This window comes from Amia ocellicauda, chromosome 3, assembly GCF_036373705.1.
Source record: "Amia ocellicauda isolate fAmiCal2 chromosome 3, fAmiCal2.hap1, whole genome shotgun sequence".
Lineage (NCBI taxonomy): Eukaryota > Metazoa > Chordata > Actinopteri > Amiiformes > Amiidae > Amia > Amia ocellicauda.
The window spans coordinates 41587195-41875552 of record NC_089852.1 but is presented as its reverse complement, the minus strand read 5'-3'; the positions used below and the strand labels follow the sequence as shown (position 1 = coordinate 41875552).

Below are 288358 nucleotides of genomic sequence, written 5' to 3'. Positions count from 1 at the left end.
GTCTACAGACAATTCCTTGGACTTCATGGCTTGGTTTGTGCTCTGACATGCACTTTTAACTGTAGGACCTTATATAGACAGGTGTGTGCCTTTCCAAATCATGTCCAATCAACTGAATTTACCACAGGTGGACTCCAATCAAGTTGTAGAAACATCTCAAGGATGATCAGTGGAAACAGGATGCACCTGAGCTCAATTTTGAGTGTCATGGCAAAGGCTGTGAATATTTATGTACATGTGCTTTTTTTTATTTTATTTTTTTATAAATTTGCAAATAATTCAAACGAACTTCTTTCACGTTGTCATTATGGGGTATAGTTTGACGAAAATAATGAATTTAATCAATTTTGGAGTAAGGCTGTAACATAACAAAATGTGGAAAAAGTGAAGCGCTGTGAATACTTTCCGGATGCACTGTACATAATGTAATATGACCACTTCTGAGGTGCATATACAGTGCTAATCCACAGAGTAGCACAGACACTAACCTCCCTGCTATTACTAACCCAGCACTATCACCAATGCAGATTACTACTCCTAACCTGCCTTACCGGGTTTGACTTTAATCATGCAAACAACTAGAGATAGGACTGGTCGAGCAGTTAATAATGTGCAACTACTCAGCATGGTTGGCAAGAACACAAGGTTGATGTGCATCTGATATAACCTGTAATATATCCTCCCCTATGACATTTTGTTGCCCATTTTCTGTACCTAAAACCAGCAATGTGTGTCCAACTATAGGTTGTATAATTAATGTTAATATAAGGAATCAGGTCAGAACAATTGTCTGAATGCAGATACTTTTCCCATTACACCAATAAGATACAAAATGCGCATTATTAGCATCAACATGAAACCGAAGGCCAACCCTGAAGCTACAGTCAATCCACAACTACACCAGTCTTAGTTAACGCCATACAAACAACCCTTACCTTGAGAGAAGTCTACCTTTAACGTGCAATTCTAACCAAAAATCTGATCTTCATCTTGCAAAATCTACCTTAGTCAGACGCACCACTTATAACCAAAGGACTTTGTACTTTATTAAAAAATTAAACAAACTGAAAACTAGGGCAATCATAAAACCTTATCCCAACACAAATTTCACACATAAGCCTAACTCAGCCATACACTTACTATACTGGTAAAGATTACCACATTAGGGTAACTGTTGGCAATTCATGTCATGTTTCTGAATGACAATTGTGAAAATTTGTTTGGGTGGTCTTGAGTACATTATTTCTCAGACAAGATGAACCATTAGTGACAGGGGCTGACTTGACTTTTGTTGACTGGGAAAATCAGTATGTAGACTGGTTTGATGATCATTGTAACAATTAAAAATAGACTTGCAGGTATTTTTATATTTGGGTTGCTGTAGTTTCATATCTAGAGGTTATTAGCCTTGACAGCAGCCACAAAACTCCATGTACATGCCAAAATGTGACTCCATGTACAATCCATTAGTCATGCATTAACTCATACATTTTAGTTGAGCGTGTATAAGCACAACTCAACTACCAAAAGTTGAATGTTGAATGCATCAGCCTTGAATATATTTGCAAGCTCAGCTAGGCTGTACTGAACACACAAATCCGGTTTGTGTGCATTTGTGCCGACATCGCTTCAATAAAGATCACATGAAAACAAGGACTTTAAAGAAACATTCAAATTGTTTTGTTCTCCCCAACGTGACATCCCACAATACAAAAAAGATTCACACATGACAGTAATTCAGTCAATATTTATTGCTCCAAATTATAATCCTGATATGTTAATTAGTGATAATCCCTGCATTGCATTTATTTCAATGTTCTATATTAACATTCGGCATCAGAACTCTTTAATAAATGGAACAGATTGTAAATAATAGAAAATATCAGTAAGCCGTTACATTATTTACAGGTCATAGGCAAATTATATATATTATTTTCAGGTAGGCGTGTGTTAGGCTCAGAACTGAACAGTCTTCAGGATTAAAACAGCCTTCACTTTATTGAGAAGTGCCGCTTTCAGGATTATTTATCATTGCCATATATGACTGAGTTTCAACTGACTGCTAGGAAATGAGCTCCATACAGTTATTAAAACATAGTGAAATGGCGTTACCGAGAACAGCATTGCAGAGGCTTGAGTAAATACTGAAATTATTTAAGCTCAAATCGAAAGAGAAATCAACCTCTTATCTGGTGGCAGACACCAGTGCGAGACCCACGGCACATTAAACCATTTCTCCTCCGTATTTAAGTCATAAGGACAGATGGCATAGTTGACTTGTATCCATTAAGTTGGGTAATCGAAAAATATACCCTGAAAGCCAGCCTCTCATACCTTTACAGTATTGATCTTGAAATGGTAGTTTTCTTTCTTTAATGCATTCTGTACAATACATTTAAATGAGTATCTTTAAAGCTCACAAGGAAAGGGTTCTAAGCATTTCTTCTGCAGAGGTTTCCTCCTGTAAACCACCAGTCTTCGTAAAAAGAAAAAAGGCAGGAGATGACAAATGTCAGGAAGACAATGCAAAGCCAGATATTCCACTCCCTTTGTAATTGTGTAGCTTGACAGTCATTAACAGTTTTTGCATAAATGACACGGTCTGTCAATACAGAATGTACAACAATGCTGGTCAGCATTAAACTAGTTCCAGTGCACGGTGGCATTCTGGCTCTCATTTTAGGCCAAGAGCCACCCGATAATGATTCATTCAGCGGTCTCCTCTATGATCCATTACACATATATATATATTTAATCCATTTAGCAATTCATCAGCAGGCCCATTCAGGATAAAAACAGTAGTCTACATCTTGGATGCATATGATAAGAATGCCAATAAAAATGCTTAGCTAATAAAGAAATGATAGGGCTGAAAAGTGTTCAAAACATCTGTAATGATTTCCCCAGCTGTACAATTCCCTATTAGTTTCAACAGATGTTGAAAGCGGTTATATGTAATGGAAACCATAAAGAAAAAACTGATCAGAACACTATTTACATTACAAAAACTCCCTTGACAGAATCAAACTTATAACATTAATTACCAGCACCACATTACAGCAGGCCATTTTCAGGGTTAGTGTCATTCCCATTTGTCTGCAAACAGACAAGTCCCTTAACTTAACCATAGTGTTGATACAATTTGAAAAAAACAGGAATGAGAACAAATAATTGATGATCACTCCTATAATAACAGATGCTTAACTGTTGAATGAACAAATGTAAAGATCACCTCAAAATCCAAGTCCAAGAGGCATTTTGAGGAGTATCCATTGGAACCATGAACACGATTTTGAGAATACACTGAGGAAAAAAAAAAAACTAATTTGGAGCAAAGCAGAAGAGAAAACTATTTTTTCGCAGGTTTAAAAAAAAAAAGTGCGTAGAAGTGCCCTTAAGGTACTGTAAACTATTAGTGTTTGGCTTCCATAAGAGAAAAGTACATACACGTAATATGTTTACTGTGGATTAACTGATATTGCTAGGATACACCACTGTTTTTCAGGAACAAAAGAATGCAAATAGAATCCTGAAGTCAGCAGACAGGGCCCTATTAGTCCTGCTGGGAACGAGCTTACACAGTCCTTGCGATCGTAGAGCTTTTCATTATTGTATGTAGTCTTTTACAATTATAAGTTCAATTATATTAATCTTCTCCTATATATAATTTTTAGTTAAAAACAAAATCGACAAACAAACCATTCTTTCTTCAGAGTGGAATATGCATTAGGGTCTCAATCTTGCATGTGCATTTCATTGCTTCCTTAACACAACAGAAAAGCAGAATAGGTTTTATTACAATAATAAGCAGAGGGATCCTTTAGTAATATATAAACCAATCACGCAGAGGGGGGCATAGTTAGGTTTTTAGATAATATGTAGTGAAATAGGATAATGCATATTGCCATGCATGTGACATTGAATATATAAGATACAAAAGCAATGACAACATTTCAAGATGCCTAGCACCACAGTTTGTATGAAAGGGCTTTATGGGATCCAAATCAACAGTAACCAGAGACATCTTTCGTAAGCAGAATTTGTCACCACCCTGTTTTTCATTCTTCTTGGGTGCTAAAGGTGGTGATTAATGCTTGTCATCAAAACTGATCAGAAATTAATTCAGAAATGGTTTCCTTTGTGGGTGTGACAAAGAAAAAACACTTTAGCACAATTTAAGGGGGTAAGGGTGGGGTGGATGGGCAAGTGCTCTATACAGTATTAGTGCTTAAGAAATATTTTCTTTCATTTTTGGAATAGGATTAAAAAAAAGACCCCATTAGTAATTTGATTAACAATCAATTACTATTTCTCACATAACAGGTTCCTACAGAACTGAAGGAATCGCAGTCCTTGCTTCCAGCTGTGCAGTGCTATTGCCTTTTATCCCTTTTACCCCAACAATCTCCCATTGACATACATGACATGCACTATAAAGTAGGAGGGACACGGGGAATAGCCTGAATGGTTTGCATTGTAGTCATTGTTAAACATTATTTGCAGCAATTGACATTAATGAATCAACAACACACTTGTATGAAGCAGAGAAAGGCTAGAACAGATCATGGTGGAATTTATGCCATCATTAGATGTTTGTGTTGCTATAATGTTCAAGTATGTTACCATAGTTCCAATCTGCACTGAATCTCATTACTTCACTTGTTCCTCCCAGCCGCCAACAGCAACCTTAAGTGAAAATGGGTAGATTTCAAGAAAGTTTCAACATGGCTATAGTGTACAAACACAGGTTCTGGTTAAAAAGTTCTTGGGCTGACAAAAAGAGTAGCCAAGTAGACAGTTTTAAAGGCCACCATCTTAGAAGGAAGTTGTTGTTTGCCATAAATCAATTGCTTTGATTGTGATGCAATTTCTACTGCATCGATCCACAAATCCTCCCAGATTAACATGCACGCCCATTCTCCATGAAATTAAAAAGAAAGAAAAATGCCCTGCTGAAGGACTGTGTGCTCCCATCAGCAGGTTCCCTGGAGAATATCCAGTGGTCAAACGCGCACACACACACATACACGCACGCACACACACCCGCCCCTAGCTCTCCCAAGATCACGCGTGTGGATCCATGGTGGTGCCGTTGGCCTTGCTCTTGCTCTTGCTCTTTGGAAGCAGCTTCTTGTTAATGATGCGGCTCAGGGTGGCAGTCCGCCGCTCCTTGTCCACGGCCACTGGGTGCTCCAGGTACACAAGGTCGTTGTGTGACTGGCTCATTCCCGGCTCCTTGCGCTGGTGCCTTCGCCGGAAGAACAGCTTGGCACTTTTATGCAAGAACCCACCTGTAAAAGGAGGAGTGAGACGCAGGAATTAGGGTTTAAAAATAAACGGACGAATCAAAGTAACCTTGCTTCCAATTCCAAGTTTAGAAATACCTTACTTACCATAAACAATAAGCAGCTCAGAAAATCTCTAAAAAATACAAACATGGTCTGACCACAGCCACCACTTACAGTGAGGTTGGGCGGAAATTATCATCACGGGTTTCGGTACGACTGACATCTAGCTAGAATACAAATCTAGCTAATTCTAAGATCACAAAGCTGAAGAGGAAAAAGAGTAGGACAGAAAGCTGAATACAAGAGGTAAACAAATCACATTAATATCTATTTATGCAGATGCTGTACATTTTCACACAGTATGTAAATACACAGGTTGAAGAAAATAACTCTTCCCCCCCCCCCCTTCAAGTTAAAAATCAGGACCCTTATATAGCAAGGTTTTTCAGTTTAGTTAAATACAGAATGATCCTGCGGATTCTGTGTTTTTTGTAAGGTCCATTATGGTCACATTCACTCAAGACAACACTACACAATAGCATGTATTGTTTCCACAAGACAAAATGCTCAGCAACACTTGGCAGTTCAGTTCTGCCAGAGCTACCTCCAATGAGAAAAGGGGTGCTGTGTGTTTAGAGGAACTAATCATTAATCCATCCCCGTTATTAAAAATAAAAATAGTCTAATTATACGTCTATTCACAGAAACTGTTCACACCATTAATTAAGACAGGCTTAATGGTCTTTGGCTACCCATGCATCTACAGTAAATCTATTGAACACTTACGGTCCAGACAATTATTTCTGGTTAGCACTGCTTTCCCCTTTAGATGGCAAAAAGAAAAGCATGAAAGGAAGAAGGTGAGAAGGGAAAGAAATGACAAACATCAGAAATGAAAGACATTGAAAGCACATGGAAACCCATCAGGCACTTTCAAACCTTCCCTCCCACTGACAAAATAAAGATCACACAATCTCAGCCAACATTGGGTCCTTTGTGTTTACTCAACTTTACTGTCTCAGCTAAGCAACCCTTATACTAGTGTCCAGCACAGGGACTACTGTACATGCAAGGACAGCTCTAATGTACCCTTATCCCCTACGACAGACCTCTTACTGGAGATGCACGTGAATCTTACCTTGTGTGAAACAATTTGATTAAATTTGAAGACTGAGACTTTACTAGATTTGTTTTTACTTTAACAATATAAATTATATCAGGATTACATTGGTCCCTTTTTGTTAACCCCTGCCCTGCTGGGCCTCCTCTCACCTTTGCCCTTCTTGATGGCGCCGGGCTCGGACACGCTCAGGGACAGCTCAGACTTTTTCTCCGTGTCAGGGTCTTGCGCCGACCGGGCCTCCCACTCCCCAAGAGACGGAGTCCCACTGGGGCCCTCCTGGAGGTCCATCAGCTCCAGCTCTGCTGCGCACACAGCCGGTGCGGACACCGGGGGCGCGGCCACCTCACTCTGGAGATCCTGGGTCATGGAGGCATCCATCGCTGCTGCATACCCCGCCATGAGCGCCATCTCATCATCCTGAGACAGAGGGGTCTGTGGGAGAATGAGCAAGTGCAAGATTCAGGTTTTATGCCTATAACAGCTCTGCTGTATAAGGAGAGGCCAGGTTTTGGTTATTTTAGGAAATCTGCATTAAGAGACCCCTTTTAAATTGTGAGGGACAACCCGAGTAGTTCAAAGGTCAAAACTTAAGTAAACATAGACCATCATATTCACTTGGTAACAAGTTCACAGGATCAATACCTTTGCCACCCCTGAAATAATAATAGTGCTCTTCTTGACAGGGGATTTCAGCTTCTGTTTGGCCGACTCGTGCAGCTGGCGGATGGCAGCCTCTGCCACTGGATCAGTACCGTTCAGCATCAGCAGCTCTGCAACGGTCACACACAGTCTCATTTCCACAGCCGATGGGCTTCACGTCCACAGTACAATTCAACTCTTGATTAAATATTTACCTAAGTGGTGTGTGCCCAGAACTACAGTACAAAACAGATCACCAGTTCTCACTTGAATTCCTTTTATACATTCAGAAACATCTGAAGCCTTGATGTCTGCCCTACTCTGTATATGTTAATGAAGTCTGAAGACAGCAGAACAAGGGCTAAAGCTGTATATGGGGAGCCTGGCGTGTTTTTATCTGCCGTCAAACACCTCTCTGTGACTTGCAGAAGGAAGACTGAACTTGCTCATTACAGCTACTCAGGATTGTATCAAATAAAAACACAGCATGTGGGTCAAAAGACACTGACATACCTGTATCAGAGGAGGACAGGGCTTTGCTGACCATTGTTCCCGACACAGGCTGTTCAGAAACTCTTCTCTCACCCAGCTTTGCTTTGGAGGGACCCTTCATCGGAGAGTCTGAAAGGCACACAATGCATTTAAATCAACACTGTCTGCAATCCAGGAATCTACTTTTGGATGATCGTAAAATTGCTTTTCCAACTGCGTTCCTAAAGGAATTGCGGAAATTCACAAAGTAATGTGCCGTACCTGTACTGAGTGCAGATGGAGGGGACCTCCCTGGCTTGCTCTTCACAGCAGTAACTGTGGTGACCACTGTCCCACAGGGCATGACAGTCCTGTCCATTTCCACTTTCTTAGCGGGGACCACAGTGGGAGGCTGCCAGGAGCGGACTTCACTGGGATCCAAGTAGGTGAACTGACAAATCAGAGAAGCAACATCAAACCCAGAACTGTTACACAAGTTACCACACAGACGCAACACACTTTAAAAAGGACTTGTTGGGAACCTCAAACCAGAGCACCGATTTCACTTTCTATAGACAACTTAAGCTAACCAAGAAAGGGTTAATGGCATAGGTTTAAAATTAAAACTCTGCAATAATAAAGAGAATTGTGCAAGAACACAAATCCACTGAATCTGAATAGAACTGGAAAAAATTGAATAAGATCACAAAACAAAAGGTCTCCAGCAGAAGGCTGTACCTCAGCAGAAAGGGACCCAGTAACTTGGTCTTCAGTCTTGAGAGCAAACACCTGCTGTCCATTTGGGTGCTTCTTAAAAAGATCAAAAGGCACTGAAACACGACCCAATAAGGAGCCTGTAACACAAAGAAGAAGAAGAAATGTGAACACTGGACCTGACACCATTGTGCAAACTTAGAATTTTATATAAAATGTCAAACGAATAAAAGCATTGGTCTTAAAAACACTCGACAACAAAGCAATGACAGAGCCATGTAAACCATGGAGCGCTGCCCATTCCCAACGCCGCTAACATTAAACACTGAAAGATCAGAAAAACGCAGCTGCACTTACTCTCCTGCGGCTTTCCCTCGTCCAAGAGTTGGATCTTTAATTCTTTCGATTTTCCACTGAGCTCGCTGTGAGAACAAAATAGCAGTTAGCTTTGTGGCAGGGGATTCACAAAAATGCTATCCAGGAATGATTAAACATGGGGTCAACACATTAAATTGTTATAACAAATAACAATGAACTCCTCTCTGGCATGTTGGATGTGTAAACAAATGCACCAAGACATCTAATATGGACAGTTATAAATAACCACTTTCAGAGTCCTGCTGCAGTAGGTTGTGTTTTACTTACAAGACAAAAGGCTGGTCCCACGAGGGATTGGAAGTATTTTTTAAGACCAAGCTGGAGAGTTTCTGGGGGGGATCATCTAGTTGTAGTACACAGTAGGGGTTAATGCTGCCTGAAATAAGAAATATATATAAACACACACACAAAACTGTGCAAAGAAAACATTTAAGTACATCCAAGAACAATGTCATTTTATTACACTAGGGAGATGGACGGACTGTCAAAATCAATAATTTATTTTTTTATAATTTGGCAAATAATGGTCAAATCTTTCTAACATGAACTACATAATCTTTCAGTATTCACACAACAAATAGTGCTGTGAAATCCTGTACATGTGGCACAACAGAAACCTCTTCCATATACAGTGGGGGAAAAAAGTATTTGATCCCCTGCTGATTTTGTACGTTTGCCCACTGACAAAGAAATGATCAGTCTATGATTTTAATGGTAGGTGTATTTTAACAGTGAGAGTCAGAATAACAACAAAAAAATCCAGAAAAATGCATTTCAAAAAAGTTATAAATTGATATGCATGTTAATGAGGGAAATAAGTATTTGACCCCTTTGACTTAGTACTTGGTGGCAAAACCCTTGTTGGCAATCACAGAGGTCAGACGTTTCTTGTAGTTGGCCACCAGGTTTGCACACATCTCAGGAGGGATTTTGTCCCACTCCTCTTTGCAGATCCTCTCCAAGTCATTAAGGTTTCAAGGCTGACGTTTGGTAACTCGAACCTTCAGCTCCCTCCACAGATTTTCTATGGGATTAAGGTCTGGAAACTGGCTAGGCCACTCCAGGACCTTAATGTGCTTCTTCTTGAGCCACTACTTTGTTGTCTTGGCTGTGTGTTTTGGGTCATTGTCATGCTGGAATACCATCCACGACCCATTTTCAATGCCATGGATGAGGGAAGGAGGTTCTCACCCAAGATTTGACAGTACATGGCCCCGTCCATCGTCCCTTTGATGCAGTGCAGTTGTCCTGTCCCCTTAGCAGAAAAACATCCCCAAAGCATAATGTTTCCACCCGCATGTTTGATGGTGGGGATGGTGTTCTTGGGGTCATTCCTCCTCCTCCAAACACGGTGAGTTGAGTTGATGCCAAAGAGCTCGATTTTGGTCTCATCTGACCACAACACTTCCACCCAGTTCTCCTCTGAATCATTCAGATGTTCATTGGCAAACTTCAGACGGGCCTGTACATGTGCTTTCTTGAACAGGGGGGCCTTGCGGGTGCTGCAGGATTTCAGTCCTTCATGGCGTAGTGTGTTACCAATTGTTTTCTTGGTGACTATTATCCCAGCTGCCTTGAGATCATTAACAAGATCCTCCCGTGTAGTTCTGGGCTGATTCCTCACCGTTCTCATGATCATTGAGGTGAGATCTTGCATGGAAACCCAGACCGAGGGAGACCGACAGTTATTTTGTGTTTCTTCCATTTGCGAATAATCGCACCAACTGTTGTCACCTTCTCACCAAGCTGCTTGGCGTAGGTCTACAATCTTGTCCCTGACATCCTTGGACAGCTCTTTGGTCTTGGCCATGGTGGAGAGTTTGGAATCTGATTGATTGATTGCTTCTGTGGACAGGTGTCTTTTATACAGGTAACGAGCTGAGATTAGGAGCACTCCCTTTAAGAGAGTGCTCCTAATCTCAGCTCGTTACCTGTATAAAAGACACCTGGGAGCCAGAAATCTTGCTGATTGATAGGGGATCAAATACTTAGTTCCCTCATTAACATGCAAATCAATGTATAACTTTTTTGAAATGCGTTTTTCTGGATTTATTTTTTGTTATTCTGTCTCTCACTGTTAAAATACACCTACCATTAAAATTATAGACTGATCATTTATTTGTCAGTGGGCAAACGCACAAAATCAGCAGGGGATCAAATACTTTTTTCCCTCACTGTATATCTGTGTGTAGTTACAGATCACTGCTCTTTAAAGGAAATCATGAGAGGGTACTTGGAGATATTATGAGCTATTTGCATCAGGCTTAATGTGTTCTTTAATCTCATGCATGGCAGAAATTAGTGAGATATTAAACTGCTGGTGACCATACCATTAATTGAATACAATTTATTCCAGGAGCATATGGACAAACCGGAAATCTGTACCAATACTAATGGCACTCTCGTTTTCTTTTTTTAAAGTGCTCAAACAGCAGAGTAGACTGGAGAACTTCTGAGACAGGAAAAAAAAAAAAATGGACCAAGAAGGATACGATTTATAACAAATCAATCTAAGGAACAGCAGGTTGTTAATAATTTGGAATCCCACAAATACAAACACACACACAATGCAGGAGAACTCGGGAAAGCTATGGCCCATGCAGAGATGATCAGCTGATTGAGTACAGACCTGCAGCACTGCTCCCTGGCTCACATGTGGCTTTAATGTTCTTCACCAGCAGCCTCCAGTCATGCGCGCGGGGGGGCTTGGGGGGAGAGGTCACTTGAGTCGCAGGCCCCTTGTTCCTCATTTCCTGGAAACGGAGAGAACCAGTTCTGCGTCACACCACAGTGGACCCTGCCTCCCTGAGCTCAGACAAACTTTAAAAGCAGACCTCCTCACTAGAATAACATTCGATGACTATTCAGATTTGATTACCATTAGATATCATGCAATATTGAACCGTTTGGAGACACCAACTGCTAATCCTCTCTGCTGTACTGTATCCCAGCACTAGCCTACAGGAGCTGGAGATGACCACACACACTCACACTTCCTACTGTCATCCTAGGATTCAAGGCCTGGAGCTTCAGTACCCAAAAGACTACAGGTACAGAACTGAAGTTATTTCCTCAAGGATCAGGCCAGTGACAGCAACCCATGAGGCGACTCAACAGCCCAAGCCCAGGCCGACTACTAATTGCCACTGGGAGTTCCTGATGCTCCTCAGTGAATGACATAGCCAGTAACTGAACCTGCAGTTTCCAGGCTAAAGGACATCATAACCAGTTTGAACACTGTATGCAATAACATTACATTTGCATTGGAATAGCTTTATAAAATATTGTTGGCTTCTTGTACCTATACAACTTAAACTAAGTCTTTTAGGAAAAAAAGGAATCTAAAATACATCAATAAATAACCACTTTAGTTGCAAGTGTTGAGGCTTTATATGACAGCTTATCTAATTTTTTCAGTCTTTACTTAAGTGTTATTCCTCATTTCTAAATGGAGCTAAATTTATGCTGCTATTCTTAGCAAGAGAAAGATCTAGAAGAATGTCAGCTTATGACATTTGCAAAGAAACATCAGAATAAGATAGGGCACTTCCTATAAATAAATCCTTCCTAGCTAGCTTCAGACCGTCTTTGTGAGGGAAAGATAAGGAGGTTTAGAGTAGTCTTGATGCTAACTTTTGCAAAATACACAGGAAGTTGTACTTGTCCTCACCAGAGAACGGAAGTTATTTGTATGGAGAACAGGACAGAGCTCAGGGGGGATGGAGGTCAGACTGCATGCATGTCATCGGCAAAGGCTATTGTGGAAGTCATTTGATTGACCAAATCTTTGAATTGCTCAGCCTCAGCGCTGCAGTTTAGCAGAGAACAAGTGATTGGGAGGCTTAGAATTAGCTGTCCGGGCACAGCAGCTGCCTTGCCCCTTGCGTACGGGGGTGGGAACCCCCACAGGGGCGGAGGGGAGGAGCCTCACTCACCTTCAGGTCTGTGCCCTGAGCTGGCCTGCCGCTCAGGAGCACCGAGGGCCGGGCTGCACACAGGATCTCCTGCACGCGGCTCCGGACAGCGGCGACACTTGGAAGCCCCGGTGCCTGCTGTGTAAGTGCCAATAAAACAGACGTGGGTTAGCATCACAGCAGCTCCACATGCCTTCCTGGTCTGCATCGGAGCAAGATTCTCAATTCCCTCCCTTACACCTGCAGCTGTTCCTTTGCCTTGCTGTGGACAACCTAATCCTAGACACCCCACATCCTGCATGGCACTGAGTGGCTGGAATGGACCCAGTTACTTAGAGCACCAGTTCTCAGTCCTGGTCCTGGAGGAGCCCCCTACCCTAGTGTTTTTTTTTTTTTTTTTACCCCAACCGAGAATTGATTAATGTATTAAGTGTGTAGTTTAAAAAAAGTTGGAGATTACAATTTCATACTTAACATGAACTCTACAATGGTTTAAAATAATTAAGGATCTCAGATGAAGTACCCTACTAGCAATTAAGTAATTGAGAGCTCCATCGGAACACCAAAGAGAAGGGTGGGGGTCCCCAGGACCAGGATTGAGAACCACTGACTCAGAGAGTTAATTCTAAGGCTGATTTAAAAAAAAACACATCTGTAATATAATATTACCAAAATAAGAGTTAAATTAGAGCAATTAATTTAAAAACTCATTATATATAGTCCAGTGAATTGAGAATCCATGTGGCCCGCACACATATGGATTTCTGATCAAGTGGCCCACTATTGAAAAACCCCTGATCTACAGTACCCTGATTTAAGACTTACGGACAGACCTCCTGTCTGGAGCTGGGAGTGACCCGCAGGTGCCAGGCCTCCAGGTGTAACAGAGTCCAGCTGATGTGTACCTTCCCCACCGCTTCCTTCATCTGGAGCTCCAGCTGCAGAGGCAAGAACAAGAACACGCACACCGTCACAAACAGCGCATCCTGTGGCCAGGCCACTGCTTCACACTGCAGAGAAGAGAGTCACAACAGGTGGAGGGCACTTCAGAAATGCAGCCCAACCCTTCAGTACCATAGCTCTGCGGAGTAGCAAGCAGGGATTCATGAATGGAGGGTCGTGGGTTCATTTCCAAGTGGGGGACACTGCTGTTGTACTCTTAAGCAAAGCACTTTACCCAGAATGCTCCTGTAAAAACCAAGCTGTATAAATGGGTAATTGTATGCCCCAGATACAGGAGTTTAATATAACTTATTAGTATTAGTTATTATTGATTGAGCTCCATTTTTGTGTCAATTGAAATGTTTAAAGAAATTGGATATTGTAGAGAAATTTTAAATACTGATGTACTTTACGTGTGCGAGGATTAAATATTGAAACTGCTTCCATTTCAAAACTTGTTTTGCTGCAATCTTCACTGGGTCAAACATAAGAGGGCAATATTTTGTAATATGTTGTTATTCCCCTGTATCTGTTAGGCCTACATGTAGTATATACATTATGTATGTAGTACAGATAAAGGATGCAGAAAGGGATATTAAAACAAAAGCCTTTAAAGAACAATTGTTGTCTCTTACCATGTTTTTAATAGTACCATATTCAAACCAGAGAGGAAAGAGAAAAGTTGCTCTATATAATCAACAGATATTATATAATAGATAAATATACAGCGTTTACTACGAGTCATAACGGAATTTATTTACCAGTGACTCTGCAATACATGTGGAAGGAGTAGACTAAAGCTGATCCATCACTGGAGTCAAAGGAGAATGCTTGCCTATTGCACAATGAAGCATTATTAACAAAAACACAGCTACAAATGCACATGTCCACATGCACACACTCATACAGGCATGCATGCACACATGTACACGCACATAAGTGCATGCATACACTTAGAAAACAAAAACAAATCACAGGGACTTTTCTAGTTTCATTTAGAACATTTTTTGTCACTGTCCAAGACAAATCCATACGTTTGGACACCCCATATTAGAGTCTAAAGCACAGCACGTCAACAAACCCACAGAATCTTTAACTCTTTACCCTGTAGTACCTTAAAACTCAATGGTAAAGCAATTAACACATCGGATTTGACAAAAACAATCATAGCAACACAATTTCTATCCCAATAAAGTCTTAATTCAATTAACTAAGCATCTAGAAAGACGTAAACTCAACCCTAGATGAAAGATGCGAGCTTGTGAGGCCATGAGCAGACAGGCTGACCTACACACATTCGTGTAAGAATGTGAACAGAATAACAATTTGCTTCACAGTGTTTATGTAATCCTTCAGTAGGTTTCACCATAGATGCTGTTCTGTTGTGTCCTGAACCTTTACACACAGAAGCTAAGCAGCAAATGGAGGCAGTTCACCGATTTGGTAAAATAACAGAAACGCAAATAAAGTATCCATTGAGTGACACAAACAAATTACTTCACCCGTTTTGAACACTTCTGTGGTTTAGACCCATGTCTCCCAACTAGCGAGCCATAGCAATCTTATTTTAGATATTCAATTAATGTAAATTAAATAAAGTGAATTTGTTCTAAAGCATTAACATCAGTGAATACAGATATAGCAATTCATAAGTCTAATACCTCAATATTCTGAATCTTTAGGCTGAACAATGAAATGATACTGCATTATAGTGCAGAAAGAGACTTTTCACTATAACTCAGTGGGTAACATCAGTTTAAGGCCACAGAGCAGCCTGAACACAACCCACGCCAACACCATATTTCAAGGGCAATCCATACAAATATACACAAAATCCAGAAGCAAACCTGACTTTAACCAAATCCTAAGTATACTGGGGACCCAAAACCTAAACTTGACCCTAATGCAAATCTAGCTAAATTACTCAAAACAATGCCCTCTAAACAAACTCAAGTAACTATTAGACTCTTCCTACCTTCATTTGTATAGGTAATTAAAATTGAGCTTGGTAAATATTTCAAATTCAGAATTTTCCCACTTATTTTTTAAATTGTTCGCAATTTTTTTTCTTAAACAATTAAACAACTTGTCAAATTACAAGCTCCACTGAAAGCAAGGCGTTTTAGAGTGTATAATGGGGCAGGACAACATTTTATGATAAGTTGCAGAGGCTGGGAAACACTGGTTTCGCCAGTCCCATTCTGACTGCATCTCAGATTACAGTGCATTAACCAGACCTTTTTAGACTGTGAAGTCAATGCAGACAGCCTGCAGCTGAGTGAAGCGCACTAATTCTCAGCATTATCCTTAAAATGATTCAATTGATATTTATGAAAACATTACAAAAATGTTTGCAAATATTTAAAGCAATATATACATTTCATATTGTTCAAGAGGTCTGAGTACATTCAAAGGTTTTGGTCTGACCTCCTCTTTGGAAACCTTATGTGATCTAGGCTAGAGAGTGAAAGGGAAAGAAAATGACAAGTAACAATGCAGGTGCTGTGATAACAAATAGGATACGTTTACATAACATGCTTCAGCTGATTACATCATTTGCCATGTCCTCTTTTTAGCTGGAAATCTGATGCTCATGCAAACCTGTATGAGATGGTTCTAGTTGCTCTGCAAGCACTGGGCTGACGTTAAAAGACATTTCACATTATTAAGAGCAACAGACAAACACAATCAAACTTACATGATATTCAGTTTCATTTGATAGAAAATAGTCAAAAACAGATCAGATCTACAGTTTTTTTTTTTTTTTAATTTATTTATCATGTATATCTTAAGAGCATGTCGCAATTCTGGCACTATTTGACTTTGTGAAGGGCACAGCTGGATTATGGGGGGGTAAGAGGTTTGTTATCACATTAGCCAGGGAAGAGCGACTGCACACATCCTGACAGCGCCGGTTTCTCTGCAGACTGGGACACCTTCCCGGAGCTGGAGAGCATTTCTGGAGATCTCTGCTCAGCTGACAGTGACTTAAATAATGCCTCTGGGCCATCCCCCTCCCTCTGGGACCTCAGCATTTAATCCGATTCCCATGGCAGATAGAAACTGATCATGAAATACGTCACGCTCAATAAATCAACTCTCCGGACGGACATTAAAATAAAGCAGAGGAGTTCTGACATTTAAGAGGGGTGGAGGGAGAGTATGCCAGATAAGTCATCCTGCATATTAAGATATTGGCTGCAAAAGTTTACCGCACCTTGGTATCTTTGCACATTTATGGTTTTCCAAAAACACTGAATAATGTTATTATTTCACCACTTGATACTTGAAGGGCAGTTGATATCCTATTTGAATTTATGCACCGAAATTGCAAGTTGGTTTCTTCTCCAAGTCCTTATGATCAGAGACCTTGTAAGTGGATTGATCCGGTGCTCATTGCTCTTGTACACATTTAGATCTTTGAGCTACCCGATTAAAATGCACACTGGCTGCAGTAAATTTCTCTAACTCGGCCCTATTCTGCAGTTCCACTAAACTGAAGGGGGCATGTGAAACAGTTCACCTTTAAACCTCTATTGGCATCAGCAGAGGGGTAACAACAGGTCAGAGAAGAGTCCAGCAAAAGGAGGTTCAATCATAATCGCTGTGTTGTAGATTTAAGGCTCACAGTAATCAGTTCAAATGTTCTCAGAAGCCCAGAGAATGCCAGCGCTTGTTGGCAATTCGCTATGGTCCTGAACCCCAGACAGTGATTACAGTGTTTTCCCACCATATCCTGCGTTGGACTGTGGTGGTAACAGGGAGGTGGTAATATCATCGGACAGGAAGTGGGGCACATGACAAAAATCACTGCAAAGTCCTTGAAAGCAATAGGAGTGACCTTTCGAAGTGTTAGCCTGAAGAAATATTTTCGATATCCTTCAATATTATAAAAAACAACACCTTGTCTGTATACATCAGGTGCTGCTCAATTGATCGGGTACATTTACCAGCATTATCACAAATCATCAAACCACGATTACCAAAATGATTCAATCACTCGCTTGCAAAATCATACGAACACTTCATTAACACATATGGCGCAATATCCCAAATGCACTCTACAGATCTCTTCTTGCAATTGCATTACTAATACTCATCGGCTTGGAGTGCTTCGTCCCCAATATGCAAGACTTCTCTGCAGCTGCCAACAATCAACACTCATTTAAACAAATAATCCATCCACTCAATCAACACCCATTATTTCCATTTGAGAATGATGCATAAGAGGCCTGTTCAAAAGGTAAAGCTGTTAGGAGATGCAAGTTGAAAACACTGAAGATACAATGATGGCTGCTCATCATGTTACAATTATGAACGCTGCTATTTTTAGGCAACAATCTGTCATTCAATTTTCAGAACTGTAAGAAATGTCATACACTGTCGAATCTTTGAGGTCATGGGACAGATAGGACTGACAAGAAATATTTGTAAAATGCATCGTTATAGTAAAAGTACAGGCCTAGTCTATAAGGACTGGAATATTGTAATCTATCCGACAGCCCTGCACGGCAAATTTGACCTTGTATATCAGTGTGCACACCACACCACAACAATTGCTCAATTAATTAAGAGTCTTGAGTAAGATTACCTGCATCTGGAGAGGAGAGATTGTTACAGTGAAACTCTGCCGGTCTGTGGGTGCTGCTGTCCTCTGGGTGACACGGAGGGAAAACTGCAGACTGTCTCCAGACACCTGGCAGCACACATTCTATGGAAAAACATGGTGTCACACTCCAGTTTGTACAAACATTTCCGAAAGGAAGGAAAAGACAGACACATGGCTATGGGGAGGACTAATCTACACTCACAAGCACAGCTCCAACACACAATTTAGTAATTCTCAGTGAAGCTTATTTATATTTTTACAGCAGATAGCTTTATGCCACTCACTCAAGATATAGGTTAGTATTCACTGAGTACATCGGAACCTGGAGAGAAGTATTAAATTAATCCAGTTAATCGTGTAATTAGAGCAGCTAAGCAGATGAGCACTGGGCTGGGACAAAATCCCAAAGACATTGCAGTGCTCCAGGAACTGAGTGTAACAGCCCTGGCAGAGAGCAGGAGAAATGTAATGTTATTTCCATTTCATTAAATAGGTAGGTGGCCCAGGTACGAAAGCTGAACTCAGTGTGACTTTCCTCATTCACATTTTCTTTATGAGGTCTAACACTGTGAACCTTTAGTTTATTCCACCTTCACTATCTAAATATTCCCCAGAGCCCAGATTGTGAAGTCATAATAAACCAAAGGTTCATTATGTACAATATTGAAGGATGTTTTTATCAGGAGCTGACACAATAGGAAACACATTGACATTATCCGTTTCAAACTTCTGTGCCGCTTCCTCCGTAAAACCGCACACAAATGCGGCCTATTTACAACCGAGAACAAATAATGTATGCATAAAAACACCACATGAAAGAAATGCATACAAGTAAGCCTTGAATTAACATAGAACAGGCCATCTGTTGTGTAAAAGCAGCCCGTATCAACAATTCTGATGCATCCTTTAAAACTACATGCCAACTTAATAATATAATTCCCTTACACTTCCCACTGCAAGAAAGAGAAACAAATGCTTGCTATTCATGAGCATTTGGGGAATAGCCCTATCTCTTTACAGCAGCTCAAAGTAGAGTGGAGAAGGTGGGATTACAGAGCTAGTTCTTGTGGTAATAAGTTACCAAGCTGATATGTAAAAGTCAATATGTAATTTCCTTGTTTTGCATACCACACAAGCACTTGTGCCAAATAAATATTTAACCAGCTTCAAAAACACTTTGTTAGTTCATAGGAACAATTCTCAAAATATGTTGCAATAATGGTTCTGATAGTTTATGTATTTCCAACTTGAAATGTATGAAATTATCAAAAAATACAAATCAGATCTAATCATATTCTTCCTGTATTAATGGTCTATATTTCCAGTCATTTCAGAGTGTAACTTTACTGCCAAGAGCAGAAGTTTCCAAGCACCACTGTCTAGGAGCACTAATTGACTCTGCATGACTCAGATGCTGGCTAATGCACTGCTGAAGTAAAGTGAAAATGCTGCTGAGAGAGAACAAGACAGCTTTAAGCTGCTCTGAAATTGTACATAAATCTACTGTAATGTGCATAAAATCAGTGGCTGAAGTTGTAATTATCTAATGTATTTAAAAAAAATTACAAGAATCATGTGAAGGCCTGTACCACCCACACTGAAATTTGTCCTCTGTGGCTAAATCTTTTTTTACATTTTTAATTACTATGTTATATTGTTCTTTTATTGTATTAAGTGCTCTATTGCAACCTTGCAAAGTAGCCTCTTCTGAGAGCATGTTCCCTTTTCCTATAAGAATTGATAAAATTGTATAAATGGACAGATACCCTATTTTTTGTACCTTTCCCTGACATTCAGTTAATCACAAGTACTGAACATTTCTGAAAATAAGAACCTCTCATGCAACTTGTGTGTGTGCTTACCAAGTCATAAAAAAGCCACTCGCTTTTCAAAGCAGACACACCCAAAGTGGTTTGAAACAGTAGGGTTTGAAGACTACAATTTACACAATCCAGTAGATCTGAATCACACTAGCAGCGAGCAGCAGCTCAGTGGGAACAGCTCACTCCAGTCAGTAAGAAGTGAAATATGGTTAAATTAAAATTAAAATAGGTTAATCCACCCTGATTAAATTATAACTAAAAAAAAAAAAATGTAAATTAAAAGTCAAATATTCATTCATGCCTGAAACAAAAGGTGTGAACCTTATTATTTCTGGACTAGTCTGCATTTGCATCAGCCTGCGGACCAACTGGAGAACCATCGTGGACCACACTTTGAGAACCACTGCTCTAATTAAAGCAGTTTACCTGAACAAATGACTGTTGAAATTATTAATTTCCACAGTGAACTAAGATTAACTGAACGAAATACTTTCTGAGGTTAAAAAGTTGCATTGCAAACAATGCTGTTCATACCCACTACACACTCTGTAAAATCGAACAGATCTGAAAAGACGGACCACCCACTAAACAACAGCCTATTATTATTATTTTTTTAAATTCCCATAGCAAACCAAAACAGCAGCCTGCAGTGAACAGGATTGTATCTTACCTTATGTTCAGCTGATTTTGTATAACTGGAAACCTGGCTGACAGCCAGCTTGGACGGCTGGAGTCCATCTTCTTGAAATGTAAAGTGCAAAGGACCCTGAGTCACAAAAATAAAGAAACTTTAAGAGCACATCATCAATAAATAAATAAACTTCTGTCCCATGACTGATACTTAAAATACATTAATGAAGCACAAAGCTCTTTATAGTTCTGTATCATTATCTTATCCCATTTTAGGATTGGCAATCCAATTTCTTAGGGAGATGGGAATGTATCAAAGATCATCTGAAAAACTACTCCCCCACTTTCAAAGAAAGCATTTATGTATACATCAGCTAACTGTATGTTAAGGTTTTTACTCTACTCTATAATTCCTTACTTTACTTTGTGTTGGTTTTATCTCCTACAATCGGTCTGGTTGTGTTGCTGCCTGCACTGCAATCAACCATTTCTTGCAAATACAGTTAGAACAGTCTGACGCACAGCTACTGTGAATACTGCACACCAAACCTAACCGTTATAGTGTATGCCTTCCTTTTCCAACTCTGACAGGTGTAATATCAATGTTGCTTTACTGTTAATCAATTCAAGTCTTCTATTGTAAAGGATGATGTTTTTAAAACGTGAGAACAATGGGTTATGTCATCAAGATGAACATGCGTCGATGTCTGTGTGAAAACAGCGGTGACAGCGGCGCGCATCCCGCCGCTCAAACTGCGCAGGTCAAAGTGCAGGAGTCTCTCCCGCGCAGCGCGTCGCACCTCACCTGCCAGGCATCCGAGTACCCGACCCGAGGCGATTCCTCCCCCCGTGGGTTTCTCATAAAAACAAACTAAAACAACAGTATTGCGGATGGCAGGCTGCAGTATGGGCACACGGCACATTTTCCACAAGCACCGACTGTTTACCTGTCGGCTTGTATTACACGCAACTTTCTTTTTTGTGCGATAGGGTGACCTTGAGCAATATTGCTGGCAAAATAGCAGTTTTCTTTGTCTTTCTAGTCTCGGAAAAGAAGTCAGACAAACTGTAAGGCTGGGGGAAATAGATGACATGTTTTAGACCACATTAAAGCGACAGGAGGTTAAAAAACATCGGCGCCTGCATGCACGGGATGCGCTTGTATCGTGCAAACCCAGCTGTGCCCCATACAGGGAGCAGGCACTGAACTGACTAAGTGACAACGCTGCATGTACTATACACTTCCACTGCTGAGGCACTCACCCCGGTCCGTCTCGCCTGGTCGTTCAGGGCTCTGCACCAGGCACTCTGCCACTCACACCTCCAGCTCCTCAGCGCCAGCGCCCAGCTCAGCAGCGCGTCCGCCTCGGCCGAGAAGGCGCCCGGTTCCGCCCGATCAGCCGCCCGGCCGCCCGGTCCCAGCGCCCACTGAACCAGATACACCAGCACCGTCACCACGGAGGCGACGAACAGCGTGACCAAGCCCAGCCACTGCAGCTCCCCCGGGGCGAAGTCTGCCAGGACACTTTCCAGGACAGACATCTTTAAACATAATATGGAAGCTTCCTTTTTAAAACGTTAAAACACCGGGGTCCCTTCAGGCACGGAAAGACGGGAGAGGAAGCGGCATCCCGACTCTTCACTTCGGTCTTCTTCACGAATAAAACTCGCCAACAACTCGACTTCTAAACCCGTTTAATGGCCGGAGACGTGAACTCTGCTCGGGTGCGGAGACTGACGTGTAAGTTGCAATGTGTTACCGAGCAGCGGAGGAGGAGGAGGAGGAGGAGGAGGACTGTGTGCCAGTGAGCCGCGTAAACAGTGCGGATCCCACAGCCTCATCCGCGGCACTCAGGCCTGCTGACCCAGCAAACCTGCCAGCGCCGCTACCGTGCCGTAACTACCACAGGCTACCCGGCAAAGTTGCTGCCGTCGCCCGGGTCGCTGTGCATGGTTCAGCGCTATACTCCCTTCACACCGACAACAAGTTCAGCCGGAGTTACAGGGCGGCGAGACCGGCCTCAGCGAGCCCCGGTGCAGCCCATGAACGGAGACTCTTGTGACCCGCTGGTGCTGCGCTGCGCCTCGACAGCTGCCTTTGAATGCGCTGAGTGCGGCAGGGCGGCCAGCACAGCCTGTCCCTCCCGGCATGCAGCGCGCCGCCCTTAAAGAGCCACGACATCGGAGTCAAAGACAGTGAATGATACCAATAACTCACATTTCAACTAAACATAACAATAAAACTAGTTTATTCTCACTATAACATACGGCCATGTGCTGTTTGTGACTTAATAATATGTACTGCTTATGTGCATTCTTATACCAATAATGTATTCATTATATGTGTGTGTACTTTAAATAATAAACATCTTACGTGTTTTTAATGTATAATCCGAATTATGTACGATTCAATGTATATTTAAATGATACACACTATATATCCAGTAACGATTTTTTTATTCAAGTGACTGTGAAGTACAACGACTACCAAAAACGCCAACATTTACAAACGCAATCCTAAATTAGACCCTTCTGCTTTCCGTTCCTGCCTGGTGTTTACAGTTCTCCGCTCCGCCCTCCAGTAGATTCTTTACTGCGTGAAGCAGCGAAACTATAACAGCAACACTTCGACATTTTATTCCTGCAAGATGTGCGTTTTCGCTTAGGACTGTATACATTGACAGTCGTTTACCCGATATCACCCGCAACACCGAAACTGTAATATACAGAAGGCCGTAGCTGGAAGACCACTGTGGCCTGAGGTTTGTTTACAAAACATATGTCCGTGTTGTCATATTAATGTCACTTTGACCTGCTGACCCTTCTGCCGGGGGTCCGGTAACCACATCGAAGCGAATTAGTATTTGTCCTCGAAAGCTCGGTTCCTGCAGCTATAAGGGTAGCAAGCAAATCGCCATGAACTGCCGCTCGGAAGTGCTGGAGGTCTCGGTCGAAGGTAGACAGGTCGACGAGGCCATGTTGTCTCTGTTGCACACCATCCTCCTGCACCGCAGCACCGGGAAATTTCACTACAAGAAAGAGGGCACCTACTCCATCGGCACCGTGGGCACCCAGGACATCGACTGCGACTTCATCGATTTCTCCTTCGTCAGGGTGTCCTCTGAGGAGCTGGACAGGGCCATCAGGAAAGCGGTGGGGGAATTCAAGGTAGGGCGAAGATGAAATGTGTGTGTGTGTGTAGGGGACTGAGAAGTATTTGGGTTTGGAATAACTAACAGAAAATATCCTGGTCCGCCTTTAAATATTATCATTGATGTAATTGGAAGCTCTCTTAGGATCTCACTGACAACTTAAACCTGAAGTAACTGTCTTTCATAAAAACATCACGCAATAACGGTTTACAATATCATTTACTGTCATTTACAATATTTTAACCGTCTCATAAGGGTCTCATTAATTGATGTGTGTGTGTTCTTCATACTTAAACATATTAATTTGTGCCATAGGAAGCTCTGCGCAACTCTGGCAGTGATGGGATGGGCCAGATCTCCCTGGAGTTTTACCAGAAGAAGAAGTCCCGCTGGCCCTTCTCGGACGAGTGCATCCCCTGGGAGGTCTGGAGCATCAAAGTCAACGTGGTCAACCTGGCCAACGAACAGGAGCGACAGATCTGCCGGGAGAAGGTTGGGGAGAAGCTGGGTGAGAAGGTCATCAACATCGTGGAGGTGATAAACCGGCACGAGTACCTGCCCAAGATGCCCACGCAGTCCGAGGTGGACAATGTCTTCGACACCAGCCTTAAAGATGTCCAGCCCTACCTGTACAAGATCACATACCAGATAACCGACTCGCTGGGCACCTCTGTGAGCACCACCATGAGGCGGCTCATTAAAGACACGCTGGCGCTGTGAGAGGGGCAGGCAAAGCAGTGAAGGTGTAGACAGAAGCTCAGAGAAATTATTAAATCACCCACTTCCTCTTTCTCTGTATCAGCCAAGGAGAGGTGTTGAGGACCGCCTCCCTGCCAGAATGCTGTTTCTGTCTGGTAAAGGGGTACGGTACTGTGTACTGCATCTGTCTTTATGTCACTAGCCCCCCCATTTCACTGGAGCACTTTAACTGACCCACAAGCTCCCAGAAAACAACTGACTTTTTTTTAAACAAACTTCTGCAAGTGATTCTTTTTTGGGGTATGGTATACTTAGTTAAGTGATATAGCACTCATAGTCCGTACCAAGATAATAAAATCCTTGGTTTCCTAATTGGTGGGAAAACAGCAGTTTCTTAGGCAACCTGATCACCGATGTAAGATATGGAAATTGTGAAGTAAGATATAGTGAAACTCGGCTACTTTGAATCCAGGTTATGCATAGATACACAGACACACTTACAGAGATGTTAAGAGTAACGCAACACATTATATATATATATATATATATATATATATATATATATACACGTGTGTGTGTGTATGTGTTACTCTTAACTGTAATGTACTGTATTTGTTAATAAAGTTAAACTCTATAAAGAACTCAATTTCAGCATCATTTGGAACACTTGTAAAATCATCCCTTCTAACTGATTCAGCCTGCTGCCGCACAGTCATGTCACTGAAGAGCCCTGTGTGAGAGGGTACTGCCCAGTACTGTGTGCTGTAACCAGGGGTTGAGTTTCCCTGTGTTGTGATCTAAATGCCTTTTCCTTGTCACTCTGTTTGTTTTTGTGGAGCGCTTGTGCAGTGCTGTGGAATCTGTGCAAATGCTCCAGCTTTAACCCCGAGGTCTAATGGAAAGCCCATGATTTCCAGTCTCTCCGAATCCCCCAGAGCTGCATCAGCACAGTCAACATTCCCAAAGTCATTTCCTGATTCGCAGCCAAGAAATTAGTCATTTCTGTGCAATGTGCTAAAATAGTTACAAAAACATCTCGTGACCCATGGCAACAACCATCTGTCAAATGGGGCCGAGCTTTATTTAGTTCTCTTTCTAGTCTTTCTGATATTAAAGCTAGTTATTGTTCCATCATCAACTATTGGAACTCCAATCCAGTATGGAAATGCACTAACCATTGTCCCCAGATGGCAGTGTTGCGCTGTATCTTAGGCCTTCCTTTTCTGCTCAGGAGATTCGTGTCAGTCACCAGCGTTGCCCATTAACCCTCTGTTGGATTACATCATACACACATCACAAAGCAATACTGAATACAGTAACAATGAGTATAGTCTGTGAAAAGAGGCAACGTGTGGTTGGTGGGTTTGGATATGACCCTTCATATAAACTCCAGCACTCAAACAGGCTCATGTTTAGAGACTAGAGTATTTTCTGATATCTAAGGATCTTGACAACATTTTACTTTAACATTTCACCATGTTTAGACAGAGGTTGGCAATTCAAGCAAGTTTTATAACCTGTCCAAGCAGGTAAACACTAAAGTGCAAGTAAAAAAATAATTTGTCATTAATGTATTTCAAGTGGTAAGTTACAGATAATGAATGCTATTTTTTTTTTTAAGTAAAAGAAAACCCCATAATATGTTAGGCAATATTGGAACAGATATATCAACATTTCTCAGGCAAATAAAATGATTTATCCATGTGCAGTCATATACAAAATCTTGACTTTATTCATTATTGCTGGTTTGTATTCCACTTTGGAAATAACATTAGAAGTAGAACATCAGTGAGCTAAAAGCTAAGGGAATTGCTGTATATGCAATATTCTACATTTTCCTGTATTTTGAAATACTGCTCTGGACGGTACACATTATGCCCTTAGTTACAGATCAGCATAACTTTAGAATCAGAACATGTTGCTTAATTTATTCCCATTCATAAAGCTCGAGCTGATTTTATTTCCTTGTTTTTTCTTGAACTTAATTTTTAAGATTGAGTAAATTGGGTTAGCCTATGTTAAAGATATATATTGTAGATAGGTCATAATAAATACATTATTGTTATGCATCATTTTATTTTGCCTTTTAAAGTTCAAATTATATTATTTGGAAATCAAATTCTAAAAGGAAACCAGGATTTAAATGTGCTGTTCTAGTTCCAAACATGAAACGGTTGCATTAATAAGTTTGTTTCCCAAAAGTATAAATATTGACCTACAGCTTCAGACTAATATGGTACGGAGTTGATGTTTCATTGCATATCACAGTTCATGGTGTTTGTTTTTTCAAATTAATTATTCTATTGATTTCACTCCCATGAATGCAAAGTTCAGTGCAGCCAAGTATGTCAAAACAGAGCTTCAGAATTAAATGTTTATTTTATTTTTTCAGTAGCTAAGAAACCAGGGAAACGAACAGTAGAAAAAGCACTAACACAAGAATGCAGTTTCTGAAGCCACATTACCGCAATCCATATTGTTACAAGGATCAACAGAGTTATTGCAGTGATACCACAGAAAATACCAAATAGCATTTTATGTTTTTTAGAGAAACAGGAAAAACATTACAAAATGCAACAAAGGTCTTCAAAATGCTAACACATTTGTTGTACATTTATCTATGGAACGCATTCTGTGTCTTACAATCTTTCAAAATATTCATGTTTGACTGAGAATATAACCGAAGAAATCCTTTATAAAAATGTTAAGTCCTTAGTATTGTTTTATTAAATTAAACATATAGAAGGTTAAACTCTTAAATCTTTTTTTCTCTCCAAAATTATTTTCAATATTGTGGTCCCTGCAAAATGTACAATTTGACTTGCACAGGCAATATACTGTTTCAGCAAACAAAAAAATAAAGTTTAAATTATAAAAGTACTTTCCTTCTTTCATCAACTGTGTATTCCAAAGCAAGCAACCCTAGCAAAGAAAAAAATATTCCAGGTTGCTCCCGGGATGCTGACCTTTAAATGAGATGGATAGATAAAACAAGAATGCAAGATCCCTGCCACCCAGAGAGTTGGGATTTATTTTTTCCCAAAAAGGAGAAAACTAAAAATCTGTATTGGTATAATAAAGCCTGTCATTTTGTCAAAGCTCTGAAATAAATCAACGAAAGAAGGAAAATATGACATGCATATCACTTGCCAATATTCAGGACTCAAGCCTAATGAAGATCCCATGTACTCTTCCAGCTATGGTAAGACTCATTCAATTGCTTGCGAGGGTCTTGACAGGCTTAAAGAGTACTGATACAGTACCCCTTTTCTAAGGCTTAAATTTAAACACAATACGCCGACTACTATTATACAACTGTGGGAGACAAAAACAAGTCTCCTTTGTGCAATATTTAAGTATAAATTCAGATAAAGGAAAGCAAAATGTTACCTTACACATTAGGAAGGCTGTAACAAGGCTGAAGAACTCAGATTAAATATTCAAACATCTCAAATAGTACAAAGAAATCCCACCCCCAACTCCGTGTTGCACACACTTTTCCTCATACTATCTTCTACAATCTGAAAAAGTATTTTCCTTACCTAGATGTTTAAGTATCTTATCTGCCATCTGCCTTTATCATATATGCAGTACTAAATTAAACATTAGTTTGATTGCTTTCAAGATGCCTGTGGTCAGACATTGTGTTTTTTCAGTTTGTGGTGCTGTGGCATCCCCCCTCTGGGGAGACTTTGACCCCCCACAAGATAAAGATCAAAACTGAAAGGAAAATATGGCCCATTTGAATTTTCGGTTCCCTGGAACATCATGGGTCATTACTGCAAGGATAATGGCAATAATAATAAACCAAATTATAATTTATATATACACAAATCCACCAATATAGAACAACCAAATTATTATTACATCTAGATTCAAGCAACTGGAAACACCTTAGGCAGACCTTCATCCAGCAGTGGATCAGAATAGGCTGGTGATGACACTGATGTCCACTGGGTTATTTTTATCATTGTGGAAGGGGTTAAGGAGTTTACCAGAAAAGTATGCAACACCTCCCATACCAAGTTAATAACCCCCCCCCCCAAAAAAAAGCAAAAGGCATAAGAATGTTGAAAATGGAGAGGAAAAATCACCGCTTTATGACAGTATAATGCTAAAGAACCCTGATATTTGCTCAAGAAACAGTTTTCCAATCCACAATATATATATATTACTTTAATCTTCTGCCAATGTTTATATTAACTAGCTTTAACTACACCACTAATTGATCAGCAAAGATTAGATTTGGGGATTGTTTTTTTTCTTTTCATAGAATGTTACAATTTAAAAATGGTCTATAGTTGATGGCGTAATTTTGTTTAGGTCAAGAGCTGCACAAGAAAAGCTGCATCGTCTCGAACATTTGCAAACCAAATCCTTTGAAGCCATAAAGTTGGTCTCCTGCAACAGACAGTAGTAGATCTGCTTTTTGGTTTCTAAAACGCTTGGTTTCTTTAGGGAAGACATCAATAACCTAACACAGGCTAATAAATTGACTTACTGTTGTGGATCGTAATGGTGCAGTTGTGCCACTAGAAGAGCCTGCCTTTAAGCCTATGTCAGAAAATTATGAATCAATGCATAGAACTTTAAGACTGTGCTCCTTTTCATCAAAGAACTAAGAGTCACTTTCTTACACAAGTCACTTTCTTGTGTTTTACAAGAGCACTTAATGTATATATTATAGTTGAAATATGTATGCACTTTTTTCTAACAAAATGCTATTAATTCAAAAGAAAGTGTTAAATATATTTAAAGAGTGTAAACAAAAGAATAAGGGGAAAAAAAGTGAAAAATCAGGCGCTTAAATTCCAAGATCACCAGGCAAAGCAAAACACTAAGGAGCTTGTAAATAGGGGGAGAAAAGCAACAACTTTTGAGATACATTCATTTGCTTTTTCTAATACAAATTTGTACACACCTGTATCAAAATAATTAAATCATGCCAACAATCCTGCCTTTTCAGCAAAACAGGGATAATATAAAAGAAACAACAATGAAAAGGGTTACTCTAAACATGTGTGTCAATTATCTGCTGATTTAAATATACTTTGCAAAGAAAACCAGCAAAGAAAATCATTCAGCTGAAAGTGCACAAGAATGTAGATAATCTTTCTCCACATATGAAAATGTCGTTTATAGATTATACCTGGGAAAATACTAGTTTCCTTAAAATAATCCCCTTTGGCTTTGACTTTAGTGTAATTTGATTACCAGCAAAACATGATTACAAAAGGTCAGCATCACCTCCTTCCCTGAAACCTGTCTGTGTGTGTGTGTGTGTGTGTGGGGGGGGGGGTTGTCTGTTTCTTAAATCCTGTTCTAGGTTTCTTACATACTTGGTAGATTTGCTGTCAATACAAATAACTCACCTACAAGATTATGTTTCCTTTATCCCGACAGACTAGAATATAATTGTGGAGAAGATGAGAAAGTGTTGCTAGATCATATTGTGTGATTGCAAAATTGATAAAGACTACGTGGCACCAGGTGCAAAACTTACTGTAAACGTTTCCAAGATGAGGTTTTAAATTGGCTCTATTCTTATTGCTATACATGAAAATCTTAACTCTGATCTTGACTACAAAGTTACATTTTGTTATGCACTTATTAATCCTATTTTTGCTAGGCAGCTGACAATTTGAAGCGTTTTGGAACAATTCTTGCAAAACCATTGCCATTAATAAATTATGACTTTACTTTGATTTAGAAAAACAATTACAACTGATCCTCTTCCGCTTTTAAAAACTGTATGCCGTATCGGGCAGCAAAGCACACCAGGACACATCAACTTTCAAATCAGCCAAGATGTGAGGTGGTCACTTTCCCCCTGGCTATGCGTTTGTGTGGCTCTGCTCGTGGCTCCACAAGCTGAAGGCGGTCTTGAAGGTACGGTGGCAGAGTTTGCACATGTACTGCCTTTTGAAAGTGAGGGCAGAGAGTGTGGGAGCATGGTAGAAGAGTGTGTCCGATTCCTGAGGAGTGAGAGGTGCTTCGGCAGGTTCTGTCTTGGGAAGGAGAGGGCTGGGAGATTTCTCCTGCTCTGGTTTCTTCAGCTGGGTGAGAGCTGATGCAGCTGCGATAGTTGTTGCTGCTGCTGCTGCTGCTGCTGCTGCTGCTGCTGCTGCTGGTGGCGGAGGCTGTACTGGCGAGGCTGCCCGTGGAGGCGGAGGTGGTGGCCTGGCAGCAGCGATGGCTGGAGGCGGTGAAGGAGAGGCCGAAGAGGGACGCAGGTCACCGTCCTTGGCTCCGGGCTCCTCTGCGGTGGCCATGTGGGACTGGAAGTGGCTCCAGAGGCGGAAATTGGTGCGGAAGGCTTTGTTGCAGATGTGGCAGATAAAGGGCTTGATGTGGCACAGCAGCTCCTGGTGGCGCTCCAGCTGCTTGTGCACGGTGAAGAGTTTGCCACACTTCTCGCACGACCACACGCTGGGTTCCTCAGGGCTCGCCTCCGCTGGGGGCTCCGACACGTTGTCCACAGCGGTTTCCTCCGGCGGCTCCTCTTTCACCTTCACCTCATCCAGGGGCTGGGGCACGCTCAGGTCCTCCGGCATGTAGGAGGAGTCTTCTGAATCGAACTGCATTTGCTCAGAGGAATCGCTGAAAACCAGCTCTTCTTTAGAGCTGCCAGGGCCCTTGGGCTCAGACCCCAGTGGCAGGGGATCTGAGAGGTCTGGCACCTCGCCATTGTGCTCCTGCAGAGAGAGCGACAGCTGCTCCTTCGTGGTCATTGTATTCTGGTTGTGCACCTCCACCTGATGGCGCCATATACTGAAAGAGGACTTGAAGGTACGCATGCACTCCAGGCAGGTCAGCTTCTTGTACTCGCACTGAATTTCGTGCTCCTTCTTGAGCGAGGGAGTCGTGAACCTCAGGTTGCAGTAGGGGCACACAGTGGCGTGCCGGCACTCCCTCTCATGCTCACCCTGCTCCAACAGCGACGGAAGCTTCTCATTGCAGAGGCGGCAAGGGTACGCCTCTTTGCTTTTGTTTTCTTTCAGGCTAGCGGGCTGGTCCTGCTTTTTTGAAAATCGACCTTCTCCTTCGGCCACAGCGCTGGCTTTCTCCCCCGGGTGCATCTTCAGATGCTGTCTGTACTGTGACTGGAACCAGAAGACTTTCCCACAGTAAGCACAAGTGTACGTCTTAGATCTCGTTCTTAAGCTCCTCTTGCCAAACTGCTGCGATTGCAAACCTCCAAGTCCTTGTTTATTTCGTCTCAGCTTCACCATCAAGGCTTTCTTTATTTCTCTCTCTCGCACAATGTCTATCAGCTTCCTCTGAAACTTTTCATCCAGCACTGAGTACGAGCTAGAGGCAGGAGCCGGGTTTTTGACCACTCCATGTTGCGTTTGACAATGTGTCCAGACTTTAAAGTTGGTGTGGAAACGCTTGTGACAAATGTCACAGGAGTAGGGTTTTTCTGGGTTGTGATACATGTTCACATGCCGGTACAGGCCAGTGTTCGATCGGAATATCTTTAAACAGCTCCAGCATTTAAACATCCTGTTCTGTCTCAATTCAGCTGTATCTATATCGTCGTCCGAGTCAGAATTGTGGGGCGTTACGCTTCGCCTATTGTCTTCAGTTTCAAAATCACGCTCTTCTATATACCTGGACTTTTTAATAGGAGTTCTTCTGTGGTCTAACCTGGACTTCCTTTTAAAAGAATGCTTATAACTTGCTCTGGGTGCTTCGTCAATGCTGAGATGGAAGTCTCTGAAGTTTACTGGAAGGTTATCTCCGACCGTAACCCGGATTATCTCTGAAGGATCAGCAAGGGGGCTACTAGGTTCAGTTTTCACATGGACCTCTGGTTTGCGACTCTCTACTTCACTGTACCTGTTGAAGATTTCAGGACGGAGGCTCAGAGGCTGGATGCCTTTTGATTTGTCTTTAAAATGCTTGTGTTCAACAGGCTCTGCGTCAGTGCATTTTTCAGACCCTGGTTTTACAACTGATTCTTCCCGGCTTTGCACAGATTTTAGTTCAAATGCAGGGGAACACACAGGGACAGGACTGTCCATGGACAAAGATCTACGCAGGAGACTTTTAATCAGCGGGCCACTCCTATCGATGGTCTGCCTCTCTTCTCCTGCCCTGGCTTGAAATGTGTGGAGTCCCTGCTTGGAATTATATAGAGGGCTCTGACCTTCACTCTGAGCAGCGCTGTTTGGCAGCTCTCTTTTCTGTATGCAAGAATCATTAAACGAAACCGAGGTCGTCAATTGTGGTCTCGTAGGCGATGTCTGTAATGTCTTTCCCTTCAAGAGGGCGCTTGCTGGACTAGATTTGCTCTCAAGATTTACAGGCGTTTCAGTGGACTTCCTCAGGGTGGAGGGTGCGTTTCTCTGGGCCTCGTTTGACAAGCCATACACTAGTGAACTGCTGCTGTCTTTTGCCCAGCTCTGACTGGATTCTCTAGAAGATTGAGCCGACAAAACCTCTTTAGAAAACTGCTTTGAAGCCGCTAGTGATGCCGGATTGGGCCCTTTGCTTGGGACAGCACTGGTACCAGGTTTGTCACTGCGACTCTGGCACACAATGACACTCCTTTGCTGACAGCCATTGTCGTCATCCTCTGAAAAGGATGTCCTCTTTCTGGAGCCCGTGTAGGAAACGTGTGGCTTTTTTGACAGAATGTTGGTGAGGTATGGGATTCCTAAACTGTACCCCAGCTCCTGCACTGCAGCCAGGCCTTCTTTCTCCACAAAGAGAGAAGAGGAGTAAATATAATTCAGTACGTTCTCAAATGCATCAGGCTCACAGAAATCCAGCTGCACAGCTCCCTGGCCCACACCATCTTTTCTGCTAAAGAGAGACTGGAAATACTCGCTGCTTGCAGCCAAGACACACTTGTGAGCGCGGAACTTCTGGTCCCCCACGATCAAGATGACATCACAGAGGTGCCCTTTCAAGCGCTGCTCGTTGAGGGCGCTGAGCAGGGAGATGGCATGTGCAGGGTTAATGTAATGCAGCAGACCCTCCATCCTGTCTGGTTAGGAAAAGAAATAAACAGAATAAGGGTCTATACATTTCAGATGTGTAAGCATACAGTCATTCTCCTCCTACTAAATTTTTTTCAAATGATAAATCTGATTAAATAGCAATCATAATCAACTATATTTTATATTAGTAGAAAAAATACTTAAAATAAGACTAGTCTAATTTAATCTCAAACCTCAGCATAATGCAACTTTTCAGTATTTCTGTTGTTGTTCTGCATTGCTGTCTTATTTCACTTTGTTGTATATTGCACAATCTGTTCTGTTTCTGGATTACATTTTACAGTATATATATGTATTCCTATCACATTTTGTAAAATACTTAACTTCATAACTTATTAAAGCTTAATTTTAACCCATTCACATGAACTTGGAAGATGTAAGTCAAATGTATTATTAATAATAGTAAAATATTTGTATTAACTCCTTATACTTGTACTACTTATGTGTCATATGTATAGCATCTGAATTATAATGTAAAAAACAATACATTACTAATTAATGTCAACATTAGAACATTTTATTGTGTGTGTGTGTGTATATATATACGCTTGATGGGTATACTCACTGAAAACACCACATTAAATTAAAAAACACACATCCTGATTATTAAGCATAATTCTGTATGAAACCAGTTTGGAGAAATCAGGATTCCTAGTCAGCGTTTTAACATAAGGCCGAATATTTAAACTACAATTGAATAACAAAGATGAGATATAGAAAACACGCCTTCTGTTTGAGTGTAATTTCTTTTTAGACTTGTAACCTTAAATGCACACATCCATAACATATACAAACATACGCGTGTATATTTTCGATGTGTACATTTAAATTACATTCTGGCAGGAAAGACGGTGCAGGTTTAACCAGTCTGCATAGTACATTTCCGAGACAGTGCCAAACAAACAAACGGTCATTTGATGATTAACATTATGTACACTACGAGAAACAAATAGCACTTCAAACTGTCTTTATTCTCATTATAACCTTCAACCAACATATCGGCCGCATCGAGAGGGAGATGCACGAGTTTAACTAGGAAGTCTGTTGTTATTCACTTGCAAGCAGCCCAACTACTTCTGATTTAAAAAGCTGGACGGACAACATTTCAAATAAAATTACATGCAATATAAACATTAACCGTGCCTCTATATTCTTGGTAATTATATCTGCAAGTGGCACGTAACTTAAACGAGTTGAAGCTATACATGTACAAAAACCCTGAAACAAACAACCCAACAAAATAGCAATGCAATCACTGGGCTCTTTCGGGCACTACACATGCGCCTTCGTGTATTCTGGAGCCTGACATGACATCTGAAGCAGAGAATGGGCAAACCGCATGCGCGCAACAGACAGCCGGACTACGCGCAGGCGCACTTGCAGCAGAGACACTGCAGAGTCGCTACAGAGAGGGAGAAAGAGAAAGAAATCACCTCAGAGTTACGTCAGGAAAGGACGCTTTTCTCAAACCGAAACTGATAGGATAACGGCGTCAGCGGTTCAGATCCCGAGTTATTTCCAACTTTAACTCACCTTTTCTAAGTATTCAACTTTCGGCGTCGCCCACAAACACCACTTTATTTCAGAATTCCGTTGAGCGTGTGGCTGTCGTGATTCCATCCATCTTGAATTTGACGTCATCCCACACTAGGGATGAGGTCATCGTAAAGAACGCTCGTCACGTGCGCCGCGCTGCGATTGGCTGCTGGCGGTAGTGGGCGGGCCTCCAGCGCGGTGATTGACAGGGTTGTTACCCGCAGCGCTCACCCATCCGGTCCGCCTGCGCTTAAAGGGACAGTGCGCTGCTTCTGGCTGGGCGATGTAAACAAATCATTCATCATGTGGAGAATAACACCGAGGACAAAGAAACCAGAACGTTATTATGGTTAAAGATACAACATATTAGCACTGATTTACTTACGCTCACATATCTCTTTAGTAATAAACTTCACTTTATAGAAAGGAGTGTGCATTTTAACGCAGGAGATTTTCTCTCACTTATCCTAGTGGGAAACGTAGTCTTGGTCTCGTACACACATGGCATTCATGATGGCGGTATTATGTTACGTCCTCTTTAACTTTTCAAATTGGTTAGCGTTACTACATTTCATCTGACCATTTCAAACCAACTGCTTTATGTGAGAAACGCACACTGTTTATACGTACAAACAAACACCATTACGCGGTATGTATGTATGGTTTGCTTGATTTAAAGACAATAATGCACCCAGTTTTCAAGATGCCTCAGCTCTAGTGTTGATCTGCCTTGGGGAAAGGATTCAACACGGTATCTCTTCCACACAGCCTTTCTGTGTTGGTTCCTTTTTCTCCAGCAGTCTTGTCTTAAAGGTCCCCGTGAAATTAATTAAACCATATAATTAAACACGGTGTCGGTTGAGCCCTGTGGAGACTGACTGCCATCACCACGGCCGCGCAGCCGCAGTAGGCCCTGTGTACAGAGCGCGCCGCCGTGTGCGCGCCGCCCGCCAGGCCCCGCCAGCGCACTCCCGCGCCGCCCGCAGTGAACGCGCCCGGTGCGCAATAATGTGCCCATGTATCTCAGCTGACACACAGCTTTTTGTTACGCTATATCTTTTGTCAGCTTGATGGTGATTACCTTAATTGGGTAATTGTAAGGGCTTATCTTCACGCCACGCTGGCTGAGATTTGATGTTTAAGAAATGAAGGTAATTGCCAAGCATAATATGGTGATCTGGTAGTGTATAGTGTTGCAATGACAATATTAAACATTAAACATCTCAATTGGCAATTGCTCAAGGAGGGCTTCTGAAGTATGCTGATGGACCAGATACACCTGTGGTTTGCCATTAGACAATAACAAGAAAGACTCAACTGACTACTAGAGATACATTATAATTCCTAAAGGGTGTGTTTTGATTGTATAAGGAAATATTATATGTAATTTAAAGTGTCAGCCATGGTTCCTCATCTTCCCCCCTGTATTGTTTTTCATCATCCTGTTTCTGCCAAATTATCGCCAGACTGCCTAACACTTTAGCATACAAAACATTGTCTTTCTTTATACAAAAGTCTATCATGCCAGAATAATGCAGCATACTAAATTAAATCCCTTGAGTTTTTTATTAATTTATTTCTCTAATACTACTTCAACTGTTTTATGAGACGTAAACAAAACTAGATAAAAAGACCCATGAAAAAATTAGTAAATACACTCTTGCGATTTTTTGAAGTCTTTCCAAGAGCAATTATTCCAAATTTAGCAAAGCATTGCTTATCAAATGAAAAGACTGTTTGATTTGTCCACCAGCGTTTGCGAGAATGTGCTTTTTGTCAGCAAGGTTATAGGTGACGGGGCATTTCAGTCTGTCCAGGTCATGATGAGGCATTACTGGGGTATTTGTGGTATTTGTGCCCAGCAGAAAAAATGCCTCGACAACATTATAGTAACTGCTGGAGGCTTTAAGAGAAAAGCACAGAACCAACACTCCCATGGTTACCGTGAAAAAAATGGTCAAGGTAATGCATCTGGGAAAATCACATCCCTTGCAGCACAAGATTTTGTCTGTCCTGTTTTCCATGTTCATTTCATCGTAAAACATCAAAAACATTTTTTTTTTAAATCCATTCCAAGGAGAATGAGTATAAAGGCATTTATTTCACCATAATGATTAATGATACATATTTGAATACTAACAATACAATCCTTTCAGACTGTTTGTAACATAAATCTGAAATCTTCTGTAACGATAACAATCATTTGCAAACAGCTGAACGTATACAGCTGTACTCCAGGGATGTCACAGCTCAGAGGACTGCTCCCATGATAACTCATGCTGTCTAGGAGTTGAGTGTTGCTATAGCAAAGCCCTGTACTGTCTTAGGTTGTTTATGTGTTCCAAGAGCAATGATTTTACAATATTTAATTCACTGCCCAATTAGAGCTTATTCTATGGACTTTAGGTGACACGCACTTTTTGAAGATAAAGTCACAAAGGTCAGCATAACATAAATAATGCCAAAGTCCTAAAGGGAAAGTACATAGTATAGTATAAATGCAACAACCTGCTTTACTTGATTGTTTGTTGTCATCTGGAAAATATTCTCATAAATCTGCTAGGAAAATGTAATATTTCACAAAATTAACAGATGACACCTAAAAATCGATCATTCTTACTGCACACACAGATAATTAGAAGTGACTTGCTATAACAGATGGCTCAGAACTAGTTGGTGTACCTGGTGAGCCCCACAGGTGTGTCTGAGATCAACAGAATATTCTGTGAATACAAGGGAGGATGACCCGGGGGAATCCAAGAGGGAAAGAGCTATAGGTGGGTGAACCTAGAACAAGACAACGACTGAACAAAAAAACAAATAGTCTTCATCTGACGGAAATACAACCAGTGGGTTATACTGTCCGTTTAGAGTCCGTTGATATATCGCAATGACCAGGGTACCATCTTTCTGGATAATCTTCCTTTTCCTTGCAGACACTCTGGGACACAACACCTTATTTGACGGTAGGCAAGTCTGCAGACAACATAGGGGATTGCATTTGACATTTTGCCATGCTGCCTGGCTTTCTGCATGTAAAATAATGTTGATAGCAAGAGAATTGTATAAACTTAACTGATTTATTAATTGCCATTATTTGATTAAAAAAATATATTTATAAAAGAGGTTGCGTTTTATATGTAGTGTACTGGAGTAATATTATATTCATCCTTATTTTAGCTTAATTATACTGACTCATTAGACTCATTTTTAGAATAATCAGATGTCCTTTGTGGCATATATACATTCAAGGAAGTATATTACTTATATATATATATATATATATATATATATATATATATATATATTTGTATGCATGTTGTACACCTTGCAAAAGACAGTCCTGGCTGACACAGCTGGTGATGTATCAATGCAATCTGGAATGACTTTTCAACCATTTTCTTCCTCTTGTTTTAGGATATGATCTGTCTTTATCAGGCTACCACTTATGCACCCAAAAAGTGACCCAGACCACCAGCAATGTGGTGGCTTACAAAGCCTCCTACACTGAGAGGGTGTCATGTGGAGGCTGGCTTCCCTGGAAGACTTGTCAGAGGACAGTGTACAAGACAGCGTACCGAACTATGCATGTCAAGGTCACGAAAGACTCAACCAGCTGCTGTGAGGGATACGAGCAAGTTGGCAGCTATTGCGCTTTACGTAAGCAACCATAGCTGTAACTCTGTACTTGTAGTATAAAGACAGACTCAAGGTGGCACTCTTGAATAATGCAACACAGTCCTGGAATCCAGAAAAAAAATTAAGGTTACAAAAGGAAACTGCAATGCAAAAGAACAAATGAGGTGAATTTTCTCGGGTGTCTATATGGCAGCAGTTAATGTTTGATGTTGATGTTTTACAAACCCTTTTCTTAAACCCTTGTAGCTCTAAACAGAAGTATGGAGTTCACCTCCAAGCCTGGTTCCTGCCCTGAAAATGGGACAGCAATGTCAAGTTCACGGTGTGAGTGGGACATGGACTGTCCAGGCTGGGAAAAGTGCTGCAGGGTGGGTGGAGGCTCCTACTGTATAACCCCACACAGTACAGGTGAGGGGGTGGTGGGGCATGTAGTCACTAAAATATTTTACATGATGGGTCATACTTTATAGTAATTGGCAACAATTCTTAATGTATTGATGCATGAACACTACAGGAATAACACATGAATACCTTATGCACGTCATCTGAGTTTTGCTGTTAATCACATTAATAATAAAGCTAGGGTCCAGGTTAGTGTTTCAGACTATAGGCTGGATTAAATCAAAACTTTTACCCATCAGAATTCAGTGGAAGTGCATGAGGCATTCATATGTTATTCCTGTGGGATTCATACATTAATCCATTAAGAATTGGTACCCATTGTGTTACAACATGATGATTAAGCATTATTGTGTTATCAATTAATCAATTGATTTATTTTTATTTTTATAAAATAACATTTTTAATCTATGTAATTCTGTAAATAGATTACTTGTCATAATCGTACAAGAATTCCAGAACAGTGTCATGAATATCTATACTGTACATTAGACACAATCTAACTGAAAACAGATGGGATGTTGCTGTAGCTAATATTCAGTATTTTCATATTTGGGTTTGATAGATTTGAACATAAATTAAACATCTTAGTACTATAAGAACTATAAAAGCATTCAAATTGTTGTTTGTATTTAAAGTGACATCACAGCCCACAAAAATAACAAAAGAGTTCTATGTTTTAGCTGGAGAAAGAGGCTGGAGTTTCAATGTGACAATCACAGTTAAAACAGATTATCAGCAACTTCATGCTCTGGAGAAAGGACTTCTGAACCACACAAGGCTGATATACTCTATGGTAAGTATGTTAGCTGCTGCACTCTTTGTTATTGTAAGGTAGCAGCTACACTAATCTTTACTACTTTGTTTCTTTGGTGTCTTTTTATCACTATCTCTAAGTGAGGTCAGAACACAATAAAAAACACTGTTTATTCCAAATAGCCCAGGTGGGTCTAGGTCAATGGTCCAATCCTGATTCTCGGCACCCAGTGTCCTGCTGTTTTTGATCCAGCTGCACCCTCAATTAATTAACTGAAACCTTAAGTTAATTAATAATTTGCTTTATAAGAACATATGAACAATAGAAAGTTTACAAAGGAGAGGAGGCCATTCGACCCATTGTGCTCGTTTAGTGTCCATTAATAACTAAGTGATCCAAGGATCATTTTTAAATGTTCCCAAATTGTCGGCTTCAACCACATGGCTGGGGAGTTTGTTCCAGATTGTGACAACTCCTGTTTTCCATTTTGAATGCCTTGAAGCCCATTTTCCATTTGTGTCCCCGGGTGCGTGTGTCCCTGCTGATCTGGAAAAGCTCCTCTGGTTTGTTGTGGTCGATGACTTTCATGATGTTGAAGACTTGAATCAAGTCCCCACCTAGTCTCCTCTGTTCCAGGGTGAAGAGGTTCAGTTCCTCAGTCCCTCAGTAGGACATTCCCTTCAGACCAAGTCTGGTTGCTCTCCTCTGAACTGCCTCTAGAGCAGCGATATCTTTCTTGAAGTGTGGAGCCCAGAACTGCACACAGTATCCAGATGAGCTCTAACTAGTGCATTGTACATTACTGCCCTTGACTGTAAACATTTAAATTACTAAATGGTAGAGAATTTGGATACCTAATATACTTTTATATTCAACCTGACATCTCTAATGGTTTAAAATTCTTTATAAGCTCTGATTAGGCCAATTATTGGTTCAATTAACGAATTGATAGATCAAAAACTAGCAGGACATTGGGTCCCCAGGACCAGGGTTGAGAACCATTGGTCTAGGCTGGAAGGATTGTTATGTGTATCTTCATTGTAAACAAATATAAGTAAAAGTAAAAATACTGATAATTATAGAAAATCTTTATGTGTTTATATATTTCTGTCCATCTTTCCACCTGTGACTATACAGTGAAAGTGAAATGTAGGGTTGTTATTCACACATATGAGGAGCAGTGTGCTGCCCTCTCCATCTCACAACCGCAGAGTTGGTGGAGCTCAGATGATTTGGGACTGTGTGTGTTTTGTGTTGTGCAGGTGACCGGGGTGCTGAAGTCTCTGGACACGTCTGTGTATCACATTCACTCATATGACGCAGGCCCTTTCAAGACAGCCTCCCAGCTCCTGCTCAGAGTGGGCCAGCCCACCTCGCTACACACAGTCACCACAGAGCTGCAGCCCATCCTTCGGTCAATCGAGGAGGTCTCCAACGTAGAAGTGCAAGGTAAAGGACAATGACTAAAACTGGTTCAAGCTCACGGGAGTAATCAAGTACAGCATTGTGGTGATTCTTTGATCCTTCAGACAACAGCCAAGATGAGCAAAATGGACCAGATTACTTATTCATACCTGCTGCCTTTATTTTTGTTACCAGTAGAGGTTGCATATTTCCATGAAGCAGGCCTGAACCACCAGTCATCTCTGTACTTGATGTGTTTATGTATCAGTGCTCATCGTTTATAATGGGTCTGTTACAGTGTCAACACTCCCCTTGGTTTTCAATAGTGTACAAATCCCCCCAAACAGGCACTCAGCTCTTTGGTGCTGTGGGCTTGTCTCTAACGTCCCTCCTGTGTGGTTCAGATATTGCTGTGCGTAGAGACTGTGTTTAGAGCCAGGTGACACAATTAATATCTTACGCATATAAAACACTGCGCAGCAAAGAAATGATCAGTCTATAATTTTAATGGTAGGTGTATTTTAACAGTGAGAGACAGAATAACAACAAAAAAATCAAGAAAAACGCATTTCAAAAAAGTTATACATTGATTTGCATGTTAATGAGGGAAATAAGTATTTGATCCCCTATCAATCAGCAAGATTTCTGGCTCCCAGGTGTCTTTTATACAGGTAACAATCTGAGATTAGGAGCACTCTCTTAAAGGGACTCTCCTAATCTCAGCTCGTTACCTGTATAAAAGACACCTGTCCACAGAAGCAATCAATCAATCAGATTCCAAACTCTCCACCATGGCCAAGACCAAAGAGCTGTCCAAGGTTGTCAGGGACAAGATTGTAGACCTACACAAGACTGGAATGGGCTACAAGACCATCACCAAGCAGCTTGGTGAGAAGGTGACAACAGTTGGTGCGATTATTCGCAAATGGAAGATACACAAAATAACTGTCAGTCCCCCTCGGTCTGGGGCTCCATGCAAGATCTCACCTCAATGATCATGAGAACGGTGAGGAATCAGCCCAGAACTACACGGGAGGATCTTGTTAATGATCTCAAGGCAGCTGGGACCATAGTCACCAAGAAAACAATTGGTAACACACTACGCCGTGAAGGACTGAAATCCTGCAGCGCCAGCAAGGTCCCCCTGCTCAAGAAAGCACATGTACAGGCCCGTCTGAAGTTTGCCAACATCTGAATGATTCAGAGGAGAACTGGGTGAAAGTGTTGTGGTCAGATGAGACCAAAATCAAGCTCTTTGGCATCATCTCAACTCGCCGTGTTTGGAGGAGGAGGAATGACCCCAAGAACACCATCCCCACCGTCAAACATGGAGGTGGAAACATTATGCTTTGGGGGTGTTTTTCTGCTAAGGGGACAGGACAACTGCACTGCATCAAAGGGACGATGGACAGGGCCATGTACCGTCAAATCTTGGGTGAGAACCTCCTTCCCTCAGCCAGGGCATTGAAAATGGGTCGTGACAACATGACAATGACCCAAAACACACAGCCAAGGCAACAAAGGAGTGGCTCAAGAAGAAGCACATTAAGGTCCTGGAGTGGCCTAGCCAGTCTCCAGACCTTAATCCCATAGAAAATCTGTGGAGGGAGCTGAAGGTTCGAGTTGCCAAACGTCAGCCTCGAAACCTCAATGACTTGGAGAGGATCTGCAAAGAGGAGTGGGACAAAATCCCTCCTGAGATGTGTGCAAACCTGGTGGCCAACTACAAGAAACGTCTGACCTCTTTGATTGCCAGCAAGGGTTTTGCCACCAAGTACTAAGTCGAAAGGGTCAAATACTTATTTCACTCATTAACATGCAAATCAACGTATAACTTTTTTTTAATGCATTTTTCTGGATTTTTTTGTTGTTATTCTGTCTCTCACTGTTAAAATACACCTACCATTAAAATTATAGACTGATCATTTCTTTGTCAGTGGGCAAATGTACAAAATCAGCAGGGGATCAAATACTTTTTTCCCCCACTGTACCTGTGTATCTATGTATAATCTCTCCCTTTATGTGAAGTCTATAATTTACTAGAAATGAACATCTACATTATTTCCCAAAAATTGAATAATCTAGAACCAGATCTATTGTTTATTTAACAAAAAAACAGGAATAGCTTGTTGGTACCAGTGAATGGGAACAGTTGAAATGTTTATACTTTTGTTGTATTGTATATACTTCCTCAAACCGTTTTCCAGTGAGAGTAGAAAGCAGTCCTGTGACACACAATTTTCAGTTGTTACCTTGATTAATCTCCTCCTTCAAAAGGTTAAAAAGGTTATGGCTGAATTAGATTTTTTACCCGACATAAATTCCTAAACTTAATATAGGAGATCCTACCTTTCCCCTCTTTAGATGTACTATATGTAAATCACAGAAACATACATACCAACTTTTACCCATGAAGTGGAAAGTAAATTTGACTGTTCTGGGTTTACCCTGAATAATGATCTTGTATTTTACTAGATACAAATGAATGTGCCCATGCAGAACTCAATAGCTGCTCAACAGATGCCCTCTGCCTCAACACTGATGGTTCCTACAGCTGTGTATGTCGTCCAGGATTTACTGATCCAAGTCCCAACTCAACAGGGACAGTTTGCATAGGTAAAGCTGGGTCTTAAATACATTCCTTATTGTTCTTTTGGTTTGTCTGTGGTAACAGAGAGCTCGGCATCATTTCTCCTTACTGAATGTTTGAGATTAATACAGACTTCCATTTAAATCTGTACCATAAATTACTGTTCCAATGGACTCAATTCTGTTTATAATGTCATTTGTATACAGAGGCTCTTGCCAATGGGACACAACTGCCCCTTACATACAGCACAGTGATGCCATGGACACCAAACAGTACAACTGGTGACTCGCATAAGGACACACTGACACACAACAGTACCCTGATTGACAGATATTACCATGAAAGCACAGATGCAACAGCCATAACTGACAAAGGATGGCAGTGGCTTACAGATGTGCAGGACAATTTGACCCTGTCCCTGCCAGCCAAAACAACACATGCAAGCCTAAAGACAACCGCCTGGGACAATCCTACCACCATTGCAAGGACACATCACCAGTTCATCACAGAAAAAGATCTTCTAGACAGAACAGTGCAGAATGTCCTCCTCAATGTTTCTACCACTTCTGAAGACACAAAACCCAGTGCCAAACCCATAGACACAAAGAGCAGTCTTTGGAGCTCCCCGGAACCTCTTACGAGCGTCACGCAAGTGGGCCATACAAATGGCACCATGCCTCACAATACCAGTTCCACAGTCTCTCCCTACACATTGTCAACGGAGCTACCCTGGAACCCAGCACCTCCCCAGGTCCACTATTCCAGTGTCCAGTACCCCAGCACGGCACCTCCTGCCACGGCTTCCAGAATGGGGTCTGGAACCACTTGCTGTGAGTAAGACTGAGTTGCGATAAATGATGGTACCATTTCAGACTCCTTTGGGGAATCGGTATCAGGCATATCACTGTAACGCTGATCAGTTCTGAGGTGGCACTTTGAGACCAGACTAATAAAAATTTTCACCTGCCCTCAAGTCCTAAATTACAAGCCTGTACTCCATCGTGATGTAATTTGTTGTCAGAGGCCACTTTCTCGACCTTACAAATCAAAAACAATAGGGTAGAAGTATTTAATGTGTGATTTGTGTGTAGGGCAAAGTTGTGATCTGGTACAAGACTTAACCTTGGTACATTTTATATGGGCTTACCTACTGGGACTGCTTTAGTTTATTGGAAGCAATGCTTGTGTTTATTCCCTGCTTTCTGCTCAGCTTTCCCAGGAAGATTTACAATCCACATTGAAGTCTGGATTAGTGGGTAAATAAACCTGAAGGAGGATAAGAAATGAAGTCATCTAATTCATGTATAAAGACGACTCAGATTGTCATAAATTAACATTCAGTACCTGCATTGCACCCCAATTCTGTTTCTGATTTTAGAGCAAGTGTGATTATGTAGTTGCCAAGTATGATTTATATGGTGTCCCGAACTGAGTGTTATTCTTAATCTGCCTCCACAGCCCCTGCTCCCATTATTAACCTGGTAGTGCTTAATGTCACAAGCTCTGGTTTCTCTGTGCGCTGGTCTGTGGACTCCTCGGCTGGTCAGGAGTTTGAGCTGCAGCTGCTGAGGGACCTTATTATAGTCATCAGTGAAAAGATTCAGCTCACTACCTGGGCAGCGACAGGACTGGAGCCAGGAGTGATGTACACTGTCAGGGTGGTCTCCATGTCCTGTGGAAACGAGAGTGATGCCGTCTTTCAGGATGTGAAGACAGGTAGGTGCTGGGGGGTGAAGGAAGGACCCCTGCACTTTCAGCAACATTAGCTTTGAGTCTTTTTGGACAGCATACCACCCCACATGTGAGTGGTTTAAACCTACATGGTACCCAGCTTACCCAATAATGTTTTTGGAACATTGAGATGAAGTGAACACAGTACAAAGTAAGGGGGCATTGTCAAAATGCTTTAAAAAAGTTATAGATTGGCATATATACCTCCTACATAAACATGAAAAAATATTCCAAATGACAAAATCTAAATGCACTGAATAAACAGTTAAAGTAAATTGAAAAAACAACAACATATTCTGTATACTATATATATATATGAATGCAAAATAATACAGTTTACTTAATATGTATGGTTCCCGAGGGAGACATATGATATGTGTCAACAACATAATTGTGTAACAGTCAGAGAATAGTGACTTCACGTGGTCAGGGTACTATGTCTGTGCAACATTTTCTCACATTGTACACAACCACACACAATGTGCCAGAATGACATGTGCTAGCTGCGGAATTACATGTTTAAGTTGCTTTTATATAAAAATGTAATGCTTGTCAATTGTATAATGTGCATGAAAGAAGATTGCAATGGGACTTTAAAATGGGAGCTTTCTCTGACAGCACAGTAGGCATCACCTCTTAAACTCTGACCAAGATGTGGAAACAACCTATGAAACAATGTGTAATATAATCACTTTTGATGTCTCTCGTTGTCCACAGCTGCACAGGCACTCGAAGCGGAAACCCGAATAACAAATGTGCAGTTCACAGAGGCCTTGAGAAACACCAGCAGTGCAGAGTATTTGAATCTGACTCAAGAAATCCAGAAAGAGGTCAGTGTGATTAAACAATTTTTGCATAAAAAAGTATTATGGGGTGTAGGTTTCATTTTAGAATTGGGTGGGATGCTGTCAATATTGGGGGGGGCGGGCACAATCAATATTGTAGGGGGGTGTCCACTATGCCTATGGAGCCGTACATATATTATTGGGGGGGAGAATTTAATTTTCTCTCAACATTGGGGGGACGTGTCCCCTAAACCTACGCCTATGACAGTATTTACTCTTCTCTGAACAGGATGCATTCTACCCAAATTGCAAATTGGTTGCAAATTCTATTAATCTATAAACTGGTTCAGCTCAAAGGTCTATTGGTAGTTTCATTTGAAGATTAGTCATTAAGGATCCCAACATGCCCACTTCTTTGCATTCTACCGACAAGAGATCTATTTATAGTTGTAACACTCCAGTGTTTGGTAATCATTAAATTTCAAAATAGTTCCCCAAGGGATTATGGGACATACCCTTTCACACGGAAGCATATGAAAAGCCTTATAGCAAAGCAGCTGACAGGCCCCTGCATGTAGTTACCCACTTGGCCGCCCCCTGCTACAGCCCACATACACGGCACACAGGCAGAACGCCTCTTCTGCTTTTTCACAGAGAAGCTGTTAGTGTGTGTGTCAGATTGTTTACATCCCTCCTCACTCAGCCTCTTATAGCAACTCACTTTCTATATAATAATAATAATAATAATAATAATAATAATAATAATAATACAATACTGTGGTATTACATTATCTATTCTCTATATAGAGACTGATTATTATTATTATTATTATTATTATTATTATTATTATTATTATTATTATTATTATTATTATATCTTATCTATTGTTCGTGATCCCGTGGTCTTCCAGGGTTTCCACGAACAGCGGCGCAATTCACTTTAGGCCCGGGACTCCAGTTCCTTTGTACAAGTACATGAAATGAGCAGCTGCACAGTTGCTCCAGATTAGTTTTGGTGTTCAGTCCATCTTCTGCTCTCACTCCTGTAATATAGCTGCTACTTCAGTGCTTTGCCCTTGTAGTGTGCGCTTACCTGTGTCTGTAGACCCTGCATCTCTTCATGGTGTGGTGTGGTGGACACCCACCCCCTTGACTCTACTCGACATCGCTCTTCAGACTCAACGTTGAGAGCTCAATTTGGTCGAGAATCATCTAACTGATCTCTAAACTTGAGGTTCTTCATCGAGAGTTACATCACTTTTCTCAGGTCTCAAGAGCTCAAGTTTTTCTCTCGAGAGCTCTAGATTTAGGGCATTTCTGCCGGGAAACATCCTCACTGCTCCTGCTCATCTTCTGAAACACAGAGATTTCATCGCTGTGGGGATTGCCTTGCCAAGCTGCCAGTGCAAGACCCTCACAAGTTCTGTGCGGCGTGCTTAGGGCCCCTCTATGACCCTGGAGACTGTGGCTTTTGGTGCTGGTCCTGGTCCTGGGTGGGGAGCCTTGGCCGATTTCACAATGAATGTTGTGGCACCTGAACCCAGCTGTGATGCAGCTTTGGGTTTGGCCCCTGAGAGGGATTGTCTTTCAGTGTCGGGGCTTTCAGTCCATTAACATGGAACACCACAATAACTAAAACTAAGGAATAAGATAACCTGCATTTACTAAACACACATGGAAGGAAAGCATTCACCTGTTTTTCTTACACAGATCCGTAAGTCTCTTGCTGCAGACATTGGAGCCCTGATAGACTCTGGGAACGTAAGAATCGTCATCTGGAACCTGACCAGTGGCAGTGTGAGAGTGAAGTTCATCTTGCTGTTTTCAACAGACATGAGAGAAGACATCCTGAACATCTCGAGAGCTGTGCTAAACGCACTGAAGGACAGCTCCAAATATGTTGTTGATAGCAACAGCACAAGTATAGTTGGTATGTAACTTAATTATTGAGTCGCAACAAATACTGAAGAAAATCCTTGGCTTACAATTTCCTCTCAACGTGACTGTATAATACATGCTTTAAAATGCAGATATATAGAAAAATAGAAATGCAAATATATAGAAAAATATTAAGAATTAAGTTCTTGCTGGTTTTCAGTCAACAAAATAAATAAACATGAGTATAACAAGAACAAAAAACTGTCAGGTTGGCAGCATTCCTGTAAAGCACCGTTGTGTGTGTTCTGAGAGGAGGAGGGCAACTTTCTGTCTTTCAGGTGAATCTGACACACTTTGTTGTTTGTTATTGGACAGATTTTGATGAATGTGCATCTGGGGACGAGGACTGCTCTGCTCACGCGCTCTGCCACAACACGTGGGGCTCCTTCAACTGCTCCTGCAAAGATGCCTTCACAGACACCAACCCACACTGGCCTGGCCACAGCTGCGAAGGTGGGCCTACCTTGTGCTGACCTACAGGAGCCTCACACCTTCATTCCTGCTCCTCAGCCTCTCACACAAATACAAAAGTTACAATTGGGATTAAATATCTGGACCTTTTTAGAAAGTGAATTTAATATACTTTAAGTGATGCTTACCATTTAATTGCTTATCTTTTCAAGTCAGTCTATCTATCTATATCTGTCTGTCTATTTGTCTAACGATATGTTTTCCAGACATTAATGAATGTGAAAATGGTACCAATACCTGCGGCCCTCACGCATCATGTCAAAACACCATCGGCGGATACGTCTGCTCTTGTAAACCTGGATTCTATGACACCAACCCTGGTCAGTCAGGCAGAAGCTGTGCAGGTACAATCCAGTAGCCAAAACAAAAACACCAAAGGGTTTTAAGACTCTAGTGCTACTTGTTGAGATACAATACGTAGCTATGGCACCTTAGTTACATTGTCCTTCAGGGACACAAATGTAAAAAGAACTGTGGAAAATACATGATTATGTCGAATGTGCTTAAAATATATACATTATAACATACATCAATTATTGTTCCTATGAAGATGTGGATGAATGCTCGTCAGATAACATCAGGTGCCATCCGAACGCCACCTGTCAGAACACTGTGGGTGGATACGGCTGCACCTGCAAACCTGGCTTCAAAGACAGTGACTCCGCAAGGCCTGGACAGTACTGTGAAGGTACTGTACAATACTTTCACAAGTGGTGTTATATATACTTCTCCTTCTTTTCCATTCATGTCTATCATAGTTTTTCTTATTTTATGATATTTTGTATGCAGAATGCTCTCTCTGTGAAATCAATAGATGTTTGTGCTTTTGTTGTCTTTTTAATTTTTTTATTCTGGTGTTGCTTAACTAGCAGAAACACATGCACGTGAGTCATTACAGCTTCTTTTTTTTTAAGAGATTAGTGTCAGGTTTCCACAGAATGCTGGGGGATTGAAAAAATGAGCCAGCTTGTGATAATGGTGGTGAATTTGTATGTTCTTCCTTGAGATTTCCTTGAATGTATCAGCAGACAAAAAATAAAAAAGACAAAAACTTGCTGCTAGGAAATGAAACAGCACAGAACAACATTCATTTTCAAATGGGAGTCAGTCCACACACGACCTAAGATATAGGTGACACCACCATACCGAACATCTCTGCTATCACTAACATTATTTTTGAATCTAGAAACAACCACACAAGGGACTGCGTGTTGGTACTTATTTACACGTATGTTCCCTTTGTGTTGGAGATATATCAGTTCAGTCACCTTCCCTTGGCTACTGAGGTGTCTGAAATAATTGCTATAGTAGGAGTTTATGAGTTCAGCAGTCTTTTTAAAGGCAGAATGTCATTCAAACATGCCTTGCCCAGATTTCAATACCGTTTTTAATGTTGAAGGATTATTTTTTGTTTCTATTTTGCTGCTATGGTTTAAAGGCAAAATGAGTGCACACACAGAATAACACAACGGAAAATATAAGAATCATATATAAGCCATGTGCTTTGGAGGAACCTTTTTCTCTGATCCTTGTGACATGCTTCTGTTGAGATGTCAGTAGTGCCTGGTTTACCGCTGCCTCCAGTCTTGCCTTTCAATAGCCAGGAAACAGCAACCAGCAACAGCAACAGCATTAAAACAACCTGGGGGGGCTTAATGAGCAATCCTGCCTGCATGAAGTTTATCAGACTTTGACATTTAACTGTCTCCTTTGTTTATGATTGAAGTGTTTTGAAGTGATTGATGGGTAAAATCCACTTGCAACACAATGCACAATGGTAAATTACACAGTAGACAGTAATATAATACAAGACAAGAAGCAGTTTTTCACTGGTGCCTTAAAAGTCCATTGTAATATCAAGTTCTATGAAAAACACTCTGAAATGCCCATTACAGGTACTCATTAGAAGTACATGATTTGTGCTGAAAGCTTTTCTTTGTTCTTCAGATATAGATGAATGTAAAACGAAAGCGAATTCCTGCCATCAAAATGCAGTATGTCATAACATCATTGGAGACTATACTTGTGTCTGTGGAGAAGGATTCAGTGATATCAACTCAAGTTACCCAGGAAGAAACTGCACAGGTATCTGTCTTAAGTGACAAAACAAATATCTTGGGGGAGTTTGTGACCATTCCCTGAGGTCATTTAGAAGAACGTATTCTTTCCAGTGAGCTGTTGCTGGGTAATTACTCATTACGGTTATTCCACAACACACCCACTGTCTTTCTTATATCTCACCCTTTAAGTGCTTGTCTTTCTTTGCATCAAGCAAACCAACACATTCCATTGCGGGTCTCCGTCAGTAGTATTCATAAGTTGATAGAAGGATCAGAGTGTTTTTTGGATATAAAGGGACTAGAAATGGCCAATGAAAAGTACTGTCAGTAAATAGTATCAGTATAAATTGTTCCAATGTTTCACTCTTGTTCTAGAATGATACCTACCTTAATTCCATTCTCAATATTCTCCTTTTCTATAGCAGGACACATCTATGTAGGTTCTGAATATGCTTGAGTCTACAATGCATCTCTTGCCTTTTTGATGCTAGCATGTGGTAATGTTCAGTGTATGACCCATAAAAGCATGCTGGGATTGCAGTCATGCTTGGGACATTGTGTAGTACTAGGAAAATAGATGCGATCAGAATGCCTTTCTGATTCATATCCATTTCTGTAATGAGAAACCTGAAACCATGACAGCTATTGAGTAACATTATGATGCACATATAGTGTGACTAGACTTAAACTTTTCAAATATTTACTATTCTCCCATCAGATAAAAAATGTATTAAAAAAAATCTAAAGTAGTAAACCCTATACTGAAATATCACAGGCTTTTAAAACATCCAATGAGCATTTGTCATTATGTGAGTATTTTTCCCTTAACATCAACTCAGTTTGCCAATGGTTGTATAACTACAGTGAAGAGGACCAAAGTAAAAACATCAGCGGTTTTACCATTATTTAGCAATTTCTGACCTTGTTTTTCACTTTAAACAGAATCACTGCAAACTAAACCTCGTTTCTGTTGTGTGCTGTCCTGGAGTTGTTTGGTTACTGTTTCATGAAATATTTCCAGGCTGGCTGTGACGCTATATGATGTGATGCTGCTGTTTTGCTTATTCACAAACTTCCTTAGTTTGAATTCAGGATGTTCTGGTACTGATTTAATTTACTTCTCAACCATATTTGGTGATGATTCAGTCATGATTACATATGTTCATATTTTACAGTAATTATTATTATTGTACGAACATGATACATGTATCAGAAAATTGTAAAGCATTGGGCAGTAGTAAAGGAGAAACTAACAGGGAAAATGTAGAAGAAGTGCAGTTTTAGAACTACAGTGAGGGAAAAAAGTATTTGATCCCCTGCTGATTTTGTTCGTTTGCCCACTGACAAAGAAATGATCAGTCTATAATTTTAATGGTAGGTGTATTTTAACTGTGAGAGACAGAATAACAAAAAAAAATCCAGAAAAACGCATTTCAAAAGTTATAAATTGATTTGCATGTTAATGAGGGAAATAAGTATTTGATCCCCTATCAATCAGCAAGATTTCTGGCTCCCAGGTGTCTTTTATACATGTAACGAGCTGAGATTAGGAGCACTCTCTTAAAGGGAGTGCTCCTAATCTCAGCTCCTTACCTGTATAAAAGACACCTGTCCACAGAAGCAATCAATCAATCAGATTCCAAACTCTCCACCATGGCCAAGACCAAAGAGCTGTCCAAGGATGTCAGGGACAAGATTGTAGACCTACACAAGGCTGGAATGGGCTACAAGACCATCGCCAAGCATCTTGGTGAGGAGGTGACAACAGTTGGTGCGATTATTCGCAAATGGAAGAAACACAAAATAACTGTCAGTCTCCCTCGGTCTGGGGCTCCATGCAAGATCTCACCTCGTGGAGTTTCAATGATCATGAGAACGGTGAGGAATCAGCCCAGAACTACATGGGAGGATCTTGTTAATGATCTCAAGGCAGCTGGGACCATAGTCACCAAGAAAACAATTGGTAACACACTACGCCGTGAAGGACTGAAATCCTGCAGCGCCCACAAGGTCCACCTGCTCAAGAAAGCACATGTACAAGCCCGTCTGAAGTTTGCAAATGAACATCTGAATGATTCAGAGGAGAACTGGGTGAAAGTGTTGTGTTCAGATGAGACCAAAATCGAGCTCTTTGGCATCCAATCAACTCACCGTGTTTGGAGGAGGAGGAATGACCCCAAGAACACCATCCCCACCGTCAAACATGGAGGTGGAAACATTATGCTTTGGGGGTGTTTTTCTGCTAAGGGGACAGGACAACTGCACCGCATCAAAGGGACGATGGACGGGGCCATGTACCATCAAATCTTGGGTGAGAACCTCCTTCCCTCAGCCAGGGCATTGAAAATGGTTCGTGGATGGGTATTCCAGCATGACGATGACCCAAAACACACAGCCAAGGCAACAAAGGAGTGGCTCAAGAAGAAGCACCTTAAGGTCCTGGAGTGGCCTAGCCAGTCTCCAGACCTTAATCCCATAGAAAATCTGTGGAGGGAGCTGAAGGTTCGAGTTGCCAAACGTCAGCCTCGAAACCTTAATGACTTGGAGAGGATCTGCAAAGAGGAGTGGGACAAAATCCCTCCTGAGATGTGTGCAAACCTGGTGGCCAACTACAAGAAACGTCTGACCTCTGTGATTGCCAACAAGGGTCAAAGGGGTCAAATACTTATTTCCCTCATTAACATGCAAATCAATTTATAACTTTTTTGAAATTTGTTGTTGTTATTCTGTCTCTCACTGTTAAAATACACCTACCATTAAAATTATAGACTGATCATTTCTTTGTCAGTGGGCAAACATACAAAATCAGCAGGGGATCAAATACTTTTTTCCCTCACTGTATATTACTATTCGTTTGTCAATATGTCTGTTGTCATGGTCCTCCTTCGCAGCGTTGGCCCCTGCGATCACAGTGATGTCCACCTCACCAGAAACCGAGACTTTGGTTAACATGGTAACGACTCATTCTCTGGAAGACAAACGTGAAACATCTTCGGCTCCGGTGATTTCCCAAGAAGATGCCATAACAGTCGATTGCAGGATTTTTGAAATCTCAGTCACTGTGGCAAAGGCTTTTCTGACCTCGAAATCCATAGCCATTAGCTCTCTCTACCTGGGAAAGATGGAGTGCAATGTGAGCAGTGTAACTGAAACTCACGTCAGACTCAGAGTCTTGTGGGATAACTGTGACACACAGCTACTGCAGGTAAGTACTAAGCAGTGTCTGTGGTTTGTCATGGCCAGTTTATACCAGACAGGGGTCCAAGTCCTTGTTTTGCAAAGTCGAATCTTAACCTTCGAGTCTCGAAGTTGATGATGGAAAAGACTTGAGTCAAGTCCCATGTTACAGGGTTTACATCAACTCAAGTCCTGAATTGAGGCTTTCAAGTCTTCAAGTCTTAGTAATAAAGTATAAATATATTATTACACTGAATTTCTGCAATATTAATAATAATAATACGTGGAGAAAAGTTATGTGCCAAAAAATAAAAACTCTCACGGTTGCATTAAGAACTCATGCTTCCTCTCTTTGTGAGATTTTAAATGACAAACGGAGTTTGAAGTTGTTGTCTGTGTGTCTGTGATTTTTATTCCACAGGTTTTTCAGTCATCAACTTGAATTAAATCTTTATAATTAAATACAATTACTTTTGGAACATGTTTATCAATATTACAAAGGCAATTAGAACTGAACTTATGGAACTGGTCCAGACATTAACTTGCTGGTTGGGATGTTGCGTGTAGCTAACTTAGCACACAGTAAATGGAGCATGAGTTATCAATTACATCACAGAATGCCATGGTGCAATGTTTTTCGCCCACACGTCTGATGCTTGCCTAACAAAATCGCGGCACGTTGCCAACAGAAAGCAGCTAGGCAGAAACTCAGTCTGTGAATGAATGACTCGTCTCAAGTCATTAGCTCAAGTCCAAGTCAAATCACAAGTAATTGTGATGAAGTCAAAGTTGAGTTTCAGGTAATCTAATATTCAGTTCCAAATTGTAACATCGAAAAACAGAGTTGCTGTCTGCAAAACCTGTGGAATAAAAATCACAGACGCACTGACAACAACTTAAAACTTTGTTTGTAATAAATAACATTTATTGATTACTGTTACATTACTAGAAAGATTGAATATGTTCCCCCCCAAACGCACACAGCAATAAGGTGTTCGTCGAGCTTCTCGGTTCTCTTGATCTGCTCGTTGAACATTTTGCATAGGCCTACTGCTGAGTAGTTACTCTAAACGCCATTTTTCGCCACGCAACCCAGACAAATACATGGATAAAAACATGCCAAAAAAGTGTATTGTATCAATCTATCTTACTAGTAATGTATAGCTCTTAATTTTTCAAAATGGTAATGCGCAAGATTTTTCATATGAAAAAAGTGTTGACCGAAACCAGTCCTGCTAGCAAAACCGGGGTGGTAGCGGGTGTGCATAGCATGTAGAGACTTGAGAGATATGGTAATCTAATTGTCATCACCAAAAGTTGATTTGTCTTAAGTCATTCAAGCAATTCAATACAGAAGCTTAATTTATTTTGTTTTGTTGGGGTTCAACAAGCACCATCGATACCTTCACACGCAGTGTAATTCGCAATCAAAACAAAACCGAAATCAAAGCACAATTCAAAATCATCCCCATCGAAATGGTCACCTCAATTTCATTTCCTTTGCCATGCTTTTTTGCTGGTATGCGGCAATATAGGGGGTGTTTTGCAATGAGTAGCACTGATGTGCACCCCAACCCTCGCCAGTGCCTGCTGTATCCCCCTGGTCGGCACTTCATCAGAAAACCTCTCCCCGTCGGCACTTCACTAGCACCCTCTTTATGTCCTGTCCACGTTACTGATGATTAGTATGTGTACATCTGTAAAAAAAAAAAGCAGACGGTGGCCAATAGTAATGCAAGTGTTTATTAGTGTTGTGTTGAATTTGAGGCAATAAACCTATGAACTAGTTTTAGTGCCTTGAATAATACTTGACTGCTTGACTTGACTTAATATAAACCCAGTAACTTGGGACTTGACTCAAGTCTTTTCCATAATTTCATAAGACTTGATTTGAGACTCCAAGGTTAAGACTTGAGACTTGACTCTGACTTGCAAAACAATGACTTAGACTCCTGTCAGGTGTCTGGCTACAGATCCAAATAAAAAGTATGGCTAAATTTAGCTTTCCTTTAAACTGCTCCACTGGAATGTAAGTCATTACAAATTCCAGAGTGTATTTTGTGTTAATCCAAATAAATTGGTGCCCTGTAGTTAATTTTCTTTAATTTGACCCATGCCCCCCCAACCCACACATTGTCTTTATAACAATAAGAAATTCACAAGTGCGGTTTTTCCTTTCAGAATCATACCCACACTTATGCTGGGACAACTTTGTTTAATGACCGTACATCCACTTCTTTGATTGCACCTAAAGTTAATCTTGAAATACCAGTCAAATGCTTCTACAGCAACAGCTTCCTCATATCCACTGGATATGCCCCCACAGGGTAAGACATGATTTTTATTGTTTCATTGTTTCCTTCGCAGTTTCCTTCGCAGTTATCAATACCTTCTAGGACAGTGGTTCCCAAGCCTGGTCCTGAAGGACCCCCTACCCTGCTGGTTTTTGTTCCAACTGAGCTCTTAATTACTTAATTGAACCCTTAATTTAACTTATAAATTTCTAATTCAGAGCCTTTTAATTATTTTAAACATTAGTGGTTTTAAGTCAAGTAGAGAATTATATAAATAACGTATTAAAGAATCAACTTTTTTATTACACAAATCTAGTCAAAGTCAAATCTAAGAAGATTATTACCCCAATTAAGATTCAATTAACTAATTGAGAGCTTGGTTGGAACAATAACCAGCAGGGTAGGGGCTCCTCCAGGACAAGGGTTCACTGTTCTAGGACTTGTTTCTTAAAAGGTGTCACTTGGCCCTGAATGAAGTATACAAACCCGTTTTCAAGAGGGAGAGAGCTGGGATTGTGAATTTATATAATTACCTTTATCAATTAACTGAGAAAACCAGCTTAGATTGAGTTATGTAAAAGGCTTGATGTAAAAGGATATTTTGGGATACAGCATATTAACTGGAGACCTTCTACTTTACTTAAACAGTTTTTTAAAGGTTTGTCATTATTTTATACGCACTTTCAAATCAAATGTGCAAGTACAAATAGCTATTACTTGAATAGAGAGGGTACAATCTTTTCCTTCAAGCACCCCATAAACATGTACATTTCTTTCAAGATTAACTGTTTCTTCAGTTAAGAGGCTACGTTTGTAACAAAACCTTAACATTCTGTGACATAAAGTAAGCATTAGACTCTTCTAATCATTCACATCTTTCTCCCATGCCTAATTCTCATAGAGTTGACATGATCCAGGATATAATTGAAGGATCTGGAAGTTTTCTGGCCACCATTCAGCTGCTGAATGGGACCGATCCATTCCCGAAAAATTACACACTGTCTCCAGATGAAGAAGTCTTTATTGAAGTGGGGATCAACTCAACCACGCCCCAAGTCAAGCTCATTGTTAACGAGTGCTGGGCTACACCTACCAGCAGCGCTTCTGACCCAACAAAATACAAGTTCATGGAAAACAGGTAGACAGACCAGATGGTTTCTTTCTTTTTTATGAATCTGTAATTTTGCAAAGGGATTAGTATTTGTTGGTCGGGTTATCTGCACCATCAGTGCAACTATAGAGGTAGTAGAAAAAATCACCTGTTATTATTAAGAACTAAAGACCCACTTTCCTCACTAAAACTTCCTCTGATTGTACACAGATTCTCGTCATGGTTCTGCTTCAGTTGTCTCTTTCCAAATCAGTGTAGTGTTATAATACAGATCTAAACCCTTTAACAAGTGAATTGCCTTATTTTAATGATAGAAATCCCATTACCTCTCTCCTTCAGCTGTCCCACGGCCAACACCTCCACCAGGGTCATCGAGAATGGAAACTCCACTAGAGCACGTCTGGCCCTGCGCATATTTTCCTTTGTCGACCACAGTGTCATCTACCTGCACTGTCAAGTTCACATCTGCATTGACAATTCAAGTACTAATTCTAACTGCAAACCTGTGAGATGTTTTATTTTTAAATATGAATACATTGTGTTTGTACATATTTTACTTTAAACAATAAGACAAAAGTCAAACTAACTGAATGAATACACAATAACTCACCAGGTAAAACTTTGTAAAGGTGTATCTCTCAGATAATGACATTAATTTCGTTATTTTACATCAGGGTTGTAATCTGCGATCAGTGAGATCTACTCAATCTATTGGAATAGGAAAGGCCTCCTGTGGTCCTATTTTTAGGAAGCAAGAGGGTAAGTAGGAAAACTCCTGCCATGGTAAAAAATGTATAAAATGTTGAGTGGGGATATATGTATTTTAATGTATTTGCCTGAATGGAGAGAGCAGTTGATGATAGTATGATGGCCATTTCATAGGGTACTCCAATGTTCTGACACACATCGTAAAGAACACAGAGTTAGTGGTCTAAGGCAGAAGGCCCGTGCTTTGTTGTAACTGGTAATGCTTCTTGTTTTCCCACAGCGCCATCCCAAGACAAAGGGAGCTCCTATTATCAGACAGGCTTCATCATACTGGGGGTCGTCCTGTGCCTGCTGCTCCTGGTGGCGGGGGCCAGCGCAGTCTTCTTTTACAAAAAGTACATCGGCCACTACGACTTCAGCTTCAAGCCCAAACAGGAGAACTTCACCTACCATGTGTTCAATACTTAACTTCGCCTGTCACTTCTGAATGAATTGTAGCATTCGTACGTCACTGCCTGATGAGACTGCTCCCAAACATATAATCAGCAGAACCCAGCTGGCTTTCTGCTTTAGCTGCCTGAGAAGAGGATCGCCTGTGTGGAGGTTGTGTTGCTGTGAAGAGCCTTGCTTTTACACGACAGGCTTCCTTCACAAGTACTCTTTTGCTTGTCTCCTTCACTTTGAGTTAAAATAGACTTTCTGTTTTTAATGTAGAAGTCTTAGAAGAGGAAAGTATCATTCAAATAAGTTGCTGAGTGATTTAGAAGACTGAATTGAAATACATTTGTATATGTACAAAATGTTTGAAGGGTTTTTTAATTGACTACAATTAATTTAGTAAAAAAAAAAAAACATTATTTATGGCCTCTTCTTGATTAAAGTTTTATTATTTGTAATAGTTCCAAATTCCTGAATATAATCTGTGTTAAGTACACTGAGATCTCTGCCTTGTTTCTAAGTTCCCTATTACACAGTGAGAATAGTGATTATAAGTTGAAAATTAAATAATGTAACCTTAGTCTACATTTTCAGCAAGAAATACATTGAACAGACATGACAAAACAAAGCATTATTTGTGTAATTTAAAGATAAAAAGGCAATATGCATATAATTTAATCAGGATATGTATATTATATATGTACATATATAATATTTTATGTATGCATAATATATAATACATGTAAGGTAAATGTTAGACATGCTGTAATTTGGGGATTTATTTTATTAAAATGACCTTTTAATTTAAAATAACAATATAAGTAATGTTTTATCTGGATTAATAATTAAAAGTTTTAACTATGTCCCAGATCAAGTCCAACCTTCAACCCACCTGTCTCTTGCCAATTACAAATGCAGTACTGGGTTTTGTAATATGGCAGGTGGGTAAATTTGAGTGAATCCACACCTTAATCCTGTCTGCTTTTTCTATTATGGTGAAAGTTTTTTAGCCCTGTAATTTATTTCTAATGTCTTCCTTGTTGACTATTAAAAATCACCAGACTACCTTCTGAAATAAAACTGTTCATCAACCTTGAGATACCTGATTGCCCCCACCTGATAGAGGCGAGAAGGGTGTGACTTGGCAAATACAATAATATCATGGTAATGGTAATCTGAGAACTGTGTACCAGAGACAAAATATGCCACACATTCGACTCAGTTTAAAGGCGACCATAGGAGCCCTAACATTTGGCACAGGTTGGAGTTAAACTAAAATCCACAAAATTTCTAATTAAAAAAAAAGAGAAAAGAGAACTTAAACTATCTATGCGCACAGTGTAAGTAATTTGTTAATGTTTAAACATTAACATTGTGTCATTATTTTATAAAAGAGAACACAACTAGATAACAAGGACGTCAATTCTACAAAGTCTGAGGATGAGCCCCTTATTAAAAATAGAACAAAAACTTTTCTTCACATGTGTGATGTAAATAAAATACCAGACTTACCTGTTTCTATCTTTCCCTTAGTTGTTGTGACCACCTCCATCACCACTCTTCCAGTTCCATCCTGTGAAAGCCTGAATCCCTTCTGTCACATTGATCTCCAGAGGTCATGCTTTGCTCAGCCAGAAAATCTGCAACCTTCAGGATAGACCCAGTATCCCACAGAAACAGAGACCAGAAGATGAAAGCAAATATCGAATGTCTTATGAATTTCTGCAGGTTCTAAATGGTTTCATGCAAACTATTGAAACTCACTTTATCTTACTGGTGAATTTCATCTTTTAAAAAACAAGGCACCACAGTTAGTATAAATCCTATCCAGTGATCTGGATCGTGCGTTTATTACTTTAACACACATGCAAATGTTACATCATTTACCAGCTACTTAATTTCAGTAAAATCAGATGTAGAAGACAGGTACTGCTAAATAATGCATTTAGGGTCCATGTTTATAGTACATATAATCAGCAGAACCCAGCTGGCTTTCTGCTTTAGCTGCCTGAGAAGAGGATCGCCTGTGTGGAGGTTGTGTTTATAGTATTGCAATTCTGCCAAGTTCTAGCAACATGTAAAACACACACACATGTTGTTTTGCAAGTTTGTAGCACCTGCATTGTCTGTAATGCTGAAAACCAAATCAATGGCTGTTTTCAGAACTGTGATTGGCAGATGGCCCATATAATAAGTAGTCTTTAAACCAATTTACAATTAAAGTAAATTTGTGGTTAGGTGACATAAGAAGACAATATGTGTACAGTAAGCTTCCCAACAACAAGTGGCATGCTTTAGAAACTAGTATCGTTTGACCTCTTTAAAACATAAGACAATTAGGCAACTGCATTAGATCATATTTCAATACAGGATTGGCCCATTTCTGGGAAAAAGTGACTCATCAATGTAAAACAAAGCCACACACTCTTTTCTTGGTTTTTGTGTAATATGTCAACAATCACAGAGTCATTGTTATTAAATCTCATATTGCCTGACGACAGGGATGACAGAGTACCTACATTCCAAATGTTTATACTTTAACGTCGTGTGTGATTGCCACGGTACTGGGCTCTTTGAATCGGTGGGGTCTGGGAAACAGATACGCAGAAAAGCCAGGGATATGGTGAAGGGAGGGTCTATTTATTATTTACAGTGATGCATGAAAGAATCCAAATATAAACGCCTAGCTCTTCTCCTCCCAGGTCCTTCTCTGTAAACACAAAACAAACAAACACAGACACACACCCCAAACAATCGAAATTGTGATCTGCAATCAAGTCCAAGTCAAAAAACACAAGGTCACAGCCAAGATCATTAGCCCTTTGGGGTCTGTTCCCTGTCCCCATTTCATCTCACACTTGAAACTCCAACCACCTCCAGCTCCCTTCAACAATCAGGAATCTCATCTTCCTGCTTTTATGTGGTAGCTGGAGCAATCCTGGGAGCACTGTAGGTCATGTGCTCCCACACACTGTTCATCCTCCCAGGGTGTCTGGGTGACGCAGTACCTTCTTAGTTATCATTTTGTAACACAGCAAAATGTAAAAAGTCCAAGGGTGGTAAATACTTCCTTTTGCCACAGTCAATTTATTTCAGTACTTCAACAGATGATTAACTTGCCCCCTTTCAAAGACTGCCTAGGAGTATTTAATCGAAATACAGAGGTAAAGTAAGGTCAGTCATTTGCGTTGTCTTCATCATTTGCACTGGCATTGGTATGGTCAATTTCAGAAACATTATTTAATTAATAACCAGCCATCTTCTATATATCTGTCCCTAGAGTCTGTTTTATTCTGATTCTGGTTTAGGGGTGGGGGGCAGGAAGCTTCGCCTGCCACCCTTTATGATTTCCTATCTAACAAAATAAATATTTTCCCCACAAAGGTAAGAATGGAAAAATGTGCAGTACAAAAAGACACTCGTTTTGTGTAGCGCTCCAACTTTCACTCTTAATAAGAATCATTTCAAACTCCACCAGTCTTTAGTTGCTGGGATTCCTTTCTTTCACGGCTGAGGTATAATAATTCAATTAAAGAGAATGACTGAAATGGAGAATATTAAAATAGTATTAAACTGGACACACACCCTTTCTTTGATTTAATCTCAGAAAAATCAGGAGGGGAAATGCCACAGATTCCTTGATTTTACTTCCACAATGCTGTATTGTTCAACAATGAATCAAGCTATATTTTACCACAAGAAAAAAAAAAAAAAAAAAAAAAAAATCTGTGATACATCCCCAATTTGACACAATATGACAGATGCATTACCTTTTTAAGATTTTATATTTAATCATTATACTCTTTAGATTAAATTGTGTTCTCAATTAAATGTAGCCCTTATCATTGGTGTATGAAAGTATGGTGTAACTGAAAAACTAATAACACCTCTGTTTTACATATATGTATCTACTGCAGAGACAGTTCCGAAAAACAAATTACATTCAAATTATTCAAATGAAGACAAGGAAGGGTTTGTGTAATTTTATTTTTTTATGTATCTGAAAAATCATCATCATCATTTTTATTCTCATCAGTATTGAGTAGTAGTAATAGTAGTAGTAGCGTATAATCCAACTGAACCTGCAACGTCACCTAGCAAGAGAAGGTGGGTCTGTCTCGGATGAAAAGGAAACCTACCTGTACATAAGTGCATAGGCACAATACCGCACCCTTATACCCAAACGAGCAAGTCTTTCAAATGGGATGTAGCGGATTATAACCTACCCTATTCAACATGCAATGTGCCTAGATAAAGCAGATAGCAGCCATGAAGAGAGGAAAAGGCTTTTGGATTTTAGTTTTAGGTAAGTCGAATTTATGTTTTGTCTATTATTAATATTATTATGTTCTGTTATTATATTTTTCCCCCCAACACGTTATTATACTCAAATAGTAACAACATTAATTTTGGGAGATTTTTCTGGAATATGTTAATAAGAACAATAACAAACAAAAAGTTATATACATTTTGAAAGAAAGCAAATGCGCGTCCAAAATAAATTACAACAAAGTGTATTTAGGTTATATAACAATGCATTTTCTCCCCAGAAAGTTTGAGAAAACAAAAAGTGATCGTATATTTATAAGTAACATAGCTAACATTATATTATTATTATTGAAAACTAACAGGACCATCGTGAATATAATCTATTCGTTTTTTTCCGAGTCAGTTGCTATTCAGAATTTGTTATGTTCGAAACAAACAGTACAAAAATAAAGAATAAATTACTTTACAATTATTTTAATTGGAACACCAGTAAATCCCCCCCCCCACCCCACCACACACACACAAATAAACATGAAAATACAAATACTATATATATATATATATATATATATATATATATATATATATATATATATATGTGTGTGTGTGTATGTATTACCAAAGATAAATAATAATAATAATAATAATAATAATAATAATAATAATAATAATAATAAACTAATAAGCAATAACACTGGAGACCTGTATCTGATTAATACATAAAAAGCCTATTTAAGGACAATAATAATAATAATAATAATAATAATAATAATAATAATAATAATAATGTGAATCCAAATACAAATAAAACACCAATTGATTTATATAACACTATTATGAGTAATGAATCTGTGTTATTATTTGTCATGTTCACAAGAAGACTGAGGCTGAACTTTTATTACAGAAAGGCACGCAATTTGGTTTCTCGTCCTCGTTTTCAGTTTTGCTTATGGATGTACAAACTCGTTTCTATCAGTGGGATACAGCCTCCCCTACTGTTGGCTTTGGACATCATATCAGCTCCACCAGAAAAGACTGAGGGGAGGACAGAAGGTATTGCTAGAGATCCACCTCGTGTTTAAACACAGGATCTTTGGTATTGCAGGCTTTTATTATTATTATTATTATTATTATTATTATTATTATTATTATTATTTTACAATTGAAATAGCGCTATGTCCGTGCATTCATGACGTACAAATGACTCATGATGGTGCGAAGAACAAGTGTGCAATTTATGTGTCGTTACTGTGAGGCATAATCGACCTCAGTGGTTCCGTTGCAACACATTCGACAGCGGAGCAAAATCATTCACGACACTGTCATGAAATAAGTTGTATTAACAAGTTGAAGAACACAATATTCACAAGAGGATATTAATTAACTAGAAACAAACTATATATTGCCAAATGTATTCTCTTGCTCCCAAAATAAGTCAAAGACTAAAATAAACCAAACATAAATTGCTTTCTTATTTTTACATGTTTTGATAGTACCTCTTCTGTATTTAAAATCATTTGGAGTTTGATTTGACCATTTTATGAATATGGTATCTTCAACGATTGAATAATAATTATGTAAGCTAATTCCGGTTCTATATTTGTCTATAAAACAAAGCATCAACACCATCAAAACGATCTAATTTCCTTCAAATACAAAAATGCATATCATTCCAAAATATGTGGGTATAGACAAATAAATGAGTCTCTTTTTCCATATTAAATTTTTCATCAATTTCTACTGTACATTTGGCTAAAACATATTTAACAGGATAGATTCTATGAATTATTTTAACTTTATTGGTGAGACAATACCCAACAGAAATCTTCCAAATTGTCTTCCAATTTATATTGTTACAATTGCATTCCTTGAACATTTTGCAGGGGGAATAGTAATACCCCTACCTTAATTCCAAATATCTTATTTAATATATCCACATCCCCCAGAAATAAGGATGATGTCTGAATAACAGTATATGGTGTGCAAACTCTCCTATATTCTTTTAGCAGCAATGAAGCTGCTCTGGGAATTGCATCAAAACTAGTGCAAATTCTTTAGCATTAAGTGAAATTTTAAATGCATTTAAGAATTCAGCATAATTACATAATTGTCCATTATCATTTAATAATTGTCTCACCAATACAGTATTATTTTCATACCATTTTTGAGAGAAAAAGTTTTATTTTTATATTTTATATCTTTGTTATTCCAAATAGTATATAGTTTTGGGGACAATTATGTTTATTATATCAATGTCCAAGTCAACAGTACAGTAGTGTGAAAAGTAGCAAGTTAATCAAAAATACATTTCAATAAGAATTCAATCACACCAACCTTCCGAAAGAAACATCTAAGGAATACATTACACATACAATCTTTATTTTTAATTTAGTTTTTCATCCAATTAGTTATAAAAATAATATTTGAAGTCTTAAAATCCAATGCATTAAGTCCTTGTTCTTGTGTGATAGAAAGTATATTTTTCTTTAAATAATATTAATAATAAAAAAATTGTTTGTTCTCTTGCAATTCACATTTTCCATAAGTCTTTCAGACTTTGTGCATATTTTACTTCTAAATATATTCACACAGTTGTTGTGTCTTTATATTTCAACAAAGTGAATGTGTTCAAAACCAATTATGCACATCATATAGGCAACATACTATTGTTGTAGGCTGCATTTGTTCTAAGGCTGAACTGATTAATTAACGCAATTTTGTGATTGAACACATGGAATGCCTAATCCTGTTGTTTAGTACATAAACATAGGCTATAACTGATTACCCAGTAGGCTAAGACTAATATAGGCCTATGGGTTTGTGAAAGAGAGTCGAAATAAAAATAAAAGGTTTGATGCAAAGGACACACTTCAAAGCAATGTGTTGTATTTAACACATAATGTGATTAGAGACAATGCATCCTTTTTGATATAATCCGTATTTGTTATTACCGGTGTCAGGGTCTGAATGAACTGTGAAAATGTGTTGTCCTCTATTGAAAAAACACATTTCTTGTAAGAGCGTAATTTAACAATTGTAATTGTAATTGTGAATTTATGTATTTAGCTTCCTGCAGTTTTTATTGTGTCCCTGGAAACAATACTGAATGCTTTAATTATACAGCCAATCATGTTTTATTTTTATTGATTCATCATGTTGATTGGACATGTTGTGAATGCACAGGCTAAAAAAAATCTGCATTATTCCCATTATAAGAAAAACTATTCAGTGATTGCATGTTGTGTGATTTTTTATTACACAGTTAATAATACAGAGCACAATATACAAGTACACTGGGTACAGCAAGGCAAAGAAAATACAAAGACTTGATTTACAAGTCAGTCTTTTATGAGTTGAACCTCTGTCCAACTCCACTTTCCAGGTGAACACCTCACCCAACAGAGTAGCCAATGATAGTTGCCTATTAGCATACAAGATGACAATGGAGCCCTCACCACCTATCCCACATACCAGGGTAACGACTCTGCTTCCCCATACCTGTTCCTTTCTCGAAGATGATTAAATCATCTCTCCCCAAAGCTTGCTGGACAGACTGTATCCTCACCAATCCTTATCTATGGCCATTGTTATTCTATTGACACAAGACATTCAGAACCCCCCCTCAAGGACATTTGGAGAGACTGGATTTCTCAAAACCTGTGGATTCTTACCAGGATAGAATTTCCCCAGTTTTAGACTGTTTTATTCCTTTATTCCTTACAATTGCAAACAATTTGAATGATGCCTAAGATGGCTTAAACTACAAGTGATTTATAAGCACTAATATGTATCAGTGCAATATTTTTACGAAAACATGTATAATTGCTGTCTGGTATAAGTATAAGACCAGGTATGAGTGGTTTTGCTTCTGGATGCTTATGCTTTCAAATTGTATGGTGTTGGGTGGTGCTGGTGGGGGGTGAAGCATATAATATCAAATATCATGCAGTATTCATATTTATTAAACATTTATAAAACAGCTTTTAAGGGACTTAATTAAAAGTTGAATACCAACTTAGGGAATACTGCCATGCATATACAGAAATAGCTATCTAATGTATAAACAACTGTCAGAGTGCATTCTCCACAAAACTCCATTCTAATTTCAGTCTTCAGGGTCTGTTATGTAATTCATTATGATATGGACACAGAATCGTTCATATGCCTTACAAGACACATTACAGAGTAAATATCCATCCATCCATCCATCCAACCATCTTCAAAACCGCTTATCCTGGTGAGGGTCGCAGGGGAGCCAGAGCCGATCCCAGCAGGCATAGGGCGCAAGGCCAGAGTAAATATGATGTCCTTAATTACTAATCACTAGTTAAGGAACAGTTAAGTATCAGACCTTCTGAATACATGTTATGTTGTGTGATGTAGTGTGAGTTAAATATCAGACAAAAATAACACTATTAAAATGTCTAAAGTTTTAGAACACCCACATTTTTCAAGTTCTTATTGAAATTATTTGAAAGTCCAGTGAATAACCTGAAAGCGGTAAACTGCCAGAGGTTCAAAACAAAGTTTAGGTTACCAAAAACTGAAAAACAATGTACATTTCAGAGTTATATACTGTGTTACTACACCCTCTTAATCATTATTTGGCAGTATTACACACAGCTCCTGTGCATAGAAGTTACACTGTATTCCTACAATGCGCAGATTGTTTGAAAGCTTATTCTCTTCTCTACCAGCGTGTTTCATTCTCAAACACATATGATTCACAGTTTCCGTGTCGCCCGCCTTAATTCAGAGCCTGGAGGGTAAATGCACAGTCTGCACCTGGGGGGGTCTCATTCAGATAGTCGCAGATCACTCAGTTTTGATAATATTTTTGCAAATAGGCTTATTTTGTTCAGAACAACCTAACAATTAATCCAGTATATATTATTTGATGTTCTGTCAAACGCAGGAAAGTTCAGATCCAATTGTGTAAAATCGTTGTGTACTGTAAACAGAGTTTCCATCTTGACATTCTGAGCTCTCTACGGGTGTGTGTAGCTTCTACCAAAATGTGAATGCTCTTGTTTTGATTGGTAGACTGTCTGGTTCCAGAATATGTCATAATTGAAAATATTTTCTGAAATTTTGTATTCCTACTCAGACCAAGTATCCCCCCAGCCCCCATTTCAGAATGTGTACTGCGTACAATAAACTGTTTAAAATTCAATACAAACTGGGAAAAATTGGAGTGTTCTAAAACTATTGACAGGTAGTGTATAAGTTAATGTTAAACTATTAAACTGGAATGAAGTACTTATGGATAAACTTTAAATATTACAATGATTTGTCTATTATTCACAGGGATAATAACAGCAAATTCCTCACAAAACACTACTGAAACCACAAGTCAATCTTCATCCTCCACAACATTGCAAACTACTGCACCATCTCCAACATCTCTAATTTCACCTACAACTGAGTTTTCCACACATCCTGCCACCACCACAACTGGAACACCTGAAACATCAGTAAGCAGCCAGCCAATGACAACGAACATGTCGTCAACCTCAGCCATGCTAGAATCCAGCACAACAGCTACAGGTTCCACTGTAACAAGCACCATGTCATCTCCTGACACAACCGATCACTCAACATCTTCATCTTCCCAAACAGAAAGTGTAATGTTATTAACATCCACCGTCACTGATTCAACTATTTCCAGAACAACAGAAACCATTAGCAATCCTAACACAACTGTAGGCTCATCAACAATCACTACTCCAGTCACAACTATGTCCTCTAACATGTGGACCGCAATGAGTGCAGAAACAGAATCTACAAAAAGTGGAACTCCAAATGCTTTAACTAGTACTCCTACTCAACCTGCAACAGATGAACCGTCATCCTCAACTTCCACCACAATCACCACAGCTGAAGGGACAACATTGCAAACTACTGAACCATCTTCAACATCTCAGAGTTCACCTACAACTGAGTTTTCCACACATCCTGCCACCACCACAACTGGAACACCTGAAACATCAGTAAGCAGCCAGCCAATGACAACAGAAATGTCATCAACCTCAGCCATGCTAGAATCCAGCACAACAGCTACAGCTTCCACTGTAACAAGCACCATGTCACCTCCTGCCACAACTGGTCACTCAACATCTTCATCTTCCCAAACAGAAAGTGTAACGTTATTAACATCCACCGTCACTGATTCCACTATTTCCAGAACAACAGAAACCATTAGCAGTCCTAACACAACTGTAGGCTCCTCAACAATCACTACTCCAGTCACAACTATGTCCTCTAACATGTGGACCGCAATGAGTGCAGAAACAGAATCTACAACAAGTGGAACTCCAAATGCTTTAACTAGTACTCCTACTCAACCTGCAACAGATGAACCGTCATCCTCAACTTCCACCACAATCACCACAGCTGAAGGGACAACATTACAAACTACTGCACCATCTTCAACATTTCAGAGTTCACTTATAACTGAGTCTTCCACACATCCTGCCACCACTACAACTGGAACACCTGAAACATCAATAAGCAGCCAGCCAATGACAACGGACATGTCGTCAACCTCAGCCATGCTAGAATCCAGCACAACAGCTACAGCTTCCACTGTAACAAGCACCATGTCACCTCCAGACACAACCGATCACTCAACATCTTCATCTTCCCAAACAGAAAGTGTAACGTTATTAACATCCACCATTACTGATTCAACTATTTCCAGAACAACAGAAACCATTAGCAGTCCTAACACAACTGTAGGCTCCTCAACAACCACTACTCCAATCAGAACTATGTCCTCTACTATGTGGACCACAATGAGCGCAGAAACAGAATCTACAACAAGTGGAACTCCAAATGCTTTAACTAGTACTCCTACTCAACCTGCAACAGATGAACCGTCATCCTCAACTTCCACCACAATCACCACAGCTGAAGGGACAACATTACAAACTACTGAACCATCTTCAACATCTCAGAGTTCACCTACAACTGAGTCTTCCACACATCCTGCCACCACTACAACTGGAACACCTGAAACATCAGTAAGCAGCCAGCCAATGACAACGGACATGTCGTCAACCTCAGCCATGCTAGAATCCAGCACAACAGCTACAGCTTCCACTGTAACAAGCACCATGTCACCTCCTGCCACAACTGGTCACTCAACATCTTCATCTTCCCAAACAGAAAGTGTAACGTTATTAACATCCACCGTCACTGATTCCACTATTTCCAGAACAACAGAAACCATTAGCAGTCCTAACACAACTGTAGGCTCCTCAACAATCACTACTCCAGTCACAACTATGTCCTCTAACATGTGGACCGCAATGAGTGCAGAAACAGAATCTACAAAAAGTGGAACTCCAAATGCTTTAACTAGTACTCCTACTCAACCTGCAACAGATGAACCGTCATCCTCAACTTCCACCACAATCACCACAGCTGAAGGGACAACATTGCAAACTACTGCACCATCTTCAACATTTCAGAGTTCACTTATAACTGAGTTTTCCACACATCCTGCCACCACTACAACTGGAACACCTGAAACATCAGTAAGCAGCCAGCCAATGACAACGAACATGTCGTCAACCTCAGCCATGCTAGAATCCAGCACAACAGCTACAGGTTCCACTGTAACAAGCACCATGTCACCTCCTGCCACAACTGGTCACTCAACATCTTCATCTTCCCAAACAGAAAGTGTAACGTTATTAACATCCACCGTCACTAATTCCACTATTTCCAGAACAACAGAAACCATTAGCAGTCCTAACACAACTGTAGGCTCCTCAACAATCACTACTCCAGTCACAACTATGTCCTCTAACATGTGGACCGCAATGAGTGCAGAAACAGAATCTACAACAAGTGGAACTCCAAATGCTTTAACTAGTACTCCTACTCAACCTGCAACAGATGAACCGTCATCCTCAACTTCCACCACAATCACCACAGCTGAAGGGACAACATTACAAACTACTGCACCATCTTCAACATTTCAGAGTTCACTTATAACTGAGTCTTCCACACATCCTGCCACCACTACAACTGGAACACCTGAAACATCAATAAGCAGCCAGCCAATGACAACGGACATGTCGTCAACCTCAGCCATGCTAGAATCCAGCACAACAGCTACAGCTTCCACTGTAACAAGCACCATGTCACCTCCAGACACAACCGATCACTCAACATCTTCATCTTCCCAAACAGAAAGTGTAACGTTATTAACATCCACCATTACTGATTCAACTATTTCCAGAACAACAGAAACCATTAGCAGTCCTAACACAACTGTAGGCTCCTCAACAACCACTACTCCAATCAGAACTATGTCCTCTAACATGTGGACCGCAATGAGTGCAGAAACAGAATCTACAAAAAGTGGAACTCCAAATGCTTTAACTAGTACTCCTACTCAACCTGCAACAGATGAACCGTCATCCTCAACTTCCACCACAATCACCACAGCTGAAGGGACAACATTGCAAACTACTGAACCATCTTCAACATCTCAGAGTTCACCTACAACTGAGTTTTCCACACATCCTGCCACCACTACAACTGGAACACCTGAAACATCAGTAAGCAGCCAGCCAATGACAACGAACATGTCGTCAACCTCAGCCATGCTAGAATCCAGCACAACAGCTACAGGTTCCACTGTAACAAGCACCATGTCACCTCCTGCCACAACTGGTCACTCAACATCTTCATCTTCCCAAACAGAAAGTGTAACGTTATTAACATCCACCGTCACTGATTCCACTATTTCCAGAACAACAGAAACCATTAGCAGTCCTAACACAACTGTAGGCTCCTCAACAATCACTACTCCAGTCACAACTATGTCCTCTAACATGTGGACCGCAATGAGTGCAGAAACAGAATCTACAAAAAGTGGAACTCCAAATGCTTTAACTAGTACTCCTACTCAACCTGCAACAGATGAACCGTCATCCTCAACTTCCACCACAATCACCACAGCTGAAGGGACAACATTGCAAACTACTGAACCATCTTCAACATCTCAGAGTTCACCTACAACTGAGTTTTCCACACATCCTGCCACCACTACAACTGGAACACCTGAAACATCAGTAAGCAGCCAGCCAATGACAACGAACATGTCGTCAACCTCAGCCATGCTAGAATCCAGCACAACAGCTACAGGTTCCACTGTAACAAGCACCATGTCACCTCCTGCCACAACTGGTCACTCAACATCTTCATCTTCCCAAACAGAAAGTGTAACGTTATTAACATCCACCGTCACTGATTCCACTATTTCCAGAACAACAGAAACCATTAGCAGTCCTAACACAACTGTAGGCTCCTCAACAATCACTACTCCAGTCACAACTATGTCCTCTAACATGTGGACCGCAATGAGTGCAGAAACAGAATCTACAACAAGTGGAACTCCAAATGCTTTAACTAGTACTCCTACTCAACCTGCAACAGATGAACCGTCATCCTCAACTTCCACCACAATCACCACAGCTGAAGGGACAACATTACAAACTACTGCACCATCTTCAACATTTCAGAGTTCACTTATAACTGAGTCTTCCACACATCCTGCCACCACTACAACTGGAACACCTGAAACATCAATAAGCAGCCAGCCAATGACAACGGACATGTCGTCAACCTCAGCCATGCTAGAATCCAGCACAACAGCTACAGCTTCCACTGTAACAAGCACCATGTCACCTCCAGACACAACCGATCACTCAACATCTTCATCTTCCCAAACAGAAAGTGTAACGTTATTAACATCCACCATTACTGATTCAACTATTTCCAGAACAACAGAAACCATTAGCAGTCCTAACACAACTGTAGGCTCCTCAACAATCACTACTCCAATCAGAACTATGTCCTCTACTATGTGGACCACAATGAGCGCAGAAACAGAATCTACAACAAGTGGAACTCCAAATAGATTAACTAGTACTCCTACTCAACCTGCAACAGATGAACCGTCATCCTCAACTTCCACCACAATCACCACAGCTGAAGGCACAACATTGAAAACTACTGAACCATCTTCAACATCTCAGAGTTCACCTACAACTGAGTCTTCCACACATCCTGCCACCACCACAACTGGAACACCTGAAACATCAGTAAGCAGCCAGCCAATGACAACGGAAATGTCATCAACCTCAGCCATGCTAGAATCCAGCACAACAGCTACAGCTTCCACTGTAACAAGCACCATGTCACCTCCTGCCACAACTGGTCACTCAACATCTTCATCTTCCCAAACAGAAAGTGTAACGTTATTAACATCCACCGTCACTGATTCCACTATTTCCAGAACAACAGAAACCATTAGCAGTCCTAACACAACTGTAGGCTCCTCAACAACCACTACTCCAGTCACAACTATGTCCTCTACTATGTGGACCACAATGAGCGCAGAAACAGAATCTACAAAAAGTGGAACTCCAAATGCTTTAACTAGTACTCCTACTCAACCTGCAACAGATGAACCGTCATCCTCAACTTCCACCACAATCACCACAGCTGAAGGGACAACATTGCAAACTACTGAACCATCTTCAACATCTCAGAGTTCACCTACAACTGAGTTTTCCACACATCCTGCCACCACCACAACTGGAACACCTGAAACATCAGTAAGCAGCCAGCCAATGACAACGAACATGTCGTCAACCTCAGCCATGCTAGAATCCAGCACAACAGCTACAGCTTCCACTGTAACAAGCACCATGTCATCTCCTGACACAACCGATCACTCAACATCTTCATCTTCCCAAACAGAAAGTGTAATGTTATTAACATCCACCGTCACTGATTCAACTATTTCCAGAACAACAGAAACCATTAGCAGTCCTAACACAACTGTAGGCTCCTCAACAACCACTACTCCAATCAGAACTATGTCCTCTACTATGTGGACCACAATGAGCGCAGAAACAGAATCTACAACAAGTGGAACTCCAAATAGATTAACTAGTACTCCTACTCAACCTGCAACAGATGAACCGTCATCCTCAACTTCCACCACAATCACCACAGCTGAAGGGACAACATTACAAACTACTGCACCATCTTCAACATTTCAGAGTTCACCTACAACTGAGTCTTCCACACATCCTGCCACCACTACAACTGGAACACCTGAAACATCAGTAAGCAGCCAGCCAATGACAACGGACATGTCGTCAACCTCAGCCATGCTAGAATCCAGCACAACAGCTACAGCTTCCACTGTAACAAGCACCATGTCACCTCCAGACACAACCGATCACTCAACATCTTTATCTTCCCAATCAGAAAGTGTAACGTTATTAACATCTACCATTACTGATTCAACTATTTCCAGAACAACAGAAACCATTAGCAGTCCTAACACAACTGTAGGCTCCTCAACAACCACTACTCCAGTCACAACTATGTCCTCTAACATGTGGACCACAATGAGCGCAGAAACAGAATCTACAACAAGTGGAACTCCAAATAGATTAACTAGTACTCCTACTCAACCTGCAACAGATGAACCGTCATCCTCAACTTCCACCACAATCACCACAGCTGAAGGGACAACATTACAAACTACTGCACCATCTTCAACATTTCAGAGTTCACCTACAACTGAGTCTTCCACACATCCTGCCACCACTACAACTGGAACACTTGAAACATCAGTAAGCAGCCAGCCAATGACAACGGAAATGTCATCAACCTCAGCCATGCTAGAATCCAGCACAACAGCTACAGCTTCCACTGTAACAAGCACCATGTCACCTCCTGCCACAACTGGTCACTCAACATCTTCATCTTCCCAAACAGAAAGTGTAACGTTATTAACATCCACCGTCACTGATTCCACTATTTCCAGAACAACAGAAACCATTAGCAGTCCTAACACAACTGTAGGCTCCTCAACAACCACTACTCCAATCAGAACTATGTCCTCTAACATGTGGACCTCAATGAGCGCAGAAACAGAATCTACAACAAGTGGAACTCCAAATGCTTTAACTAGTACTCCTACTCAACCTGCAACAGATGAACCGTCATCCTCAACTTCCACCACAATCACCACAGCTGGAGGCACTACATCACCAACCACAGCACCATCTCCAACATCTCTAATTTCACCTACAACTGAGTTTTCCACACATCCTGCCACCACCACAACTGGATCACCTGAAACATCAGTAAGCAGCCAGCCAATGACAACGGACATGTCGTCAACCTCAGCCATGCTAGAATCCAGCACAACAGCTACAGCTTCCACTGTAACAAGCACCATGTCACCTCCTGCCACAACTGGTCACTCAACATCTTCATCTTCCCAAACTGAGAAAACAACACATTTGTCTACAGAAGTTGTGTCTACATCAGCCTCAACCTCTACATTGACTACCTCTGGTTCTACCACCATTTGTCGTAAGTTAAATTTATAAATGGAAATTATAAACAATAATACAGTCCTTGCAATTCACGTCTTATATGTTCTCTTTGGTCTTATTTACAGAAAGCAGTGCTGTTACTTTCATCCAACTAGAGGAAGTAACCAGCAATTCAATCAGTGTGAGCTGGAGTGGACTTAATCTCAATGCCCAGATCCAGTACAGAGTGATGCTGATTTCCAACACTGTACAAAATGAAACTATCACTAATGGAAATAGACTTCAATTTACAGATCTGTCTCCGGGAGTATCGTATACTCTCACTGTAGAAATGACCTCATGTGAAGACAGGAAAGACATCTCAAAAGTCATTACTACTGGTATGTATTTCAAATATATAGCCTACCTACTTTTGTCTACGCTGAAAGTAAATTCTTTACAAAAGATATTTCAAACTTGCATTTTTTGTATTATTACAACAGACAAAAAACAGTGTGTAATGAGAGTGATGCCCAGTATGAGCATTGCTAGGCATTTGCCTGCACAGTACACATAGAAAATATTTCTGTAACTAGTATAATGAATTTGAAGATATCTGCATAAGGTGCCTGATCAAATAAGGAAATACTTAAATACTAAACTAGGAGAATGACTAAATTGACATCCATCCATTAACTTTCTATAACCGGTTCATCCAGTACAGGGTCACGGTGAACATATCAACGTCATTCTTAACATCTAATTTTGCTGTTGAATTAAAAGGAAGAAGTGATATGCATTGTTCTATAGACTTAAACTGATGTTTTTCTTCTGCCATTTTTTAAACCCAAAACATTTTTTCTTTTTCTTGCATGAAGCTGCACGAATCTATAACTTAGCAGTATACATTCAAGAGGTGTTTCTCCCTGCTTATGAAAACACAAGTAGTCCAGAGTTTCAGAGCATGTCTGCAAAGTTCAAGTCAGAGGTAAGAGATTTGTCTCGCAACATCTACATATATGAATACATGAAGAATTGTTTTTAAAACACACCTTCTGTTTCAGATCGAGAAAAACCTTCCAGCGCAATTCCAGGCGTACATCAAGTCCAATGCAATGAGGGTGGTGATCAATGCCATTCGCCAAGGGAGTGTGATTGTTGACTCTGAAATAGTCACAGAGCTTGACATCCCCAGCAACACTTCCAGCATTGAGAACAGTTTCCTTAATGCTCTAAACAATTCTACACTTGCAGTGGACCTAAACCGGACATATATTGGAGGTAAGACTTCCTTTGTACACGGTCCAAATCTGAGGACTTTCCATTTCACAGTGCACCAAGGACATCACACAACATGTCATAATAGGTCATAGAAGAGTATGGCAGAGAACTGATCTATAAAACACAGACAAGTAATCCTTAGTTTCTTACAGAGGAGTGTTTCACATAATTATCTGTGAAGTTAATTTGGTATGTTTGGAATGGAAAAGAAAGTGTCCTGGAGACTGAATCTGAGTTACAGTGTGCAGTTTGTGTGTTGATTATTTGAACTTGGTGTTTTGCAGAGGCTAATGCTTGCCTACAAGGAACTGATTCCTGCTCAGCAAATGCCACATGTTCTACTGAAGGGGCCTCCTATACTTGTGCTTGTCTGGAAGGATTCACAGATCTAAGCCCCGCTCTTCCTGGGAGGGATTGCTATGGTAATAGAAAAACACGACAAGGGTAAACTGTATATATAAATGTGATTTTGGTGGAAGAAGCAGCCTTGTTTATGAATATTTATTAAATATTTTTCCCATTAATCACTTTTGTATACTATTAGAATATATTTTGATTAAGGATTTCCCTTTGGGACAGAGAATGCATTTAAGGGAGTAAACCATATTCAACCTTCATCAATATTATTCCACTGTCACTTCCCCTCAAATATTATTGGCTCACTGGCCATTGTCAATCTCAGCTCTCCACCCATTGCTATCAAATAATGTTACCATATAGTACAGATGTATTTTAATTTAAAAAAAATGTAGTATAAAAATGTTCTTCATCATCTATTGCTTTCACAGTCACCCCACCGGAAGGCATTACATTACCAACCACAGCACCATCTTCAACATCTCTGGGTTCAACAATAAGGGAATCTTCCACACATCCTGCCACCACAACAACTGGACAAACACCTCAAACATCAGAAACCAGCCAGCCAATGACAGCAGGAATGCCATCACCCTCAGCCTCGATACAATCCACCACAACAGCTACAACTTCCTCTGTAACAAGCACCATGTCACCTCCAGCCACAACTGGTCACTCAACACCTTCATCTTCCCCAACGGAGAAAACTACTCTACATTTGTCTACACAGGTTGTGTCTACATCAGCCTCAACCTCTACATTGACTACCAGAGCTACAACCACAGCAAAAAGCTCAGGTCCAACCACCAACTGTAGTAAGTTCAATCGTCATTCAATTAGAACACATACAAGTAAAAATCTAACAAAGTTAAACCCTTTTGCAATTAATTTTGTAATGATCTCCATCTTCTTATTTACAGAAAGCAGTGCAGTTACTTTTATCAAACTAGAGGAAGTAACCAGCAATTTAATCAGTGTGAGCTGGAGTGGAATTAATCTCAATGCCCAGATCCAGTACAGAATCAAGCTGAAATCCAAGACTGTAGAAATTGAAACTACCACTTATAAAAAAAGACATACATTTACACAGCTGTATCCTGGAGTAAAGTATACTCTCACTGTGGAAATGACCTCATGCAAACAGAGGAAAGTGATTTCAAAAATGATTACTACTGGTATGTATCTCACATATATCTTTTTTGTCTACACATTAAGTTAATTCTTAACAAAATATATTTCATTAAGGCATTTTTTGTATTGTTACTGCAGACAAAAAAATCTGAGTTAAATTAAAGTTATGCCCAGTATCTGCATTGCTAAGAATTTCCCTGTACACTATGTGTATAAAGTATACTTTATAACTATTCTAATGCACCTAATGCAGGGGTGAGCAACCTCAATTAATCAGTGCGAGTCCAGGTATCAAATAAGTGCCTGGGCTGCAAAACCAATTTTACCACCATTATAAGCACTATATTTGTATTTAATAAAGCAATATAATGCAATAAATCACCCGATCCTCGCGATTCTACATGCATCGAAGCGCCTAGTAGAAGAATTTGTTATGCAATTGGGGCGAGTGGGGGCCGCCACTGTAGCTCCCAGAGACAAAGGCATATGCACTGAGCTTTCACGATATAGCCCCCCATTGTAATCTATGGAACAACTACCGCAGGTCCCTGCCAGTGGCATAAAAACGCTGCTTTATCCTATGCTTTCCCTGCCCCCCAGAAACTGGCATTCACTTGCTTCAGCCTTACATCTCGCAGCTTCCTGGTGCCACACAAGGCATGCTTTAACCCACCTGCTCCACCCTTCCAGAAGCCAAATTACCATTGTTTAAGCCTTACAACTTGCAGCTTCCAGGTGCTGTACAAGGCATGCTTCATCCCACCTGCTATGCGCCTCCAGAAACCGATATGCCCTTGTTTAAGCTTTACATCTTGCAGCTTCCAGGTGCCACACACACATGCTTTAGCCCATGGGCTACACGGCCACAGAAGCCGCTTTTCACTTGCTTTAGCCTTATTCTCTCAGTTAAATGTGTAACAGCGCTGCATTTGTCACCTTTCATTTGATCCCATGGAGAGGTAAATGTATAGGCTACATTTTAAACGTGATGTCTTGAAGGAGCCTTTATTTATACATTAGTGTATTTATTTCTGTATGTATATGTAGTGTATTTAAGACAAAGTAATAGAATGAGGACAGGTTCATGTGCTCTGTATGGAAGCTATGCGCCGCCTCCAGAAGCCGCAATACACCTGCTTCAGCCTTATTTCACTCAGCTCCCAGGGGCCGCACATGGCATGTTTTAACCCTCCGGCTCGGCGCCTCCAGAAACCCATATTGCTTTAGCCTTACTGGTCTCAGTTTCGTCTCTTACAACCTCCATTTCTCGCATTTGATGTGATCCTATTGAGGGGAAAAATGGATAGGCTACATTTTACAAACACATAAGGAAATAATTACCCCTATTGCAAGTTAATTGAAGAAAAAACATGATTATTATTATTATTATTATTATTATTATTATTATTATTATTATTATTATTATGTAATTTATTATCCTACTTTGCATATTTTACATATCATTGTCCCACAGTGTTTGTTTTATAACCGAGTTGTCAAGCTGAGGATGTGGAGGGGTGGGAGGACATATCACAGAGTGGCAGGGGTGCGAATTCACCATGACAGCTGGGTGTGTGGGGGGGATGTGTGGATGAATCAACGGCAGCTTTACAACAGACTCTGGAAGAGGCACAATCGCAATGAGGGCATATATATATATATATATATATATATATATACATATATATACACTCACCTAAAGGATTATTAGGAACACCTGTTCAATTTCTCATTAATGCAATTATCTAACCAACCAATCACATGGCAGTTGCTTCAATGCATTTAGGGGTGTGGTCCTGGTCAAGACAATCTCCTGAACTCCAAACTGAATGTCTGAATGGGAAAGAAAGGTGATTTAAGCAATTTTGAGCGTGGCATGGTTGTTGGTGCCAGACGGGCCGGTCTGAGTATTTCACAATCTGCTCAGTTACTGGGATTTTCACGCACAACCATTTCTAGGGTTTACAAAGAATGGTGTGAAAAGGGAAAAACATCCAGTATGCGGCAGTCCTGTGGGCGAAAATGCCTTGTTGATGCTAGAGGTTAGAGGAGAATGGTCTGACTGATTCAAGCTGATAGAAGAGCAACTTTGACTGAAATAACCACTCGTTACAACCGAGGTATGCAGCAAAGCATTTGTGAAGCCACAACACGTACAACCTTGAGGCGGATGGGCTACAACAGCAGAAGACCCCACCGGGTACCACTCATCTCCACTACAAATAGGAAAAAGAGGCTACAATTTGCACAAGCTCACCAAAATTGGACAGTTGAAGACTGGAAAAATGTTGCCTGGTCTGATGAGTCTCGATTTCTGTTGAGACATTCAGATGGTAGAGTCAGAATTTGGCGTAAACAGAATGAGAACATGGATCCATCATGCCTTGTTACCACTGTGCAGGCTGGTGGTGGTGGTGTAATGGTGTGGGGGATGTTTTCTTGGCACACTTTAGGCCCCTTAGTGCCAATTGGGCATCGTTTAAATGCCACGGCCTACCTGAGCATTGTTTCTGACCATGTCCATCCCTTTATGACCACCATGTACCCATCCTCTGATGGCTACTTCCAGCAGGATAATGCACCATGTCACAAAGGTCGAATCATTTCAATTTGGTTTCTTGAACATGACAATGAGTTCACTGTACTAAACTGGCCCCCACAGTCACCAGATCTCAACCCAATAGAGCATCTTTGGGATGTGGTGGAATGGGAGCTTCGTGCCCTGGATGTGCATCCCACAAATCTCCATCAACTGCAAGATGCTATCCTATCAATATGGGCCAACATTTCTAAAGAATGCTTTCAGCACCTTGTTGAATCAATGCCACGTAGAATTAAGGCGAAAGGGGGTCAAACACAGTGTTAGTATGGTGTTCCTAATAATCCTTTAGGTGAGTGTATATATATATATATATATATATATATATATATATATATATATATACACACACACAGTACTGTACTGTACTGTACTAATAATAATAATAATAATCATCATCATCATCATCATCATCATCAAGTTTTTTCTTCAATTAACTTGCAATAGGGGTAATTATTTCCTTATGTGTTTGTAAAATGTAGCCTATCCATTTTCCCCCTCAATAGGATCACATCAAATGCGAGAAATGGAGGCTGTAAGAGACGAAACTGAGACCAGTAAGGCTAAAGCAATATGGGTTTCTGGAGGCGCCGAGCCGGAGGGTTAAAACATGCCATGTGCGGCCCCTGGGAGCTGAGTGAAATAAGGCTGAAGCAGGTGTATTGCGGCTTCTGGAGGCGGCGCATAGCTTCCATACAGAGCACATGAACCTGTCCTCATTCTATTACTTTGTCTTAAATACACTACATATACATACAGAAATAAATACACTAATGTATAAATAAAGGCTCCTTCAAGACATCACGTTTAAAATGTAGCCTATACATTTACCTCTCCATGGGATCAAATGAAAGGTGACAAATGCAGTGCTGTTACACATTTAACTGAGAGAATAAGGCTAAAGCAAGTGAAAAGCGGCTTCTGTGGCCGTGTAGCCCATGGGCTAAAGCATGTGTGTGTGGCACCTGGAAGCTGCAAGATGTAAAGCTTAAACAAGGGCATATCGGTTTCTGGAGGCGCATAGCAGGTGGGATGAAGCATGCCTTGTACAGCACCTGGAAGCTGCAAGTTGTAAGGCTTAAAGAATGGTAATTTGGCTTCTGGAAGGGTGGAGCAGGTGGGTTAAAGCATGCCTTGTGTGGCACCAGGAAGCTGCGAGATGTAAGGCTGAAGCAAGTGAATGCCAGTTTCTGGGGGGCAGGGAAAGCATAGGATAAAGCAGCGTTTTTATGCCACTGGCAGGGACCTGCGGTAGTTGTTCCATAGATTACAATGGGGGGCTATATCGTGAAAGCTCAGTGCATATGCCTTTGTCTCTGGGAGCTACAGGGGCGGCCCCCACTCGCCCCGATTGCATAACAAATTCTTCTACTAGGCGCTTCGATGCATGTAGAATCGCGAGGATCGGGTGAATTAATACACATCAACACTGTAATCAGGGAGTAACATGTTGATACAAAATAAGTAAATATATACAACTTTATTGTTAATTTGTATTTGTTTTTGGGGGGTGGGGGGAGTGATTGTGGGCCTCAAGTGGATGCATTTTGGGCCATAGGTTGCACAACCCTGATCTAATGATATCTTCATAAGGCACCTGATCAGTAAAATAAATACATTTTCACTGCCATTTCATGAACTGAAAACAATTGTTCTTTTTCTTCTATAAAGCTGCACGAATCTATAATGCAGAGGCATACATTCAAGAGCCGTTTCTGCCCGCTTATGAGAATACATGTAGTCCAGAGTTTAAGGAAATGTCTGCAAAGTTCAAGAAGGAGGTAAGAGATTTCTCTTGCAACATCTGCGTATTTAAATCCATGAAGATTTGTTATAAAAACCACCTTCTGTTTCAGGTAAAGAAAAACCTTCCAGAACAATTCCAGGCGTACATTAGGTCCAAAAAAATGAGGCTGGTGATCAGTGCTATTCGCAAAGGTGTGATTGTTGTCTTTGACATAGTCACAGACCTTGACATCCCCAGCAACACTTCCAGCATTCAGAAAAGTTTCCTTAAAGCTCTACATAAATCTACACTTGAAGTGGATCTAAACCAGACACATATTGGAGGTAAGACGTCCTCTGTACACGATCCAAATCTGAAGACTTTCCATTTCACAGTGCTGTTAATTCTCTGCAGCCCTTTTTTCATTGTGAGGAGCATCACCAAGCACGTCGTCACACAACATGTCATAATAGGTCATAGAAGAGTACGGCAGAAAACTGATCTATAAAACACAGACACGTTATCTTAAGTTTCATACAGATGTGGAGTTAGCATACTTATTGGTGAAGTTGGTATGTTTGGAATGGAAAAAAAAGTGTCCTGAAAACAGTCCTGGAGACTGAATCTGTGTTACGGTGTGCAGTTTGTGTATTGATTATTTGAACTTGGTGTTTTGCAGAGGCTAATGCTTGCCTACAAGGAACTGATTCCTGCTCAGCAAATGCCACATGTTCTACTGAAGGGGCCTCCTATACTTGTGCTTGTCTGGAAGGATTCACAGATCTAAGCCCCGCTGTTCCTGGGAGGGATTGCTATGGTAATTGAAAATTAACCAAACTATAAACATGTATATGAATGTGATGTTGGGGGAAGAACCAGATTGTTTATGAATATTTAATAAATATTTGTCTAATGTAGTACTTTTGTAAACTGCTGAAATATATTCTGATTAAGGGTTTATTTTTGGGACAAACGATTGTGGTGGAAGAGAGTATTTGGAGTAAGGAGTTCTAATCAGAATGTACTACGTTCACGGGAAGAACAGCAGACATACAACTCAAAAGATTTTAGGCTAGCATAACACTGTTCTTCAAAATTTTTGAGGTAATACAAGGCTTTAATATCCCCTCTGGCACATACCCTCAAGGGGTTTGACATTTTACAAACAGTGTCTGAATGGTCATTTCTAATAACTAGCAGTGATTTCATTGGTATTCTAAACTAAGCCTTCCCATCTCATCAACATTATAATAATTACTCATGAATAATAATCATTAACCTCTACATTGCCAATTGCATTGGAAGTTAATTTGCAGATAATACGTTGCAAGAAAGGAATGTGAGTTGCTGATCACAGAAGAAAGCAGTGATAGAAAAGTTAAGAGAAGAATGCAGGCCATTAAAGTTACTAACACAAACATCAGATTCATGGCACACAAAATACAAAGAAAGACTAGAATATATATTTTTCCCCCATACAATGCATTGAAGGGAGTAAACCATGTTCAGCCTTCATCAATTTATATTCCACTGTCACTTCTCCTAAAGTATTACTGTTAGAAAAGGCTCGCTGCTCATTCTCACTCTCAGCTCTCCACCCATTGCTATAAAATAATGTTTCCATATAGTACATACATATTGTTATTCAAGAGAATTGTAGTATAAAAATGTTCTTCATCTTCCACTGCCTCCACAGTCACCATACCTGGAGGCACAACATCACCGTCCACAGCACCATCTTCAACATCTCTGAGTTCAACAATAAGGGAATCTTCCACACATCCTGCCACCACAACAACTGGACCAACACCTCAAACATCAGAAACCAGCCAGCCAATGACAGCAGGAATGCCATCACCCTCAGCCTCGATACAATCCACCACAACAGCTACAACTTCCACTGTAACAAGCACCATGTCACCTCCAGCCACAACTGGTCACTCAACATCTTCATCTTCCCAAACACAAAGTGTAACATCACTAACACCCACCATCACTGATTCAACTATTACTAAAACAACAGAAACCATTAGCAGTCCTGGCACAACAGGAGGTTCCTCAACAACCACTGCTCCAATCACAACTATGTCTTCTACTATGTGGACCACACGAAGTACAGAAACAGAACCTACAGCAAGTGGAACTACAAATGCATTAACTAGTACTCCTACTCAACCTGCAACAGATGGACCTTCATCCTCCACTGCCTTCACAATCACCACAGCTGAAGGGACAACATCACCAACCACAGCACCATCTTCAACATCTCTGAGTTCAACAATAAGGGAATCTTCCACACATCCTGCCACCACAACAACTGGACCAACACCTCAAATATCAGAAACCAGCCAGCCAATGACAGCAGGAATGCCATCACCCTCAGCCTCGATACAATCCACCACAACAGCTACAGCTTCCACTGTAACAAGCACCATGTCACCTCCAGCCACAACTGGTCACTCAACACCTTCATCTTCCCAAACACAAAGTGTAACATCATTAACACCCACTATCACTGATTCAAATATTTCTAGAACAACAGAAACCATTAACAGTCCTACCACAACTGTAGGTTACTCAACAACCACTGCTCCAATCACAACTATGTCTTCTACAATGCCAAACATAATAAGTACAGCAACAGGGACCAGAAGTGAAAGTACACCTGGAATCACCATAACTTCTTCTCATGTTGCAACTGAAAGTTTGTCATCTTCCACTGCCTCCACAGTCACAGCACCTGAAGGCACAACATTGCAAACTTCTGCACCATCTTCAACATCTCAGAGTTCACCTACAAATGAGTCTTCCACACAACCTGCCACCACCACAACTGGAACACCTGAAACATCAGTAAGCAGCCAGCCAATGACAACGGAAATGTCATCAACCTCAGCCATGCTAGAATCCAGCACAACAGCTACAGCTTCCACTGTAACAAGCACCATGTCACCTCCTGCCACAACTGGTCACTCAACATCTTCATCTTCTCCAACTGAGACAACAACTCTACAATTGTCTACAGAGGTTGCGTCTACATCAGCCTCATCCTCTACATTGACTACCTCTGGTTCTATCACCATTTGTAGTAAGTTAAATTTATACATGGAAATTATAAACAAAAATACAGTTGTTGCAATTCATGTCTTATATGTTCTCTTTGGTCTTATTTACAGAAAGCAGTGCAGTTACTTTCATCCAACTAGAGGAAGTAACCAGCAATTCAATCAGTGTGAGCTGGAGTGGACTTAATCTCAATGCCCAGATCCAGTACAGAGTGATGCTGATTTCCAACACTGTACAAAATGAAACTATCACTTATGGAAATAGACTTCAATTTACAGATCTGTATCCTGGAGTATCGTATACTCTCACTGTAGAAATAACCTCATGTGAAGACAGGAAATACATCTCAAAAGTCATTACTACTGGTATGTATTTCAAATATATAGCCTACATACTTTTGTCTACGCTGAAAGTAAATTCTTAATAAAGATAGTTCATACAGGCATTTTTTGTATTGTTATAGCAGGCAAAAAGATCAGAGTTACATAAAAGTGATGCCCAGTATCTGCATTGATAAGAACTTGCCCGGACAGTACACATATAAAGTATTTCTGTAACTATTCTAATGAATCAAACGACATGCTCATAAGGCATTGAGCAAATAAAGAAATACTAAAATACTAAACTAGGAGAATGACTAATTGACATCCATCCATCCACTTTCTATATCCATCTCATCCAGTACAGGATTGTTCTGAACATATTAACATTATTTGTTATATCTAATTTTGCTGTTGAATTAAAAGGAAGAAGTGATATGCATTGTTCTATAGACTTAAACTGATGTTTTTCTTCTGCCATTTTTTAAACCCAAAACATTTTTTCTTTTTCTTGCATGAAGCTGCACGAATCTATAACTTAGAGGTATACATTCAAGAGCTGTTTCTCCCTGCTTATGAGAACACAAGTAGTCCAGAGTTTCAGAGCATGTCTGCAAAGTTCAAGTCAGAGGTAAGAGATTTGTCTCGCAACATCTACATATATGAATACATGAAGAATTGTTCTTAACACACACGTTCTGTTTCAGATCGAGAAAAACCTTCCAGCGCAATTCCAGGCGTACATCAAGTCCAATGCAATGAGGGTGGTGATCAATGCCATTCGCCAAGGGAGTGTGATTGTTGACTCTGAAATAGTCACAGACCTTGACATCCCCAGCAACACTTCCAGCATTGAGAACAGTTTCCTTAATGCTCTAAACAATTCTACACTTGCAGTGGACCTAAACCGGACATATATTGGAGGTAACACTTCCTTTGTACACGGTCCAAATCTGAGGACTTTCCATTTCACAGTGCTGTTAATTCTCTGCAGCCCTTTTTTCATTGTGAGGAGCATCACCAAGCACATCACACAACATGTCATAATAGGTCATAGAAGAGTACGGCAGAGAACTGATCTATAAAACACAGACACGTTATCTTTAGGTTCTTATAGAGGTGGGGTTAGCCTAATAATCTGTGAAGTTAATTTGGTATGTTTGGAATGGAAAAGAAAGTGTCCTGGAGACTGAATCTGAGTTACGGTGTGCAGTTTGTGTGTTGATTATTTGAACTTGGTGTTTTGCAGAGGCTAATGCTTGCCTACAAGGAACTGATTCCTGCTCAGCAAATGCCACATGTTCTACTGAAGGGGCCTCCTATACTTGTGCTTGTCTGGAAGGATTCACAGATCTAAGCTCCGCTGTTCCTGGGAGGGATTGCTATGGTAATTGAAAATAAGCAAAACTATAAACATGTATATGAATGTGATTTTGGGCGAAGAACCAGATTGTTTACAAATATTTTGGGAATATTTGTCTAATCCTTTTGGGACAAACAATGGATTGAAGGGAGTAAACAATGTTCAGCCTTCATCAATTTATATTCCACTGTCACTTCTCCTAAAGTATTACTGTTAGAAAAGGCTCCCTGCTCATTCTCACTCTCAGCTCTCCACCCAATGCTATAAAATAATGTTTCCATATAGTACATACATATTGTTATTCAAGAGAAGTGTAGTATAAAAATGTTCTTCATCTTCCACTGCTTCCATAGTCACCACACCTGGAGGCACAACATCACCATCCACAGCACCATCTTCAACATCTCTGAGTTCAACAATAAGGGAATCTTCCACACATCCTGCCACCACAACAACTGGACCAACACCTCAAACATCAGAAACCAGCCAGCCAATGACAGCAGGAATGCCATCACCCTCAGTCTCGATACAATCCACCACAACAGCTACAACTTCCTCTGTAACAAGCACCATGTCACCTCCAGCCACAACTGGTCACTCAACACCTTCATCTTCCCAAACACAAAGTGTAACATCATTAACACCCACCATCACTGATTCAACTATTACTAAAACAACAGAAACCATTAGCAGTCCTGGCACAACAGGAGGTTCCTCAACAACCACTACTCCAGTCACAACTATGTCTTCTACTATGTGGACCACACCAAGTGCAGAAACAGAACCTACAGCAAGTGGAACTACAAATGGATTAACTAGTACTCCTACTCAACCTGCAACAGATGGACCTTCATCCTCCACTGCCTTCACAATCACCACATCTGGAGGCACTACATCACCAACCACAGCACCATCTTCAACATCTCTGAGTTCAACAATAAGGGAATCTTCCACACAACCTGCCACCACAACAACTGGACCAACACCACAAATATCAGAAACCAGCCAGCCAATGACAGCAAGAATGCCATCACCCTCAGCCTCGATACAATCCACCACAACAGCTACAGCTTCCTCTGTAACAAGCACCATGTCACCTCCTGCCACAAATGGTCACTCAACACCTTCATCTTCCCAAACACAAAGTGTAACATCATTAACACCCACTATCACTGATTCAAATATTTCTAGAACAACAGAAACCATTAACAGTCCTACCACAACTGTAGGTTACTCAACAACCACTGATCCAATCACAACTATGTCTTCTACAATGCCAAACATAATAAGTACAGCAACAGGGACCAGAAGTGAAAGTACACCTGGAATCACCATAACTTCTTCTCATGTTGCAACTGAAAGTTTGTCATCTTCCACTGCCTCCACAGTCACAGCACCTGAAGGCACAACATTGCAAACTTCTGCACCATCTTCAACATCTCAGAGTTCACCTACAAATGAGTCTTCCACACAACCTGCCACCACCACAACTGGAACACCTGAAACATCAGTAAGCAGCCAGCCAATGACAACGGAAATGTCATCAACCTCAGCCATGCTAGAATCCAGCACAACAGCTACAGCTTCCACTGTAACAAGCACCATGTCACCTCCTGCCACAACTGGTCACTCAACATCTTCATCTTCTCCAACTGAGACAACAACTCTACAATTGTCTACAGAGGTTGCGTCTACATCAGCCTCATCCTCTACATTGACTACCTCTGGTTCTATCACCATTTGTAGTAAGTTAAATTTATAAATGGAAATAATAAACAAAAATACAGTTGTTGCAATTCATGTCTTATATGTTCTCTTTGGTCTTATTTACAGAAAGCAGTGCAGTTACTTTCATCCAACTAGAGGATGTAACCAGCAATTCAATCAGTGTGAGCTGGAGTGGACTTAATCTCAATGCCCAGATCCAGTATAGAGTGATGCTGATTTCCAACACTGTACAAAATGAAACTATCACTTATGGAAATAGACTTCAATTTACAGATCTGTATCCTGGAGTATCGTATACTCTCACTGTAGAAATAACCTCTTGTGAAGACAGGAAAGACATCTCAAAAGTCATTACTACTGGTATGTATTTCAAATATATAGCCTACCTACTTTTGTGTACGCTGAAAGTAAATTCTTAATAAAGATAGTTCATACAGGCATTTTTTGTATTGTTATAGCAGGCAAAAAGATCAGAGTTACATAAAAGTGATGCCCAGTATCTGCATTGATAAGAACTTGCCCGGACAGTACACATATAAAGTATTTCTGTAACTATTCTAATGAATCAAACGACATGCTCATAAGGCATTGAGCAAATAAAGAAATACTAAAATACTAAACTAGGAGAATGACTAATTGACATCCATCCATCCACTTTCTATATCCATCTCATCTAGTACAGGATAACATTATTTTTAACATCAAATTTTGCTGTTGAATTCAAAGAAAGGAAATGATTTACCTTGGTCTATAGACTTAAACTGATGTTTTTCTACTGGCATTTTTTAAACCCAAATTTTTTTTCTCCTTTTCTTGCATGAAGCTGCACGAATCTATAACTTAGCAGTATACATTCAAGAGGTGTTTCTCCCTGCTTATGAGAACACAAGTAGTCCAGAGTTTCAGAGCATGTCTGCAAAGTTCAAGTCAGAGGTAAGAGATTTGTCTCGCAACATCTACATATATGAATACATGAAGAATTGTTCTTAACTCACACCTTCTGTTTCAGATCGAGAAAAACCTTCCAGCGCAATTCCAGGCGTACATCAAGTCCAATGCAATGAGGGTGGTGATCAATGCCATTCGCCAAGGGAGTGTGATTGTTGACTCTGAAATAGTCACAGAGCTTGACATCCCCAGCAACACTTCCAGCATTGAGAACAGTTTCCTTAATGCTCTAAAAAATTCTACACTTGCAGTGGACCTAAACCGGACATATATTGGAGGTAAGACTTCCTTTGTACACGGTCCAAATCTGAGGACTTTCCATTTCACAGTGCTGTTAATTCTCTGCAGCCCTTTTTTCATTGTGAGGAGCATCACCAAGCACATCACACAACATGTCATAATAGGTCATAGAAGAGTACGGCAGAGAACTGATCTATAAAACACAGACAAGTAATCCTTAGTTTCTTACAGAGGTGTGTTTCACATAATTATCTGTGAAGTTAATTTGGTATGTTTGGAATGGAAAAGAAAGTGTCCTGGAGACTGAATCTGAGTTACGGTGTGCAGTTTGTGTATTGATTATTTGAACTTGGTGTTTTGCAGAGGCTAATGCTTGCCTACAAGGAACTGAATCCTGCTCAGCAAATGCCACATGTTCTACTGAAGGGGCCTCCTATACTTGTGCTTGTCTGGAAGGATTCACAGATCTAAGCCCCGCTGTTCCTGGGAGGGATTGCTTTGGTATTTGAAAATTAACCAAACTATATACATGTATATGAATGTGATTTTTGGGGGAAGAACCAGATTGTTTACAAATATTTTGGGAATATTTGTCTAATCCTTTTGGGACAAACAATGCATTGAAGGGAGTAAACCATGTTCAGCCTTCATCAATTTATATTCCACTGTCACTTCTCCTAAAGTATTACTGTTAGAAAAGGCTCGCTGCTCATTCTCACTCTCAGCTCTCCACCCAATGCTATAAAATAATGTTTCCATATAGTACATACATATTGTTAATTAAGAGAATTGTAGTATAAAAATGTTCTTCATCTTCCACTGCCTCCACAGTCACCACACCTGGAGGCACAACATCACCAACCACAGCACCATCTTCAACATCTCTGGGTTCAACAATAAGGGAATCTTCCACACATCCTGCCACCACAACAACTGGACCAACACCTCAAACATCAGAAACCAGCCAGCCAATGACAGCAGGAATGCCATCACCCTCAGTCTCGATACAATCCACCACAACAGATACAACTTCCTCTGTAACAAGCACCATGTCACCTCCAGCCACAACTGGTCACTCAACACCTTCATCTTCCCCAACGGAGAAAACTACTCTACATTTGTCTACACAGGTTGTGTCTACATCAGCCTCAACTTCTACATTGACTACCAGAGCTACAACCACAGCAAAAAGCTCAGGTCCAACCACCAACTGTAGTAAGTTCAATCGTCATTTAATTGTAACATATAAATGGTTATAATGAAGAAAAATACAATGCTTGCAATGAATCTTTCTATGTTCTGTTTCTTATTTACAGAAAGCAGTGCAGTTACTTTCATCAAACTAGAGGAAGTAACCAGCAATTCAATCAGTGTGAGCTGGAGTGGACTTAATCTCAATGCCCAGATCCAGTACAGAGTGATGCTGATTTCCAACACTGTACAAAATGATATAACCTCTTGTGAAAAAAGACATACTTTTTCACATCTGTATCCCGGAGTAAATGAAATTAACACTTATGAAAAAAGACATACATTTTCACATCTGTATCCCGGAGTGAAGTATACTCTCACTGTGGAAATGACCTCATGCAAACAGAAAAAAGTGATTTCAAAAATGATTACTACTGGTATGTATCTCAAATATATATCTCTTCTTCATAAAGGCATGTTTTGTATTATCACTGAGGACAAAGAAATAAAAGTTATGCCCATTACCCACATTGCTAATAATTTGCCTTCACAGTACACATATACATTTTACTTTGTAACTATTCAAATTAATGTAATGATATCTTCATAAGGCACCGGATCAGTTAAGGAAAATGTTGAATATTAAACTTGTAGAATGACCAAATGACATCCATCTTTCCATTTTCTATAACCACTTCATCCATGGTCACGATGAACCAATGGTCCTATTATGTTTAATATCTAATTTTGCTGGTGAATCAAAAGGTAATAAATGATCTGAATTGTTATCATGTAACATCAAGTATTAGTGGGGAAACTATTTTGGTGCTATTGGCAGATTTGATTCAATTGCCAATTATACTTCTTCCTAGCAAAGCGATCCCACCCTTTGAATACATTGTGGGGAGGAAAGTAGGAAATTGTTAACAGGGTTTAATTGACTGGCAATTTCTACATTGACAATGTCAATTTGCAAGTACCTTAAGTGGTTAGATGGTCTGCCGGTAGTGCTGGACTGTGTCTCTGAACAAGAAGGGAACACTATAAACACATTAGTCGCCATTTTCTAGAAGATTCCCATGCAGCAATCAGTAACGATCTATGAATATTCACATTAAAATATGTTCGAATGTATTTTTAACCAAAAGCAATATGTGTTAACTAAATAGTTCACATTTTATATTTAGTTTTTTTAATCGCCATTCGAATAACTTTAACATCCCTCAATGTAGCAGATACACCAAATTAAATACCAGCTACTATTTCCTGTTATATGTTATATAGAGTAAAATCTGTTAATTTTCATTGCCATTTTGTAAACCAAAAACCACTTTTCTTTTTCTTCTTTAAAGCTGCACGAGTCTATAATGCAGAGGCATACATTCAAGAGCTGTTTTTGCCCTCTTATGAGAATACATGTCGTCCAGAGTTTAAGAGCATGTCTGCAAAGTTCAGGAAGGAGGTAAGAGATTTGTCTTGCAAAATCTTAATATATGAATCAATGAAGATATGTTATTAAACACCCCCTGCACACACTTCTCTTGCAGATCGAAAAAAACCTTCCAAAGGAATTCCAGGCGTACATTAAGTCCAAAACAATGAGGCTGGTGATCAATGCTATTCGCAAAGGGAGTGTGATTGTTGTCTTTGACATAGTCACAGCCCTTGACGTCCCCAGCAACACTTCTAGCATTCAAAAAAGTTTCCTTAATGCTCTACAAAAATCTACTCTTGCAGTGGATCTAAAACGGACACATATTGTAGGTAAGTCTTGCCTTGAACACAGTCCAAATCTGAGGACATTTAATTTCAGTGCTGTTAATTCTCTGCAGCCCTTTCCTTCATTGTGAGGATCGTCACCAAGCACGTCACACAACATGTCATAATAGGTCATAGAAGAGTACGGCAGAAAACTGATCTATAAAACACAGACACGTTATCTTTAGTTTCTTACAGAGGTGGGGTTAGCATACTTATCTGTGATGTAAATTTAGTGTCTTTGAAAAGGGGAAAAAAAACAGTCCTGGAGACTGAATCTGAGTTACGGTGTGCAGTTTGTGTATTGATTATTTGAACTTGGTGTTTTGCAGAGGCTAATGCTTGCCTACAAGGAACTGATTCCTGCTCAGCAAATGCCACATGTTCTACTGAAGGGGCCTCCTATACTTGTGCTTGTCTGGAAGGATTCACAGATCTAAGCCCCGCTGTTCCTGGGAGGGATTGCTATGGTAATTGAAAATTAACCAAACTATAAACATGTATATGAATGTGATTTTGGGGGAAGAACCAGATTGTTTATGAATATTTAATAAATATTTGTCTAATGTAGTACTTTTGTAAACTGCTGAAATATATTCTGATTAAGGGTTTATTTTTGGGACAAACGATTGTGGTGGAAGAGAGTATTTGGAGTAAGGAGTTCTAATCAGAATGTACTACGTTCACGGGAAGAACAGCAGACATACAACTCAAAAGATTTTAGGCTAGCATAACACTGTTCTTCAATATTTTTGAGGTAATACAAGGCTTTAATATCCCCTCTGGGACATACCCTCAAGGGGTTTGACATTTTACAAACAGTGTCTGAATGGTCATTTCTAATAACTAGCAGTGATTTCATTGGTATTCTAAACTAAGCCTTCCCATCTCATCAACATTATAATAATTACTCATGAATAATAATCATTAACCTCTACATTGCCAATTGCATTGGAAGTTAATTTGCAGATAATACGTTGCAGGAAAGGAATGTGAGTTGCTGATAACAGAAGAAAGGAGTGATAGAAAAGTTAAGAGAAGAATGCAGGCCATTAAAGTTACTAACACAAACGTCAGATTCATGGCACACAAAATACAAAGAAAGACTAGAATATATATTTTTCCCCCATACAATGCATTGAAGGGAGTAAACCATGTTCAGCCTTCATCAATTTATATTCCACTGTCACTTCTCCTACAGTATTACTGTTAGAAAAGGCTCGCTGCTCATTCTCACTCTCAGCTCTCCACCCATTGCTATAAAATAATGTTTCCATATAGTACATACATATTGTTATTTAAGAGAATTGAAGTATTAAAATGTTCTTCATCTTCCACTGCCTCCACAGTCACCACACCTGGAGGCACAACATCACCAACCACAGCACCATCTTCAACATCTCTGAGTTCAACAATAAGGGAATCTTCCACACATCCTGCCACCACAACAACTGGACCAACACCTCAAACATCAGAAACCAGCCAGCCAATGACAGCAGGAATGCCATCACCCTCAGTCTCGATACAATCCACCACAACAGCTACAGCTTCCTCTGTAACAAGCACCATGTCACCTCCAGCCACAACTGGTCACTCAACACCTTCATCTTCCCAAACACAAAGTGTAACATCATTAACACCCACCATCACTGATTCAAATATTTCTAGAACAACAGTGACCATTGGCAGTCCTACCACAACTGTAGGTTACTCAACAACCACTGCTCCAATCACAACTATGTCTTCTACAATGCCAAACATAATAAGTACAGCAACAGGGACCAGAAGTGAAAGTACACCTGGAATCACCATAACTTCTTCTCATGTTGCAACTGAAAGTTTGTCATCTTCCACTGCCTCCACAGTCACAGCACCTGAAGGCACAACATTGCAAACTTCTGCACCATCTTCAACATCTCAGAGTTCACCTACACATGAGTCCTCCACACAACCTGCCACCACCACAACTGGACCAACACCTCAAACATCAGAAACCAGCCAGCCAATGACAGCAGGAATGCCATCACCCTCAGTCTCGATACAATCCACCACAACAGCTACAGCTTCCACTGTAACAAGCACCATGTCACCTCCAGCCACAACTGGTCACTCAACATCTTCATCTTCTCCAACTGAGACAACAACTCTACAATTGTCTACAGAGGTTGCGTCTACATCAGCCTCATCCTCTACATTGACTACCTCTGGTTCTATCACCATTTGTAGTAAGTTAAATTTATAAATGGAAATAATAAAAAAAAATACAGTTGTTGCAATTCATGTCTTATATGTTCTCTTTGGTCTTATTTACAGAAAGCAGTGCAGTTACTTTCATCCAACTAGAGGATGTAACCAGCAATTCAATCAGTGTGAGCTGGAGTGGACTTAATCTCAATGCCCAGATCCAGTATAGAGTGATGCTGATTTCCAACACTGTACAAAATGAAACTATCACTTATGGAAATAGACTTCAATTTACAGATCTGTATCCTGGAGTATCGTATACTCTCACTGTAGAAATAACCTCTTGTGAAGACAGGAAAGACATCTCAAAAGTCATTACTACTGGTATGTATTTCAAATATATAGCCTACCTACTTTTGTGTACGCTGAAAGTAAATTCTTAATAAAGATAGTTCATACAGGCATTTTTTGTATTGTTATAGCAGGCAAAAAGATCAGAGTTACATAAAAGTGATGCCCAGTATCTGCATTGATAAGAACTTGCCCGGACAGTACACATATAAAGTATTTCTGTAACTATTCTAATGAATCAAACGACATGCTCATAAGGCATTGAGCAAATAAAGAAATACTAAAATACTAAACTAGGAGAATGACTAATTGACATCCATCCATCCACTTTCTATATCCATCTCATCTAGTACAGGATTGTGCTGAACATATTAACATTATTTGTTACATCTAATTTTGCTGTTGAATTCAAAGGAAGAAGTGATATGCATTGTTCTATAGACTTAAACTGATGTTTTTCTTCTGCCATTTTTTAAACCCAAAACATTTTTCCTTTTTCTTGCATGAAGCTGCACGAATCTATAACTTAGAGGTATACATTCAAGAGCTGTTTCTCCCTGCTTATGAGAACACAAGTAGTCCAGAGTTTCAGAGCATGTCTGCAAAGTTCAAGTCAGAGGTAAGAGATTTGTCTCGCAACATCTACATATATGAATACATGAAGAATTGTTCTTAACACACACGTTCTGTTTCAGATCGAGAAAAACCTTCCAGCGCAATTCCAGGCGTACATCAAGTCCAATTCAATGAGGGTGGTGATCAATGCCATTCGCCAAGGGAGTGTGATTGTTGACTCTGAAATAGTCACAGACCTTGACATCCCCAGCAACACTTCCAGCATTGAGAACAGTTTCCTTAATGCTCTAAAAAATTCTACACTTGCAGTGGACCTAAACCGGACATATATTGGAGGTAACACTTCCTTTGTACACGGTCCAAATCTGAGGACTTTCCATTTCACAGTGCTGTTAATTCTCTGCAGCCCTTTTTTCATTGTGAGGAGCATCACCAAGCACATCACACAACATGTCATAATAGGTCATAGAAGAGTTCGGCAGAGAACTGATCTATAAAACACAGACACGTTATCTTTAGTTTCTTACAGATGTGGGGTTAGCATAATTATCTGTGAAGTTAATTTGGTATGTTTGGAATGGAAAAGAAAGTGTCCTGGAGACTGAATCTGAGTTACGGTGTGCAGTTTGTGTATTGATTATTTGAACTTGGTGTTTTGCAGAGGCTAATGCTTGCCTACAAGGAACTGATTCCTGCTCAGCAAATGCCACATGTTCTACTGAAGGGGCCTCCTATACTTGTGCTTGTCTGGAAGGATTCACAGATCTAAGCCCCGCTGTTCCTGGGAGGGATTGCTTTGGTAATTGAAAATAAGCAAAACTATAAACATGTATATGAATGTGATTTTGGGCGAAGAACCAGATTGTTTACAAATATTTCAGGAATATTTGTCTAATCCTTTTGGGACAAACAATGCATTGAAGGGAGTAAACAATGTTCAGCCTTCATCAATTTATATTCCACTGTCACTTCTCCTAAAGTATTACTGTTAGAAAAGGCTTGCTGCTCATTCTCACTCTCAGCTCTCCACCCAATGCTATAAAATAATGTTTCCATATAGTACATACATATTGTTATTTAAGAGAATTGTAGTATAAAAATGTTCTTCATCTTCCACTGCTTCCATAGTCACCACACCTGGAGGCACAACATCACCATCCACAGCACCATCTTCAACATCTCTGAGTTCAACAATAAGGGAATCTTCCACACATCCTGCCACCACAACAACTGGACCAACACCTCAAACATCAGAAACCAGCCAGCCAATGACAGCAGGAATGCCATCACCCTCAGTCTCGATACAATCCACCACAACAGCTACAACTTTCTCTGTAACAAGCACCATGTCACCTCCAGCCACAACTGGTCACTCAACACCTTCATCTTCCCAAACACAAAGTGTAACATCATTAACACCCACCATCACTGATTCAACTATTACTAAAACAACAGAAACCATTAGCAGTCCTGGCACAACAGGAGGTTCCTCAACAACCACTGCTCCAATCACAACTATGTCTTCTACTGTGTGGACCACACCAAGTGCAGAAACAGAACCTACAGCAAGTGGAACTACAAATGGATTAACTAGTACTCCTACTCAACCTGCAACAGATGGACCTTCATCCTCCACTGCCTTCACAATCACCACATCTGGAGGCACTACATCACCAACCACAGCACCATCTTCAACATCTCTGAGTTCAACAATAAGGGAATCTTCCACACAACCTGCCACCACAACAACTGGACCAACACCACAAATATCAGAAACCAGCCAGCCAATGACAGCAGGAATGCCATCACCCTCAGCCTCGATACAATCCACCACAACAGCTACAGCTTCCTCTGTAACAAGCACCATGTCACTTCCAGCCACAACTGGTCACTCAACACCTTCATCTTCCCAAACACAAAGTGTAACATCATTAACACCCACTATCACTGATTCAAATATTTCTAGAACAACAGTGACCATTGGCAGTCCTACCACAACTGTAGGTTACTCAACAACCACTGCTCCAATCACAACTATGTCTTCTACAATGCCAAACATAATAAGTACAGCAACAGGGACCAGAAGTGAAAGTACACCTGGAATCACCATAACTTCTTCTCATGTTGCAACTGAAAGTTTGTCATCTTCCACTACCTCCACAGTCACAGCACCTGAAGGCACAACATTGCAAACTTCTGCACCATCTTCAACATCTCAGAGTTCACCTACAAATGAGTCTTCCACACAACCTGCCACCACCACAACTGGAACACCTGAAACATCAGTAAGCAGCCAGCCAATGACAACGGAAATGTCATCAACCTCAGCCATGCTAGAATCCAGCACAACAGCTACAGCTTCCACTGTAACAAGCACCATGTCACCTCCTGCCACAACTGGTCACTCAACATCTTCATCTTCCCAAACTGAGACAACAACTCTACAATTGTCTACAGAGGTTGCGTCTACATCAGCCTCATCCTCTACATTGACTACCTCTGGTTCTATCACCATTTGTAGTAAGTTAAATTTATAAATGGAAATAATAAACAAAAATACAGTTGTTGCAATTCATGTCTTATATGTTCTCTTTGGTCTTATTTACAGAAAGCAGTGCTGTTACTTTCATCCAACTAGAGGATGTAACCAGCAATTCAATCAGTGTGAGCTGGAGTGGACTTAATCTCAATGCCCAGATCCAGTATAGAGTAATGCTGATTTCCAACACTGTACAAAATGAAACTATCACTTATGGAAATAGACTTCAATTTACAGATCTGTATCCTGGAGTATCGTATACTCTCACTGTAGAAATAACCTCTTGTGAAGACAGGAAAGACATCTCAAAAGTCATTACTACTGGTATGTATTTCAAATATATAGCCTACCTACTTTTGTGTACGCTGAAAGTAAATTCTTAATAAAGATAGTTCATACAGGCATTTTTTGTATTGTTATAGCAGGCAAAAAGATCAGAGTTACATAAAAGTGATGCCCAGTATCTGCATTGATAAGAACTTGCCCGGACAGTACACATATAAAGTATTTCTGTAACTATTCTAATGAATCAAACGACATGCTCATAAGGCATTGAGCAAATAAAGAAATACTAAAATACTAAACTAGGAGAATGACTAATTGACATCCATCCATCCACTTTCTATATCCATCTCATCTAGTACAGGATAACATTATTTTTAACATCAAATTTTGCTGTTGAATTCAAAGAAAGGAAATGATTTACCTTGGTCTATAGACTTAAACTGATGTTTTTCTACTGGCATTTTTTAAACCCAAATTTTTTTTCTCCTTTTCTTGCATGAAGCTGCACGAATCTATAACTTAGCAGTATACATTCAAGAGGTGTTTCTCCCTGCTTATGAGAACACAAGTAGTCCAGAGTTTCAGAGCATGTCTGCAAAGTTCAAGTCAGAGGTAAGAGATTTGTCTCGCAACATCTACATATATGAATACATGAAGAATTGTTCTTAACTCACACCTTCTGTTTCAGATCGAGAAAAACCTTCCAGCGCAATTCCAGGCGTACATCAAGTCCAATGCAATGAGGGTGGTGATCAATGCCATTCGCCAAGGGAGTGTGATTGTTGACTCTGAAATAGTCACAGAGCTTGACATCCCCAGCAACACTTCCAGCATTGAGAACAGTTTCCTTAATGCTCTAAAAAATTCTACACTTGCAGTGGACCTAAACCGGACATATATTGGAGGTAAGACTTCCTTTGTACACGGTCCAAATCTGAGGACTTTCCATTTCACAGTGCTGTTAATTCTCTGCAGCCCTTTTTTCATTGTGAGGAGCATCACCAAGCACATCACACAACATGTCATAATAGGTCATAGAAGAGTACGGCAGAGAACTGATCTATAAAACACAGACAAGTAATCCTTAGTTTCTTACAGAGGTGTGTTTCACATAATTATCTGTGAAGTTAATTTGGTATGTTTGGAATGGAAAAGAAAGTGTCCTGGAGACTGAATCTGAGTTACGGTGTGCAGTTTGTGTATTGATTATTTGAACTTGGTGTTTTGCAGAGGCTAATGCTTGCCTACAAGGAACTGAATCCTGCTCAGCAAATGCCACATGTTCTACTGAAGGGGCCTCCTATACTTGTGCTTGTCTGGAAGGATTCACAGATCTAAGCCCCGCTGTTCCTGGGAGGGATTGCTTTGGTATTTGAAAATTAACCAAACTATATACATGTATATGAATGTGATTTTGGGGGAAGAACCAGATTGTTTACAAATATTTTGGGAATATTTGTCTAATCCTTTTGGGACAAACAATGCATTGAAGGGAGTAAACCATGTTCAGCCTTCATCAATTTATATTCCACTGTCACTTCTCCTAAAGTATTACTGTTAGAAAAGGCTCGCTGCTCATTCTCACTCTCAGCTCTCCACCCAATGCTATAAAATAATGTTTCCATATAGTACATACATATTGTTAATTAAGAGAATTGTAGTATAAAAATGTTCTTCATCTTCCACTGCCTCCACAGTCACCACACCTGGAGGCACAACATCACCATCCACAGCACCATCTTCAACATCTTTGAATTCAACAATAAGGGAATCTTCCACACATCCTGCCACCACAACAACTGGACCAACACCTCAAACATCAGAAACCAGCCAGCCAATGACAGCAGGAATGCCATCACCCTCAGCCTCGATACAATCCACCACAACAGATACAACTTCCTCTGTAACAAGCACCATGTCACCTCCAGCCACAACTGGTCACTCAACACCTTCATCTTCCCCAACGGAGAAAACTACTCTACATTTGTCTACACAGGTTGTGTCTACATCAGCCTCAACCTCTACATTGACTACCAGAGCTACAACCACAGCAAAAAGCTCAGGTCCAACCACCAACTGTAGTAAGTTCAATCGTCATTTAATTGTAACATATAAATGGTTATAATGAAGAAAAATACAATGCTTGCAATGAATCTTTCTATGTTCTGTTTCTTATTTACAGAAAGCAGTGCAGTTACTTTCATCAAACTAGAGGAAGTAACCAGCAATTCAATCAGTGTGAGCTGGAGTGGACTTAATCTCAATGCCCAGATCCAGTACAGAGTGATGCTGATTTCCAACACTGTACAAAATGATATAACCTCTTGTGAAAAAAGACATACTTTTTCACATCTGTATCCCGGAGTAAATGAAATTAACACTTATGAAAAAAGACATACATTTTCACATCTGTATCCCGGAGTGAAGTATACTCTCACTGTGGAAATGACCTCATGCAAACAGAAAAAAGTGATTTCAAAAATGATTACTACTGGTATGTATCTCAAATATATATCTCTTCTTCATAAAGGCATGTTTTGTATTATCACTGAGGACAAAGAAATAAAAGTTATGCCCATTACCCACATTGCTAATAATTTGCCTTCACAGTACACATATACATTTTACTTTGTAACTATTCAAATTAATGTAATGATATCTTCATAAGGCACCGGATCAGTTAAGGAAAATGTTGAATATTAAACTTGTAGAATGACCAAATGACATCCATCTTTCCATTTTCTATAACCACTTCATCCATGGTCACGATGAACCAATGGTCCTATTATGTTTAATATCTAATTTTGCTGGTGAATCAAAAGGTAATAAATGATCTGAATTGTTATCATGTAACATCAAGTATTAGTGGGGAAACTATTTTGGTGCTATTGGCAGATTTGATTCAATTGCCAATTATACTTCTTCCTAGCAAAGCGATCCCACCCTTTGAATACATTGTGGGGAGGAAAGTAGGAAATTGTTAACAGGGTTTAATTGACTGGCAATTTCTACATTGACAATGTCAATTTGCAAGTACCTTAAGTGGTTAGATGGTCTGCCGGTAGTACTGGACTGTGTCTCTGAACAAGAAGGGAACACTATAAACACATTAGTCGCCATTTTCTAGAAGATTCCCATGCAGCAATCAGTAACGATCTATGAATATTCACATTAAAATATGTTCGAATGTATTTTTAACCAAAAGCAATATGTGTTAACTAAATAGTTCACATTTTATATTTAGTTTTTTTAATCGCCATTCGAATAACTTTAACATCCCTCAATGTAGCAGATACACCAAATTAAATACCAGCTACTATTTCCTGTTATATGTTATATAGAGTAAAATCTGTTAATTTTCATTGCCATTTTGTAAACCAAAAACCACTTTTCTTTTTCTTCTGTAAAGCTGCACGAGTCTATAATGCAGAGGCATACATTCAAGAGCTGTTTTTGCCCTCTTATGAGAATACATGTCGTCCAGAGTTTAAGAGCATGTCTGCAAAGTTCAGGAAGGAGGTAAGAGATTTGTCTTGCAAAATCTTAATATATGAATCAATTAAGATATGTTATTAAACACCCCCTGCACACACTTCTCTTGCAGATCGAAAAAAACCTTCCAAAGGAATTCCAGGCGTACATTAAGTCCAAAACAATGAGGCTGGTGATCAATGCTATTCGCAAAGGGAGTGTGATTGTTGTCTTTGACATAGTCACAGCCCTTGACGTCCCCAGCAACACTTCTAGCATTCAAAAAAGTTTCCTTAATGCTCTACAAAAATCTACTCTTGCAGTGGATCTAAAACGGACACATATTGTAGGTAAGTCTTGCCTTGAACACAGTCCAAATCTGAGGACATTTAATTTCAGTGCTGTTAATTCTCTGCAGCCCTTTCCTTCATTGTGAGGATCGTCACCAAGCACGTCACACAACATGTCATAATAGGTCATAGAAGAGTACGGCAGAAAACTGATCTATAAAACACAGACACGTTATCTTTAGTTTCTTACAGAGGTGGGGTTAGCATACTTATCTGTGATGTAAATTTAGTGTCTTTGAAAAGGGGAAAAAAAACAGTCCTGGAGACTGAATCTGAGTTACGGTGTGCAGTTTGTGTATTGATTATTTGAACTTGGTGTTTTGCAGAGGCTAATGCTTGCCTACAAGGAACTGATTCCTGCTCAGCAAATGCCACATGTTCTACTGAAGGGGCCTCCTATACTTGTGCTTGTCTGGAAGGATTCACAGATCTAAGCCCCGCTGTTCCTGGGAGGGATTGCTATGGTAATTGAAAATTAACCAAACTATAAACATGTATATGAATGTGATTTTGGGGGAAGAACCAGATTGTTTATGAATATTTAATAAATATTTGTCTAATGTAGTACTTTTGTAAACTGCTGAAATATATTCTGATTAAGGGTTTATTTTTGGGACAAACGATTGTGGTGGAAGAGAGTATTTGGAGTAAGGAGTTCTAATCAGAATGTACTACGTTCACGGGAAGAACAGCAGACATACAACTCAAAAGATTTTAGGCTAGCATAACACTGTTCTTCAATATTTTTGAGGTAATACAAGGCTTTAATATCCCCTCTGGGACATACCCTCAAGGGGTTTGACATTTTACAAACAGTGTCTGAATGGTCATTTCTAATAACTAGCAGTGATTTCATTGGTATTCTAAACTAAGCCTTCCCATCTCATCAACATTATAATAATTACTCATGAATAATAATCATTAACCTCTACATTGCCAATTGCATTGGAAGTTAATTTGCAGATAATACGTTGCAAGAAAGGAATGTGAGTTGCTGATAACAGAAGAAAGCAGTGATAGAAAAATTAAGAGAAGAATGCAGGCCATTAAAGTTACTAACACAAACGTCAGATTCATGGCACACAAAATACAAAGAAAGACTAGAATATATATTTTTCCCCCATACAATGCATTGAAGGGAGTAAACCATGTTCAGCCTTCATCAATTTATATTCCACTGTCACTTCTCCTAAAGTATTACTGTTAGAAAAGGCTCGCTGCTCATTCTCACTCTCAGCTCTCCACCCAATGCTATAAAATAATGTTTCCATATAGTACATACATATTGTTATTTAAGAGAATTGTAGTATAAAAATTTTCTTCATCTTCCACTGCCTCCACAGTCACCACACCTGGAGGCACAACATCACCAACCACAGCACCATCTTCAACATCTCTGAATTCAACAATAAGGGAATCTTCCACACATCCTGCCACCACAACAACTGGACCAACACCTCAAACATCAGAAACCAGCCAGCCAATGACAGCAGGAATGCCATCACCCTCAGTCTCGATACAATCCACCACAACAGATACAGCTTCCACTGTAACAAGCACCATGTCACCTCCAGCCACAACTGGTCACTCAACACCTTCATCTTCCCAAACGCAAAGTGTAACATCATTAACACCCACCATCACTGATTCAAATATTTCTAGAACAACAGTGACCATTGGCAGTTCTACCACAACTGTAGGTTACTCAACAACCACTGCTCCAATCACAACTATGTCTTCCACAATGCCAAACATAATAAGTACAGCAACAGTGACCAGGAGTGGAAGTACCCCTGGATTGACCATAACTTCTTCTCATGTTGCAACAGAAAGTTTGTCATCTTCCACTGCCTCCACAGTCACAGCACCTGAAAGCACAACATCAAAAACCACAGCACCATCTTCAACATCTCTGAGTTCAATAACAGTGGAATCTTCCACACATCCTGCCACCACAACAACTGGACCAACACCTCAAACATCAGAAACCAGCCAGCCAATGACAGCAGGAATGCCATCACCCTCAGCCTCGATACAATCCACCACAACAGATACAACTTCCTCTGTAACAAGCACCATGTCACCTCCAGCCACAACTGGTCACTCAACACCTTCATCTTCCCCAACGGAGAAAACTACTCTACATTTGTCTACACAGGTTGTGTCTACATCAGCCTCAACCTCTACATTGACTACCAGAGCTACAACCACAGCAAAAAGCTCAGGTCCAACCACCAACTGTAGTAAGTTCAATCGTCATTCAATTAGAACACATACAAGTAAAAATCTAACAAAGATAAACTCTTTTGCAATTCATTTTGTAATGATCTCCGTCTTCTTATTTTCAGAAAACAGTGCAGTTACTTTCATCCAACTAGAGGAAGTAACCAGCAATTTAATCAGTGTGAGCTGGAGTGGAATTAATCTCAATGCCCAGATCCAGTACAGAGTGATGCTGATTTCCAACACTGTACAAAATGAAACTATCACTTATGGAAATAGACTTCAGTTTACAGATCTGTATCCTGGAGTATCGTATACTCTCACTGTAGAAATGGCCTCATGTGAAAAGAAAAAAGTGATTTCGAAAGTCATTACTACTGGTATGTGTCTCATATCTATTTCTTTCTACACTCAAATTAAATTCTTAACAAAATATGTTTTATACAGGCATGTTTTTTATTGTTGAAGCACACACACACACAACAGTGACATAGCTAAGAATTTGCCTATACAGCACACATAGAAAGTATGTCTTTAACTATTCAAAGTATTCTAAAGTTATCTTGATAAGACACCCAATCAATTAAGGAAATATTAAAATACTGCACATGGACAATGACCAATTGACATCCATCCATCCACTTTCTATAATTAATTAGCAGTATTTATAACATCAAATTTTGCTGTTGAATTCAAAGAAAGGAAATGATTTACCTTGGTCTATAGACTTAAACTGATGTTTTTCTTCTGGCATTTTTTAAACCCAAAACATTTTTTCTCCTTTTCTTGCATGAAGCTGCACGAATCTATAACTTAGAGGTATACATTCAAGAGGTGTTTCTCCCTGCTTATGAGAACACAAGTAGTCCAGAGTTTCAGAGCATGTCTGCAAAGTTCAAGTCAGAGGTAAGAGATTTGTCTCGCAACATCTACATATATGAATACATGAAGAATTGTTCTTCACACACACGTTCTGTTTCAGATCGAGAAAAACCTTCCAGCGCAATTCCAGGCGTACATCAAGTCCAATGCAATGAGGGTGGTGATCAATGCCATTCGCCAAGGGAGTGTGATTGTTGACTCTGAAATAGTCACAGAGCTTGACATCCCCAGCAACACTTCCAGCATTGAGAACAGTTTCCTTAATGCTCTAAAAAATTCTACACTTGCAGTGGACCTAAACCGGACATATATTGGAGGTAAGACTTCCTTTGTACACGGTCCAAATCTGAGGACTTTCCATTTCACAGTGCTGTTAATTCTCTGCAGCCCTTTTTTCATTGTGAGGAGCATCACCAAGCACATCACACAACATGTCATAATAGGTCATAGAAGAGTACGGCAGAGAACTAATCCATAAAACACAGACACGTTATCTTTAGGTTCTTATAGAGGTGGGGTTAGCATAATTATCTGTGAAGTTAATTTGGTATGTTTGGAATGGAAAAGAAAGTGTCCTGGAGACTGAATCTGTGTTACGGTGTGCAGTTTGTGTATTGATTATTTGAACTTGGTGTTTTGCAGAGGCTAATGCTTGCCTACAAGGAACTGATTCCTGCTCAGCAAATGCCACATGTTCTACTGAAGGGGCCTCCTATACTTGTGCTTGTCTGGAAGGATTCACAGATCTAAGCCCCGCTGTTCCTGGGAGGGATTGCTATGGTAATTGAAAATTAACCAAACTATATACATGTATATGAATGTTAATTTGGGGGAAGAACCAGATTGTTTATGAATATTTAATAAATATTTGTCTAGTGTATTACTCTTGTATACTATTGAAATATATTCTGATGAAGGGTTTCCTTTTGGGACAAACAATGCATTGAAGGAAGTAAACCATGCTCACCCTTCATCAATTTATATTCCACTGTCACTTCTCCTAAAGTATTACTGTTAGAAAAGGCTCGCTGCTCATTCTCACTCTCAGCTCTCCACCCAATGCTATAAAATAATGTTTCCATATAGTACATACATATTGTTATTTAAGAGAAGTGTAGTATAAAAATGTTCTTCATCTTCCACTGCCTCCACAGTCACCACACCTGGAGGCACAACATCACCAACCACAGCACCATCTTCAACATCTCTGGGTTCAACAATAAGGGAATCTTCCACACATCCTGCCACCACAACAACTGGACCAACACCTCAAACATCAGAAACCAGCCAGCCAATGACAGCAGGAATGTCATCACCCTCAACCTCGATACAATCCACCACAACAGCTACAACTTCCTCTGTAACAAGCACCATGTCACCTCCAGCCACAACTGGTCACTCAACACCTTCATCTTCCCCAACAGAGAAAACTACTCTACATTTGTCTACACAGGTTGTGTCTAAATCAACCTCAACCTCTACATTGACTACCAGAGCTACAACCACAGCAAAAAGCTCAGGTCCAACCACCAACTGTAGTAAGTTCAATCGTCATTCAATTAGAACACATACAAGTAAAAATCTAACAAAGATAAACTCTTTTGCAATTCATTTTGTAATGATCTCCGTCTTCTTATTTACAGAAAGCAGTGCAGTTACTTTCATCCAACTAGAGGAAGTAACCAGCAATTTAATCAGTGTGAGCTGGAGTGGAATTAATCTCAATGCCCAGATCCAGTACAGAGTGATGCTGATTTCCAACACTGTACAAAATGAAATTATCACTTATGGAAATAGACTTCAGTTTACAGATCTGTATCCTGGAGTATCGTATACTCTCACTGTAGAAATGACCTCATGTGAAAAGAAAAAAGTGATTTCGAAAGTCATTACTACTGGTATGTGTCTCATATCTATTTCTTTCTACACTCAAATAAAATTCTTAACAAAATATGTTTTATACAGGCATGTTTTTTATTGTTGAAGCACACACACACACAACAGTGACATAGCTAAGAATTTGCCTATACAGCACACATAGAAAGTATGTCTTTAACTATTCAAAGTATTCTAAAGTTATCTTGATAAGACACCCAATCAATTAAGGAAATATTAAAATACTGCACATGGACAATGACCAACTGACATCCATCCATCCACTTTCTATAATTAATTAGCAGTATTTTTAACATCAAATTTTGCTGTTGAATTCAAAGAAAGGAAATGATTTACCTTGGTCTATAGACTTAAACTGATGTTTTTCTTCTGCCATTGTTTAAACCCAATTTTTTTTTTCCTTTTCTTGCATGAAGCTGCACGAATCTATAACTTAGAGGTATACATTCTAGAGGTGTTTCTCCCTGCTTATGAGAACACAAGTAGTCCAGAGTTTCAGAGCATGTCTGCAAAGTTCAAGTCAGAGGTAAGAGATTTGTCTCGCAACATCTACATATATGAATACATGAAGAATTGTTCTTAACTCACACCTTCTGTTTCAGATCGAGAAAAACCTTCCAGCGCAATTCCAGGCGTACATCAAGTCCAATGCAATGAGGGTGGTGATCAATGCCATTCGCCAAGGGAGTGTGATTGTTGACTCTGAAATAGTCACAGACCTTGACATCCCCAGCAACACTTCCAGCATTGAGAACAGTTTCCTTAATGCTCTAAAAAATTCTACACTTGCAGTGGACCTAAACCGGACATTTATTGGAGGTGAGACTTCCTTTGTACACGGTCCAAATCTGAGGACTTTCCATTTCACATTGCTGTTACAGTGAGGGAAAAAAGTATTTGATCCCCTGTTGATTTTGTACGTTTGCCCACTGACAAAGAAATGATCAGTCTATAATTTTAATGGTAGGTGTAGTTTAACACTGAGAGACAGAATAACAACAAAAAAATCCAGAAAAATGCATTTAAAAAAAGTTATACATTGATTTGCATGTTAATGAGGGAAATAAGTATTTGACCCTTTCGACTTAGTACTTGGTGGCAAAACCCTTGTTGGCAATCACAGAGGTCATCTCTTGTAGTTGGCCACCAGGTTTGCACACATCTCAGGAGGGATTTTGTCCCACTCCTCTTTGCAGATCCTCTCCAAGTCATTGAGGTTTCGAGGCTGACGTTTGGCAACTCGAACCTTCAGCTCCCTCCACAGATTTTTTATGGGATTAAGGTCTGGAGACTGGCTAGGCCACTCCAGGACCTTAATGTGCTTCTTCTTGAGCCACTCCTTTGTTGCCATGGCTGTGTGTTTTGGGTCATTGTCATGCTGGAATACCCATCCATGACTCATTTTCAATGCCCTGGCTGAGGGAAGGAGGTTCTCACCCAAGATTTGACGGTACATGGCCCCGTCCATCGTCCCTTTGATGCGGTGCAGTTGTCCTGTCCCCTTAGCAGAAAAACACCCCCAAAGCATAATGTTTCCACCTCCATGTTTGACGGTGGGGATGGTGTTCTTGGGGTCATTCCTCCTCCTCCAAACACGGCGAGTTGAGTTGATGCCAAAGAGCTCTATTTTGGTCTCATCTGACCACAACACTTTCACCCAGTTCTCCTCTGAATCATTCAGATGTTCATTGGCAAACTTCAGACGGGCCTGTACATGTGCTTTCTTGAGCAGGCGGACCTTGCGGGCGCTGCAGGATTTCAGTCCTTCACGGCGTAGTGTGTTACCAATTGTTTTCTTGGTGACTATGGTTCCAGCTGCCTTGAGATCATTGACGAGATCCTCCCATGTAGTTCTGGGCTGATTCCTCACCCTTCTCATGATCATTGAAACTCCAGGAGGTGAGATCTTGCATGGAGCCCCACACCGAGGGAGACTGTCAGTTATTTTGTGTTTCTTCCATTTGCGAATAATCGCACCAGCTGTTGTCACCTTCTCACCAAGCTGCTTGGTGATGGTCTTGTAGCCCATTCCAGCCTTGTGTAGGTCTACAATCTTGTCCCTGACATCCTTGGACAGCTCTTTGGTCTTGGCCATGGTGGAGAATTTGGAATCTGATTGATTGCTTATGTGGACAGGTGTCTTTTATACAGGTAACGAGCTGAGATTAGGAGCACTCCCTTTAAGAGAAAACACACCTGGGAGCCAGAAATCTTGCTGATTGATAGGGGATCAAATACTTATTTCACTCATTAACATGCAAATCAATTTATAACTTTTTTTAAAGGCGTTTTTCTGGATTTTGTTGTTGTTATTCTGTCTCTCACTGTTAAAATACACCTACCATTAAAATTTTTGACTGATCATTTCTTTGTCAGTGGGCAAACGTACAAAATCAGCAGGGGATCAAATACTTTTTCCCCCTCACTGTAATTCTCTGCAGCCCTTTTTCATTGTGAGGAGCATCACCAAGCACATCACACAACATGTCATAATAGGTCATAGAAGAGTACGGCAGAGAACTGATCTATAAAACACAGACACGTTATCTTTAATTTCTTACAGATGTGGGGTTAGCATAATTATCGGTGATGTAAATTTAGTGTCTTTGAAAGGCGAAAAAAAAACAGTCCTGGAGACTGAATCTGAGTTACGGTGTGCAGTTTGTGTATTGATTATTTGAACTTGGTGTTTTGCAGAGGCTAATGCTTGCCTACAAGGAACTGATTCCTGCTCAGCAAATGCCACATGTTCTACTGAAGGGGCCTCCTATACTTGTGCTTGTCTGGAAGGATTCACAGATCTAAGCCCCGCTGTTCCTGGGAGGGATTGCTATGGTAACATTTTGTTTGTTTTTAATACAGAAATGTATGAATGTGTTTTTGGAGGTAGAACCAGCCTTGTTTATGGAGATTCATGAAATATACTTCTCATTCACAGCTTTTGTAATGTAGTTTGATTTTTGGTTTCAGTTTTGGGACAGACAATGCATCAAAAGGAGGAAACCATATTTTACCTTATTACATTTTTATTCCACTGGATTTGACATTTCCCCTCAAATGTTCTTGTGTTAGAACATGCTTGCTGTCCATTCTGACACTCAGCTCTCTGCCCATTGGTATTCAATAATGTTAGCATATAGTAAACATGGATTTTAATATATATATTTTTTGTCATTTTTTTATATTTACTGTGATATTACCCTAATAATAAAGAAAATGTACTCAGGGGAGTATTGGAATAACAATAATGTAATCCACTTCACTACAGGGGCTGTTACATCTGCTGTGATACCCACATACCTTACCCAAACCACATAAGAAATATAAATTAAACGAGATCTACAGTATGGAGCAGTTTTGATGTACAAGTATTTAAATGTCACACCAGTATCAAGTATCTTAAGTTTTTTATTTGTTGCGTTTGCATTATTTTTGTTATTTGTTTTGGGGGGGGGGTACATTAAATTTAGTATTTATTTCTTAATACTGCCAAAATAGCAACAAAAACTCTCAGTTTGATAATGTGTGTTGTTGATATTGTTAACCACCTCCTTACTCCTGTCTTGTGCAGCAACCAAACCAACAGAAGATGTCGATTCAGGCTGGAGAACAGCGGTCATTGTGCTGGGTGTTATCTTGGGCTGTGTTTTGCTGATCATAATAATTATTGCCCTATTTATCACAGAAAGGTATAGAATTAAAAGGCATTCTACATATGAAATACAGCAACGCGCTGAAAAATTTGTTCCGCCTGGAGTAATAGGAAATTTTTACTACAAGGGTATGTAGTTAATATATCTGTATGCTCTTTTATTCAACTCTCAGGGATTTATACATAAACATGTTGCAGCATAATTTAAAGTATATTTAAACCTGCTAATTAATAAATCAATGTACTGTATTGCATATTATACTGAAAACAAAATCACATTAATTAGTTTAGTTTACCATTAAAAGATTAATATAGATATCATTTATTATTTCTACTGTTATCTTTTTGGTTGTTTTAAGTAAATCTTACAAGCAATATTATCTCTATCTAATTTTAAGGCTATTTAGTACATTTTTGTTTTCCTTTTCCTTTCAATGTTTACACAATGCATTATTGTTTTATATTTATGCTAGATTTATGAGGAAAATAGTTTTATGATAACATAAATATGCCTATTTAGTCTAATTGCACAGTTGAATAGGTGTTATGCAGTCATCCCAGTATGCCACCAGAGGTCTTCCTTCCCCATATTCTAACCCTCACATTCCTCAGCAATATGTGCACTTGCTCCTTCCACCCTCTCCTCCATTGGTCCAGCACTCCCAGCCTCTATTACCTGCTTCCCTCTTCCCAGCTACTATATACCCAATTTTTCCACAAACACTTTGTGAAGTATTGTATTCTCTGAGAGTTGCATCACCAAGCACTGTTTATTTACCACTGACTCCTACATCTTTGACCCTTGCCTTCCTTTTTACCTATCTCCTGGATTTCCTGCATTGCTACGTTAGCCTGTGTACTGACCTTCCTGCTTGTCTAATTACCACGTCTCCTGGATTTCCCTCTGGACTCTGTTTGCTGGTTTTGACCCCTTGCCTGTCTCTGACTCAGCTCCACCCTGTGCTTCCGCACTTGGGTCCGAACCTCCTGTCCACTGCCCGGCTGTGACAATAGGCTACTACAGATTATTTTCACCCTTCACCCTGAACATCTCCTATACTTAAATAAATTCTGAATTGCTCTGGTAATTATATTACACTGAACAAAAAACAAACTGTGACTTAGACACAGTATATAATTGTAACTATGCAGTAGTATATAGCCTTTGCATCTTATTCTAATGTATCCACACAATGTATGGTAAAAAGATACACAACTGCACTTTAACAAAATTAATGTAATATTTTTGTGTATATGTGCATATGGTTATTTTTCTAATAAACACAGCTGGTGTCTCTAATATGTGTGTTTTGATATAGATTAAAGAAATGGTATCTTAAAAATAATTGACATTGATATTTAAATTGTTATTTTTAAATTGACTTTTATTCTGCCTTGCTAATATGAGGGTGTATTTATGTTATTTATGTATTTGTTACTCAGTGTTCTTTTGTGTCTTTCGTTACTGGGAATTGTTTCACGTTAAACCTTTTCAAACTAAGCCTACTGTTGTTTTTGTTATTATTATTGTTCTTATTATTATGCTAACATTATTTTTTATAAAAACAATAGTGGATAAAAAATTGCCTTTTCATGGGAACAGGCAGAAAACTCTCAATTACTACAATTTGATGGATACTGATAATATCAATGTATTAAATCCATTAACATGAGACTTCATGTTTACTGTTTCTGATAAATATATGAGTATATATGGCAAGCCATTGTGACATTTAATCCATAATTACTGATATCAAAAATACAATTGCTGATATCAGCAATTCATGGCACGTCGTTGTGACGTCCTTAACCAGATGTTAATTTAGTATGGATTTTTGATATCAAGAATACAGTTGTTGATATCAAGAATACAATTTCTGATATCAAAAATACAATTGCTGATATCAAGAATTAACTGCCAATTTTTGATATCAACAGATGTATTTTTGATATCAGTAATTATAGATTCAATGTCACAATGGCTCACCATGTAACATTTATTTTTACAAAGCCTATACATAGCCTACATGCATACATACATTACACACATACCATATTTGTAAAATACAATTTATTGTTAGGACTAGGATAATTGTTTAATCTATCATCCTGAATAGTGTATCATACCTGTACCAGTATTGCCAGAATACTTTTAAAATATACTGGTTGAAATCTCTGAGCTATATTCCCCCCTCAGTTATTATATATATACACTCACCTAAAGGATTATTAGGAACACCTGTTCAATTTCTCATTAATGCAATTATCTAACCAACCAATCACATGGCAGTTGCTTCAATGCATTTAGGGGTATGGTCCTGGTCAAGACAATCTCCTGAACTCCAAACTGAATGTCTGAATGGGAAAGAAAGGTGATTTAAGCAATTTTGAGCGTGGCATGGTTGTTGGTGCCAGACGGGCCGGTCTGAGTATTTCACAATCTGCTCAATTACTGGGATTTTCAAGCACAACCATTTCTAGGGTTTACAAAGAATGGTGTGAAAAGGGAAAAACATCCAGTATGCGGCAGTCCTGTGGGCGAAAATGCCTTGTTGATGCTAGAGGTCAGAGGAGAATGGGCCGACTGATTCAAGCTGATAGAAGAGCAACTTTGACTGAAATAACCACTCGTTACAACCGAGGTATGCAGCAAAGCATTTGTGAAGCCACAACACGTACAACCTTGAGGCGGATGGGCTACAACAGCAGAAGACCCCACCGGGTACCACTCATCTCCACTACAAATAGGAAAAAGAGGCTACAATTTGCACAAGCTCACCAAAATTGGACAGTTGAAGACTGGAAAAATGTTGCCTGGTCTGATGAGTCTCGATTTCTGTTGAGACATTCAGATGGTAGAGTCAGAATTTGGCGTAAACAGATGAGAACATGGATCCATCATGCCTTGTTACCACTGTGCAGGCTGGTGGTGGTGGTGTAATGGTGTGGGGGAGGTTTTCTTGGCACACTTTAGGCCCCTTAGTGCCAATTGGGCATCGTTTAAATGCTACGGCCTACCTGAGCATTGTTTCTGACCATGTCCATCCCTTTATGACCACCATGTACCCATCCTCTGATGGCTACTTCCAGCAGGATAATGCACCATGTCACAAAGGTCGAATCATTTCAAATTGGTTTCTTGAACATGACAATGAGTTCACTGTACTAAACTGGCCCCCACAGTAACCAGATCTCAACCCAATAGAGCATCTTTGGGATGTGGTGGAACGGGAGCTTCGTGCCCTGGATGTGCATCCCACAAAACTCCATCAACTGCAAGATGCTATCCTATCAATATGGGCCAACATTTCTAAAGAATGCTTTCAGCACCTTGTTGAATCAATGCCACGTAGAATTAAGGCAGTTCTGAAGGTGAAAGGGGGTCAAACACAGTATTAGTATGGTGTTCCTAATAATCCTTTAGGTGAGTGTATATATGCACTGGTTTTTACAGCACTGTCTAGCCTTTGTTCGTTGTGATTGTTGCAGTTTATACACCCCGTTGTGATTGGTTTGCTGTGTATTCATCCCGTTGTGATTGGTTGTTTTACTGCACGTCTTTGTGTGAAGAAGTTAGAGTTCAGTTCAGTTCGGAGCGGCAATTAATAGAAATGTCTGGTTTGGAATATTACAATAGAGGTATACATGTGTAACTGTATGTAACAGCACATACAATTACAACCTTTGCTTTTTGAATAATCATTATTGTTTGTCTATATGTTATGATACACATTTTTAAAAATAGTTTATAACCTGTCTGGAAACAGCACCATAGTTTGGCTTCGCTGAGCATCTGTCTATCAGACAACCCTGACACGGATGTACTTAGAACTAACCGTTTTTAACCGTTGTATTGAATGACCAACTACAGTCAAGAGCTATTAAAAATGTGTGTATATATAACATTTCACACTACATATTCACTTACCGTACACTCGATCTATGTACACACATAGCACAGATAGTTTTGGTTAAAACATAATGAATAGCCTACTATTTATTGCTAAAATATGAACATATTTCATAATCTAATACAGCCCGATAATAATCTATACAATCAATAGAACAATAAAAACATAAAAATAAAATGTATATATTCAAATATTATGTATAACGCTATCATATTTAAATAAAATAGGCAGAATTTAGAAATAAAATAATAATAATATGACTTACCTGCACTACCTCTAAACTGCTTCTTCATCTGACACGCGCGTTACCTGGAGGTGACAACACAACACAACACAACACAGCACAGCACAGCACAACACAGCACAGCACAGCACAGCACAGCACAGCACAACACAGCACAGCACAGCACAGCACAGCACAGCACAGGTCCAAACAACCCAACAACCTGACACAACACACACAACCTTATGATTGGGTTACAATTGCAACCCAGCACTTTTTAGAGTGTACAAAAATACATAAATACATCAAATTGGATTGTTGCTGACCTTTGTGAAGAACCCCCCCGACACACACACACAAACCTATTTCAGGTACAGACCAACTGGTGCCCAATTCCTAGACCCTTTAAGTGCAATAAGGTGCTGTTCTTCATCTTACACCTAGTCACCTAGAATAATCTTTCCAATGCATAATAATAATAATAATAATAATAATAATAATAATAATAATAATAATAATAATAATAATAATAATTATTATTATTATTATTATTATTATAATTCAGTTATTCATTCCAGTCTTTGTGGTATGCCTAAACCTGAAATAAAGGTCAATGTATTAGTATTATATTAGTAACCTACTATGAAAAGACCTAAGACTAATACTAACCTCATTATTCCTGATGTTTAAAAGCACATATTCATGTTTTTGTGTATTTATATCATGTTGTATTATTGACTTGCCAAAACTGTTATAATTGAATGCATTTCACTGATTAATTTCCGTTGCATATTCTCTCTGTAGAAGAATCTGTCTCGGTTCTTTGAAATCGTTTCATAATAAACCCATCAGGGACTCCCAAGGGTAAACCAGGCACATTTCTGTTCTGCACATGAGGTCAGAATGTACTGCTTTTGCTTTAAAGGGATTCCTCATGGGGCCTCCTTGTACCATCTGTGTGGATGGGAGCTTTCTCAACCTACACCCTCTTAACCAATACCTATTCATCCTCATCACTGGGGCAGTGGCGCCACGTTTCTATAGCAACCAATCACGGAGGCCCGAATAAACAGGCTAAAGCAGCTCTCTGATTTCATTTAAGTGTTTATAGAACAAATGCAAAGGCAAGATTTTCCTTTTACCACAACTATTAGAAATGATATCCTTTCTAAATCCTTCTGGGCTTAAAAATTGTCTGCACCATTAGAACCCCTCCCCTATATGATTGTTAAACCATCTAAGCTGTCTTGGACAAAGATATCAGTTAAATAATAATAATAATAATAATAATAATAATAATAATAATAATAATAAGCAGAAACCTTGAGATAAATTGTAATCTTTACAATCTTTTATAATTAATTAATAAGCTATTTATAATTGAAAGGCGCTCATTCATTAGAGAAACTATTAATAATAGCATCTAAGGCCTTACATGTCTTATTTAGATATTGGGCACCTAATCATCTGCTAAAAAGTCATCCAGCGATGCTCCACTGCAGCTCTGGAAAGATCACTTCAGGTTTTTAAATGTCTTTTTCTGAATGACTAAAAATGAATGATTTCTTATCTTATTTCAACGTACAGCTGAGCCACTACAGAAAAGCGTGCCACACCATTTGATTCACATGTGGTACTCTCTTTACCTCACGGCGACTGTCTCTGTGTGTTCACTCGTATGACCCGACAGAGACTCCATTCATCATGCTAAAAGCCTGTATGCTAAGTCCTCTCCTGGGGCCTTCAGCCCAGCTTCTGTGCAGTATTATTAATTAATGGTCTTTCTCTCTTCTGAGCATATCTTCCATTAGGAGAGCTCCTGGCTTAGCACTTCTGGCATATAATTACCATCGTAAGAGGGTGTGATCCACTATCGCTCAGCTCATGTCTGACTTATGGCTTTCAGAAATGCATCCCTGGATACTTGTTACACTCTGTATTTGTCTCTCACTGCTGTGGTCAGGCTTATTTGTAGAAATATACAAAATAGCTATGAATTAAAAATAAAAGCAATGTGACTGTATAATTTGGGGGGGAAGCAGTCTTTATTTTAAAGGTTAGAGCAAGAAGGAGTGAACGGCTTTGGTCCTTGAAGTCTTCTGCAATGCATTCATCTCCAGATTGCCTAATTAGAGCTGCGATTTGCTCATTTGCTGCTCACCTCAGCCTTCCCTCATCAGATCTCTCAAAGAGCAGGAAGCCTCATAAGCTCCCAGGGACAATGAACATAGACGACTGAATGTTTGCACCAGAGGAACAACAGTGTGGTACACTGCAGGAACTCTGTAACTAATCTTCGTGTCCTGGGCTAGCCTCTTGTACCCATTTATGTCTGTCTTAAATTAAATATAGTATTACACATCCCCATGCACTGCCTCTGCTTTTAGAGTCACCTGTCTGTTATGTTTCCTCCCATTGTGCCAAGGCAATCACTATCTAGGGTTCAGCTTGCATTTGTGAAGCAGGGGTGTGTTCTCGAGGCAGCTGTCTGATGTCTGCCAGCTCCTGTCACATCCTGGTTCCAGACGTTGCGTACGTAGGCTTGTTGGCTTCAGATATAATGTATAAGCGTATGAACAACACAAAGAAGCCCACACAGAAACAGCGTGTCTTGCAAAAGGAGAGAATGGAGGGGGCTTCCCCAGAAACTGGCTTGTCCTGGTTTTAAATGATTGAGCAATTTGGCAGAGATCAATAGAGCAATTAACCGCTGAGTAAAGCATGACACAGAAATAGATGTTTGGAAATCCAGTGACTCACCCCTTTTAATAGTGAGGGATGGAGAAAAAAATAAACAAATTGCATTTGAACCATCAGGCTCTACTTCCCAAAGAACTAAACAGACATTATTTGTGACACTTGGTTATTACCCTTATTCAGTTCCTTATTGAACGGAGATTAATGGTTGTTGTTTTACTGATTGCTTTACCAGTAGTGTCACATAGTGGAAAGTCCAAAGAAAAGCACTTCCAGTAAAGTCTGTGTTTTACTTCATTAATATGCACTTTGTGTTTGTTGTGAAGATGTTTCTTGTAACATTGTTCTTATCATGGTGTAACCTGATTCGTGCACCTGGTTCATTCATGTGAGACAATTCACTTCCTACAGTGAACAATTCTAATGCATGTACAGATACTTTCAACAGCTTACATGCCCCTGTACGTGTTGTAAAACAGACTTTTAAGTACCACCGATTTAGTAACTGTGAGAATTGTTGTAATTATGAGACAGCTCAGGGACAAACCACTCAAAGGCTTTCTCTCCCAACATGTATCTCCTGGGTCAGGAGAGCAGCAGGGCGTTGAACAAACCGGTGCTCCCTGCCAACAGGAAGATGTAATAAGACCCCGATGAATCTTCTTGCTTGCAGCTGAAGAAGGCTTACACAAATCAAAGCGATTTTGTTCAGGAGCAAATCTATAGGCTACTGCTACATATTTTATACATACAAAAATAAAATGTACAGTAATGAAAGTTAATAACTTGACATATCTTAAAATATGACATAACCTCAGGTCTTGCATATAAAATAAAATTAAAGTTCGTAAATAAAATATTTCCCTCATGGGATTGTTATCATGGTTTTGCTTTTGCACATGCCACTTCTCGGGGGACAGGGAAAAACAATGGCATCTTAAAGAAGATTCCTAATTCTTATTTCCTGGGTCTTGCATCTTGAATATTAAGTAGCAAAGACAATAACTGAAGGGTTAGATGTGAGGGTTAGATAGTAGATGTTTCAAAGAGAATTATAAACACATCAATCTTTAAATCTGCTTTCAGTTCAGTGACATAGAAGTCCTTTTGTGGAAATTGTGTTTGTTTGATTTAATTCAAATATTTTTAAAATAAAAAAGATGTACAGGGTGGAAAATTCTTGTTCTTTTGTATTTTCATCCATTTCCAATTATTGTGCTGCGAGGAGTCCGATAACTGAGCAGTTGGAAGCCTAGGGAACAGGCTTTAAGGGAGTTTATTACATTATTCAACAACTGATTGTTCTTTTAGATTAACAATACAAATCATAGGCAGGATGCATCATTGCCTACTGTTTATTTGAAGCCTATGACTGATTGACTCCTTGCAAGTTCATAATTAAAATAATAATTTGAAGTTAATATGCTTCAATAGATTTTCATGGCTGACAGGACTACATATTTAGTGTACTGTCTGATGCATCAGTGCATTCGCAAGCTACTTGCTAAAGGGGTTGTCGGAGTTTGGAAAGTTCTGTGAAAGGAGTGCAGGCGGGACAATGAGTATTAAACTGAATTTGTGAAAACTGGAGAGTCACATTTCACATTTCACTAGATTACAGATGTAGATAAAGGCTACATTGCACCAACTTGAATACGTTTTTAAGTTTAAAAGGTTAATTTCCCTCTGTTGTCATGTTGCTCATTAAATAAATATATGTTATTGTGTGTTTTATAGTTCATGACCAGAATGACAAACACAGTCTTTTTTATGCAGTGCATTAGGAATTCTGTTCATTTATTAATGAGTACTGAGATGACAGGGGATTTGACATGTAAATTGAATGGACATAATAATAATACAAATAATAATTATTATTACTATTTCATGCTATACATAATTAAACCTCTGCTGACAGCAATGATGTGAATGAATACAGTGAAAGTTAAAGAATTTAACTGCCAGCTTTCTTGTGAGCTGACAGGTTCCAGACACAACACAAAAGAATACACAGGTCTGTCTATTAAGGAACTATCTCCAGGGAAAGCTATCATGGAAAATCAAAAAAGCACCACACACGTTGAAAAGGGAATGGAACAAATATATCAGGGGGATTTGGAAGGGCAGGCAACCAGATTCAGTTGCTGCTATGGTAATGTATACCAAAAACACCCAAAACAATTTGTCTTCATTGGGCTTTGTTCCCTCTTTTAATTTAGTTACAGTAACAGTCATTTATTTAAAATACGCAACGTGGTATGCTTGTCTAACCTAATTAAGAATATCGCAAGTAAGCACTAAAGGATAATGGAACGTTATTGATTTCCATGGTGCCCAGGACAATGAAAAAATCTTGCAAAAGCAGAGTGTTTCACATGCCATTCTGTGTTGTATTTCGCTACTTGAAAGGGATTAAACCAAGCCTGCCAAGAATCAAGATCTTGTGTGACAAAAAGTGTTTCTGTTAAATACGCCACATCCTTTTCAAGTTTCAAAGTCCTAGCATTGCACAATTCATAAAAAGCATTCCATTTCATTTAAAACCAAAACAATGATGTCAAAAACCACAACCAGGCAGACAACATACAATTAAAATAAGTAAAAAAAAAAAAAAAGAAACTATATTTATGTGATGCAGAGACCTATTTGTTCTGAAGGATTAATAGCTCACAAATTTGATCTGTATTTTTAAAGGTGTAACCCACCTTGCATTTTTAATGATGAATTTCCTCACACGATGCAAATTAAGGCCACGATAATGAATGAACAGACAGAAATATGGGAATTGCAGTGGGGAAATGGCTTTGCTTGGGCGGGCAGCCTATTCACATTAAACTCTCCTTTAGGCACTCAATATTTTATAGAGGCTTCTAAACATAGTGGGGCTCTTTGAGGACTGAATTATTTAGGATTTTTATCTTGACGACCAAAGCGCTCATAAGAAGTGACAGTTAGTGCTCCCGTCTCCTTCATCTAATTGTGGTGTCTGTGTTTTTGAGATATTTTTTTTAGAAGCCTTATTCACAATCTTCAGGTGATGTTTTATATTTAGACAACCTACTCACAGCAATTAAGCTGGTTTATTAAAAGTTTAAATCATGGTTTCTACATACAGTGTAAAAGCAGGGTCATGTACCACAGACAAAGACTGGAATGTACACCGGCAGTGGAATCGTAGCAAGGGCAGATTCAGCACAGACAGATTTACTATTCCTGGGTGATATTCAGAGCAGTCTACTTCCAGGTGTAGCCAATACCCCTGTCTACTTATTCTTTTGGGAAGAGACTTCTTTTGTGTTTATTCCTTTCTGGAAATGTATATTTCTCAAGATACATCTAAAGGGAAAAAAAGCCCTGTGTCTGACAGTGTAGTTTTAATTTCATATGTGCTGTTAATTGTTGCTTTTCTGTGACCAGAGCACCTCCCTATACAGTTTCCATAGTGGGCTCTTACATAGGAGAATCATACAATTAAAAGTTACCTAAAGAATACATCGCTATCCGAGTTACAGGATCTGAGTGTGACTATAACACCCAACAGACCTCAGCTGCTCCCATGATCCTCCTCCTCTGAGGAGTGAAAGCAGGCTGAGCTGGGGGGCTCTCTCTTGATTGTTTGAACTCTTGACATCAAAGCTTTGTAGAAAAGATTAGAAGGAAAGGTTGTCATAATTCTGAGGGGCAGGTGTGATAGACAAAAGGATTAGTTCACTGCCATCATATTGTCATTTATTGTTTTAAAATCTGTCTGTGTATGTGAGTGAGAGAGAGAGAGAGAGAGAGAGAGAGAGAGAGAGAGAGTTTTTCCATTTATAGCAGATTATAAATCCTTTAAAGGCGGTTACTAAGTCAAAATTGGCCGGAAATTTCTGTTATCTAGTTGTAATCTTAAAATCAACAATGGCCGGCCTCTTGTGCATTTCTGCAGCAATTTGATGCAGCCAATATACCGATGCTGTTGTATTTCGTAAGGGAACAAAAGCATATACACTTAGATTGGCTAATCATCTAGAATCTAAGTGTTATCATGAGTGTTTCAATGATTAAATCTTGCATTCTGGCTGGATAGTATCTTCTGATTGAACAATGCTGAATGTGATGGACAATGGATCAGGGGTGTTTTAAATGAGAATCCACAGTCTATCTGACAGGTGAACATCTGCCATTTGCCCCCCCCCGCCTCCCCCCCTTGCGCTCCCAGCCCCCAACTCATCACTACACTGCACAGAGAGGATTAACAAAGGAGGCAGACCACATTCAGCCAAGCAAATATGACATCTCTCTGAAAATTTGATATCCAGATTAAATATTAATTTCCACTCAGGATGCTTTTTAATATGTTTGTGCTTCTAGGCTCAAGCCAACATAGTAGAGTTACACCAGCACAGTGTTTCCATTGGATTCATTACTTGGAAACATAACCTAAAAACAGAGCCCATGTGGCTGTCTGCACATAAATGTCTGTTTGGGTTCCAGAGCATTTGCACACCTAGTTGTAATGTTTGTAGTGACAGCTTTATAAAAAAATATATTCACTTCTTATTTAATTTTTTGCATAATATCCTATAGGGCTTTTTATATAATTAGAATAACAAGGAAGATCATGTCTTCTAAAGTTCTCACCGACTCTCTCAAAATGAGAGGCTTGGCAACTCGAAGCTGCTTTGTGTTGCTCTCCTGTGGGGATGATCATTAAAGGATTGGGGGGGAGACGAGGGACTGAGCATCTCCCTCTACAGATGCAGTCAGTACAGCCTGTTAGGAATACATCCAGTGTAATAGTCACTGTAGGGTATGAGAAGAAGATCAACATCTCAAAGACTAGTCCTTTATATTAAACTAAAATTACCACATTTTATGCCTTCCCATTCATAACATGACACAGGTGAGCAGTGGATTTATTTATTTTGTTTTCATTTATTGTAGTGTGTGTTTTATTTTACCATTTTATGGCCAAACAACAGACAGCCTAAACCTAAAACCCAGCCAACTCAAAATCTGCGAGCTAGGCCCATACAAATCTACACCTGATTCAGTTAAGTCAGAAGGTAAGCATCCATAACTCTAACCCTAGCTTCCATCATAATGTAATTGCTAAATTTAATGTATTCCTTATTTTAGTTACATTACTCAAAATTATGCTCTTTAAAAAACCTAAATATAAACCTTATACCATTACTGCCTTCATTTGACTCCCTTGGGCAAATGTTCTCATTTCAGATTTTTTGTGTGTCTGTGTGTGTGCGTGACATCGTAAACATCCACTTTTCCAGTTAATACAGATATGACAATGAATTGACCTAACATGTAACTAATATTCAGTCTTGATTCTGAACTGTGATACTGCATTGTAGGATTTTGACACACCTGAGACACACATGGAAAAACAAGAAATTAAATAAATAAATATTATCAGGATTACACAACTATGGACAAACACAGTTACCTCACTGAAGGTAAGTTTATAATGGGATGTTCAGTAGGTGTGTCTGGGACGTGTAAAGGTTAGGAAAGTGCTATACAGTACATCCTGTCACTAAGCATAGGGTTCTGTATCTGTCACCTGAGTGGTTCGAGACTTTAATGTGGTGAAGAGTGAGGACGAAATAATGGAGGTTGTACCTATTTAATTCTGCAAGCAGATGGCATATGTGGTCCTGGGGATGGATTTGATTAATTAAGCTTCCAGTCTTTCAACACCTATTAGCAGCTCCTAACGCAAGCTGCATCATTAAGATCATAACCCATTTTTCCGCACTAGATGTACTGCTGTTTTACTCAAAGGTTTTGGGATGGTGTGCTACCCAACATCCTGCAAAGCAAACAGCATTTCTAAAGGTCAGCTGGCCGACAGCATTACAAGTATCAGTTTCAGACATTTTCTTCACTGAAGAGGACAATCTTTTTAATCCACAAATTACCGCACTAACCCTATACAATATATAATTTGTGTTTGTTTCTTGTATAGGTTTTGATTCAAATATAAGAGTAAAGAAAATCTTTCCTATTTTATATACATCCAAGAAAGTGCTGAGAAGGCAAAAAAATACAAAAAAAATCAAAATAATTTAGACAATCTGCATTTATTTGCATTTGAAGTCATCGCTGTACAGTATTATTGATATAAAGAAGCACTTTACGGAAAAGCGTTTCAATCTAAGTCACAATAAAACGCGCTGTTTAATATAATATATATATAGGCCTATATGTAATATTTTTAAATATGGGTCACGCAATAAATTATACATAGCACCTTTTTATTTGTCATATTGATTGCCAGTGCAGTCGGCTCGGGAACCTAGTTAACACTCTTAGAACATGCGTGTTTCTGTGATGTTTAATTCAGTACAATGTCAACGTGTTTTTGCTCTTCATATTCCATTGCTTACACTGCAATATTTACAGCTAGCTCTGGCCCAGCAGGCTGCCGGGGGTCTATTGCTGGACGAGGGGTCATGTGCTGTTTACGGTTTCTGGGGGACAGTCTGCTTATTTTACATCAGGTGCAAAGCGCACGACTCCGCTACCTCTTCGCGGCCGCGGTCTTTCCACTTGTGGCTCTGGTTCTCCTCCAACGGCACTCGAGGGATGATCACTGGATCCACAAACCTCAACCTGGGGGCCTCTAAGAATCAACACAGAGTTAAATACAAAGGAAACACAAAAAAGAAACAAGATGAGGCATATTCAATGGACAGCATGTTGTACAGTACTCAGAGCAGTACTGAATACCCTGTGACTTCTCAGAAACAGTCTGGACGTCAGACTGAAGCAGTAAAGCAGCAGAGCTATAGATCTGTGCATCATGCAACACACGGGAGCCATTCGCATCAGCTCGCTTCACCATTGTGCACACTGTCTATTTCTGCTCTTGTAATTTAGCATGGATGTCATACCTTCATTAATCAAAGGATTCAAGCTCAACCAAGCATCGGTACCATCTACAATTTGCCTGGCAATAAGGTTTACATACATTTAAAACAGTCTAATTAAGTTTGGTCCTGTAACCTGAATTTTTTTGACAAGAAAATGAACACTTAAAATTTGGGGACGGGGAATTAACATGAGATCAGTTACTTGAGTCCTTAAATCTGCTTTTTAAAAATGGAACCAAATGCTATTCACACATATTCTAGGCTAGATACACTTTTTTGCACGGTTTGTTGTTTAAGACTAATAGTGAGAGCATCTTATAAGTCACAGGGTGTTCAAGAGGTCCTCTACCCATAATGGATGAAGGCATTAGGAATCCAAAATGAAATGTGAGTGCTTCAGTTTTAATTCTGAAGATGTTTGTCAAAAGACACTATAAAATATTGATTTACATTTTTAGGCGTTTTGCCTAACAAAAGCCCTAAAAAAAACATTTTGGAAAAGCACAGCTCTGTTCATTTAGATAGTCCAAGAAGAATCCAAATGATAATAATCGTTTTGACAGGAGTGCTTAGTAGCCCATTGTGTCTATGAATAGTTTGCTTTTTCAGGTTTTACTTAGATGAACTACTCTCTTTTCAGACTTAATCAACATTTAAAGACATTAAAAAGTGGAGTGAAATGAGTTTAAGATTTCTTTGTGTTGCTAAGTAGTTTAAAGACATACAGAAATAGAATGCTGGCTGAATGACTAATTTAAAAGGAATATTTAATAAAGCCTAGAGAGCTATAAGGAAAGGTTTCCACTAACCTAGTTTTACCTCTAGCAGAAGCTTTTTTTCTGAGTGTATTAAAATCAAATGAAAAACAATATATTGCAAAAAACCCTTACAGAGAAGGATGCTGATAAAAGAAAATGCAAGCAAGCGAGCAATTTCACAGACTATGATGCACTCTCCTAATTTCCATATGGAAGAGAAATACATAAAAAGATTTCTGATGGCTCTGTGAAATTATATAGAAGGTGTCAATTCAATCAGTCAGAACAGATTGTGTACTGTATGGCACAAATGGAAACAATTGCCATATACAACCTAAAATAAATTTTGAAGGTGACATTTGTAAAACTTACTTTTTTCAGAAAAGGCAAAGTTGTACATCCTAAATCACACAAAAAAATGTGTTTCCTAGCTGTTTATGGGCATTAATTTGCAACATCTAAAATCTTCGGTAAGCATCTGAACCTAAACGAAACCTTTGCTGTCTGGCAAAGCTGTATGTATTGGTACTATTTTAGCTCAACCCTTAAATGCAGACACAGTTCATTATTCAATAAATTATCAATGCAGTGAAACCACAAGAAGCCAAAAGGTAATTTATATGATTAAACAAAATGTAAAAACTACATAATATTAAAAAAATATATCATTTTGTGGTTCGGGTCAAGATGTTTTCCCACAGATTTCCCACAGATATAATAGGAAAACAGATAACACAGGAAGTCACAGATTGACCGCAATATGGGATGTACATTTCTGGAATAGAATCCTACACATCCTTTAAAACCATATTGTGACATACGTCAGTGGATTCCAGAAATATATTTGATACGGTGCGTATTATATATTTCCCATGTCTCACTGTGATGAACTACAATATGCAGCGCTTTGAAAGGATGTTAGAATTTATGCCAGAATATATTGCATTTTGGTTTGGGAGCAATAACTTCGAACCCAATGGAGTTTATTAAACATATATAGACAAGTATTGTAAAAATTGTAAGTCACCCTGGATATGGGCGTCTGCTAAGAAATTAGTATAATTTAATAATAAAAATACAGACTTCTCTTCCATGTGGATTCTCTTTTGGAAATATTCTCCACTCCGCTAGCACAGGATGTCTTTGACACAAGGCAATCAGTCACCCTGTATCTCTCATTACCCTTCTTTAATAAAAGAATCAAGACACTCTTTTTATTCTGCTTTTGCATTTATTAATAATTTCAATAAATAAGAGCAAGCAGAGAACACAAGCACGTCACAATCAAATATTTGCAGTACATTACTTTTTTCTGTCTTCTTTTTAAATAATTCTCATACTAACAGCATGAATGGGAGATAGCACCAAGTGTGGTGTGCTCAGCACATTACATGGACAATCCGTGATACGCAACAAGCCCACAGCTGCAAAATATTAATTAGGCGGCTCTCACCCCCTGGAGACACAGTCGCTCGAGGCTGGTTTGACTGTGAGGACTCAGATAAACAGACAAGAAGATAAGCTGCCACTCCCAAGCAGGTGGGTTCAACTATAACAAAAGGTTTGGTGCTGAAAAATGGAGGTCATGAAATGCCATGCAAATCCCACAGAATACATTGGTTGGGTAATCTACCCAGTCATACTGGCCTCTGATGGTGGAGTGAATTCAGACTGTGTACAGAAGCGCAGTTCTGGTTCAGCCCCCCTCTGATGCTAAGAAACTGTGGTCAGCTACAGCAGACATCTATTGTTAAGAATAAGATCTGCACATATGAACAGGGAGGCACAATCTTATATAAATCTGGCTATTCATTAACAAGAGAAGGTGTGGTCATCCAAAACACACCTTCGTTTTGGTGTATGTGTAGCGTTTGTTGGTGCATTTGCAAAGCATTTGTAAAGTATCACTTTCAAATGTCATGTGCCTAACAGTAATTGCCTTCACCAAGAAAGGAGTCTGGAGCCCGTGGCCTGAGAGCAACAATATATCAGTCTGAAAAAAAACAATACACAAATACAGCATTAAATACAGTAAATACAACTTTACCACTAGGCCACAGGGCTATTTGAATACAGCAAAATAAAGAAGAATTATAAACAATATCTGCAAAATAAAAAGAAAGAAAGAAATTTAAAAACAAAAAAGATGAAATGCTTAACCCCAAGCTTTTGATCCTAGACACCAAGCCCTCTAGACCTCTCTAATACACTGTATATGTTATGCTTGTTATGCCGTTTATTTGACAAGTTGTCCGCCAGCCTCCTGTAGCATGCTGCTGCTGTCAGATCTATGAGGCTTGGCAGATGATGTCTACTGAGCCCCAGATGGGCTCCCAAGGCCTCAGGGTATAACTCTTCATATGCTGCTACCAAGAGAAGACGCACTCAGCTGGCTGAGTTCATCGCAGAGCACTCCCACCTTCCTGATGCTTTCTCATACTCCTTGCATTTCTGTTACTCGATTGTCACTCCTACTTTGACATCCTCTTCACAATCAGTGTGAATGTGTTAACTTGTCAGATCCTGCTAGAAAACAATACGTTTGGCTTTCTTTTCAATTCAACAGCATATTTCGTCATCTTCAAATTATCATTTTACTGTCTGTTTATTGTTTAGGCCTGTTGTCTGTGGGATTTTCCTTTTGTTGTTGCTTAATGCATGAATCATTACCCATCCAGATTCTGAAGAAATTAACTTATGCTACCATTCTTTGCGTGTTTTAGGCTTTAGAGATGTCGATTTTGAATGTACAATTGAAAAGCTTTGTGTGAGAGATAATATTAAAGTAATATTATAGTGTTTAGGTATCAAGTGAGCAACTTATTTACTTTAGTGGGCATATTATTATTATTATTATTATAGGACAGGAAATGCATTTAAAAGCAAGCTCTAAACTACACTGCAATACCCTCACATGCAGTAACAGGTTATCTTATTACTGTAACTCACTTGGTTTCTTAGCAACCAAATTATCAGAACCAGATACCCTCCATTAAGTCTAATCTTTGAGTGACCTTTCCTACAATTCAATAAATCCAAGTCCAGAAAACAGAGGCAACTACAAATGACTTTTCGGGCGAAGCAGCGCAGGTGCCTCTGGATTGGGGAAAGTGGTGTTGCACATTCTGATGGACGGGGAAGGAGGCAGGCAAAGAGAGGATGGGGATTGGCGGGAATAGGGCAGGTGTTTGGGCACTTGACAGAAGCTCAGTTACAGTGTTGGAAAGCAGGGTGACAATGTTCACGCAGTCTGACTAACATTTCATCACATTACAGCACGCTGGACGACACCTTAAACACTAACAAAGACATACGTGTTGGTTTGTTTCTTAAATATCAGGCTGATGCCTCAAAGGGTGCACTGAGATGTGTGTGTACCACATAAAGGCGCGTGTTGTTTGGGGGGTAAGGATAGCAATAAACCTACAGTGAGGGAAAAAAGTATTTGATCCCCTGTTGATTTTGTACGTTTGCCCACTGACAAAGAAATGATCAGTCTATAATTTTAATGGTAGGTGTATTTTAACACTGAGAGACAGAATAACAACAAAAAAATCCAGAAAAATGCATTTCAAAAAAGTTATACATTGATTTGCATGTTAATGAGGGAAATAAGTATTTGACCCCTTCGACTTAGTACTTGGTGGCAAAACCCTTGTTGGCAATCACAGAGGTCAGACGTTTCTTGTAGTTGGCCACCAGGTTTGCACACATCTCAGGAGGGATTTTGTCCCACTCCTCTTTGCAGATCCTCTCCAAGTAATTAAGGTTTCGAGGCTGATGTTTGGCAACTCGAACCTTCAGCTCCCTCCACAGATTTTCAATGGGATTAAGGTCTGGAGACTGGCTAGGCCACTCCAGGACCTTAATGTGCTTCTTCTTGAGCCACTCCTTTGTTGCCTTGGCTGTGTGTTTTGGGTGATTGTCATGCTGGAATACCCATCCACGAACCATTTTCAATGCCCTGGCTGAGGGAAAGAGGTTCTCACCCAAGATTTGACGGTACATGGCCCCGTCCATCGTCCCTTTGATGTGGTGCAGTTGTCCTGTCCCCTTAGCAGAAAAACACCCCCAAAGCATAATGTTTCCACCTCCATGTTTGACGGTGGGGATGGTGTTCTTGGGGTCATTCCTCCTCCTCCAAACACGGCGAGTTGAGTTGATGCCAAAGAGCTCGATTTTGGTCTCATCTGACCACAACACTTTCACCCAGTTCTCCTCTGAATCATTCAGATGTTCATTGGCAAACTTCAGACAGGCCTGTACATGTGCTTTCTTGAGCAGGGGGACCTTGTGGGCGCTGCAGGATTTCAGTCCTTCACGGCGTAGTGTGTTACCACTTGTTTTCTTGGTGACTATGGTCCCAGCTGCCTTGAGATCATTAACAAGATCCTCCCGTGTAATTCTGGGCTGATTCCTCACCCTTCTCATGATCATTGAAACTCCAGGAGGTGAGATCTTGCATGGAGCCCCACACCGAGGGAGACTGTCAGTTATTTTGTGTTTCTTCCATTTGCGAATAATCGCACCAGCTGTTGTCACCTTCTCACCAAGCTGCTTGGCGATGGTCTTGTAGCTCATTCCAGCCTTGTGTAGGTCTACAATCTTGTCCCTGACATCCTTGGACAGCTCTTTGGTCTTGGCCATGGTGGAGAGTTTGGAATCTGGTTGATTGATTGCTTCTGTGGACAGGTGTCTTTTATACAGGTAACGAGCTGAAATTAGGAGCACTCCCTTTAAGAGAGTTCTGCAAGGGTTTTGCAGATTTTGATTCGTAAAAGCAGATATGATCTTTCAGCTGAGATCTTACAACTGACATCTAATATGTATGTATGTATATATATATTTATTGATTTTTGACATGCACAATTTAATTTTACTGTCAAAGACCCTGATAGATCACATCCAAACAATCTCCACAGTTGCTCTAAGGCAACATGCAGATTTGCTTTGCCAGTTCATGCTGAACATGCCAGTTTCAGCACAATTGATCACTGGTTGATGAGTCAGTGAGTAGCCATGGAAACCTTAGCATGTAATCAGGCATCCATGGTCAGAGCTGGAAGCGGGTGCTATAGCAGATGTACAGTCTTTCACTGGTTAATGGAATTTGCTGTGCGTGCTGTGGTAACGCAACAAGTAATGCTCAAATCCGTCATTTAGCAGAAGTGACTCAGCTATCAAAAAGAAAGAAAGGAGCAGAGACAGAAAAAGAGAGAGGGAAAGAGAAAGAAAGAGGGAGGGACAGAGATAGAGATAGAGAAGACGAGAGAGATGTGAACCCTCTAATTAATTTTGCAGCCTTTCCCTCCCCCCCAAAAGAAAAAATAAAAGTGCAATGATTTTTACTCTTTAGCCTCAGCCAGTTTGTTGTTCATCTCTTTACTTTTCTCCTTGTCCCCTTCCTCTGGCTTGGAGTCGGGGGTGTTCTCGGAGGATTTCTTCTTGGTGCTGTGGCCCGAAGTGATCTGCTTCTCTTTGGCTTTTTTCACAGGTTTGCTATGGCTTGTTGTCTTTTTTGGTTTTGAGCGCTGCACGGTGGGCTTCTCAACCTGGGGAGGCAAAGCAAACCCTTGTTCAACCCCAATGCCCTGAAAGCAAAGCAGACAAGACCCCAAACTGCACAAACACTCAACTGCAAGGCAAGGACTGCAAGGACTGAAATATCAACATGATTTTGAATGTGAAATGCATTTAAGGAAACATATAAGCACCTTCGGCTTCATCAGCTGACATTTTTTTAAATACTCACAGCATAGCAAAATACATAGAGACTGAAAGCCTTGCTATTTTATTTTAAAGTTGCTATTCAGCATGTATGAAACAGCAGCATGTTTAAGAACACACAGTACATAAACAGGACACATGAGAGCGAGCATTTACTGCAGGGCAGTGTGGGATCCGCAGTGAGCCAGGGAAAGCTGTCTCAGGGTCACAATTCCCTTCCTGATGTGTTTCTTTGGCCATCAGTCTCATTAATTATAACCACAGAGCCCTACTGGACTGTGGAAGACCCTCAGATTCACATCATACACACCCAAACCATTTCACACCTTTAACGGTTGTATTTCCTGCTGAAACACACCCTGACTTAGAAACTGGATAAGATTCAAGTATTCATATTCATTTCACACTTTATTTGTCCATTATAGATGCCCATCATTTGAATTTGCGGGTGAAAGTTTACATTTATCTTTGACTATTGCAATGCGCTACTTGCGTCTCCTACTGTTGTGACATCCAGCTTGCTAGCATTGTCATGTCCAATATGGCTGATTTTTAAATGCTCTTTGCACTACACAGTGATTTATTCTCCCAAACCACATGGCATCTAAGTGTATCATTGCTGGGCTCAAGGCAGAGGTCAAGGACATTAGCAGGGAACTTTAACTCCGGTTCAAATGCATCAGGCCTCTAACATAAGTGGCACTGAAAACTGAAATCCCATATACTGAAAGTAATATCACCTGGCAGTAGCAATCAGAAATGATAAACTACAAAAACATGCTGAGAATAAAACCATTCTTTGTTTCAGTTCTGTCTAAACAAGCTGGCATTTATCCAACCTTCATATAGAACCTGAATAGAGAACAGATACAAAACAAGCAACCAGGGACATGTTACAAAAGTCCATATTTGCACGTTACAGAAGGGGAGATTAATAAACATCAAATGTGAATTCTCTCCATGGGAAATGCACATGGCAAATCTCTCACACACTGATCCTTCTCATAAGGCATTACTGATCATATTCACTGGATTTGCTATGGCTGAACAATACAATGTCCAGGCTGGGTCCCTGCTCTACCAAAGAAGAAGGAAAACACACCTTTCTCTACAGTAGATCTAGATTAGACCTGCTGTCGCTCTCAGCAGATTCCTATAAGAGTGAGAGAGGGGCTACATGAACACAATGTGCACACACCAAAGGACACTTTTCTTCTTGATTTTAAACATGCACTCCTTTCTGCAGACACTTATAAGATTAAACAAATGAACCTGGCAGAAAAACCTTATAGTAGTGGGGAATAGCTTTTGTACTGAGGGTACAAAATTATGAAACTGGGATGAAGAAAATGTGGCATCTATGCAAAAGAAAATAACGTATCAAACACTACGGACAACTATAGAGCTCCAAAGCAAATAGATTGCAGCTACAGTGACTAAGAATCCCTCAGTCATGCAATGCTTGGTCAGTGCAATGTTCATGAAACAGGAGGGATCTGAGAATGTGATGAGCTTGTTTTTATTCTTTACCACACAAAAATCAACCTATTGACACCCTATTGAATTTGTTGTTGAGATGCCCTGTCAATCACACTAAAGCAGTGGCGGCATCATAGCCACCATTGTTAAAAGAGCCCCTTGTATTTTTATTTTTTTAAATTTATTAAAATAGCCTTTAAAACAATCGCCATTCTCATACTGATGTGTCATGTATGTTGTTACTTCAGGCAGAGCACTGGGAATCAGATATAATTGGGCCTTATCTTTCAACAATTCTTCCCCAGACATCTATGCATTTGTACAGAAATGAGAACAGGCTTCAGATGACGTGTTAGCAATCTTGCTGGCTTTAAATCCAAGTTGAATACACTGGAACACTGCAGGCACTTACGATACAAACGGTCTGTGTATTACAGGATGTTACAGCCGAAGCAAAGTGAAGAACACTGAACCTCTTGGAAATGTTTTAAAAGTGATTTTGCTCTCTGGTCCTTTCTCTCTGTGGCAGTGCCATGCTACTGTTGCATTTGTACAATCAGTCTCTCTCTCTAGTGGCAGCTGCACAACAATAACTAAGAACAGCCATCCATTGTGTGAACATGTTCACATTTATCAGAAATTACACTGTGCATAATTAGGCTACACCTAATTGCACTAAACTCGAGAAGCAAGACTCTATTCTTGTCAACTGGGTTGCACAAATATACACAAAGTGTCATTCAAAATGTACACTCAATTTGCAAACTTAAATACTCTAGAAACATCAAGTTATAAACTATTTAAAGCCTCAAATCAAAAGATTTTTTTTGTGCTTTAAAAACTCAAGAGTTTAGGGGATTTCAAAACAGCATCAGGAATGCAAAATGTCAGAAAGCCATGACATTGGGTATGCACTTTAATTTAATATTTTGCCTTATAATGTCTCGCTTTACAGCAACATTCACCTACCACTCTCTGTCAGTGACAATCACACATAGTCATGGACAGCATGCATCTCATGCTAAATAATCTGGGCTTGCCTTGGAAAGCAACTGGATTCAAGTCTTATTTGGAATTGCTGCTACTTCATTATTCTGTCATTGCATTCTGTTAGTTCTGCTTGCCATTGAAAACATCTGTGGAATGTTTTCATCCTCAAAGTAAACCTCTGGCTTAGTGTGTACCAAAAAAAGCCACGGTCAAATGTTAGTTTTATGAAATAAGCCCAGATCCAAGAAATTTTGCTTAGTAACAATAATGGAAAGACTTGGAATACAGATGAATCCTCCATAAAACAAGCAATAAGCACTAAAAGTATCAACAATCAGTGAAACAAATGCCTTCTAAATGGGGCACAAGAAGCCATTTTATGAAGTATCGCAGAATCGGTAGCACAATAATCAACTTGTTCCCCACTCTTTACAGAGATTTGAATATTTAATATTAAAATTGGTTTGCACACTATAAAATAAATAAGAATTACCCATTTCAATTCTTAAACAAAATAAATAATCCAATGTATTATGCAGAGAAGCACACCTTTCACATTTGCGAGCCACATACACCTACATAATAATATAGTATTTTAAATCCATTCAATAGTTAGCTCAATTAATATATTGCTTCATTGCTTCAGCCATTGCTTCAATGCACTACTATTGTGTTATATTTGTATATGGGGTAACATCAGCTCTTGCTAAACTGAATAGAGAGGGGGTGCATTGAAGCAAGTTCGATTAATCATATGATAGGAAGGGAAGAGATACAGAATGAGGTGACAAGGAGAGATGACATGAATAATGTGAAGTTTACAGCCAGAGGGGTGGTTGTAATGAGTTTACAGCCTTTGTAATGCTCTTCACAGGGAATACAGGAAAAGAAAGTTGTCTGGGCCTACTGGGGGAAAAATTTAACAACCCCCCCTGGCAAAAGCAACACTGACTTTGTCCAGAAAAGGCATAGTTAGTGAGCTGAATTACCCCAGCTATCTCTAACTAACACTTTAACTGCAAATCTGGGATAGCTGTAGCAGAAGACAAGAAGGTCCTCCTGCACAATGCACTCCTGTCTGCTGGGTTTCAAGAAGCATACCGAGACATTTTGTGGCGCTCCTACCTTGCTTGATTCTTTGTAGGGTTCGCTGTATAGACTGCGTATTCTTCTGCGATCCACTACTTTGTTATCTGCGGGTGGACGTTTACCCTGCTCCCCTTTGAAGGTGGCACTGTAGCTGGTCTCCACAGAGGTCTTCTCGTCTGGGGGCTTGTACAGAGACCGGGCTCTAATAGCTTTCACTGGCTTCACATCCGTGTAGGCTTTGAACTCGTTCCTGCCAGGAGATAACCAAACCAAGACTTGTCAATGTCTGTAACGCAAATGCAGGAGGAGAAAAAAAAAATTTAAAGAGCTGAATTTGTGAAGGAATAGTTGAAGGAAACAGGATCTTGCTACACCTACAGTACCTCCATGTCCCACCACATTAAATTGAAATACTCATTTTCCATACCTATCTAGATACCCCATTATTAACTCAGACAATGGCCAGAGCCCCAACCATAGCCAACACCAAAACATGACATTATACCCTATTTGTAACCCAATAACGGAATAGAAATATAACCCTAACCAATGGGAATTTGAATCCTAAGCCTAGCCAAACCCTCCATCTCCAATAAAACCTAACCACAAGCTAAATCCTTATTTCCTAATAACTAGTGCAAAGCATAAGCTTTAATAGAGGGCAGCCATTGGGTTATGATTTGTGTTTATATATTTGATTGCAAAATGTATTTCAAAAGGGTGGCAGGACATAAGTTATCCTAGTTATCCTGGTTTTTCTCTCCAATGTACTTTATGGGTATCTGTCATTGTGTTCATTATTCTCCTAACAAAAACAATCCTCTACAAAGTTCTCTGCACAAAATCACACAACACTCACACCTCTCCAAAAATAAAGACAATGGAAATTGAGCTCTGTGAATTTCCACCTGAATATGGATAAGGCCCTGGATAAGGTCGTCTGTTAATAAATGAATAAATAAATAAATAAATAATAATATCCACAGCCAGAACTAAAGGCACAGAAAATATTGCTGCCTTTTTTCCCCATTCACTGATTTAGTGGGCGACAACGTGTATTGATTCGGTAACATTATAGGCGCATGCAGGCCGTGCAAAATCGATACAGTGATACTACAAAACCTACAGTTAAGATATTAGTCTGAAGATCAAGATCACGGTCCACTGAGGCAACAAAGATGTGGAAATTAGTCTTCCTGTACATGCAAATCCTGCCTCTGGTCTTGTCTGGCTATATTTATAAAACTATATAAAAAGAGTACAACAGACCACCAATGAGCATCTGCAGTGTTGTATAGTATAGCCTAATTTTATTACGTTTTCTGAGCAATTTATATCTGCTAAGTCCCGACTTTGCTTTATCACCAGAATGAATAATTGGATTACAAGCAAACAGCTCTGTGGTTACTGCTTCGCATCCCTTAACTCTGTTTTGAAAGCCTGACAAGGATTCCAGTGGGAGCAGAAAATACTGCATTTCTTCCATCGGGTAAGCCATTGTTCTCTAGCAGCATAGCTGTGGTTAAGAGCTAAAATTTAATCTAAGCTTCCAAATATGTGATGATACAGTGCTATATATGAATAATAGCACAAGAGAAATGTCATCATTTATCTGTGGTCTAAGTGGCAGTACTGTTTTTCTGGAGCTCAGACATTTTCTGTGATGGTTTCTCATCCTGTTTGGATTTTTGCTGCAGGTAGAAATTCTATTTGCTTCAACGAACTGTACTTAATGAAATACTGTATAGGTGTAATAATCAATACCAAAATGGGGGTGGGGGGATGCCATCTGGAAAGTTAAATAGGTAATTACCAGTATGATCTATGATGGTTGTCAATAGCCACACCAAGAGTTATAGCAGCAGACTGCTGAGAAACACGTTTAATTTCTCATGGATCAAGTGCTTTGGTAAGAGGGCTTAAGCAGGATACTATTTCTGGATACTGCACATTTTGGATAATATATTTTTTCCCTATTGGTTTTTTAAAGAAATACAGTACACCATCAATGAATCAATTAATAAACTAAATTAAATAATGTTCTAAATCTTCATTAAAACAATACTAAAACAGCAGTGCCTGTATATATATATATATATATATATATATATATATATATATATAGGCCTAGGCTATTGTTTTAGTTTTTCTGCAGGAGGGGGGTTAAAGTTAGCTTAAACATCTGAATTGTCATTCTCTTGCGCAGTAATGTTACCAGGCCCTTTTACCAATCAATTCATTCATAAGCATTCATGTCCGAATATTACAAAAGCTAATATTAAGAAAACGTGCGGAAGTATTGTTAAAAAAAAAAACCACAATTTTATATATATGGCATAATAAAGAGCCATTGTCAGCTTGAGAATATATGAAAGTCTGTTAAAATTACATGTATTTTTGAAGGTCTCAGGCTGATTCACCCTTCTTTTTAAATCAGCGCGGTGTAGCTCTGATGCCTGTTTTAAACACTGCTGGAAATACTGCACTATTGTGAGCTCAGCACCTTGTGATAAAACACTGTGTACAAGGATGAGGCTACACAGCACATCAGTGCTCTTCCCAAAGTGATTGAATTGGACACTCCTAGCAAGTTTCATTAGAAGAAGAGAGGCACTGAAGATTATGCAATGATGACATATATTACAGTTTAATTCAGTACCGTTAAGTATGTGATCAGCCTTCCCTAAACTGATTAAAGAAAGCATAGTGACTGTCACAGTAAAACCAAGACACAGCGTGCGTTACTACAGCGTTAAGGGTCGACAGGCTGAATAATGGAGGCTTAAGAAAAAGGCATAAATTCATGTGGGCAAACGAATAGCACTGCTGTGGATAAACTAACACTTTAGCTGCTTTCTATCCTCTGTAATTACTGTGTTTCATTGCTTCCACTGTACAGATAAATAGCAACACAGTAAAAGGCAACTGATTCACATTCACTGGATGGAGACTATTGTATCTGCACGTCAGAAGTGACAGTCCTCTGAAAGGCTTCATTGAGGGCCCGCACATTGTCATAATAAATAACGTCTGCTTTGCCTGCCAACACATGACATCTATGACATGTCTGCACGTACAGAGCTGTAGAGAGATCTCACATAGGTAGAAAGAGCAGTTGTTTACATAGTTCACATAGCTCCCCAATACCGTTTTTTGTTTTAAACTGCTGTATCATTGCCGCATTTTTTTTTATATCAAATGCCTCCTCCTTTTTTAAACATAAGCAATTCAGTGATGGTCATTTAATCTCAGAAAACAGCCTAACAGAGAATTACTGCAGCCAGGAATGCACTTATCCACCATACAGTGCTGCTACAGAAAACACCAGATCATCATTTATTTAATCTTTTGCTTTTTAATCAAGAGAAGTCAAAGCTCAATACAAAATGGAGGCCGGGAGTTTAACACAAGGACCGAAAGGAGAATAAAAATGTACCCAAAGACACACAAACAGTAGCATATAAATTGTAACAAAACAATGTTACAAAATCAAAAAAAAAGTAATGTAAAAGAATAGAATGTGGGCTCTGAGATCCCCTTGACCTCCCAAATAGGTACATCAAAACCCTAACATGAACATCAGCATAAGAAAGCCTGAATTAAATCAAAATGTTGCCCCACCGGCCTTAGAAAATTAGAAACCCAGGATGCTTCATGATTCTTCTCACAGGGAACTTGCCATCATGCTTTTTTGGTACTGAATCTTAATGTAAACAGCCTCCATTACAGAGCATTCAGAAAGATATCAAATGGAATGGGGAAGGTTCAGATCTCTCTGATTATGATTTTCAGATGCGTTCACATCAGTATTAAAAATTCTAATCCCGGCATGTATCCACTTCCATTCCTGGCAGAAAGCACACATCAGTTTCTATATCTGTTCAGTCATCTATCAGGATCCAATAACAATAAGCTGTAGATCAAGGACTCTGTCCTTCACGTACTGAATTTAAATGTTCCGTGAGTTCATAGATTGTCTTTGTTCATGGGAAGAGTGGCTTGGTTAAACCAATATTGATTTTAATTTCCATGAGTACAAACCGACAGATACAAGGGTATAACCTACAACTACACATGCATGGCACACACGCACATGCATGCGCATACATATAGGAAGTAGTACATGTCTAAATATTTTTTAAATCCAGTGTCGCTGGGATGAAAAAATACCCTTTTAAATCTTTCATTCCCCCAGACCAAGATAATAGGCATGACAACTGGATTCTTGACAACACCATCACTCAGTGTTGAAAACATGATTTGCTTACAGAACCTGAACGTTGAACACTGACAGTTTGAATGCAGAGGATAAATGGCTGCTTGTGTGAAAGTAGTCCAAATGAGAAGCATCACAGAACTCTCCCTTCGAGGCAGTGAGATACATTAGGTGTGAAGGGTTTTGTGGGGAAGGCATTGCACACACACTAATGAAAAGGTTCAGAGGGTCAGTTGACTGAACTGCTGATCATTGGTTTTCTTTTCACCTAACGCAATATAAACAGGCTCTCATCTAGCTGTAAAGCGCTCTTTTTGTAATGACCTTGCTGGACAGAATCTGGGGTCTTTCTGCCCATTCCCCTCGAGATCACACAAAAGGTACCATGAAACTCTTAAGATGGACCACAGCAGAAATGCAGTTGATACACTCCCAGAGCGCATTGCAAGTCTTTCTTTGCATCAGGCTATTGGATCTTAGTGGTAGAAGCCTGAATGCTAGAATTAATTAAGTGGATTAATGTCCTGCCTAGACATATCCTTCTCTCTCCGTCTTTCTATCTGAGAAGACTATTATCTTTGCTCTGCATCAACATAAACCCAATGGCCCCATGGTTGTCCTCGTGGGGGCTTTGTCTCTAGTTTTTCATCTAGAGCCGACACAGTGTTCAGTCCATCTCAGATGCACAAGCCTGGCCAGAGATACTGCTGCAGGTGAATCTAAAGTCACATTAAAGTAACTCTTTTCTATTCAATTTGGTCTCTAAGCTAGCTAGCATATAACCCATTATCAGTGCAGAATACAGGTAGGATAGTAACCCCTGAAACAATATAAGTTGAATACAATGTAGCCATTCTTCATGCTGCTATTCTCACCACGAATCTAGGAATGTTTTTCATCCTCATAAGCAAAATGGTGGATACTGACTCAATAACTATGCTTTCTGTTTGCTCATGCAAAAATAATTATTGCACCAGAAAATAAGTAATTCTGCGGTGGGAATTCTGCCAGATGGGAACGTAATAAAAGAATTATAAAAAGTCTATGCATCTAGCAACGAGATCCAGGTGAGGCTATTGTATCTGACTGATAAATGTTGGATATGAATTGCAGGGACCCTGGAACCCCTCTCACACCCTGACTGTCACAGTCAATACACACATACATGTATACATTTTTATTTTTATTTTTTATTACACTTGGAGGCAACACACAGAATGCACTTCTTTCCAGGATGTGCACTTTGAGGACAATGTAGAAAACTGCTATCTGAAATTTCCCCTGCAACACTGTAGATGTAGAACACAACACAATTCTATTCCACATAATGTGTCAGCAGAAGTAATTCCCTATAGCTGTGCTGTAATGTACAATCCTTCGAATAAATACGGCTTGTCTCCTCTGGCCCCATGGGGGGATCAGAGTATATTGCGGCTGGATTCACTCATTTCACCTCTAAACTCCACAAAAGTTTTAGATTCAGTAACATGCTTTCCTTTGTCTTTTTAATGGAGTAATTGTATGCTATACAATGTTGGCAAATGAGTGATAAATGTGACCATCGCCCTGAAGACGTAGGCATCCAACCCTTTTCATGTTACAACCTCTTCTGTGATGTCAGGATATGACATAAGGAAGAAGTAAAGGGCACTAAGGACAGAGTTTAACCAAAGACATACCAAGAGATACAGCTAACATATGCAAAGAAAGTCATTCCTTTAAACAGAACTGGGAAAACCGTGGTTTATATTTTCATTTGTAGAGCTACTCGGCAAAGCTAAAAGTCTAAGCGGCATAGCAAAATGTAGGATTTCTATGGCAATTTCTAAATGTACTTTTAAATAATCCTATCAATTTTATGTATGATCAAATTCCATCGATTAACTGAGTTACACGCCAAAAATGTCCTAAACGTTGAAAAAAATGACATTAGATTTGATTCACGTATCAGTTTCTTCTAAAACAGAAAAACACAGTTACAGCAGTCTTAACTTAAGTGTACAATTATTGCGAATTACCCTAAACACAACATCAAACCACAGTACCATCCTATGTCCTAATATTCATCCACATCTTCAGTTCATACAACTAATCAGCCTAAACTGTAAATAATAATTGATGCTTAATTCTGAACTGTGACAGTGTGTTGTAGAGGGACTTTACAGTATACCGTTGTAATACTTTCATAGATTACCTACAAAATTTTAAGCCCAAACAACCTGAACCCCAACACTAGCCAACACAATTGTTTGAAGCTAGTCCCATGCAAATCTACACCCGTTCAGTTAACTCAGTAGAAATACAATCCTAACTTTATTTAAATTACCTAATTTGATCACAAAACAATTTAATTACTGAAAATGTTACTCTACAAATAACCTAAATGTAACTGTCCAAGAAGGGGGCAAAATCCTCACTTACTGACAAACACATCAAAGAACATCTATATAGCACCTTTTATTAGCAGCCTTAAGGAACCCAGAAGACACAATAATGCTTCAGCTGAAGTAATACATATACCCCGAGCAGGAGACCACTCAGTGCTGGGGCATGGTAGCCATTTTGTCGTAGTATTATACTAACCCAACAGCTGGACCATGAAAAGATCTTAAAAGTGGCCATTGACAAAAAGACTTTGATATACCACACAATGCAGGTTAAGCTATAGCAAGTGCAGGCTTCATGAGCATTGTGTTTATGTTAAAATGACATTTACCTAATGAGTGACAAGTGAAGCAGAGTGGCAGCTATGGTGACCTTTCAATGGAGCTCAAGCTTCCATGTCAAGAAACAGAACAGAACAGAAGCCAATTAGAGTCAGATTCATTCTGGTTCAGACAATAGAGCACAAAACAACAGCACACCAAGGAAAGGCCAGCTCTACTGACCCATCCTTGAACACAACCGCAGGCCAAACAGTGTTGGATATAAGTGATATTTCAATGCATATGTCATATTCTGTTGATGCTGAAAATGATGCAACTACAGCTGGTTAAATACGATTGTGAATTCAAAGCAATATGCAAAGTTTACCATATTTCAAACTATGGTGATTAATAATAATAAAAAAAGGTCTCAGGAAATGAAATCTCATTGTCTGTCTTATTTATCACAGCTCATCCTAAAACCTTTTTTCTCTACATACAGAAAACATTTGGTGCTCAAATAAATAACTGAATAATTTCCTTTCACCTCTATTAAGCTAGCAAACAAATAATATGAAGAATTTTGACAGATAGGCGTCCTTTATGTAAAGAAACTATCACAGATGGGGTGATGGGAATGTTTTAAACCTTAAGTTTATATTAGCCTGTGTGTAAAGTGAAAAATACTATTTGTGATATTTTGTTTGAATCTGATTTTACCTTTCTTTTTAGTCTCAAGTTTAGTTTCAAGTTTTTTTTCAACTTCACTTAATCCTGTGAATGTGAAATGGAAGAGATGCACTGAGCAAGGACAACACTCATATGTCACATTTTGTGAGCTAATAGGATGTCTAGAACAAAGAAAACACACACAGAGCACAAACATGTATGGTATGTTATCGACACACTCATTATTCTTCTGAAATATGTTCCTGTCTGCAAAGGGTTCCTTTAAATTTTATATTAGCTGCTTCAAGTGTTTGTTCAAAGAACCCCAAATGCTTTTCAGCCCAGCTACCAAAGTCCACCCAAGATAGACCCCTTGGAAAATTAACTAATATTGGTTCAGACACACAAACCTCAGAATACCAATATATCAATGGCAGATCAAATTTGTAGAGGTTAACACTCTCAGTAAACATACTCAGCAATCTCTGCTGTACGTTTTGTTCTGATATTTTTGAAAACACAAGCTGTTCTATCACAGCAACTGAACAAGACCATGCACCAGGGAATGATATATGCTGCTGCAGTATTGGTTCTGCATCCTGCCATTGCTCATGGTCCTTAGTAAAGTGTAAAAATCAAATATATTTTAAGACCACTTGACAGATGGTGCAGGAGGCATTTCTGATGAGGCTCTACCGAGGAAGGAATAATCAGGGAAGGAGACCAGCAGCAATGGGCAGAGAGTTCCTTGTGCTCAGTGAGGGGGCTGCTGTTAGTGCGATTTCTGTCCCTTCCCATAATTCCAATCCCATTCTCCAGCGCCCGACCCAAACCATCTGCACATACAATTTCACCAGCGCACAGGGAGATTAACCCACAGCTGACCTGCTTTCTCTCTGATCAAACACAGAAAGTCACTGGCTTCCAGTTGTCACAAAGCAACCATCCTGTGCCATGCCATGCTGTTTAATGGTGCATCTGTGTTTTGTACACACAATCACAATACTCCTTTATCTTTTGCCTGACAATTGCCAAACTGCTGGGAACAGCTGCCACACCTGTTGCCCCACTCCTCTGTTCACGAGGAGTATCCATCTATTGCTATGAGGTGAACAAGATGTGGAATCTGTATTTTATCACTTCCTCTGTATAGTGATCTTCATAATACCAAATGCTCAATTAAATACACCCCACACAAACACAAGGTCATCACATTCTGTAATTTCAATGCAATTGTTCAATAATTAGAAATATATATAAACTAAAACACTATTTGGGCAAATATATCTACTAAAAAAACATCAACACCAACATTAGATTCTGGAGTGAGGGTATAAAACAAAATTGAAAAAATTGAAAGATTTAACATAAACATTCACACACACAAAAAAAAGTATTTCTTTGAACAGATTGCTTAGTTTTACAGACCTGCATGGTATGTGAGGGGCAAATCTCCAGTCCACAGCCCTTAATAAGGAAATAAACTAAGATATAAGGGCACTTTCACAGTTTATTGCACATTGCTGTAATGAATAGTGGATGACAGCTTCAATTAATAAGCAGAATATGACATAGCATGAAACATAAAGCAGACCTTTGTGCACATAGCATGTCTGCAACAAACTCCCAATCGTGTTAATTATGCATCTGTGTGGTTTGCACTTAAAGTAAATAAGTGACCTTCAGGATTTTCTCCTTTAGGAACCTGGACTACTGACAGGTGTGTCATCTTAACCGGTAGAGGGAAATGACAGACCGGCCTGGCAGCGCTGGGTGTAGGGCAGTACTGTCCCCCTGCAGCTGCTGATCCCTGCTTACACAGAAACAAGAACACATCCCTTCACTGAGAGGGGACATCTGAGAAATACTGCTTTTTTCTTACTATCATTTTCTAATTTCATTATTCAACCTACAAAGAAAGTCATGCAGAAACAGAAGCGCTCTTACCTGTACGAGCTGCCAGCTGACACCTCCTGCTTGATCTGCCGGTTTAGCGCATCCGCAGCCGCCCTCCCGCCGCCCTCTGAGGCGAGACCTGCGGCCTCTTTTTGAACTTTGACCACCGCTTTCTTTTCGGGCTTCTCGGCCACAGGGGCTTTCTTCACCTGCTTCTTCATCTTCTTCTCTTCAGACAGGATCTCCTTTTCTGGCACTCTGTCGGCTATTTCACTTTTCTCCAGACCACTTTCCGCCTCGGCCACGGCAGGAGCAGGCCCCGGCTTTTCCGGTGCGCGGTCGCCGGCGACGGAGGACGTCGGGCTAGGTTTGGGGATCCAAGGATGGTCCCCTCTTTTGGGAATAGGCCATGGCTTGAAATCCTTCTGGTATTGGGTCTCGTTGTTGAAGGGCGTTTCTGAAGGGTGGTACTCGCTCTTGGGCTTGCAGCTGGGCTCCGGGCGCACTTTCCAGGGCTTGTAGTCCTGGCGCATCACCGAGCCGCCCGGGCTGCCCTCGGCTCCCGCAGCGGGCCGCGCCCTGCCACCCGCCTCCGGCTCGCCGAGGCAGGGCTGGGTCTCTACGGCGCCGGCGCGCTGGGGGGCCGCGGGTCTCTGCTGCTGCTGCTGGGCGTGCAGGTGCTGCACCTCGGCCACGTCCGAGTACTTCGTGAACACCAGCGGCACCGCGATGTCGGCTTTATCCAGCTGATTCCAGAAGCGGGCGATACAGCACGCCCTGGTGATACAGGGCCATGCCATGATGACGGCGATGCAGCACCACACTAATAGCAGACGGCGCTGAAACAAATCTATATCTGATCTGCGACGCAAATTCGAGATGTCGCTGCGGGAACAGTGATCCTCCTGCCCGGGCCTTCAAAGTCCCCGAAGCGCGACTAATGTCGGTGTGTTATTGTATCAGCTTATCCCTTCGTTGTTCCGCCCGGATAACAGAGTATCAATCCATGATGGATGCAGTACATTTGAAAAAGGAACAAACCTTTCTGTCCGGTTGTCTTTTCAGTCCAGATCTGAGCGGTTCATCGGCGTCCAGCCCGCACAGTGACAACAGCAGTGGCTGGTACCGCAAGAAAACAGCCCCGCCCGGCCGGCCTCAGCATCCACACAAGATGCTCGGGATGCGAGCAGCACCTGCGCCGTCTGCGCGGCGTCTGCGCCGGGGGGGCTCCCCGTTTAACCCTTCGTTGCCCGCGGGCGATGGGTTATCATGTGCACAAAACGCATTTCATCTGCACATTCAAAGGCATCAGGGCTGCAGAAACAGAATTGTCCTTTCGTCCATACATACATGCATACATATAAACATACGTGCATGTATAAATAAAAGTAAGTTAGTATACAGCATGAATTAGGTCAATCAATCCGATGTATCCCCACCTCCCCAATATGTTTCAGTTTTACGCTTCTCTCATTAAATGTGTCATTTATTATACACATTTCGATACGAGACATACGTTGTTTTTTTTTTTTTTTTAATATATTGTAATCGATTTCCCTTAAACTCACAAAGGAGTCACATCTGTCACTCGCATTCCCTGTCAAAAGCCTGCAAACTGTGTCTGCTTTTTTTGTTGCTATTTTTTGCATTAATGGGAGAGGGTCATGTTTTTGGTTCTATGCAATAATTGTGTGTTTTTGTTTATTCAGAATTCGCGAAGACAAATTGCCGCGCATGCTCCCTCTGCAGTCAAATTAGATGTGATGTGAAAGCCCATTTGGTCTTATTTTATTTGAGTAGAAAGATGCAATCAGCTTTCAGTTGCAGCGCATGCTAATGACTGTCCATCTTTCCAGCTGTGAGCAGATGGTGGTTTGTATGCACTCGCCGAGAGCCCACTCCTCCGAATAGCATTAATGATAATAATCTACTCTCTTCACTAGTGTTTTTCACGACGATGCCTTGATGCACAGCAGAATGTATATATTTTAATCTTCTTTCAGTAGACAATGACAAAATAAGGTGTTAGTGTAATAATAATTACTATTATTAGGACTGGGCAGACTTGCATACAATACACTCACACACACACATTCCTATGTCAGGTTAATTGGGGCCCCTAAGAAATATAGGTCGCATTCTTGTAGCGCAGATGTGCGCAGTTCTGCACGGGTCTGCGCGGCTCCACCAATGGGATGGGTGGGATTCTGTAGCTCTGTGCAGAACTGCGGGAATCTGCGCTACAACAACGTGACCATACATTTTTGCCTACTGCAATATAACGTGGGTCAAAGGTCTGAGGGCAGGAAGTTTCTCTTGCACAATCAATCTGTACATCAAAGCATTGCAAAATACGTCTGCAGCAGAAGCAGCCAGGGCGACTGAACTCCGTCTTTTCGGCTGAGAGCGGTGTTGCCCCTCCACTCCAACCACAGACCACCATGAAGGTTGAATTTGCTCCAGCGAAAATCCCCTTCACCCGGAGACTGCAGACTGCTGCGGTGCTGCAGTGGGTGTTCACCTTCCTCGCCCTCGGTAGGTGTTGCTGGTTTGTATCTTTATCTGAAAAGTTGCAACAGTTGCAGTTGCAGAAGACTTTGCTTGGTTGCCTGCTTCCTTTTGGAAATGTCTGGAAACATGCACCAGGTGACCCTCTGATGGCACCAAGACCTTTTAACATCAGATGTGGCTTAGTGGCATAATAAATGGACACTTCAGAAGTACTTTTTGTTTTTTGTTAAAGCTGGGCCTTTACAATGTTTGATCTGTGTCCAGCAGCAGTTTCTGCAGAGGTTTGTTAATACACACGGTTAGGGCCCTTTTCAGCTTCACAGGAGCCCCAATCACTCCGCAATATCACAATGCAGAGAAGGTTGAGCAGGGGACAAACGCAGCAAGTGCACTGTGTCTAATAATACATTGTGAAGAATTCTGATTTTCAGACTTTCTAGGGCTCAAATGATATTTCCATTTAATCTTTTAGTTTTGTAACCCGCTTCACATTGTACTACCTATGTGTCATTCAGTGCCTTGCTGCCACATTTCTGATGCTTCGGTGGGCAGTGAGATGGAAGTAGTGGTCATAGTTTAGGTCAGGCCGGACACACTTGCAGCCCCACAGTCTGCTAGCAGGCTCTCCGGCTGCGGCCAGGGACAACCAGGCCTGCCCTCTCTATTTATGTCTATTCCTGTCATATCCCAGTATTGCATTGTCATCAGTGTCTTGATTTTAATTTAATTTAATCTTTTTTTATGGAGGTAGGTGTCTGTTTTCCCGCGGTGTCTTCCAAGTGAAATCCAATACCAGAGAGAAGAATGTCCCTCTGTCTGCACAAACTAACCCTGTTTTGACACAGACTCAGCACACGGTTCACACACCGTTTTACTGAATCAGGAGTAAGCACTGCATTGACTTTATTAAACTTACAGAGCTGATGTTGTTGTTTTTTCCAGCGCAGTGCTGCTGTGTGCTGTTCATTGCCCTGCTCTTCACCCGTTTCTGGCTGATCAGTGTTTTGTATGCCACCTGGTGGTTCATTGACCGTGACACACCATCGCATGGAGGCCGGCGGCTCAGTTTCATGCACAAATTGCCCATGTGGAGGTACCTGCGGGATTACTTTCCTGTCAAGGTAAGAAACACAAGGCACAATAGTTCCTTGCCTAGGGATTAAGACAGCAGGGGGAAAGTTGTGTTAGTGTCAGCTAAAGGTAGACCTTGTAGTAACTTGTGGTGTTATTATATATCTCCATGATGAGGGAAGCTTTACCTGTAATACAGCATCCTATTCTCCTAAGCTGTTTTGCTATTATACACTTTATTTGACGATGCTGCCCTAGGCTCATGTACTTATCCGTTGTTAGCACTTCTACTGTTTTACAGCAACTTCTCCTATCTTCCCCTCCCTTTAGCACATACCTAGGACTGAACTGTATAGGTCTTCACTTCAGCCTCATTGTACGAGGATGAATGCATATTGTATTTTGTACTGATTGTATTACTGCAAGTTTGTAATGCATTAAATTATACTTTGTATTGACTGTATTACTGCACTTTTGTAATGCCTTAAAATGTCACCCTGGATAAGGCTGTATGCTAAGAAATAAAGAACAAAACAAACACAAATAAATAGTTTTCTTAAGTTTAGGAGAGGCTTAGAGTTAGTGGTAGGTCTATGGTCAGCTTTAGGGTAGGGGAACATAAGTAAATATTGTTAGGCTATGGTATCCAAGAGAATATGCTTAGTGGTTATTAATAGTTTTAAATTTATATTTATAACTCAATTTGAGCAGTGTAGAGCTGAACTGCCTGTTGGGGTGTGGAGTGAAGTTGAGAAGATGGTGTATGATGCAGCTATAATCCAAAATCATTCATGGGAACTGTCTTAAACGTACACTAGTATAGGGTTACAACTCTCTGAGCAGATACACCACGATTAGGTACTTGTTCAATTAACTTTCATAAATACACACTGCTAGGCCTACATATCACCCTCTGGGTACCTTTCTTCTCAAGGTTTAACTATTTAGATTTTATATATATCTATATAATATATATATATATATATATATATATATATATATTACACACACCGATCAGCCATAACATTATGAATACCTGCCTAATATTGTGTAGGTCCCCCTTTTGCCGCCAAAACAGTCGAGGCATGGACTCCACTAGACCTCTGAAGGTGTGCTGTGGTATCTGGCACCAAGACGTTAGCAGCAGATCCTTTAAGTCCTGTAAGCCGCGAGGTGGGGCCTCCATTGATCGGACTTGTTTGTCCAGCACATCCCACAGATGCTCGATTGGATTGAGATCTGGGGAGTTTGGAGGCCAAGTCAACACCTTGAACTCGTGATTCATCAGACCAGGCCACCTTCTTCCATTGCTCCGTGGTCCAGTTCTGATGCTCACGTGCCCATTGTAGGCGCTTTTGGCAGTGGACAGGGGTCAGCATGGGCACCCTGACTGGTCTGCGGCTACGCAGCCCCATACGCAACAAACTGCGATGCACTGTGTGTTCTGACACCTTTCTATCAGAACCAGCATTCACTTTTTCAGCAATTTGAGCTACAGTAGCTCGTCTGTTGGATCGGACCACACGGGCCAGCCTTCACTCCCCACGTGCATCAGTGAGCTTTGGCCGCCCATGACCCTGTCGCCGGTTCACCGCTTTTCCTTCCTTGGACCACTTTTGATAGGTACTGACCACTGCAGACCGGGAACACCCCACAAGAGCTGCAGTTTTGGAGATGCTCTGACCCAGTCGTCTAGCCATCACAATTTGGCCCTTGTCAAAGTCGCTCAGATCCTTACGCTGCCCATTTTTCCTGCTTCTAACACATCAACTTTGAGGACAAAATGTTCACTTGCTGCCTAATATATCCCACCCACTGACAGGTGCCATGATAACGAGATTATCAGTGTTATTCACTTCACCTCTCAGTGGTCATAATGTTATGGCTGATCGGTGTATATATATATATATATATATATATATATATATTTTAATATTGTGGTTTCTTCCCCATTACAGTGACATTATTTTAATAACACTGACTCCAAATCACTGGCTAAACATCCTCTGAGTCTACATGCAATTTAATGTTTTGATAAAAAAACATTAGTCTACTGAGAAGCATTTTAAAACTGGATGTTTTAGATCTTTAGATTTTTTTTTTGTGTCTTTAAGAAATATTCCTCTGTGGCATTATGTTTTCACCCTCATTTTCTTCACAGTTTATGTAGCATAATGCCACAGACTTAATATAGATATATTCGACATGATGCTGGGTTCTTTCCATATCCCCCCTAATCCATTTCTGTTCTGTATCAGTTTCTCCATGTCCTGGGCTTTTGTGAGGCTCACTGAAGAGCGCTGATAGCTTTGTCCTTTGAGGGAAAGCCGTATCTTTCAATCTCCCTCATAAAGATGTATCCTTGATGGATATTGGGGACCTTTGTATCTTGGACTCTGGAGGAGAGTAGATCGCAGTGGCACAGTGCCGCTCTCTGACAGCGCACTGGCACAGACTGTGCCTCGGCCTCTTTGCCAATCCCCTAGGACACACCGGGACGCTGATAAGACTGAGCCGAGGAGTAATCACGGCAGCTCAGTGCTGTGTGTTGTGTAAGCGTTCAGCTCAAAGGCTGTATTTACAAGCCTAGGGTGGATTTCACTCTGCGCTCATTGGCTGTTGCAGTCCCTTTGTTGTATTGTTGTTTGTTATCCTCCCACCGAGAGACACATTAATAGAACTGATACATTTCTTTTTGCCATCCAGACTGCCCGTGATATTGTAGCTCCCTGGTTGCTACTTTTAAGCGAGTGTTCTGGTTAGCTACAAGGTTAATCTTTTTCAGTGACATGCTTGAGCCAAGAGCTGAATTCCTGAACTGGTGTGGAAGAGACCACTAGTGAATATAGTGCTTAATGTACACATCCCAAAATACCTCCAGTACATTCGGTTAGAAATTGAAATGTTCCCACACACTTTCATCTTGCTGTCATAATGTCGTTTGCCTTTTATTATTTCATAGATCAATGGCACTTGCTTCATAGGTCTGTCCTGTTGCTTTGTAAAATACAGTTTTCAGTAGCTTCATAGCAGCACCAAAGGATTCAAAAAATGTCTTTGGGAGGTACTTTTTGACAGTAACTAGATATCTGAATTTGTATCAGTGGTTAGGCATGCAAGCTCATTTGTTTTTAAATGGAAAACTTGGCTGTGACTGATGAACAATTACCATAGAAACTAGAGGCTATCATAAGACTGCACAGCTGCTTGATTAAAATATTAACCATTGAGTTATCGGCAGGATGTGTATATATACATATGTATACATTCAAAGGTATATATTTTGAAATGTGAAAATCATGTTTGTGAAAATGTCGGTGATTATTGAGATAATATTAAAGGCACAGCATTACACTGTAATGTTTCTCTCCCTGTTGCTAAGGTGGAGTGTGGAGTGGAAGTTGCAGAAATTCAGTTTCCCATGTAACACAATTCTACCCCCTTCTGGTTTTAAACAGTACTACTGCCCAATCTCTGAAAGGACAAGGCTATGTTTTTCAGATTACAGAATATGCAATGCGGTGGAATGAATGTGTTTTATTAAAGGATCCTTATCTTATTTTCATCATGTGGTTTTTCATCATATTTTATTCAGCATATTTTGGAGGTTACAGCGGATCATTAGGATTATAAAATAAAGGTGGCGGGGGACTAGTATATTATATAATTTATTATACTTTTAACTTTATAATTTTTTGTGTTTTTGCTTTATTTTTAGTAGAACACATGGGAAATGTTGATTTTGTATTGAAAGCTGTTTCCAGGTATACGGTTAATTGGTCTTTTAAAAGAATACAAATTACTGTAAAAAATGATGGAAAAATGTGTTGGCCATTCTTATCTTTGACTATTTTCCCGTGCACCCTTCATGAGGGTGTTGGTTGTGTTTTTCTTCCTCTGGATGCATGTTGTTCTGACCCTTTCTAACCTTTGTCTCTCACTATCTGGTCGCTGTAAATATTTTCCAAGAAAAAGCAGACGTATCCCAATCTGCAGCAAACAAGCATACTATGGTGTATGGTGAAATGGTGTCATGTCCTATGCACACACACACAGACATCTATAGTGTTTATATGGATAAGGGTGTCTGCTAAGAAATCGGGTAATAATAATATTATTATTATTTATTATTATTATTATTATTATTATTATGATACATCGATTTAAGTAGAGCCATTGAAAAACTCACAGGGATTTTCAGGAGCTATCTGTGGATTGTCTCTATCTAATCGGTTCTCTTAGGCACTGATTGAAGAACCAGGTCCGAAGGGCGAGGTGTTCAAGCCGCTGTACCGATGCAGTAGACTGTCTAGATGCAGTTATTAACGGCAATAATAAAAAAAAGTGCAAACCACCCTCGTCTCTCTAAATTATCCAGTGCTTTCAGTAGATTACCGCGTTATCTTGTGAACTTGGCGCAATGTGTCACTAACTCTCAGTTTCCATCCTGTGTTGTTTGTGGTTGTGTAGCTTTTCTGTGATTGTAGTTGTAGCACATGCTTCAGTGTGGGAGGAGGTCTCCCAAAGTCATGTTTTTTTGCTGAACTGTGGATACATACGATTACATTGGGTGTTACCAGGTCATGTTATGCATCATTAGATATTTTTGTAAAGGTCCAGGATGAAGTGAAAGTTATGACTTTTTTGTATTGCTTACAATTTGTGATTAATATAACTTATATAGTCTCTTCAAAATTATGTGAATGTCATGGGAAAGTGCCAAACTAAAGCATGTTCTGAAACATTGATTTCACTGCTAAAGATTTTTAATAAGCAGTTTGTGTGTAATTATTCAGTGGCATTTATATATGGTTTATATGTTTGCCTTACATAAATTCCCATCTAGTATTTTAATTTTCCATCTTACAACGTGGAATGTTGGTTCATTCAAAAAGATACTCTGGCACTTAATTTTGTACAATAAATAAGGCTGAGATAGATGCGGCGTATTGGACTCTTTGACAGATCTCTTAAAAATAAGTACTAAGGAATTTTCCAAATGCCTTCAATGGATTTGCTAACCTTAGAAAACATATGACCTTTTGCATCATTGAAGAATGTGTACAGCAGAGCAGGGGCTGAAGAACACAGCCATGTTGTTCAAAAGCCAAAATCAATTTGCTAGAGGTTTGTTCAGCCTGCGGCCATCTCTGAATAGGATCCCATTGTTGCAGTCCCTTTTTCAGAAAGGCTGTTTTGTGTTTAGGGTGTCTGGTTACTAATTCCTGTAACAAATGCATTTATGTAGGGATATCAGATGTGACAATTACTGTTTATATGTTGAAAGTCTAGTTATAGGAGGTTGTTTTCATATATTCTCTCTGTGTGATAGCGTGTATTAATATTTCTGTTGAAATGGTCTCTTGCAGTATTTCTAGCATATACAAAAGGATGCCTTATTCTTGGAATATTTTGATTAAAAGTACAAAAGTTTAGATTTTACAAAGTCTACTACTACTATTGGCAACCTCGAGTTCTGCTGATTGGAAATATTTGTGTTTTCTGAGAAAAACAAGCACAGGGTTTTGGCGTGGGGGTCTGCAGTGTTTGTAAACGTTAAGAGGCCTGGGTGAGGAACACCAAGCAATAATTAACCCACAGTTGGCAACTGGCACTGGACATGAAAATACCTTGGAGCTGGCTTTCAAAAATGTGTCAGTCAAAGACTTCTTCCTAGCACATACACTTGCTGCCTGATACCATGATATTAATTTGCATTGGCGATATTGGAAAGATTGAGTGAGGATTTTAAATAAGTACATCATTACTTTCTTTGCATAAATGTAATTTTCTGCATGGCGCTGCACAGAAGGAGGACAAGCTTGCCCCTAGAAACTTTCCAGTAGCTCAATATTAGTGTTTAACCACTGCTTGTGAATAATTTGTCTAAGGCTGAAAGGTATTAGTGTGATCCTACCAGTGCCAGTGCCAAGCGCCTGTAGCGTATCTCTAGTCATGTATATTAATTAAGTCAAAGAGTTTACAGATTTACATTTATCATAAACATCCCACGGAGGGAGACCGGTGTTTGTGGTGTGAAGCGCTCGGAGGAGCACCCGTGTCGGTGCGGTTCGAATCCCAAGTGGGAGGCTGCGACCGGCACACACTACACATGGAATCGTGTAGTTATCTCCAAGGTTATTTGTATTTAGGTCTTTGACACTTTCCTTTTTTTGGCCTTTTTCTTACATTCCTACATTCTAGAAAGTAAGCAACGCATTTTCTTTGTGATATTTTTTTTCCCTCTGTATTCCCATGTATTCCCCTGCTAATTTCTTCTTGTTTTTTTCTTCTTCTTATCAGCCCTTGAAGTTGTATTTTTTAGGTACATAGAGATAACTCAACAGGAGGTGGCATATTGATCTTATAGCCCACTCTTTCTGACCTCAAACACACTGGTCACAAAACAAGCTGAAGCCTTATGTTGACAGAGATCCCGCGTTTGGTACATTGTTGCACATGCGATACACATGGGAAATCTGCTCCTAATAACTTGTCCTTGATACTTCCCACTGACCTGTGAGATTGCACAAACCAAATGCTTATCTCTCCCTGTGCTCCCTGCGACTCAACAGTGGAGGAAAAACATGTTCAAACTACCATAAGAAAAGCAGAAGCGATAGAAACACTGATAAATGAGGCTGATAACTGAAAAGAACAGCATGTGTGTGGCATAGTTTAATTGGGAGTCATGGTATCTTCTCTTCAGAGTTCTTTGAGGCGCCTCAGTCATTGAGATACCAGAGTGTTTTCTTGCATTTTTGTTTCTCTATTGTTCTGTCAGTTAATGCAATCTTTTCATATACTGGTTTACAGCTAAACCAGTAAGATGAGATACAGTGAACAGTTACTATGTTTATTTATTTTCATTAGTGGAAAATAACTGTCTACACTGCTAACCCACAACGTGTAGCTCATTAGTTGAGAGCTCTTCAGTATCTCTTGCTGTAACATTATTAGACTGATTTGTGGCTGACAGACAGTAAGACCTCTTAGCTACCGTGTAAAACAGGGTATTGGCTATTTATTGATTAAATGAACAACCTGCTTTCAGCTGGTGAAGACAGCCAATCTGGATCCAGGGAAGAACTACGTGTTTGGGTTCCACCCCCATGGGATCCTGGTGGCCGGGGCCTTCGTGAACTTCTGTACCCTGACCACCGGCTTCATGCAGCTCTATCCCGGGCTGACCCCTCACCTTCTCATGCTGCCACTGTGGTTCAGAGTGCCCTTCTTCAGAGACTACATCATGTCTGGAGGTGAGGAGAACACGTTCTGTGTCTCGGAGGGTATTATGGGAAGGGGCAGTATAGTGAATTTTCAGACCGCTGTGTCCTAACAACAAAAAACACTTTAAAAATAAAGTAAAACAAAAAAAAACCCTGACCTATGTCTCCCAGGGCTGATCCCCTCAGACAAGGAGAGCGCCCGGTACCTACTCCAGCGTCAGGAGGGGGGCAATGCGGTGGTCATCGCAGTGGGAGGGGCTCCAGAGGCCCTAGACGCCCATCCAGGGGCCTTCACCGTGCTTCTGGCCAACAGGAAGGGCTTTGTCAAGCTTGCAATAGAGAACGGGTAAGAACAGCACTTCAAATGACTACTGTCATTGAGAGCCAGACACCGTATCGGTAGTGACTGCCTGTGTCCCTGTGCTCTCCTTGGGATTCCTCAGGGCCCCACTGGTGCCGGTGTTTTCCTTCGGGGAGAATGAGGTGTTCGACCAGGTGGAGAACCCACGGGGGACCTGGCTACGTTGGGTACAGGAGCGTCTGCAGAAGCTGATGGGTGTGTCGTTGCCACTCTTTCATGCTCGAGGTGTCTTCCAGTACAGTTTTGGCCTCATCCCCTACAGGAAGCCCATCTTCACAGTGGGTAAGCTGGGCCTGAGTAACTGCCACCTTTGACTTCAGCGGAGACAGGGGTGCACGGAGAACCATCAGATTGTCTAACCATCAGGACTAAAGTATGCTCGTGACTCTAGCAGGTGTGCCTGTAGGGAATTTAGAGACATCACATCCTTCTGTTTACATGCAGCAAAAAATTCTACATGCCTCCTATTCAGTATGCTGTTTATGAATCCAGATTATAATTATTCATGGTAGAAGCCATTTTAGCTGTGTCAGTGATGTGCTTAATAGAATTATTCATGCAAAACCTTTCACTGGTATCTTTTTGACCTTCATCTAAGCAAAGAGCATTTTCAGCATTCCATTTCCCTGTTCAAGGTTTTGTCCCTCCAGATGGTAAACAGCACTGGTTTTCACTGTGGCCTGTACAGTTATATTGTAAAAACTGCTGTCACATGCACAATTTTGGTAGAAGTTTAAAAGTCATGTACATGACTATCGCATCACATTTTTCTTATGGTTCTTCTCTCAACCTAGACTACAGTTAGAAATAACTCTATCCAAGGACTTGAAGTTAAAATGAAGTTGAAGTGACTGAATACAGAGTGAGCAAGCCTTGGCCATTAAGCTTGGCAAACTGTGGATAGAAGTGTATCATTACTGCTGACACATTATGACAAGCCTGTTAAATCACCATCCTGTTTATTACGTACATTAGTAAGAAGGGGGAAATCTGGTACAGGATAGAGCTGGTCTGGTCTGGTATCTGGTCCTGGAGAGCTACACGTTTCTTCTATTTCATGTTTTACCCAAACCGTAAACTACTTAGAAAGGGCAAACTAACATTCACTGCCTCGTTTCCTCATGCAGTTGGGAAGCCAATCCCCGTGGAGAAGAATGAAAGGCCCACAGAGGAGGAGGTGGATGCCCTGCACGAGCTGTACATTGAGGAGCTCTGCAAGCTCTTTGAGGAGCACAAAGGCAATTATGGGGTGCCAGAAGATAAGCACCTCACTTTCGTATGAACTGTACTATGCTGTGGCCGCTCCACTGTCCTGTTCTTCCTGTAAACCCTTGTGTCTCTTAGGAAAAGCTTAAATAAGGATTTTTTTACTGCTGTAAACTGTACAGTTACCTCCGTGGCTCAATACTCATTTTTCCCTGAATGTACTGTCACTGTTCTTCCGCATCTCTGTTCCGTAACCGTTCCAGTGCGTAAAGCCACACTTTTATGGGCAAATCATGAAATTTCACAACTGCAAGCAATCTGACGAGTGATGGTGAATTCAGAAGACAGCGGAAGCAGTCACATGCAGATCAAACTCTCGTGACCTGAGGACGTGGAACTACACACGAAAAAGGAAGTAGAAATTACCCATGCTTCATTCATATGCAGAGTTTGCTGGCCTGAATTCTGTCTCTCTCTCAAATAAAGTGTAAAATTGAGAACTCTGATGGCATAACTCCTGATCCAATGCATTACACTATACTGTACAAAAATGTACATAACTTGTATGGCAGCAATACTATTTTAGTATATTATATTAGTAATATAATTCTGTATTTTCATAAAATGTTTATGTCAAGAGAGGCATGCCCAACTCGCAGAATAATAATGACAGAAAAAATCCTCATTGATAAGAGCTATAGAATCCTAAAAATATAAAAATATATATAAAAATGTTGTAAGTGTTCCTGTGTGATGTTTCAATTAGTTTTTTTGATTAAACATCCAGTAAGACACTATACTTTTTTGAATAAATGCACAAACCTATACATCTTCCACCTCAAATGTATTTATATATGAAATGATGGTTTGCCTTGACTACAGCAGAGCTGAAGTACATGTATGTATTTTAGGTGGTTCTAGTGCATTTTTATTTTTGTGAGATAATGGCTCTCTTTTATTTGGAACATTTCCAAACAGAATGGCCTTCACAGTTTTGTAATAATCTGTGATTTATGGAAGAGGTCAGTCATTACAAAACGGCAGAATATCTTGCCAGGTTTTATCTTCCAAAAATGTAAAGAGAGTGCCCAGGTGATATTTCAACAGAATTCGGTCACTGGAATGAACTCTGGTCATGCTGTAATATTGGTAATGTCTCGGTAGCGTTTTGATGCTATGTTGGGAAATGCATTGGCGTGACCATTTCGAATGCCAACTGGACCGAGGGTCCTTATTTCACATTAATGGGTTTTTATCTGGGAGCAACGCAGCAGAAAACCACAGGGGGTTGGTTCAGCATGTGGCAGAGCCAGGAACTCAAACCTCCAGATCTCCCACACAGAGAAAGTTGCACATTTCCTAAACTGGTGACTGGCTATAGCCTTAACATTTGTAATGAGTGTAGGCTAATGATAATGGTGTGTTTAACTCCATTTCTTTCTATAGAAGAGAGAAAATATAAAATGTACTTAACAAACTGCAACAAGGGTTCTAGCATAAAGAATTTAGCGATTTTACGGCAATTGCCTTGATTGATAAGCGATTAACTTCTCCCTAGGAACGCTATATAAATGCTTATTGGCCCTGATGACCTACCCCGTTCACATATGAGTTAAGTGTGAACAGGGTCTAAGTGTAAGGACTGGATGAATTAATTCAATATAGAGTTAAAATGGACACCAATATAGACACCAAAAGTCTACCCAGAACCTGGTTGTGGGTTGGAAAGCACATCAAGAGGGCCCATAACAGTGTATATGTTTAGATTCTTCTACACAATCTAATTAAAATAAATAAAGAAGCATCTCTGTGAATTACAAATGCTCACTTGCATAGATGAATGTCACAAGAGGCAAGACCAAAACATGATTTAAGTTTCTGTTTTTTATTGAAAAGAAGCAAACCTGGAAAGCTCGTAGAATGAGGTCCACGAAATGTCCTGGAATTCAGTAAAAAGTAACTTGAACCTTTCCCTACTGAAATCTGAAATAAATCTGTACCAAGAAAGCCCAGTCTACTCTTTGAAATCTAGAGCTGTGTTACTGGAGGAACCACAGGTGAGGACTCTCCTCCACGTAGGTGTGCACTTTGAACCCATAATGGATAGTGATGTGAGGCTGAAGGAATACAATTGCATCATGTATTACAACTTGCTTCCCACTGAGTTAACAGATCACGGGGATTTTCTAATTTCTCTGCAAAGTTAGTATAATTTTCCAGTTTCACTTAAGCTGGCATTAGGTTCCCCTATTTTTAACACTGACAAATATAATAATGAAAAACACACTAGAGAGTTTCTTCCATTTACTACCCCTATACACAATGGTTTAATAACTCTTCTGAAGCCCATGTTTTAAGCATCTTAACTGTCACACTAAGAATTCTGACCATACACAGCAGCAGAGCCTGAGACATTTCTCATTCGTATGTCCTTTCAGACGTGTTCAGTGTCGGCTCTATGAATTGGTATAGTGCTTGCTAAGGAAATTCCAGCCGTCCTGAAGTGACACTAAAGCAAGCGATGGAAAAATGTTGAATAAAAAGGAGGTGGTGTGTGTAATCTTTATCAATTGATATTCCAAGTGTTTAAGAGCTCATATGAAATCCAAGCTTTCAGACACAAAGAGGAACCTTTACCAAGCATTTAACATTATCCAGACTTCAATTACAATAGACAGGTCTTTTAAATTGATTAAAATCACACACCCTCCATACATCATATACATGGCATATGTTTATTTATTTACACAGAAGCTATTGGCATAAAGGTCTAACCATTCTCATATAATCTATAGAGTTCATCTGATTTTTGTACCTTTTACCATGTTCAGATATAACACTCCAGTGAAAGTTGAATTACTTGTTACAACATGATAAAACATGATTTCTTAATTTCTGATCATGAGCCAGTTAAGACAGACTCATATCCATCTGCCAATGTCTATGCCAATGCTTCTGTATCCTGACCCAAATTATTTCAGCAAAACTGAATTTAGTCAGTTGCTCTTGCTTCATCTGTGTCTGCATGGCACCTTACCAAATGGGCATGTAAAAATGCTTAGATTTCCTTTTTTTATCCTGAATAAATTACTCTTTTTAAGCATACACATTTCTTGTAAAATTTTTTCCAAAAGTGAGCATTCAAACTTAATGAATGGAATAAATGAAAGAGGTCACTCTGCAGACTCTCCATCCTTGCTCAATCAGCCCTGTGCCAGACAAACTGAACTAGAGGGGAATATGGAGGTCAAAGCTGGATGCAGACCTGGCGAAGGCTCACGTGGGCCTTGAGCAAACTCAGGCTGGACAGTTGGCAAAGAAAGACCCACCTATGTCTGGCATGCCTTCTTGGCTTTGTAAACGAAACCCTATCCTTTCAGTGATCCAACTTCTTCTGTAAGAGATAGAGAGAAAAAATCTGGATCTAGTTCAAGTGCAGAAAGCAAAGTCAGCAAGGGCTCTGATGGCTTATGTTTTACATTATTTTAAAATGTACTGTTTCTATGTATATATATATATATATATATATATATATATATATATATATATATATATATACATGGAGGATTTAAGAAAAATAAGCACCTTTAATGATCAGAGCAGTTCAAATAATACATATATAATAATAATAATAATAATAATAATAATAATAATAATAATAATAATAATAATAATACATCATCCAATCACAAAACACAATGAACAAGAACACGTCGACCCCTTTCCAAGTACAACCTCTTTCAATTAAACAACACAATACAATGCAAATATCTGGTGATTTGATTTCATGGAGGAACTGGCACTGAAATGATGTATTTTGTATCGGGGCTGGTAGTGTGAACAAGGCAATCAAGACACCGCTCACCTGCGGGGCATGGAAGCGAGGACTGACTGTTCAATGGATAAGCTGAACCATTTGCCTGGAGGGGGTTGGCAATGGTTAAACTGGTTGGAGGCTACGCTTTTGACCTTTGATGACAGAGATTTTATTACTGGAGATATACTAGTATCTCGAAATGGTGGTGTTGTCATTTAAAGAGCTATGATTACCGCACAGGACCGAATCAATTGCGCGAACAGGCACTACCGTCTCCCGAGCCCTCCTCGATAGCGCAGCTCCGCCCCCGCCGCTTAAATGTGCGCCCGGAGGCGCCCGGGCCAGAGCAGGCCGGCGCAGCGCTGAGCGGCACACAGCGGCACACAGCGGGCTGTTATTTGGGGGGCAGCATTTCTTTTCTTTTGCTGTATGTAGTTGCATCCCACGCTTCAGTCATGAAGACCATAATCGCTGCCTATTCCGGCGTGCTGCGAGGTGAGCTTTCCCAGTCGCGTCTGCGCTGCGCTTTGCTCGCTGCTTGTGCTCGTGTGTGGTTTAAAGCTAAAGCGATCGATTCGATTATAAAGTATGACTTGTATTTAGTGTGCCATTCGTGTTGCATTATGTGATCGGGCTGATCAAGCTAATACAATGATAATATAGCCGTGCGTCAAATAGCATCTGCGCAAGACCATGGATGTGATTTATATGCCGGACTGTAGCTTTACACGGTAGTCCATGAGCAGCCCTGATGGTTTTATAAGGTGCTGTAAAGTGTTTAACGCCACCTGTGTTGTCGTTGGATAGTGCTGCCGAGGTTGTGTGCCTGCAATACGTGCGTGACGTGAAAGTCCAATTAATGTCAATTAATGTTGCGCATCCAGAGCGACAGCTGTGCGTAACTGGGCAGATTTGGTATCATGCTGTACCTCTGGTTAGGCTTTGATTTAGCTGCACTGGGAAACCACCTGTATGGATTGCATGGTAAAGTTTGCATCCTAGAATAGTATGATCGCCATTTACAAATGTATATTTCGAGACAAAATATATGCAAAAATGGGAGTCTTTAACGTTGCAAGTTATGGACATTTAGGAACCATATTGGCTTTATTCTTTTAAGATAACACGTAATCACATCCAGTTTAGTTATTTAATTGCATTAAATCATGTTTGAATGTTTTAAAATCTTTAGACCTTGTCCCTCCCCAGTTCACTGATGAGCTTTGCTTACTCAATTTATATCCATCTCTCTCTTGATCTATATTAATGGTTTATGTCCAGTTGACCTTAAAATGCTTTTGTAATCTTAGATCTTTTGATCCCATTATTGGTGAAGAGAATTAAGGTTTGTCCTGCAATTGTATGAAGAGGTTGGATTTGGGGGGTGTTTTAAATGAGTCTTCACTTGACTCTTGTTGGTTTCATAAAGCATAACATCAGGGGGGATGCTTTTATTTTTCACCTTTTGAATGACATCCATTTGTGGTTGGTTCCAGTTTGATCTTCAGAGTGTGCATCACATGGGAGCTCGTCCTGTGATGGTATTGGCGTTAAATAAGCGTGGTCTAAATGGTAGCCTCGTTGTTTTTCTTGCGTATCTGTTGATGTCATACCACTATGTTAGGGGAACTGGAGATAGACTTCAGAATCAATTTTTTCTGGTGGACTTGTGGATTGTATAAAAACTGGTTCATACTTTGACTCTGGTTACTTTTTCCTGGATAAAAAAAATAAAGTACAAATCAATAGCAGTTGGACTGCTTCTCTCCACATGGAGGGGGTTACAAGTTTATAATCGAAGCAAGAGTGGATTTTTTTATATAATGGGTTTGTATTCATTGTCCACCTACATTGGTAGCAATATTTTTAAGCTTTTGTCCTGGCAGCTCATGTTTTCCATGATGTGGAAGAATCCTGAAATGGTTTATAATCTAGTCTTTAAAATCTACAATAAATCCTGCATTTTCATGGAAGAATTAAAGAAGGGCTTACTGAGCTACAACAAAAGGAACAATATTGTAGGTTAGAGGGGGATCAGGGGATTGGGGGAAGATTCATGCTGTGCTGCCTTGTTTTAGTGGAGTGAATACTTGATGGGCATCTCCAGCCCTTTTCCCTGGGGTTATTTTCAGTCGTTTAAGACTGGATTATGTAGTGCTCTAGTGAATAGGATCTGCCCTGTGAGCCTTGACCGGAAGTCTATTCGCTCGGTGGTGCTTCAATTGTCCACCTGGGTGGTTAAATGCGGTCTAATGTTAGCTGTACCTTTCTGGGAAGTTGTTTTTTTGGCTCTATTTGATCTATCCTGAAACTAATTTGAATACCGTGTGTGTCACACTTTTTGGAGATTGTTTGGTTGGGGAAAATAGGGACGCAAATCACTCGTACATGTTTTATAAAAGATGGAGATATTTGCCCTTTGTTATGGAGACGAAGTGGGATAAATGGAGTGCAAGAAGGTAAGCAGGCTCCACAAGTTATACAATGTGTTAAAGCTGTTAACTCCCTTTGGTCTGTGAGGGGGAGTCGTATAATCCTGTTTGAAATCTTGTAGATCTGGTCTTTTATTTGTTAGTGTTCAGGTCCTTCCTTGAATAGTTGTGTTGAAGGAATTTGTTAGTTAGGGTATTTGTTTGTGATTTGATTGTCAAACCAAAAACAATGATCTGGTCATTAGTGGCATGTCTTGTTGTCCCTCATTTCTTTCATGACATTTGTTTGATGACAGACTTAATTATTTAGGTAGTCTCGTGAGGTCCTAGATCAAAGTGGACTAAGGAGATTATTCTAATTGTAACAAACAAAGATTACTGTAAGAGCTATTTTCTTTAGTCCTCAGACTCTGAATGCATTTTGTTTCAATGCAAATTCCATATTTTTCCTCTCAAAAAAGGGCTGTATCCATGGTGATGCGGACATTGGCGCATCAATATAAAATGGTGAAGTGCTGAGGAGACGGAGGTTTCTGGAAAGAAAATGATATGGATTAGAAGGGCGTCTCGGTGGCCGTCTTATTGCATTTCTGTTCACACATGCTTGGCTTCCCCCTGTTCTGAATAGAGGGATGCCTCAATGTTTGTGTGGGTTGAATGTAGAAGAAATCCAGACGAGATTCTCTCGGCTTTGGAAACCTATGGATAGTGGCACACTGTTACCATGGGGGAATTTGAAATGCTGCAGTGTCTGTCATTGGTTAAATTTCTAAACATTTTTTATATTAGATGTACCTGAAGACCTCTGAATGTTGTAATTCGTGAGTTCTCTAGGGTTGACATCACCAGCATGGCTTTCTGTGCCCTCTCACTTTGTATCATGTGATTAACAATAGGTTGCAATCTTTTCTATCGGAAGTGATCTAATTTAAAATCCAGTTGTACTGGTTTCAGTTTACCACATGCATAATAGTCATTAATTAAGTATCCAAAAGACAATGGTTGGTTAAGGTAATTGTTCATTGTTTCTTGAACTTTACACATTAAGGTGGGGGCAGGGTAACATGACTTTGGTAGATTTCAGTAGCATACTTAGTTTGGTAAGAAACTACAGATGAAAATGTTTCAGCAAACTAATTAAAGTAGCTCCCAGAAAGGAGTAAATACAAACTAATTTACATAGACAAAACTGAATTAACGACATTAAACCATTAATAATATAAAGAGTATAAATAAAATAAAAGTACATTTTCCCACTACAGGCTTTTGGCATTGCAGTTTGTCTGTATGTAGTCTGAAGCATTGAGTTATCCAAGAACATACTGATGGCACAGTGGTGTCTGGGCTGTAGGGTGCTGCAGTCTATGGAGTTGGACTGGAGGAGGGGCGACACTGGGACCGCTTCATCTTCATTGCAGGCAATTGTCAGAATGGAACATTTTAAAAGGACATTCCACTAAAGTACATCACCTTCCCTGAAGTCACTAACCTGATGTTGGATAGAATAAATACAATTTTGATAACCTAGACATGACCTTGGTCGATTTTAAAACCTGTGCTGCCATTAAGAATGTAATCTATAATAAAGCCCACCTGCCCCTCTTCCTCACAGGGACTGGCTCCAGTATCCTGTCTGCCCTGCAGGACCTACCCTCCGCCCCATGGCTGTCGCGCTCCAAAGTGGAGAGGCATCTGCAGATGATCTCGGTGATGCAGTGGGTCCTCACCTTCCTCATCATGGGTGAGAACATTTAGAACGAAGCACAGCCTCTCTAAGTCAAGGAACTGTCTCCTGTGGGGCTTGTTTGGAAGAAATTCGCTTGCCTATAATACATGTCCATGTGACACCAGTGTATCCAAAGAAAACAAGGATTTGTAGCAGTACGTGATCCTTAATTAAGTACTGTATGTGAAGGAGGATTGCACAGAGAGAAATAAGATGAAACAACATTTTTTGCTTCAGGTGTTTAAGTTAACATTTAATTTTTTTAAGACCACAGATGCTCAGACACAGTAACAATCTTGGTGAAGGCTTTCCCACCATGTGATTTGGGATCTGTCATCTTAAAGAATTGCATGTTAATCTAAATATCCACAGCTGTAAAATACAATGTTTGACTTTATTTCCCAGAGTGTGATCCTTTTCCCATGTAGTACTTGGAGATTCATAGTCTGCAGGGGTAGTGATTAAGGATGATCAATTTATTGACCGCCTACAAATTTCACATTTTTATATCCAACACTTCTCAGAACTTTCTTCATTCTTCAGAACAAAGGTGAACTGATTGATTTACAACTTGATGTGGTTTGTTTTTCTAAGTCACTTAATCTAAAGCAATCAGAATTTCTAGATGGTTCTGGAAATAATGAAATGCTTGGGTATGGATCTCTGTTGTTCATGAAATTCACAATGTTTTCCCGCAATTCTTGAGGTTTATCGCAGCTTCCTTAGAAAGCAACTGGTTAACATCTTCCTTGTTTCTATAGGTATTGCGTGCACAGTGGCCCTGATGTACTTGTTCTGGACAGACTTGTGGCTGATTGCTGCGACCTACACTGCATGGCTGATCTTTGACTGGAATACGCCAAAACAAGGCAAGCTGCTCAACACAAACATCCGTACAGAGTTGAGCATATTAATAAAGGCAAGATTACAAATCCCTAGTCAGCGGAGACCACATACTTGAGATGTACCTGAGGTCTACAGGCTGAGCTCTGTCATTTATCAAACCTATAACCTATTTTGTGGTCTTGTTACAGACTGGTTCAACAGACTTTTAAGTCCATGCATAGTACAGGTCCTTACAGTGCTGAGAACAACAAGCACAGTAAGAAAAGGGTAACTGATAATAGGTCATGAAACATCTTGCTCGTACAGTTTGAAGGTGTTTAGAGCACTGGAGTGAATTAACTGAGGTCTATGCAATTAAATGGAAGGGTTGATTTCACAATGAAGTTTACATCTGTGTTACACGGCTTCTCTTTTACCCGAGGCGTCTCTTTTCAACTCCTCTGTCTTTCTCTCTGTGTATGTATTAGGGGGGAGAAGATCGTCCTGGGTCAGGAACTGGACGGTGTGGAGATATTTCAGGGACTATTTTCCTGTCAGGGTAAGTGATTTTGAAATGTAACTTTATTATAGAGAAATTAATCTGCAGCTTTAATCTGAATTACTTGGTGGGAACAACCTTTTCAAAAAATTAAGTGTAATTGTTTAGATTTTCGTTCTTGTTACACCAGCACAATATTCAATCTACGATCAGTGAATCGGACGTCTAAAGAAATAAATTGAGGAAGTCTGGGAGGGCGGGAAAACAGTGCTATTTTTTTCCTGATTCTGATTGAGACATTTGTCACATTGCCCCTTTTTCTGATAAGGCGAACGCCATGCCAGAGTTAAGTAGCCCAGGTGCGGTTTCACATTATCGGCAACCAGGATTCATGTAGGTGATGGATGTGTATCAATCTGCAAGAGGAAAATCTGTAGGGGATTGTGTGTTGGCCATGTTCCCAGCAGTAGATATGCTATCTGAGCCTCTGTGCTGTCTTTGCCCCATGCTTGATTCCTGGTATATCAGTCTGCCAAGGATCCTGGGTGTTTTGATGTGAGAGCAGGTAGACTTTGTTCAGCAGATAGTAGAAAGGTGCCTTGCTGTACAGTGCAGTTTTGCACATCTTGCTTTGCTCCGTGGTTGATCGCTTCAGATTTGCACAGGAGCATCTTGCCGGGGAGGTGGGGTTTGGAGGGTGACTAAGGGATCTAACTACTGACCGAGCAACCTGCACCGTCTGATTACATTTGATCCTGACAGGCAAAAGTCAAGGCCAAACATGCGGCAAATATGGAAAAACCTGTTTGAAAGTGATAAATGTCCGTATTGTTCTGTAGGGCATGTACATGTTAAACCGATAAAGATTCAACGTTTGCATTTTGCTTGCATTAGGGGACTGATTTTACAGTTACAAACTTTGAGATTCTTTCCCCAGAATGAATACAAATTCTTGCACAACTTCATTTCGACTCTATAATTGACCATGTACTTTCTTAGAATGGCCAGTTTATTTGATATTAAACAGTTTTAGCTAAACATACTTGAAGATGCTGAAGATTGGACTTGTTTGTTTGGTCCCCTCTCATGATCATGAAGTCCACTTGCACCTATCTGGGCTGTTTTCAGTGGCTAGAGTATTGACTGAAGTTGACGTGGGTGTGGTGTTCTCCATGACCGCTTTTAGGATATAAAGGCCTGAAGTAAATTCTTTAATTCATTAAATATCTGTCCTGACCCAGAAACCCAACTATATTTATTTGGCTTGTCACTTGGGGCCAGTGGATTCGCTCTGCTCTGCCAGTGAAATCCAAAATGATCACACAGATTTTTCAGCAGTGCGTCTTGCCCAGTGTGTGGCTCTGGATATTGCAATCCAAGATCTCCCCTTGGCCACAGAACAAACTCAGCCAGCTGCAAGACCAAATCATGTTCTGCAACAGGATCCAGGATGTTTTATGTTGTATCTGAGCACTCTGTCACTTTTATCTATTGCTTTTACTTTTATTTGCCAAGATTAAAATATCCCAGTTGTTCACTCGCACTAGAAGTCTATGTGCTGTTAAAGCACTTTCACAAGCTTAAGTCAGCAGTATTTTTCATTAGAATATTTAATGTAATGAATACCACTGTTGGTGGGGGGGCAAAATAAATCATTCTTGGGATCTGGGTGAAAAGTCACCTGGCCCAGACGATGAGTCGCTGCTTACTGACACTTGTGGTATTGTCACCACAGCATGAACTTTTGCCTAGTTTTGGTACGTGAGCCTAATGCACTTCCTCTGGCTTCTGCATAATTAACAGGTAAAAGTTTACCCTTTGAGCATGTCTGGCTATTACAATGTACATATTTGTGTTTATTCACCTTTTAAGATTTTGTTAACTTTTGGATTCCTTCCCTGAAACTTAAGTTTCTTAAGAATTATTCAAGTGAGTGTTTTGCCTTTAGTTAGATGAATGTCTGAGGCTAAAATACATGCTGTAGAAATGAAATGATATCCACTCTCTGATTAGGAGGTGTCTTTGAAAACCCTATATTGTTTTCTTGCAGGAACATATTCTCGAAATAGTCTGTAAATGTGTTGATGTTTTATTGAGGTTTGTTTAGCTTAATGTAAAATGGGATGGATGCAACATACGTTTAAAGTGAAAGTGCTTTTAATTGAATGGGCATCACTCCAATCTATTATTGTGCTGAAGAAACCTGCCAGCTGTTCAGCTGTATTAAACTTATCGGCTTAAGATTATAAACTGAATCTTGTACTTTTTTTTTTATACTGTGATAATGAAATGATACGTGCATGTATTATAAAAATGAGATTGTAGGACAGCCTTTACTCAGAGTACAAAGACTATTAACGCATATCGGGTGTGGCATTGCGGGGGTTGCATATCGAATGCCACTTTACTGCTGGGCTTGCAGATCTGGAGTAAACTAGCTTGATGAAAATCCCAGCAGTGTAGAAATACTCCAATTCATGATTAGGAGGCAAAGTTCAGAGCTATGAATCAAAGTCCTCCATTGGCCGCTGTGCAATTGTGGGAGTCTGGTCCAGCTGGCTGAGTCTCGGGGATGGAGCAGTGTGTGGACAGCGGCCTGAAAAGCTGATGCAACCCGTGCTCGGGAGGGCTGTGCCGGACAGGTTTATGTACACGCTTGTGTGCCGAGTTTACCCTTTTGTTACAGCACTGGCTAGTCTTGTATTTAGTAAGAAATCTTTGCATCTTCACGTGGTGGGAACACTCTGGTTAGCTCAGTATGCCACCCCCCATATCTTATTTTGTATGTTTTATGAAAGCATTGTATGCCCATTATTGTCTTGACCGTTGGAAAGGGACGGAACAGTGAAGGAAGTGCACACGTGCAGAGGCACTGGAGTGGAGCTGTAGCTGCACTGAGACCTGTTCTGTCTTGGATTAGATGCTTGGTGCAGTGAGTCTTTACAGTGGCTGCAGTGTGAGGCCATTGGAGGCTGGTTTTCTGTTGTGCTTTGCATTGTTCGACTGTAGGGCTCACAGGCGCATGTCTGTGATTTGGGGCCAGAGGTTTCCTATCCTTTGTGCATAAGGTTTTTTTTTTTTTTTTTTTTTGTTCTTCCCCCTCTGCAGAGATCTACTCCCGCATATAAAACCCAATTTTCATCTGAGAAATGGAATTCTAATCGAATAATGTTATGTAAAAGGCTTAAAGACGTGCTATGTGGATTGTATACATGTGCCCATTGGTCCATTTTCAATGTTTATTTTTCAAATTTCATACTCCAGTTAAGCAGGTTTTGTTCTTTTACCTTGTATAAGCTAGCAAATGTTAATTTACACCTTAAACATTTTGCCCACAGTTGTAAAATTTGTTCATGGCATATTTGTCATTTATAGTGGAGATGTATTCAACTTGACCGTAATATTCGCCTTATTTATTACTGCTTAGATATGCTATAAGAAAGTAGGTCATCACTTTAATTGCATTGCTAATCAGTGTATATGTAAAACCCTCCCCTCTCCTTTATTTATTGCTCCTTTTTAGTGTTTTACCAAAACCCATTAAGATGGCAGACAAACATTTATAAGCATCTTAACTTTACACAATCTTGCATGTGTTTGTTCATAAACCATTAGCATGTCAATGAATACTGCAGGCTTGTTGGTTAATTTTGTCCAATGACCAGTTTCAGTTCTGCCTGCCTGCATTTTAGAGACCTCCAAGTTGTTGTGACTGCTCTGGTTCAGTGCACTTTGAATGACTGCCAATGATCATTTTTCTCTGTGTAGATTGGTAACAATTTACATCCGTGTTTCCCAATAAAGGGAACAGATTCTAGACTGGGTTCAAGAAGATACTTTTTTTGTTGTTGGTTAAAATCAAATTAAGTTAAATGGGCAATTAATGAGTGTTGAGGGGATTAGACTTTTGACAGCTCTTAGATAACAATGTTATGCAAGTTGTCCCTCCCTTCCAATGTTCAGTGCCTGAAGGAATGTCTCTTCTATGGCCCTGCAATTTAACTTTTTATTCTTGAAATCACCCCAGCAACAACTCCAGTACTAAGAATGTGATTTTACTTCTGCATTTATAACAGATGATTCAAACAATGGGACACTGTTAGGGAGTCTTTCTGCAGGATCATGCCAGAACTTGAGGATGAGACCTTGTCTGAAAAACCACAGGGTTGTCTTTAAAACAAACCTTTCAATAGAAGGGCATACATGAAAAAATAGGTCTTCCAGTGCTTGGAACTGAAGCAGCCTTTCCTTGTGGGACACAGAACATATTTAGATAAAATCTTCTAAATATGATTGATTATGATTTATATTTAGATAAACTCATCGTGTGCTCTTGTATTCTTTAAGCTGTTTAACAGATCTAGAAGTGTGGCTTGGTGGTGTAATTGTCTTGTTTTGGTTTCACAGCTGATTAAAACGCACCCCCTGCTGCCCAGCAGGAATTACATCTTTGGGTACCATCCCCATGGCATCATGTGTTTTGGAGCATTCTGCAATTTTGGGACAGAAGCCACCGGCTTCTCCAAGAAGTTCCCTGGTATTCGGCCTTACCTGGCCACTCTGGATGGAAATTTCCGGATGCCAGTGCTGAGAGAGTACTTAATGTCTGGAGGTGAGCTGCTTAACCATCCCTATATAAAAGACCCTTTAACACCCTGATGAACAAAAATGCAAATCGCAATTTAAAAACATGATGGAAACGTTGAATGCAAATGCACAGGGGCAAATTGACATGTTCTTCAGTAGACAAACAAAATGCAACTGGGTCAGTTGGTCATTTAAAAGGATTGTTTAACTAATCGATCTCTTGCTCAATCTTCCGTTATTGATACAGTTGATGTATAACTTAACTCCTATAGCACCTCTTTGGTCTGGCAATAACAAAACCGTGACTGATATAAGCTCCATGTGGATTTTCTAATGATTTTATAAAAAAAAAAACCTGCTGCATCAACAGACTGTAATCTAGCAGGGAGCACTGAGCTTTGCCCCCTTGCACAGCTGATGTAAATACTGTGGCTGGTTGCATGCTGTTGCTTAAGCTTGTCAATTTTGATTGCTCTCCCTTCTGCAAGAATCTGGTTTCTGTCCACAGTGCAGTTGCAGTAGTTTTAGGCACTTGAAGTGGGATTTGGTCTTGGCTGCACTGTAATTGTATGGGTGTTGCCCAAGACCTAAAGAGTGTGGTTCTAAGAAGAAAGGTTATTATTGGGGCAAGGGAATGGAAGTCTCGAATCCCTATATGTATTCTCCATCTCGCATCTTTGCTAGCCTGTAATAACTTCAGATTCTTCATATCCCAGGGGTCTAATTTCTAAACCTGCTCTTTTCCCTTCCCAGGTATCTGCCCAGTGAATCGTGACACTATTGACTTCATTCTGTCCAGGAATGGAACGGGCAATGCAGTAGTCATCGTTGTCGGGGGAGCCGCAGAGTCTCTGGACTGTGCTCCGGGTGTGAACGCCGTCACCCTGAAGAATCGCAAAGGATTTGTGAAGCTGGCTCTGCAGCAGGGGTAAGGATAGGTGGCAGTTCTCTATTACTACCCAGGCTTAACATCCTGCCACACCCCTGACAAAAAACCTTCATGCTTCTAAATAAGAGAACGCTTAAACAGAAATCAGTGATTCCACATGAGTGGTGCAGTCCGTAGAACAGTCTGTGATAGAAGTGCTGGACTGGTAACCCAAGACTGTGGGGAAAAAGAGTGCAGAGCCCAAAGCACCCATTGGCTCAATTTGGCATTTTGTCTGGGCCAAGTGCTTCCTAGAACTCCACATTGGCAGTCAGCAGTTGAATTAAAGGAGCAGAAATCCATTTGTGCAACTTTGTAAATCCTGAAGGTTCTTGCCTAAAGAAGCTTAAGAATTTTCCAAGCACATTTATTTAATTAGTCTCTCCCTCAGAGATCCGTAATGGTAGTCTCTTGAACATTCCCAGACATCTTATTGTGTTGGGTGCAGGAAAGCTTAACGTGTCAGATGAAGGTTGGGAGAGGAGGCACCTGTGAGAAGTCTTTTATAAAAAAAAAAAAAAAAAAAAAAGAAAAAAAAGAAAAGAAAAAAAAGTCTTAAAAATCAAAATGATTTCTTATTACAATTCCAAGAAAATTGAGCAGTGTGGTGAAAAACAAAACCATAGTCTCGAAGTGACAACCAGGCCCAGTCATCTGCAAATCACTTTTCAGTTTCCTATAGAGCACTGTTACTTAATGTTTTTTGTTAATTTGACTTGTTGATCCCTTGTGCTGAAAATAGGACTCTTTACTTGCTCATGTTCATGCTATTAACTGATCTTCTATCCACTGTTTTCAAACAAAAAAAGCAATGGAAACTGTGACTCCCCAGGCTGATGGCTGGCAATGACTGGCTTATTAGGATCTTCCTGCAGTCCACACATAACAACACAGACCAAACTGTCTGTGGAGAGGTTGATTTTAAAACTGTGGTTTGATGGATTTGTATTCTCCTTCAGTGCCGACCTGGTGCCTGTGTATTCATTTGGAGAGAATGAGGTCTACAAGCAGCTCATTTTTGAGAAGGACTCCTGGGGGAGACTAATCCAGAGAAAGATCCAGAAACTTCTGGGTTTTGCCCCCTGTTTGTTCCATGGATGTGGCCTGTTCTCTGATGACACTTGGGGCATAGTGCCATACTCCAAACCCATCAACACCGTGGGTAGGTACACTCTCCCTAAAGGCACACTGGCCGTGCCTATCCTCCTGTACCCTGATTGTTGTGGGGGGTCATCCTACCTTGTGAACTAAAAGGCGAATGGTTCTTTTTAGTTTCACTTTATGGAAATATTAGTTTTGAAGGCCATGACTTACTAGTTACCAGTTACTATACAACTCGAGGGTTCCTCTGATAACAGTCATGCTCTAGGTCAATAAATGACCATGCAGAGAACGGGGTCAATGTTTACAATCTTTACTAATGTTTAACGCCTTTGACACAGGCTTTGTTTACTTCTTTCAAACTTTGATGTAGGCAGTTAGTTTTTTATAGATCCAAAATAAGAATTGTCACCTATTTTTAACCACACAAATCAAAACCGTTTTAATTTCACCCTTTTGCTTTTATTTAATTTTTACTGACGTTAATTCCAATGTATTCTTCAGAAAATCTACCAATTCATAACAAATGCTGGCCACTGACAGGCATACATATTGTGGTGTCTGTGACGACTTTTTTATTTTTTTTCCTCAGTCGGAGAACCCATCACCGTCCCCAGGATCGAAAAGCCGACCGAGGAGCAGGTCGGTCAGTATCACGACATGTATATCAACTCCCTGCTGAAGCTCTTTGAAAAGAACAAGACCAAATTCGGCCTGCTGGAGAGTGATGTCCTGCACGTCCACTGAAGATCCTGAAATCTCGTGTGGATCGGCTCGGTTTCACCCCTGGACAAGTGCCTGGCTCTGAGATTGGCTCTGGATCGATTGTATTTATATACCCCATACTTACAGTATCATTCCAAAAATGTAGCAAACAATTGCAAGTTTTGGGTGACGACTTAATTGGTGTATGATGCTTTTTTGTTTTTTGTGGAGAACATTTGCATACTGTGTATAGCTTATGTGAATGTACAAAACGAGGTTGGCTTTGAGCTCTCGTAGACGCTGGTTTCATTAATCCAGTCTGAAAAGTATCCTACAATTCAAAAATTTGAGGAGGGGCGCAGATCTGTGTCTCGGCCATAGCTAGGAGCTCCACCGTTGGGTCAAGTGCAATAGATGGTCTGAATGTGTTAATATGTTCCACCACTAGGTGGGACTATAGCTCAGTCTTCAGGTAGGTTTTGAGACTCATTTTAAAGCAGGGGTGTCAGACTCCAGTCCAGGGGGGCTGCAGTGTCTGCTGGTTTTTGTTCCAGCAGGAGCTCCCAATTTCTTAATGTCATTATTTACTCCAGTAGGCTTATCCAAAACTTTATTTTATTTTTTATAGCCACTACCTTACAATGTGTTGATGACTCTCAACATTGAACCCACAGAACATTTCAGAGTCTGGAGATAAGTGTTAAATTAATCCAGTTAATTGATTTAATTAGATTAAGTTTGGCTGGAACAAAACCCAGCAGAAACTGTGGCCCCTCAGCACTTGAGTCTTGACACCCCGGTTTTAAGGGATCTAGATTTGTATTTATTTTTTGTTGCTAAGAGTTTGAAAGATTTAAACTCTGGTTTCTTTTTTGACCGAAGTATCCTAGAATGACTTGCACATACCCAGAGTTCCCCTAAGGTGTCATTTATTTTCATACATGGAAATCATGTTGTATACCCTGGACAAAGACCATAAGCTTTCATTTAAGATTTGTTATATTTTTTTGTATGCACTTTTAATACTCCAACCACTTAATTCAAATGGTTTAATTTGCATAGTTGTGGATTGTTCCATTGAACTAGTATAGGATTTTAAAAAAATGCACAAACAATGCAATTTAAAGGGCTTTTGCCCCACAAAGTCACACTTTAAATGGGTTAGTAAAAGGAAAAAGAGAACAAAAGCCAAAGAACTTGGGTGTTTGAATCGAGATGTACAGTCTTTTGTCCTATGCCTTCATTCTCCCTACTGGTGATTGTTGCCATATTGTTCTTTCATGCAGTATTTAGAACATTTCGGCAGAAGTAAACTTAAATGGGTGCAGATGTAGCCAAATTGTATTAACCGAAGACTTAGACCAGTGGTATGTCTGTGATTCAGTGATGCTATCTGAATGTTGAAGAGATGTATTTTGTGTGTCTGTGTATAGGGGGGGTGTCACTATAGAAAGACGTCCTCTTATTTGTGCTAATTCTTATAGTATGATCTTTATCTTGTGAAGAATTTGCAATAATTCAAGTGTTTTCATCCACGGTGTGCATATAAATAAATGGGTTGCATTGTATAAATAGCCCTGTAATTCCAAATGAATCTTGTGAATGTACATGTATACCCAGATCTGTATTGGCACATTTGTGATGTTTTCTAACTGTATTCCCGTTATAAAAAATGTTTACACCTCTTAAATGGATTGTTTAATGGGAGGTTTTAATTTCAAATTTTGCACTTTAACTGCATGCTTCACCATTGTGACCTTGGCTTGGTGGATTATTGTTTGAATTAAGTGCAATGAATACTGCAATTACATTAAATGTCTTGCATATGCTGTATACTTTTTACAATCTGCTTTTCTAAATAATACTGTTCAAATGTTTTGTATATGTTTAGAAAATAAACTTGTAAATAAAGTCTTATTTCTTTTATATTTTTACATTATTTTTTTCCTGCCTTATTCTTTTCTTCCCCAAACTGTATACAGTGTCTGTAACTACTCCACAAAACCACAACCCTCTGGGATTGGTTTCCTTTTGCACAGCAATGAAATTATAGCTGATTTCCGTGTCTCTCGATTTGAGAATACAATGCTCTGTATATTTACCAGAACACTTTAAATGAACAGGACATGGGTTGTTAACTACAAAAAAACAAACCCATCTAGAGTGAATTTGAAGGGTAAATTGCATGGATTACATGTTCCCATGTTTGGCAAAGAAACAGAGGAGAATGTACCAGTATATTGAAATGTGGCATGCAGGGATTTAGAAATCCCACTGTATAAAAGGCTTTGTATTGATTGATCTCATGTGAGGAGTCATGTGTGGGCAGTAGGGTTTGTTCCTTTAAATGCAGTGCGCAAGCCATGCAACCTGTCTTCCAACTCTCCCATTCCACTTTTGCTCTGAGCCTGTTTAGAATTCAGCTTGGTACCCATCTAATCCGATTTCTAAGTCTCGGGCTTTTGATCATTCGCTACTGACTGAAGTGTGACGCTATAGGGCCCGAGGTGTGCAGTGCAGTGTTCAGTCCCTGCTACACCTTGTGGTAGCTCCAGGTGACGGATTCCTCCAGCCATGCATCACAAGGCCGAGTGAAAAGGCTTGTGCAGCCATGAGGCCCTTAAAGGCAAACCTCATATTTCAAATCTGTGTAATGTTAATTGATCATATTTGTTGTACTCTCTAATGGATCATATCAAGAAAGCATGCATCTCTGCTTAACAAATGTTAAAAATATGCGTTTCACCATTGACCCTCTCCCATTCTTGATGTTACAAATAAGGTACTGATATTAATGAGGTGACCCGTTTCAGAGGGGCTGCTCTGATGCAAAGATCTTACATTAATGCAATCTAGTTCTTGTATGATCTTTGCATCAGAGCAGCCCCTCTGAAACGGGTCACGTTATTAATACCAGCGCCTTCTGCACCGCCTTCCTTATGACAGGAAAACAACCCGACACGAGTTCCTGCTGCACACGCACGCCCCTCCCCCTCCACTGTGATTGACGGCCCCCCCCGCTAATCACCGTGCTCCGTCCCCCTGCGAGTCCTCGCTTGACCAAATGATCGGCGTCGCAACCGACCAATCAGGACCCGCCCGGGGCTTGACGCAGGACGGGGGGTGTAGGGTAATGGCTTCCTGAGCGAGTCTCACTTTGTTTATGTCGTGCCACAGACAGCTGGGCTTGAAAAGAGAAATTAAACTGTCTACACGCACCGATACCCCCGCCGCGGACCCAGCCAGCGGGTACCAGGCCGGTGACCAGCCGCCGTGGCTTGCCGGAGTAATGCGCCGTTTTCCTGAATGAAGCGAATGCCCCTGGATCCGTCAGGAGGATGAGCTCGGTTGCCGGTCGGGATATCGTTGTCTCTGCCGCCGCTGTCAGCAACGCCGGAGCCGCATCGTCCCGGGCCCTGCACGTCGAGCTCACGTCCCAGCAGGTAAGGAGAAGCGGGGCGATTTCCCGCAGCGTTGTAACCCGCCGAGGTGGACGATGACACGGAGCTGCAGGCTACCAGCACGTCCTGGTCTGAAAGGGCCTGGGCGACTCCGGGTTCTTGGCTGCATTGAATCACCTGCAGGCGGGAAAAGAAGGCATGCTAGTTAACCTTCCTTTCCTGTCATATGAATGCCCACTCGATTGATCTGTGCACAGGTCTGCAAACGAGGGCTGAATAACGTGACCCACATATTAACGTCAAGCACCAGATCTTGCAGCAGCTTAGTCCCATGCCTGTGACCGCTCTCTGCCCTGTTGACAGGTCTGCACTGACAGCACAGGCACAGACGTGAAGACTGGAGCAACACCAAGACTGGGCTCACACCCAGCATCCTTAACCCTAATCAGAGTTGCATCAGCATGCTTTTCTTTGCTAGACATTGTCAGTGTATCATTTCAGTCTGTGTGCTGTTTATCCAGCCTTATTATCGTCTATTCAATTGATAGCCCATAACGTGCTAGTCACATATTAACAGACGCTTCGTTTTGATTATACAGCAGTATGCACACTAATTTGTGCTGACTTTGCAAAGTCAATTGTGCCATATTTGTCTTCTATAAAGCTCCCACTTCTAGGATCACACTCCTGCTTGCTTCCCTGCTGTCATCGGTGCAGGGCAATGCTGTGCATCAGATGGATGCAGCACTGAGCAAGTCAAATGGTTTGTGCAAAGTCAAAGCAACCCTGCACTTTTAGACCACCATAGACAGCGAAGACCTAATGCTGTATGTGGAGTGAGTCCTCTCTACCCCACTCGGGCCCTTTAGGTCTGGTGGGAATGTGCTGCTTTTCTAAGAACAAGACAAATCGTAGACAGTCCCTGCAGCAGCATTCACTGTTGCTGTTATTATTTTTAGTTTTGTTTTTGGTTCGTAGCAGCTCCTCTCAAATACAGTTCAACATAGGCATGTCTAGCCATGTGATAGGTTGCCAGCTGTTTATCTTTTTGAAATGAAACTCGCCCACACAAAGACACAGTTCAAAGCACTATGCCCAGTTTTGGCTCCTCTCTCTCTTAACGTTTCTGTTTTAAGTTCTCCCTGTGGTATAACGTCCGTTTTGTTAGCTTTTTCCTTCCCCTTCTGCATTACCTCATTAGGCTGGTGAACATTGGCAGTTCCTTATGTAATTGGCTCCATGAAGCTAAAACTTATTTAATCAGCGGCCGTGACAGAGCCGGCGCTGTTACGTGGGCTCTGCTGTCAGGAGACTCCACAAAGGCAGCCTGTAACAGCTTCACAAAAAAAAGAAAGAGGAGAAAAAACAGTGGTCACTCACACAATAAGTCAACGTGAGCTGTTTGGCACGCTCCAAATCAATGCCCGACTATACGTTTTACTCAGAATGGCTGAACCAGCAAGTGTCTAGAACTGAGATGCATATAAACTCTGCTCTGTTGACCTGGAAGCACAAGGCCTGACAGCAGCCTTTATTTTGTTACCCATTTTAGTATTGTCCGAAATTTGTTGATACATATTTTCTGTTTGACCAATTTATATGCAGTCCTGTTTGTTTTCCTTTCTGTTGTACTTTTGGAGCATTTGGTATCCTCCGAAGTGATTATTTTTTCTCCAAATAGTCTTGCATATTAAGTGAAATTTACTCAGCTTGTTCTTTATACCTAGCAGTATATGTTTAAAAGCCAGAGCCCCGAGCTGAAGGATGTAAACTATTCGTCGTTGATTTGGTGATCCGCTGGAATTCTGGCAAGTTTGGAGTCTGAGGTTTTACTGCTGCAATATACATAATTTTTCTCTTATTCCTGACGCTTATCACAGACGTCTGAAGAAACCCCAGAACAAATGTGATTTGTGCAAAGGTTTAATCTCATAGGGAATCCCATGACTTATGTTAATGCCTGCAGTAACTGCTATGGTACACCATGTAAGACTTTGGCTGAAGAATCTTGAAGTTCAGCCTGAAGGTATGCTGTAGAAATGATTTCATTTTTTTCTTCTTTTACTTTTTTGTCTTGTGTAGTTTACAGTAAGTGGGGATTCACTTCTTTCTCCAAAAACAGAACTAAAAAACAAAGAAGGATTTGTTTCCTTCTGGATTTTTTTAAAATAATCTCTGAATTAAAACCTATTTAAAAAAAAAAAATGAATTGAGGATCAGTGTTCTGCTGAACTAGATTTATCAAGGTCAGGTTTTCTTTTTAAACTAACATTGATACAACTCATTTGTAAAGACTAAACACCAGTGCTGCTAAATTGAAAAAATAACTGAATGTTACTTGTTTCTTTTTGGCATTCTGTACAAAGATCTGTCTTTACTTCCAGGGTCATGTGACACCTTAAAAATGTGGGCCTATCTAACCGTATGCTATCTTGGATGGCAAAGGAGAATTTAATGTTTGCGATCTTAAAATAATCACAGATATATTAAAAATACATCGTTACAGTTTGCTTCTTATCCTTACAAATGAAGATTGTTAGGAGTAAACAGAGTTCAAGATCACTTCACTGACAATGTGCTTTTGGGTGGTTCTGTGCACTGTAGCGTGAATCCTGTATCTCAACATGTTCCTTTAGCTAGTATATTTTCACAAATCTGTGCTTTCAAAACATAAGTCAGTCTAAGTTTTGAAATGCATAAATAAATAAATAGATGCATACATACATAAATAAGTAAATACCAGCTCTTTTAAAGGCTTTTTGTAGGTTAGTGCCTTTTAAAGGGGTTGTATTTGTTCTGTATTAATTATTTCTGTGTTTGCGGTTCATTTATTATTATTATTATTATTATTATTATCATCATCAAATTATCTGAAGTACAGTTTCCTTGACCAACGTAGGCTTAAAGGGAACAAGGTGGATTTTAGTGGCTGAGCCTTCTTTGGAGTATGAATCATCTGTCTGCATTTACAGTTTTGTATTTCTGGTGTCTGGTTCTGTATCACACTTAATGCACTAACAACATCTGCACCACATCTGCCTGTCCCTTCCAGCGCCGCCTCCGTCACCTACGCAGCATCGCCGCCCGCAACATCGTGAACAAGAACGGCTCTCCGCTGCTGGACACCTACTTCACTCTGCACCTGTGTGACGACAACTGGATAACCAGAGGTGGCCGCTTGGCTCTGCATACCCACAATGCAACAGGACCACGTTCAGTGCTCCCCTTGATGCACAGTTAATGCTAACACTTTTGACACCGTTTTATTTTGCTGCACAGCTCTTGGATTGCATGTTTCTGGGCATTGATGTAATTTTATACTGACTCAAGACTATATAGTCATTTTTAAGATAATCATCTGTAATCCTAGATTCGAATCATATCCTCCACACTGCCAAACCAGTGATGCATTTCAACCCAAACCAGAGCTCACAGCGGATGTTCTGATGCATGTGTTTCTGTTTTTATTCCCTCCCCCAGACTTTTACAAGAGCGAAGTCATAAGGGACTCATTGGTAAGTGTCAGTTTTAATAATAAAGTATATAATGTAGACTTAAAGCTGTTTATTACACATAGCCTAAAATATCTATATGATTGCATATACCTTTGACAGTTAAAAAGTGGGTTTCTTTAGGCCCATATTAGTGTCGGTAACTTAGTAGTGAAGCCGAGCTGTAGTGACGTGTCTGGGAGCTGGAAGATAACTGTATTTACCAAAGAAAACACGTGAGTGAGCTATTCTATACAATTTAAATAGGTTTAGCTGATTGAGTAAAGTCTAACTAATGGGCAAAGACCAACGAGTCCTGTGACAGCTGCAGTCGAATGCTCTGTGGTTTATTGTTTTAGCTCTGGTTCCATTATATTGCACCCTACTTGAAAACGGGAAGCTCTTGGGACACATTGGTCAAGATTTCACTTACTCGTACCGCACAAGCGCACTGCAACGCTCGCACTTTGCATTTATGCTGTAAGACACCAAGCACTTCCAGTTTTATGTTACCAGTCATAACAGTTTGGGAGAAACTGAAACTCTCCATCTCAGTAGGCAGCTATAATAGGAGAAGTTCAACATAAGATCTACGCTATCTATAATCTGCTATAATTTTAAGATAGCAGCTGCGAGTATGTTAGTGCAGTAGGAGTGAAGTTATGGTCTTTATCATTATAGTAATACCAGCTTATTAGTGTGCCCTGCCACCATATTCATGCCGTAATGTCAGCCGACACAAAACTAGCATCTCTAAAGTTGAATTTCCCAAAGCCCAATACATGTCAGTTAGAGTATTTTGTATTGTGTGTAGTAGGATTGGTGTGGTTTCCTGTACTTGTCCAGCTATACAATATACTACAGTCACAATAGACTCTTTAGTACAGCATTAATTAATATGAAGTGTAGAATTGGGGTGGGGGTGGCATTCCTGCCCAATGCAGGATAAAAACTTTACATAATGAACAAGTGAGTACAGAGAGCAAGTCTTTTTTCCCAGGAACATGGCATCGCAGATAAATCTCAGCTTTTTTAAGGACAAAGGCAGTATGCTTCAGTTTCAGTTTTTCAATGTAAATGTTTCTACAGGTAATTAACCATGGAGGTGCACTCATAAAACTGTACTTTGGTGTGAAGTTTCTTTTGAGGCCTGAGATACTTTGGTACAAACACTGCCCTTTTAACTTGGTAATACCCTCACGGTTAAATACTCATTAAGCCCAGATGAAATCCGTCTGTGAAATCTTCTTAATCGCACAATCTCTTTATTCCTCGCTGCAACAGCAACATGAGATTTACACACAGATATTCTTAGGGAAAGATTACGGTCTGATTTTTTTTTTTTGGAGGAGAGCAGGCCCCAAGTTTCTTTCGTTTTTCTTTTCCAAGAAAACTTGCAGGGGGCATTTCCTGGTAACAAATAAAAACGTCTTGACCTTTATTGGGCCTTTAGATCATGTTGGACTTCCTGTGTCATGGCCGCTCAGAGTTTAGGGAATGTGAGCCAAATATATAATACAAAATAGAAAAGCCCCCCCCCAGCCATCTTGTTTTTGCAATAGATAATTGCATGCATGCCTGTGCCAGAGTAAAAACAGTTCACTTGAGGTATTTTTCAGCATTATACATATTAAATCAGTACTGTAATTGATTTAATGATCGTGTATATTTCATCCAATATACCAGAAATTGAAGGCTGCTTGTTAATGGATTGTTTTACAGTTGTTTTCTCTCTGGAACGTTTAAAATACTCTGTACAATGCTGCTGCTTGAATACCATCAGATGCCTACGTTTGCAAATCCGTGTAATCGTTAGATTGATCCTAATCTCATCATAAATTAATACTTTACAAATCACATTTAAGACCCATGAGTAAACGTGTCCTTTGGTATGTGTGTCATGGGTGCGCATGTGGTGAGTTAACCTAAATGAGATACATCTGTCATGGCAAGCGGTCATATGATCAGAGTCCCTAAATACACTCTTGCGGTGGCTGATGTATTGTGTTTCTGTGATCATAACCTTTTTCAAGTTCGGTTTGGTTTGGTTGCTATAATAGGTTCTTCAGCAGGTATAGTCACGCACTGAGCAGGAAAGCAAAAGTGCCTTGCAGACGCACTCTCTCCTGTTCAAAACGGCTCTGTCAGGCCCTCCTGGGAGAGAATTCCCTGTAGTAATGCTGCAGTCCAGGTGTCTTTATTTAAAATATGAGAAGTAGAGGCCTACATATCCAATGAGAGAGACTGGAGAAATAATTAGTTTTCCTTTTGTAACTGAAACGATTTGACATTGTCTCAGTCTTTCAGTCAGTGTGAATGTAATGTGAATGTTTGAGCTGCAGCACCATGCATGTTTTTCCCAGAGGAACCTGAATCTTTCCTCGGGCAACATTGATGGGAAGTCTCAGCCCTCTCTGAGCGGTCTTGGCACGGCCATCCGTCACGGTTTCCTCTGCACCTACGATTATGTCCATTTCCTCCGTGTTTTTCAAACCTGTTCTCCTTCCAAAGACATGTATGCTCCATCCCCCCCATTTCCTGTTTTCCTCTTAGGTCTGTCTTTCTATCTGTCCCACTGCTGAGTGACCCTAGGTCCGAGCCCTGGGTATTTTATCAGCTGCATATCCGTTTGCAGGAAGACATGCATGGATTCCTTTTATTAACTTTTATTATTATTATTATTATTATTATTATTTAAACCATGCGTTTTTCATTTCTTGTGTCCATGTGTAGGGTACATAACCACATACTGCATCAGTAAGGAATCAATACCTAAGACAAACCGTATTATTATAGTGAAGATACCTAGTGTTTTGTAGACCATTTACAACACTGTAGACTGCTTTACAACACTGTAAATGAGCCGCTGTCATACACTTAAACATGCTATTCTTGTACAATAATGACTGGGACAATATGAGTTTACACAAATATAGTTTAAAAAGCTGATTTGAATTACTTTGCAGTAGTTCTTCCCTGAGTTGCTGTGATGAGAACAGCGCGGGTGGCGTGGGTTAGTTTTACAAACCAAATCTGTCACCAAAATTAAATAAAAGCAGATGGCATACTAGGCAGATTGGATCTTATATTGGAAAGCTCTTGTTTTTTTCTTATGAGCCATTTATAGTATTGTTTAAAAGTAAAATGTTTATTTGTCATTAGATTGCAGGTACTGGTTGAAAATCTGATTGCTCTGAACAAAAAGAAAAGGAGAAACACTTTGCTTCTTGTCTCCTGGATTTTGAGCTTAGAAAGAAGACACAGTATCATTATTATTTATAATAATAATAATAATAATAATAATAATATCTTAAAAGAATACTATGGTCTCTCATGTGAGCTGGTCATGTGAGTGGATATAGGGAGCGCCTGACGGGCCCAGTAGTGTTCAGATCATGGCTCTTGTTTAGCGACAGCCGACCCTGACAAACCTGACTCGAGACCCTCGGCCGAGCCTTTGTGACTGATCTCGATTTCTTGTTGGTTTTTATTCCCCCAGAACCCAACATGGAGGAGTCTGGACTTCGGCATGCTGCCCGACCTGCTCGACATGTCTGTCTCATGTTTCGTGGTGCGGATCTGGGGCGGTCGGAGGGAGCAGTACCAGCTCCTCATCGAGTGGAAGGTCAACCTGGACGGCCTGCGCTACACCGGACAGCAGGTGAGCGCACCCCCTCTGTATCGGAAAAAGGATCAAATGTTTAATTCTCTCAACCTATTCTGAAACCTTTCCCCAATTCACTCTCAGTTACACACACTGACAAGACCCCCTCTCTTTTTGCTTCCTAATAGATTCGTTCCCGTAATTCCAATGAGATCATATTTGGATTGAATGATGGCTACTATGCAGCCCACTACGATCAGAGGGTAAGAGCAGATACGGAAACTGTCGCTTGCAGGAGGTGTTTGTGTGCTCTGTGGTCAAAGTAAGACCTGTCTCGTCGTTTTCCCAACTGCCTCAACGCGTATCGTTTCCACATGGAAAGTGTAGGGAAGATAACTAACTGCTGAGTGATTCAATCAGTGATTCAATCAGTGATTTAATCATCCTCGTTTAATCGTTTACCACTTAATACTATTACGAATGCCAAGTTGAGCCATTACAGCCTTCTTTCTGTGGGTTGCCTGGTCTGTAATACTCTCGGTAATAAACCCCAGTCGCAAACGTTTGCTGTGTTCCAGTCCTAAATAATCCATCTCTCTGTCTAACCACTTTAACACAGAATAAGAGGGTCGGTTCATCCAGGTTGTTCTCATTATAGAAATTAATAATAATAATCCCCAAAAATTTAGAGAAACCATAAAAATAGAATAATTAAGGCTCAACCCAAATCGAGTTGTTTGAATACAAGTGTAAAGTGTATGTATGGATTTATTGACAGATCGATTTTGTTTTAGGATCACTCCGAAAGGAAGAAAAACAGTTTGCTTCAAGTGGACCAGAGTGCTGTCCGGAACTCCTATAGTGTCTTTTCTCTGTTGAGGTGAGAGCACATTGTTGTAAAGAAGGATTTTGGTATTTTAGCAAATAGGAGCACAGGCCACTTTGTCACTTAACCAGCCATGTTATACGTAGATTAAGTAATATCAACTATGTTATATAAATATGTTAACTATTAAATAGTTTGTAAACTGTTTTATGAGTGATAGTTTAAAAATGCTTTTCGACTTTCAAGAGGTTAGAGGTGTATTTATATAATAATTTTATTACAGTATTTTGCACTGCCCTCTGGTGAATATTATTAGAATCACAAGGATGATCTATTAAACTTTCATTACAGACTCCTTCTGAAGGCATCACAGTTTAGGGCAGGGTAAATAAAAAAACCCGGTATAAATCATTTGCAGAGCGACAGAAGTTCATGTGAAAGTTACTTTGAGATTAGAAGTGGTTTAAAATGTAATCTAGGTAAACCATAAGAACGGGTCATAATCCCAGTGGACTGTTTGGCATTATAAAGCTTGTAAAGATTTGTTGACACTTGCGATTGACGCCACATGGTGGAGCCATTACACCACTTACGTGGGCTGTGAGGACTGTTTGCAAAGACGCTGAATTTATAGCATTTCAGTGCGTTTTTATTAATACTAAAATAGCATATATATGTTATATATATGTTTTTTTTCGTATATAACAGTGAATCAAAATCCATTTTTTTTATTGAATAATGTTTGCTCTCCTAAAAAAGAGGAGTCTTTGCAGGCCGTTCTCACTTCTTCAGTAGAAACGTCAAGCTGTGTTGCATGGCGACGACGTGCCGTGTGCTTGACATGTGGCTTGTTTAGGCCCTGGCTATGAGGTGTTTAAAAAGATTGGCCCAGGAGGTTTTCTGCAGTGTATCACTCGGGCTTTCGAGACATTCGAGTGCCCTGGGCAATATCAGCATGTAGATTACACTGAGCCAGGGTCCTGATGCCTGTCCCTGAGCATTACTGGCTTCAGAAGAAAACATGCTTCTTGCAGAGGGGCTCTGACTTTCTCACCTTTCTCTCCAGCGGGTTCCCCAGTGACTGTCAGTGCCCACGCTGCTCTGCTGCTGCTGTGTGGGGCCTGTTTCTCATGCAGGGATCGTTATACAGGCCTAACTCTATTGAAGTCTGTGTCCTGGGCCTCTCCTGTAGGATCTGATCCCTCTAGCCAGGGGGGGTGAATACATTCCCATCTTTGTCATTCTGTTCCAACTTTTTTTCTTTTGTTGGGGGTTTAATCTTGGCAACTCGTTTTTTATCTGCTTCATTGTACTCCTCTCAAGCTCTAGGCTAGGAGAACGTGGTTTCCTCTTGAAGAGGAGCCAGAACATCAGATTATTTTCTTAATACAGTATGTCAATGCTGGCATGAGACCTAGATTGTGACTTCGCTCTAAAAAAATCTGTTTCATCTTCTGATTAGTGCACACTATTTATTTTGTGAGTATTTACAATGTTTCTTGAATTAATCATCTTTATATGGGCTACTTTATATATTAAAAAATAGACTAGTATAGAATTGGCCAAAATATACATATATATCTTTCAATATATATGTATTTAGTGTTCTCTTTAGGATATACCTGAAATCAGTGAAACTGAAATGTGATGGTTAAGGGAGCCAAAAGGTTCTTCTAGCTTTAATAATGTGTTTGACTTATTTCTAACTTGACTACTTGCTGACTGCTTTGAAGCAATTGTAGTCTTCAGAAACTGATGAAGAAAGCCTGCCTTTAATTCAGAAGGAACTGTTTAACTAAAGGACATGGACAGAGTCCTTGGGTTCATGGCTATTTCATCCTTCACTGTAATGTAAGCTGGCCTGACACGTTGCTGATGGAGTGATTTTGCATTGCAGGCAATGAGAGGATGTGACTTTTTACAGCACAAAGAAATATGTGAACTGAGGAAGAGTTGGTCAGATATCAGCTACTGAGCTTTGAAAACCAGGCAGTGCATTTATCAAAGTGTTGGATATTGCTGAAATGAACGCCTATATTGTGTGTGTTTTTTTTAAAACTGTAAATAGATGAAGAAAACTGAACATAGTAAGTAACCCATTACAAATATAGAGAAAAATTGTTCTTTGTACAACAGGGTTTACATTTTTTGGAGGGGGCACATGGAAATCTTGTGTTCTGGGCCTCCAGTGAGGACTGTCCCAGAGTTGCATACCAATATTTCTTATCAATACATGTCACACTCCCAATCTTAGCCCTTCAGTTCACTGTCAGCTTGATGAGCAGGGGGGATTAGAGCAAATGGAATTGAAAGAACAAAAGTACATGTCTTTCACTCTGGTAATTTTGTTGCTTTTCTAGGACTTTTTGTACATAAGTGTAAATAAGTCCCTTTTCAATACACCACACAATATGGACTGTATTAACATAATGTTTTCAAGTGGTACATTTGTGTGTGGACATGCAAATCTGAATTTATTTATTCCAAATCAATTCCCAATCCCCGGGTGACTGACTAATGATTAAATGTATTGAAGTTAAGAATGCCAAGAGGCTCCTGAAACAACAGGTTTTCTCAATATGTTTCCGTGCTATGAGCACTCTAGTTGAGTCAGTAGCTTTGGATGCCATACAAGCAATGATTGACAGGATGTTGATAGATGCTGGAAACAAGAAAAAAGGCCATCTTCCACAGCTGCATATTTCACAATGCAAAGGAGGAGAAACCTAAACTCTTAACATGAGAACACATGACATGTTTTTAGTCTTGTTTATTTACAATACATCGAAATATGTTTTACTGCTTTAACTCTTTTTTTTTGGGGGGGGGGGGAGTTTATTTATTTTTTCTTTCTTCTGGACGTGACGTGATTGGTTAGAGTTGGACATTGTGGCATAAGACTCCCATTTGAGATTCCTTTCATAGCTGTGTGAGCACTGCCCTGTCTCAACTATACAGTGATCTGCAATTTTGTCTCCTGTGGATGGCAGTTATGTGCCAGATTGCTTCGATCTCTCTAGTGTTGTGTTTTAAAGCAGACAAACGCCCTCCTGGGAGTTCAGGTCAGGACGCTAAGCCCATTCCCCTGGTGACCTGCACAGGTTTCACTGTGTAGTTGTTCCACATTGTCTGCACAGAACAAAGGCATTGATAGCTGAAACCGTAAACTCGGGCAAAGGAAGGACGTATGATTCTCAAGCAGGAAGAACTTATTTTCATTATAGACCCAAAGATAGGAAAGAAAATAAATAAATAAAAATGTGAGTCTGGGGAGATCAGTGTCCCTGTTGAACACAGGGCGTCCAGTACAGTAGGAAAGGGAAGCAGATTAAGGAGAACCTGAGCACACCGTGCTTGTACGCCGCACATTTTGAAGCCAAGTGTCTTTACAGTTGCTCCTCTGTGGGGATTCACAGCGATGGAATAATCTTCACGATTTAACGTTTTTTGTTTCTCCTCACAGAATACAATCTGCTTCTTTTCTTTTTTTCAGTTTCCCCCCACAGATACCACCTAGTACATATTTCCAGGAGGTTAACAGGCCACACCCTCCCTTTTCTACTCCATAACATCTCTTGTCTTATTATTATTTTCTTTGCCGGAGCCCTGACATTTGACTGGCATTTGCGAAAACAAAATCCTGTCCTTGTGCTGCAGGGTTCAGGTCAGCCTTCCCTGTCACTGAAGAGTCAGAACCTGAATAACAGTGGAGGTGATAAAACCTTTTCCTGTAATTATCACGTTTCATCGTCCCTACCCCCTTCCCACCACCTACCCACCTACCCACCCACCACCTCCAGTGTCACTTGTCAGTTGCAAGTGAAGCTACTTAAGAGAAATCAGCCACAGGATATCGTTCTGAATGGGATTAGGAGCAAAAAGTTTTAACAGCTGTTCTAGCGGAGAGGTAAAGCCCAGCCTTGGGCCGGAAAAACATAATTTGAAACGAACAAAATAACTGTCTTCAAAGTGTGAAAACCCCAGCGAGAACATTAAACATCGATCGGTGTTAGTGTTACGCCTCCAGAGCATTTTTGGACCATATAAAAACACCCAGTAAATGCCACTGTTTCTTTCACTCACACAACGTAGATGGGGGGGGGGGGGGGTCTTGCCAGTCAGTAACTGCACCGTTTATAGGGGCTTTGAGATTCCTTGGTTCCAATAACAGGTGCTTATGTGTTTGTTCTTTAATTACCTGACATATTGTATAAGTACATTTTCCTCATGTTTCTTTTCTTGAATCTTAGTACCCGATAGAGACACGATCTCAATGTTTTATGGATGGGGAGGAACACGATTTCTTACTGGTTTGCTTTGCTTTGGTGCATATAAATTATCTTAAGGAGCGGGGATTCGAGTCGATGTTTGAACCACCTCCCTGTGACTGTCTTGCCCGTGCAGCTGTGGCACATCCGTGGAGCACGGCCACTTTCCCTCGCAGCGCTCTGTTTTGCATCTTGCAGCAATTCTGCCCGCTTCTCCCTCCACATCATAACTCTTTTATATTTTCAATCTGCTCATCAATAGGAAGATTAAAAAGCTGTCAACATTACTCTGTGTAGTTATATCTAGACCACATATTTTGAGGGTTTAAAATCTGATTATTCCCTCTTGGCAAGAACATTAATACATTATTTTCCTGTTCAAGCTCTGGAAAGGGGAGTGTGTTTGTTCCTGGTTTTTAATGCATACAGTATTATGTGTTTTTGTTTGCGTGCGTGTGTGTGTATATATACATGTGTGTTTGCGTGCATGTGTGTGGAAATGTGCATGCACGCACACTCTGGGAAGATATTAATTATATCCGATTTCAGATGTTGGTAATGCCATTTATTTTATTTTTTCCTTTTCACAATGTCATATTCAGAGTTTGGGAATGTGTGCCGTGACTCAAAGTTCCTATCTGTAACCTTTGTAGATGCAGATGCTGTCGCCCTCTAAATGACCCAGAGACTTAAGTATCTCTTCCTGTATCTTCCAGATTTACATTTTCCACAAATAAAAGTTGCTGTGTAAACGCTTCTGTTGATGGACGTAATAAGCAGGATCATTTTTTTCTGTCTGCAGAGAGGTGAAAACTACAGTCAGACCAAAATATTTTTAAAGGGATAAATCTTATCTTAATGACATTTCACGAAGTAGACAAATGTTCTTTACAGGGTGTATGGCAAGCTTCTCCGATATCTAGGCATTCCCTTGGAAGGTATTTTGCAGAGGTGTATAAGCTATTTTCTGCTTTGTTTTCTGTCTTTCATGCAAAGCTGTTTTGTCATAACATGGCAGTTTTCTTTTCTTTTATCAGTCTTTTTCTTAAAGCCATATGCAATCACCGGAAGACACGTATTATTTGTATGAATAACAGCAACTAGAGAAGAGCTATAGGGTTAGGAGATCAACTGTGAGCTTCCACATGTTCAGATTACTCCCGAAAGTATTGTCAATAGGGGTGTTACAGAGTTGGGATTGGAAATCAGTGGCAAAAGAGACCCAATCCCATAGAACACCTGTGGGATTAACTGGAAGAGAAGGTAGAGATGAATGTCACTTTACTCTCACTCTAGAAAGTGTGCAGCTGCAGTAAGGACCCCGTATTTCTCTTGTCATGTGTCTCAAAAGCACCGCCGCCGTTCCGTAAAACCGCACGGTGGATCTACACCCTATAAATACTTTGTGAACAGCTGTCTTTGGTATGTGTCTGTTGTCCCAATACTTTTGATAATGTAATGTATTGTCATCTGATAGCTTGGTGTGCCAGAATAAACCATATCATGTAGTGCAGGATAAAAAAAGAAAGATATATATGTACTATTCCATTTTATCTTGGCTTTTTTGATTATTCAGTTCATGCTATGCCTGTATTTCATTTCCTTGCTTGCTTTCTTGTACAAAGAGAATTTCATAGCTTTCAAGATTTATTAGAAGCGGCTTATGAAAGGGAACCGGGAGATGCGAACTCTTGAGCAAAAGCGCAGCGATCCCTGCAGGAATGTCTTTGGGGATGAAGTGCGTTGGCATTGGAGGACTTGGAAGAAGCTGGTTTGCTGAAATAGAATTAATAAATCTAGCCAGGTATCAACTATATTAAAGTGAGCCATTTTTTATTATTATTTTTTCCCACTTTTTGTACTTGGTTCTTTCTTCCTAGATACTGTGTCAGTGGTCATGCAGCGCAGCACTTCTCCTGTTGCTGCCTGTGTTTGCTTACTGGCCTGATTACTCCAGTGCGGACTAGCGATCAGTCATCACTGTTATTGGAATTGATTAGCAAGCAAAGACTCTTTTCTTGGCTGCATGCGGATTCTAAATATTTATTTGGAGATCATCTGTAAAGGAAATGCATTCACCCAAAAAAACGAAAGCAGACTCCGGGGAGGTATGCTGCTCTGTGCCAGTGAGGATTTTCTCAGCTCTTTAGGTTTCATTTGTCATATAGCCTTCCAGCAACTCTATGAGGGATTAGACTCTGTTTATCTCAAGATTAATGTGCACTTTATTTATTTATTTTATTCCCATTTTTTATAGCCCTTACTTGACAGAAAAAATGCCTTGTTTAGAATAATACTTTTTCTTACTTTGAATTGTATATATTATACAGGACACCTACATTTTAAAATGGCATTTTTTTATTTTAAAGAAAGCTTAGATAGACTTGAGTCCAGTTGAGGGATGCTTTTGTGAGTTTAGAAAGTATTTATTTTCTTCTGAAAAAGCAAACAAAACAAGCAAGCCCCTCATGTGTGTTTGCTTTATGTGCTATGGTATTTCATATTGGCAAATATACACAAATATTATGAATATATTTAAATATTATGTGTTTTTTTTAATGTAAAGTGCACATATACTGTATACTCATACACACACCTTTTAGTTTAAAAATAAACCTTGTATGATGAAAAGTATTTAAATTAACTACATCTCTGTTACATCAAACATCTTGACATCATGTGTCATATGTTGACAAGATGACTTTTTGTTTTTATTATTTTATTACTTTATTATTACAATATTGAAAGTTTGCACTGCGCAGAACTTTATGGGAAAGTTTCACCAGCCCCCGTGTGAATATGCTAGTCTTGGCGTAGTGCAGCAGGACAGATAAGCTGTCTGAGGCTCAGATTAGCAGATGTGCAGTAGCCTGGTTCAGGCCCTGCGCGGATAAGAGCTCAGACATGCGTGAAGGCAGTGAGATAACGGCTTTCACCTCAGGGAAGGGCTGGTATCGGATTCCACCATGGCAATCGGCTGGCCAACCAGCAGATAAATGTATCAAATCAATATTCCACCGACATCTGAAAGAAGTAAAGCATCAGCGTAGCATATCAGGCCCTCTGCTCCTCTCAAGTATGTTACAAATTATGTTTTAAAGCAGCAACATAGTGTGTGTGTGTGTGTGTGTGTGTGTGTGTGTGTGTGTGAGGGGAGGGGGGAATGGCACAGCACAGAGATTCATTTTTCCCCCCAGACGGTATTCAATGGTGTAAAAGCAACCGCTGTTAACAGTAACTGTGAGTCTAGAGCACATCAAAGCAAACACAAGAGTACTTACAAAATGTCATAATGGCCCCTTCAGGTTTGTCGAAAGGAAGTATCTTAGAAAGCTAGAACGTTATTAAAGAATCCTGGGGGGGACGGAGTGACGGCCTTTTCCAGCCCTGCTTTAGAAACATTATCTTCCCCACTTCATGACTGCCAGTATTATCCAAAAGTTTTGTTTTCATTAGACATCTGTAGCTGTAATCAAGTGGGGAGAAAAAAAACCTGAAGGAAAGAAGCAGCTCCATGGAGAAACTGCGTAAACCCATCCAAATCTGCGTTAAGTGCCAGCCTACCTAAACATGGTCGGCACTGACACGGCGGTTAACATGACAGTGAACCCAGCCAAAGGCTTAACACAAATTGTAAGATAAATACCTGGTGCGTACAGCGCAGGCAGTGTGATTGCGCCCACTGATTTTCCTCATTGAGCTAATTCAAGAAAAAGGGAAACTTAAAAAAAAAAAAATCTTTAACGGCTGTTTTCCTCTTAACCTGCTTCACATTGCCTGCAGATGGTGTGTCTTAAGTTCCCTGATGATGTGAACATGGACATTAACAGAGCTTACTGACAGAAACAGCCTATCTGAGGTGTGTGTGGGGGGTGTGTCTAAGTCCGAACGTCATTCCTCTATCTCACGCTGTTGAGCTTTTCGTCATAAACCCTCATTGTAGACTGATTTACAGAGAGAGAGGAGTGCTCTTCAAGAGACTTTTCACATTGAGTGTAATGAACAGATTAAGGCAAAGAAAGTGCTTTCCAAAACACATGTTCTTAATCTATCCCATCACATTAAATTACAAAATAGCATCAGAATCGAGCACAGGAATTAGCAGATTATATTTATTCTGATTGTATAATTTCAGTAACCTTGTAATTCTGACAGCTACTCTATTATAGCCATGTTTAATTGTGGAATGTAATCAACGTATTTGGGGACCAGTTTGAGAGCAGTAATCGAACAAGTTGTTTTACCTCCCCACAAAGCTCGCCGAGGTGGTGCCATAATGTAGGCCACCTGCACTCCTGCTCCGAATGAAGTTGGCCCTTTTGGGACAAAGGCGAGAATGTGATAATCCTTTGGTTTACCAGCTATGTAAAAAGACTGAATAAAACAAATAAAACACCGGCATGTAATGAGAAGGTGAGATGAAGCACATCCAGAAAAAGCTTTCTGAAACCCTGCTGTGAAAACTCGGCCAAAGGGAATTGGTTAACGAGAAAAGCAAGCCCTTCGGCCGGAGTCATGCAGGCTGTTAACGAAGGGCTTCCCGTGTACTAGAGCCAAAGACTGATGGAAAAAGTCCTGTTAACTATGATGGGTACCACTCTGTTAGTGTGTTCTCAGTAATCATCATGACATTCATATACAACGCTGAGATGACTACATGATTATAAATGCTTTCCCATCCTTGCATGTTTGTGTGTTGTTGTATAAGTTTGGCGTGGCTCACTGTGTCCCAAACATGATTCACTTGTCAGGCTGTGTTTGTTTTGTCACTTTGGAGATTTATTGACCAACTTCTTGCGGAGATGACCAGTACTTGGAAGTCATTCGTTAATATGATGTATCGTGCTTTTTTTTTTTTTTTTTTTTTTTTTTTTGCTCCAGTACAAAAGGAAAGCACTTCGTTTGCTCAGCTAATTTTCTAGAAAATGTTTCTGAAAAAATGTTTGTCAGCGCCACCATTTGTTTGAATGCAGCTGGGTTATCAAGTGACATCAGTAAAAAGCATGAGTAGAAATTAAAGGTTTTTCTGAGCCCGTGCAAATATTTTAATAATGAACACTTCGTATTTTGAAGCTTTTGCCAATATCATTGTTATTCATGAACTACATTAGTGAATTGTTCATGGATTTCTATGAACTGCACACTAGATTAGTTCACACATAATTAATCAGATGCACATTTCAGAACTATTGGCTTCTTTGGTATTATACAAAATTCAGTATGTTTGTTAATTAAATTTGTAAAATGGTGGTAGCAATATAATGTACCTTGCTGAATTGCCTGAGCCCTTAGATGACTGTTTTGAATGGACAAACATCATAGAAATTCAATTATTACTATAATGCCGAAACTGTGGGTTATTTTTATGTTGCCTCTCCTACCAGGAATTATCCTAAATCCATGAGTTTGTGATTTATTTTTATTTTTATTTGCTATTTGTTATATTTTATTCTCACTTATGTTTTGTGTATTTTTCATGACTGCATGAATTCATGACCTTCTAAGGGAACATGCTCCCATATATTTTACATTTGTTCACAATTTCCAATTCCAATTTTATTTATTTATTCAATTTTATTCTTTATAGTGTGGCCAGTGTATTTTTAAGTTATAAATCTGTCAGTTTGGCTATTTGAACATCCATTCTTACTTGAGATGATTTACACTTTTGGCTTCCCTGAGGGATCATGAGGGTCAGTAATGAGAAGGAGGAAGGAGTATTGAATTAATCCAAATGAAAAGATGGGGACTCCATGGCTTCTCTGTCCTTAGGTTGAACTGCGAATGTGGAGATTACTTGTTCTGATATGAATCTGTATTTTCTGGATTCATTTGGGCAAATACCAGTATTTGTTGAGAGACAATTAATTCTACACAGTATAAAGGGCAGCATTTTCTGGAGAGAGCGCTTATCTGTTCGGAGTGTCTGTTCGGAGTGTGGTCTAAACCCAGCAGTCACATTTGGTCCAAAATGTACCAGAATTTTTAAAAAATATGGCTCTAATGATGAAGCCAGTGCCATTTAAAACAAGATAGAACCAGAGGTTCCTCAAACGAAACAAAACCAACTTCATCCAAAATGTAGCACTATTACACACTCTAATACAACTGAAAGACTGTTTCATATTCATAGATGAACGTAGGTTGTGTTTAAGCTGTGAAGGGTGTAAGGGCTGCATTAGGGCAGCTTTAGAGTTTGCAGGTCAGGGTAAGGGCTAGGGTTGACACCACTCTAATCATCTAAATGGGTCAGGACTACAACAGACAAACAGATGGCATTCAGTAACCTACATTTCTATAGCTATAAATACAATTGGAGCTAGACTTCATCAATATGAAAAGTCATCTCTGGTACAACTGTGTTGTTTGAAATAGCCTAAGTGCCGTTCTATGTTTTAATTTAACAAAACATTCATGGGTGATCGTGTCATAGCAGTTTTTTGATCTAATATTGCTGTTCCTGTCTTCAGAAATGCACATTTTGTGATGCTGACCTGTAACTATAAGACTGAAGTCAATGTGCTCCGAGATTGAAGGACATAGATTCAAATGCCTTTCAATTGGTAGAACAGAAAGGAAAATAATAAATTGAAACTGCATTTAATGGAGCACAGAATCTTCACAGCCCTGCTAATTACATCAAGTGCAGAACCATAATGGGTCCCTTAATTGGTCCCTTTGTTCTGATAAGTTGGATATGGTCAACCCTGGCCCGGAGAGCCTCAGGGTCTGCTGGATTTTCATTTCATCCAACAGTGTAATTAGTTAATTGACATAATTAGTGGTCTTAATCATTCCAAATAACCCATGTGTTCCCCTGATTTTAGTGAGCAATGATTTAGATATATCTAGTACATCTGCAGGAAGGTGGCAATCCAGGAGCAGGGCGGTTTCCCTCTGTAATAAGCTGTGCTCAGCCGCAGGGTTTCCAACTGTCCGGTCTTCCTGTTCCAGGCTGCACACGACGCAACGTGCCATCAAGCAGACCCAGATGACGGTGCACAAGATTGGGAAAGAGATCGAAGAGAAGCTCAGGAGGACCGCGGACAGCACAGACAAGGTGAGTCACACGCGTGGGCCCTTTCACAGGGCCACTTTCAAAGGCATCTGTTAAAGAGCAGCTAATGTTATGGCCCCTATAATAAAGCAGCCACTCTAATTCTCTACCTGCCCTTTGCTTGACTACTCAGTGGTTCAGCTGGTTACTTTGAAAACAGAACAGCGCATATGTTGATCAAGACTGACTTGAAAGTCCAACTTAAACTTTTGTTTGGATCCATCTTGTGCATTACTACATTCTTCAGAAATGTCAATCTGGAATGGCGCTGTGATAATAGTTACACTGTAAGTTTACTACTGAAACCATCTAAGGTGTATAGAAAACGTTTTTTCTTAACCTTTAACTTTTTTCCTGTGGGTATTTCCAATATTTGCGGTTCTTTTTTGGGCATACAATTTTACATTCTTTTGAAACTGACAGTGTAGCAGCTGTAAAAACGCAGTTGTAATCCAGGGCTTTAGGAATGTGTTTATAGTAAACTTACACTTCAAAAGTTTCTTTGCATGATATAATAACTGTCTTTAAATGCAAGTTTTAACATGTTTGTACGCCTGTTTTTTTAAGGGCTTTTAACATTAGATAACCACAGCTACGTTGCTGCATTTTTTTAAAGCTGCTGTCATTAGTTATTCTGACACCTCTCAGGAGTGCTGATTTTGAACACCAGGTCCCTGTGAGACGAGGATGGGGAAGACGAAAGATGGGATTGTCCTTTTCTAGTGCTGTTATTAGCCCTGGGGGCAAGATCACTTGATCTGACACGAATCGTTTGATGTAGAAAATTGATAGGTACGAGACGACTCTGGCTGTGCTGCCTTACTGACAGACAGGATGTGTCTTGATTGAGGTGTTTGTTTATTCCCTAGAACGTTAAAGCTGGAATGGTTTTATTATGGCATTGGACAGCTCTTGTATATTTCAGTCAATCACAGCCCTCTCTCCATTACTCATTGCCTGACAGGCTGGCATTCCTCAAACGCACAAGATCTCTATTAAATCTGCGTCAATTATCAAAATGAGATGATTCTCCTGTTCACATACCACCCTACAGTTGTACCAGTAAAAATATCTCCATTTCATGATTCTTTTTTTGGACCTGAGCCCACGAATGCCTTCCTGGTAAAACTGTTCTGTCATAACTTACATGCCTTATGGAATCAATGCCTTGCTCACCCAGAATACAGTTTTGAGTAATCACATTAGCTTGCTTTGAGTCTGAAGCCCTCCACCTCACCTACACCTATACATCACGGTTTACCAGTTTTTTGTAGTTCACGGTGAATGCCTTTCCCCCCTGCCAGATCAGACAGACAGTGCCCGCTGGGAAGCTGCCACAGCCCACTGTACAGCATGGAAGAACCAGCTTGCAAAGGACATGACTTCTGCAGGCATCCGAACACACACTTGGTCAGGGCTGGCACTGTCAGAGGATGCCATCCTTTGATTCGTGCGAAAGCCAGCAGTGCTTAACACGCAATTGTAGCATTCCTCGAGTATATGGGCTTTAACACTTGGGGGATGTCGGTTCTATCTGCCCTTCCAGAGTGATTGACACCCTCTATTTTTACACAGAGAGCTTAGTCTCCATCGAGAATGCCATGATAACGGGTTATCGGTGTTCACTGCTATCCAGGCTGCGATTGTTATCAAGTGACGTGGCTTATTTTGTGTGACCATGGCAGCATGCAACAAGGAAAATACAGGCTTCCCAAATAACATGGTTTGATTTTATTTTACTTTTTCCTCTCCTGCTGGTTGGAACAGGGCATGATTGGCATATTAAGTGCCAAAATATTTGCAGTAGTAGTGTAAACCGTTCTCTCTCGGAAAGGAGAGAGGATTCTGTTCACTGATAATCAGATAAGTAAAGGACAGATAAGTTAAAATCAAATACAAAAATAAAAAATAGTCAGTCCAAAGCCCTTGAAGTCTCTGCTGCCCCTATTTTCTAAATCTCTGGCTAACATTTACTCATCGTTCGGAATATTCCCATGCTGTAGACAAAGCAAATGTGTAGTGCTGAACACCCAAAATAAACCTATGACAAAAAAGTGATGCAATATGAAAACCCAAGCATAGTGGTTGCTATACAGTTACTGTAGTTAAACTAAATGTCTCATGAATGTAAATATGCACTTAATTGCTTCAGATTCTTTGGCTCTTGACTCATGCGGCCATGAAGACATTACTAGTTTTAGACATCTCAGCCACAGCAGGAAGAGTTCCGCAATCCTCATTTTAGCCATGTGCTCCACATGTCCGATACCTTGTCAGTCTGCTGGTGATAAAACCACCTTACACCCTCTTGCTGCTGTTGCTTCACGAGGGAGCTGGGAGAGGTGGCGTGTGTAGGTGTACAGGTCAGGAACAGGAAGGACTACTTTCACTGGCCCAGGGGGTCATCTCCCCCCCTCAAATTCTTTTAATTCTCTAGAAGTGATCTGGCAGAAAGAAAGAAAAAAAGTGTCTCCCATATTCGTCAGGACGGCGGGACGCTCATAGTTTCCATCAGCTTGCCACATTACAGGGCTTATAGCCTCAGACCATGAAGATGATCATTTGTGATCTGCCAAATTTCTTCTCTCTCTTTTTGGGGGGCCAAAAAAAAAAAATGGAGCTTGTGGTGTCAACCCTTAGCCATCTGGGATAAATTGGCCTCCGCAGCTGCCTTTTCCTGCAAGGGCTGATAAATTTTGACAGGTATCTTCAGGGTCAGGGGGATGAAACGTGGTATTAGATCATGTATTAGATCATCTCCTCAGCCCAGAACATCATGTAGCCAGACATGCTCAACACAACACTGCATGAAACAAACTCAGAGGGGAGCGAGCAAGGAAGGATGATACTTCCCCTCCTCAGAATCGTGCCCCAGGTTGCCAGTAGTTGTGGGCCCATTATTTTCCCTCGACAGATTCTCCCACCATGACAAAATGGCAGTTCATTGAAGAACAAGCTTGTTCACTTAAATTGAGGTTCACTTCTGAGCTGTTTGCAGGAAGCGGCTTTTAAAATTGTGCATGTTTTCCAGGTCCATATTTACCTGGGCTCCCCCATGCCAGTCCCTCCCCATAGACCCTACTTTACTGTTAAATCCCAAAAGAAGATATTAAACTCTACAGGCAATATCAACTGAAAAACAAGATTCTCTACGAACTGTAGTCTTGGATTAAGTTGGCTTTCCTGTCACAATGTCTCCCCAGCCTAAGAACCTTGAGCGTATAGAATAGGAATAAAAAATGAATATATTTGGATTAGTGTACAAGCCATCTTTTATTTTCATAAGTATTTGCAACTCTATGCTTCCTGCAATACTTCCATAAGGAGAGTTTTTTTTGCAACATAGGTGTCAGGGCTCCCCAAATCGCATCTACATAAAATAAATGTGGCAACTCTCGGATCTGTACCAAGAGTCTCTGTAAAATGAATCTTTTTGTAATAATCCTTCAGCTGTGCACTTTTCAGCAGCTTCCTTTGATACGTGTAACGGCAAGTACATTAATAGGGATTAAATTATCAGCAGCTGGTTGATCTTGAAATGGCAACATGCATTGCCCTGACACTGTAAGTAGCAGAACCTTCTCCGCGACATGCCAGTGCACTAACGAGAAGCAGCACGGCTCTGGTCCGAGGGATTCACCGTGTGTGTGTTTTGGGGGGTGTTCTGGCAGAAGAAGGAGCGGGAGTGTATCCAGTTGCGGATCGGCGTGCTGCGCAACGAGCTGGAGAGGCAGAGGAAAGCGCTGGGCAGAGAGCTGGAGACCCGACAGAAAGAGAACACCCTGCTGCAGAAGAAAGGTAATCCCACACGTCCGGCACACTCCCACTTTCCCGTTCCTGTTTTTCCTAGCGATCCGATTCATCACAAGGGGGTACGAGTCCAGAAGGCCTCACTGGGCCTAACAAGCTGTTCCAGATTGGAGCCGGTGCTTGGTTTGGACTCGGTATGTCAGCAAACGGGTCAGCCAGCAGTGAAGCATGGTTAATTTGGCCGGTGCTACATTTTCCTGTAATATAAATAAATACCCAGTTTAGTCCATTTGATCTCCTGTTTACAAGACACATGTTGGAAAGGAGGCAGTGGAGCAGCTGGGGGCCTCCCTCCGGTGCGCTGAGCCTCTCCGCTCCGACTCGGCCGCGGTACGGTTTCCACGCTTCGCCTTGACAGTCTCCATCTGACCCGCCCCCCCGCTCGGGTGTTGTGAACGTGCAAAGCTTTGCCCCCAGTGTTTCGCACATTGCGCGGCTCAGTGGGTGACTCAACACTCGGGCATCCCGTTTCACGTCAGATGCTTTCCACATTTCCTATCCAAGCGGCAAACAAGATCATATTTAATACGTTCTGAAACGGCACTTATTAAACTGAACACGCGTTGGCAGCTTTTTATTAGGGCTGTTTTTTGTTTTTATGTGTTATATTTAAATACAAATTTGGTTTTACAGAGAGAAACTATTTAAAAATGCTATGAATGTAATATTTGGGTCAGTTTATATTGTCATAAAGTGATTAAAAGCTTTGTCCTCCTTTCTTTAAGACCATGATGTGCTTTACCTCTGGCAATAGAAAAAAGACCGCAAGAAAGTGTATCGTCCTCTATCCCTTGAATCAGCTGATATGATGGGTATTACTAGCATCCACATACAGTCATGCAAGAATAAGAATTTAGGTTTTTATGTGGTAAAATGTTTTCCAACATAAATGAACAAGTTAAATCTTTATACCTAACAGACAGGAATTAAAAATTGCATTTTGTGCTGAGAAATTATCGGCTAGCTATAATAGTTTAACGGGGTGCTTTAATGGTTTGTTCCTTAAAGTATTCATTACCAGGAAATGCACGTCTTCAGTCTGAGCTAGGCATTAATGGGATCATTCACAATTCTATACACTTAATTTGTCGTACTATTTCATATCCTGCTAAAATGATTAAAAAAAGACTACAGAATCAGAAGATTAAATATCCAGGTGGAAAGAATACTGTAAGTGCCTCCATACTGAGCACAATTCACTCTTAGTCTAATTTAGGTATTGGATTCCCAATAAAACGATTTACTTGCAGTATCGCATATCAATTATTACAGGTTAATTACATGTGTTCTCCTCTTTGGAAGCATTAACGGATTTTAAAAAGGCTGTACCTGCTTTATTTCCCCATCAGGACCTAAATGAGAATAATGAGCTTTTTATGGTGCCATTTAGTAAATGAAACAGACTTTACAAATCCAAGCCTCGTCATCTTTGAGACGGATTGCTTTTCTTTACTAGCAGGGTTTACTGCCACAAGTCCTGTGTGTCCACAGGGAAATAAAAATTTCAATGGAGGGTTCATATTTTATATTACAAGGCACACCCACTGCTCTTTCTCTTCTCACGAGGTGCATTTTTATAGACTCCTGGCTTGAGTTCCTGACCGCAGTATAAACCAAGTGGTGTGTGCGCGTGTGTGTGTGTGTGTCTGTCTGTTTGTGTGTGTGTGAAAAGTTGTTGCAGAGGTATCATCTCTTAATCTTTATTTTCAAATTATCTAAGGTTGTTAAGGTCTCCTTCTCCTTTCTGCCTTGTACCTTTGGTAAAGAAAGTAGGAAAATATACAAAGTTTGCAAGCCTAGAATTCTTGCCTGTCTTTAGTATCCTTAGCGTAGATGTCACATAACTGATTTGTTGCTGGAGGTGGGCAACTTTTGTATGTGTAATTTGATGCACACCACCCTTCACCAGCTCCTCTACAACCCTGCCAGGGCAAAAACTAGAGATCCATGCCTTGCTCTCCTACACAACCAGGGTGAACAAGAGAACTTCATTCCAGATGTTTCCTCAGCAGAGTTAAGTTCAGATGAATACCAAAGTTGGTGCTGGTCTATGAATCACCATGAGAAGCTCTCCCCAGGGTCTCACAATGCAGATTACAAGCTACACAATGGCTACAATCGTCTACTGTAAGGTCAGTGTGAATGTGAAAATGGCAAGTATACACCGTTGGAATACATTTGGTGACATTTGTAATTATGATGCGAGAGGCCCTGTTCTTTAATCCCTAATTAGCAGTTCAGTTTGAGCTGCCTGTTGCTTTTTGGATGATGGAGCCGAACACTCTTGCAGGCTTGGAAACCAGTTTTAAAAGTTATATATAAAAGCAACGTGGGGACACTTAGGAAGATAAAAATGATTAGTTTGCAGCTACATGCTCGTTTTGTCACAATTTCCTACTTAAATCGAATTTTAGCATTCACATTATAAATAAAAGCAATAAAATCTTTATGCCCTGTTATGACACAAAAAGACAATTATCACTTGCAAGGTTATGCTAAGAGGAATACAGATTTAAATGTGTTGAGAAGGATTTCAGACCCACTAGAACTAGGAAATCTCTTTCTGATGTCCGTGCGAGGCTGCCTTATTCTCGTCTGCAATGATAGGAGATGTCACTGTCACAAGGTCCTATATCTGTTTCCTCGTGTCTGTGTACTAGTCTGAAACGCATTTTAGTGATGGCTACTTATTTGTTTCTGATTTGGTCCTAGAAGTGTAGGGATTTTAACTATGTGAAAACACTAGTGTGAAGGAGATAAACTTAAAGACGTGGAAATCATTTTGTCTGAAAAATGCAATTGACAACGAATATTACAGAAATAACATCTTCATGGTCTTGGAGCATTCCTCCCATATTCGCCGGGCATTTTTTGTTTTAGTTTTGATGTTGCTTTGATGTGATCGTGCACCAGCAGCGTGCTCTGACATTAAAGGCATGGCACATGGGCACCATGCAGGCAAGAGAGATGTTGTCTATAAACATCCTTTCAAGTTCAAGGCTGCTTGCCATGCTAATCTACATCTTCACATTTCTAATCTGATGAAGATTCCTCTCTTGGTATTTTTGTCTCTGCAAATTGCTTTGACAGGTAACAAGCAACCCAATCTCAGTACATCATTCAAACCAGCTGGCTGTTTCTAGGTGGAACAGCACTCACTTTCAACGGAGGTTGTTCTCTAGTTTTATTAAAACTGGTGGAGTACCACATATTACAAAAAATATATATATATATATAATCCTAATTTTTAGCTAAACATTTTTTTCAGTTCTTATGTTACACACAGCTGACTTTCTTATTTTTTTTACCATTGATAAACAGAAAAAGGTCTGAAACTAATTAGACTTTGTAACATTATACAGTTTGTTTGTTTTTCATTAAACTGGATCTTATTTTTCAGTTTGTAAAGTAACGCAAATTTATTTTCATACATTGTTTCCGTGAAGTCTCTTTCGGTGGCCAGTTTTCAACCACAGCCTGAAGTAAAAGCTAAACGAAATGAGCAATAAGACGCATAACAAAGAGTACATTTCCATTCTTATATTTAATGTGCAGTCGATTTACATTGTTTTATATAATTTTTTTATATTAAAAAAAAAAAGGAATTTACATTAGATGGAAAAGTCCTGCATCTGTTTGTGTTTCTGCACATTTTCTGCAGCCATGGGCAGAGATTTACCTATAATGAAAACGAAATATTTTGGCCAAGCAATTGTATGACCGACAAATATATCAGATGGGAACGTTACAGTTCCCGTCTTTGCCGAAGGTTTGTGCTTCTATTGATCTACAAAAGGGTGCAGCGGTGGCCCATGACTGCCCGTGCAAAAAAAAAAATTCCCCCTGCACATACCTAATTTGCTTTTCCACTGATCTCATTAGGTGGGCAAAAAGCCCAGAATTCACATGATGTTACTACGTGATTGTGGTACGCTTGAATCTCCTCTGCAGAGCCATTTTTTTCCTGAATGAGACTGTAAATGAGTTAATGTGAACTGAACTGTGCATCTGTGGCAAAGCAGGGGTGAAATACTGTGTTTTGTAGATTTACTTTCCAGAATTAACATTGAAGTGATCAACTTTCTTTTACCAGAAGTAGAGCAGAATTTTCCTTTTTAAAATTCCAATTAAAGCATTTTAATATTGCAGAAGATTAGAAATGGTGAGATCTATTGAACTGCAAACAGCTTCAGGAGGCGGTGATGTTTGTTTCCTTAGGCCAGAACACCATAGTTGTCTTCTGATGTCAGATATATTTTATATATAAATAGATATTCTGAATTCTTTTTGTCCCTCTATATTAAATTCAGGTGGTTATTCTCCTTTCTCTGTATGACACTTTCTATATTGTTTGCATTAATTTAACTGTATAGGATTATAATTCAAACCAATTGTCATAACCTTACCCATTCTTCAGCTCCATCTTGATTAGGTACGAAACCGAGAAGTAATTACTTGCTGTCATGTATGACAAACTGCAGCAGTGTTCTGCACATGCTGAGATTATCTTATTTACAGGAAAGCAAGAAACTGGATAGCTTTCAAAGGTAGTGTAATTGTCGAACAATTCAAATAAAATATTTTGGGCAGGCATTGTTCGTCTGAAAAGGAGAGAAAGTTTAGTTTAGCCAGACTGTACATGGCCAGTGCTCAGTAGACCTGTTTATTCAGGACATTTCTCTTCCAATAGTGTTGCAGTGCTTTTAGGTTCAGTAGAACGATCCAGAAAATAACAGGCCCTTTGCAAAGTAATGCATCGTATTTAATTTGTTGTTTGTATGTTGAACAGAGCTCGTAATACACACAAAATGTTGGAATCGGAGCAAAAATAAACAAGAAGGAAGGAAGTGAAATTAAAAGGAATATGTTATTAATTTATTTTGTGTAGAGAGACGGTAAATATCCTGTGGTTATTTCGGGATTGAACAGGGTATTAACATTTAAAATATTGGAGAGAGGCCCTGTGGTTCTCTTCCCAGAACATGTTTTTTTCACAGCCGTGAGGATGGCCCATTGTGTCTCAGCAAGTGGCCGCCTCAAAAGCATTCGCAGAGTTCCTGCGTTCAGTGTGAACAGCGCTAGACTTGTCATCTTTGTCAGGCAAAAACAACAAACGCATTATTTCAGCCTGTTTCTCATTGTAAGGCCAACCTATAATTCCTATTATTATAAATACAAAACAAAACATTTTAATTACATACTGCATTTTTGTTTACAGAATTTGAATGTTATTGACAATGTGCATATATTTAAAATAGTCCTGCATTAACTTTTAACATTCTTCGCTCTCTTATATATAAAAGAGAAGTGCTACTTTCTGAAATCTGTGTACCAGGTGTGTGTGTGTGTGTGTGTGTGTGTGTGTGTGTGTGTATATATAGATAAACGTACATTCATTTCACATCACATTAATCTCCACAACAAAATGTAGTTTAAGATTATTACATGACTTGAATTGTTCTTTTAATTTCTTAATGTTTCTATAGAGGAGGCATTCTCAAACAAGCACCAGAGCTTGGAAATGGAGAAGGAGTCCTTAACGGAGCAACAGAAAGAATGCACTGCCAAGAGGTAACTATAAACCCCTAGTTAAAGCTTTCGCAACCCTTCGATTACATTTCCCAGACATCTGTGAACAACTAATCAAGATTTCTACGCTTCAGGATTTAATTCAGTCAGTTTCCATGTTTCATATAATTTGTGTATTTGTAAGTGATGAAATGGAAGTCATCTTGTTTGTTGGAGTTTAAAATGAAAGGAGGCAAAAGCACATATACATTCACAGTATATACTAACCGCATTAATTAGCAGTTCCTTGCACAAAAGATTGAATCAGTGCTTCTTTGAAATAAATTGTTGTTAGGTTCTTTACCCTATCTATGATTTATTAGATATTCGAGAGCAACGTGTCTGTTAGCCGTTTTCTTATAAGGCTGTTTTTTGTTTCGTTCATAAGATTAATTGCTAGTCTTTTTCATGTTCTGTAGAGTCAAGCAGTCTTGTGCCAGTCTTTAATTCAGGATTACTGTATGATTTTCCTTATTAAGACTAAATTAATAGTAAAACAACTATTTAACTTTTGCTGTGGAGCATTTTCCTTTTGTTTTTCTTTTTGGGGGAAAGTATATATTTTTAGGAATGTGCAATATGAGAATGTGTGTATTTAAAGATTTGATTTCCTACGTCTGAAAGATTTATTATTTTTTAAATTTAATAAATGTAATTTGGTGTTGCAAAAAGCTACGAGTGTTTCTCATTATAAACTTATCGGCAGTATTACGATGGCAGAGAATTAAATACTTATTTTGAGAGAGAGAAGAGTAATTTCAGCAATTTAAATCGACCAATTAAATGCCACGGATAAAGGCCTATAAAGCAAATGGCTGGGACTGAATTCATGCAAACCGCAGGAACTGAAGGATTTCTAAATGCATCTGAAAGTCATCGTATAATCGCATTTCATTTGCCATTGGAAAAAACATAAATAATTGCCATCCCAAGTGTTTTTTAAATATTTAAAACAATTGCCTTTTTATCTTGCAGATTCTTGCTTTCAAGAATCTGTATTTGCTTTCATGTTCATTTCTTTTCATCTTTTTTTGTTTTTGTTTATTAAATAAAAATGTTCTAGCAGCTGTCTAACGTATGAAAAAGCAAATGTTGCTGGAACATATTTTCCATCACCAAATTTGGGGAATGTTTCCCATAATGCCAAAGAGAATTGGTAAAATTATAAAGGATCAATTGACCATGATTAAAGTCCACTGTGAGGGGAGAAAGTGGTCTGCAATTTTATTGGCATTTATAATAATTAAGATGCTATTATTATCACAGGAATGCATCAACAAGACACTAAAGATAATTGTCCAAATGTATCTGTTATAAGATAAATATCTCTTCTCTTGTGATGTAGCTCACGGTGTTTTGTAGTTTTAAACCTTTCCTTCGTTTGTCTTTCCTGCAACATAGAGAGCTGTTTTTAAAGACCAATGCACAGCTTACCTTTCGATGTCGACAGCTGCTCACAGAACTCTCTTACATATATCCAATAGATGTGGTAAGCAGTATGTCTTTTCTTAAATTCAATATAGTGCCCTTTTTCTGTATTCTTATCCAAAGGAAAAAAATAAAATAAATAAAATATTTTAACATTGTATATTACATGTAAAATAAAATATTTAAAAATAAACTCCCATTGCAGGAATTTTGGAATTCCTCTTTTAACAACTCCCAGAAGATGTATAAATTATTATTTATTATTTTATGTTTAGCATCAAAAATATAATTTAAGTGTGTGTGTGTTTATGTATAAATGTACATTATTGCACAGCTTGTTTTTTTGCACATTTGACATATAGGTTGTTGACTGTTAATCTGTACCTTGTCCAATTCACAGAACAATCAAACAGATTATGTCATCTGTGGGGTGAAGCTGCCAAACTCAGAGGATTTTCAAGGTATGAAATAAAATTCCAAGTAAATGGCTTAACATATTGTTTTGGTATTGCACTCCAGTTAGACCAGGTCTGTCTGTTGCACTTTGTGTTATCAAGAGTGAAAACGAGTTTTTAAAACCTATATTTTTCAACTTCACATTACATGTTTACACTTTTTGCTATGATTTGTCCCTTTCCTTTGACCTATTCATATCACTACTGTGTGAACTGTGTGCATAGCAGATTGGTAGGATGAGATTTTGGATGCAAAACGCATCCCGCATCCAGAAATTTAAGACTCAGTTTGATAACACGGTTTCTAGTCAATAATTCACATTCATTCATGGAGACTGAAGGAAGAAAATTGTCTGCATTTTTTACTACTGCGTTAAAAAAAAAATTGTATCAAGAGTGTAAAGGTTGTATATTTTTGTTGTATTCTTTTGATGATATATTTTCCCCACTGCAAATCCAAAAATCACATAAGAACATAATGGAATCTACTGTTACAATCTAGGGTGTGTGTGTTTTTTTTTTTCTTTGGTTTCTGTTGAAAGTATTGTTTAAGATGGAGCCCTGCTTTGTTTTGTTTGCATTATACATATGCAAAACCTGTGCCAAAGTTTGTTTGAAAAGTAGCATAAACAAGTCACATTGCTTTATTTTGCATGTGTTGTATAAATCTGTGATTTTCTTCCTTAATCTATGAGCAGTGACCTGACTGAGGTTTTAGCTCAAAATAGCTTATGAATCCTTTATTTAGGGGAACGAGCAGCGCTGGTCGATCGCTCTAGTTATGCTGTCTGTTAACACTTTCCTTCTGTTCTGTGTGCTCCAAATTCTTCATGCTATTCGCTCATCCATTCTAACCACGCTTTATTCATACTGATTCAGGTTTTTTTTTTTTTCTCCCACAAAGCTGATCAACCATTTTTATTAATATTCTTCCCAATGTAAAGTGTTAGAGCAGCACTGAGGTTTGCTTACTTGGGTCGCAGTAACAATTTCTATGGCAAAGTTAATCTCACTTTAAATACAAGCTATTTAGATTTGAAACGGTTTGTTGTCTGCAGTCTGCCGATTCATCAATAAACACTTAATTTAACATCCTTGCTGTGAATGAGAACATGGTACTTTTGTTGAATAGATGCATTATCCTCTGGTGCGATACTGATAGTACCAGGAAGGCTCAGCCAAACCTGCTAACGTCAATACTGTGTGTGTCTGTGGGGAGAGCGGGGGGGCTCATGTGAAACACAAGCGGATGAGACAGCTGCACGGTTGATATATTAAATACTCTGGAAATAAGAGTCATTATGCAGAAAAGCATCCCCAATTTCCAGTGCCTCCTCTCCTGTGTAGCTCTTAACCTTCCCTTAATGAAAGCTAGTTAATGGCTTCAAAAATCCTCTGAATGATTCAGGAATTTGGAAATTGCTTCCTGCCCGTTTAAGTGGGGAGCCTGTCATTTCTTGCCAGCGTCTTATAAGGCCCGCTGGAGTGAGCGCAGGGCGGCCGGCCCCGCAGACGGCCCGGGATGGGAAGGCCAGTCCCGTTCGCTCAGAGCGGAAACCTCTCTGGGACCTCTTCCTATAAAAATAAGTTTAAAACAACAGGTTTAAAACTTACATTTTATGGCCAATAATAGACATGTCACTTGCTTGAACTCAATAGCACGCAATAACAGTAATGTTTCCCTCGAGACAACTTGAGGAAAGCGAGGAGAGGGGAGAGAGGTCAAGTACAATACAGTGAGCTCTCTCCTATGGTCACTTTATGAAATTGCCGTGATAATCATATGCTTCCCCTGCGAAAGCCTTCCTTTGCATAAGCAATTGAGGTTGAGTTTTTTCTTTTCTTTCTTCTCGTTAGCATCAGTTTGAGTTCACCAAAACTTTGCGTGTGTGTGTGTAATAGGACGAATTATAATTTTACATTTGGAAAGTTTTATTCCTCTAATTTCCTTCATGTCACACACGTTTGTCTTGTAGAAAATCAGATTTCACTTTCTGTAAGCGGGAAGCATGACTTCAAAGAGCCGGACAATAATGAGAGCCAGGTTTGTCTGGGAGGGTGAAGTCCGGTTACCTTGCCTTCATCGCAGCCCTTTGCCTGTTGTCTATTGTGGTGCTAGTCAGATGGACAGGACCGGGTGCCGTGGCACCGCTAGGCCCTGATATTAGAACTCATCATTTGTGTTGCAGCTGTGAATCATTTTCCCAAGGATGTCTGTGGCTGTTTTGGTCTCAAATCCCTTTATACACAGAGATCTAGTGAGTAACTTCAGCATGTGTTGTGCCTGGAGTGTGAGGACTTAGACTGTGCTTAACACTTTCTCAGAGCAATGCTTTCTCCCGTTTCAAAGAAAGGTTCGTACTCCAACAGGGGTTTCTGCCTTCCGTCACCCAAAGGGAAGTGCTGGCATTATATTCTCCATTTAAGATGTTTCCCTGCCACTGCGGAGAGACCGAAGGGCTGAATTCTCTTAAGAGATTCCAGATCCATACGTCTAAACTTAAACAATAGCAAGGATTTGGGTTTGACATGGGTGGGCTGTTGCTGATGGAAACAAATCTTTTAATAAGATAAGGATATAACCGTTTTGGTTTTTTGAGATCTTAACATGCAAGAAGGCTGTAAATTTGATTTAACAAACCTGGAGAATGGGATCAATAGTTTTTAGTGTACGGGACTAGTAATTTATTTGGGAATTTTATCAATTCCTTTCTAAGTGACTTGTAACGTGAAAGATGAGTAAAGTACAATAATTTGTACTGCCCGCTCTCTGCTTAGGAGCACACATCATAAAAGCTGCTCGAAATGATTAGATAGGCTGATTTTATTCCAGCATGGTGACTTTGTAAATCAAGCATTACACACAGGGGTGACAGAATACTTTTTTATTTCAAAAATATGTGAGTAAAAAAGTAGTAGTGGTAAATATGCGACAGAAACTTGGGGAAGGCAAACCGTTTTTACTTCTGGCCTTATTAGTAAGGTTCTTAAGTTTTAAATACATTGAAGGTGTCCTATAAAGGAATGCAACCTTCATTATAGTTAATATTCGTTTTATTTTACGATTTAATGTCACTTCCAATGCTTTTCAGCATTTTGTGTTTCACCAGCTGAGCATGTCACATCATTTTCATTCTGTGCTTTTTGTTGTTCCAACAATTTAAAAAAGTAATCAGGTGTTAAATTACTTATATTATTTGTAAATATAAACATACCATATATACCATTATATTTAATGATTCTTATGCTAAAAATGCTTTTATGTGATTACAAGGTGTACTTTTATATGATTGTGGCTTACCGATTTGTATGCATAGTTGTTCTTCAATAATAGTTCTTTTAACCTTTGTCTTTTGATTCTTTTTTTTATTTTATTTTCTTTAAATATTTATTTAAATACTTAACTTTTAATACTAAAAACTTTTTATTAAGAAATCTATAAAATAAAAAACTACTGCAAACACTAAGTCAGGCTTTTATTTTAAACAGACCTAGAAATATCTGTCGACTACATTTAACATTAAATATACTTTCTGGTTATTCATCTTGTATCTTTACTTTAAATAACCATATAAATTGAAACTTTTTAAGTCTGTGGACCATTTAACGTACTACTAAGGCTGTGTAATCTAAAATATTAAATCATTATTTTTATGATTAAAAAATAAAAATGCTGATTGTATATGTGCTGAAATAATGTATAATTTCTAAGAAGTCAGAGAAAATGTTAAAAACGCTTTAAATGTCACCTGTTTTCCACACCTAATCTTTTAAATAATGAAAAGTAAAAATAAAATAAAGAAAATAAGTCCAGTGTGAGCCGTCTTGCTTCTTATTTCAACCACCACTACTGGAGTTTTGTTTTGTATTGTTTTTATAAGTAACCAGTTAACTGTGTTTCTCTGAGTTGAATTATTCCAGATTAATAACAGACAAGGAGTTCTTTTCAGTGAAACAGGAGAATCGGAATAAACCCTCAACTAAAATACTTATTCTGGAGGGAATGCATTTGTTTTACATCTTTATGTAAATGTACGTGTGTGAAAACTGAAAACACTAACAGTCGATTATTGCACGACCAGCAAATGTGTTCGTAATAAATAAACAAGATTCATGCACAAAAAAATATATAAATATAATAATATAAGCGAAGCCTAGGTTGAAATGCAATACAACCAGGAGTGACATTGAGTTATTGCTTTTCTTTAACCTCGGGACTCGATTCCTCGTGGTGGATTTCGAGAGAAATTCCAGGGCTCCTGAAAAGATATCTGTGTTTATTACGTGGGAAGCGTTAACAGTAAGCTCTCCTGTTGTTGGTCTTGTTTTCCTGCCACAGCGAAGGATGACGGGAGTGTGGCGGTTGCCCTGGGTTACACCGCACACCTGGTTCTGATGATCTCCTGCTTCCTGCAGATCCCTCTCAGGTATCCCGTCATCCACAAGGGCTCCCGCTCCTCCATCAAGGACACCATCACCGACAAGCTGACGGAGAAGGAGAGAGAGTAAGACCTTGTCCAAACTGTATTTAACTCTTGTAATATACACATACAAACACACACACACACACATATATTATTTATTATTTTTGGCAGACACCCTTATCCAGGATGACATTTAACTGTATGTGTGTAAAATCTGTATTTTCAACCACTTTCATTTTCCGGTTAAATTATTTTGAAATCCAGCTTAATTACTTAATTAAGTGCTTGAACACCAGTTTTAGCTAATATCTGTAAATCTTCATGTAGATAGCTGCATTTCTGCCTGTTGAGAAGAAAATTAGGAACATGAGAATTACAATCTTCACTGCCTTTTCAAGGGCTTTTTTGTTACAAAGTTACGTATTTGGCAATGTATTATATAATGTATTGGACAAGCCAAACTCAGAATCTCCTGAATCCTTTCAGACACGAGTACGAGGCAGTGAGCTTCAGGCTTCTGTTTGCTCTGCGCTGGATCCTTGCAGCATTTAAAGTCTGCCAAGTGTGAAACGGCACGTCACAATCTCGCGTGGACTTCCCTTGCTCTCAGCACCTCTTGCATCTTGTTTTAACCACGTTGCTCACTTTAGTCTGTCCGCACCGTGAAGTGTGCGCGGTGTGGGTGTGAACCTGCTGCGCCGCACATCCCGTTCTTGCCAGTGAGATGGGGGTAGTGTGTTTCCCTGGGCTACAGACGGGTCTTCCTGCAGATCTTGCAGAGCCGGTGTGGGAGGTCTGAGGGACTAATATTTCCCTCATCACCTCGCTCCTCTTTCCTCTTGTCTGCCCTTTATCTCCCTATCTGTGAATTAATTCTTTATCCCTGATATTTCTGTCAGAGTGTGTTAAATGGATTTGGCAAATGAGGAGAGAACATAAAAAGAGAATTATAGATTGATTGTTGACTAATCTTTATTCTTTTTTTTGGCAAACACCCTGACCTACGGCAACATACAGTTGATCTAACTAAAGTCTAGTATCAAAGCTTTTTTCTTTTCAGTTTTCTTTTTTGTTTATTTTTCATCTTTGCAGCCCCCACTACACCTCTTCTCTTAGGGTGTTTATTTTTTATTTAGAATTCTACCTATATTGGAATCCGTGTCGTTTTGCTTCTCTTGGGTGTTGGGGGAGTGAAATGCCTAATTTCGAGTGGCTGTCTTAGCAGGTTTCCATTTACCAAATCGGAATGAGCTGTTCTTTACTTAATCATTTTAGCATAGTCTTTACATGTGAATGGATGCAGTGTGAAACGCAATTTGTCAGCTGATGATTTAGGAGATCCCGCCTAAATCATTTGTCTTGTGAGTCGAATTGAAGGGAGGTGAAACACTGACAGGCCTGGGGAATTGGCCCCCAGAACCTCCTGGTATGTTAATTTATATTTGGGACATGCCGACCCTCAACTGGGCACCATGAATAAAGCTGAAAACGATGACGTATGATCTCCGTTGCCATATAGACCAGCAGCCCATGAGTAGAAGAACCCCAAAATAAATGCACCGTTTAGGAATATGGCTGATGTGATTTTGCAACAATAAATTAATTTGCCTGGACAATCATGAATCATACAGACGTATACTATAAAATGTATAATAACTCAAATTTCCAATGTGCAAAGCACATTTCTTGGTAACTACAGACGCATTACAGAGAGATATACAGCTAGTCTGTTCTGATGCAGAGACGACTAATCAAACCCCTCCCTTCCCCTATGGATCAAATATGTACTTGCCGTGGGCCAGAGCGTGAGTTATTCCTGCTGCCGCGTTCATGCGTTTTTAAGTTGAGATTTATTTGAGAATCCTTTGGACACCATATGTGCGCACGGATCATTTTGCAGCAGCTTTACATCTATAAATTACTACCTGTGTTCACAACACGTATACGCACTGTGGCAGCCATCCAGACAGAGACACAGACACAGAGACAGCATGGCTGTCTTTTCAGAGAGTCATCCTCCAAGAGCTGGCAAAAAATTACACTGTCTGCTTTGCTTTTTTGTTTATTTATTTTAATTTGCAGTATAATCTTACATAGGGGTTACTCCCCGAGGTAAGTGGGGAAACCGCATATAAGAGTGGATTATTCCACAATACACCTTTTAATGATTATCAGGATTTTCTCCTCTTTTGTGAGACTCTTGCAAACAGATCTGTGGCAGGGAGGGCTGTATTCAGCGATACTTTGGATTGGAATTTCTTCCCTTAGACATCTTGTCATCCCATGTATTGTGCAGAAAGATAATACCTGTCCAATAGGTGCAGACATGTAATGCATTGTTACTATTTTAAATAGGGTTTCAAAACAGCTTCTTATTGTGGTTCAGAAGCAGGAACAGGTGAATGTCAAGGCTGCTATCTGAAGATAATCCCCAAATCTGTACTCTTATCTGTATAATAGCCATGTGACTTTTCTGTTTTTGTTTTTTATACAGATTGTGCCAGGGCTGGGGCAAGGGTTTTGTAAACAAATTAATCCTTTTGTTGAGTTTTAGTCCCCCGTACCAGGCCCCCGCTTACAACGTATGTATATTTACCTGGAGGAATGGTACGTTCAAATGGCATTTATGTACAGATGAGATTGTAACCATGGAGACATAGGAAGTATACAGTATACGTTATCTCACAGATCCAGCACTGAGATAAATCCTGAAGTGAGCAGTGAGTGATCAGTTTTAGGGTAGGCTCCTGTGTTACTATTTTTATTTTTTAAAAGCACAACTAAGCATCATTCAGAAAAGTAAAGACTGTTTGAAGTTATTAAGTGTGAGTTTCTTCTGGTATAGCACATTTAATAACAAGCTTTTATACGTGTTCATGTTTTCATACTGTCTGCACTGTGAATGTTGATGACAAAGTACAAACCGATTCTCATCTACAGTTATTTATTGTGGTAGAATATTTATAGAAGTCCTGCCGAACTTCTCTGCACATACTTCATAACATTATTATTTTTTTCCAAAAAGGGAAATGAAAATCAGAGTTTGGCTATCGTTTAATCGTAATATTTTTGATTTAATGGTACTTTCAATGCCTCAATTACTACTGTACTATTACTGCTTTTAACAGTCATTACCTAAACTGTTATTTTTATTAATCTAAAATGCTGTTATTCATCCCATGAGGGTTCTTGAAGATTTGATCGGTAAGCTTAGCTACAGGTACATCGTTCTTACCACCCACTGGAATTTTTTCAGGTGAACCATTACTTTTGTTGTATACACAAAATACATGACTTAATTTTGAAGGCCAGGTTGGTAAATACATAAGCTGCACAAAGTGGCCAGTTCAAGTCCTGGTTTTCCCTCAGAATTACTGACTGTCACTCGAGTGGTGGTGAACATCATCTAACCTAAGTTCATCACCCTTCCTCTGTCCCAGTTACACTTCAGCCAGAGGTTTACAGTGGAGTAGGACTACACAGCTGGCTTTTATTACGTTCCCTCTGTCTGTGAAAGTTTGTTTGTCAGTATATTTTTCATCATTTGAAATGTTTGCAGGAAGGATTGCTTTTCTAACTATTTAAATACATTTATTATTCTTGCTCATAAAAGCCCACGTTGGATATGGTTGACTTACCTTGCTCAAGGGAGCGTATGGTTAAGAGGCGTTTTAAGCCGAGCCAAGAGACCGTCCATGAAACTCTCAACCAGAAAGAGTTAGGGGTTGGGATTCTCTGTGACCTTCCTCTGCCTCCGAATGCAATGTGGCCCCATCAGAAACAGATTCTGCGATGATGAAGGCAAAGGAAGGAAAAGGGGAATAAAGCTTATTACTGAGTTAATAAAAAGAGGAACCTGGAGCTTAACTCAGGTCTCATCAGGTGCCTCTTCAAGACATCACTGTGGTCCTATGAAGTGAATCTGCTGCATTGTACTAACTCAGTCCTGGGTGCATTTCTCACCTTCACCACATGGTGCACCAGATGATTGTGGTTCACTGTTGACCTTATAATCCAACATGGCGGCAGTCTAGACCTCAGGCCTTAATGCTTCCATCGCAAAGTCATTTCCAGGCTATAAATCATTGAAATAACTTTCTTTTGTTTCAAATGGATGATAGTCTCCCATCTTACTTCCCTTGTCAAAATGTAAATATATGAAAAGCTATCCTAGAAATGCAGCATTATGAGCCGGGGAGCCTCTTTTGGTTGAGCTCATCGTGATGTATGAAGAGTTATGGCTGAATGGAGGGTTTGCAGCTGGAGTTTATAAGATGTTGTCTAAACTGAAATTCCAAATGAACTTTTCATGCTGTTGCGTTGGTGAGAAGCGAATGGTTCTCTCCTTTTAATAGCGTTTCCCTGTGGAGGGAGTTGATTTATTCAGAGCCATCCATTTCAATAGACCTTTTACACAAGCTGGGCCATTAAAAATAAATAAGAGGGGCAATTTAAGGAGCGTCTACACCTTCACCTAGCTCCCTCAGGTGTTAGTGAAGAGGGCTGCATGGTTTAAACGATCTTTCCCCGCACCTCCTTCTCGGTATTTATTTATTCTCCTAGTCCAAGTGTTCAATATGTCTTCTGGGATGATGTGTTAGATACACACAGCAGTAAATCTGTGAAAAGGGCCAGGAAGATGTTTCAATAACACAAATAAATAATATAAAACAATCATTAATGCATAAAAACGTCTTTGGAGGTTGGGAATGAGATTTGTGGAGTGGTACTTGAGGAATGTCTTAATTCATTAGCCCTGGTGGGTCATCGCGAACAACAGATCATCTGTCATTGTGACACCGTCGGACAAGTCACAGTCCATTTATAGCAGGTTTGTTTTGAAGACAATTACACGGCCTGTTATGATATCATTATGAGTTAATCCCCTCTCAGTTCACGAGCCTGGCTCCCAACACGGCTCTAGTGCTGTATTTGAGAGGTCGCAGACACTGACACTCAGCCTAATGCTTAACCTTTATCAGTAACAGAGACCAGTCTGCTAATGCTGCAAAAAGATGATGTCCATGCAAATATCTTGGCAAACCAGCTCTGCAAGTCAAAATACTTTGGATTATATTCTGTGGAAGCATTATTTCTCTTTGTTGTGCCAAGTTAAAAGCTGGTATTGTTTATTTTTGTTAACGTTAATAGGATGAGTGAGCAGTAGTGCCGAAATTATCATTCTTGTCTAACTTACTTGGTCGATGCAGATGTTAATTTGCTGGTCATTAAACGTCCATCTCTGGTCAGAGGAAGTGCGTTCAGAGGCAGTATTTTGCAAGTTCAACCAGTAATGGTCGTTTAGGTAGAAGATGGGTAACAAACAAATTGGACTTAATCTGACTAGCATTGACCTTAAAGTGCCTTTGTTTCAAGTCTTGGAAGCTTTTCCCACATTCTTTGAATTCAATGGTCTTTGCAACACGTTGGACCCACGTTTCAATAGCCCAGCTCCAGAAATCCCGATCACAGCAGAATCAAAGATGCAATCCAGATGTCCAGTGTGTGATTGAGAACAGGTGAAGGCAGTTAAAATCAAGTGTTGCCTTATAGAACATTTTATTAGAGGCAGGCGATTTCTTATTTGCCTCGAGATTAACAAAAATAATAAAAATATAAAATTACTAAATAGATGCATTTGATCTACAGTTTCACAATTGCAGCTTACCCTTATATATTTCCAGTGCAGAAACACACACAAAGATGCACACAGTCAAAGATCCTTTGTAGGACTAAAATGCACAAACTAGGGGGCATTTAGCGGAGCTCAGAGCATTTTCCCATTGCGTAACAATTCATGTGTTGTGGGTCCTGTGGGGGTTGGGGGTGGTGTGATCTGTGCCATGGCACTCCGCACACTACAAATGGCCTCCATCAGAGCAAGTTAAAGTTTTGTAATGGAACTTGCAGCTTCTAAGAAATGTTTTCTTTGGGAACTGATGCCTCAGATTTCTGTCTTTCCATGTCCATGAAGCGGCCAGATTTCTTCCCCAAGCCACTGTGTAATACTTCTCATCAGAAATATGGCTATTTAATATTGCATTAGACTCTCTGAGTTGCTCTTCGTTAATCTCTATCACATTCCCAGTCTTAGCACCTCTAAAGATCCTTGTGCACCAAATGTATATCAAATTCTGTTTCTGGTATAAACACCCATAACAAAAAAACAAAAAATCCATAACAAACTGAACTTTAAAAAAAAGATTTTTAGCAATATAGCAGGGTATAAAAACATGGATATTTCTGTAATACTGTTTTGCACTTCAGTATTTTCTTCTTTTCATTCATTTTGAGGAAATTGAACGTTTTAAATATCTGTAATTATTAAATATACATTCCCACTGAAGAAAAGTTCACATCGGTCTTGTACCACGATCCGCAACTGGCTCTGTTTCCAATAAAAATCCCAAAGGTTGCCACAATTGAGGATAATTTTAAAGAGCTGTAATACAAAAAAAAAAAAAGCAAATTACTAAATAAGCAACAGCATATCATTTAGCGAGGCTTTCATGTGACCTAAACAATTATGTTGCATGCTTAAGCTGAAGAAGTGACCATTAAAAAGCAATGTTTGTGAGTGGCAGATGCTGATTATTAGAGTTTGTTCAGATATTGGGAATTCCAGCTCCCTGATTTATATTCAGACTGGTACCATACGCTCTGAGGGTGATTAGGCAGGTGTGCTTTTTCTTTTAAGTAAACCAGTGATTGATGCTCCCAAGCTTTTGAAATTGCACTTCATGGGCAACAAAACACTCTGGATAATATCTTATTTCATAGACTTTTATGTGTAAACACTTTTATGGTATATGTTATAGAAAATTACATTGTTGTCAAAGATCATATATGTCCTCTTGACAGGAATCATTAGTATAGACAAAGACAAGTCCCTCATATAGACCTGTAATTTACAGTGCAGAAGGTGGCTGTTTGCAGACCCCCAGCAGTGTCCATCCCTGGCCAGAATTGCCCCTCACTCCAGAGAGTCTGTCCACCCCTTGCAGAGTATCTAGGCTGTGGTGAAAAATGCTCCTGAATCCAAGAGAGAGAGAGTGATTGTGAAGGAGAGATGAAGTGCCTTCTGTCTAACAAGGGATTTGGAATTGAGAGTATAATCTTTCTTTTATAATGCTGTTCTTTACATTAAATTTATGCTTCACATAATAAGGGGTATAAACATGTCTTCTATTATAATAGCTTATTTAAACATTTATTTAAAGCTTATTTAAAGTTCAGGATTCCCATGGTCTTTGAAGGAGAAGAGTCCAATGAAATGCAACTGACTAGTGAAAGGGTTACTATAGGATCAGTCCCTGCCCCTTGCATCAGTATGTTTGCAGTCTCCCAGATATCAGATTTTATTGCTGACAGAGACAGGCCTGGTTGTAAATCACTGACAACTTGAATTGTTCAAAGTGTAAATATGGTGTTCTTTAAAAAGCATTTGCCTTGGAAGGCACTTTAATGATGTTCAAAGAGAGCGTTTCATGCGTTTTCGTTCTTACAGATCACAGATTTATGTACGCACGTCAGCCATTGTGTGACATTACATATACAGAGAAACTATTTATTCAGTAAGCAAGGAAATGTATAGAATTACTTAGAGAAAGCAAGCAGCTTATCTTGAGTTTGGCCTCATGTTGGCAAGTTTTATTCAAACATTACATGCCATTATTTTTACCATGGAAAGAGTTATTATATAAGTATGTCTTGCTCATTCTAGGTACTAGATATCGTTGCCAGTGTTATTGAAGTAGAATTTCAATGTAGTATAGCTTGTCTCCCCTATACCTAAGTTCAAGGCAGGAAAGCAGATCAATAAGTAGGGACTGCTAGCCATGTAATTTTATACTGCGCATCAGATAAGGAGAATTTTTAATACACTCTGATTACAAGGTTCTCTCTTTCTGATAAATATTTAGTGGAAAGAGGGATCTGATCCTTCACAGCTGGAAATGCAATACAGTACAGATAATTAAATACAGAGGACTGGTACACAGAACCTATGCACTGTTTTTTTCCTTTTTTATCGTTGCCTTTGTGAAGGTTTCAGTAAGTTGTCTGAGCTCAGAGAAGTGAGAGAGTTGGAGGCCTCCAGGTCTGATTTTAATCCACTTTATCCTGGTTGTGTAACAGATCATTTCACCATCAGCCAATGTTGGCCAAGTGATAAAAATTACTGCTTTCCATTCTTGGTCAGACAGCTTTTAGAATTATTTGAATCCCCATTGGTGTGTAAGTATACCTTTAAGGTTACTGAAGGCTTCAAGAGGAATTCCTGAAGTTTCATGAGCCACAATCTCCTAAACATATTTTCAGAATAGTCTGACGGGGCTTTAGATGGTCCAGACACATTAATCACCGTAATGTGTATTTGTGTGTGGGGTGGTAAACTGGAAGGATTTTGTTTCAGTGTTCCTATGCTACTTAAAACCCTTTCAAAGTTTTGAATGCTACCAAAGTTGAGTTGAAATGTTATTGGGGAGGCAATTTGAAGACTCTCCTCCGATCCAAACCTTGTTAGGCCCATCAATAAAATAGAAGACTTTTATAAATAAGCATGTGACCTCGCCACTTCATTAAGAGAGCAGAATCTGTGCATGCTTGTATACAATCATGCATAAGAAACCCATTGTGCACTTAGAAGGTGCTGCTTGTAATTCCTCTGTGAGAGGCTCTCCCTCTCAGTCCCCACACTTCAAGGTCATGCAATCTGAGTAGTGTCAGCCTGTCTCCGCTCATACGGATTAACACAAAACAAGACCTGACCCAGTGGGGAATCTCGGTGGAGAAAGAGAGAGAGAACAGCTAGCCTGAAGGCCAGCTTAACTGCTCCTCCCATCTGTGAATGCGGCAGTTCTCCCCTGTGATTAGGCTATTGAGAGTTTGGAAAAGGAAAGAGGAAAAAAAAAAAAAAAGTAAATTCAAAATAAATTAAAAGACCCACACTTAGAATTGGATACCAGCGAAGTTCATTTACAGTAGAGATAAAAAAAACAACATTGAGATGTCTGCACGGGAACCGTGAGCTTCTCGACTCTTTGCCATGAAAATTATTAAATATTTGATTAGTCTCACATGTTCCTGCCCTTTTGCGTGGATAAAATACAGGTGATGTATGGGGAAAGTTCAGCCTTTGGCCATTCATTGACACAAGGCCCTCTTACAGTGAAATATAGCATGAGCAAACAAACCAGTTAATGAGAGGGATGAAGCTCAAGTTCATCTGAAATGTTAATTGTTTGGGGTTTTAGAATTCATATGTAGTTCCAGTTCCTTAACTGTTACTTTTTCCTCAAGGAGCAATTTTATACAGTAACTGTCATAGTTCAAACTATAGATAAGGTAAATCTTACTCTGCATCCAAGTAAAAGATGAGCATAAGTGTGGATGTGTATTTGTACAGTGGCTATAGGTAGTATTCACCAGCATTGGACCAGAAATTGTGATGCATTTAAATGGGAGTTTTGCTCACCCCTTGATTTAGACAACCTATAACTGTTGGTTCACAGTTCTAATTCTCTTGCTTCTTCAAAGTGTTGAGTAGGTTGTATAAAGTGTCAGGTTTTTAACACAACAATGGGAGGTGAATACTCCCTATAGCCACTGTATACATTTCATACTTCGTGTACTGCTTGCAGTGTGATATGGTTATGAGTGTCTTTATAATATTTCCTTTATGAACAGAGTGCACCCCTTCAATGTTATTTCTATACTTAATTAAGTTATACAGAGGTGTTAAACACATTTTTTGTAATCACACTAATCTACCTCCATATCCAAGATAACCTAAGCTAACATTGTTCCCCATTTGACCTGTATGTTGTTTCTCTTCCCAGGTTCCCCTTATACCCCAGAGGAGAGAGGTTTCAGTTTGAATATGGCGTCTACCTTCTCAACAAAAATATTGCACAGGTGAGTTATCAGCAGGACCTGCTTTCCACACATAGCTGTCCTCCTTTATTTCTTCTTAATAATGCCAACAAAAGATATATATCCATAGAATTTGTCTCAAGCCACTTAGAAAGGCATAGAAGAGCAATCTTTTTCTTTTTTCAGAATTCAAATGATAGGAAATATGAGAATTGAACCGTTTTGTCACTCTTGTAGCCGACACAGTTCTCCATCTGGGGGGAATGGGTTTTGCAGGGCCTGGCTTTACAGACGTGCACAACAACTCTGCACATGTGGGTAGACGTCCTCCTGGCTGTAGCTTGATAAACACGTGTTTCTCTTCCCAAGCCTGCTGTATGGCAGTGCCTACACAGATGAAAGTGTGGGTAATGTGTTGACCTGAGAGAATTTTGCTTCTAAATCATTTAGCACCAAATATAACCATTTGCATTCCATTCTATTTTACTTTTAACACAGCAGCAAGAATGAGAAATTATGGTCTCTCTAGTGAATTCGGAAGCAATTAGTAGGAACAGGTGGCTCAGTTCAAATGACCTTACTGGGAGGTTTGAGTTGATGTACTGCCACAGATTGCCAGCCACTCGATAACCCTACACTGTCTTCCTTCAGTTAAACACCTTTCTAATAGACACTAAAAGAACTATAATAAGAAAAAACTAAGAGTGAAAGAACTAGAAGAAGTAAAACATTGTAACAGAGCGCAATAACTATTAAAAGAAGAAGAAAAAGCTTAATAGCACAAAAGATTTGTCTTCAAAATGTATTGAACTTGATTGGAGACACATTCAGGCTTTGAACTTGAACAAAATGTTAAGAGATTGTAAAAGTGAGAGGCCATTCAAACTCTGTCGTTCATTTGGATGCTTGTGGCTTATTGATCCAAGAATCTCATCCAGCTGTTTCCTGAAGGATCCCAGAGATTCAGCTTTACCAACATGGCTTTCAGGATAATAATTTAAAAAATAAACACGCCATGGGGCTTTGGAGTTTTTCTTTCTTTCCTTTTTTTCTATGTAAATAAACCCAGTGCCTTGAGTGAGGGCTTTACAGAGCCCAGCTGTGAGTAAGTGTATCAGACTCTCCTCCCTCGACGTGTACCTCTGAAGCACTGATGTGAAATGAACCAGTGGCCTTTTATTCGCCCTGCAGTTGCCTTAATTGGTGACCGAACAATACATGTTTACCCAGGCCACTCTTTTGGAGCCATTTAAATTCAACTGACTTGTCAGGGAGTTATCAGAACCGAAGAAGGACTTAAACCTGAAAATGTAGTCCTTTTCTCTCTCTCCCTCTTTTAGTCGCTACTGCAGGTTACAGAAGTACTGCGATTCATTCGGAAAGTATAGTTTTAATGGGGGCGGCTGGACATGTTCTTAATAAAGGTAATGCTATCGGATTTAGGGCTTGCATTAGATACCTGTTTAACCGAGACAGGATATGAAAGTCATCCAAGGGTATTATGGGCCAGATGGAGCTGGTCACGGAACAGTGTGGTGATGTCAGTGTCCCCAGATCTGTAAGAAACCCAAGCTGACCGGTTTTCCATGAGAGCCTCAGGCACAGTCTTGCATTTGGCAGTGTTTTCCGAAATTAGCTTGTTTTGCAGTTTTATTGGTAATGCTCGCTTTGTTCTAAATAGGTTCAGTGTGCATTGTTATCTGGCATTTCTAATAATTACATATGCCTGTAAGTACTTAATATAATTTATAACCTTCAAAAATCATATCAGCATTTCCTTTTGCTTGCATTCACTTTCCTGTCAGCGTCTTCACATGCAATTTGGTCCGCACACGTTTCGGGGGAAACTGCAGATTTGCAATGCCCAGGAATAAGTCCTTAGTGATTTGCGGAGTAATGAAGCTGCGATGTAATGAACTCGATTAAGATTTGATTGGAGCTCATTACCCGAACCAGCAAATGGCAGAATTTATCTTGATTGGTAATTTCTAACAAGCCTTAGTTTGTGAAAATATTATATTTTAAAATGCATAGCATCGAGAAGGAAAACAACATCACAGACTTCAAATGAGAATTTAGTGGACCGCAAATGTTCCTGCTATTCAGTACAAAGAGTGACTCTCGGAGACGATGCGGACAGGAACATTGTCTATTGTTTATTTGCCTTCGTTTGCCAGTTTTTTCACCTGCATCCGTGAGAGTGGCTGGGACTTCCCAGCAGTCCTGCCGCTGCTCTCATCACATCTGCGTCCTGCGTCTTCTCTTGTATAATGACCCCATAAAATGTGGTTGAGCTCCGGTGCTTTTACCGCACAGAAAGAGTAAAATAAAAATCAAACACTTGAGCTTTGAAAATTATAGTGTGTGTATGAAGGAAAAAAAAAAAAGATCACATCATAAGGTTCTGTACCTAGTGAATATAGGTTACAGATGCTCCGTATAAGAATTCACATCTGTTACAATTTCAAAATGCAAGTGCTACATTTGTTGTGGGATGTGAACTGTGTATCACTTGCTTTTATATGCTGGCCTATTTTATCTTTATATATAAGTACACACACGCACACACACACACACACACACACACACACACACACACACACACAGGGTGTACTATAAAGTTACTTCATGCATTCCATTGCTTATAACTCCCAAACCGTAACACATGTGTTAACCTAATAAAGTGTGTATCACACTGGGTCATGCCAAAAGCATTCCCACAGTTTAGTCAGTTTTGCCAGTGGGAGGCGCCACTTACTTGAATGCTGTGGCAAACTGACACTGATCTTGGGAATGGCACTAGAAATGACATAGCCCCCAAAGTGTTAAAATGTGCAAATATATACAAATGTTTGTGTTTCACCCCAAGGTCCCTGTCTATGCACACTTAGTTCCACAAACCTATGTATTAAGGTTTGGAAATCGCTAACAACAGAATGCATGAAGTTTTACCCATCATGATTTTGGACATATCTAACTGAGTCGCACATACCCAGCAGTTTAACCACTTATCCTGAGAGCCACAGTTTGTTCCCTTTTATAAAAATTGCTTGTAGTCTATTTCTTGTTAATTCTTAAGGCTTTATTAGTAAATAATAGCTTTATTGACCCTAAATATTACAAAATTGAGCTTGGTTTCCTACTTAATATAATTTACTAAGAGGCTATGTCTAAGGGCTGGTTGTTATTATTTTGTTTTTGAACAATGTTATTTGCTCCTGAATTAGCCTGCAATATATATGGATTTGTGTGCCTTTCTGTTGAAACAAACCAGATATCTGGTTTCACAGCAGTTTCTGTCTTAAATGTAAAAGATTAAACATACATATTTTATTAAATTGCCCTGTGTGCTCTGTTTGAAAGTGATACAGGGCAGCTGGCAAAAGAACAGCACCAGGAGGGGCTCTTTGAAGTTCTGGCCTCAGTATTTTGTTTTTATTTATACCTCATGTCAAGGGTAACAGGACACTGTATAAAGTCAGGTGTTATCGCTGTTTATTGTGGTTTTTTTTGTTTTTTTTTGGTAAGCAGAAGACATAGAATTGAACAAGATGGGATATGTTTTTTTTTTCTAAATGATAAAACCCTGTATTTTAGCCAGCTTTTATACTTGGCATTAGTGAGTGTCAAAGTGAGGCCCAAATCCTTGTTTATTGTCCGTGTGAAGTCTGGATATTAGATTTGATTGACTATTTGCACTGCTTACGCCAGACTTCAGAGCTATCGAATCCATAGAAACCAATTTCCATTTGCAAGTTGTAATTTAAAAATAAATATGGATATTAAAAGGAAACCAGTTTCACCCCATAGTTTGTATACGCTATTTAAGAATATAAGAAAGTGTACAAGCGAGAGGAGGCCATTCGACCCATCGTGCTCGTTTGGTTTACATTAATAACTAATTGATCCAAGGATCCTATCTAGTCTATTTTTAAATGTGCCCAAATTTTCAGCTTCCCCACATTGCTGGAGAGTTTGTTCAGATTGTGACGCCTCTCTGTATGAAGAAGTGTCTCCTGTTTTCTGTCTTGAATGCCTTGAAGCCCAATTTCCATTTGTGTCCCTGGGTGCGTGTGTCCCTGCTGGAAAAGCTCCTCTGTTTTGATGTGGTCAATGCCTTTCATGATTTTGAAGACTTGAATCAAGTCCCCACGTAGTCTCCTCTGTTCCAGGGTGAAAAGGTTCAGGTCCTCAGTCTCTCAGTAGGACATTCCCTTCAGACCTGGAATAAGTCTGGTTGCTCTCCTCTGAACTGCCTCTAGAGCAGCGATATCTTTCTGGAAGTGTGGAGCCCAGAACTGCACACAGTATCCAGATGAGCTCTTACTAGTGCATTGTACAGTCTGAACATCACTGCCCTTGTTCTCAATTCTACACTTTTGACAATATACCCTAGCAGTCTGTTTGCCTTTTTTATTGCTTCCCCACATTGTTTGGATGGAGAAAGTGAGGAGTCCACATAGACTCATAGGTCTTTCTCATGCGTTACTTCATCTATTTCTATTCCCCCCATAGTGTAATTATAGTGGACATTTTTGTTACCTGCATGTAATACCTTGCACTTGTCCACATTGAATTTCATCTGCCAGGTGTCGGCCCACGACTGAATATTATTTGAATCCCTTTGAATAACCTGTGCTGCCAAGATTGTATCTGCTGAGCCACCTATTTTAGTACCATCTGCAAATTTGACAAGTTTGCTGACTATCCCAGAGTCCAGATCATTAATATAGATTAGAAAAAGCAAAGGCCCTAGTACTGATCCCTGTGGAACTCCACTAACAACCTCACTCCAGTTAGAAGCGACTCCTCTAATCGACACCCTCTGTTTCCTAAACATCAACCAGTTCATAATCCATCTACTTACATTACCCTGAATGCCTACAGCTTCCAATTTGAGGATCAGTCTTTGGTGTGGAACCTTATCAAAAGCTTTTTGAAAATCTAAGTATATCATATCATATGCTTTCAAATGATCTACAGCTGCAGTTGCATGTTCAAAAAAATATAATAAATTAGTAAAACGTGATTTGCCTCGTCTAAACCCATGTTGACTATCTCAAAGAATATTTGTGCTGTTCTTATTAGATTTAGCACTGTATTGTTTATTTCAGTAGTTGACACTTGCCATTACTGATTTGAAAGGCTTTGCCGCATGCTGGAAACGGTGTCATGTTGCTTAGCGATATGAAGTAATGGTAACTTTGTGAGCAAATGCTCTTCCTCCATGGCAGATATCTGCTCAGGTGTGAGTTTGCTGGTGCGACAAGACCTCCCAGGGGGGACCTGAAGCCGTAAAAGCTGTGAATTAAGCAGTGGAGCTTGTATTTACACAGACAAATTACACAAGTTAGTGAAGTTGGCTCGCAACAAACACAAATCTGTGGATCTGTGCCATGTGTGCTTTTTATCCACAAGGCAGTTGTGAAACAGGCATGTGGAGCTGATTACACAGAAATAGACAGTACAGAGTGTCTGAAAGCTGGGGATTGACCATCAGTGTTTAGTGTTAAACCTGTGTTTTGCTTTATGGGCAAGGGGCAGGAAACAAAGCATTAAAAATGTAATCATCTCTTTCCTGTGACAGATAAAAAGTATGGGTGGTGGGGAACAACAAAAAAATAAAGTGGTATTTGCAGTATTCCGCCTTTAGATCCTTTACTGCTCTTGTAGTGAGGGCCTTCGACATTGCCTAGAGCCTGCAATGAAGTTTGCATCTGTGCCAACTGAAATGGGAATAAAACTATAGCAGTTAATAGTTTATATTCCAGTCCGGATTATACAAGCATAAATTGATTTTCTCCTAGTTTTGAACCATACCGAACAGACGTGCACCTTTTTTCTGACTTCTGTTGCTGTGAAACACTGGTTGCTTGGGTGCTCAGGTGGAAAGCAGTCCTGAGGAAGGTGCAAGATTAAGGGACATCCCTGGCCATAGTAAAATAAAGCCCTGGGCCTTGCCAGTCTAAAAAAATAAAAAACAAAATGCCATTTGTATTGTGCGTAGGAGACGTGTGTGTTTATCCGTGAACTTGGAAGTCGTCATACCCAATTAATGCAAAACTCCTGTTCTCCAGTTTAGGCGTCCTTTAAGGCTAAATCAGTGTAACCTAAGAAAACTGGAGGTGTGAAACTCAATTGAGTTATTCCCAGCGAAGGCTTTTAATTAATTAGAAATGCAACTCCCGCTGCTTACGGTCCTAATAGGCCTCACCGTTGGAAAGCTACGTATCCAATCAGGCAGCGAAATGGGGGGATGCTTTTGGCTCTGGAAGGAAGTCCCATTGCTATTATCTCATGTGATTACATTTATAGAAACCATATGAAGCAGCCACAGTGCTCCAGCGTGTGAGAAAGAACAGTGTGTGATAGTCATATCTTACTTTCTTTGGAAGGTACTACCATAAAATTTGTGGCATTACATTAATTTAAGAATGTACTCATGGAAATTATCTCCAGCTATTACCTTATTTCCTTTTCTTGTATTTTATATATATATATAAATATATGAACTTCATCAGGAGAACAATGGCTCTTTGTGAATTTGAATTGGTTTCAGGTTGATTTATTACTGAAAACTAGGTTATATACGTTTATTTGGTTAGCATTTCCTCAGATTTTATTGTGTATTTAATCTGCATAATAAAAGTAAAAATGACTAATTAATGTTTCTTGTACCAAGTTTGTCGCTCAGTATTGATTTATAGCATTAACTAGCACTCTTCCACTAATGCTTTAAATAAACTATTTCTGTCCCCAATGCACCAATCTTACTTTAAGGAAATTTGTTTGACTGAAGGAAAAAGCAAAATATTATTATGAGCTAGTTGTGTGTATTAACATGGCACACTAACAATTACTTCTTATATGCTCAGAAAACACCCAACTTTAAAGTTCGTGGTTTGTAACATTTAAAAATAAAATGTGACCTAACCTGGGTTTAGGGAATGAATATCATTCATTATACAGACCTCACTGATCGCACTCTGTCCGGTGGAGCGGCTGAGTGTCCATGGAGACTGTTTACTTTATTGTGTTTCAAGTCAGACGGGTAAATATGAAGGGGAAAAAAATAACATTCCCTTGTGTGAATGTTCAGTAAAACACACAAAAGTAGAGAATATTTAGAAGGAACTATTCCAGTGCCTAACCTGCTATTCAGTGTCTGCTTGTGGTTGAGGAGTCAACCCACCATGGTCCCAAAAGTATTCCCAAAGACAGGCTCCAGCGTCTACTGTTCCCCACACAAACATACGCTTATTCCACCACCCGTAACCCTTCATCTTAACAAACAGCTCCTGTAGCTCCCAAAAACACCAAACCTTCGACGTGTTTATCCATCTGCTTTGAAAGTCGCGGAGCTGGAATTGATCAGGCCTAACCGCCCAAACTGCCATTTTCAATTCCAAGGAAAAGTTCCCACAGAAAGAAAAGGGAACACCCGTTTCCATTTGAAAAGGTTTTTATTCGATAAGTATATAATGGACCTCTGTACTTTTTCTGGGGTCTTGTTAAGCTGGAGTTGTACATGTGTGTCGACTTCTTTCTGCCCTACTGGAGAATCCGGAGAGCTCAAGGCAACGGCCCTGAGGTCATATTAGGAATCACTGGTCATTAAACCCCCACCTAACCCAACATCTTGCATCTGATGTGGGGTTCACTTCTAATACGGCAGAAACATGTTTTGCATTTCAGTGCCATTAGGGTGCCACTTAAAAAGCACTCTCTGCACATCCATCTGAAAAAGAAAATCAATTAGCTGAGCTTTATTTGTCATATTTCAAGCTCAAATTATTTTTGGCAGACTATAACTTGGTTAAATAATCCTGAGGAAAATGCTAAGTACCGTATTTAGTAATTATGTTAGAGATCTAAAATAATATGCATAGAGCCGTTCGGCTGACTTCAGACGGCATCTTGTGAAATGGGTTATGAATTACATGGCTTATTCTTTACAAGCTGGAGGCAAGATAAATTCCTCCATTGAAGTGAGTACCTGCCTTTGACCTCGGTGTTTAAATCATTATGTAAAATGGCAACAGTTTGTAGTCTGAACGAGCATTAAAGGAATTTGTGTGTCCATAAAATATTCAAATAGCATTGATCTGAAAGTAAGGTAGGAGCTTGGTACGCTAATATTAAAAAAGTTAATTATATGATAGAGAAGTACATGGATGACATTGCCTTTGCTTTGGTTAAATATATCCATTTGTAGACTGATTTGTTAAATACTTTGTCGTTTAAACACTTGGCCATCATGAGCTTTTTAAAAAAAGTCGATTTACATGTCTGGTAGGCCCCTTCTTAGCCTTTGAATAGAGACAAATGTGTTTTTACTGTAGAAAAATGATACACTGCAGTTTTCATTCTCTTTTGCGTTCTTTGCATTACTTCATGCTCTAAGCTTCAGAAGAAACGAAGGAGAGAAACAAGTAAAGTCAAGTGTGCTGGCCCTCAGCTGTATCTGGAAGTCTGAGTCTTTTTTATTAACGCAAATATTTTCCCTAATATTGGAGATGATTAATGAGCTGGATTGCACAGAAGCCTTTGGCATGCAGGCAACAGAGCCATTTCTCCATGTGTCCCAGCATCTGGATGAAGCTGCCAAGATGTTTCAGATACAGATGCATGCACAGTTCTCTACTGAATGTCTTAATTCATTGCCCAGCTACTGAAGTCATGCTCTGTGTCTTCCTACTGGATCTGCACTGATTGGCCGACCAATCTGAAACAACTTAATTGTTTGTTTTGGTTGTTATCAGGTTTTGTATCGCATTGAGCTTAATTCCCAGTCTCTGACGATGAACCATGCTATGAGATTTGCAGATTTGGATGTGCCTGTTATATAGCTTCTGCCTCTGCACATGGCATTATCAGATGTTGTGAATCAACTTCCTCCAGAAAGAAAATGAGGTGTCAGGACAGATCAGAAACACCCGGCCATTTTAGTTTGCAAGATTCTGCGTTTGTCTGCTGGGGTAAGACATGTTCGATTACTTATGTTACTTTGTAATGCATTGGGGGATTGCAGTCAGATGTGCATTGCTGAGGAGGTAGTGTGTAAATGTCAGCTGATTGCACAGTGAGGATTTGGGGTGTCTGCTGGCCATCAATACACAATGGAGAATAATTCCCAGCCTGCTGTTCTTCACCTGTGTCTTTCAAAGAATTTGTGGGGACAGATGCACCCTGGGACAAATAGTCACCAGAAATGTCATGATTAAGTTCTAGTGCCCTGCCTTCTTGCTGGGGCACTTACATTCCGCGCTTATAAATTTGCCTGTTTTATGAAATGCAGAAAGTGTGATGTGCCCTTTTGATTTTTCCACGATATATATAGAACAGAAGCAGCCCTAATATAAGTCAACAGGCACTGACCCCAGCAGACAGGACTCTCTGTGCACACAGTGTGAGCATGGCACTGCAGCTTACTGGCATCTTCCAGAGTCATTCCTTATTATGATATATTGTGCCGTTCTGGAGCCTGATTAAAGCCTTTCGGTGCAGTTGTTCAGCTTGATGGGGTGCTGGAAGGTGTGAGCTGTTCTTTGAGCTGCTGCCCGGCTGCTGTCAGGTGACAGCCGATGGCCTCACACTTCCAGACTCCTGGGCTCACATGGCGGGTAGTTTAGCAGTGGCAGACCTGGGGCCGGGGCCAGTGCCGTGATTTATAAACGTATGTGGGACTGCAATAATATGTCATTGGCCTGCGGTTTCTAATTTTATGATTTTGAGCCGAATGTGGCCGTCCGCACACCGTGATTGGCTTCTGCATTTTATTAGAATTCCTCTGGACAGCCACCCATTGCTTTATGAAACACTTAAATCGTCTAATTGAATTTCCATGGTTTAAGGTCGGTAGGGGAGGTTTACCTATCACCACCAAGGTGCAAAATAAACCAAATATGCACAAAATATACATCGGAGGCAGGGCTAATCCGGTGCACTGTGTCCCGCATGTGTTTTTGCTAGCAGGGTGTGTTCAGTGTGGTGTGAAGGGCACGGCGGGAGAGGAAGCTGGGAAAATATTCTCCTGGGGAGGAGGTTCACTGTGCGAAAACAGCAGGTTTTCTGTGCATTTGTCGACCTGTATATTTTCTCACGTCGGTGTCTGGAGGGCTATGGTTTTTACTGGCAAGCGCTACAGTCCGCATGACTTTGGAAGTGCAGTGACAGTCCTTAACATGTATATTGACGGGTAAAAAGGGAGGCGGAGGGGTTGGGGTGAATGATTTGGTCCATGTGCAAATCAAGTTGCCCAAACCCTCCCCAGTTTCCTTTACATACCTTTCCTATCCTTAACAATTGCACTTGCACCCTAATGTTACTACTCATTTGCCATTCTTTTCAGTTTGACTGTGTTTTTCATATGTTTCACAGTGGTTTTGCTATAATCACTTAACAATTTGCCTTTGGTTCCATTATTTATACCGCAACAGCTCTTAGAATTATTTTGAAGCTTTGTAGAAGATAGCCTATATCTTTAATTGTCGTCTTTCTTTGCAAACAAGTAAATGATAGTCTTTTGAGGGGGTGATCATGTCATTTATTGTGTTCTTTACTTTTAACAAAACGAGTATTTTAGATGTGTGAAAATGAGAAAAGAACTTCAACATCTGTACTTAGTTTTTTATTTAATTTTTTCGCAGGTTTTGCAGTATCATTTTAATAGGCCAACGTGTAAAGACGCCTCTTTGGAGCTGTGATGTGCTTTTTACATTAACCATCCCTTCTGTGCTTTAAGAGTCTAAATGAAATTGACATGCAACTGCCAGGTTTTCTTTGACGCAGCCAAATAACAAAACTGTGGAAAACACAGTGTAGAGGATCAGAAAAGTGTTGGCTTTAATACACAGTCATTTTGTTAATGACTTGGCTAGTGTTTACATCTGTTCAAAATTTATAGCTAACCGTCATGCTGGAAGTGTCTGTAAAGGTTAATGCTTCCCAAATACTGCATTTTCCACATCATTTTGATATTAAAAGCACATTGAGATAAAACTCCCTTCATGTTTGATAAAATAAACCTTTGTGGTGGGAAGGCTTCTAAGAAGAGTTTTGTAATGTTTTTGAGGAAGAAAATGGAAATGTGTGAGATATTATGTGTGTATACTTTTCTGGAGGTTTTAAAATAGTTCCCTTCTCTTCACACTACATACTAGAGAGTAGTTGTCTTTTGGGGGTTGTTATTAATGTTGTGTAGTGAATTCAGATCTGTTTTGCTTTGCTGCTTTGGTTACATCACAGGCAGTCTCAAAGGACTCCTTCCTCAGAACACAGTCCTCACTGGTTTAGTACCTATATAGAGACGTATAAGAGACTTCAGTCTTTTTCAAGGGAGCCTGAACTAAATCAAACTGATCAAAGAATCGAGAATCCTGATATGCAAGAGGGGCCCCAACTGCAAAGTGTGAAATAAACTTTATTAATATCGCCATTCATAAAGTGGAAATGGCGCTCGGTAAGAGCCAGTCCATGTACTTATTTTTTTTCTTGGCATAATAAAAAGAAAACAAATCTGCTGTTTTTGTTAATTTATGCAAACCTTAGTGTTCAAACTGCCGTTTTTGTTAATTTATGCAAACCTTATGTCGTTTTCAAAGTGTACATCTGAAATGGCCCCTGTTCTGCTTCTGGACTTAATTAAAAGTAATTTAAAATAAAACAATACTTACCCATCTGGTTGATATTTAAAAAATGTCAACTATTCAGATACATGTCAAGATTTTGAAGTTTCCACGCCATGTGGCTCTTGTTAATGTTTTCAGAGTTGTGACTTTTTAATCTTCATCAACTCAGAGGTATCCTTGATTTAAAACTTCACTTCTTGAGAGAACAGTAAAACAATAGAGAAAAGAATCTCAATTAAACCTTCAATTACAGAGATTTTGACAGAGAGTGTCAAACGTCAACATGGAGGCAAAGTTTAACCACGTTAGCAGGCTCAGTTACCTCCTTGTCATAGATAAGAAAAATTCTGCCGGATAACAAGAATAATTAATTGTGTTAAAATAACCTTCATTACAGCATACCATTCCTGAACACAGAGGTCTTGGGTTCCTTATTAATTGAGAGATTACTTATGAATTCTTTACACTTCTCAGTAACAGAGTCTGCAGAATAATTCTACTGTTTCAGACAGGTAATGAAGCCAATTGTAAAATAAACACCTGCTTCTGATATCTGAATTGTTTAATTATATGATTATTTTAAAGAAAAATTGTCTTGGCTAATTGGTGTACAATGTCTCCGCCACAGTCTCCAGGGAAACTCTCCTCTCTTGACCAACATGCCTGATCTAAAAGTGAAGTTCTGTTCCATTGCTGGAACATGTAACTGTCCTAAAATAGTGGTTTCCTACCACCTATATTTATATTTACACATTTATTTTTTGCTGGAAAATTACAGGTCAGTCTAAGAAGTAATAACATATTACAGGTTGAGGATTGTGCTTTTCAAATATTTGTCTTAATGTAGGTATTTAAAAAAAAAAATGTAATCGACATGAGCAAAAATCTAGAGCTCACATTTAATTTCTTTACCAATAAATACAAAGGACAGTGTTTATTTATTCTTACGATAAATATAACTACAATATACAATCAAAGTTACATACAAATTATGTAGATGTACCCAATCTGAAATTGATTTTAGTTTTATTTTTATTAGAGGGGGCAGACAAAGTGTAATGGCGATCTCTGAGATATACTTGACATTTTGTGAAAGGAATCTCAGATTTCAGGCATTGGAAGACAGCAGATTTGAACGTGTCAGTTCAGGAATGCTAGAACAGCATCTCTGGGTTCCTAAAGTCTGACATGTAAATTATTATCTCATGGAAAGTGTCGAGAGCCTGCATTCTCCTCGTTATAACTTTCTCAAGACGTGAAGCATGGCGCGGGGAAATTATTTTCAGCAACCACCAGCACTTCTAGATGCTGACTGTATCCATTTCCATTTTTGGTTAGTTTTTCATAGACCAAAGGAACAGGCTTTATGATTTTTAATGGGTTTTAATTGAACTGACATTTATTTAATTCATAACTCTGGGTGTAGATGAGATAATTGTAATTTGATTTGTTTGCAAAGAAATTGGCCAATTATTAATCTTCCTTTTATGTGTGTTCAATGGTGATCTGCAGTCTGTTATTTACAATATGTTGTCAGAAAGATCTTTTAATTCAGATCTTCAATGGTTTATGTGGATGTTTGTGGAAGATGCCTTTGTTTTATAAGCATATGTAGATTTGTAGATTTAACTTCAAACATTATTTGATTAACAGCCCACAAATCATTTAAAAGTGCTGTGAGCCAGTACTGCTTTTAATAAACCATGGTAGATTTTTTTTCTTTATACTTCTTGACCATTTTGGGAGTTGGTTTGTTTTTCTTTTTATTTCATATTTGAATCTAACTGGATAGATCTAAATATTCTCTGTCTATAATGCGCCCCCAGTCCCCCCAAGCAAAGAAGGAAGAAGAAGAAAAGAAAACCCGAAAAATTAATACGGAAATCACATTAAACGGCCTAAGCCTTGGCTATAATTGCACTCGGCACAAGAACCCTCGCGCTCATTAGGCTAGGAAGAAACAGCTCTCATTTTCAATCAGATTTCATTTTCTGGGCTTTTCATTTGCTTTTTTTTGCAATTAGTGGAATACGCTATAGATATTGGCCCTCTTGAAGTTCGCAAGAAAAAGGTGTGAGGTTACTCTTTTCTTGGACCATGACAATCCCTGTTTTGTGTTTTTCTTTTTTTTTTCTTTCTTTCTTTCTTTCTTTTTAATCCTTGACTGAAGTCCTAGCCAGTGGCTTGATCAATGGTTGGCACAGTTTGAGAGGCAACCAGTAAAATAGGAGGTAACGCACTTAATCTACAGCTTTACTACCCTGCTTGTTTTCAAAGGAAGGATTCCTCGCATGTGTTCTGTCATTGTGGGCGGCTTTGTGCCCAACTCGGGGCTCAAACGCCACTGAGGAGAAACGCGCAGATCCTCCTCGCTCTGTGAAATGATTTACAGTCTGATTCTGACCAGACTGAGCCTCTTTATCCTGTGTCACTGTGTACTAATGAGATGATTAAAACTGTGAAAGGCGTCATTTACTTTTCTCATTTTCTGTCCGAAGACAGTATAGAGGACTTGAAGATGCATTGTGTATATTTATCATGTAAGTCGTGACGCTTATGGAAAATAATTGAGAGCAAGATCACTTCAGTTTACATTTTAAGACATGGTGGATAATTCTTCTCAATTGTTAAAACGTAGCAGGAATTTGTGTTGGCTTATATCAGAAGTGGAGATCTGTTCTTGCATGTCGGATGACTGCTTGTTAGAAAATAATAAAGTAGCACAGTGTATAAATAATACTAAACCGTACAAACAGATGCTGTATATTTTAAGATTTAAGCTGGTACTTCAAGAGAATCTGTGTTAAAGAACATAAATATTGGTGTAACAAATGTACTATTTCCACCTTGTTAAAGGTGTTAAGAGATACCGTTTACCCAGTATATGTGTTGATTTTTATTCTTAATCCTTACCAGCAAGTCCTTCTTGTTTGTCTTCATGAAACTGGCATTGACATTAAGCAGAGCCCATCCTCACTATGGGAATATACAGTCTGGCCCTCTGAACATATACCCAGCTCCAACAGCACAAATCTGAACAAGTGCAGAATGTTGTGCGCTTTCCAAAATAAACTAGACATGGAATCACTACGGGCCATACAATTTTCAATGGATACCAGATTTGAAAAACAAAATGAAAAAGGAAAATAAAGGTTTTCCTCCAGTGCTGTGCCCCAAATGTGTGTCTTCCCAAGCCGGCTGTACAGCCACAGAGGATTAATTGTGCTGCATGCTGTCCTCCTTTTAACTTGTGTTTGCAAGAGAAACGCACTTTATGTTCTAATCTTGGACAGCACAGAAAGGCTGGTATTTTCCCTGCATTTGCTCTCGCTCTCAATATAGTTTTTAATGAGCTGAAGGTGCTTTTTCAGCCAAGCCATGGGGTTCACAGTTCAGTTTGGCCTGAGCAGCCATTCTTTCTCTAATAATAAAATGAAAATTGACACTAAAACTCTCCTAAACATATATATATATATATTTTTTTATTTATTTTTTTTTTTTTTTGGCGATGAATATTTTAAATGCTTTTTCCATGCTTTAGAGCACCTGTGGGTCTTTCAGAGTACAGCACCAGTGACTGTCGTGTTCGTTCAGCTTTTACATCAGCGTCATCCAGTTTATTATGGAAAACCAATGGAGCAGGAAGCCGTGATTTAATGGATCGCCTTAACGTTTATTCATTCAACACTGTCTGTTCCGTTCTTTAGTGAATGTTTTTCTTATTGTAAATGTTGCCAGAAATTATTTAACCAGGTCCTTTATATATTTATATATATAAATATGTGTATATATACACACACCGTGTTACGAATTTTTCACTCCTAAATCAGGTGTTCAGTTCACTACAGTTTGCTCCCGTAAATTCCTGTAACCTTTTACATTTTGTAGAATAAACATCAGCAGGCGTTCGTCCCGCTTTCGACTTTTTATCCTCCTGAGCTTTACAACCATTTTCTATTTAAAACGGCATCCTTTCTCAGTAGCACACAGTGGTTGGGAGGGCCCTATCATAAACGGCTCAGAAACTAAATTTGCTGAATAGGCTGATTGTCCAAGAAAAACAGTTGCCGTGATGTGCTGTCCCCCCCCCAGCCCCCCTGCCCCATCACTTTCCTCAATTCCTTTTAGTTTTTTTTTTTTTTTCTTCTTTTTATTCCTGATATAAAAACTTCTGGTGCTGTGTTATTCTTTCCAAAGCATAATATATACTTTGTTTCTGCTGCTCTAAAAACAGACCACAATCTCTGAGCTTTATGATTCTTGAGACCATGAGTAGCTTATCTGTAAGTCAGCTTATGGGAAGAAGGTCTGCTAATGCTTAAAACTTTTTTTTTTTTTTCCTCTCCCCTCTGCTCTTCTTTGGTATTGACTTCAACTCCAACAAGTAAAACTATTTGGTAATTGGATTTGTTTTTTCTTCATTATAATCGATGTAATAGTCAGTGGACATGTTGGTGATGTTAGTGATGACTTGGCACTATTTCTTAAACAGGAAAAAAAAACAATACAACATCTTTTCAGGCTAGTGGGGTCAGTATTTATCTTTCAGATTTGAAAACATTTGAGAGACAGCTCAACAGTGGTCTTTTGTTTGGCTCTGTGTAGCTCGCTGTAATCACAGCCTGTTGTCCAAGTACAGTAAAGCTTGCGTGTCAGCCCGGACTCGGCCAGCTGCTACACGTACAGTGTCAGAGACTACAAGTGGTGTTGTTTAGATTCCTTTTTTCTTGTAAAACAAATAATAAATGTTTCCCTTCTGTGAAAGGGAAAGCAAGTCTGCTGCTTTACTTGCATGGAAGCCTAACACCTCCTTAGGTTTCCTAAATGAAACAAAGGATTTCATAAAGCTGGCTTTGTAATTTTAATAAACCCTTAATTTGTAGCACAAGGTGTCATTTTCATTTTATTGAAAAACAGAAATAAAAAGAAATGAAAAACGTAATTATTTTTCTCTGTATATTTAAGCAATTAGCTTTGACAGTTGTTGTTTTCCTTATTCAGATGTTACCGAGCAGTGACTCAAAGGTGGATCATACTGAATGTGACTAGACTGATTTTCCAGAGTGTGCTGATAGTTTGCATTGAAAAGAAAATTAAGTTAAATCGTTTCAGTTGGCAAGACTTTTCCACACCCACTGAGAACTAACTGATCTGTAAGTAAAGTCTTTCCAATGAATCAAAGTAATAAAAAAATAAAAAACTTTCTAATTTATAATTATTCATGATGGCCAATTTAATCATCAAATAGACTTCAGAAGCAACTCTTGAACCTTTTTTTAACCTGGAAACTTATTTCCCTTTAAAAACATATTTCCCTGCTGAGAAATAGACACAGACCTTAGTGCCTGTTAAAGTCAGTGAGTCTGCTTCCTCTTCCTTTACTGGCTCTACTGTTCAATCTGGAGAAACCTGAGAGCTGCTCAGTAGCCCCTCATTCGTGCTTCATTCAGCGTTTTAAACCCTTTCAGGAGATGTCCAGCCACTTCGCAGTTAGTTCCCATGGAGACCAAAGTGTGTGAAGTTATCGAGTGTAATTACTGAGGAGCACCATTGATGTCTTTAATGCACACATGGATGTCCAGTATTATCCTGCACATCTGGGCTCTCCCAGCAGGCGTCACTGTAGTGTTTTGTTCTTCACAGTGTTTAGTAACATGTATATGTGCCTTTGTTTATGACTTGCGATGGGAGGTTAAAAGCTTGGCATGTATTTGAAACAGACCATGGCACACATGTAGTTTGTTGGACACAACTACAATAGTGCTGGCTTTTCATGCTCAATTAAGCTACCATTTTACTCTAAGTGCCATTGACTGATAGCATGTATTCATGTGGGATTGCTGTGGTTGCGTGAGCCTTGAAGTTGCATGTGAGGGCAGTGCCCCCTAATTGCCCATGGAAGCCTGGCATTGTAGCATATTATAGCTAGATCATCCAATTATATGGCTGTTTTTTGCACAGAGATGTAATGTTGGTGGCTTGTGCTTTGTCTACATATTGTATGTTTTAAATACCTGCCTGTAGTGTTTAGGAACATTTTGAAGTGCACCTTAGCTGTCGCATACAGTTTGTACTGTGTAAACATCAAGCTCGGTCCTCAATCTGTGCCCCATTAAGGTAAACCTGGGTATTATCTATCTACTCTTGCACCATTGAGGCAAATCGCCTGGTTATCAAAAACATCAAACTTCAAATAATAATATTAATAGAGGACATTTACTGGTTTGAAACATTTTAAATAAAAAGCACAGGGGCTGCTGTAAAGAAATCTGTTTGTGTGTGTTATACATAATTTATCTGTGAGTATGATACAGTTCTAAATTGATGAAGAGAAGCCCCACATCTTTGTCTGTTTTACAGATTTATTGAACTTTATAGCCTCAGATCTTTGATAATCTCTTCGAAGTCGGACAGGCCTCAAAGTAATTTAGATAAGGTTTCAACAAAGGCTTTTTGCTGTAGGAAACTGTAGAACAAATACAATTTTGTGTGTGTAAAAGGATTGTAAAGTGGTGAAAAAAATAAGGAATTGAACTAATTTCATCACTCTTCTCTGACCCAAGAATTGGTCTGAGATGAAAGGAGACTTGGAAAAAAAATCTATTTTATTTTTAGCAGATATTTTATTTAATATTTTTCAGATTTGTGTTGTTTTTCCCCCGAATCAAAACTTATTTAAACTTGGGTTTCCCAAGTCAGGGAGACGGCAATAGCCATTGACAGAAACAACAGATGTGTTAACACAAATAAACACACATATTCTGGAACGAGTTCGACAACAGAATGGATGAATCAGAAATAGTTTGGTTTAGAAATGTAACCAAACACTTCCAAGCATCCATTCCTTTCCTCTTGAATGGAAAAAATATTTTTCTAGAGCGAGAGGGTTTGGAGACGAAATGCAGGTGACTTTAGGTACAGCTCCTAAGTCCAATTAGAAGTGCTACCCAGGAGTCAAACTGAATTGTGGGTGACAAGCCATAGTTTTGATGATTACATTTTAGGGAATAAAATATATTTGCTTCAAAGAAGATCGGAAAACTCAGGAAATGGTTAAAGAAGAGAAAAAGATCGAGCCTTATTGTATTAACTTATTTTTGTACTGATTTTGGTTATGGATTATAGGATAAGTGGTTGTTTTAACAAAAAAGTATAGAACTGTATGTGTATTGTGTAGTAATGGCAGTGCAGGCGTGTGTAATTCACATTCTGACACGTTGATTCAGTGAAACAGGAAAGCGCTCCTCGCTTGACACATGTTTTAAATATAATATTAGAAACAATGTATTTCAGAAACCCGAGCAGCAGAATAAAAATAGCTCCTGAACGATTGCTTTGAGATTGCAGCTTGGCGACAGGGATGCTGTTGAAAGCAGTGCGTCTGTGTGGCAGGAGCTGGAGTGGATAATGAACTGCGGCCGGTGAGATTCGGTGCACGAGAGAGTTGTGTCCTGGCTGTGTCTTGTAGCGAGGGCAGACCAACAGGAAAGTAATCAACATCTGCAGCCCGAAGAGGATGGACTATTGATCTGGCACTGGAGTCTCGTTAAAACAGACCCAAGAATTTTCAGCAGAGACCTGAAGAATGTGTTTTGCGAGTGGTTGGGAATGTGAGATTGCTACACCTGCGTCGAGGCCTTGAAAGGCATAACAAAGCGTGGTGTTTTGCTACTTGCAGCGTGTTGATTGCTTTCCTTGGGGAGCCATTGCAACCGCGTGTCTCTCGTGTCCTTGGAAGACTTTCCACACGTGTGTTTTCAGAATGCACAAGACACCGCAGTTCGTTGAAATTGGATTAAATCTGTCCTTCTAAATTACTGTAATTCCTCAATATTCTGAGACTTAAAGGTCTACATCTGACCAACCTCTGAACAGAATAGTTTGTAGGCCAATATGTTACATAAGCTCAAAACAGTCATTGACATGAAGCTATGGTGTAAGGAATTTCATATTTTTCTTTCTATCCTGAATGTAATCCCATTTTTCTCAAACGATGCTAACACTCTCCATGAATTGTAACAATTGCGACTTTCTCTGTGGTCAATGCCAGCCGAATGATCTCACTTTTAACTGGTATTGCTTGATTTAAGGCTCCTATCCTCATGCAATGTGTCACATGCAGTTAAACATATAAACATCAAGAGCATCATTATGAATTATGACGCTTAAATTGAATCTATATGGACAATTATTATGGAGGAAAAAATATACTTTAATATGTTTCTTTAGCTGTAAAAACAATTGTAATACAGGTCAGGGGTAAAAAAAACTTTCCCTACATTTTTTTTTCTTAAGCTTGTTTTACTTTAACCAAGGTTTTTGTACATCTACTGGCCCCATGAAAGCCAAGGTTGTAAACATTAATTGTACACAGTTTGGCATTAGCTGAAATTCCTCTGTTATGGTGTAGTGCATCCATATAAACCCTTGCCATTGAATGAATGCTGCTGTGCCATTATAATTGCTTTCTTTAGGTTATAAAGTCTCCATGTGCCTCAGTAGCTTCCCATGAATGGAAAAATAGAGGCGAACACAAAGGTTATGCAGAGGCAGACCTAATATCTGTTACCAACAGAAATCACGTCAGGTTGACAGCTTACTGCCTACTGTAAAAGGCCTTCTGGGTGGGGCTGAATTGAGACCTCTCACTTTACAGCTCCCTTCAATGGGCTAGGTAAATTTCTCACCATGATCTAGTTAGCATTCACAAAGCGCTATCTACCAAGGGAGAGGGGGGGCAGATCAGTGTGGCTACGGCGACACACAGGTGGATTCAAATCCCTTTTCGCCCCTGCTGATAAGAACCTTTTTTTTTTTTTTTTTTTTTTAAGGCACACAGCTCTACTGTATACCCAAAACACAAAGGAGAGCACGGCTATAGCTTTGCTATTTTATTCTTCTCAAAGCGAAGCAGAGGGGAAATTGTAATTGTACATCTGACAAAGAACACCCAGAAATCCACTGCTGTGCATCTCGTACCCTTTCACCGTGCTATATTGCAATCTTACAGGGTCGTTAAAGGATCTCACAGGGGGTTCGAATTAATATTTGTTTTAGCTTTATTGTTGTTTAACCATAAAAAGAGTGATGTAAGAATGTACAACCGCTGCACCGTTTTGGGTCTTTTTTCAACACACAAAAAGACAGGCTGCCGTTGAGAAAGCTGTTATCCAGAACATGGGAACTCATGGTCAGATTTGAAGATTGTAATAGTTATCTATATTTTCACCTTTGGAAGTTGGCGAATTATTTACAGAATGTAATTGTAAGATATATTGTTTTGTTGTTCATTTCTTTCATAAAGCTGAAACCTTAAATGTGAACTTTTAAAGATGGGGAGAACCCAGGAGATGTGTGTATGTGTTTTCAGAGTATTGTATATATATATATATATATATATATATATATATATATATATATATATATATATAATAATGGAACATTCCAAGAAGTGTCACAAGTATTACCGGTCTCTGTAAAGTCAGTAATATACAATAAAATAAAACCCAGCGGCCGGGCACTGATGAGATGATGAAGATAGTTTCCAATAGTAGTGAAGTTACTAATTAAATTCATTGTTAGACTGAATCTTTCTTAAGGTCTCGCTGCCTGGCTATTCAGTCATCTTTTATTCCCTATTTAAACCCAACAACATCAGTTTTTCATATTAAGGTCTTCCCACTGTGCCTTTCAGTGCACTCATGTTAACTGTAATGTTGTTAATACTAACTACGAATGACATTGAGTTTTATGTTGAGTGCAGCTCTCTGGGGAGCATACGAGAAGTGTATTTTAGAAAATTATGCACATTCAGTGCTGTAAAAAAAGACTGCTTCATGTGGGTCGTCCTGTACCGTGTAACGTGGCCCTTAGTGTATGGGCTTGTTATGGTGACGTAATCCCTCTCTAAATGTAGTACAGTGTACAGGGGGACCGGTCTTTTTGCATAATGGGTTTGTCGCTCTGCCGGGGTGCATGGAGGTGGCGGTTCAAATGTGAGTGGAATTGGGGACTGCACCCCTCACACTGGTGTAGAAATATTGTTGAAGCATAGCCTGCCAGACATTATCTACAATACAGCATTCACGTGTCTGTTCTGCGGCAGTAATCGCTGAAGATGTTGGGGCAGCCGGTCTTATCCATTGGGAACTAACGCACACATAGCACAGCCAACAATGGAAAAATGAAGCTGCCACACTGTGCAGGGAACTGTTAGCGAGTATTAACTCTGTCAGATCACAGCGCGAGAGCGTATTTAAACAAATACCAACTGCACGCCAATCTGGCCAGATCTGGGGGTGAGATCTCAGAACTTAAGCACATGTGTTCAGATATGGAACTCTTTCTCCAAGTGTTGCCAATGGGGTGAAAAGATGTTGAATACAAGCCTCACGATGCAGTGAAGTCAGTCCAACGCTTTATCAGACTGCTTACAATTCCTTTGGCAGGATTTCAAGGCGTAGTCCAGGAAACTGTCTGTCATCACACACACCTGAAATTTTACAGCACAGAAAAAGGTTTCGAGCTAAGTATCCATGAAATCTCTGCAAGAGCAGGTGTGCTTTGTTTTAGCTGGTGCTTTTAAGCAGAAACGCTGAGCTCAATTTCAGGCTAAATATGGATAGCACTTTTGAATGATTGATTCAAACAGGACAGTTAGTTACAGAGGTCTTCCTTTTCTGCTTCAGAAATGTGATAAATCCCCAGCAGCCCCAGTTGCTGCGAGAGGCACAGAGCAGCACAAAGCACTGGCTGCCTTTCAGATAGGGTAAACTGTTCCAGCGTTTAGCAGCTATAAAACAGAGGGTTTTATTCAAACACCATATATATTCTTTACATGTTTTGGCATTTAATGTAAGGCATGTGTTAACACTTAAGCAACTAGGCATGTTATTAGTCTTGCTTAAAGAGAATCTTCAAAGGATAGCAGGAGTTCTGATGAAAGGGCGATGAAAAATCTAGAATTAATTTAATTAGGGAGGAATATTTACTGATTCACCTTAAATCCAAAGTTCCATTAAATTACTTTACTATCTGCTTAAAAATGATATCAGACACCATAATCTGTATGTTAATCCTTGTTCTACAAGTATTGATGATTTTTTTATGCACCTTATATATGTATGGATTTATGGGTAGAATCTGAGATTCCTTTCCCCATATACATGTCAGGGAATGTGCACATCAGTGTTATTGGTGGACATGACTTTCGTGAATTTGACAGGAGGTATATCACTGTAGTTATGCAGAAAGGTAAAAAATATTAGCATTTGTAACTAATTAGAGTTCATACTCCTGTCTTGCTGCGGAGCTCCATTGTTTTACCAGGGCTATTTTATTTCTAGTACTTCTGTACATTTTGTATTACTTTCTGTCAGCTAACCAACATCTTCATTAATCTGTTCATACAATATGATGTGAATATTGACTGCACGAAGTCAGTATAAAATGAAACGGAAAACTATTCTCACTTTTATTATCATGGAGGTCCATTGGGAAGCGCATCAGACGAAAAGTTAAATACATTTGCAGGGATGATTCTTTCCGGGCACCTTGCTAGAATACATTCCAGATGCAAAGCACAGGTTTATTCCTGCTCCTTAAGTCCAGCTTCCCCACTGTGCACATCACATCTACCTGCATTGTATCTGATGTTTTAAGTGTTTTCGGGGGGAGGAGATGTCAGAATGTCAAAATGAATAGTAGGAATTTAGAAGGAACGGATGGAGGGCACTGTTCAACTTCTAATGCTTTGCTGTTTTGAACTTTCTCCTGCCTGGTTTTATTACTGCTCCCCAGGAATCAAAACCGGAGGAACCAGTAATGAAATAAATACACCACAAAGCTCCATCTGAACTCTTGTTCTGTTACCTTCAAGGTTGGACTGGGGCCTCATTAGCATACAAATTGTTTGCAGTATTTCTGAACCTGTTGATGTTAGAAATTGCACTTTAAACAACCTGTTAACAGCACAATGTGGAAGCAGTGCTTCAGACAAAGAATAACTTACTCCTCACTGAGGCTGCAGGAAGTATGCAATCAGGACTTTCACATCAGTCTCTCTTCAAGAACTAAGAAGCACACATTTACAGGCTGCGATTCAGATGGAAAGTCTATAGACGTAACCTCACAGATCAGTAAGATCAACATTAATGTAGACTAATACATGCCAAATTATTGGCACCTTCTGAAGAACAGACACAGATGACCGGGCGTGCCTTGGACACGTTTTGTTTTTTTGTAGCCACATTGTTTAACATACAAGTGAATTATATTTAGTTCAGGTAAGAAAGCATCTTCCATGAGCATGTGACAAGCAGCACCTTGCAACTGCAAAGATCTTATGTCAGGAAGGCATCTGATGAGTCTTGGTTATTTTTTGTTTCAGCTGAGATACCAGCATGGACTATCCACACCGGACCTCCGGCAAACCCTCCCCAACCTGAAGAACTTCCTAGAGCACGGGCTGATGGTGCGCTGGTAAGTCCTCCTCCTGTCCCTTCGGCCGCTCTGTCTGCACGTCATTGCAAACCACACTACTGGTTCTTCAAACAATGTATTACTAATGTTGACTGAGCAGGCTTTCAATTGATGGATTTGTACTGTAGCTGATATATAGTTGCACATTTCTGTGCAGAACATTTCTGAGATGACAAAATTACAGTGTACAGAGTGCTGAAACTTGAAAACCTCAAGATTAACGCTTGATTATTCTTCTCGGGGGTCATTTCTGCAATCAAGATCGTACAAAAGGGTGTTTGTATGACAAATCAAAGGCCCTCACTTTATCCGAGTCCTGTAGTCTAGCCTAGGTATAATCCTGAAATCTTTCAAATCTCCTTGACCAATGTAATTTCAATCACGGTGTGGTTGTGCGAAAATAAATGGAAATAGTTTCACGGGCCGGCTAAGTCAAGGTCAGGAAAAGTCTGACGATTATCTCTGACGATCTGTTGCCCTTTCTGAAAGGGAAAGACAGAACATCAAGTAATTGTATCCCTAAATAAATAATACAAAAAAAACACAGCCTTAAACCCTTAAGATAAAACAGATGAGAAGCTGACCTCTTATGAAGGGTGGAAATAAGTGGTAGCCCTGCTCCCTGAGGCAGATCTGAACTCACCGCCGGGCCGCGGAAGCTTGCAATTCGATCACTGTGCCGCAATCGGTTAGCACCAGAATAATGGACCCTTCAGGCATGGCGCTGTTATTACTATTACTATTATCGTTGTTACCTATCTATTCAATGTCTGATCATTGGGTTCCATAAAGATTTATTTTTGCCACTGAATAAATAGCTTTACCTGATATTGTGTTTACTGTATAGTCCAAGGCATGGACAGTCCAAGGTCGCTCTTCAGTGGGTTGATGGGCAACTCCTCTAAGATAACAGCATGTTAAGGATGTCACAGACATGAAAACCATGGCCAGGCTCAAAACATGCCTTCATAGTGGGGGAGAGCAATAGAAGAGTGTGGGCATTTCACTAGGAGACTGAATCCCTGTAGGTCAAACCTATAACTCCAAGACTAACTAACTAAAGGTGTACATGTGAAATAAACCATTAGTCCAAAGGCTTAGATGCAGGGAAGTCCAGCATTGCAGCTGTGAAGAGTTAACAGTGGAATGAGTTCAGGAAGTCTCAGATTAGCTTCCCCTACGAGGAGATATTTACCCAGGGAGTAATTTTTCTTTCATGAAAATGAGCCATACCTCAAAATGGTGTAAATTTAGCATAGCAGGAGTTCAGGCAAATGTTTCTTCCCACAGCAAGGGATTACATTTGGGGGGGCAGAGACCTTGAAACAGATTTACATGCAAATAGAGAGAAGAAAACTAAAATGATGCACTAGTTTCTATGTAGCTTATTTATTTTTATTTATTTATCTCAATTCTGCAAACAATTTGCTGGTTAACTGGTATACTGTCATATAGATTGGATTTGTATGTATTTGTTTGTTTGTTATATTACATGATTAATAAGTTGTAGGCAAAAAAATAATCTCAGCAGTGATTCACAGCGACTGTAGAGAAAACAGTTCCATCGGAAACTGCTGCTGGAGTATTCACAATATATTCTGGGTGTTAGGTTATCTGAATTTCGGAGCATGAGGTGGTAAAAGCGATTGCTCAGAAAAGCACACAGTGAGGCAGAGGAATGACTGGACATTTTTGTCAGCATTGTTTTTGAATTCATGCAGCGAAAGGATTGTTATTTAATCATCAGCTGCTGCTGTTACTTATTCTGACTATGGGGGTACACCGGCTGGTTAACAAATAATTAAATTACAGGAAAGAATGGATCTGTCTGACAGGTGCTGCTGTAAGGGGCGGTTGTGCTCAGCAGGCAGCAGTTTATTTGGAAGAAACCAAAGTGCATCTGAGAGCAAAGGAATAACACTTCTGTTTTCCAGCTTTGCCGTCGCTGAGCTTTAAATGGAAAAGCCTGTGGAGTTTAAAATAAACTAATTTAACGTGTTCCTGTGTAGTTCACATATGAGGAAGCTCTGGCAATAGTTCACAGATCGGAGCCTCATTCCTGCACACTGTGAAGCGTGTTGATTGGATGCAGGCCTCTCACTTTGGTGCAGGAATCCCGGTTCTGTTTTATAAGGTTTGCTGAATCTCGGTCTATGATGGCCTTCGTTCGCTTCACTGCAGAATCTTGCTGTGCAGAATTTGTGCACGCCACGCACAGGACATAAATTAAGACGCTTCTGCATGCAGCCTATTCCCAGAATGTACTCCCACTAGAACTTGTTTGCTCTGATTGGTCCGAGTTGAATCACCACTGAGCTTCTGGCCAGACGGTAACTAGGTCTGTTATGTAACTTTTAATAACGTTTTTCAACCTTGATTATTCTGTTTGCGAGCACCAAGTCTGTAACCCAAAGTCTCAGATAGGGATTCACCAAGAAAAGCCCCTTATTTCAGATACAAACCGTGCCTCTGATCTGATGGAGAGTTGTGGACTGGAAGGCTTGGCTTGGGTTTGTATGACTGCACCGGCCCTGCTTTACATTCTTAGCCGCTCTGAGGATAAGAAATTAGAAATGTTTAGTCTTGGAATTCCACGACTGCTCGAGATACTCGGGACTCAAGTTGAGAGAAGAGGTGACCTCAGCTCCAGATTGTTTGGGCAGCCTTTAACCTATCAGCGCCGACGCCTGCCAAGTGAAACACATAATGGGTTGGACAGAGATTTCAGGTTGCTTTTATGTGATGACATCATTCAAACAAGAGTCTACCAAGAATTCAAGAACTAGTCGGACTCAATAAGGGAGTCTGAAAAGGGCTACTAAAACACTGTAGCTCGTGCGGCTCAATCGGGCCTCCCAGTGCCCACCTTCAATAATCGTTCCCTGAAGCCCCCTCACAGGTTATTTTTCCTTTGCCGCGGGGCCATGCCCTCTCTGTCAGAAGGTGCCGTATCGGGGCTGTGATGCCGTCAAGTTTGTCCTCCGGGTCGACCGATTTCAGAAGGGACTTGTTCATTGTTCGCACATTGGATCTATCCATTCCTCGGTGGTGTAGCGTGCAAATCTAAAGTTTTAAATGAGTTATTTTGAAACAGACTTTAAATATTGAGCTTGAGAGACTGTGTGACTGAGGCGTGTGAGAAGCTGGTTGGTGCTAATAAAAAGAGATGTTAGGAGCCATGCAGAGAAACGTGTTGAATTTGATGATAAATATTATGACAGCGTCTCCAACTTTTTGTTCGTCTCTACTGTGCCTGCTGAGATAAATGATAAAGATATGAAATGATAAAGAGGCTTAACTTGACAAGTTTTTCCTAAGATCCTGAAGGAACATGCCAGAACTCATAGACGATGATCCAAAGATGAAAAAACCCTTTCAGCAGGGTTTCTAATTTGCCATGTGGTTTGATTCTCCTCTTCAAGTTGAACTGCTGTTCACCGTTTGCCTTTCACAGATGACGAGGAGTGATTTGAAATGAAAACCATAACAATACGCATTTAATGGCCAACCGTTAAACTGTACCCCAACTGCCATTAAAGAAGTTAATAATAATAATATTTTGGTTTCCATAAAAGGGCTCGTGTCTGTGTGAAGGCTAACATGCTGTTTTATTTAGCCTCAGCCTTGAGATGGATCTGTATGCAAAAAGGGCTTAAACTGAAATACTAGAAGTTGTAACAGAGGCTGGTTATATTTTCACAACGACAAATGGTAATTGTAATGGTAATCCCACTTAAAAGAATACAAAATACCAGAAAAAACAGCAAAGGATGTGTAGATTATTAATCCCAGTCCATTTTGATTAACAGTTGACCTCTACAACTGCCTCCAATGATTGCTGAACATTTAAACTGTTTTATTTATTTTTTTAAAGCCAGTTTTATGGTTTGAAATCGCGTAACATAAAATACAGGTTTTTGACATCTTCTGGTCACCCCTATTACAGCTGCACAGTGTAATGTTGTGCTGAAGTTTGGATATCTGGAGAAGACCCAGCCAAATCAGTGCAGTAGCCACTATGAACAAAAATACAGGTTCGATTTACATTCAACATCAACTATCATCTGTATCCAATGTATTAGTAGGAACTATCAGAATATTTGGTTTCTTTGCAAAACAGACATCAAAAATCAAGGAGCTCTGTAGTGGCCTGGTGGGGCTATTACCTCTCGAGCAGTAGCAAAGCATCGTAGGGGTGATGTTTTGTCTACATGAGGAATAAGTGGAACAGCCCAAACTAAAAGATTTACCCCAATTAAGCCCTTTATCTTTTATACTTTAGACAAAACAAATATCATCAGTTATAGATAGTATGCAGGCAGTGTGAACAATGGCTGGGCAAAAGGTCTGCCAGCTTTAAGTTAGTGGTTGTTAAATATCTATAAATACATGCATGCACACCTAATAATAAAAATAATAGAGAATTATTTGTGGTACAGTTACCGTGTTGCCTGCTGGTTACTGGATCGCTGATTAAAAACACACAAAATAAAGGGAAAACGATAGTGCCCAGATGTATGAAGGCCAGAGTTCAGCGAGTATCTTTCGGAGGAATCGAGCCCCGGTGTGCAGTGCTTGCATGTTCACTCAGAGGAGCGGCGCTGCGTCCCTGCAGAGTGGCAGAGCATGCTACTACTGCAGACGCCTGTTCCAAGTTGTCTGCAGATGTGTAGAAGTCGGTGCCTGAAAGTCCGAAGGCAATTTTCTCAGTTGCCAAACCACTGTTACCAAGTATCTTAATTTTTTTTTTTTTCTTCTTCTTCTTCTTCTTCTTCACAAATTACCAGATCTAACCACATAGTTTTAGAAAATACTTATTTTCCCCTTTGGGTTCCTTGTCAGCAGTTGTCAGTTATGCCATGTAGTAACACTTGCTGCTATATCAAGGAGTGTTTATGTACATTTTATCGTAGGCCAGTCTCTGTGCCAGGTTTGTTCTGTACAGTAAGTGTACAGTTTGTGGTTCTGCTCTTTCTGAAATGGGAGTTTTACTAAGAATAAGAACAAGCCTACACTGCTTCAACTTTACAGAATAAAGTAAGTCTTTTCTGAGCATATTGCACAAACCGACTTCAATTGTGATGCAGTTTAAGATATTTTTCTTCTTCCTGCTAGTTTTAGACATTTCAGCAAATGTGTTTTTTATTGTTTTTCCCGAAAGAAATATTAGCTCGGCATTTTTTGTGGTTGGAAAACACCTGATACCTAACTCAATACAGACGTTTCACCAGGTGATTTAGTTTGCACGGATCCTTGATTTTGTTTTCAGGAGTTAATAAAAGGATGTATACCTACAGAAAAGAAAAAAAATACACATTTGAGAATGTGATTAAATACACCGATCAGCCATAACATTATGACCACTGACAGGTGAAGTGAATAACACTGATAATCTCGTTATCATGGCACCTGTCAGTGGGTGGGATATATTAGGCAGCAAGTGAACATTTTGTCCTCAATGTTGATGTGTTAGAAGCAGGAAAGATGGACAAGCGTAAGGATCTGAGCGACTTTGACAAGGGCCAAATTGTGGTGGCTAGACGACTGGGTCTCCAAAACTGCAGCTCTTGTGGGGTGTTCCCGGTCTGCAGTGGTCAGTATCTATCAAAAGTGGTCCAAGGAAGGAAAAGCGGTGAACCGGCGACAGGGTCATGGGCGGCCAAGGCTCATTGATGCACGTGGGGAGCGAAGGCTGGCCCGTGTGGTCCGATCCAACAGACGAGCTACTGTAGCTCACATTGCTGAAAAATGTAATGCTGGTTTTGATAGAAAGATGTCAGAACACACAGTGCATCGCAGTTTGTTGCGTATGGGGCTGCGTAGCTGCAGACCAGTCAGGGTGCCCATACTGACCCCTGTCCATTGCCGAAAGCGCCTACAATGGGCACGTGAGCATCAGAACTGGACCACGGAGCAATGGAAGAAGGTGGTCTGGTCTGATGAATCACGAGTTCAAGGTGTTGACTTGGCCACCAAATTCCCCAGATCTCAATCCAATCGAGCATCTGTGGGATGTGCTGGACAAACAAGTCCGATCCATGGAGGCCCCACCTCGTGACTTACAGGATCTGCTGCTAACGTCTTGGTGCCAGATACCACAGCACACCTTCAGAGGTCAGATGCCTCGATGGGTCAGGGCTGTTTTAGAGGCAAAAGGGGGACCTACACAATATTAGGCAGGTGGTCATAATGTTATGGCTGATTGGTGTATATGTTTGTATTGTTAAATAAACTACTGAATTGTAAGGTACCTAGACTATTCAGACCCTTACTTAGTGTGATGCAGTGAAGAGAGATTCCCAAGCAGTTTGCTGATCTATTTCTCTTTTTTTTCTTCAGTGATCGAAATCAAATCTCGAGCTCCATCCCAGTGCCCATGAAATCCCAGTTAAGCACCTCAGTGGTGTCGGAGATGGGCTTTCCACCCAGAACCAGCTCTCCAGACAGAGGCCTCCGCAAGCGGGCCAGCTCGGAGACCGACCGGCTGCAGTACCGAACTCCTCCGCCCAGCTACAGCACGGCCGTCGCCCAGCCCATCCCCGTGGTGCCGCCCGCACAGGCAGACACGCCGAGACCGGTGTCCTCCTCCTTGGACACTGGCATTGACTTCGCCAAGAGCATGGAGGCAGACGGGTGTCTCAAAGACGGAGACTCGGACGAGGCCAAGGACAAGCCAGGGGCCCACGGGCAGCAGCATGGCAGCGCAATGAATGGCTCGGCCTCACCCCTGGAGCGGCGCGGTGGTGGAGGGCTCAGCTTCTCCTCAGGCCCCGAGCTGTGCTGCTCGGTGGAACAGGCCGAGGAAATCATGGGCACCGAGGCCACGGGCTTCGGCAGCGTGGAGCAGATGGAGGGCTTCCCCTGCATCCCCGTGGACCACGCCGTGGCTGTGGAGTGTGACGAGCAGGTGCTGGGGGAGCTGGACGCCGCCGGCTTCGAGGAGTTCTCCCGCCGGATCTATGCACTTAATGAGAACATGTCCAGCTTCCGCCGGCTGCGCAAGAACTCGGACAAGTGAGCCTGTGGGTCTACCCAGCGACACGGGGAGGAGACGGGTGGAGAAGAAAAGAAGAATGAATGAACAGAAATTCTGGAATGATGACCAATTTGCACTTCTTCGAGCATTTCTATAGTACTTAAAATAAAGTCAAATAAATGTGGATGATCTGATCCATGGCCTTGTTTTGGGGGTACAGCGAAAAGCCCACAGGAGAGTGAATGACGGACTCTTCAGCACTAGGCTTATAGCATGTCTGGGCACCAAACAGCTTGGAACAATCTGGAAAAAGATCACAGGGGAATGACATAGAAAGTTCTGACTTCAGTTTCCCTCCCCTCTCAGAACTGTCCCTCTGCCAGGAAAGCTGCTGTCCGCTGAGCCCACTGGGAGGAGGTGGGCAGTCCATCCGCTTCATCACCCGCGGCCCACCAGCACTGAGCTGTCGAACACACTGAAGGACCAGGGCTTTGTTTCGGCTCAAGATGTTCCAGACTGACTCGGCACAAACACAACTGGCATCGTGCACCTCAGACCTTTCTGAACAACGAGTGGCATGTGATCCGTGGGATGCAAAAGAGATTTCGTTTTTTGAATGTTGATCCCCTTCCTCAATCTGCTTTGAACTGATGTTGTGAGACAGGAAATGTTCTTTTGGGGGGGACGAAGTAAAAAAAACTAAATTACCACAATAAAAACAGAGCAATGACACTCGACAGCCCTGTATTCTGTTGTACCACATCAGTATGATTTTATAAATATATCATATTTATATATGTTTGTATATATACAGCTCTGGAAAACATTTAGAGACCACTCCAAGTTCAGAAATCAATGTTAAGTGGTCTCTTAATTTTTTCCAGAGCTATATATATATATATATATATAATATATAATATATACATGTGTGTGTATGTATGTACACCTTCATTCACATCAATGCAGTATATTATGCTGTGCAAATAAATACAATACTTAACACCGATTGAAGAGATGACCAAAAAATGATATATACTGTGAACAGTTAGCTTTGAATATCTGAAGCAGAACATATTTATAGTGTTAAAATCATAATCACATTTATTCAGCCAGCTGTTGTTTTATTATTATTTCATTTTGGTTCATGTTAAATCATTCATTTCAGGGCCAGAAAAGATTATTTTTATGATTATAATGATTAATATTTTACGTTTTGTTTTTTACTCCAAGCCACTGAATCTGCTTGCTGTTCAGAAGAGTTTGGGATCTTGGATGATAACATTATGATGTATGCTTTAATGAGAAAAGAAGCGCGGTTACTTTAACTATGCAGGCTGAATTGTGCTACTGTAAAATGTGTTTTCACCCTGTCAGACCGAAATAAAGATGTTCAATTCTTCATATTTCACAAGAAAACATTATATATATATAAACGTATACATGTATATGTTTATATTTCACAAGAAAACATATATGCTTCCTGGCAACGTCTCTTCTAACCAAATGCAAAACTAAATTAACCATGAAAATTCACCCCACAGAATCTCTTTTGTGTCGTTTCTGCATCTTTGGTGTCACACCAGTCATTGTGTCACTGAGTCCACAATCCATTTCTTTGCTTTGTAATATTTCAAATGGCCCCCAGCTTCCACAGAAGACTGCAGATTTTCCACAAGAGTTGTTGTACCCCCTGATTGCCAATCTTTGTATTAATGGATATCGGCAGATGCATAGAAACGCCCTACGCCTCGAGACTGAGCTACTTTCAGTAGCATACAACTACTGGCATCCACACATTGCATTATGTACTGTGGTTGAATGACTGTTATAATGTATTGTATTTAAGAAGATTTAAAAAAAAAAAAAAAAAGTTGTGATGTTAATTAAGTCGACGATGTTGTTTGAACTTGCCAGGGTTGATTGTATACATAATTTTGTATGCAGGGTGTTTTATTATTAAAATCCACAGTTAAATCACATACAATTTTGCAACTTAATTAAAAAGAAAAAAAGTTTATGCCTGTAAGGTCTAAAGCCGCCGTCATTTACAACCGGTTTGCAGCCTCTGCTACACAGTCCACCGCTGGTAATCCACGGACACTGGCACGTATATATCAACACTTCAGTTTATTTGGGTTATTTATGTACTGATTGCGGTTATAAAAACAATAATAAGCAAGGAAAGATATTGAATGCCATGTACCTGACCTGTGTTTGTGTAACATTTAGATTCCAGTCCAGAGTTCCCAGGATGCAACGACAAGATGACACCGGTGGTTGTGCGTTGAGCTGCTCTTGAAAACATGTAATGAGTCCCATGCCAAAACATCCTGTCTTTTTAATACTTAAAGTGCAGTCTCCAGTTTATCCTTTTTGTCTCGGGCAGGCCTGTGTTGATACAGATGGAGGTCACATGTAACCGCTTTCAACCCCCTGAAACGGCTCCCTGCAGTGGGATTTTTTGTATTATTATTATTTTTGATGTTTTACATGAAATTTCGTTCCCCCACAATCAGGGGGAAATGGCCCAGATGTGTTTTCCCTTTGGCCGTCACTCTCTCTACACAAACGTTGTGCCTGAGAAGTAATGAGTCATCACTACTGGTGCCGAAAAAACAACACTGAATCATTTCAAAGGCTGCAAAGTTATTAGGAGTGGTTTAACTTTCTAAATAGCCCATCTAACATCAATCTAAGAGAAGCAGACCATCCACCGTAACATCTCCTTTTTATCTTTTTTTTGTATGTGGAGATGTAACAATGCATGACGCCGGGGTTTTGCAGTCCAGCCAGGGATACAGTCGGCCCCAGGTAGGAGTTGTCCTCACCCCACACAGTGTGAGCAGCCGGGAGAGATTTATGCGTGTTGGCTGTTTGTCCTCAAGGAGACAGCGCCTCTCCAATTTAGTTTAGTGGTAACAGATTAAGACCACCTTGACTTTGTAACACGTCTCGGCCGCATGCGAGCGGCACGAAACCCATCGCCTCGACTGGGAGAATGGTGTGTGGGCTTTCTGCCTTCCTCCCCTCGCTTTGCGATTAATTCATCATGTGGAAAATAATGAGGTCCAAAAAAATAAGGGACATTTGCATATTTTCCTACACATATTTTTCATAAGATCGCCCAGGCTTAAGAAGCTTCCTGTTTCCTACCATTCAGATTGATGGCTCCGTCAATTAAACAGCATGGTAACAATTTTATACTAAGAACAAGCCAGGAACAATTCCATCCCCTCACCACTCCCCCTCCCCGACGCATAAACATCCACGTTTGGCTCCCTGGAACAATGTCCGGATAGCTTCGAGTGCTTGTTATAATGTAGACACACCATTTCATTCCTGAGTGACTGATCTCAGCTTTTGTTTTAGGATATAAACCCTGAAACTTGATGGAGAGGAATAATCTAGTCGATGAGTTGCAGTAAATCATCGTGTCCAAACCTTGACTGGTTCTGGTTCCAAGCCAGAGATGATTGCCAGGGGATGTTGGTGCAGTGTGAAAGGAAAGTGTTAATTTAGCAAAGGTGGAAGGTGCCAGAACCTCAGAGCTGACCTCCACCCCTCTGTCATCCAGTGTGAAATCCCAGTTTTCAGGACCTAGATTGCAGCAAGGATGCAGACTGACACAGCTGAGTGAGAAATTAAATGGAAAGCAGAGTTGAAGATGCAAGTTTCCTGCACAACTTCTCCCCCCATCTTAAACCCATCAGTTCCTTTAACACAGCATGCAGGCCATCCTCAATTATACATGCCCGTTGTAAAGTCCAACTTGGGGAACTGATAGGTCAGGTTTTCTCTGGGGAAAATATCCAGGCCTGATCCGGGATTAGGAAATAAAGCCAAATAAAAACAGAATATGTCACTGGAAATCAGAGGGAGGCTTCAAAGATCGCTGTGATTTACTAATGACTCCCTTGAGCACATCAATAAACAACCCAAATGATCAGTCCTGAAAATACAGCATATCGAGCTCCCATGGGTAATTCTGCTCTGTACTATAATGCTTATACTTTTCTATTGTAAGTGTTTGAATATGTCACATGGAATTTCTCTCCCAAAACCTGCAGGAAAGATGACTTGGTGTGGCTGGAGCCCGCTGGATACAGACGGGACAACCTTGGTAAAGTTGCATTGATCAGCTTTGTAGAGGTCTGCTTTATGTGCAGCTCAGCTCAACACACACATCTAAACATATCTACCACTAAACGAGGTGCTTTGTGCCAAACAAGTCTGTGTTGGTAGAGAAAGCAATAAAAACTTCAAACTTTTACAGTGAGATCAACAGCACCTATAATCTAAAACAGTGGGACAAAACAGGATCTTATAAAGCCTAATGCTTTTCTTTAGGTGACCTATACCACATATCTTGTTGCTTCCACCAAGTCACTATTTAAAAAAAAAATGCACATGTATGCAATTTCCACTGTATCAAGACATAATCAGCAACAGAGATGTGAGAGTATCTTGTTTTATGGCCGGCTGATTAGGAGTCTCCATTTGCGTGTCTTCACTGCGGCTCACAACATCCATAAAGTGGCCGCTCTCATCACAGGAGGAGCCGATTACAGCCTGATTGACAGGAATTTATGACCAGGAGCATTTGACTGCCAGTTTACTATTAATCTGCAAGGCTTTAATATCCAAGGCTACACATAGGACTGCGCTGGGGCTCTTCTCTTGAGGAAAGTGTTTTGGTTTTCTAATTGATGTGCCTAGTCTCAGATTAATTTATAATATTATTATTATTATTATTATAAATATTATTTTTATAGCCACTCAATCTAAGGTTTCAATAGAATTACATCTGCTGTTTTAATTAAAATTAAGGGATGAGTTACCCAGGTTTAAGTAATATAAAGGCAGTGAAATATACTGCTGGAAGTATACTGGGCAAGTACTGTTGAATACTCAGTTCCCTTCAGTAATTGTGCCTCTTTTTTTTACATTTGGCTTTGTAAAGACATTCATTTGATTCCTTTGCTAAATGAGTAATCTTTACATTTATTTGAAAGCACAGATTGCTTTATCAAAGTCATCATGTGTATTTGAAAGGCTTCTGTGGACGTACACTGACGTTAAAATGTTCGCCAAAAAGCATATGTCACTTTCAGAAGGCCAGTGAATGCTGCAGAGCTGGAACTGAACTGTCTGTCTGTGAACCGTGTTACTAACAACATGCTGCAAACAACACAATGGTGAAATACAGTATACCTAGCACACAAAAAACATAAAAACTGTAATAGTTAACGCATCAAAAGGATTCAATAGAAATGCATAAACAAAAAAAACAAAAAAATGTGCCTGGTGCCGAGTTTTTGAAGTCACTGGCCAGGATGAGGCTGTCTGCGTTCTTTCATCTCCGCAGAACAGCTGTAGCTCAGCAGACCCCACAGCTCTTGTGACCGACAGGATGGGTGATCATCCATACGCAGGCCAACAATGACACCGATTGAAAGGCTCTGTGCAGCCCCAATCTCAGAGGATTAGCACAGGAAATTGCCAAAGGGAGAATCTAGGGGAAACTCCATTTGTGCTCTTTAGATAGCAGGACAGTCAGCCATGTCAGCCAGAGGGGCCTGGGCCGAGCGGACAAAGATCTGTGTGATAACAAGTGCACAGACCACAGCAGGCCTGAGAGCCAGAGATATAAACTACCATAAAACCCTGCCTCCACTACTTAACAGCCTCACAGTCCTGATTGCTCCAAGGTCAGTGCTTATTGCTTTGGCAATATTTGACCATTCTTCTTTACAAATCTGTTCAAGCTCTGTCAAGTTCCTTGTGGAGCGTCAGTGGACAGCAATCTTCAAGTCATGCCCCACATTTTCAATTGGATTTAGGTCAGGACTTTGACTGGGTCACACATTTACCTTTTTATTCCTTATCTGCAGTGTAGTTTTGGCTCGGTTGTGTGGTTCGGGTCATTGTCATGTTGAAAGGTGAACTTCTGTCCCAGTCTCCGTTTTCTTGCAGAGGGCAGCAGGTTTTCCTCATGACTTTTCTATTCTTTGCTCCATTCATTTCCCCTTCTATGCTGACAAGTGCCCCAGTCCCTGCCAATGAGAAGAAATCCCAGAACATGATGCTGCACCAGCATGCTTCACAGTGGGGATGGTGTTCTTTGGGTGATGTGCTGTGTTGGGTTTGTGCCAAACATAACACTTTGAATTTAGGCCAGAACATTCCATTTCTTTTTAGTCGGATCAGAAACCATTTTCCCACATGGCAACAGAATCTCCTGATTTTGTTTTTTTATTTTGTTTTGTTTGTTTTTATACTTCAGATTCAAGGTGGGCTTCCTATACAGGCCAGATTGTTGGAGTGCTTGTGACATTGTTGTCACATGCACACTTTGACTAGCTCTTGAAAAGTTGCCATTTGCCTTTTGGTAGCCTCTCTGATCTCCTTCTGTCTCCTTCTTGCTCAGGCATCCAGTTCGGAGGCCTGATTTAGGCAGGGTCTTGGTTGTGCTATACACCTAACACCTCTTAATGATCATCTTGACCGTGCTCCAGGAGATATTCAAGGACTTTGAGTTTTGATACCCATCCCCTGATTTGTGCCTTTCAACACCTTTGTCCCGGAGTACTTTTGAAAGCTCCTTTGAAATGCACTACACAGCAAAGGGAACCTACAGGAACCTTTTTTAGGCTGATTTCTTACACCAGAGATAATTTAGGATTGCTATTACAAGGGGCTGGACACTTATCCAACCAAGCTATTTCATTTTAAATTCATTTTTCAGTACTGTAGTGATTCTGACGCCTTGCAAAGAGGCCTAGGCCTTTCATTGATGCACTGAGGTTGTTGCAGTGTGGCATAGGAGAATGGGGTTTGAGTCCCCTGTCCCTGCTGTGGCCAGGGAACCCGCCAGTATGTTTCAGTAAATATATATTTTACACATTTCTAGAATATTGGAAGTAGTGAGGTAGGATGTGTAGATGAATGAATATATATAAATGCATTTTAATTCCAGGCAATAAGGCAATTAATGGTTATTTTTTGAAGGGTGTATAGACTCTCTAAATGCACAGTATATATCCACTGCATATCAATTTATATATAAATCCACTGTAACGTGTTCACATTTTTAGGCAAACTTCCCAACAAAATACAACAATACACCTGAGGAATAAAGTCAACTGGAGAGCCAAACTGTTGATGATATCATTACAATTGTGTACCATGTCTAATTGTAACCTCCGTCCAAACCTTTGTCTCAATGCCACCCGCACTATAACTGAAAACAAATATGTCTGAGGCCTTAATATATTGTTACCGTAATGGATATGTAGCCAGGAAAATTTGAATTGCTAAAAATAATTCAATATTACCATGTGCCATTCATACTACTTCAGGACATTTGAGTTATATTTGCCAAATGTCTTTGCAATTTCCCATGCTAATTGAGAATTCATATAATTAGGCAACTTTTTCTGAACTGAACACATGTTGTGTTGAGCACTTTGTGTCAACTAAACTGTTAGATAAATTATGATTCTCACGTGGCTTTGACTCTTTGCATTCTTAAGAATTTATTTCAGTCATAATATTCTCATTTCTCAGCTCATTATATTTAATTATATACATTATGCTAATATAATAATTAAACCAGGTATTAAGTACTTTTTTCAATGCTCCACAGGAAAATGTCAATATTGTAAAAATGGACCAGAGCAAGAGAAAATATATTCTGACACAACATTCAAGATGTTCTTCCCACAATGTATTCATGAATTAATCCAGTTTGTCAGATGAAAGGTAGCTGGTGGAGTTGTGAATTCTCAGATCAAAGAATTTGTGGAAATAATTAACTGAAAGATCAGAATCTGACACCACAGATGTGTTTTAATTCAATTTTCTCTGTAATGATATGTCCTGTCTGGAAATCTCAGGAAGACAAAGGGCAACCGACTCGTCTGGTCTCATCCCTGAATTATTTGTGTTGTAAATGTAAATATCAGGAACGAATACCATCCAGCAAAGGCAAGCTTGTGACTTTTTAAAGTACAAGGCTGTCTGAGCAGCCTTTTACGGTTTATTTTATTAACATATTAACCATTGTGTTTCCTTCCATTTCAACACTTGTGTGAGAGCATTGGAATCCATGTAAAAAGAGGCTGAGTTCAGCCAGTGTACTTCAATGTACAAATAACTGTTGAAGCCAAGGCAGAATTAAGAGCTGCACTCATATAGGTTGCACGGTTCATATTCAGAACAGTTTTCCCTGCAAGTTAACCAGTAACAAAATTAATATTCTAATCATTCAAGGTTCGCTCTTTATGGTTTCACTTACTGTTTGGTTATACAGTTTGCTTTCCGATGAGGATTGATAATTTCTCATGGGATTCCTTTTTGTTTTTTGTTTTTTCCTCAGAGCTGTTTATTTTTTTCTCCAGGCGCTGGCTTGCACTATTATCTCGTTGCTGAGCTGCGGAGTTTGACTGATCGAATACCTACTGCCTGCCAAACTGCCATTCAAGCTGTCTTTATGAACACAGTTTTTAAACCAAAACTGTCTAGTTGATTCAAAGCAAAATGCGCCAATGGAGTTGTGTTCAGATTAAATGTACCTCAGGCACAGAACTGAGACAGACAGAAGTAAATGGAGCCAGACCATTCTATGGGCAGGCCATCCTAGCTTACATGTTAACAATTGGTTGATTTGCTGTGTGTTTTCTGCACAACACTAATTTTCTAAAGCATCCAACATGTTTTTATTTACTGTCAATTGCTTGAAAAAACAACAGCTTTAGCTTCATCACACCAGCTTCCTTTCATCTTCCATCAACTTAGAATATATATTTATGTCTCTTTCTTTAGCACTTGGTCATGCTGTGAGTTCAGAGCAGTTAGTTTATTTATTTTTATGTGAATAATTGTCTTTGAACAAAACCCCTTTCATACGAGTTGGATGGAATAAATTAAATTGTTAGCATTAAAGAAATTAACACTCACTAAGTGGATGTGTCTTCAGCACTGTGAACATAAACACAGAGCTGCTAGTGATGAGTTCTTGTCAGCTTTACAATTTCAACAGCTAAAATCGGCGAAAGTATGCTGCCACAAGCTAAGCAATCAACATGTCAGTCAGGATTTGGCTTCAGCTCATCCTGTCAGTAATAAAGAACATTATTTAGACTATTGGGTCACTCTAAAAGCTTCTATTAAGATTAAGAGACTGTTAATGGCTTCTCCTCCAACTTTGTTCAATTGCATAATGTAAAACATTTTAGAAATGAGGGGTTATATAGTGTATGTTATAACACGGTAGTTACACTTGTTAACAGTAGTATTGTTTACTTTATAATGGGTTTAGAAGATGCTGTACTTCAAACTGTTAAGCATACATGTTTGACTTTATGGACAGCCTAAGAGGAAATAAATGACTCGGAAGGGATTTTAGCCTGGAGTCTCCAAACTAAGTTAAAGGGTAATGTCAAGGTTTGCTTTAAAGTTGTGATTATATCAATCTTTCATGGCTGACTTGACTCTAGCCTTGATGGAAATGCAAGGGTCCTCTATCTCTCTCGACCATCTCTGGAAAGCGTCCCGGCTTTATCGGAAAATCTTCCCGAGGTCAGATAAGCCAGACAGGTACTCAGATCAAAAGGTCTCTCTTTACATTTCCCTGCCTTGGATTAAGACTACCATCTGCTTTACAGCTCCTTAAAAAGTAGCATGTGTTACATTCCCTCTTCAGGATCCTGCAGATTCGTACATAGTCTAAATTGAAACAGGTTGCTAAAGATATGACACTTGGGCCAGGTTTAAACTACCTTGGGTAGCGAATGGAGTTATTTTCAATGGCTAAATGCACAGAGGATAGTCTCTCCACACTAGCGTCATTCATTTCAATGTTCAGAACAATAAAATGGATCATGTATTCTGTAATGTGAGTGAGTTATAGTGTAAAAACAAAATCAGAGATTAAACACGATAGCACACATTGACCAAGTCTGCAGGGGAATGCAATCAGGCTGCTCTTGAAGAACCCTGTCTAGCTTATATCTGAAGCCAGATAAACTTTATTTGTTTTATTCAAATATTATTAATATTTGCACATTAAAGAACACATTGTAGATGACCCACTTCCCCTGCAACCCATACATATTGCACCAATATCTCACCATACTGTAGATCGGGTAGAGGAATGAGGAGTTCTTTCATTATTAAACCCCAAACAGATTTTTTATTTGCCCACATTGAGAAAGCATGATATGGAGCATAGCCAGGACACTGGTGATAGCACCTGTATGGAAGATAAAGTCACCTAAAGATCTTTAATTAGAACAGGAAGTTGGGATCAAACGGCAACCTGACTTTCCTTTGAAGTCTCTCACTGAAGTATTGACCAAGCCCAGGCCTGCTTAGCCTCTTACAAGTTTGGACTTCAAGGTGGTATGTCTGATAGCAATAATTGTCAGCCATAATTCAGTTAAGAGATATCAGTAGGCCACACTGCGCCCCCGATTCTCTACAGTATAAAGTCAGATTCCGTTACACTAGTGAACAGATCGGGATATGTCTCTAGAACTTATAGACATGTTGTGAACCTGAAGAGGCCCATTTTAGAAGTGAAATTACTCTCTCTCACATGGGGGTGGGGGATATGTATCAGTAACTTTGCATTTGTAGGAGGAGGTGGGCAGGGAGGGTCAGAGACCCCATGAAAGAAGCTATTTAAGTGTTTGTGGAGCTCCAGAGGTAAGAGGTTAAACTCTGGCAGGCTGTAGGGGGGGGCGGGAGGTGTCTGTCCCTGAGCAGTGTTTCAGTGATGTATGAGAGAAATGTTTGCACCGTCGGCAAAGGGGAACATCAAAAAGCCCCCTGGCGAAGGAAAGCCAACAGTGGGGATGGAGGATGTGGCTGATCAAGGCAGGAATTTTCATTCAGAGCTGGAAGATTTATGAAGAAGCGGTCACTAGTTGCCAAGTTATTTGTGTGACAAACACAGTGCTTGCAGTTCACTTAATCCCCCCCCCCCCACTGCCCTCAGGGGGACTTTAATCAGTTGTTAGCAGTTTAATTCCAGGAGGGCCATGAGGTAATGACCGACGTGCTAAAGTGTGACACACTAAGCTCAGAATAGTCCCAGTGCATTTGGGACATATCTAAACTGAGTCACTTGCCAGGGTCTTGATTTAGCACCAGTGGTTCAGGTGTATGAGCTGGAAAGTTGGACATGTAAGCTTCTGGCTTGAGTGCACCATTTATTTCATAACATCCAGTTTAGGTTCTAGTCTCCTGTACAGCATCTGGAGTATGTTAATTGTCTTTTCAAGCATTGAGTTAGTCCACTGTGCTTCTTCCCTATATCTTGAAGCAATGGATGGTGAACATGTGCAAATACAAAATACCACTCCACCGATGTCTCTTTTCAAGATAGAGAGGATATGAAGCTTATAGTTCCCCTCATGACTTATAAAGCAAGATTAATATGGCAACAGTGAAGCCATATAGGTGCTTGTCTGCACTGCAGGGTGGCCCCTGAGAGGAGAAGTGAAACAAAGCTGTCGGACTTTGTTTGAGACCGTTGGAATGCAACGAGGGAACAAAGGATGAGATAATCACAAACCTGTTCCTTGACAATACACAGATATTGTGAATAACGGATCCATGCTTAATAAGGTACTTGATGAAAAAGAGGGAAAGGGCCTTCAGTCATACATTTCATCAGTCCGATATGAATACATGAGTCATTCAGCCACCCAAGGTAGAACATGGAACCTGTTCTATAAACACATTTGTGTGATGGATGGTCTGTTGTGTGATGGACTCTCAATCCAGGTCCTGATATTCAAGGACTCTGAGAACAGTCAGATTTGTTGTATGTTAATTCTAGTGCGTTTCGTTGCACCAAAGATAGTGGTGAGCCCTTTGCGATTTCGGCTTTCAGTGATTATATATGAAATGACCAGCAGGTGGTATACATGTATATACACAGTGTTAGCCCCTTGAAATAACAGGTACAAGTAATAGGAACTCCCCATAATGTATTACCCTTTTCATATGTTAAGTTTATTCATATTATTTATAATGACTGGAAAAATACATATTGATTTTGATTGTTTGTTTGTGTGTTTTTGCCAGCTGGGGAGATGGAAACTGACTACTATAGGAGATGGGGATTGTACTGCACTGCACACAGAGAGATGAGATCTAAGAGTATTAAAATAACAGGATCCTACTAAATAAGATAGATGACATGGAGCGCTGCCAGCGTGGAGTTTAAGACGTGAACTCCCCAGCGGCAAACTGCCTGCTTCAGACAAGTCTTCACGTCCATATGAAAGGCTTTACTTTCTTTATCTGCTTAATATTAAGTTCATAAGTGAATGGAGAATTGAGACATTTATACTGTTTTCCAAGCCTCAACTTTAACCTCATCTTTAAAGCCTTGATTAAAATCATATTTGTCCTTTTCAAAGTGGGTCCGCACACAACGCACATGTGTCTCTCCTGCGGAGTGGAACACAGCCTAAGCTGTTTGTGATGACAGTCACGGTGCTCGTGTAATAACCTGTTTTATAATAAGCGGTTTATTAGCTGTCTAGGATTTCTGACATGAAATCTCAATCATATTTTGGGAAATATGCTTTCAGTTTGAACACATCAAGGCAGTTGATATTTCGGAAGTACTGAGATTACTTTCTATCGTCGATGTATACTGTAAGTTATAGATTCCATCGTTTGTCTTAGCATATACATAGACTTTAACCCAAAACATCATCATAGACTTGATTTTGAACGGATATGACTCACGAGATGCAGTGATGGCATCAGGGCGCTTTTCAGCTTTCATCAGTAAACAGATGGTCTGATTTACGTTTTTTAGCTGCTGTGACCTGGCAAACGTATTCCTCAGTTCTTCAGCCCACATAAAGTGAAAATTATGACTCTATTGGATTAAAGCATAGATATAATTTTAAATGTAGTTTTGAAAACTTAAAAAAAAAAAAACTTTGCAATCGCCAACTCATTAACATTGTATAGAACCCAAAGATCAGAGTTTTGGAATTGCTACTATGTACAGTAATCTGTCTTAAGTAATTAAAATAAATGAACAAATGAATAAACATATTAGTTGGATTAGTAGAAGTACTGTTGCCATCTACAGCCTTGCCTTTCCTGCATTGGTGTTAAACCACAGAGCAGAAGCACCAGAAGTATCACTAACAGTTCACGACCCCTGCTTTTAATTTAATGCTTTCAAAATCTTCTGAGAGTAAGAATTCGTAGCTGGAAACTCTAATACAAATAGACTAAAGAAAACACTTGCAAATTGCAATATAAACATCAGATCTCCTTAGTGAATATGCCTGTATAAATACGGAGAGCAGCACTTAAGCATAAATATGTATAAAATTCTGTGTAATAAACAGAAAAGGCAAACAAGGGTAGATAGATAGATAGTTTTTACAAGAGCTCATTTTTACAATTGTCAGCAGTTTCTGTTAGGAATTCAGTTTTTTTTATATATATATATATATATATATATATATATATATATATATATATAAATTTATTTTATTTTTTTCCAAATATGCAAATAACTCCAGACCATTAGGGACCTTAGGCCTCCATAGAGATTTGTATTTTGTCCAAACAGTCACACAGTCATTCAGTATTTAATTAATTATTATTGTTTTTTAAATATCTCATTTAAAATATTTTTTTTACCTGCAGATAACTGTTCCCCCCCCAGAATCGTTACTACACTTACTAAAGAATGTGAGTATCATTCTGGAAATGTTGCCTTTCCCGCACTTGACCCATTACTGTGTATTTACAAAGAGCAGATTAGAACTCGGATAAGTAAGAAAAGTCTTAATGTTTTTTAGTATCCTTTGAATTATCAAAGCAGACTGCATGTCACTTGTTGACACACAGCAGTGTAATTAGCAGACGTCTGTGTATAAGTACATTAAAGAAAAAATGCTAAATTGTGTAACCAAGTACTTTAGCTGTGTGACAAATGCCTGTTTGTAAGGTTGAGCTGACGTCCTGAACTCTAAATGACCCTTGACTGGTCCAAAGCTACATCGTTGTAAACTATTCATTAGAAGACATGAAAAAAAGATGGCTTACTGGATGTCTTTAAAGATTTTTCTGATCCATTGTTTTCCCATTTAGAACTCAATACATTTTGATTGCTGATTTCTTCCTATAACTATAACCTTTAACTCAGCTGGCCTACTCATACGTGGGTTGGATTGTGTCCACTTCTCCCCCGAGTTCTGCAATCTGGACGTGGTGCAACAGCTGCCATTATGAATTGAAATCATTTATAAATGTCCTTTGCTGGCACTGTTGGCCAGAAGAATTCATGAAGGCTTCAGACTATGAGGTGACTGGATTCCACATATTTTGCATTGTCAACTGCTGTTATGATAGCTTTCGAGTCAGCCGTGATTTCAAATGCGAATCTGGACTGGTGTGCTGATGTGTTGCCAGGCAGAAAGCAACCGAGGAGAGCAGCCATGGCGACCGCACAGCGTATTCTCAGGTGCCAAAAGGAAGTTGCAGGTTGACCACTCATATCCTTTGGCTGTGGTAGTTTTTGGTGGGACCAACAAATGTGCTGCAAGTGAAGCCAAAAATGTAAACCTGAATCTAAGAGCAGGCTGAGGAGGTTTTCACATTAACTCAAAATGCCTCCAGTTCTCTGGGGATCGTGCTCTGACAAGTTCATTAATAATGAGTTGTGAGCCGGTAAAGAAACAAGTCAGCTCTCAACATAATGGGGTATATTTCTTTTTGGGATGGTAACTAGAGCAGCCATTAGCAATGAGAATAAAATGTGATCTTCATACCAAGACTAGTCACTTTGAAAAGACAGCCGTATTTCCCCAATATCCTCGGCTACAGTGGTCTTCTTTTGTAATTCGGATTCCCTGGATGTTTATGATGGCACTTTGACTCACTGTCTACCCCAGTGCTCAGGCAGACAGATGTGATTATTTGATGATACAGCAGGCTCTTTTTGGACTAAAGAAATGACCAGCATTTACAGCTAAATAAATGGGGCCTGCCTTGACTTGTGATAAACTACTATGAAACATTGAGGTCAACACAGAGGGAGACGATTTCATAAAGGCTAAAGCCCTTCTGTGACAAGTGCATCATAATAAAACTTGGATGATTTAAGGATCAGTTTGAACATTTCTAAAGATTTGCATTCAAGAAAATCTTTTCCTTAACCCCTTAGTCCAGTGGCCAAAAGGAAACCGATGCACCCTTCGCTGTTTAAAAGGGCTCTGTATCTTTCATTGAGGGCATTTTGCACCATTGCTCCGGGAGGTCTCTGTGGGATCAACCTCCGCCTAAATGAAACCATTTGAAGTTTCGTACAACCAGCCTATTCTATAAAACACTATAATTTCTTTCCTTCTTTTCTAAGATGCTGGCTGAGTTTACACAACTTTTTTTTCTCTCCTAACAGCTTTTGGCATTTCACGAAAGGGTCTAATTTTGCATTCTAATGGTGGTGGGCTGAGGTTTCAAGACAAAGTCAACTACAAAGGCCATTTTTTATTAGCAGTGGATAACTTTACACTCCTGTTTCTTGTTCAGCTTTATGTGTCTGCAAATAAAATAAAAGCTTTGAATTACAGCCCCTGAGCAGAAAGCACTCTTAAATAAATAAATTAATTGGAAAATGGCTTTTGAAGCAGGAAGCTGATCTCATAGCTGATTGTAGTCACGGGCAGATGACAGATCACATCAAAGGTGAGGCCTATTGTGTTCTAACCTGACCTGACCTTTTTTTGTTTTGTATTCCCCCCCCTCTTCCTCAGGGTTACTCTGAACCGCATTATTGAATCTAAAAGAGCAATTGAACAATCAACACAAATGTATGAAAGTGTAAATCTGTTTAATGAAAGCATTGCACAATCCTGCAACAGACAGCAATGACATAAGAGCTTGTCAACTCATTTTAAGGGCTACATTGTGCAGAAAACGGGCACACAATCACATGGTATAATCTTGTCTCTGTTTTTACATTTCAAAGCAGTCAATATTAGCTCTTTAATTCTCCAGCGCATATTATCACGTGTCTTGGACACCACAAACAAAAGCATTTCCATGATCACATTGTCTTCCGTGACTCTCACTGACATTGTTGGTTAAAATGTAAGACGACATAACCTGTTCTAGCTCAGTGTGTTCACAGAAAAAGAAAGACGCATGTTCTATACAAGAGCTTCAAGAGTATTTAACAGCCAGGTCTTTCCTCAACATAAGTACATTAGAAAGTTTACAAACGAGAGGAGGCCATTTGACCCATCGTGCTCGTTTGGTGTCCATTAATAACTGAGTGATCCAAGGATCCTATCCAGTCTATTTTTAAATGTTCCCAAATTTTTAGCTTCTACCACATCGCTGGGGAGTTTGTTCAGATTGTGACGCCTCTCTGCATGAAGACGTGTCTCCTGTTTTCCGTTTTGAATGCCTTGAAGCCCAATTCCCATTTGTGTCCCCGGGTGCGTGTGTCCCTGCTGATCTGGAAAAACAAAGGATTATATTTTGTTCTAAACTCATTTTATCTGTGTTTCTTCTGCAACTAACTCCGCAGTCCTGCTGTTGACCCGGCCGCCTCACGCCTCCCCTCCCCCACTTCTGCTCCACCACCAGTTTCACAGCCCTGAACACTCATCTCCAGAGCGCTGCTTTCAAACAGGAAGGTTCTGGCTCCACACAAAAAAAATCGAATGAGAAATTCCTGCATTGGTGACTGTCTACCATCATGTGAGGTTTCTTTATTTACTTGGAAAGGATTAACAGTTTGCTTTCCCTTCAATAAAAACAAAGCAGACTTTACACTGGAGACGCCTACAGTGGACTTAAAGTAAGAACAGTGTAATGAGATCTGAGGACTGTAAAGAAGAGTTTTGTACCTGTGAGAATTGACTCCATGCAGTAAATACAGGGTTTATAGTACTTCTGTAAACATGCAGGGCTTACCCCCGGGCTGTTGACCAAGCCGGGCTACTGGAAAGATGAGAAAGTCATGTAATGGGTGCAATTAAACACCAGCATAATCATTACATTGCTGACATTGTATTGTAGCACAGCAGCGTGTGATTGTGTAGACCTCCCAAACTGTCAGCAGATTAGAAAAATAATGACCCCCAAAAAAAGCACATTCCTTTATTTTTTTTGTTTCTCTAGCCTGCGCCGCAGTAAGAGAAAAAAGAAAAACACAAATAAATGGCACATTCTGACCTCCCGTTTGATGCAACCTCACATGTGAATTGACAGAGAGTTCAGAGCGTACAGTCAAAGCTGTCGGCATCTGTCCTCCAGAGACTGAACTCCCTTACATCTCAGCAACTTAATAAACTTAGGAATGGAGTCGGGACGAGAGACATCCGAGGGATTTTCATTGGCTGCAGTTTATGACAGGGGGTGTCAACCTCTTTTTCTGGGGTCTTCTGGTTTATATCCAGCTGAGCGTTCAGTTCCTTCGTTGACACCTACCTTTACTCAACGGGTCCTTCTGGTAATTTATTTGTCAGACAAAAAAATGTGAAAGGTCTGCTTAAGCCAATTATAACTTCAATTAAGGTGTCAATTGTGTAATTCAGAAGACAAGGAGAGTCTTTCTGCAATGGGGTTAATCCCCCTGTTTCATAAAAAAGGATTCTGTCTTTCCATCTGGATGAGTTTAAAGTCGCATCGAGCCATCCAGTCAGCAGAAGACATGGATCATGCAGGCTGCAAATCTCATTGGAAGACAAATGCCGTTCTGCAAAGAGCTATGTCACACGCACTGATTTTGTTTCATATACAAACGCCATACAAAACCTACAGCACTAAAAAATGGTGAATGTGATTCAATATATTTTCCATTGCATATCATCAATTTTGATGCTCTGCTAGAAAATTAAATTGTTGCTGGCTCTGACTGATTAAAAAATACACTGAGATGTTTTGTCAATATCAGTGCCAGATGGGTTTTTCCAATTGTCTGTTCTGTGTGACCGCCCTGAAGCAGACATTGTGAATCATGAAGGACTGATTGATGAAAGAATTGCTTAATTGATTTAAAACTATCTCCGTCACAATGTTTTCAAACACAGTGATCTTGTCGGTTGACAAACAATGATCAGAATTAAGGTTTTTCGGTGGAACGGGAGCATTCTGGAAAATGAAGACGCAGCTCTACTTACAACACTCCCCAGAAAGCGTGCTTATGACGTGTAAACATTAGGTAGCTTCACTGTGTTTCCTGAGTGGCTGATTAAAGACTTTTAGGTGCATTGTTTTCAAATGTGATGAGTGCGACACAGAAGAGATCGTTCTCACCATTTGGCCCATTTAAGAAGATGCTAAATCTCCTCTACAGCCCTCCACCGTGTAAGAGGAGAACCTGTGGAAGTCATTGTTCTTCACATTATGCTGTGCCTGTCAGGCCGTGGCCAATGGGAGCCCAAGTGAAGGCTCGGCCTACGCTTTCCTCGGGTCTCAAGCACAAAGCAATGCAGAGAACACGTCAGGCTGAGAGATTGCGAAGTTCAGCGCCCCCGCCCCATCTTGCCTGGCCTCAGGGAGTTATATACAAGCTGCAGGACTATTAGTAGTGTTACCTGACCTCTGTTTAAGAAAAAAAAATGCTGCTCACATAGTAAAAATGTTTTTTAGTCTGTAAGAGTTTCACCTTTAGCCTCCCATGTGAACCAGCCATTTGTGACGCTAATGCATCCCTGCTTTTAATATGTATGGTTATATTCCACCCCCCCTCTTTTTAACAAGAGGAGTATCAGCTAACACCTGACATTGCGTTTATAGTGCAGTAACAGGAAAAGGGAAGGGGGTCAGGCTGCATAGACCCAATGGGCTCATCTGATATGACCAGTTATAGCAGCTGAGACGCAGCAGATCCGCCGGGAGAACGTTGTGTGAAATGTTCGGGAATGATGTGAAAGGCCCCGTAGAAACACATCGGGAATTTGGGGGGGGGGGGGGTTTATTGGACATCACGGTTGTTTTATTGCGTATCACACATCCCCATATCCTCCCCTTTCTCCGGCCTGGCGTTCGGGGCCATCGAGGGAGAAGCAGCTGACGATCTGCATCTGTCTGCTGTGCGTCTCTACACAAACACTAAACTTATTGTCCAGTATTATTATTTCCCCTGAACTCATTCTTACCGATTTCACCCTGAACGATATTTCATACGAACCGGAAAATAACATACAAAGGAAGGGGCCCTTTTTTAACAGCTACGCCCAGATTTTTGCAGTCTTGCACATTTCATTAACAAAAGTGATTGATAGTTCTTGAATTAATGTGGTCGTGTTCTCTTTATTGCTGGTATCAATTAAGAAACGTTTTATCATCTGTAAAGCTGGAAATCGAAAGCACACACGCAGTCATCTACCAAACGTGACGGAGAGCCAGCTCACTTTGACACAAGCTCTGGCACCGAACCACAGACCCAGTTTTTGATTTTTGTCATCCCAATCTCGTTTAAAGACTAACACAACTGCACAGTTTAGTGAAAACAAAGTGAACTGGTGTAATAATGATCTAGAGGACCAGGCCATAATAGCTAATGCAGGGTATGATTCAGATTCGAACATCCCCCTCGTTCACCACACGGCACGAGGACTCTTCAGAAGTCGACCTCCGTTTGCTACGAAAGGTGAGCAAACTTAAAAAGTGCCGTGGGAGTCAGAAGACAATAATGCTTCAGTAGTCATACTCATTCTACTGGTATTTATGCGTCTTCTTTTTAGATTAACTGACTGCATATATAGCAGGTCTGCTTGAACTTAACTGCTGAGTCCGGAGAGTATTTCATTATTTAAATCATCTTGGTTTATGTCTGGGATGCACTGCCTACACCTCTGCTGGGAAAGCGACAGGAAATCTCCAACTGGAACGAATTAGAGGAGAGTTATTAATCACACTGGTACGTGCGGCACAGATTCGCAGATAATGGTTGTGTTCTTGAGGAATATGTTTCTCAGCAGATTCTAAGGTTTTAGAAAAACACTGCTGTTATGCTTTTTTTTTTTTTTCATTTGACCCATTTCAGTACCCTTACTTTGGGTACTGAATTGGTTCAAATGAAAAAAAAGCACAACAGCAGTGCTATATCCTCAAGAACACGAATGCACGCCGTTCTGGATTTGTATTTTCTTTTTATTTGAACCAATTCAGTACCATTACTTTGGGCATGTCTTCTTGGGCATGCCCAAAGTAATGGTACTGAATTGGTTCAAATAAAAAGAAAATACAAATGCATTTGTTTACCATAAACATAAACCGTGCTCATTATTTTTTCGGCTGCAAATGTTAAAATGTAGGACAACAAGGCAATCCAGTTTTTTTATTTTGTTTTATTTTTAATTTGGATGTAATTTGTTTATCTTTTATCTTGAATGTATAATATCATATTGATAATCAGGGTTATTATGATTCTGTTTTTATTTGTGTTGCTCTTGCAACGAATAGCAATTTGAGGAAGTTTTGTTAGTTAATGTGATATACAGAGTTGCAGAACAGGGTTGGAAATAAAAAAAACAGAATTAAAACAAACTTTTCCAGGTCACCCAAACCTGCAAATATTCCCCCCACTGTCTATTTTGCTTCTTTGCAATGGCATGTGCAATATCAAAGTCTGAAAATGTACAATCGTTAATTTTGCAGAACGATAATATTTTTCAAGATCAAGGAGATAATGTTCACTTTAATAATGCTCATGTTCTATGCCCATAAAAAAAAAAGTCACTGTATTTGCTGAAAGGAGCAGAAAAAAAGTAAAGAATCCTCTGTATTCAACTCTCAACACATCTCATACAAAATAAAAACTCAGCAGGAAAATACACCAACAAAAAAACTCCAATATATAAGAAATGCTGTTCATAATTTTAGGCCCCATATTTATCCTACTCAAGCAAAATATGAGGTCAGTTTTAAATATCTGCCTCGCATTCGAAACGCCTTCAGTTGTCACAAGACGGATCCCAGCCCATATTCGGCTTCGGCAAAAGAATAAATAAATAACATTCCAAATCATTTCTAGTTTGCCCAGAGCTATTTCTAATTCAAATATAAACATATTTATTGAGCTTAATTAGAGTTTCAATAACCATGAAAGCAGAAAGCCTGTGAACTGTGCAGTCTAAACATTTATTTCAGAAGAAAAATGCCTTGGTTTCATATGGGGCCTTTGTAGACTAAAGATTTTTTTTTTTCCCCCCTCCCTTGGCTGTAGAGTCCACTCTGAAAGGATTTAGCAAAAACGTCATCAGAATTGTAAGGTTAATAAAAGTAAGGGAGGCAACAAAAGTTTGTGTAGAAGAGACCTGAATAGCACCTGTGAAGTGTGTTATTTAGCACAGAGAAAGAACGGTCATATGAAATAGTTCCTCGCTAGCTAAGCTCTCCACTTATCTTAGTAAAACAGTAATTACACTGTGAGGTTACCAAGTGCAAATAATCTCGCTGTCCGTGGGTTTAGCAGACTCTCTAACAACACAGAGCTTCTCCTGGCTGGAAAAGATTACAAAGAGAAACAAAGACGTCCGTGCTTTTCCATGCGGAGTGAAGACAGACAGTTATTTCAGTTCCTTGTGCTGCCGAAATTGTATTCAGACATCACAGGAATATAAGTGTGACTTGCAGAAGCTTCGGAGTCAACATCACAGGGAATAAACATGTTGCGCTTGGATTGATGACAAACCTATAATTTAAAAAAATAATACTTATGTCAAATTGAGAGAAAAAATATTAAGGGAGATAACTCTTTTGTCGTGTATTTTGAACAGAACATCATAACCCAAATGAAACAAACATAATTTTAATACATTGTAGAAATGTGGGATGCATATATTCTCATATAGACCTTTTTTTACATATATGGGATATATTTTAAATATACTTTAGTCTTTAGTCTGTGATCCAATATTTTATTTTTTCAAAGTATATGGCGAGGTTAATTTCTACAATATATTTTATACCTCATATTTTAAAGATACACAAAAGGGCCCGATTTTGGCACATGAGAAATATAAGGATCACACATTTCTATCCCATATCATCAGATGACATGTCTGTGCCGTTTGGGAGAGAACAACAACAACAAAAAACAGCAGCCGCAGGAGGGTTAATAAATACATGCAATCAATACAGGGTTGCCCTATGTTGTTGCTTTTTACGAAAATCAAAATTTAATCAAATTAAAACAACCGAATTCTGCTCATTAGAACATTCGGAACATTTGAGGCACGGGTTGATAATATCAGCATGTGAAAATAAAATGGGGAAAAAAAGGCCTTGTGCGCATTTACATAACAAAAGTCATATCCCTTTCTGGCCCAGCAGTCCCTGCCAGTTTCCTGCATGCTCTCCGAGATGGCTCCTGGGCTGAGCAGGGCTGCTATTACTGGGGAATCAGACAGCGCAGGGCTCGAGACATGTACTTGGCGAGGCCAGAATATAGTATGTAAAGTGAGCAGGGTGCCCAGAATCTAATTAAAGTCCTTACAAAACTGGGCTAGGCCGGGTGGATTGGGAAACAGGGCACGGGGATACGGCGCGTACAAAGAACCCCCCGTAGTCTGGTTCCCATGGTGAAATGAGGCAAGACAGTAGGCGCGTTTTATCTGATAACCACAAAGCCTGAATGTGTGTTGCATTTGCTGCCAGTGAAATACAATGAAATACTGTAGTGGAATAAAGAATTGAATAAATAAAATAACTAAATACAAAAAAATACAAAATTAAAGAACACATGACGTGAGGAACCACAAGAGAAAACGCCTCCGAGAGACCCAGGGGCTGAATTATACTGTAATCACAGAGGTGTCAGAAGTACAAGAGACAGGAAAAGTGCTGAGCCTTCATTAAAGCCAGGAAACGCAGGGGTAAAGACATCTCCACAGCGTGGCCCCGGGGAGGCAGCCAAAGAATGGAATCCGCAGCTAGGAAAAAAGAAAAGAAAAAAGGAAGCGAGAAACTCAAAGGGAAGAATATTGTCCATAGAGGTGGTATCAGATTAAAAGCTGAATTCCTTAAGTCTATACCCGGGGGTGATAGGGCGTCTCTCTCCCACACCCAGTCAACAGTCCTGGGATCTTAACGGTGAAACTCCCACTGCGATTATCTGCAACACAGAGTCACCCAGGAATCCAATATTGCCACACAGTAATACCCAATGTGTGACCTTAATACGCATGATAATACTGGGGAATGGCACCTTACCTCAGCATGGGCTATTTACAGATCTAGAGTTTATAGTTTCAGCATTTTCTATAAGAAAATTACTTCTCTCCGGTAGACCAGTAAAATCAATAAGACGATTAAAGCAAAACCACGAGATATGCTGTAACAGAAATGCGGCTTCCACAGAGGGACAGTGTTCATGCTTTCCATGTCTTGTGCTGTTTCTCTGGTTTGCACAAGTAATCGCCTGCACTTCTCTCTCTCTATAATGAAACTATCAACTCTAATTTTACGAGTAGCAGACCCTTAAACTTAATGATGTATGAATACGCTGAAGGACGTTTTCCTGAGATCTTTCAAAACACTACCCTGCTCTATTTTTCCTGGCTTCTTGTTGTACCTTTTGAGGTTCCTCCCATGAATTCATGTTTTGTATCGGCTTCCCTTTCAACTTCTCAATAATGCAGAATTCCAGATAATTTATGAAGTGACAGCGTTGTACAATAACCACAGTATGAATGTGTCTATTTTGGACTTTAAAATTGAGATTATGTAGACTCAATAGGTGTGTTTTGCCCTATCCCTGATTTTCATTTTTCAATCGTCACTGTGGTACAACATGAAAGAGGCAACACTTGGCAACTTTAGTCAAACGAAAGTCATACCTCTCCATTCCAACACAATTTAAAATATGCCCAACCTCTGGGTAGCATTTTTTTTTTTTTTTGCCTTTGAGTTTTATAGCCCTCGTATTGAAATATGCTGCAATTATCCACAAAAGCATGTTTGTGAAATACAATGCTTCTATCTGTTTCATCAAAGAACAACACAGTATCGTGGGCTTGCATTCTTGCTTTGGTGATTCATTGTGCGTTCTGTAAATCATTAACAGATTGGGAACAAAAGCGAGCCCAAGAAGGGTGATGATGAGGCTGGATTTCCATGATATTAAGTGAGAACCACAGCCTATGACATTTGCCTGGGGGTCATGCTTGAGAAAAATTGCCTTTTCGTAATGGCTTAATGTTTTGTGTTTCAGATGTGTTAGACATGCTGTATTTAATATGAATATCTTGGACTGAAAGCAGTATATTGTCTCAGTTTGGAATTTTAGCATTGAAATATTACCATTAACCTTAAAAAAAGGGAAAAAAGCCTCTTTCCTTATAAATACGAAGCCAAAGCACATTGAAATCTGTGTGGATAGCATTATTTATTGAATTTCTACACTTTTAAAATCTAAATGTGTTTCAAATCAGGCTCTTTGGCAAAGGCATTCGGAGAAAATGCATTGCGTTATTTTAGTTGGAGAACTTCAAGTGGACTATTGTTAAAGTGTCATTTGTTTTTGGTTTATCAGTTTCATATTTTTGAATGCAATGAACTGCAGGTTAATGCAATTCAAACAAATCTGTTTCACTGCATTTCTATGGGAGACGATGGGTTATGAAACGCCTCAGAATAGCTCAGCGTGCAACTGCTGTGGATCTTTATACCGAGCAGAGAATGGGATTTCCTACTTTCTACTCGCCCTTCGCAGGAAACAATCTCCTACTGAGGTGAAGAGGTAAAAGGTGGTTGAAACAGAAGTATTACATGGCTAATATAGATTGCTTGTAAAGAGGATAAACTCACACAGATGAGTCACACTTGTGTATTTGGGCCCATGTGTGTGTCTGTTTAAGGACTATCCACAGGCTACTACAGGCATTGACCCTCAGTTTCCCCCAATAAATCTGAGAGCAGTATGGGTCTCCTAGCTTTCAAAGGCTCACAGTGAGTGCCTGTTGGCTGGGGGTCAGAAAGATGACAGAGGAGCCCAGTTGGGAGTCAGAAGCCTGGCTACTTGAGCAACATTTGTCAGTCTGTGGATTACAGGAGAGACCCCCCTTAGGGTGGGGCTCTGAAGGCAGAGGTGTAGGTGGAAGGATGGTGTCTTGAGGTCACCACCCTACCTAGATGGTAGTGCCCCTTGACCTAGCACACTCAAGGAGGCCTGGGTAACTTTTCAGCTCTTGGCAGCATGAGTCCAAGGCTGATCTGAAACTAAAGACTGGTAATGGCCAACTTCTGCTGCCCATTCTTCAATACTAAAACTAGCCAGTGGCTCCTGTCTCTGCCACGAAGTCTAACACATGTAGCTCTTTGAAGACATGAGAAATTGCATTATTCTGCCAGTGAGTAATAACTGAAGATTCCCTGGCAAAACTTTGTCACTTCTCAGTGAAGCTCAGTCCATAGCATTTTATAGAAAGTATTCCGAGTGTGAAAAACAGAATTTAAGTAACAGACGCATGGAGAATAGAGCACCACATCTTTCCCAAAAAGATTACTTGCATAATTAGGTTTCTATGGCAGTTTAAATACTTGGACCAGTTTTATAAATCAGATTTTCACCCCGGAGTTATTTAACCTAGACTTAGTCAACAAACAACGGTGATCTGGCTTCTGAGTGTCTGGAAATACCCAATAAATCTTTGCTGTTAACAAATGCTTATATATTTAACCAGTTGTGATATAATCCATGTGCACCAACAGCAGGCCGGAAATAAAACAAACTTATTTTGCTTCAACAACACAGAGCATGTGTATTTTCACCTAAGCTTCCACATCTGGCTATAGTAAGGCCATATCATTCTGGTGCCACAATCACAATTGGAAATAAACACTTGATTGCTTAATTACTTACTGACTTGAATGTTTGAATGTACGGAAGAGTGCCCATAATTAATTGAAAAGGATTATCTCTATACTACCTAAAAATGTTGTTCTTCAATTAACATAGTATGTGGTTGTGTGTGTGTCTGTATGAAGTGGTTAAATAATCTGTGATGTTTTTCTTCATTCCACAAGAGTCTCAAGGTTTGGACAGTATCAAGACAATATGACTAATCATGTGGATGAAATTAAAGATTCAGACAATAAATACGTTCAACTGGGAGAGCTGTAAGCCTCTGCTGTATCTCGTGCGTGCTTTCAGAGCCTTTGCATTGCCAAAAACTGACAATGAGTGAGACAATAAATCAGTGCCACAAACTCTTAACTCTTTCCATCAAGCTCTTTCCAGTTGAACTCGTCTCCCACTGTCAAATACAAAGTAGGTATCACAAAAACCATGAAAGAAGTCTGACCGCTTGCTCCTCGTGCTCTGTAATAAGAGAAGCCCATATTCCAGTTTCCCAATACTGTGCGATTGAGAAAAACGTTTCAATAAACGTTCACTGTTGTTGGGGTCCAATATTGGCTTCAGACTTCGTGAGTTATCTGAACTGTTGCCCTTCACGTAGTTAATTGTTGTTTTAGAAGTGGAATGATTTAAAATGCATATTTTTTTCCATAACATCAAGACTATATATTTCTTAATGACACAATATAGCTGCATGTCACCGCAGCGTAAGAATATAATGGCTTTAGGCGATGATAGTAGAAAAATTAAACCGCAGTTCCCTCTGCTTATAAAGCGTCCACTTTTATGCTTCAACACATCATTCCTTCCCTTCTCCTGCTGGCTCCAAAACTGATGGGAAACCAGTTTTGTGTTGGTGCTTCTCTTTCACCCATCGTGGTAACTCAATCGCTGTAGGTTGTGTAGAAACACACAATGTTTTCTGAGATTGCATGTTATGCTGATTACAGGCACGCCAACATCTGCAAACTGAAAGTGGGGGTTATTATGTTCTACCCTCATGGCAGTTATGATCTTAAGGGTCAGCCATTTTGTACAGAGTAACACATTTTGAGCATGCAAAAACAACCCAAAGCGTCTGATCAAAAACAGACGAGTTCAGCATCTGCCCATGTAGCGCAAAATGAAATCAAAAAGTAAGTTGGAGTCAATATAATCCCAGGCCTTTTGCAATGTTCCCTGATTTGTGTTTGGTTTTAATTGGAAACCAAGTGTTGGTATTCAACATTGTGCAGTCGTACAAATACAAAGATGTTGCTTATAGGAACAGAAAAGTTCAGCCAAAACAATTTAATGCCGAAGTATTAAAAAATGTAATGACAAAATAAATGACAAAAAACATAGACTTTCAATTTTCTGGATATTCTTTTATTCTTTTCATCAGCAAAATGGTTCAATTCAAAGCTTTGTAGACTGTCTGTTTCCCTACAGCAATATTCAATTTTGTGCAAACATGGGAAGAATTAGTTACAAAGTTAAAATATATTTTAAATGTTATATATTGTTAATACTTAAGGAATACAGACATTTAAAATACAAAACATGTTTACATGAATTCTTGGATATTTCATCTTTAGATCTTAAAAAAAAAAAAAAAAAAAAAAAAACTGACATTTGGTTTGTCCTTCTGAGAACTAGAATAGGCATTGTAATGACTGCTGCCAAATCAAGTAAGTAATTATTCTTTGCAGCTTGTAATGAGGAGGATAATTTGGTTCATTAACTAGTTTATTTTGGATAACACCATTACCTTTCACCCTTCCTGAACAATAACACCACAGGTTCCAAAAACTACAAATATCTTAGGAGCAGCTTTCACATCCAAGAAGTTCTATTTTTTAGTACTAAAAAACCCAACACATGTAAATACAAAGGATCAACTATACAGTCTAATTAGTTAATTTATCATTTGTAGTCTGTTGACAAGTTTTCTGTTATGGATTTACTTTAAATGAATGAGACTTCATAAAAAAATATATCTTCTTTCATCTATGCATGTATTTATTCATTTATTTGAAACCAAAAAGACCAGATAATTTAAAAATGTATTTGACCTGAATAAAAATGAAAAGTTGCAGTCATGAATAAGAACTAGATACATAAAAAACTAAAACTTTATTGCAATTTTTCCCCTTTTCAAAAGAGATCATAAAAAATAAGTGGTTTATCCTGAGCTTTACAACTGAAATGAACAAAGGCTTAATTAACAGATAACAATCTATAGTTAGAGGAAAACTGTAGGAGAGGCCTGGAAAGGAAATTAATTTTTGAGAAAGCATTGATGCAAAGCAGAGAGGAGGAAAAGATGGAAAACAACAGATATTTGTATACATTTATTTACAATTATATAATATATGTAGTAATAAGTAATGTATCCCATCTCCCAGTATAAGGCTCTAGTTCATTAGCTGAACAAATACTTATCCTTCGTTAGAACAGGTTTTTAACATTACCCAATAAATGTAGCTATAAATTATTGTTGTACTGCACTTTTAGTACCTGGCAGAATGTGTGTTGTAATATTAGTGTGATTCTGTAGTGCCTAAAATCTCTGGCAGGCATGAAGTACCTGTGATGAAATAGTATTGTGTTGTCCAGGATACTTCCAAGAGCAGACAGGGCCATTTTTCACGGCGCTTAGAGCCAGAGAGGAATTCAGAGGATGCTTCTGAGAGTTCACAAGCAACACCAGGTTTGTGCATTTGTCACAAGATCCACAGCTCTCCTGCGGTGTTTCCAAGACGTTTCTGGCCCTCCTTTGATCAGGCAAGAGCGATGTGACGGCTTCCCTGTCCAGAACTGACCCGCACGCCCCACCCAGAACAGCCGGCAGACAGCGGGGAATGTGTGGAGCCCACCTCCTACTGCCAGGTGCGGTGACCTTCGGTGCCTGATGGTTATGGTAGGTATCCATCACATTGTAACTTCTCTATGAGCAACTGCAGTGCCGAACAGTGGCTTAATGGCACGTTTTTGGCAATAAATAGCACTACAGGGACACTAATAAATCCTGTGATGGTAAAGTGATAGGTGCATTAGAGGTGAACATAAAATGTTTTCACTCTCTGTTCAAGAATCCCCCCTAGTTTTTCTTGAATTGCAGACAGGAACATCGACCACCAGGAGGGGTTTTGTAGCATGTGTGTACCATAGTGCAGATACACGATTTGGCGACCATAGAGTAGCTATTGTTTTCCTATAAGATAGCTTTATCCAAATCCTTTGACTACATTAAATGGCTCCTGGCAAAGTTCTTAATAGCATTAAGGTGGTTCGAAAAATGTCCAAACCCACTGCTGAAATATACATCCTTACTTTAGGACATGCTCGATTTAAAGATATGTTAATTTTGAATAAGGCCCAGGGATGGTATGGGTTGTTAAATATAACACTGTGAACAATGCACTGCATATATCTATAAATACATATATGTAGTATATCTAGAGAAACATTTCATAGTGTCATTTGTTCTTATGAAAGCAGGCATGTTTGTTAAGACCAATTTCAATTTCCTAATTTCCTGAAAAGGAAGCCATGTATAAACAACTCGTTCAAATCCTTAAAATGGCAGAAGGGGTTGAGTTAGTTTTGTTTTAAATTATGCACATGCTGAATATGAAAATTGCCACGTAAGTTTAAATTATTATATTTACCCTAGACCAGAATCAGGAACTACAATTCACAAAAGAGTTTACAGTTTTTACAGTTCTGCTGTTGTAAAAAAATCACACATAAGGACTGCATCACTTTTAAATGTGAAATATGTCAGACAGATGCTCTCACAAGAAGCAAGGTACAAAACTGTAGGCTATCTAAATTGTATACATTAACTCAATTAAAATATGCTTTGAATTAATGGGGAGTATTTGTGGATCAAAGGTAATGTGACTAACTGAATTGTATGGAAATGTGGGATGGGTCCAAATAAAAAAAAAAACAAGAACACACAAGAATAAATAGTAAACAGACAGCAGGACTAATTCATCCAAGTTCATATCATCTTTTAATTTGATAAATTGGAACAGTGATCAGGGTAGTTTTGAATTATCTCATGCTTGCTCAGGATCCTGAGTATGCTTAATTGAGGATTAATTTCTTTTTAAATCCGATGAACATTTGTTAACTCTCAATATCCCACAATTAACACAGATGGGCTTCAGATCATGGGGAGAGAAAAAAGAAACCAAAATACATACATCACTTTATTTCAGCTGAAGAAAACTTCTGAGACGTTTTGATCAGCAGATCGTAATTATGATTAGTTAGCACTGAATTTAAAACAGGAGTGGATCAGGAGGAGGGGAAGGTGGGCAGGACTCACGTGTTTTGCATATTGTGATCCTGATCCTTTTAGAGGAGTCATAATTGGTCTGTTTTTGCTGGGGGTGGAAATCCAAGTCATGAAGTGGAACAATCAATCTAAATATTTGTGTGGGCTTTGCTTTACTGAGTCTAGCTGTCACTGTAGATGGATGAATGATGTGGGGAAAATCGTTTGGGTATAATTTAATATTACAAAGCATAAACACACAAGCTTTGAAATATTGTTCTAATTGATTTATACGTATCAAAATATAGAAGTCTCCTATGACAGCATATGCAGTGATTTTGTATACACGAATCAAACACACACAATGTGCATTTAAGGTAGGGCATGGGAAACAAAGGTCTTTGCCAAGGGTCACTGGTCCACCATTGCTGAATGTACTGTGATCATTAACATGAGAACAAAAGCTCAGTACAGTACAACCAAGTGAAATCCCTTTCAATATGGAAGAAATACAAACATCAGAAGCATGGATCCTGAAAGAAAATAACATGAAACAACAACTCCAAAAGCTCCAAGAACTGTAAGCTTCTGCAACCAAGTTGTCACTTCATTTTAAACTTTTAAACTGACACGCACAGAAGTTGAAATCTGCAGACTCCAGCTGCTGTCAAAACACTCGAGCAAACGCTGTGATCATGAAACTCATTTAATAATGTATTAAAATAATGGCAAATGGGATTAGTGTGAAATTCACAGCTCCACACGTTGCATTGTTTTAAAATGTCATTGCCCATTTTCAAACAGGAATCCCACTAGTGGAGATGTCATTATGATAAGCCTGGACCTTTCCTTATGAATTAAAAAAAAAAAAAAAAAAAAAAAAAAGTGTGAGAACAGATTTCAGTGCAATAGAATCAAGGGATGCAATAATGATAATACATAAAAGGAGGAAATTATTTTGAGAACGCGGCCACCTCTGAAGTGATGGCTGTGAGCTTCATTAAAAAGATGGAAAACATTAGCCTGACCTTACATCCCGGGCTCCTGCAGTTCAGCCTGTGGAGATTCTGCTCTGAATTATGTAGCTACTATAAATTCTCTTCTGACAGGCTTGGAATGAAGACAGCACGAGATCTTAGAAAACAAGCGAACAAACAAATAAACAATCAAACACACGCACACATAAAGGAAATGACAACTACTTCATATTCTTGGCAGAGATGACTGGTAAATGAAAGCATTTTACTGAAGTGCCATTCAGCGAGAGGATTTTGTGCGTACTGAAATGGGAAACCCCCCTGCTGATTAAACAATGACAAAAGACACAACATCCATGACACGCAAACACACACATGCAGGCGGTATTATAGGGGAGCCCTTTAATACGGAGGTCAATGTTAATCTAAACCATGCCGAGTGCTCTTCATGGAGCAGGACGCTGGACAGAGCACGAGGGAACGTTGTGTCTGGGGGCCCAGTGAAGCGTTCGGCCTCAGCTATGCCGGCGCAGTGTGGAGCACGGGGATTACAGCGGCTGTCAGACAGAGAAAGGGCAGAGGCGAACAGGAAATGATCTGTGTGGATAAAGACAGCAGACAGTTCAGCGTGTAAAGCTGCAATACCAACCCAGCGCAGAAAAAGTGCAAGGTCAGTAGTGCATTCAGAACCACAAAGAAGAGGAAGAGACTGGAGTCACAGAGAAAAGAGGGAGTGAGAACAGAGCCCATCACATGCTACTGAAAACCCCCTCAGTAGAAAAAGACTTATTTTTCTTCAAACATGCCCCCTTGAGACTCGAGAGTCCCACGTTTGAAATCTCTGTAGCTCTGAAGTGAACTTCCATCAGTTTCAGATACAATCTGCTCATATTCCTGAAGTACTGAAGAAGAATATGTTTTTATTGCAATGTTCAAAAAGATAGTAGCCCCAGAAGGGCGATCACGAGGCACTGTGCTTCAGGAGAGAGATTGCTCAGGCATGTGTTGCACACAGTTTGGCTACAAGTCCAGCATGAAACCAGCTTCACATTCCAAGCCATTGCACTTAATTATTACAATCATACTTGATTCCTCCTCAAGGACGGAAAGTCTCTGTTCAAAATGTGAAGGGCCTCTTTCTAGCAATGGCACATTACACTGATAATCTGAATGCACGACAATCCGTTAAGTTAAAGAACTGTGGGTGTTTTTTAGAATACAAAACAAAACATCAATAATACAATAAAAAAAACATTTTTAACTTGGCTTTCATCCTGTAAAAACAAATTAACAACAAATGGGGATAAAAAGCAGCAAGGCCACTTTTGGACAGTCATTTAAGAAACAACAACAGCAAATTTAAAAGAACTGAATTAGCATCAAATGAAGAGTATCATTTTTTCTTTGGTTCACATGGACAATTACACACTGTGCTTTTGTCAAGTATTCTACGAAACGTCTGGGCCAGATCTTTGCAGATGGCACTTGGTCAAACTCGCAGATGTCCCAGCCACGCACCTCTTAATACCTTTGCCGTAGACTGCGGTCTCCACATCGTCTCGTTTTCTGTGCTGTTGTCTGTGTGCCATTATGAAAAAAGCAGTACACAGGTGTTCCCCACTAGAACAAAAACACTAAAAGGCATTCAACAACTGTCTTAGCTTTTGGCTTGCACAATGGAAACATTCCTGGACATTGAATGTACTGGATTACAATGAGCAAGTTACCAGGAAGCAAATTTTCCTTTCATTCCTCTCCAGAAAGAAGGTCCTAATTCTTTGGCGGCTGAGCACTGTAAAGAGCATCCAGTGTGGATAGAGTTATGAGTCCTGGTGGTTTACAAGCATCCCGCCTCCTGCACTCCTCGGAAGAAAACAAGCGGCCACGATTTTCATCTGCCCCTTCTCAGTAACAAGTGCGCGTGTAAATCTTCGGCACACCACTCACTGGTCAGAGACCAGCTTTCCCCCCAAACTCAGAGCAATACTAAACACAGGCTGCTCTGAAGATGGCTCCCTAGGGCATCAATGTTAAAGATCCTGGTCGTAAATTTAATTATGCCTTTCCATAATTTCTTCCTTCCCTGCTCAATTCTGCACACAAATCTGGGAGCTTTCGCTAGTCCCCATCAACCCTGCAGTTAATCAGACTTTGCAGGGGATTCGTGAAGCATCTGTTAGTTTTCTTTTTTATTTTTTTCCCTTCCTTTTGCTGTCATTCCCTTGAGACAAAACAGTGTTCCTCCTCACCCTATGAAGATTTCCGGGAATGGCTTGTATATTTATTTGAGCTCACATGCTATGGTAGTTTTCAAAGAGGTCCTGCCCGAAACACAAAGGGCAGAACGAGAGGCTTGGAGAAAGAGTCTGAGAAGCGTTCCCACAGCACCGTAGAAGTAGGGCTCTGTCGAGTGGCGTCGAAATGAGGTAGCACGATTGTTTTTGATTTTATAACAAATCGGGCATTCCTTTCCAGGGAAGGTGAAGCAATGGAAGGAGCTGACACAACCACTGCAAAAATCTTGCTTTGCCTAATCCGTGAGGAACAACCTTCTTCTTTTTTATTTTGAAAGTTCTTTGAAAACAATCAGCCGTCACTGTAAGGGCCCACCCAGCTTTCCGGTATCTTCTGAACAGGCACGGCACATAAGCCGTCCCATGCCCGCCATCTTGAACAACTGCAAAAACAGCTCGAGATAAAGCAGACAGAACAAAAGGCTCCATGATGTTTCTTTGGACAAGCAGAGACTGTACCCCACACAGGAGACACCTGATGGATTAGATAAACAGGCATAGGGCACTGGGAGAGAGAGTTCCTCTGCCGTGCCAACAAGATAAACTATGGTCTTTCTATGCCCTTCTGTAATTAAATTGTGGGCTTGAGATTAGAAACAGGCCCTACAAGAACTGGACCAGAGAAATTGTGATGCTAAATCAAAAGGGATGACTTACTATATACAAAGTCCCACCCAGAATCCCACTTCTACTGAAGAATGCTAAATATGTATAAAGAGTTCCTACTAATGTAAATTATTGAAAGATTAATACAGTAATCTCTCACAAATTTAATAAAACTAATTTTTAAAGCCTTTTTTTAACCATGTGAATAGAGCCTAAGCACACAATAATATACTGTACACTAATATGTTTTTTTTCCCCTCTTTAATTTGTTATTTCAAAACGAGATTGATTTTTCATTTCTAGGCATTTGTGAATAAGCTTTAGCATCACAACCCATACTGCACATTCATAGATTTGTATATATTCTCAGACAGACTTGGAAAGCTGAAGGTTGTACAATTAAAGACTTCACCATTGGCAATGATTTTAATTATTAACCATTTTTTGTTTATTTGCAATGTACATATTTCACTTGGTACATGTGTTACCCATTATAATTCTGTACAGAAGAAGAAAAAAATGAAATATAAACAATCTCTGATTGCTACAGTAAACATTTCAGTTTCTCTTAAAAAGAAGAAACAATGGAGAGGATAAATCCACAAGGTCTGGAATTCAAAGAGCACCTCTTTATGTTCAACCGAATACGCTGTGAGACGGGAGCTGGTAAAGGGGCACCTGATCTTTGCTTTGTGTCCGTCTGGGCAGCTTGGCACACGAGCGGGAGCACAGGGGCTCAGCTGCTTTGTTGATTAAATGTTTCCCATTTTTCCTCCTAATTGGCTTTCATGTAAATTCAGGACTGGCTACAAAATGGTCAAGCACCTGTTCTTGATTTTTCTCATTGCTAGCTTAAACACCAGTGACAAAGAAAGTCAGGATTGGCGAGGAGGCCATGAAGAGCAAGCGCTGAGGAGAATCTGCACTTTACAGGTCCAGTGCAGGATAGATAAACATATATAAGAAGAACATAAGAACATAAGAAAGTTTACAAATGAGAGTGCTCATTTGGTGTCCATTAAGTGATCCAAGGATCCTATCCAGTCTATTTTTAAATGTTCTCAAATTGTCGCTTCAGCCACATTGCTGGGGAGTTTGTTCAGATTGTGTCACCTCTCTGTGTGAAGAAGTGTCTCCTGTTTTCCGTCTTGAATGCCTTGAAGCCCAATTTCCATTTGTGTCCCCGGGTCCGTGTGTCTGCTGATCTGGAAAAGCTCCTCTGGTTTCATGTGGTCCATGCCTTTCATGACAATTTTTAAATCCAGTTATTAAATGACCAAAAACATAATGGAACTGGTTACTTCAGACACAAAACATCGATATGAATGCCAAGGATAAATGACGGATTAAACGAGTTGGCACTAATTACATCCAGGAGCAAAAAAGAAGAAGAAGAAGAAAAATCCTTGAGAACTTGGCCTGGGCCAGAGGAAGTGTTTGATACTCCTCCAGAGTGCTCACAAAGACCGGCTTTAACTGTCATGACTAACACACCAGGGAAACCAAAGGGCCTTCTTAAACAAGGCCGCCCACCCACAAAAGCAAAGAGATCCGTAGTTTCCTCTGACAGGCGCTTGTGAAGAAATCATCGGCTCCTTGTTCTCAAAATGGCATTGGGAAACTCTTTGTCCTTTTTGATACATACAAAAAAGGAAAAAAAAAATACTTGCAATTCATGTTAGCCGTCTCTACCAATAAGTGGAGAGGATGGGA

General features: G+C 39.9%; 9 protein-coding genes across 9 annotated transcripts; 6 read left to right on the top strand and 3 right to left on the bottom strand.

Moving 5' to 3' along the window:
* Positions 1 to 1732: 1732 nt before the first annotated feature.
* On the bottom strand, positions 1733 to 22812 carry c2cd2 (C2 calcium dependent domain containing 2). Its single transcript, XM_066699540.1, has 14 exons — positions 21795 to 22812; positions 20572 to 20667; positions 18061 to 18180; positions 13361 to 13465; positions 12549 to 12665; positions 11243 to 11366; positions 8881 to 8989; positions 8593 to 8657; positions 8260 to 8375; positions 7804 to 7972; positions 7564 to 7671; positions 7054 to 7181; positions 6561 to 6843; positions 1733 to 5291 (listed from the first exon to the last, which is right to left on the bottom strand). The coding sequence occupies exons 1-14, from the start codon at positions 22071 to 22073 to the stop codon at positions 5065 to 5067; spliced, it is 2046 nt and encodes a 681-aa protein (XP_066555637.1). The 5' UTR covers positions 22074 to 22812; the 3' UTR covers positions 1733 to 5064.
* A 234-nt stretch (positions 22813 to 23046) lies between these two features.
* Positions 23047 to 24653, top strand: atg101 (autophagy related 101). The gene is made up of 2 exons (XM_066699541.1): positions 23047 to 23699; positions 23999 to 24653. The coding sequence occupies exons 1-2, from the start codon at positions 23448 to 23450 to the stop codon at positions 24401 to 24403; spliced, it is 657 nt and encodes a 218-aa protein (XP_066555638.1). The 5' UTR covers positions 23047 to 23447; the 3' UTR covers positions 24404 to 24653.
* A 2089-nt stretch (positions 24654 to 26742) lies between these two features.
* On the bottom strand, positions 26743 to 35040 carry zbtb21 (zinc finger and BTB domain containing 21). The gene is made up of 2 exons (XM_066699539.1): positions 34924 to 35040; positions 26743 to 33377 (listed from the first exon to the last, which is right to left on the bottom strand). Exon 2 carries the CDS (start codon positions 33370 to 33372, stop codon positions 30217 to 30219), a length of 3156 nt encoding a protein of 1051 aa, XP_066555636.1. The 5' UTR covers positions 33373 to 33377; positions 34924 to 35040; the 3' UTR covers positions 26743 to 30216.
* Positions 34717 to 59414, top strand: umodl1 (uromodulin-like 1). The gene is made up of 17 exons (XM_066700091.1): positions 34717 to 34834; positions 37863 to 37892; positions 38344 to 38586; positions 38812 to 38967; positions 39648 to 39760; positions 40984 to 41170; positions 43601 to 43741; positions 45174 to 45431; positions 46164 to 46276; positions 47942 to 48161; positions 48485 to 48622; positions 53592 to 53905; positions 56059 to 56204; positions 57073 to 57309; positions 57622 to 57787; positions 57957 to 58041; positions 58271 to 59414. Exons 1-17 carry the CDS (start codon positions 34717 to 34719, stop codon positions 58456 to 58458), a joined length of 2853 nt encoding a protein of 950 aa, XP_066556188.1. The 3' UTR covers positions 58459 to 59414.
* Positions 59415 to 62617: 3203 nt separating this feature from the next.
* LOC136746780 (mucin-17) lies at positions 62618 to 112671 on the top strand. Its single transcript, XM_066699538.1, has 52 exons — positions 62618 to 62734; positions 68005 to 75111; positions 75200 to 75454; positions 75932 to 76041; positions 76118 to 76334; positions 76619 to 76756; positions 77123 to 77506; positions 77612 to 77866; positions 82093 to 82202; positions 82278 to 82491; positions 82827 to 82964; positions 83844 to 85235; positions 85324 to 85578; positions 86055 to 86164; positions 86241 to 86457; positions 86783 to 86920; positions 87250 to 88641; positions 88730 to 88984; positions 89448 to 89557; positions 89634 to 89850; positions 90176 to 90313; positions 90644 to 91027; positions 91129 to 91440; positions 92356 to 92465; positions 92551 to 92767; positions 93094 to 93231; positions 94111 to 94986; positions 95075 to 95329; positions 95806 to 95915; positions 95992 to 96208; positions 96534 to 96671; positions 97001 to 98392; positions 98481 to 98735; positions 99199 to 99308; positions 99385 to 99601; positions 99927 to 100064; positions 100394 to 100777; positions 100879 to 101190; positions 102106 to 102215; positions 102301 to 102517; positions 102844 to 102981; positions 103861 to 104760; positions 104866 to 105120; positions 105537 to 105646; positions 105723 to 105939; positions 106265 to 106402; positions 106777 to 107160; positions 107266 to 107520; positions 107935 to 108044; positions 108121 to 108337; positions 110216 to 110353; positions 111090 to 112671. The coding sequence occupies exons 1-52, from the start codon at positions 62698 to 62700 to the stop codon at positions 111305 to 111307; spliced, it is 22161 nt and encodes a 7386-aa protein (XP_066555635.1). The 5' UTR covers positions 62618 to 62697; the 3' UTR covers positions 111308 to 112671.
* Positions 112672 to 124116: 11445 nt separating this feature from the next.
* map6a (microtubule-associated protein 6a) lies at positions 124117 to 145625 on the bottom strand. Its single transcript, XM_066699536.1, has 4 exons — positions 144397 to 145625; positions 134956 to 135169; positions 130984 to 131186; positions 124117 to 124626 (listed from the first exon to the last, which is right to left on the bottom strand). The coding sequence occupies exons 1-4, from the start codon at positions 145143 to 145145 to the stop codon at positions 124491 to 124493; spliced, it is 1302 nt and encodes a 433-aa protein (XP_066555633.1). The 5' UTR covers positions 145146 to 145625; the 3' UTR covers positions 124117 to 124490.
* Positions 145626 to 146669: 1044 nt separating this feature from the next.
* Positions 146670 to 157229, top strand: mogat2 (monoacylglycerol O-acyltransferase 2). The gene is made up of 6 exons (XM_066699537.1): positions 146670 to 146880; positions 147799 to 147977; positions 154982 to 155186; positions 155328 to 155502; positions 155600 to 155799; positions 156645 to 157229. Exons 1-6 carry the CDS (start codon positions 146787 to 146789, stop codon positions 156797 to 156799), a joined length of 1008 nt encoding a protein of 335 aa, XP_066555634.1. The 5' UTR covers positions 146670 to 146786; the 3' UTR covers positions 156800 to 157229.
* A 3635-nt stretch (positions 157230 to 160864) lies between these two features.
* dgat2 (diacylglycerol O-acyltransferase 2) lies at positions 160865 to 175277 on the top strand. The gene is made up of 8 exons (XM_066699534.1): positions 160865 to 161035; positions 164585 to 164713; positions 165460 to 165567; positions 166012 to 166082; positions 170430 to 170634; positions 171363 to 171537; positions 172497 to 172699; positions 173231 to 175277. Exons 1-8 carry the CDS (start codon positions 160996 to 160998, stop codon positions 173383 to 173385), a joined length of 1086 nt encoding a protein of 361 aa, XP_066555631.1. The 5' UTR covers positions 160865 to 160995; the 3' UTR covers positions 173386 to 175277.
* Positions 175278 to 176410: 1133 nt separating this feature from the next.
* uvrag (UV radiation resistance associated gene) lies at positions 176411 to 254033 on the top strand. The gene is made up of 15 exons (XM_066699533.1): positions 176411 to 176786; positions 179797 to 179914; positions 180225 to 180259; positions 183735 to 183896; positions 184028 to 184102; positions 184634 to 184719; positions 195888 to 195993; positions 199662 to 199788; positions 205287 to 205371; positions 206770 to 206857; positions 207197 to 207257; positions 211591 to 211756; positions 221515 to 221590; positions 245567 to 245658; positions 251998 to 254033. Exons 1-15 carry the CDS (start codon positions 176682 to 176684, stop codon positions 252674 to 252676), a joined length of 2061 nt encoding a protein of 686 aa, XP_066555630.1. The 5' UTR covers positions 176411 to 176681; the 3' UTR covers positions 252677 to 254033.
* Positions 254034 to 288358: the final 34325 nt, after the last annotated feature.

What these genes read in the sequence shown, in the direction of transcription:
- LOC136746780 (XM_066699538.1), top strand. Translation starts at nt 62,698, where the DNA reads ATGAAGAGAGGAAAAGGCTTTTGGATTTTAGTTTTAG. An exon ending in TCCTGGGAGGGATTGCTATG is followed by an intron (nt 86,921 to 87,249) that starts GTAATTGAAAAT and finishes CTGCTTCCATAG; the next exon opens with TCACCACACCTGGAGGCACA. An exon ending in CTCAAAAGTCATTACTACTG is followed by an intron (nt 98,736 to 99,198) that starts GTATGTATTTCA and finishes TCTTGCATGAAG; the next exon opens with CTGCACGAATCTATAACTTA.
- dgat2 (XM_066699534.1), top strand. Translation starts at nt 160,996, where the DNA reads ATGAAGACCATAATCGCTGCCTATTCCGGCGTGCTGCGAG. An exon ending in CCTCACCTTCCTCATCATGG is followed by an intron (nt 164,714 to 165,459) that starts GTGAGAACATTT and finishes TTGTTTCTATAG; the next exon opens with GTATTGCGTGCACAGTGGCC. An exon ending in GGGACTATTTTCCTGTCAGG is followed by an intron (nt 166,083 to 170,429) that starts GTAAGTGATTTT and finishes TTGGTTTCACAG; the next exon opens with CTGATTAAAACGCACCCCCT.
- c2cd2 (XM_066699540.1), bottom strand. Translation starts at nt 22,073, where the DNA reads ATGTCTGTCCTGGAAAGTGTCCTGGCAGACTTCGCCCCGGGGGAGCTG. An exon ending in CTCCCAGCTCCAGACAGGAG is followed by an intron (nt 12,666 to 13,360) that starts GTCTGTCCGTAA and finishes GCACTTACACAG; the next exon opens with CAGGCACCGGGGCTTCCAAG. An exon ending in TTATTTCAGGGGTGGCAAAG is followed by an intron (nt 6,844 to 7,053) that starts GTATTGATCCTG and finishes ATTCTCCCACAG; the next exon opens with ACCCCTCTGTCTCAGGATGA.
- mogat2 (XM_066699537.1), top strand. Translation starts at nt 146,787, where the DNA reads ATGAAGGTTGAATTTGCTCCAGCGAAAATCCCCTTCACCCGGAGACTG. An exon ending in GTTCACCTTCCTCGCCCTCG is followed by an intron (nt 146,881 to 147,798) that starts GTAGGTGTTGCT and finishes TGTTTTTTCCAG; the next exon opens with CGCAGTGCTGCTGTGTGCTG. An exon ending in AGACTACATCATGTCTGGAG is followed by an intron (nt 155,187 to 155,327) that starts GTGAGGAGAACA and finishes TATGTCTCCCAG; the next exon opens with GGCTGATCCCCTCAGACAAG.
- umodl1 (XM_066700091.1), top strand. Translation starts at nt 34,717, where the DNA reads ATGGGCAAACCGCATGCGCGCAACAGACAGCCGGACTACGCGCAGGCG. An exon ending in TGGCAGCTATTGCGCTTTAC is followed by an intron (nt 38,587 to 38,811) that starts GTAAGCAACCAT and finishes AAACCCTTGTAG; the next exon opens with CTCTAAACAGAAGTATGGAG. An exon ending in TACAAGTTCATGGAAAACAG is followed by an intron (nt 57,310 to 57,621) that starts GTAGACAGACCA and finishes TCTCTCCTTCAG; the next exon opens with CTGTCCCACGGCCAACACCT.
- zbtb21 (XM_066699539.1), bottom strand. Translation starts at nt 33,372, where the DNA reads ATGGAGGGTCTGCTGCATTACATTAACCCTGCACATGCCATCTCCCTG.
- atg101 (XM_066699541.1), top strand. Translation starts at nt 23,448, where the DNA reads ATGAACTGCCGCTCGGAAGTGCTGGAGGTCTCGGTCGAAGGTAGACAG. An exon ending in AAGCGGTGGGGGAATTCAAG is followed by an intron (nt 23,700 to 23,998) that starts GTAGGGCGAAGA and finishes TTTGTGCCATAG; the next exon opens with GAAGCTCTGCGCAACTCTGG.
- map6a (XM_066699536.1), bottom strand. Translation starts at nt 145,145, where the DNA reads ATGGCATGGCCCTGTATCACCAGGGCGTGCTGTATCGCCCGCTTCTGG. An exon ending in TCAGCTGGCAGCTCGTACAG is followed by an intron (nt 135,170 to 144,396) that starts GTAAGAGCGCTT and finishes ATCTCCTGGCAG; the next exon opens with GAACGAGTTCAAAGCCTACA. An exon ending in CCTACAAAGAATCAAGCAAG is followed by an intron (nt 131,187 to 134,955) that starts GTAGGAGCGCCA and finishes TTGCCTCCCCAG; the next exon opens with GTTGAGAAGCCCACCGTGCA.
- uvrag (XM_066699533.1), top strand. Translation starts at nt 176,682, where the DNA reads ATGAGCTCGGTTGCCGGTCGGGATATCGTTGTCTCTGCCGCCGCTGTC. An exon ending in CACCCTGCTGCAGAAGAAAG is followed by an intron (nt 199,789 to 205,286) that starts GTAATCCCACAC and finishes ATGTTTCTATAG; the next exon opens with AGGAGGCATTCTCAAACAAG. An exon ending in AAAGAATGCACTGCCAAGAG is followed by an intron (nt 205,372 to 206,769) that starts GTAACTATAAAC and finishes CCTGCAACATAG; the next exon opens with AGAGCTGTTTTTAAAGACCA.